Here is a 288,358-nt window from a genome sequence, read left to right on the forward strand (position 1 = left end):
ATTAAAAAAATGCAGACTAACATCAAAATGAGATATACATCAATTAGAAAGGCTAAAATTTCAAAGGGTGATGATACAAAGACTGGGAGTATAAGCATAATGACTAAGTTTATACTCTGATGGTAGAACTGTAAAATGGTACAGACACTTTGAAAAATGCTTTGACTATTTCTTAAGAAATTAGACATAAACTTACCACATGACAGAGCCATTCCACTCTTTGGTATTTATCCAAGATAAATGTGTATTCCAGAAATATTTAGAGCAGTTTTAAGTTAGCAAAAAACTGTAACAATCAAAATGTGCATTAACAAGTGAATGGAAAAACAAGCTCTGGTATATACAAATGGATAAAAATACTATTTTAAAATAAGAAGCATTGGTAGGCACTACATCATAGATAAATCTTGAAATATTTTGCTGAGAGACAGTGCATGATCAAGTGCATGATGTATTGTTTATTAGTATAAGGGCAAGAATATGCAAACTAACTTATTATGACAAACAGCTGTACAAATGATGACCATAGAAGGAGAAAAGCATGGCAAGAAGAGGATGAAGAAAAGAATTACAAAGTGATACAGGGATCTTTTAGGTCAGTTGCATGTGTTTATTATATTGATTATGGTGTTGGTTTCGAGGGTATAGACATGTGCCGATTGCTGTAAAATTATACATTTTAATTATTTGTAATATATTATATGCCAATTATACCTTAATACACCTGTTACAAAAAATAATCACAAATAACGCAAGCACACACAAATATTCAAAACACTAATTTAGAAAGGAGAAACTGAAATTTAAAATTATAAGTTTAAAAAAGAAGCATAGTATTTGAGCTTGAATTATACACAGTAAAGAGGTTAAAATGAAGTTTTTCCAAGGTAAAGAGCTCTTTACAGTTCCCAATATTAGCAAAATCTCTTTTACTGGCCTATTGGAGATTTGCAGTTCTTCACAATCTTAGTATGGTGAAAGTGGTCAGGTTCTTTCATACAGATGCATAGACATTTTAGGGAAGAAGGACATTCAAACACTGGCTGAATTTACAAACAAAAGTAACAGAGCAGAGGAAGTAAGGCTTTTGGGGACTGTGTCATTCAGAAGTAACCATATTGAAGCAAAATTGTTGACTATTGATTGGTGATGGTTCAGTTAAGATCAGTCACTCAGTCATGTCTGACTCTTTGGAACCCTATGGACTACAGCATGCCAGCCTTCCCTGTCCATCACCAACACCCAGAGTTTGCTGAACTTTATGTCCATCAAGTCAGTGTGGGTTAATCAGGCACTATATTTACTTGTTTAGAGCTTGAACATAAGGTAAAACAATAGTGCTTTTCCTACTTTCTTCCTTAAATTTGGAGAATACAACATTTTCCTTACTCACTGTAAGAAAAACTTGAAAAATTGAATTAAGAGATCATACCAGTCAAACCTAAAGGAAATCAATCCTGAATATTCATGGGAAGGACTGATGCTAAAGCTGAAGCTCCAATACTTTGACCACATGAAGAGTTGACTCATTAGAAAAGACCCTGATGCTGGGAAGGATTAAAGGCAGGAGGAGCAGAGGATGACAGAGGATAAGATGATTGTATGGTATCACTGACTCAATGGACATGAGTCTGAGCAAGCTCTGGGAGTTGGTGATGGGCAGGGAAGTGTGGCGTGCTGCAGTCCATGGTGTTTCAAAGAGTCAGACATGACAGCGACTGAACAACAGCAAATCTACACTATTAGAGAGCACAAAGGCAAGCCATAAATTGACAAGATATGTGTTTTCACAGATACATAAAGAACAAAGTTTTCATGTGCATTCCTTACATATAAAGCTTATGCTAATCAATAAAGAAAAAACAGGCAGCACAACAGGAAAGTGGGTAAGTGATATGAGCAAGCTTTATGAAAACCAAAATGAAATCCAAATGTCTCACAAAACTATAGGAAGTTATTCAATTTCATTAATTATTGGATAAATGTTCATTATAATAACAATTATACATCAGAATATGTATCATTGTAGAATAACACTACAGACATCAGAATTTCTCATAAAAAAAAGAGAAAAGTCTGACAACACAAAATTACCACAAGGAAATGGCAACTCACTCCAGGATTCTTGCCTGGAGAATTCCATGGACAAAGGAGCCTGGTGTGCTACAGTCCATGGGTCACAAAGAGTCAGACACGACTGAATGACCAGCATTTTCACTTTCACTTTCATACATGCATTACTTCCAAGAAAGGAAATTAGTATATTTTTGGAATATTATTGACTTATCAAAATTGCCAACATCCATTTCATCACCAAAAATAAAAGAAAATTCCAGAAAAATGTCTACTCTGCTTTATTGACTATGCCAAAGCCTTTGACTGTGTGGATCACAATAAACTGTGGAAAATTCTTAAAGAGATGGGAATACCAGATGATGTGACCAGCCTCTTGAGAAACCTGTATGCATATATGGTAAAACCAATACAATATTGTAAAGTTAAAAAAAAAAAAAAAAAAGAAAGAAAGAAAAAAAGAAACCTGTATGCAGGTCAGGAAGCAAGTTAGAACTGGAGATGGAATGACAGACTGGTTCCAAATTGGAAAAGGAGTACGTCAAGGCTGTATATTGTCATCTTGCTTATTTAACTTATATGCAGAGTACATCATGAGAAATGCTGGGCTGGAGGAAGCACAAGCTGGAATCAAGATTGCTGGGAGAAATATCAGTAACCTCAGATATGCAGATGACTCCCCCCTTATGGCAGAAAGTGGAGAACTAAAAAGCTGCTTGATGAAAGTGAAAGAGGCTAGTGAAGAAGTTGGTCTTTTAATTTCTTGGCTGCAGTCACCATCTGCAGTGGTTTTGAGCCCAAGAAAATGAAATCTGTCACTGTTTTCACTTTTTGACCATTTAATTGCCATGAAGTGATGGGACTGGATGCCATTATCTTCATTTTTTGAATGTTGAGTTTTAAGTCAGGTTATTCATTCTCCTCTTTCACAATCATCAAGAGGTTCTTTAGCTCATCTTCAATTTATGCCATTAAAGTGACGTCATCTGCATATCTGAGATTATTGATATGCTTCCCTGAAATCTTGATTCCAGTTTGTGAGTCATCCACCCTGGCATTTCACATGCTGCGCTCTTCATATAGGTTAAAGAAATAGGGGACGATATACATCCTTGATACTCCTTCCTCAATTTTGAACCAGTTCTTGTTCCATGTCCAATTCTAACTCTTCTTGACCTACACACAGATTTCTCAGGAGGCAGATCAGGTGGTCTGGTATCCCCGTCTCTTTAAGAATTTTCCATGGTTTGTTGTGATCCAGTCAAAGGCTTTAGTGTAGCCAAAAAAGCAGAAATAAATATATATATATATATTTTTTTTTTAAATTCCCTTGCTTTTTCTATTATCCAGCAGATGTTGACAATTTGATCTCTGGTTCCTCTACCTTTCTAAATCCAGCTAGTACATCTGGAAGTTCTCAGTTCAGTATTATTGAACCCTAGCTTGAAGGATTTTGAGCATAATTTTGGTAGTGTGTGAGATGAGTACAACTGTAGAGTAGTTTGAACATTCTTTGGCATTGCCCTTCTTTGGAATTGGAATGAAAACTGACCTTTTCCAGTCCTCTGGCCACTGCAGAGTTTTCCAAATTTTCTGGCATACTGAGTGCAACCCTTTCACAGCATCGTTTTTAGGCTTTGGAACCCCACCACCTCCACGCTTTGTAGGGATGCTTTCTAAGACCCACTTGACTTTGCACTCCAGGAAGTCTGACTCTAGGAGAGTGATCACACCATTGTGGTTACCTGGTCATTAAGATCTTTTTTCTTTAGTTCTTCTGTGTATTCTTGCCACCTCTTCTTCATATTTTCTGCTTCTGTTAGGTCCATACCATTTCTGTTTTTTATTTTACCCATCTTTGCATGAAATATTGCCTTGGTACCTCTAATTTTCTTAAAGCTATCGCTAGTCTTTCCCATTCGATTGTTGTTCTCTATTTCTTTGCATTGATCACTTAGGAAGGTTTTCTTATCTTATCTCTCCTTGCTATTCTTTGGAACTTTGCATTCAGATGTGTGTATCTTTCCTTTTCTCCTTTGCCTTTCTCTTCTCAATACTGTGATGTTGAATGGTTTGCCTTGTAAAAGAACTGAGATCATTCTTTCACTTTTGAGATTGCATCCAAGTATTGTATTTCAAACTATAATTCACATGAGGGTTACTCCAGTTCTTTTAAGGGATTCTTACCCACAGTAGTAAATATAATGATCATCAAAATTAAAGTCACCCATTTCCATCTATTTTAGTTAACTGATTCCTAAAATGTCAATATTTACTCTTGTTGTCTGCTTGACCCCATCCAATTTACCTTGATTCTTGGACCTTATATTCCACGTATCTATGCAATATTGTTCTTTACAGCATCAGAATTTATTTTCACCACCTGGCACATCCACAACTGGGTGTCATGTCCACTTTGGTTCAGCCTCTTCATTCTTTTTGAAGCCATTTCTCTTCTCTTTCCTAGTAGCGTATTGGACACCTACTGATCTGGGGAATTCAACTTTCAGTGTAATAGCTTTTTGCCTTTTCATTCTGTTCTTGGGGTTCTCAAGGCAGGTATACTGAGGTGGTTTGCCAGTCCCTTCTCCAGTGGACCACGTTTTGTCAGGCCCTGACTAGAAGGAGCATGCACTTCAGCTGCTCCATGTAGCTAGATGACATGCCCTGCACCCTGATTGTCCCACTGCTGTCTTCATTGAGCATGTTAACCTTCACTGGTTGTCAGGTGTCAGTCAATTTGTAGCCCAGGGGCCAAGGCAAGGTCCCCACTGGAGTCTCCAGGAAGGAGGTCCAGGAGATGTTGGATTTGATGTTGGAGCAAGCCCAGGAGTAGAGGGATCCCCAGTCTCTCTGCTTTTGCTGACCTCCCTAGGCCTATCTGTATGAGCAGGTATAATTACGATTAGAAATAAAAATATTGGTAGTGAGTAGTGAACCGTGAGAGGCAGAAGGGAAGTTTATTGGGTGCTGGAAATTTCTATCTCTTAACTTGTATGGAGATTAGCATGAAGTATTTGCTTTTGGTGGGCTTCCCAGGTAACTTACTGGGTAAAGAATCCACCTTCAATGCAGGAGATAGAGGAGATGTGAGTCCAATCGCTGGGTCAGGAAGATACCCTGGAGGAGAGCATGGCAACCCACTCCAGTGTTCTTCCTAGAGAATCTCATGGTCAGAAGATCCTGGTGGGCTACAGTCCATAGGGTTGCAAAGAGTCAGGCACAACGAAGTGACTGAGCACTAAGGCACACATATTCACTTTGGGTAACTTATTTCACTTCACACATGTGTACCATTTTTTCTCTGTTATATGCATTCATATAAAATAAGAGAAAAAATACTACATGCTATTAAATCAATCCTTTGCACAGGTTTAATCAGACTGGATACTTAAATTCCACTCCTAAACGTGGATCTCAATGTTATTTATGCTATCTTACTTGCTTTGGATTACAAATATTTCATACATGCTAAGATGTTTGAAATCCCTTTGGCAATCTCCCATCACCCTCATTCCAGAGGCTAAATCTCAGTTCATAATCCCTTGAGAGATTTTTCTGGGACTATTTTTCTACATCTTATAAATGTAAATATAAATAAATATATATATATATATATATATATATTCCATTTCCAATATTATTACCCTTCCAAGACTTTGACCACTCATTATCTATAATGCATATGTACTTTCCAAGATACCAAATTTCTATTTGGATTAGCACACATGGAATGAAATGCCTGCTGGATTCTCTTCTACTGATGAGACTCTCTTCCATTTTTGTAACTGGGTTTATGTTCTTATTATACGTCATTATAGTGACTAGTTGTGACTCCTGGACACATCCCTTGGTCAAGATGATCTGAAAGCATAATTATAAATCAAAATTAATTCAGCACTTGTACATGAAGGATGTGTTTGCAAAAACATCTTCCAGCTACAATGATTATAATAAAACATGGGATTTTAAGTCCTTTCAGACAGTAACTGGAAATTGAAAAGCATGCTAAGTCACTTCAGTCATGACTGACTCTGTGCGACCCCATAGACAGCAGCCCACCAGGCTCCCCTTTCCCTGGGATTCTCCAGGCAAGAACACTAGAGTGGGTTGCCATTTACTTCTCCAGTGCATGAAAGTGAAAAGTGAAAGTGAAGTCGTTTAGTCGTGTCCGACTCTCTGACTAGTAGTGACCCCATGGACTGCAGCCCACCAGGCTCCTCTGTCCATGGGATTTTCCAGGCAAGATTACTGGAGTGGGGTGCCATTTCCTTCTCCATTGAAAAGCATACCTGTTCACAAATATAAAACTTGCTTGCATGTAATATTTGATAGTATAATATGAAAGTAGATACAAAAATCATAATATATTAAAATAGATTATTACAGATATATATTTTGTCCCAGATTACTTAAGAGAAGGAAATTCAGATTAACTTCTTCATATAGGCATTGCTGTGAACATGAATGTTTTGTAAAATCAACAACTGTGAGAAACTGCTTTCAATTGTAGGGCAGGAGACTGTTTTAGTTGCTGTTGTCCAGTCACTAAGTCTTTCAACTTTTTGAGGCCCCATGGACTAACACACAAGGTTCTCCACTATCTTCTGGAGTTTATTCAAACTCCTCTTTTGAGTCTGTGATGCCAACCAACCACCTTGTCTTCTGTCACCTGCTTCTCTTGCCTTCAATCTTTCCCAGCATCAGAATCTTTCCCAACTTACTGTTGGCTCTTTGCATCAGGTGGCCAAAGTACTGGAACTTCAGTTTCAACATCAGTCCTTCCAATGAATATTCAGGATTGACTGGTTTGAACTTCTTATAGTTTAAGGGACTCTCAAGAGTCTTCTCCATCACGGCAATAAAAAAAAAAGCATTAGTTCTTCAGCTTCCAGCCTTCTCTATGGCCCAATTCTCACACCCATACATACTACTGGAAATACCATACCTTTGACTGTACAGACGTTTGTCAGCAAAGTGATGTCTCTGATTTTTAACTCACTGTCTAGGTTTGTCAGAGTTTTTTTCCAAGGAGCAAGCGTCTTTTAATTTCATGGCTGCCGTCACTATCCACTGTGATTTTGGAGCCTGAGGAAATAAAATCTGTCACTGTTTCCATTTTTCAGTTTCTATTTGCTATGAAGTGAAGGGACTGAATCCCGCATCATCATGTTTTAATGTTGAGTTTCAAGGCAACGTTTTCAATTTCTTCTTTCACCTTCATCAAGAAGCTGTTTTGTTCTCCATCACTTTCTGCCGTTAGAATAGTATCATCTGCATATATGCGGTTTTTGATATTTTGCCCAGTAATCTTGATTACAACTCATGATTCATTCAAGTCAGTATTTTAAATGAGGTACTCTGCATATAAGTTAAATAAGCACAATTACAATATATTTTACAGCCTTGTCATACTCCTTTACCAAATTTGAACCAGTCAGTTGTTCCATGTCTGGTTCAGACTGTTGCTTCTTGATTCCCATACACGTCTCTTAGGAGACAAGCAAGGTGGTCTGGTACTCCCATCTCTTTAAGAATTTCCCACAGGTTTGGTTGTGATCCACAGTCAAAGGCTTTAGCATAGTCAATGAAGCAGAAGTAGATGTTTTTCTGGAACTCCATTGCTTTCCCTATGATCCAACAAATGTTGACAATTTGATCTTTGGTTCCTCTGCCTCTTTGAAATCCAGTTTGCACATCTTGAGTTTCTACTTCATGTATTCATGAAAACTAGCTTAAAGCATGTGGAGCATAGCATTGTTAGTATGTGAAATGAGGACAATTGTAAGGTAGTTTCAACATTCATTGGCATCACCCTTCTTTAGAATTGGAATGAAAACTGGTCTTTTCCAGTCCTGTGGCCAAAGCTGAGTAACACAAACTATTGAGTGCAGCACTTTAAAACAATGCTTTCTAGGTTTTGACATAGCTCATCTGGAATTTCATCCCCTCCATTAGCTTTGTTTGAAGTAAAGCTTCTTCAGGCTAACTTGATCTCCACATTTCAGGATGTCTGGCTCTAGGTGCGAGACCACACCATCATGGTAATAGAGGTCATTCAGTTCAGTTCAGTTTAGTCACTCAGTCGCTCTTTACAACCTCATGGGCTGTAGCACTCCAGGCTTCCTTGTCCATCAGCTATAGGAGCCTACTCAAACTCATGTCCATTGAGTTGGTGATCCCATCCAACCATCTTATTCTCTGTCGTCCCCTTCTGCCTTCAATCTTTCCCAGTATCAGGATCTTTTCCTGAAGAACAAGTCAGTTCTTCATATCAGAAGGCAAAGTATTGGAGTTTCAGCTTCAGTATCAGTTCTTCCAATGAATGTTCAGGACTGATCTCCTTCAGGATTGACTTGTTTGATCTCCTTGCAGTCCAAGGGATTCTCAAGAGTTTTCTCCAACACCACAGTTCAAAAGCATCAATTCTTCAGTGTTCAGCTTTCTTCACAGTCCAATTCTCACATCCATACATGATTACTGGGTAAACCACTGCTTTGACTAGACAGACCTTTGTTGGATAAGCGATGTCTCTGCTTTTTACTATGCTGTCTAGGTTGGTCATAACTTTTCTTCCAAGGAGCAAATGTCTTTTAATTTCATTGCTGCAGTTACCATGTGCAGTGATTTTGGAGCCCAGGAAAATTTAATCTGTCACTATTTCCATTGTTTCCTCATCTATTTGCCATGAAGTGATGGGATGTCATGATCTTGGTTTTTTGAACGTTAAGTTTTTAGCCAGCTTTTTCACTTTCTTATTTTACTTTCATCAAGAGGCTCTTTAGTTTCTCTTCATTTTCTGCCATAAGGATGGTACCATCTGCATATCTGAGATTATTGATATTTCTCCCATCATGTGTAACTCCAGCTCTTTGTAATTATTACAGAATTAGAAGGCATGCCTTATTTTGCCAAAAAATGTCAAAATAAGTTTGAAGTAATATTTATTAAAAATTAAAAATAAAGTTTTTCTGAAAGTTTTAGCTGATAAAACAATTATTATATACTGTTTGCAAGGATTAAATAAGTGTTTAATATAGGTCAGGACTGTTCTAAGTACTTTGCATATAATATTCTAGTTGTTTACTATTCCTCATAAAAAGAACTATGGGATTACTACATGATCCTCTTTCTTTCAGATGAGGAAACTGAGTCATAGGTCAATTATAGTAATTTGCCTAAATTCATAGATTATAAAGCTTGAACTCTGTGTTCTGGCCTCAGAGTTGTGTTCTATACAATTAGACAAACTAAAATGCAGGGAAATGGTATTGACTAAGCAACCTTTTTTTTTTTTTTGGACTGTGAAGGGTACTACATATTTCCAAAGTAAAATATTTAAAAATATACCTCCTTTGCATTTATTTCTCTATAAACTTTTCTTTCCTGACATCCTTTCCTCCTTTGAGGCTAAGATGTGAGGATTCTCACCCACAATGATGGTTATATTCAATAAACAAGGTCCATAGTGTAGGGCTGAAGAACAAAATCCTGTGTGTGTGTGTGTTTCTATGTATAACATAAAAGGGAAATATATACAAATTCTGCAAAGTGATATTTACATGGTTGGCCATGCAGGAGTAGGTTCTAAGAGCAAGAGAAAATGGCTAAGTTAATATCTACTTGGAAAATTCAATGCTATCAGGGGACAGATGTGCAGTTTAACTCTCAGATTATTTTCAAAGTAAATACTTGGTGTACTGATCTATTTCACTCACCCCCCCAATGTAAATAGTAATAGATCTGTACAGGTAAATTATCTGTGCTTAATTCTATGTTCAGAAACCCAAATCTAAGCTCAAAGCCTGTATTTTTGGTGCAAAGCAATAATAATTTATTATTTATTCTTTAAAAACTTACTTGGATTTATGTAGAGAGAACAAATAACCATGATTCAATTAATACATAAATCTTAACTTTGTCCCACAGAGAATTCAAGATTATTACTTTGTGGGGGTTGGGGGGTGGGGAGAACCTCTTTAAAAGTTCAAGCTGTGAGATGGTTGCATAATCTAAAGCCTTATTATATTTGGCAATTTATATTTGAGGTTAAAGGCAAATTGTCTTCATCAGCAGAGAATTTTTAAAAGTGACTTTTTAGTGACAAATTATCATTATGTTGAAATATAGTAGAGTAGGAAACCTAGGCCTCCCCGAGGTCTTACTTGGAAACTCATTGCAGACTGTCAGTCAATGTAATTGACATAAAGAGAAAATAATATCCATTTTAATATAATGCTAGGAGACAATGTTAATAAAACACAACAGAGAAGTCCAGAGAGCATCTAAAATGTTCCAAATGCAAGCCTGTTAAGAATTGAATGATTCTTATAGTTCTTAGTGCTTAAATCAGAATATGAAAGAGGCTTTCCAACAGGATTTTTTGAAAAATTAAGAATGCTGATTCCATCAAGAAGAAAGAACATTACATGGATTGATATGGGAAAATGATCATGTTACATTGTTAAGTGAACCAAAAGGATGATTCTGACCTTTTTTCTTTTTTTTTTTTCTCTAATTTTATTTTATTTTTAAACTTTACATAATTGTATTAGTTTTGCCAAATATCAAAATGAATCCGCCACAGGTATACATGTGTTCCCCATCCCGAACCCTCCTCCCTCCTCCCTCCCCATACCATCCCTCTGGGCCGTCCCAGTGCACCAGCCCCAAGCATCCAGCATCATGCATCGAACCTGGACTGGCAACTCGTTTCCTACATGATATTTTACATGTTTCATTGCCATTCTCCCAAATCTTCCCACCCTCTCCCTCTCCCACAGAGTCCATAAGACTGTTCTATACATCAGTGTCTCTTTTGCTGTCTCGTACACCGGGTTATTGTTACCATCTTTCTAAATTCCATATATATGCGTTAGTATACTGTATTTATGTTTTTCCTTCTGGCTTACTTCACTCTGTATAATAGGCTCCAGTTTCATCCACCTCATTAGAACTGACTCAAATGTATTCTTTTTAATGGCTGAGTAATACTCCATTGTGTATATGTACCACAGCTTTCTTATCCATTCATCTGCTGAGGGACATCTAGGTTGCTTCCATGTCTTGGCTATTATAAACAGTGCTGCGATGAACATTGGGGTACACGTGTCTCTTTCCCTTCTGGTTTCCTCATTGTGTATGCCCAGCAGTGGGGTTGCTGGATCATAAGGCAGTTCTATTTCCAGTTTTTTAAGGAATCTCCACACTGTTCTCCATAGTGGCTGTACTAGTTTGCATTCCCACCAACAGTGTAAGAGGGTTCCCTTTTCTCCACACCCTCTCCAGCATTTATTATTTGTAGACTTTTGGATCGCAGCCATTCTGACTGGTGTGAAATGGTACCTCATGGTGGTTTTGATTTGCATTTCTCTGACAATGAGTGATGTTGAGCATCTTTTCATGTGTTTGTTAGCCATCTGTATGTCTTTTTTGGAGAAATGTCTATTTAGTTCTTTGGCCCATTTTTTGATTGGGTCGTTTATTTTTCTGGAGTTGAGCTGTAGGAGTTGCTTGTATATTTTTGAGATTAGTTGTTTGTCGGTTGCTTCATTTGACCTTTTTTCAAAATTAGATTTATTTAAAACAGAAGCAGCAATAACAACTTTGACAATTTCCATGATTTTTTTCATCAGAGTTGTATTGAATGGCATCCTTTCCCAATTTCTGTAACTGTTTATATTTAGCCACTATTTTGGCAGTAGAGATAATGTTCCCAATCATTTCTTCCTACAAATATCAGACTCCTGCCATATGAGGAGCAGATACAAGTTCTTAGGATAAATAAAACAACACGAGCTTTTACATCACATTTCAAACTCATTTAGATGAGAAAAAAGAAAGAAAGAAAGAAAGAAAGAAAATCAGAAATTTTAAATCACTTTAAGACTTACATGAATGTGAGGTGATGAAATTGCTAGTATTAGTTCTTGTCCCGTGCCTTTTTTCTCCTTGTTTTTCACACTTACTTTTTTAGGTTACCACAAGCATCCTTTGGGCCTCTGAACTTGTCAAGCCATCAGATATGATTTTTTTTTTTTTTTCACTCTTATGGGACTATCTAGCTTTTGACTATGCATTTGCTCAGATCATCCCTTGGTTTTCTGTGATCGCCAATACCATGCTTCTAGTGCCCTCCTCCTGGCCTCTTATATTCCTTCCAAATTCTTGCCACCAGCTACCTCTTCCCCATTTTTAAGTCTATGTTTTGAAAACTTATTTTGATTTCCATACTTTGAAATCAGTATCTCCAATCTAGACCTCACCTTTGAGGTTTAAACTGAATATGTTAAAACATCTTCTAGAAGTTTTCATTTTATACCCCCATGGCGGTGGCAGTTGTGGTTTAGTCGCTGAGTCATGTCTGACTCTTTGTGAACCCAAGGACTGTAGCCTGCCAGGGTCCTCTGTCCCTGGGATTCTCCAGGCAAGAATACTGGAGTGGGTTGCAATTTCCTCCTTATAACTCCATATGCACCATAAATTTTAAGTAAAATTGCAATTTTATGATGAAAATTAAAATTGTAGAGCTGGAATTACTAGATTTGCATATTTGCCATTAACAGCCATGAGACTTTGAAAAAAAATATTTGTGTTTGTGTGTGTTTTCTCATCTGTTCATTATAGTATCTCCCTCATAAGAGTATGGCGAGAATTAACTCATGTTGCTGTGAACAGGGCTGGCACATAGTAAGGTCAGTTACAATTGTTGCTAGCCATCATGCTTTACTTTTCAGTTGGCCAGAGTGTATCTTTAAGAATTTTATTCAAAGAAAATTTTTATATATTTTATTTCCTGAGGTATCACATGTTACCAGATTATCTACTTAATGCCATTGAGTTAAGGAGAGTTTGGATACTTGAACATTTTACATTTTTCTGTTATTTTCTTGGTAGAAAAATCATGGAAAAGCAATATATCACAGATTCTTGTGATCTAACAGTCATCTTCCCTGTTTCCTGCTGTAGAAAATGAAAAACCTAGATGATGTTTCCATCATCTCCTTAGAATTTAGGGTATGGCATTCTTGATTCTGGTAAATGAGTTATAATGGAGAGTCTTGAGGAGGTAACAGGTAGGAAGGCCAGAGATCCCCAAGCTGCAAGGGGAAATAAACTGTAAGTGGCATGGCTTTTTTTTTTTTTTTTCTTTAATCCTCCCTTTTCTATTGAAACAGGTTCTGCTTAACTCCCCCCCCCCCCTTTTTTTTTCTCTCAAACCGTGGGCTGAAAATGATTCAACAAACAATTCATGTCAATTGTTTTATGAACTGGGATGACATACCTCAAGACATCCTATCTCAAAAATGCATACTATGGGAAAGGTGCCTGGTGAAATTCCCTCAGCACTGAGGTGTTTCTCTTATCTGATTAATAGTTTGCTAATAGACATGAAATACCTTGCTAAAAACTAAAAAAAAAAAAAAATCGAATAATAGAATGGGAAAGACTAGCGACCTCTTCAAAAAACTTAGAAATACCAAGGGAACATTTCATGCAAATATAGGCACAATAAAGGGCATAAACCCTATGGACATAACAGAAGCAGATTATTAAGAAGAGGTGGCAAGAATCCACAGAAGAATTATACAAAAAAGATCTTCGTGACCCAGATAACCATAATGATGTGATCACTCACCTGGAGCCAGACATCCTGGAATATGAAGTCAAGAGGGCCTTAGACAGCATCACTATGAACAAAGCTACTGGAGGTGATGAAATTTCAGTTGAGCTATTTCAAATCATAAAAGATGATACTGTGTAAGTGCTGCACTCAATATGCCAGAAAATTTGGAAAACTCCACAGTGGCCACAAGACTAGAAAAGATCAGTTTTCATTCCAATTCCAAAGACAGGCAATGCCAAAGAATGCTCACACTACCATACTATTGTGCTCATCTCAGACACTGGCAGAGTAATGCTCAAAATTCTTCAAACCAGGCTTCAACAGTATATGAACTGTTAACCTCCAGTTGTTCGGGCTGGATTGAGAAAAAACAGAGGAACCAGAGATCAAATTGCCAACATTCATTGGATCATCAAAAAAGAAAGGGAGTTCCAGAAAGAACATCTACTTCTGCTATATTGACTATACCAAATCCTTTGACTGTGTGGATCACAACACACTGGGGAAAATTTTTAAAGAGATGGAAATACCAGACCACCTGACCTGCCTCCTGAGACATTTGTATGCGGCTCAAGAAGCAACAGTTAGAACTGGACATGAAACAAAAGACTGGTTCCAAATTGGGAAAGGAGTACTTCAAGGCTGTATATTGTCACCCTGCTTATTTAACTTATATGCAGAGTATATAATGAGAAACACCTTGATATCACATACCTGCAAAACAGAAGAATTGATGCTTTTGAACTGTGGTGCTGCAGAAGACTCTTGAGAGTCCCTTGGACTGCAAGGAGGTCAAACCAGTCAATCCTAGAGGAAACTGGTCATGGGTATTCATTGGAAAGGCTGATACTGAAGCTGAAACTCCAATACCTTGGCCACATGATGTGAAGAACTGACTCACTGGAAAAGACCCTGACTCTGGGAAAGATTGAATGCAGGAGAAGGGGATGACAGAGGATGAGATGGTTGGATGGCATCACAACTTGGTTTACATGAATTTGAGCAAGCTCTGAGAGTTGGTGATGGACAAGGAAGCCTAGTGTTCTGCAGTCCATGGGGTCACACAGAGTTGGACATGACTGAGTGACTGAGAATTCTAACTTGATGCACTAGAGTTTTTTTGTATTTTTCTTTAAGGTGGCATAATGTTTTCGAGATTATCCACATCATTATCTGCACAAATATATTATTTTTTATTACTGAGCAGCAATTAATTGTAGAAATAAATGGCAACTTGCTTATCTGTTCAGTAGTTGAAAAAATATGTATATTTTTTCACCAACTTACCACAGTAATAAGTAATACTACAATGAACATCCAAAATTTTGTGGGAATATGTAATTTAATTTTGGTTGAGTGGCATTTGCTTTGGTCTTAAGAAAAAAAACAATGTGTGAGAAATTTCACAAAGTACTTCCAAATTTGATTTTTGAAACTGAATGTGCCATTTGTATTTGCACCAGCAATACATGAGTTCTAATTTCTCCACATTTTACGTTGCCTTTCCTTGATAACTAGTGATGTTGAGTATGTTTACCTGTGCTATTATTTGTATAGCATATTTTGTTAAGTGTGTGTTTAATTGCTTTTGCATATTTGTATGTATTTTTCAATCATAAGATATTCATATATTCTGTACAACTTTTTAAATTGAAGTATATAGTTAGTGACAATCCTAAACAAGTTTCTAATGTACAGCAAAGTGATTGCTTTATATATATATAATATATATATATACATACCTATATATATGTATATTGCTGTGTATATACTTATAGTAAACTTCATGGATCAAAACTTTGTTGGAGTAAAAGGGCTTGTGTAACTCAAGAAAGCTATCTATGAGCCATGCTAGGCAGGGCCACCCAAAAATCACTGGTATAGTAAAACTTTCAGACAAAACATGGTCCACTGCAGAATGAATTGACAATCCACTAAAGTATTCTTGCCTGGAGAAGAGCATGGACAGTATGAAAAGACAAAAAGATATAACAAGAAAAAAATGAGGATCCTTTCTCAGGTTGGAAGGTGTCCAGCATGCTACCGGGGAAGAGCAGGGGGAAATGGATCCAGAAAAAATGATGTGGCTTGAACAAAGTGGAAATGACGCACAGTTGTAGATATGTTTGGTGGTGAAGTAAAGTCCAATGCAGTAAAGAACAATATTTCATAGGAACCTGGAATGTTAGGTCCATGAATTAAGATAAAATGGATGTGGTCAAACAGAGATGGCATGAGTGAGCATTGGCATGTTAGGAATCAGAGAACTGAAATGGATGCAAAAGGGAGAAATTAATTCAGATGACCATTATACCCAGAAAAAACAAACACTTCTGCTTCACTGACTACTTTAAAGTCTTTGACTGTGTGGATCACAACAAACTGGAAAATTTTTAAAGATATGTGAACTACCAGACTAACTTCCCTGCTTAATGAAAAACACATGTGCCAGTCAAGAATCAACAGTTAGGACCAGACATGGAACTATGGACTGGTACCAAATTGGGAAAAGAGTATGTCAAAGCTGTATATTTCCACCCTTCTTACTTAATTTATATGCAGAGTTCAGTTCAGTTCTGTTCTGCTTCATTGTCTACACTAAAGCTTTGACAATGTTGTGGGGTTACAGCAAACTGTGAAAACTTGTTCTGATAAATTTCAGTTCAGTTGCTCAGTTGTGTATGACTCTTTGCAACCCCCATGGACTGCAGCACACCAGGCTTCTCTGACAATCACCAATACCTAGAGCTAACTCAAAATCATGTCTATCAAGTCAGTGATGCCATCCAACCATCTCATCCTCTGTCATCCCCTACTCCCCCTGCCTTCAATTTTTCTCAGCATCAGGGCCTTTTCCAATGAACCAGTTGGTTAAAAGTATGGTCAGGTAGTCAAAGTATTTCAGCTTCAGCATTATCCCCTCCAATGAATATTCAGGACTGATTTCCTTTAGGATTGACTGATTTGATCTCCTTGCAGTCCAAGGAACTCTCAAGAGTCATCTCCAACACCACAGTTTGGTTCAAAAGCATATGTCTTTTGGTACTCAGCTTTCTTTATGGTTCAACTCTAACCTCCATATATGACTACTGGAAAAACAGTATCTTTGACTCTTTGGATCTTTGTCAGAAAAATAATCTCTCAGCTTTTTTATATGCTGTCTAGGTTGGTCATAGCGTTCCTTCCATGAAGCAAGTATCTTTTAATTTCTTGACTGCAGTCACCATCTACAGTGATTTTGGAGCCCTAGGAAATAAAGTCTGTTGCTGTTTCCACCTATTTACCATAACGTGATGGGACAAGATGCCATGATTTTCGTTTTTTGAGTGTTGAGTATTAAACCAGTGTTTTCACTCTCCTCTTGAACTTTCATCAAGAGGCTCTTTAGTTCTTCTTTGCTTTCTGCCTTAAGGGTGTTGTCATCTGCGTAAGTGAGGTTATTGATATTTCTCCTGGCAATCTTGATTCCAGCTTGTACTTCATCCAGCCCAGCATTTCACAGGGTGTATTCTGCATGTAAGTTAAATAAGCAGGGTGATGATATACATCCTTGCCATACTCCTTTCCCAATTTGTAACCAGTCTTTTGTTCTATGTCTGGGTTGAACTGTTGCTTCTTTACCTGCATACAGATTTCTCGGGGGTCAGGTAAGGTAGTCCGGTAGTCCATCTTTTTTAGAATTTTCCAGTTTGTAGTAATCTACACAGTCAAAAGTTTTGGTGTAGTCAATAATGCAGAAGTAGATGTTTTTCTGAAGCTCTCTTGCTTTATTGATGATCCAAAGGATGTTGGCAGTTCGATCTCTGGTTCCTCTGTCTTTTCTCAATCCAGCCTGAACATCTGAAGGTTCACAGTTCACATACTGTTGAAGCCAGGCTTGGAGAATTTTGAGCATTAATTCACTAGAGTGTGAGATGAGTGCAATTGTACAGTAGTTTGAACATTCTTTGGCATTGCCTGTCTTTGGGATTGGAATGAAAACTGACCATTTCCAGTCCTGTGGACACTGCTGGGTTTTCCAAATTTCCTGGCCTATTGAATGCAAAATTTACACAGCATCATCTTTTAGGATTTTAAATAGCCCAACTGTAATTCCATCACCTCCACTACCTTTGTCCATGAGTGATGCTTTCTCTAAGGCCCTTTTGACTTCACATTCCAGGATGTCTGGCTCTAGGTGCGTGCTTCACATCATAGTGGTTATCTGGTCATGAAGACCTTCTTTGTATATTTCTGTGTTTTCTTGCCACCTCTTCTTAATATCTTCTTCTTCTATCAGGTCCATACCATTTATGTCCTTTATTGTGCCCATATTTGCATAAAATATTCCCTTGGTATCTCTAATCTTCTTGAAGAGATCTCTAGTGATTCCCATTCTATTGTTGTCTGCCATTTCTTTGCATTGATCCCTGAGAAAGCCTTATTTATCTCTTTGCTTTTCTTGGGAACTCTGCATTCAAATTGGTATATTTTTTCTTTTCTCTTTAGTGGTTGTTTCAAATTCTTAAAGATATGGGATTATCACACCACCTTAATTGTCTCAGATAAACCCATGTGCTAGTCAATAAGCAATAGTTAGGACTAAATTGAGAAAGTAGAACAAGTCTGTATGTTGTCACTCTGCTTATTTAACATATGCAGAGTACATCATGCAAAATACTGTGCTGGATGAGTTACAAGCTGGAATTAAGATTGCTGAGAGAGATATCAACAACTTTAGATATACAGATGATGCCACTCTAATCCAGAAAGCAAAGAACCGATGAGGATGAAAGACAAAAGTGAAAAAGCTGGCTTAAAATTCACCATTAAAAAAGTTAATATTTTGGTATCCAATTACTTTACCACATTGCAAATAGAAGGCAAAACTGTGGAAACAATTTCAGATTGTATTTTCTTGGGCTCCAAAACTACTGTGAATGATGACTGTAGCCACTAATTTAAAAGACAGTTGCTCCTTGGAAGGAAAACTCTGACAAATCTATACAGCATACTAAAAACCAGAGAGACACAGATGTATAGAACAATCTTTTGGACTCAGTGGGAAAGGGTGAGGGTGGGATGATATGGGAGAATGGCATTGAAACGCGTAAATTATCATATGTGAAATGAATCACCACTCCAGGTTTGATGCATGATACAGGGTGCTAGGGGCTGGTGCACTTGGATGACTCCAGGGATGGGATGGGGAGGGAGGTGGGAGGGGAGTTCAGGATGGGAAACACATGTACACCTATGGTGGATTAATGTCAATGTATGACAAAACCAATACAATATTGTAAAGTAAAAAAGAAATAAATAAATAAAACTGAGATAAAAAAAAAAACACAGACATCACCTTACTGAGCAAGTTTATCGAAACATTTTTAAGTTTTAAAAATGAGTAAGAACCTGATTGAAATGTGAATTTACAAATAAGTGAAAGAACCAATGAAGGATATTAATTCATGTATTTTGACATTCTTGTAATTCTATATGATTTTTCTCCATTCTGCCTCCCTTCAGTTCCATGAAAACTTGTGTTCTAGTTAGATGATGTTTTCTAATTAGTTTTCCATATTGACTGATGCATAATGGATGTTTGTTAAATAGTTGTTACTGGCAGTTTTGGTGACAAAGGAAATAGTAATATTCTTGCAAAAGATTCCTACCAGATGACTTGAAACTAACGTAAAGTTGAGTTTATTTTCAGACTTAGAGCATGAATACAAATGAAACAGTAGCACAGGGAAGTGGAAATAGCAGAGTAGTTAGAGGCCAAAAAAAAGAAAAAAAAAAAAAAATTCCTGGTTGTGACTGTGACATTTACTGTCTGGTTATCATTAGGTGAGTAATTTATTAACACAAATATATTTAGTGGCTTCCTTTACAAAAATATTATGCACCTAGGTTTGTACTATTTGTGTACCAATATTTATAAAAACATCAGGTCAATTTCCCATATACTAGTTTTCCCACATGAGTGCTTATTTGCAGCTGTCGTGTCCAACTCTTTGCAACCCTATGGACTGTAACTCCTCAGTCCATGGGATACTCCAGGCAAGAATACTGGAGTGAGTTGCCATGTCCTTCTCCTGGGGGTTTTCCTGACCCAAGGCTTGAACCCACATCTCCTGCATTCTTGAATTGTAGATGGATTTTTTACCACCTATTACCAATTATCTCTATTGCTTTATGATAATCACATCTTATCTCAATGTACTAATTATTTTTCTAAAGATAATTGATTCCCTTAATAAGCATAGTATATAATTAATGGACATTTATATAAATAAGTCTGGAATTTATTTCATTATACATACATATAATCATGCTATATTGTATATGTATATGTAATTATACATATATAGCATACATATATTAGCACACACTTGTATATGTGTGTCTGTGTGTGTGTATACATTGGAGAAGGAGATGGCAACCCACTCCAGTACTCTTGCCTAAGAAATCCAATAAACAGAGGAGTTTTACAGATACAGTCCATGGGGTCCCAAGAGTAGGACACAACTTAGTGACTAAATCAACCACTAACCAATGTTTATATATACACATATAATACATACAAATAGGTGACATAATATTACACTATACACTAAATTTCTTCACTTCCCAGATAAGGTAACTGAGGCTTAGTGTAGTTACAGAAATTGCTAGTGTCATAAGAATGCATGTTTTGGACTTGGGACTCAAACCTAAGCAACTGACATAATGCTATACCACTTTTTTCCATGCACTTGTAAACTGTGAGTTTTTTCCAGAGGGAGATTCTTTCTCTGATGCCAAGTCACTTCAGTCATGTCTCCTTTTGATCCTAAAACCATAGCTCACAGGCTCCTCTGTCCATGGCAGGAGAATTCTGTACCACTAACACCACTTGGAAAGCCCCTCTTTATCTAATAAACAAACTTTATGATTTGAAGAATCAAGGAAATGCACAGGAAATATTTCTGGTTTACCAGAGAATATAAAGAAAAGAAATGGGAAACAAATATTGGTAAGCTTGGAGTTGAAAAACCAAAGGCCCAACTGCCTGGTAGATAAATTAATATAAATATGCAAAACAGATTAGGTGGAAGAATGATGGGGCTCATGCTTAAGTAGAGAATATCAATTTATATCACTTTGATTCTTTTCATGTAGAAATGTGAGTACACTATAACTGTAACCAATTTCTCACCACATATTTATCTGATTTTAAAAATAGGAATTATTTCAAAATGGTTTAAAGCACTGTAAACATGTAAACAAAGCAGTTCCACAGATTGAATTTGGCCAATAGGCCACCAGTGTATAATCTCTATAAAATAAATTGTGAACCACAGACTCCTGAGTGATGAATTTCTGGCAAACAGTTGTATTCATAAGGAACTAAATACTTTTGAATAGCATCTTCCTGAATAAGTTTCTCATACATGAGGAGTTGCACTCACTGAAGAAATTCCACTTGGAGACTCAGCCTTGCTTGGATAGTGAATGCATTGCAGTCAGACTAAGAGATGGAAAAGGAGTTCTAGCTGCCCTCAGTTGTGAATGCTCTTGTAGCTTTGCTGTTTCAAGAACACATAAGACGCCCTGGAGTAAGGTCCTGGACATTGATTCACTCACTTATCATATATTCCCCAATTTCATCCCCAAAATATGTCCATCAATCTTTTATAGCTATTTTGTCCTGATTTCTTGATTTACCTGGGCTGGAATACTGTAATGAACATCTCTATCCTAGATGAAATTCTGAAACAAAACAAAACAAAATCCTTATCCAGTCTTTTCCTACTCTCTCTAGTTGTTATTTAGAATCCAACTTCATCCTAAACAGACATTCTTGAGGGGAAAAAAAATGAACTACCTCCTACCTCACAAGACTTTATTTTGCCTAGAGATTTCTACAGCTGAACTTCAAACACTTGATTGCCTACCTCAATGTTAACAGTAGCAAAGTGACTCAGCCTTGTACACTTAGAATATATTTAACACTAACATTGCTATTTCTACCACAAATTTTTGTTTTTATTGTCACATAAGTGTGACCCTGATTGAAAGTGAAAGTCGCTCAGTTGTGTCTGACTCATTGTGACTCCATGGACTGTATAGTTCCTGGAATTCTCCAGGCCAGAATACTGAAGTGGGTAGCCTTTCCTTTCTCCAGGGGATCTTCCCAACCCAGGGATCTAATCCAGGTGTCCCATATTGCAGGAAGATTCTCTACCAGCTGAGCCACAAGGGAAGCCCAAGAATACTGGAGCAGGTAGCCTATCCCTTCTCCAGCAGATCTTCCCAACTCAGGAATCAAACCGGGGTTTCCTGCATTGCAGGCAGATTCTTTACCAACTGAGCTATGAGGGAAGCCCTGTAAGCCTGAGGTATCTACTTAGATTTTAGATATCTATTTAGATTTTTTATGCATATGGACTATAAAACCGTCACATCATGTCATTAAAAAAACAAAACAAAACAGTATTTAGAGACATTATTAAAAAAGAAACAGGTAACCCAGTGTTCATTGCAGTACTATTAACAATAGACAGGACATAGAAGCAACCTAAATGTCCATTAACAGATGAATGGGTAAAGGGGTTGTGGTACATATATATATTGGAATGTTACTCAGTCATAAGAAGAAATGAAATTAGGTCATTTGTTATGATGTGGATGAACATGGAGTCTGTCATACGGAGTGCAGGAAGTCAGAAAGAGAAAAACAAATATCATATAATGATAAAGATATACAGAATCTAGAAAAAATGCTACTGTTGAATCTATTTGCAGGGCATATAGACCCAGATATAGAGGATGGACTTCTGGGCATAGAGGGAGAAGGGGAAGGTGAGATGAGTTGACAGAGCAGTATTGAGTTATATTCATTGTGATGCTTAAAATAATTAATGGGAATCTGCTTAATAGTACAGGAAGCTCAGCTCAGAGCTCGGTGATGACCTAGAGGATTGAGATGAGGGATAGGAGAGGAAGGCTTAATAGGGAATATACAAATATCCATATATATAGCTGATTCATTTTGTTGTACAGTAGAAACTAACACAACATTTTAAAGTAATTCAACTCCAATAGAAAAGAAACAACAGATGGTAAATGCCAGAATTGAAATAAAATCAGTGTTTTTTCCTTCCTCTAAAAAAGAATAAAATACTTAGGAATATATCTACCTAGAGAAACAGAAAGCTATAAAACACTGATGAAAGAAATCAAAGAGGACACAAACAGATGGAAAAATATACCATGTTCATGGATTGGATGAATCAATATAGTGAAAATAAATATACTACCCAAAACAATCAATAGATTCAATGCAATCCTTATCAAACTACTAATGGTATTTTTCACAGAACTAAAACAAATAATTTCACAATTTTTATGGAAATATAAAAAACCTCAAATAGCCAAAGTAATCTTGAGAAAGAAGAATGGAACAGGAGGAATCCACCTGTCTGACTTCAGGCTCTACTACAAACCTACAGTCATCAACACAGTATCACTTCATTTCAGTCACTCAGTCATGTCTGACTCTTTGCGACCTCATGAATTGCAGCACTCCAGGCCTCCCTGTCCATCACAAACTCCTGGAATTCACCCAAACGCTTATCCATTGAGTCGGTGATGCCATCCAGCCATCTCATCCTCTGTCGTCCCCTTCTCGTCCTGCGCCCAATTCCTCCCAGCATCAGAGTCTTTTCCAATGACTCAACCCTTCTCATGAGGTAGCCAAAGTACTGGAGTTTCAGCTTTAGCATCACTCCTTCCAAAGAACACCCAGGACTGATCTCCTTTAGAATGGACTGGTTGGATCTCCTTGCAGTCCAAGGGGCTCTCAAGAGTCTTTTCCAACACCACAGTTCAAAAGCATCAATTCTTCAGTGCTCAGCTTTCTTCACAGTCCAACTTTCACATCTATACATGACCACTGGAAAAACCATAGCCTTGACTAGACAGACCTTTGTTGGCAAAGTAATGCCTCTGCTTTTCAATATGCTATCTAGTTTGGTCATAATTTTCCTTCCAAGGAGTAAGCGTCTTTTAGTTTTATGGCTGCAATCACCATCTTCAGTGATTTTGGAGCCCCCAAAATAAAGTCTGACACTGTTTCCACTGTTTCCGCATCTATTTCCCATGAAGTGATTGGACTAGATGCCATGATCTTTGTTTTCTGAATGTTGAGCTTTAAGCCAACTTTTTCACTCTCCACTTTCACTTTCATCAAGAGGCTTTTTAGTTCCTTTTAACTTTCTGCCATAAGGGTGGTGTCATCTGCATATCTGATGTTATTGATATTTCTCCGGGTAATCTTGATTCCAGCTGTGCTTCTTCCAGACCAGCGTTTCTCATGGTGTACTCTGCATATAAGTTAAATATGGAATTCCAGCTGAGCTATTTATAATCTTGAAAGATGATGCTGTGAAAGTGCTACACTTAATATGCCAGTAAATTTGGAAAACTCAGCAGAGGCCACAAGACTGGAAAAGATCAGTTTTCATTCCAATCCCAAAGAAAGGCAATGCCAAAGAATGCTCAAACTACTGCACAATTGCATTCATCTCACATGCTAGTAAAGTAATGCTCAAAATTCTCCAAGCCAGGCTTTAGCAATACATGAACCGTGAACTTCCAGTTGCTCAGACTGGTTTTAGAAAAGGCAGAGGAACCAGAGGTCAAATTGCCAACATCTGCTGGATCATGTAAAAAGCAAGAGAGTTCCAGAAAAAAAAAAAAAAAAAAAAAACACATCTATTTCTGCTTTATTGACTATGCCAAAGCCTTTGACTGTGTGGATCACAATAAATTGTGGAAAATTCTAAAAGATATGGGAACACCAGACCACCTGACCTGCCTCTTGAGAAACCTATATACAGGTCAGGAAGCAACAGTTAGAACTGGACATGGAACAACAGACTGGTTCCAGATAAGTATGGTACTGGAATAAAGTCAGGAATATAGATCAATGGAACAAAATAGAAAGCCCAGAGATAAATTCACACACATATGGATACCTTATCTTTAACAAAGGAGGCAAGAATATACAATGGAGAAAAGACAATCTCTTTAACAAGTGGTGCTGGGAAAACTGGTCAACCATTGTAAAAGAATGAAACTATAACACTTTCTAACAGAATACACAAAAATAAAGTCAAAATGGATTAAAGATCTAAAGATAAGACTATAAAACTATAAAACTCTTAGAGGAAAACATAGGCAAAACACTCTCTGACAGAAATTACAGCAGGATCCTCTATGATGCACCTCCCAGAGTAGTGGAAATAAAAGCAAAAATAAACAACTGGGACCTAATTAAACTTAAAAGCTTTTGCACAATGAAGGAAACTGTAAGCAAAGTGAAAAGACAGCCTTCAGAATGGGAGACAATAGTAGCAAACGAAGCAACTGACAAGAATTAATCTCAAAAATGCAGAAGCAACACCTGCAGCTCAATTCCAAAAAAATAAATGATCCAATCAAAAAATGGGTCAAAGAACTAAACAGAGAGTTCTCCAAAGCCATACAGATGGCTGACAAACACATGAAAAGATGCTCAACATCACTCATTATCAGAGAAATGCAAATCAAAACCACAGTGAGGTACCATCTTACGCCAGTCATAATGGTTGCTATCCAAAAATCTACAAACAATTAACACTAGAGAGGGTGTGGAGAAAAGGGAACCCTCTTACACTGTTGGTGGGAATACAAACTAGTACAGCCACTATGGAGAACAGTGTGGATATTCCTTAAAAAACTGGAAACAGAACTGCCATATGACCCAGCAATCCCACTGCTGGGCATACACACCAAAGAAACAAGAATTGAAAGAGACACATGTACCTCAGTGTTCACCACAGCACTGTTTATAATAGCCAGGACATGGAAGCAACCTAAATGTCCATAGGCAGATGGATGGATAAGAAAGCTGTGGTACATATACACAATGAAATATTACTCAGCCATTAAAAAGAATACATTTGAATCAGTTCTAAGGAGGTGGATGAAACTGGAGCCTATTATACAGAGTGAAGTAAGCCAGAAAGAAAAACACCAATACAGCATACTAATGCATGTAAATGGAATTTAGAAAGATGGTAACCATAACCCTATATACGAGAGAGCAGAAGAGACACACATGTATAGCACAGTCTTTTGGACTCTGTGGGAGAAAGTGAGGGTGGGATAATCTGAGAGAATAGCATTAAATAACATTTCACATGTTATCATATGTGAAACAGATCTCTAGTCCATGTTCGATGTGTGAATTAGGGTGCTCAGGGCTAGTGCACTGAGATGACCCTGAGGGATGGGATGTGGAGGGAAGTGGGCGGGGGGTTCAGTATGGAGAACACATGTAAACCCATGGCTGATTCATGTCAATGTATGACAAAGACCACTATAATATTGTAAAGTAATTAGCCTCCAATTAAAAGAAAGAAATTTTAAAAAAATAATAAAAAATTTTAAAAATAAAATTACTTTCTTGATAAGTACTCTACCTCCATTTTGTTATTTATAATCATTTCTATAGTTTTCTCACTGCTGCTACTTCTAAGTCGCTTCAGTCGTGACCTACTCTGTGTGACCTCATTAGACAGCAGCCCACTAGGCTCCTCTATCCATGAGATTCTCAAGGCAAGAATACTGGAGTGGATTGCCATTTCCTTCTCCAATGCATGAAAGTGAAAAGTGAAAGTGAAATCGCTCAGTCGTGCCCAACTCTTAGTGACCCCATGGACTGGAGCCTACCAGGCTCCTCCATCCATGGGATTTTCCAGGCAAGAGTACTGGAGTGGGGTGCCATTGCCTTCTTCGAGTTTTCTCACTAAGAAATTAAAATAGAGATTTCTGATTGCTTTTAGAGTGTTGGGAAATTTCCCTTCTTCTAAAGGTAATCACTCCTAAAGTGTGATTAGCATACCTTTAAATCATTTGCACCACCTCCATTTTTCTGCCCCCACATTAGGTTTTAGTTTATACTCTTTTCCTAAGACTAACGTTTTTGTGTATTTTGCAACCCAAACAAGGAGATTTCAAGAGAAGGAAGTGAAATCACGTCGTCTTAAGCTTGACATGAAAATCAGACAAACTGGACCATAAAACAGCTTCCCAGGTGGTAGTAGTGGTAAATAACCCACCTGCCAATTCAGGAGACTTAAGAGATATGGGTTGGATCCCTGTGTGATGAAGATCCCATTAGGAGGGTATGGCAACCAATTCCATTATTCTTGCCTGGAGAGTCCCATGAACAGATGAGCCTGGTGGGCTATAGTACATATGGTCACAGAGTTATACACGACTGAATCAACTTATTACATACACCCAGACCACATAAAGTAGTTTATAGACTTACCATACCATGCCTCCTAGCTAATCTAATGTAATGCACTTAAAATGTTTCAAAAGATAGCTTAGAAAATGTAAAGGATTTGTCAACATATACAAAGACTCTTCCCCCCCACCCCCCTGCAGGAAAATAAAATGATCATAGGCCACTATGGAAAACATTTTTATCATGGTAAAACATCTATTTTCTTACTAAGGCAATCAGCAACATCACTAGAATGAGGAACTGAATTAAATTTATTTTTACATGTCATTCTTCATACCAAATGCCTCCAAATGTGAGAGACAAAATAATGAGACAACATTTATTCAGTATTTGTAGTGATATTTTCAAACTTTGTATGCCTCACTGGATTGATCTGTGATTTTAGTAAAAAGTCAACAAAGTAAATAATGCTTTCCCTGTCCTATTTTCTTTAATTTAATTTTTGCTTTTGCTTTTCATTTTCATTCACAGAGAATTTGTTGCAAGAAAAGCAAGGTAATGCAAGAAGAAGAAGACGGCAATCAGGATGTGTGTGGTCAGGGAGTGATTGCAGATCTTTTAGTTACGAGAAGGGCAATGAGGGACTAAACACCAAGAATTCAAGCTCAGTATTTAATTTGTTGAAGACTGACAGAGGCATTGGGTAAAAACCAAGTCTTTGTGAGTGTCTAGATGAATCTTTGTGGAGAAGTGGCCAAGGTAATTTCTTGTTTTTATTTTAATTTTTAACTAATTTATTTATTTTAATTAGAGGATAATTACAATTTTGTGAAGGTTTTTGTCAGAAATTAACATGAATTGACCACAGGTATACATGTGCCCCCCCCCCCATTTTTGTTTTAATGTACTGCCAGATCAAAGGAATAATGTAAACAATTTTACCACTTTTTAATGCCTCAAATAAAAACACAGCATTAGGGTACCCTTTAAAATGTAATAAAGAGTTTCTTATAATACCCTAGAAAGGTATCAAGGCCAGTTGAGTTACTGATTGCCCATTGTGGGGAATTATGCATTACTCAAGGGTACACAGATAAATGATAAATTATGTAGTCTGTCACTAGGAAATATGAAGGTCTCTTTCTAAATGTTTAGCTGATGACTGATGGACAGTTTTCAATATCATATTTCCCCACATACAACTACCACAGTGAGTGGTATGATAATAAGAAAAAAAATGAGAAAATGAGAATGTGGACACATTAAAACACAATTATTATGTGTAACATGATGGTTATTACTTATTCTAAAAGCAAAAATCATCTTACAAAGAACATAGTGAACACTTTTATCACCTTTTGTCTTGTACTTAAATATTAAACAGAGGTCATTTTAGCATTTATGCCCTTATAAATATTACTTTTTCTTTGCATCTAATAGTGATGATGCAAAACATTTTCGCTTAAAATCAAGTATCTTGAAATTGTACTGGTATTGTCAATACAATCAGGGAAGGAAAAAATGAGACCTTTTTTATACTTCAAAAATACCACCTAAGTGTTATAAACGTAGTAATCTTTTCTTCACGATTCCTTCAAAGATTATGGAATCTAAATCAAGTTATGTAGTTCAATGTTTGCCATTTATCCCATATACTTTTAAAATATATGGGCTTCCCTGTTGGCTCAGATGGTAAAAAATCTGCCTCCAATGCAGAAGACCCAGATTTGATCCCTGGGTCAGGAAGATCCCTTGGGGAAGGGAACAGATACCTTCTCCAGTATTCTTGCTAGAGAATTCTATGGACAGAGAAGCCTGGTGAGTTACAGTCCATGGGGTCACAAAGAGTTGGACATGATTGAGTGACAAACAACAAGCAATTTGTGTAACACTTGCAGGTCAGGAAGCAACAGTTAGAACTGGACATGGAACAACAGACTGGTTCCAAATAGGAAAAGGAGTACGTCAAGGCTGTATATTGTCACCCTGCTTATACAACTTATATACAGAGTACATCACGAGAAACGCTGGACTGAAGAAGCACAAGCTGAAATCAAGATTTCCGGGAGAAATATCAATAATCTCAGATATGCAGATGACACCACCCTTATGGCAGAAAGTGAAGAGGAACTCAAAAGCCTCTTGATGAAAGAGTGAAAAAGTTGGCTTAAAGCTCAACGTTCAGAAGGCGAAGATCATGGCATCTGGTTCCGTCACTTCATGGGAAATAGATGGGGAAACAGTGGAAAGTGCCAGACTTTATTTTTTGGGGCTCCAAAATCACTGCAGATGGTGACTGCAGCCATGAAATTAAAAGACACTTACTCTTTGGAAGGAAAATTATGACCAACCTAGATAGCATATTCAAAAGCAGAGATATTACTTTGCCAATAAAGGTCCATCTAGTCAAGGCTATGTTTTTTCCAATGGTCATGCATGGATGTGAGAATTGGACTGTGAAGAAAGCTGAGCACTGAAGAATTGATGCTTTTGATCTGTGGTGTTAGATAAGACTCTTGAGAGTCCCTTGGACTGCAAGGAGATCCAACCAGTCCATTCTGAAGGAGATCAACCCTGGGATTTCTTTGGAAGGAATGATGCTAAAGCTAAAACTCCAGTACTTTGGCCGCCTCATGCGAAGAGTTGACTCATTGGAAAAGACTCTGATGTTGGGAGGGGCTGGGGGCAGAAGGAGAAGGGGATGACAAAAGATGAGATGGCTGGATGGATGGCATCACTGACTCGATGGACGTGAGTGTGAGTGAACTCCGGGAGTTGGTGATGGACAGGGAGGCCTGTTGTGCTGCGATTCATGGAGTCACAAAGAGTCGGACACGACTGAACTGAAACTCAATTATTGTGTCTAGAATTCTTTCTCTGGATGAATGTTTCAAAGTAACTGTTGGAAAACTATTAATTTTTATGAAATTCTAAGAATAAAATTTCAGAAACCATCATTTATATGATGAACCTATGACTTTCCAAATTACTTTCAAGTACTATACAGAAATACTCTTTTTGCCCTTTGTTTTTGCTTTATTGTTGCATGGCATGCTGCTATTTATTATTAAAAAACAAATGTCAAAGTAAGAAACAAGAGTGCTATTAGATATATCTTTCCACACCTAAGATTTTCTTTAATGATTAAACAACAATATTTTAGAAGTTATTAGTGAATGAACTTAGTGACAAAGAATTTAAACTGCTAGAAATACTTTTGAAACACACTTATAGCCTTTAATTTATTTACTTTATTATCAAAGTTACATTTTTGTAAAGCGCTTAAAGAGTTGTCCTTTTTTTTTCCTTTTTTTCTTCTAAGTCATATATAATGAAATTATCTCAAATTAATTTTTCTGTTTGTTTGACACAATCATAAAGGAAGATTGAAATTTATTTTTACTATTTACTAATGTATGTGATAGGAACAGACTTTTTAAATAATTTCAAATATAGAACATACTTAACTCTCTGAAAGATTTTAAACATTGACTTTTATCATAATTTAGAGTAAAGTAAACAGAAAGTTATTTACCCAGAATACCCTTCTTAGAGCATATTGAGAATGTAGTTGGCATGTTTCTCACTTCTAGCAATTACTAGATAGGTGCAAAGCTAATTTTGGTTTTTGCACTGTTGAAATAAGCTGTTTGATAATGGAATGAAAAAGTGAAAGTGTTTGTGACCCCATGGACTGTAGTCTGTCAAGTTCTTCTGTCCATGGAATTCTCCAGGCAAGAATACTGAAGTGGGTTGTCATTTCCTTCTTCAGGGACTCATCCCAACCCAGGGATCTAAGTCAGGTCTTCTTCATCGCAGGCAATTTCTTTACCATCTGAGCCACCACTCTTAATAAATGTGGTTATGCCATATATCATTTTAATGCACACTTCTCCCTTCTGTTTTTTTTTTTTGTTGTTGTTGTTAATTACATTATTTTCTGTTTATTTTATATTTATTTTAGACTAAGGAAATGAAGTTAGACAAAAAAGCATGTTTGAGTAATGTTCTTATTTGAGTTCAAAATGGGTCATGAAGCAGTGGAGACAACTCACAACATCAACAACACATTTTTCCCAGGAACTGCTAACAAGCATACAGTGCAGTGGTGGTTCAAGAAATTTTGCAAAGAAGCCATGAGCCTTGAAGATGTGGGTGTAATGGCCAACCATCAGAATTTGCTAACCAACTGGCAGCCATCATCATAGCTGATCCTCTACGACTGCACAAGAGGTTACTGAAGAACTCAATGTTGACCATTCTAAGGTCGTTTGTCATGAAATAAATTGGAAAGATGAGAAAGCTCAGTAAGTGGGTACTTCATGAGCTGATTGAAAATTAAAAAAAAAAAAAATTGTCGTTTTGAAGTGTCATCTTCTCTTATTCTGTGCAACAACAAACCATTTTGAATCACATTTTGATATGTTATGAAAAGTGGATTTTATATGACAACCAGCAATGAACATCTCAGTGGTTGCTCCGAGAAGATCCAAAGTACTTCCCAAAGCCAAACGTTCATCAAAAATGTTCATGATCACTGTCTGGCAGACTGTCGCCCATCTGATCAACTACAGCTTTCTGAATACCAGTGAAACCATTACATCTGACAAGTATGCTCAGCAAAAAGTTGAAATGCACCAGAAACTGCAATGCCTGGAGCCAGTATTGGTCAATAGAAAAGGTTCAATTCTCCATGACAATGCCCGACTGCACATCACATAACCAATGCTTCAAAAATTGAGTGAATTGGGCTATGGAGTTTTGCCTCATCCACCATATTTACCACCTGGTCTCTCACCAACTGACTACCAGTTCTTCAGGCATCTTGAAAACTTTTTGCAGGGAAAATGCTTCCGCAACCAACAGGATGCAGAAAATGCTTCCCAAGATTTCACTGAATCCCTAAGCACGCACTTTTATGTTACAGAAATAAATCAACTTATTTTTTGATTGGTAGAAATGTATTTATTATAATGGTTGCTATTTTGATTATTAAAGATTGGGCTGAGTCTAGTTATAATGAATTAAAATTCATGGTGCAAAACAACAGTAACATTTGCACCAACCTAAATAGCTGCCTTAAGAAAATAAAAGGTAGATTTACATGTGGTGGAAATATAATGATCAGATTGCTTAAGTCAATCATTGTATGTGGAAATGCTACATGGCATCAGTTCAGTTCAGTTCAGTCGAGTAGTCGTGTCTGACTCTTTATGACTCCATGAATTACAGCATGCCAGGCCTCCCTGCATCATCAACTCCCAGAGATTACCAAAACTCATGTCCATTGAGTCAGTGATGCCATCTAACAATCTCATCCTCTGTCGTCACCTTTTCCTCCTGCCTTCAATCTTTCCCAACATCAGGGTCTTTTCAAATGAGTCAGCCCTTCGCATCAGGTGGCCAAAATATTGGAGCATCAGCTTCAACATCAGTCCTTCCAAAGAACACCCAGGAATGATCTCCTTTAGGATGGACTAGTTGGATCTCTTTGCAGTCCAAGGGACTCTTAAGAGGCTTCTCCAACATCACTGTTCAAAAGCATCAATTCTCAGTGTTCAGCTTTCCTTATAGCCAATTCTCACATACACAGATGACTACTGGAAAAACCATAGCCTTGACTAGACAGACCTTTATGGATAAAGTAATGTCTCTGCTTTTTAATATGTTGTCTAGGTTGGTCACAACTTTCCTTCCAATGAGTAAGTGTCTTTTAATTTCATGGCTGCAATCACCATCTGCAGTGATTTTGGAGCCCTAAAAAATTAAGTCTGACACTCTTTCCCCATCTATTTCCCATGAAGTGATGGGACCAGATGCCATGATCTTCATCTTCTGAATGTTGAGCTTTAAGCCAACTTTTTCACTCTCTTCTTTCACTTTCGTCAAGAGGCTTTTTAGTCCCTCTTCACTTTGTGCCATAAGGGTGGTGTCATCTGCATATCTGAGATTATTGATATTTCTCCTGGCAATCTTGATTCTAGCTTGTGCTTCTTCCAGCCCAGCGTTTCTCATGATGTACTCTGCATATAAGTTGAATAAGCAGGGTGATAATATATAGACTTGACATACTGCTTTTCCTGTTTGGAACCAGTCTGTTGTTCCATGTTCAGGTCTAACTGTTGCTTCCTGACCTGCATACAGGTTTCTCAAGAGACAGGTCGGGTGGTCTGGTATCCTAATCTCTTTAAGAATTTTCCACAGTTTATTGTGATCCATACAATCAAAGGCTTTGGTATAGTCAATAAAGCAGAAGTGGATGCTTTTTCTGGAACTTTCTTGCTTTTTTGATGATCCAGCGACTGTTGGCGATTTGAACTCTGATTCCTCTGCCTTATCTAAAACCAGTTTGAAATTCTGGAAGTTCACGGCTGACGTATTGCTGAAGTCTGGCTTGGAGAATTTTGAGCATTACTTTACTAGCGTGTGAGATGAGTGCAATGGTCCCGTAGTTTGAGCATTCTTTGGCATTGCCTTTCTTTGAAATTGGAATGAAAACTGACCTTGTCCAGTCCTGTGGCCACTGCTGAGTTTTCCAAATCTGCTGGCATACTGAGTGCAACACTTTCACAGCATCATCTTTTAGGATTTGGAATAGGTCAACTGGAATTCCATCACCTCCACTAGCTTTGTTCATAGTGATGCTTTCTAAGACCCACCTGACTTCACATCCCAGGATGTCTGGCTCTAGGTGAGTGATCACACCATCATTATTATCTCCCTCATGAAGATCTTTTTTGTACAGTTCTTCTGTGTATTCTTGCCACCTCTTCTTACTACCTTCTGCTTCTGTTAGGTCCATACTATTTCTGTCGTTTATTGAGCCCATCTTTGCATGAAATGTTTCCTTTGTATCTCTAATTTTCTTCAAGAGATCTCTAGTCTTTCCCATTCTGTTGTTTTCCTCTATTTCTTTGCATTGATTGCTGAAGAAGGCTTTCTTATCTGTTCTTGCTATTCTTTGGAATTCTGCATTCAAACGCTTATATCTTTCCTTTTCTCTTTGCTTTTCGCTTCTCTTCTTTTCAGAGCTATTTGTAAAGCCTACCCAGACAGCCATTTTGGTTTTTTGCATTTCTTTTCCATGGGGATGGTCTTGATCCCTGTCTCCTGTACAGTGTCACCAACCTCCATCCATAGTTCATCAGGCACTCTATCTATCAGATCTAGTCCCTTAAATCTATTTCTCACTTCCACTGTATAATCATAAGGGATTTGATTTAGGTCATACCCGAATAGTCTCGTGGTTTTCCCTACTTTCTTCAATTTAAGTCTGAATTTGGCAATAAGCAGTTTATGATCTGAGCCACAGTCAGCTCCTGGTTATGCTTATGATTAAGGGTAGTGTAATTAAAAGTTACATTAGAGATCCCTAATAACTTAATTTTAGTAATAAAATCTGGTAAGACAAAAACCACTTGTTTTCCCAGACTTACCACCTAGGTGTGGCAATTCATTTGATTTCAGAATAATTAATGTGTGGCATTAAATTCCTCCCAAATGAGAATGTTTTCAAGGGTTCAAATACATTATATAAATATATAGAATACCAATATCCATTTAAAGGTAACATAAAATAATTACTTTAATTTCATGAGTTTTTCTCTTTGAGGTTTCAAATAGTATCACTTGTTAATTTCTTTTTGTAATTTTCTCTCAGAAAACTGCATTTTTTTTCTTTTCTTTCTTCTTCTTCTTTTTTTTTTTTTTTTTTTTTGCTATGGCACACCTCTCTACATTTTCCTTTATATTTTATAAATGTAACTTTAAATTGGCAAAAGTTTTATATTTTTCAAATATTACTTCACTTAAAACAACTATGTATTATTAAGGCAGAAAAAAATAAAACTGTCAGAAATTAAATTATGTGCCTAGAAAATCCCATGGATGGAGGAGCCTGGTGCAGGCTACTGTCCTTGGGGTCGCGAAGAGTCAGACATGACTGAGAAATTTCACTTCACTTGCCTGCAAGTAAGAAACTCACTTCTGCAGTTGCCCAACCACAGTTCTCTTCTTCTGATTTCCAGTTGCAAGTGAAAATGCAACAGCTCCTTCCATTTATGGGAGCAGCATGTCTTTCTTGCCTTCTTCTGTGTCTGACTCTGCCTCTTTTTTTTTTTTTTTTTGATATATAACATAACCATATTTATTTAAGAATGTATTCCAATATAAAATGGCAAAGTTCAACAATGCAAAACCGCAATTACTTTTGCACCAACCTAATAGATTTCTAGAACTACTAGACATCTCCCCACTTTCGGACACATAATCCAATGCATATTTTTTTTTCTCAGCTCTAGATAAAACAAAAATATAACGAACTAAAACACAGACCGTTATTGGACACAGAATGCCACACAGAACCAAATGACTAGAAATTATCACATACAAGGGAATCAAGTCAAACTATTACATGGAAGAACAAAATTCTTCCAAGAAAATCTCTTGGACCTCTCGGTCTCAGCCATGTTATTCTTTAACTTTCAGGAAAATTCATCCATATCACAAAGACAGTAAATATAAGTTTAACAAAAATATTCATAATAAATCTAATACACTCAAATTAGATCAGATCAGTCACTCAGTCGTGTCCGACTCTTTGTGACCCCATGAATCGCAGCACGCCAGGCCTCCCTGTCCATCACCAACTCCCAGAGTTCACCCAGACTCATGTCCATCAAATCAGTGATGCCATCCAGCCATCTCATCCTCTGTCGTCCCCTTCTCCTCCTTCCCCCAATCCCTCCCAGCATCAGAGTCTTTTCCAAAGAGTCAACTCTTCGCATGAGGTGGCCAGAGTACTGGCGTTTCAGCTTTAGCATCATTCCTTCCAAAGAAATCCCAGGGCTGATCTCCTTCAGAATGGACTGGTTGGATCTCCTTGCAGTCCAAGGGACTCTCAGAAGTCTTCTCCAACACCACAGTTCAAAAGCATCAATTCTTCGGTGCTCGGCCTTCTTCACAGTCCAACTCTCACATCCATACATGACCACCAGAAAAACCATAGCCTTAACTAGACGGACCTTTGTTGGCAAAGTAATGTGTCTGCTTTTGAATATGCTATCTAGGTTGGTCATAACTTTCCTTCCAAGGATTAAGCGTCTTTTAATTTCATGGCTGCAGTCACCATCTGCAGTGATTTTGGAGCCCAGAAATATAAAGTCTGACACTGTTTCCACTGTTTCCCCATCTATTTCCCATGAAGTGATGGGACCAGATGCCATGATCTTCGTTTTCTGAATGTTGAGCTTTAAGCCAACTTTTTCACTCTCCACTTTCACCTTCATCAAGAGGCTTTTTAGTTCCTCTTCACTTTCTGCCATACGGGTGGTGTCATCTGCATATCTGAGGTTATTGATATTTCTCCTGGCAATCTTGATTCCAGCTTATGCTTCTTCCGGCCCAGGGTTTCTCATGATGTACTCTGCATATAAGTTAAATAAACAGGGTGACAATATACAGCCTTGACGTACTCCTTTTCCTATTTGGAACCATGTTCCATGTTCCATTTGGACATGAACCATGTTCCATTTGGACATGTTCCATGTCCAGTTCTAATTGTTGCTTCCTGACCTGCATACAAATTTCTCAAGAGGCAGATCAGGTGGTCTGGTATTCCCATCTCTTTCAGAATCTAATACACTAGTATGTTGCAATTCCGAATTACACAAAGTAATTTTAGTTACTTAGGTGGCATGTTTATATATTATATATTAAAAATTCAAGGGAAACAATTCAGAGAGAAGTTGGTAAATTATGCATTTACAGTGTCTGCTGTTCCTGATGCACTTTATTTTTTTTAATTTTATTTTATTTTTAAACTTTACAATATTGTATTAGTTTTGCCAAATATCAAAATGAATCAGCCACAGGTATACCTGTGTTCCCTATCCTGAACCCTCCTCCCTCCTCCCTCCCCATACCCTCCCTCTGGGTCGTCCCAGTGCACCAGCCCCAAGCATCCAGTATCGTGCCTCGAACCTGGACTGGCGACTCATTTCATACATGATATTATACATGTTTCAATGCCATTCTCCCAAATCTCCCCATCCTGTCCCTCTCCCACAGAGTCCATAAGACTGATCTATATATCAGTGTCTCTTTTGCTGTCTCGTACACAGGGTTATTGTTACCATCTTTCTAAATTCCATATATTTGCATTACTATACTGTATTGGTGTTTTTCTTTCTGGCTTACTTCACTCTGTGTAATAGGTTCCAGTTTCATCCACCTCATTAGAACTGATTCAAATGTATTCTTTTTAATGGCTGAGTAATACTGCATTGTGTATATGTACTACAGCTTTCTTATCCATTCATCTGCTGATGGACATCTAGGTTGCTTCCATGTCCTGGCTATTATAAACAGTGCTGCGATGAACATTGGGGTACACGTGTCTCTTTCCCTTCTGGTTTCCTCAGTGTGTATGCCCAGCAGTGGGATTGCTGGGTCATAAGGCAGTTCTATTGCCAGTTTTTTAAGGAATCTCCACACTGTTCTCCATAGTGGCTGTAATAGTTTGCATTCCCACCAACGATGTAAGAGAGTTCCCTTTTCTCCACACCCTCTCCAGCATTTATTGCTTGTAGACTTATGGATCACAGCCATTCTGACTGGCATGAAATGGTACCTCATAGTGGTTTTATTTGCATTTCTCTGGTAATGAGTGATATTGAGCATCTTTTCATGTGTTTGTTAGCCATCTGTATGTCGTCTTTGGAGAAATGTCTATTTAGTTCTTTGGCCCATTTTTTGATTGGGTCATTTATTTTTCTGGAGTTGAGCTGTAGGAGTTGCTTGTATATTTTTGAGATTAGTTGTTTGTCAGTTGCTTCACTTGCTATTATTTTCTCCCATTCTGAAGGCTGCCTTTTCACCTTGCTAATAGTTTCCTTTGTTGTGCAGAAGCTTTTAAGTTTAATTAGGTCCCATTTGTTTATTTTTGCTTTTATTTCCAATATTCTGGGAGGTGGGTCATAGAGGATCCTGCTGTGATGTATGTCGGAGAGTGTTTTGCCTATGTTCCCCTCTAGGAGTTTTATAGTTTCTGGTCTTACATTGAAATCTTTAATCCATTTTGAGTTTATTTTTGTGTATGGCGTTAGAAAGTGTTCTAGTTTCATTCTTTTACAAGTGGTTGACCAGATTTCCCAGCACCACTTGTTAAAGAGATTGTCTTTAATCCATTGTATATTCTTGCCTCCTTTGTCAAAGATAAGGTGTCCATATGTGTGTGGATTTATCTCTGGGATTTCTATTTTGTTCCATTGATCAATATTTCTGTCTTTGTGCCAGTACCATACTGTCTTGATAACTGTGGCTTTGTAGTAGAGCCTGAAGTCAGGTAGGTTGATTCCTCAAGTTCCATTCTTCTTTCTCAAGATAGCTTTGGCTATTCGAGGCTTTTGTATTTCCATACAAATTGTGAAATTATTTGTTCTAGCTCTGTGAAGAATACTGTTGGTAGCTTGATAGTGATTGCATTGAATCTATAAATTGCTTTGGGTAGTATACTCATTTTCACTATATTGATTCTTCCAATCCATGAACATGGTATATTTCTCCATCTATTAGTGTCCTCTTTGATTTCTTTCACCAGTGTTTTATAGTTTTCTATATATAGGTCTTTAGTTTCTTTAGGTAGGTATATTCCTAAGTATTTTATTCTTTCCATTGCAATGGTGAATGGAATTGTCTCCTTAATTTCTCTTTCAGTTTTCTCATTATTAGTGTATAGGAATGCAAGGGATTTCTGTGTGTTGATTTTATATCTTGCAACTTTACTATAATCATTGATTAGTTCTAGTAATTTTCTGGTGGAGTCTTTAGGGTTTTCTATGTAGAGGATCATGTCATCTGCAAACAGAGTTTTACTTCTTCTTTTCCAATTTGGATTCCTTTTATTTCTTTTTCTGCTCTGATTGCTGTGGCCAAAACTTCCAAAACTATGTTGAATAGTAATGGTGAAAGTGGGCACCCTTGTCTTCTTCCTGACTTTAGAGGAAATGCTTTCAATTTTTCACCATTGAGGATAATGTTTGCTGTGGGTTTGTCATATATAGCTTTTATTATGTTGAGGTATGTTCCTTCTATTCCTGCTTTCTGGAGAGTTTTTATCATAAATGGATGTTGAATTTTGTCAAAGGCTTTCTCTGCATCTATTGAGATAATCATATGGTTTTTATTTTTCAATTTGTTAATGTGGTGTATAACACTGATTGATTTGCGGATATTGAAGAATCCTTGCATCCCTGGGATAAAGCCCACTTGGTCATGGTGTATGATCTTTTTAATGTATTGTTGGATTCTGATTGCTAGAATTTTGTTAAGGATTTTTGCATCTATGTTCATCAGTGATACTGGCCTGTAGTTTTCTTTTTTTGTGGGATCTTTGTCAGGTTTTGGTATTAGGGTGATGGTGGCCTCATAGAATGAGTTTGGAAGTTTACCTTCCTCTGAAATTTTCTGGAAGAGTTTGAGCAGGATAGGTGTTAGCTCTTCTTTAAATTTTTGGTAGAATTCAGCTGTGAAGCCGTCTGGACCTGGGCTTTTGTTTGCTGGGAGATTTTTGATTACAGTTTCAATTTCTGTGCTTGTGATGGGTCTGTTAAGATTTTCTATTTCTTCCTGATCCAGTTTTGGAAAGTTGTACTTTTCTAAGATTTTGTCCATTTCTTGCACGTTGTCCATTTTATTGGCATATAATTGTTGATAGTAGTCTCTTATGATCCTTTGTATTTCTGTATTGTCTGTTGTGATCTCTCCATTTTCATTTCTAATTTTAATGATTTGATTTTTCTCCCTTTGTTTCTTGATGAGTCTGGCTAATAGTTTGTCAATTTTATTTATCTTTTCAAAGAACCAGATTTTGGCTTTGTTGATTTTTGCTATGGTCTCTTTTGTTTCTTTTGCATTTACTTCTGCCCTAATTTTTAAGATTTCTTTCCTTCTACTAACCCTGGGGTTCTTCATTTCTTCCTTTTCTAGTTGCTTTAGGTGTAGGGTTAGGTTATTTATTTGACTTTTTTCTTGTTTCTTGAGGTATGCCTGTATTGCTATGAACTTTCCCCTTAGGACTGCTTTTAAAGTGTCCCACAGGTTTTGAGTTGTTGTGTTTTCATTTTCATTCATTTCTACGCAAATTTTGATTTCTTTTTTGATTTCTTCTGTTATTTGTTGGTTATTCAGCAGCGTGTTGTTCATCCTCCATATGTTGGAATTTTTAATAGTTTTTCTCCTGTAACTGAGATCTAATCTTACTGCATTGTGGTCAGAAAAGATGCTTGGAATGATTTCTATTTTTTTGAATTTACCAAGGCTAGATTTATGGCCCAGGATGTGATCTATCCTGGAGAAGGTTCCATGTGCGCTTGAGAAAAAGGTGAAATTCATTGTTTTGGGGTGAAATGTCCTATAGATATCAATTAGGTCTAACTGGTCTATTGTATCATTTAACGTTTGTGTTTCCTTGTTAATTTTCTGTTTAGTTGATCTATCCATAGGTGTGAGTGGGGTATTAAAGTCTCCCACTATTATTGTGTTATTATTAATTTCTCCTTTCATACTTGTTAGCATTTGTCTTACATATTGCGGTGCTCCCGTGTTGGGTGCATATATATTTATAATTGTTATATCTTCTTCTTGGATTGATCCTTTGATCATTATGTAGTGACCATCTTTGTCTCTTTTCACAGCCTTTGTTTTAAAGTCTATTTTATCTGATATAAGTATTGCTACTCCTGCTTTCTTTTGGTCCCTATTTGCATGGGAAATCTTTTTCCAGCCCTTCACTTTCAGTCTGTATGTGTCCCCTGTTTTGAGGTGGGTCTCTTGTAGACAACATATGTAGGGGTCTTGTTTTTGTATCCATTCAGCCAGTCTTTGTCTTTTGGTTTGGGGCATTCAACCCATTTACATTTAAGGTAATTACTGATAAGTATGATCCTGTTGTCATTTACTTTATTGTTTTGGGTTCGAGTTTATACACTGTTTTTGTGTTTCCTGTCTAGGGAATATCCTTTAGTATTTGTTGGAGAGCTGGTTTGGTGGTGCTGAATTCTCTCAGCTTTTGCTTGTCTGAAAAGCTTTTGATTTCTCCTTCATATTTGAATGAGATCCTTGCTGGGTACAATAATCTGGGCTGTAGGTTATTTTCTTTCATCACTTTAAGTATGTCTTGCCATTCCCTCCTGGCTTGAAGAGTTTCTATTGAAAGATCAGCTGTTATCCTTATGGGAATTCCCTTGTGTGTTATTTGTTGTTTTTCCCTGGCTGCTTTTAATATTTGTTCTTTGTGTTTGATCTTTGTTAATTTAATTAATATGTGTCTTGGGGTGTTTTGCCTTGGGTTTATCCTGTTTGGGACTCTCTGGGTTTCTTGGACTTGGGTGATTATTTCCTTCCCCATTTTAGGGAAGTTTTCATCTATTATCTCCTCAAGTATTTTCTCATGGTCTTTCTTTTTGTCTTCTTCTTCTGGGACCCCTATGATTCGAATGTTGTAGCATTTAATATTGTCCTGGAGGTCTCTGAGATTGTCCTAATTTCTTCTAATTCATTTTTCTTTTATCCTCTCTGATTCATTTATTTAGAGGATAATGGTATCCTCTCTGATACCATTCTATCTTCTAATTCACTAATCCTATCTTCTGCCTCTGTTATTCTACTATTTGTTGCCTCCAGAGTGTTTTTAATTTCATTTACTGCATTATTCATTTTATATTGACTCTCTTTTATTTCTTCTAGGTCCGTGTTAAACCTTTCTTGCATCTTCTCAATCTTTGTCTCCAAGCTATTTATCTGTGATTCCATTTTGATTTCAAGATTTTGGATCAATTTCACTATCATTATTCGGAATTCTTTATCAGGTAGATTCCCTATCTCTTCCTCTTTTGTTTGGTTTGGTGGGCATTTATCCTGTTCCTTTATCTGCTGGGTATTCCTCTGTCTCTTCATCTTGTTTAAATTGCTGAGTTTGGGGTGTCCTTTCTGTATTCTGGCAGTTTGTGGAGTTCTCTTTATTGGGGCGTTTCCTCACTGTGTGTGGGTTTGTACAGGTGGCTTGTCAAGGTTTCTTGGTTAGGGAAGCTTGTTTCGGTGTTCTGGTGGGTGGAGCTGTATTTCTTCTCTCTGGAGTGCAATGAAATGTCCAGTAATGAGTTATGGGATGTCTATGGTTTTGGGGTGACTTTGGGCTGCCTGTATCTTGGAGCTCAGGGCTGTGCTCCTTGCTGCTGGAGAATTTGCTTGGTATGTCTTGCTCTTAAACTTGTTTCACCCAGAGAGGTTTACAGCATTATATGGAGAAGAGAAGAGTGAGGAGGGAGTTAGAGGTGACCCGAATCAGATGAGGTGGAATCAATAGAGGAGAGAGTGGGCTATTCAGTAATCTCTTCCTTATGTGCACTCCACAACTGGACCGCTCAGAGTTGTTCATAGAGTTATACAGAGAAGAGAAGAAGGAGGAAGGTGGCAGAGGTGGCCAGGAGGATAAATGGAGGGAATGAAAAGGAGGGAGACAGATCCAGCCAGTAATCAGTTTCCTAAGTGTTCTCCACCGTCTGGAACACACAGAAATTCACAGAGTTGGGTAGAGTAGAGAGGGGTTAGGGAGGAGACACAGGCGACCTAGTGGAGAAAAAGGAGAGTCCAAAGGGAGAGAGAGCAGTTAAGCCAGTAATCTCGCTCCCTAGTGAAAAATGGGTACTGAAGATTGGGTTCTTAAAGGTACAAAATTGGTAACAAATACATAAAACCAAAAATTAAAAATCTAGAGTAGAGTTTGGAATTTCAAAAATACGATGTTAAAGAAAAGAAGAAGGAAAAGAAAGAGAAAAAATGACAAACAAGGCTGCAAAAATTATAAAGAAAATATAGGTACAAAATTGATAACTAATACCAAAAAGCAAAAGTTAAAATCTAGAGTAGAGTTTGGGATTTCAAAAATACAATGTTAAAAAAAGAAGAGGAAAAAGAAAGAGAGAGGAAAAAAAAAAAAACAAACAAGAACAAACAAAGTCACATAAATTATAAAAAAAAAAAAAAAATACAGGTACAAAATTGATAACAAATACCAAAAAGCATAAATTAAAAATCTAGAGTAGAGTTTGGAATTTCAGATTTACAATGTTATTTAAAAGAAGAAGAGAAAGAAACAGAGAAAAAGAAAAAGAAACAATAAAAAAGGGTCACAGAAATTATATAAAAACAAAACCAAAAAAAAAAAACTACAGGTACAAAATTGATAACAAATACTAAAAAGCTAAAATTAAAAATCTAGAGTAGAGTTTGGAATTTCAAAAATACAATGTTAAAGAAAAGAAGGGAAAAAAAGGTCAAAAAATTACACAAAATATATATATTTATGAAGTTTGCTTTAAAAAAATAGGGTCTTCTTTTTTTTTTTGCAAAGTAATTGGTTATAAAAGTGGAAATTAAAGGAATAATAGAGGACTTAAATTTTTTTTAATTAAAAATAATAAAAAAGAAAGAAAGAATGATCCTACAAATAGTAAAAATATATCTAGGACTTTCTCCAGTTTTGTTGTGAGTATTGTGGGTTCAGTTCATTTTTGGCTAGTTCCTTGGTCCGACTTATATTTCTCAAGATCTATAGGCCCCTTCCTATGTAGATGGTAGTAACCACAGGGTTTTAATCTATTGCCTGTAGCTTCCAAGGTGGTTCCCTTTGTTATAGCTTCTTCTGCTTGCTGGTCTCTTCAGTGTCTGGTTTCCGCCCTGACACAAAGGGGATGGTGGAGGACACTTTTTTTTTTTTAGGCTCACTTGTTCAGTCGCGCTGAGGGGAGGTAGGGAGGGATGCTGCAAACAAATAACACTGGTGTGTGCTCACAGTGCCTCAGCCACACTGGGTCTGCCCCCCATTCACGGCGTGTGTAGCCTCTCTGCCCACATTGCTCAGGCTCTAGGTTGCTCTGCCGGGAACCATCCGCGGCCGGCCCTGGGCTGCCTGTACTTCCCAGGTCCAAGCCGCTCAGGTTCAGGCACTCGGGTAGTCCTCAGAGGCACAGACTCTCGGTTGGGCCTGCGTTTTGTGCCCTTCCAAGATCCGAGCAGCTCAGATGATGAGGTGTTTTGCACGTGCGATTGCTGCGACTTATCACCTCCCTGCCGCTCGGTTATCTAGTTGTGCACCTGCACACCTTCTCAGGCAGATGTTGACCATCCAGACCCCCAAGAAGTTTTAGTTAGCAAAGAAACCTGCTTACAATTTTATAGATAATGTCTCTCTGGGGCTGCGATTGTCCCCTTCTGGCTCTGGCTGCCTATCACCGGAGGGGGATGGCCTGCCACCCACTATCTCTGTTCAGTCCTTTGTTCCGTGCGCGGGCCTGGCGGTGTCATAGGTTAGGGCTGGCTTTTCGCGTGGTAGATATCCCACAGTCTGGTTTGCTCCCCAAATTATTTCGCTCAGATAGCACTCGGGGTATTCAGGCCAGATCCTTGTGATGCAGCCCGCGCCGCACCTCCCTGCCCAGCCCCCGCTTGCTAATGGCGGATGCAGGCGTCTGCGCTGCTTCTCCACTGGGGGAGTTACCGTAGGGCTCGCAATGTGCGGGTTTTAATTATTTATTTTTCCTCCCTGTTATGTTGCCCTCTGTGCTTCCAAGGCTCAGCACAGATTCGGCAGTGAGAAGGTTTCCTGGTGTTTGGAAACTTCTCTCTTTTTAAGACTCCCTTCTTGGGATGGAACTCCGTCCCTCCCTCTTTTGTCCCTTTTTTTGTCTTTTATATTTTTTCCTACCTCCTTTCGAAGACTTGGGTTGCTTTTCTGGGTGCCTGATGTCCTCTGCCGGCATTCAGAAGTTCTTTTGTGGAATTTACTCGGCATTTAAATGTTCTTTTGATGAATTTGTGGGGAAGAAAGTGTTCTCCCCATCCTACTCCTCCACCATCTTAGCTGCTCCTGACTCTGCCTTTTAAAATGCTCTTTCTGTTAGACCAAATTTTCAGTTTGAACTGAATCTTCAGTTCAGTTCAGTCCAGTAACTCAGTCATGTCCAACTTTTTGCGACCCCATGGACTGCAGCATACCAGGCTTCCCTGTCCATTACCAATTCTCAGAGCTTGCTCAAACTCATGTCCATTGAGTCCGTGATGTCATTTAACCATCTCATCCTCTGTTGTCCCCTTCTCCTCCCACCTTCAATCTTTCCCAGCATCAGTGTCATTTTCAACGAGTCAGTTCTTCACATCAGGTGGCCAAAGTATCAGAGTTTCAGCTTCAGCATTGGTCCTTCCAGTGAATATTCAGGACTGATTTCCTTTAGGATGAACTGGTTGGATCTCCTTGGAGTCCAAGAGACTTTCAAAAGTCTCCAACAACACAGTTCAAAAGCATAAATTTTTCAGCACTCAGCTTTCCAGCTCTCACATCCATACATGACTACTGGAGAAATGATAGCTTTGACTAGATGGACCTTTGTTGGCAAAGTAATGTCTCTGCTTTTTAATAAGCTGTCTAGGTTGGTCATAACTTTTCTTCCAAGGAGCAAGCGTCCTTTAATGTCATGGCTGCAGTCACCATCTGCAGTGATTTTAGAGTCAAAAAAAAAAAAAAAAAGTCTGTCACTGTTTCCATTGTTTGCCCATCTATTTGCCATGAAATGATGGGACCAGATGCCATGATCTTAGCTTTCTGAATCCTGAGCTTTAAGCCAACTTTTTCACTCTTCTCTTTTACTTTCATCAAAAGTCTCTTTAGTTCTTTTTAGCTTTCTGCCATAACTGTGGTGTTATTTGCATATTTGTGGTTATTGATATTTCTCCAGGCAATCTTGGTTCCCACTTGTGCTTCATCCAGTCCAGTATTTCTCATGATGTACTCTGCACATAAGTTGAATAAGCAGGGTGACAATATACAGCCTTGACATACTCCTTTCTCGATTTGGAACCAGTCTGCTGTTCCATGCCCAGTTCTTACTGTTGCTTCTTGACCTGCATAGATATTTCTCAGGAGGTAGGTCAGGAGGTCTGGTATTCCCATGTCTTTAAGAATTTTTCACTGTTCGTTTGTGATCCACACAGCAAAAGACTTTGGTATAGTTGATAAAGCAGAAGGAGATATTTTTTTCTGGAACTCTAACTTTTTAAATGATTCAATGGATGTTGACAATTTGATTCCTCTGCCTCTGGTTCCTATGCCTTTCCTAAATCTAGCTTGAACATCTGGAAGTTCATGGTTCACTCTCTAACTCTACATTAGTTATTCACTTTGCAGATATCATCTTCTACTCAAGGACTGCATTTCAAATTAGTTGTATGAATAATTGATGTCTCCTTTTCTCCTCTTGAAATATCCTCTTCTGAGAATCATCTGTACATTTTAAACCTACTTCCCAATCTAGTATGATATCTAACAGATGCTATCTAATAAAATAATTTGATATTTACCACCTTTATTGCTGAAATTCCTCATTTACATCATACTTTTCAAATTCTTTACATTATTCCAAACCCTGTCTACTCTCTACATCTGCCAACAATCCTTAAGGTTTTATTTTCTAACTTCCAAACTTTAATTCTCCCTAACTTTAATGGTATTAATGGGATATTGTCTCATGGCTCCTCAATTTTATTTAAATTGCAGACACTTCTGTGTATTTTAGACGTTAACAAATTCTCATCCAGGTCACAGTGGGATTCAAGAGACATTATTTCCCTCCAGAATATTTATTTCATAATTCTCCTTTCTAGGAACAATTTCCCTTTATAATATCTAATCAAAATTTTTCCAATCAGTCAACACACTGTAAGATGAAACCCATGTATTGAATATTGGGTTATAGAAGTCAAAAGGTGTTTGATTCTCTATGAATGTAATAGAATTTGCTCCCATAATAGTTGTTAGGATCATTGAGTTAAAAATTGTTATTTCACCTAAGGTTTATTTATTTATTCATTTTAATCTTCTTTCAGATCTTTTGTTGTTCTGTGAACTTTCCAAAGCCTTGGTCTCCTATTTCCTATGTATCTTCAGTGTTTGTGCCCACCCTGATTCTGAATTACTTCATTTTCAACTATTTGATTGAATTTTCTCTTTTTTTAAATGTAGTGCAAGAGGGCTGGATAAACTGATTCCTGGCACAAAGAGATCTGACTAATTGATTGATCATTCTTCCTGTTTAATAGAGTCCCATGCAGCTCACCATGGTATAATCCACATTTATTATAATAAAAATATTTAATTTTGTAAGCTAATATTAGAAAAAGTATGGAATTTAGAAAGATGGTAACAATAACCCTGTGTACGAGACAGCAAAAGAGACCAATGTATAGATCAGTCTTATGGACTCTGTGGGAGAGGGAGAGGGTGGGGAGATTTGGGAGAATAACATTGAAACATGTATAATATCATGTATGAAACGAGTCGCCAGTCCAGGTTCGATGCACGGTACTGGATGCTTGGGGATGATGCACTGGGACGACCCAGAGGGAGGTAGGGGAGGGAGGAGGGAGGAAGGTTCAGGATGGGGAACGCAGGTATACCTGTGGTGGATTCATTTCGATATTTGACAAAACTAATACAATATTGTAAAGTTTAAAAATAAAATAAAATTAAAAAAAAAAACTTAAAAAAAAAAGAAAAATTATGATAGGAAAACCTTATTTTTGCATTTTGTGCTGCTTGCTTATGAGAGTGCAGCTTCCTAATTTGTGGGTAAAACAGTTCCATCTTATTGGTAGTCTACTGGCTTTCAGAAGAGGATGGCCTCTACATAAATCATACACTCATATGTGAAACACTCTGCAGTAAAAGTTTTCTATAAATATAAAATTCCTTTAAACTCTCTCTTAGCCTAGGAAGTATGTGTAAATTCAGTCAAACAGGAGTTTTTAAGACAAAACATTATTTTAGAATCCTCAATTTGAGAAATCTTTTTTTTTTCTTTGAACATCAAATATTAAAAAGTGATTTCCTCTTGAAAGGATTATGTCTTTAGTGATTCATTTACAGTGATCTCCCTTACAAAGCATTATAAGGGATGATTATAATACTGTGAGTTATGGATATGGCTACTCATGTCAGTAACTCTCACAGTTTAATACAAGATATCAAATGCATAGTTCTGTGCTTTCAATATGGCCACACATCAGGCTTGCTGACAATTGGATATTTTTTAAAAATACTTCTTTCTTTCCAAATACACCACATTTGTTAGTTCCATATTTTTATTCATAGTATTTCCTCCCATTTGGTGTCTTTTTTCTTTCTCTTTGTTATCCATTAAAAAAAAAAAAAACTATCCTAATTTTTCATAAAATTTCTGAAGTAGTAATCATCTCTTTCTGACTATATATCTTGTCAGACCTCAATGGATCACTTTAGTACATACTAACTACTCATTGTTCACTCTAGAATGACTGAAGACTTGATTGAATTAGATGCAACACTGCTGTGATAGTAAGAACTCTATTACATTTCCTGAAACAGCCATTAAAAAAGTCTCAATAGCAATTTGTCTTAAGTAGTTGTACCAATTACACAAACCCCAACAAGAGTATATACATCCAATATGAATGCAGGTGACAAAAGGTCATAATCAAGGTTGTCAATTAAAATCCTTTGAGTTAAGAACACTGACTGCAGCACAAGAAAAGGGGGAGGCTTTGGAGAGTAAGGTTAAAGGGCTAATTTTAAAATGTGAAGAAAGGGAAAGGAAGCTGGCTATTTTCCACTACTTAAACACAAGCTTACTGTTTTTCATAAAGTTCATGGTAATAGTCCTCAGTTCTATCACAAAGACAAAATTTAGTAGAAACTATATTTAAAGTCCTACACTCAATGTGCCAGCAAATTTAGAAAACTCAGCAGCGGCCACAAGACTGGAAAAGGTCAGTTTTCACTCCAATCCCAAAGAAAGGCAATACCAAAGAATGTTCAAACTACTGCACAATTGCATTCATGTCACATGCTAGTAAAGGAATGCTCAAAATTTTCCAAGCTAAGCTTCAACAGTACATGAACTGAAAACTTCCAGATGTTCAAGTTGGATTTAGAAAAGGCAGAAGAACCAGAGATCAAATTACCAGTATTCATTGTATCATAGAAAAAGCAACAGAATTCCAGAGAAATATCTAGTTCTGCTTCACTGACTACGTCAAAACCCTTGACTGTGTGGATCACAACAAACTGCAGAAAATTCTTAAAGAATGGACATACCAAATAACCTTCCCTGCTTCTTGAGAAACTTGTATGCAGGTCAAGAAGCAACAGTTAGGACCTGACATGAAACAATGGACTGATTCCAAATTGAGAAAGGAGTATGTCAAGGCAATATATTTAACCTTGTTTATTTAACTTATATGCAGAGTACATCGTGTGAAGTGCCAGACTGGATGAAGCAAAATCCAGAATCCAGATTACCAAGAGAAATATTAATAACCTCAGATATGCAGATGACACTACCCTTATGGCAGAAAGTAAAGAAGAACTAAAGAGCCTCTTGATGAAGGTGAAGGAGGAGAGTGAAAAAACTGGCTTATACTCAACACTCAGAAAACTAAGATCATGGCATCTGGTCCCGTTATTTCATGTCAAATAGATGGGGAAACAATGGAAACCGTGACAGACTTTATTCTCTTAAGCCCCAAAATCACTACAGACAATACTGCAGCCATGAAATTAAAAGAAGTTTGCTCCTTAGAAGAAAAGCTATGACAATCCTAGATAATTATTCAATAGCAGAGACATTACTTTGCTGACAACGGTCCATATATTCAAAGCTATTGTTTTTCCAGTAGTCATGTGTGGATGTGAGAGCTGAACCATAAAGAAGACTGACTGCCAAGTAATTGATGCTTTTGAACTGTGGTGTTGGAGAAGATTCTTGAGAGTCCCTTGGACTGCAAGGAGATCAAACCTGTCAATCCTAAAGGAAATGAGTCCTGAATATTCATTTGAAGGACAATGCTGAAGCTGAACCTCCAATACTCTGGGCTCTTTATGCGACGAGCCAACTCATTAGAAAATACCCTGATGTTTGGAAAGATTGAAGGTAGGAGAAGAAGAGAACAAGATGATTGAATGGCATCATTGATTCAATGGACATAAGTTTGAGCAAGCTCTGGGAAATGGTGAAGGACAGGGATGCCTGCTGTACTGCAACAAATCATGGGGTCTCATAGAGTCTGACACAAGTGAGTGACTGAGCAGCAACAATATTTGGGGTTAAAAATGATAATAGAGTATATTATTGGACATCAACTTTTTTTCTGACATCACAGAAATTCATCTAGTATATCCGTAAGAGTCTGGTTACTCAGCAACTCAACAAATTTCTTATTTATAAATTGACTCAATTTATTCCATAACTTGAGTCTATTCTCTATGCAGATATAGAGTATCCATACTATAAGTGGAAAAAGAAAAAAGACTAATCAGAAGCAAACAAAATATGATGGAGTCCAAGTTCTAATTTTTACAGGATATACGGACTTAAGTAAAAAGCTTTCTCAACTTAAAAATAGAGCAGTAATTAATAACTCATAATACTTTTTTGAGGGTCAAATGATTAAGGACATTAAAATACTTTATAATCATAGATATGTTAGAAATATATGCTACTACCACTCTCCCAAACATCTTGGTTTAAGCTAGTAACTTTTCTGATTTGATTTAGGAAGGTTGCTCTCATTCCTATTGTTCTGCTATCATTCATTCCATTTATTTCACTTACTTCTATTTGTATTTCATTTGGATTTGTGTTCTATGGTCCAAACAATATTTTTGTCATTGAAGATATACTCTTAAGTAAGAAATAGTTTCAATTCTCATGGATTCATATTATGGATCTCATACATTTGTCATAAAAAGGACTGTTTTCAAATTTGCAATAAAATGCATGTGTGCATGCTAAGTCATTAAGAACTTTTTGTGTAGTTCCTCTATGTATTCTTGTCACCTCTTATTATCATCAGCATCTTTTAGGTTCATACTGTTTCAGTACTTTATTGTGTTCATCTTTGCATTAAATGGTCCCTTGATATCTCTAATTTTCTCGAAGATATATCTATATTTTCCCATTCTATTTTCCTTCTCTATTTCTTTGCATTGATTACTGAGGAAGACTTTCTTATCTCTCCTTGCTATTCTTTGGAATTCTTCATTTAGATGGCTATATCTTTCCTTTCCTTCTTTGCCTTTCACTTCTCTACTTTTCTAAATTATTTGCAATGCTGCCTCCGACAATAATTCTGCCTTTTTGCATTTATTTTTCTTGAGGATAGTTTTGATACCACCTCCTGTACAATGTCAAGAACTTCCATCCATAGATATTCAGGAACTGTATCAGATCTAATCCCTTGAATCTATTTGTCACGCCTACTGTATAATTTTAAGGGATTTGATTTAGGTCATACCTTAATGGTCTAGTGGTTTTCCCTATTTTCTTCAAGAGAGTCTCTATCTTCAGCTGCAAAAAAGAAAAAAAAAAAAAAAAAAAACAGAATCAATCTGATTTCAATATTGGCCATCTGGTAATTTCTACGTGAAGAGTCATGTCCTATAATGCTGGAAGAGGGTGTTTGCTATGAGCAGTACATTCTCTTGGCAAAAGTCTGTTAGCCTTTGCCCTGCTTCATTCTGTACTCCAAGGCCAAACTTGCCTGTTACTCCAGGTATCCCCTGACTTCCTACTTTTGCATTCCAGTCCCCTATAATGAAAAAGACATTTTTTTGGATGTTAGTTCTAGAAGGTTTTGTATATCATCATAGAATCATTCAACTTCAGCTTCTTCAGCATTAGTGGCTGGAGCATAGACTTGGATTATTATGATATTGAAAGTTTCACCTTGGGAATGAACAGAGAGCATTCTGTCATTTTTGAGATTGCATCCAAATACTTTATTTCAGACTTTTTTGTTAACTCTGAGGGCTACTCCCTTTCTTCTAACGGATTCTTGTCCATAGTAGTAGATGCAATAGTCATCTGAATTAAATTTGCCTATTCCAATCTTCTGAGCACTGAAGAATTGATGCTTTTGAACTGTGGTGTTGGAGAAGACTCTTGAGAGTCCCTTGGGCTGCAAGGAGATCCAACCAGTCCATTCTGAAGGAGATCAGCCCTGGGATTTCTTTGGAAGGAATGATGCTAAAGCTGAAACTCCAGTACTTTGGCCACCTCATGCGAAAAGTTGACTCATTGGAAAAGACTCTGATGCTGGGAGGGATTGGGGGCAGGAGGAGAAGGGGACGACAGAGTATGAGATGACTGGATGGCATCACTGACTCGATGGACGTGAATCTGAGTCAACTCCGGGAGTTGGTGATGGACAGGGAGGCCTGGCGTGCTGGGATTCATGGGGTCGCAAAGAGTCGAGCACGACTGAGCAACTGAACTGAAATGAACTGATTCCAGTCCATTTTATTTCACTGATTCCTAAAATGTCAATGTTCCCTCTTGCTATCACCTGTTTGACCACTTCTTATTTACCTTGATTCATGGACCTATCATTCCAGGTTCCTATGAAATATTTTAGTTCTTTACAGCATCAGACTTTACTTGAATCACCAGCCACATCCACCACTGGGTGTTGTTTTCACTCTGGCTCTATCTCTTCAATCTTTCTGGAGTTACTTCTCCATTCTTCTCCATTAGCATATTGAGTATCTACCAACCTGGGGAGTTCATCTTTCATTGTCACATCTTTTTGCCTTTTCATACTATTCATGGGGTTCTAAAGGCAAGAACACTGAATTGGTTTGCCATTCCCTTATCCAGTGGGCCACATTTTGTCAGAACACTCCATGGCATGACTCATAGTTTCATTGAGTTAGACAAGGCTGTGATCCATGTGATCAGTTTGGTTAGTCTTCTGTAATTGTGGTTTTTATTCTGTCCTCCCTCTTATGGGTAAAGATAAGAAGCATGTGGAAGCTTCCTGATAGGGGGGACTGGCTGTAGCTGAATCTTGGTCTTGTTCTGATGGGAGGGGTCATGCTCAGTAATTCTTTAATCCAATTTTCTGTTTATGGGTTGAATTGTGGCCAAACTATGATAGATGTAATGGCAGTGATGGCTACATCCTTCAAAATAACTTATGCCGGTGCTGTTGTATTCAGTGCCTCTGACCTCAGAGCAATGTCAACCCACACCTAGGCCAGAGACTTATGGACACTCACAGGCAAGTCTGGCTCAGTCAGACTTGTGGGATCACTGCTCCTTTCTCCTGGCTACTGGTGCACACAAGGGTCTGCTTCCCAGTCCTTTGGAAGTTCTGTAATCAAATCCCACGGCCTCCAAAGTCAAATACCCTGGCGATTCTCAGCGCCTTTGTTAGCACCCTAGATTGGGAAACCTGTTGTGCATTCTAGAGCTTTCATATCAGTGTGAGAATTTCTTTGATATATTTTTTCTGGGGTATGTGGATCATCTGCTCAGTGACTCTAAGGTGGGGCTAGTGCCGACCTCCTCCAAGAGGAGTTATGCCCCACTCCCTGCTTCCCAAGTCTGCGGCAACTGTCCCTTCTGGCAGCCACTGTTGACCCTTGCCCCTGAAGGAAATATCCAAGCACTCAAGGGCAGGTCTAACTCAGTCTCTGTAGGTTCTCTGGGTCCTATTGTGCACAGGGTTTTGTTTGAGTCCTCCAAGCATCTCTAGTGGTGTGGGGTTTGATTCTAAACACTATTTTACTCATCCTACAACTTCTTGGGGCTTCCCCTTTGCCTTTGGATGTGGGGGTATCTTTTTTTAGTGGGATCAAACATTCTTCTGTCGATGGTCTTTCAGCAATGAGTCTTAATTTTGGAATTCTCACAAAAGAAAATAAGTGCATGTCTTTCTACTCCATCATCTTAGCTCTAATTCCACACCACAATGGTGTGATTACTTACCTAGAGTCAGACATCCTGGAATGTGAAGTCAAGTGGGGCTTAGGAAACATCACTAAGAAAAAGGATAGTGAGGGTGATGAAATTCCAGCTGAGTTATTTCAAATATTAAAAGATAATGCTGTTGAAGTACTGCACTCAATATGCCAGCAATTTTGCAAAATAACAGTGGTCACAGGACTGGAAAAAAATCAGTTTTCATTTCAATCCCCAAAAAAGGCAATGCCAAAGAATATTCCAATTACCACACAATTGCACTCATCTCACATGATAGCAAAATAATGCTCAAAATTCTTCAAACTAGGCTTCAACAGTACATGAAGTGAGAACTTCCAGATGTTCAAGTTGGATTTAGAAAAGGCAGAGGAACCAAAGATCAAATTGCCAACATTCATTGGAGCATGGAAAAAGAAAAATAATTCCAAATAAAGTATCTATTTCTGCTTTATTGACTGTGCCAAAGTCTTTGAGTGTGTGAATCACAAGAAACTGTGGAAAATTCTTAAAGATATGGGAATACCATACCACCCTACCTGCCTCCTGAGAAATCTGTATGCAGGTCAAGAAACAACAGTTAGGAGCAGACATGGAACAACAGACTGGTTCCAAATTGAGAAAGGAGTATGTCAAGGCTGTATATTGTCACTCTGTTTATTTAACTTCTGTGCAGATACATCATGTTAAATGCCAGGCTGGATAAAGCACAAGCCAGAATCAAGATTTCTGGAAGAAATATCAATAACCTCAAATATGCAGACGACACCACACTTATGGCAGAAACTGAAGAGGAACTAAAGAGCCTTTTGATGAAAGTGAAAGAGGAGAGTGAAAAATCTGGCTTAAAACTCAGCATTATAAAACCTAAGATCATGAAATCCCATTACTTCATGGCAAATAGTTGGAGAAACAATGGAACAAGTGAGAGACTTTATTTTCTTGGGCTCCAAAATCACTGCATATTGTGACTCCAGCCATGAAATGAAAAGAAGCTTGCCCGTTGGAAGAAAAGCTGTGACTAAGCTAGACAGCATTTCAAAAAGCAGACATTACATTGCCAGCAAATGTCTGTCTGGTTAAAGCTAACATTTTTCTGGTAGTCATGCATGAATGTCAGTGTTGGACTTTATAGAAGGCTGAGCACTGTAGCATTGATGCTTTTGAACTGTGGTGTTGGAGAAGAGTCTTGACAGCCCCTTGGAATGGAAGGAGATTCAACCACTCAATCCTAAAGGAAACCAGCCCTGGATATTCATTAGAAGGGCTGATGCTGATGCTGAAGCTCCAATATTTTGGCCACCTGATGCAAAATATTGACTCCTTAGAAAAGACCCTGATTCTGGGAAATATTGAACGCAGGAGGGGAAGGAGATGACAGAGGATGAGATGGTTAGACGGCATCACCGACTTGATGGACATGAGTTTGAGCAAGCTCTGGGAATTGGTGATGGACAAGGAAGTTGGCATGCCCCAGTCCTTGGGGTTTCAGTCGGACACGACTGAGTGATTGAACTGAGGCTAAGTGGATTCAGTTGTGTCTCACTCTTCAAAACTCTGTGGACTGCAATCCTTATACCAGGCTCCTCAGTCCATGGGATTATCCAGGCAAGAATACTGGAGTGGGTTTCCATGCCCTCCTTGAAGGGATCTTCCTGACCCTAGGATCCAACCTGCAAGTCTTACGTCTCCTGCTTTGGCAAGCATGTTCTTTACTACTCGCACCATGTAGGAAGCCCAATAATGCATAACTCTTTTAATCTGTTTCTGAGTCCATATTTAATTGATATAATTAGTATGAATTTAGTCCCCGATTATGTCCGAGGTTATGTTTAATTTTTTATCCACTCATGCATACATTCACCCCATCAATCTTTTTTTTTTTTTTTTTTAGTATTAATATGCTTTTCTATTAACAACTCTCTGAAATCCCTATCCATTTTCAAGGCCCATTTTGAGTCTCATCTCTCCATGCCTCATTGATCTTTGCTTCTTTAGAATTCCCATGAAATGTGCTGTTGTTTCTCATGCATTTATCTTGACTTTTATATTGTGGTCTTAAAGATGTCATGAAACGTTATAACATGCATGCTCAATATGATGGACTGCAGACCACCAGGCATTTCCATCTGTGGGATTTCCCAGGCAAGACTACGGGCATATGTTCCCATTTCCTCCTCCATGGGATCTTCCCAACCCAGAAATCCAACCCACATCTTCTGTGTCTCCTGCATTGGCTGGCTGTTTTTTTTACCACTGAGTCACCTGGGAAGTACAAAAGATATAAATCTGAATGAAATAGAAAATCTGAGTTGAAATCCTATGAGCACAGGGGTGGGATCAAGATGGCAGAGTAAGAAGATACAGAGTTCATCTCTAATGAACACACCAAAACTACAACTACATATAGAGCAACTCTTCCTTAGAATGACATGAAGACTAGCAGAATAGCTCTTCAAATAATATATAAACATAAAGCTACCTTGAGTTAAATAGAAGCAGCAGACAAGCTATCAAGTCAAGACACACAACTCCAGCACAGTGACCTACAGATGAATTGGATATCACAAAGGTGGAAGTCTTCTCTAAGAAGTGGTGAGTTTGAGCCCCAAATCAGATACCCCTCATCAAAGCTGACTTTGACAATCAATGGAGTATACATCCAGAATAGCTGAGGGCTATAGGAAATCAAGACTGTGGTTTTAAAGGATTCATAGATAAACTCACTCATTACAAGTCCCAGAACAGAGGCAACAGCTTGACAAGGGCCTGGTGGTCTAGCTAGCCAATATGCCAAGTCTAAGTCAGCATGACCCAGGCTTACTCTAGCTATCCCATTAATGTGACCCCAGCCTCATCTGGTGCACTCTGGGAAAACCGCCCACTCCAGCTTCAGTTATCTTGACAGTGATTCCAGCCCAGTGCACCACCAGTCTGCTCCCCATCTTGGCCCATGTCTGATCCAGCCCTAGCAGACCTGCGAAAGCTACCTGGCATATGGCAGTCTACACAGGGAACACTCTTACATATGAGTATCTTGGCTTTCAAGAGCAAGGCAGGTAACTGCTTAGCTTAATTCGTAGAAAAAAACAAAAAGTCAAAGAAAATGAGGAAACTGTTCCAAATGAAAGAACCAGATGAAAACCCAGCAATAAACTCTAGTGAAAGAGAGATAAGTAATTTACCTGATAGGGTCCGAAGCAATGATCATTGGCATGCTAATGACCTTGGGACAAGAATAGAGGAACTCAGAGAAAACTTTAACTCACCATTCCTTAGAATATATGAGAAAGAACCAACCAAAGCTGAAAGATACAATAACTGAAATGAAAAATATGCTAGTGGGAAATTATACCAAATTGGATGATACAGAATATGTGAACAATCTGGAAGACAAACTAGTGGACATCACCAATAAGAATAGTAAAAAAAAAAAAAAAGAACGAATAAATAAAAATGAGCAAGTTTAAAGGACTTCTGGGACAATGTCAAGTGTACTAACATTCACATGTATGGTCCTGTATAGAAAAGAGATAAAGGGGCAGAACAATTATTTTACAAAGTAGTGGGTCAAAACATCCCTAACTTAGAGAAGGAAACAGATATCTACGTCCAGGAAGCACAGAAAGTCCCAAACAAGATGAACATCAAGATATCTACATCAATATATATATATATATATATAACAATAATAATTCAAATGACAAATGTTAAAGATATATAATTTTAAAAGCAAAAAGGAGTAAAATAGCTAGTCACATACGACAGAATCCCCATCAGACTCTCAGATTGTTTTTTGTTTGTTTGTTTTTTCAGGAGACACTTTGCAGGCTAGAAGGGAGTGGCATGATATGTCTAAAATACTTAAAGGAAAAAAAAAGATTACAACCCAGAATTCTCTACCTGGCAAAATTATCACATTCATAATTGAAGGAGAGACAGAAAAAAAGTCCCAGTAATCAAAACAGTATGGAATTATCATGAAAAGAGGCACATAGATCAATGGAATCGAATAGAGTCCAGAAATAAACCCTTTTATGATCAATTAATCTATGACAAAGGAGCCAAAAATACAGAAATATTCCTAGTGTCAGTTTTCTCATCTGTGGATAATAACATATTGGTACAGATTTTTTTTAATTATTTTAATAAAAATGTATATTTTAATAAAAATGGAGAAGCTGAGAGCAGACAGGAGTACCTGTCCACCAGAAAATAATATATAGAACCACACAAAACTCAGTAGGACATAGGAACTATGGGGAAAAACTGGAGTGTTATTAGGACTGGACCTGCCCTTGACAGGTGGGGAAACTGAAGCAGGGATCTGATCCCCACGTTGGGGCAATTGTTTGGGTCAGAGGAGAAAAATTTTAAGGCTGAGAGTGAAGAAGCTAATCCGTGGTAGCTGAAATGGAATGAGAATCAGGCAGTCCTTGCCACAGACATACATACCCCAGACAGGGATGTAAGTCCCCTAGAAGGCACAGCGGGTGGAAGCATCCCGGGATGAGGGTTGCTGTTGAGTGCAGAAAGATGGGCCAAGGGGACATGAGGGAGGAGATTGGGGTGGGAAATGCCTGTGGAGGAAAGCCAGGCAGCCATGGAAGCAAGGTGATACTGCTGAGTCATGCATAGGAGGTGGAGCCATCACCATAGACTCTCCTTTCCCACATGTCCACATTGGGCAGCTGAACAACAGAGGCTGGGCCATCAAGCACATGACGTGAGAAACAATAGAGTGGGACTCCACCCAGGGTGCCCCTTTAAGGGCCTGATGTGCTGAACAACAGAGAAAGACCCCAGACAAGGGAGCGCTCTAAGTGCCTGAACAAGCAGAACTATCAAGAAAGACTAGCCAAAGAGGCCTTTTTATCACCAGCTACTAGAAGCTTGAAAAGAGACTCTGATAGGCCATAACTCCTGTGGCTGAGGCAGTCTGTGTACCTGCACATTTGGCGGTGCCAGGGTCTCCACGACCCAAGCAGCTGTTCCACCTTCACACCCAACTCTCACTGGGTTAGAGGTGCCACAGGCAAAAAAAAAAAATTCTTGTGTCTATGCATATGAGGTCGCTTCAGTCATATCCAACTCTTTGCAGCCCTGTGGACTGTGGCCTGCCAGGCTTATCTGTCAGGGGGGTTCTCCAGGCAAGAATACTGGAGTGTATTGGCCAATACTGGTTGTCATAACCTTCTAGAGCACTATATTTCCTGCTGATCTAGCTGCCAATTTCCCTGGGTACCTGGTGCTGTCAGAGTCCCTATGATCCAAGCAACTGTATCACCTCCACACCTGGCATCACTGGGACAAACCCAAGTCCTCCAGGGCAGCACCAGGAGCAAAACCCAGAAGAGCTGGAAATAAAACCATAATTGAAACTAGGGACAGTGTGACAAAGGAAGAAGACCCAAAACTTCTCATCAACTGTACAAGCTTCAGATTAAATCAACACCATCAACTAGGTAGACTCTGTGTCTTTGGAAAATATAAAAGCATTGAGAGCTCCCACAAAAGAAAATGCACTAGTTTTGATAGCTGTGGAGACTGGAGACAAGAACACACAGGATTAGGACCAGATTAGTCTGATCTGCCCCCACAGCAGGTGCAGAGACCAGTGCTGTGTTGGAGCTCATCCTAGGGAGGGGAGGTGGACTGTGACTCCCAGCAAGAGAAGCGACACTGACAGCAGAGACACAAGAAAAACATTTATTATTATTTTATTTTGACATGTTCTGTATTTTCTTTTGGATTTTTTTCTTTCTTCTTCTTCTTCTATTCCCCCCCCCCACCCTTTGCTGTAGTAGTTGATTTTATTAGCACTATGAAATCTAATTAAGCTTTTGAGTTTTTTTTTTTTTTTTAATCATGCTTTTTACTGCTATTATAACCTCTGCCTCTATATTGGCCTTCAGCAGTTCTGTGGAAGTTTCTTTCTTCTTCTTTTTTATTTTTTTCTTTTTTATTCTTCTTCTGTGTGTGTGTGTGTTTCCTTTTATAATTTTAATTTTCAAATTTTTTAAACCTATTACTATTTTTCTACATATATTCCTTTATTTGCTTTTCCTACTCTCCTTTTCCCCTTGCAGTTAATCTTTAATATATATAAATCTTCTTTACCTCTATTTAACTTTGCATATCTGTTCTTTCTTTTCTTCTCTTTTTTTCCACCATATTTGTTACTTTGAGTCCATTGCTTTATGCCCAAATTGACAACTTGCTTCAGATTTGTTTTCCAGTTTGTGCTTTAGTTAGTTTTATTGTTAACTGATGGATATAATTTTTGGTTTCCTTTGTTGGCCAGGTCAATCAAAGTACTTTATTTTTGTTGGACTGTTTTGATTTTGCTTATGGGTGCATATGTATATGTGTATATTCCATTATTTTATTATTTTTCTGATTTTGTAGCTGCCATTTGTATGGGTTTCAACTTTTGTTTCTTACTGTTGGGTATTTGTTTTAATCTCATTTAATAACACAACAAACTACCTATGGAATCTCTGTTCCTAGCCAGAGATCAAACTCTGAGCCTTTGGAGTGGGAGCACTGACTCCAAGACCATAGAATACCAGGGAACTCCTAACCCTACAGAGTATCAAACAGTGAGAACTCCCACAAAGGAAACCACTTGAATACAAGACCCAGCATCACCCAACCACCAGTAGCACTCTATGCAGGATGTCTCATCCAAACAACAAACAAAACAAATATACAGACCCAATCATCAACAGACAGGATTGCCACCTCACTCAGCCCTGCCCATCAGAGGAAAAAAAAAAAAACACGAGCAAACAAACAAACAAAAAACCTCAGCACAAATCTCATAGTATATGAAGCTTACACAAAACACTTCACCAACCTTAGGGTAGAAAACAAAAGGAAGAAAGAATTCAACCTTGAAGCATGGGAAAAGGAGACTTCAAACACAATAAGTTTAAAAAAAAAAAATAATGAAAAGGCAGATAAATACTGCACACAAAAAAAGGAACAAGCTAGAAACACAGGAGTCCAAATAATTGAAGAGGAAATAGGCAAACTGCCTGAAAAAGAATTCAAAATAAGATTAGAAAAGATGATCAAAACTTAAAAATAGAATGGAGAAAATGTAAGAATTAGTTGACAAAAACCTAAAAGAATTAAAGAATGAACATACAGAGATGAACAACACAATTAATGAAATTAAAAATACTCTAGAAGGAATCAATAACAGAATATCTGAAGTAAAAGAATGAAACAATGAGTTGGAATATAAAATGGTAGAAATAACTGCTGAGGAGCAGAATAAAGTTAAAAGAATGAAAAGGACTGAGGATAGTCTCAGAGACTTATGGGACAAATTAAACATGCCAACATTCAAATTATAGGAGTCTCAGAAGAAGAAGAGTAAGAGAAAGAGTATGAGAAAATTTTTGAAGAGGTTATAGATGAACAATTCCTCAACATCGAAAAATAGTCAGTCAAGTTCAAGAGCTGAAAAGAGCTCCATATAGGATAAACTCAAGGAGAAACACACCAAGACACATGTTAACCAAACTAACAAAGATTAAATGAAAAGAAAGAATATTTAAAGTAGCAAAGGAAAAGTCACAAGTAACATACAAGGGAAATCCCATATGTTTAACAGATGATCTTTCAACAGAATCTCTGCAACCCAGAAGGAAATGGCAGGATACATTTAAAGTACTTAAAGGGAAAAATCTGCAACCAAGATTACTCTACCTGGCAAGGATCTTATTCAAAATTGATGGAAAAAGCAAAAGCTTTTCAGGCAAGCAAAAGTTAAGAGAACTCAGTACCATCAAACAAGCTTTACAACAAATGTTAAAAGGACTTATGTAATAAGGAAATACAAGAGAAGGAAAAGATCTATAAAGCAAATCCCCAAAATTAAGAAAATGGCAATAGGAACATATATATCAATACTTACTTTAAACGTAAATGGATTAAACGCTCCAATCAAAAGACATAGATTGACTGAATAGATACAAAAACAAGGTCCATATATACGCTGTCTACCAGACACCCACTTCAGATCTAAAGACGCATATAGACTGAAAGTGAGAGGATGGAAAAACATATTCCATGCAAATGGAAAACAAAAGAAAGCTGGAGTAGCAATCTTTGTATCAGACAAAACTGACCTGAAAATAAACAATATTACAAGAGATAATTAAGTAACCTACACAATGATCAACGGATCAATTCAAGGGGAAAATATAACAATTGTAAATGTGTATGCACCCAGCGTAGGTGCACCTCAATATATAAGACAAACACTGATAGACATAAAAGGAGTAATTGACAGTAACACAAAAATAGTAGGAGACTTTAACACTCCACTCAGAACAACGGACAGATCAACAAAACAGAAAATTGATAAGGAAACACAAGTCTTAAATGATGCATTAGATGAGATGGATCTCATTGATATCTTCAGAACATTCCATCCAAATGTAGAAGAATATGCCTTCTTCTCAAGTGCACATGGAACACTCTCCAGGATATATCACATCTTGGGTCACAGATCAAACTTCAGTAAATTAAAGAAAATTGAAACCATATCAAGCATCTTCTCTGACCACAATGCTATGAGACTAGATATCAATTACAAGAAAGAAACACACACACACACACACACACATGGAGATTAAACAATACATTTCTAAATAGTGAACAGGTTGCTGAAGAAATAAGAAAGGATATATATATATATATAATACTGGAAACAAATGACAATGAAAACAGGACAACCTAAAACCTATGGGATGCAGCAAAAGCAGTTCTAAGAGGGAAGTTCAGAGGAATATAATCATACCTCAAGAAACAGAAAAAACATCAAATAGACAACATATCTTTGCACCTAAGACAACTTGAAAAAAGAAGAATTTTTTTTTAAATAAATAAAAGCTGGAGGAAAGAAATCATAAAGATATGAGCAGAAATAAATAGGAATAAACAATAGTAAGAATTGATAAAACTAAGTGCTGGCTATTTGAGAAGATAATAAAAAATGACAGACCTTTAGCCAGACTTACCAATAAAAAACAAAAAAAGAGAGAAGAATCAAATCAACAAAATCAGAAATGAAAAAGGAGAGCTTATAACAGACAATGCAGAAATAATAGGGATTATAAGAGACTATTATGAACAACTATATGACAATAAAATGGATTACCTGGAAGAAATAGAGATTGTTAGAAAAGTTCAACCTTCCAAGACTGAACCAGGAAGAAATAGAAATTATGAACAACCCAATGACAAGCACTGAAATTAAAAATGATCAAAATTATGCAAAAAAAAAAAAGCCCAGGAATGCCTTCACAGGTGAATTCTATCAAACATTTAGAGAAGAGCTAATGCCTATTCTAAAACTCTTTCAAAAATTGCAGAGGAAGGAATACTTCCAAACTCATTCTACAAGACCAAAATCACCCTGATATCAAAACCAGGCAAAGACAACACTAAAAAAGAAAACTACATGCCATTAACCCTGATGAATATAGATGCAAAAATCCTCAGCAGAATTCTAGCAAACAGAATCCAACAACATATTAAAGAGCTCCTACAACCAGGATCAAGTTGGGTTGATTCCAGGAATACAAGGATTCTTCAATATATGCAAATCAATCAATGTGATACGCCATATTAGCAAACTGAAAGATAAAAACCATATGATAATCTCAGTAGATGCAGAAATCCTTTAACAAGTTCCATCACCCATTTATGATTAAAATTCTTCAAAAAAAAAAAAAAAAGGTGGGGGCATAGAAGGAACCTTGCACAGGATAGTAAAGGCCATGTACAATAACCCCACAGCAAACATTGTTCTCAATAGTGAAAAACTGAATGCATCCCCTCTAAGATCAGGAACAAGATAAGGGTGTCCAGTCTCACTACTATTTTTCAACACAATTTTGGAAGTCTTAACTGTAGCAATCAGAAAAGAAAAATAAATAAAATGAATCCAGATTGAAAGCGAAGAAGTAAAGCTCTCACTGTTTGCAGATGACATGATACTATACATAGAAAACCTTAAAGATACAACCAGAAAATTACTAGAGCTAATCAGTGAATTTATCAATGTCACAGGATACAAAATCAATACACAGAAATCACTTGCCATCCTGTATACTAACAATGAAAAATCAGAAAGAGAAATTAAGAAATCAATCCCATTCATCACTGCAACAACAACAGCAACAAAATGTCTATGAAAAACCTACCTAAGGAGACAAAATAACTGTATACAAAAAATTATAAGCCACTGATTAAAGAAATCAAAGATGACATAAACAGATGAAGAGATATTCCATATTCTTGGGTAGGAAGAATCAATATTATGAAAATGACTATACTACCAAAAGCAACCTACAGATTCAGTGTGATCTCTATCAAATTAGCAATGGTGTTTTTCACAGAACTAGAACAACAACAACAACAAAAAATCCACAATTCATATGGAAGCACAAAAGACCCCAGAGCAGTCTTGAGAAAGAATGGAGTTGGAGGAATCAATCATCCTGTCTTCAGATTATACTACAAAGCGAAGTAATCAAGACAGTATATTACTGGCACAAAAACAGAAATATAGATCAATGGAACAAAATAAAAAGCCCATAAATAAACTCATGCACTTATGGGTACCTTATTACAAAGGAGGCAAGAATATACAAAGGGGCAAAGGCAGCCTCTTCATAAATGGTGCTGGGAAAACTAGACAGCTACAGGCAAAAAAATAAAATTAGAACACTTCCTCACACCATACACAAAGGTAAAGTCAAAATGGATGAAAGACCTAAATGTAAGACCAGAAACTATAAAACTCTTAGAGGAAAACATAGGCAGAATATTCAATGAGATAAATCGAAGTAAGATCCTCTATGAAACACCTCCTGGAGTAATGGAAAAAGAAATAAAAGTAAACTAGTAGAACCTAATTAAAATAAAACCTTTGCACAGAAAAGGAAACTATAAAGAAGGTGAAAAGACAACCTTCAGAATATGAGAAAATAAAAAATGAAACCACTAATAAAGGATTAATTTCCAAAATATACAAACAGCTCATACAACTCAATACAAAAAAAAAAAAAAAAAATGCCCAATCAAAAGGCAGGGAAAAGACCTAAATGATACATTTCTCCAAAAAAGACATACAGATGCCTATAAAACACATGAAAAGATGCTCAATATCACTCATTATTAAAGAAATGCAAATCAAAACTACAATAAGATATCACCTCATACCAGTCAGAATGGCCATCATCAAAAAGTCTACAAATAAACACAGGAGAGGGTGTGAAGAAGAGTTAATGTCTTGCACTCTTGGTGGGAATGTAAATTGATACAGCCACTATAGAAGACCATATGGAGATTCCTTAAAAAACTAGGAATAAAACCACCATCAGTTCAGTTCAGTCACTCTACTGCATCTGACTCTTTGCGACCCCATGAACCACACACAGCATGCCAGGCCTCCTGTCCAACACTAATTCCTGGAGTCCGCCCAATCCCATGTCCATTGAATCAGTGATGCCATCCAACCATCTCATCCTCTGTCATCCCCTTCTCCTCCTGCCCTCAATCTTTCCTAGCATCGGGGTCTTTTCAAATGAGTCAGCTCTTGGCATTGGGTGGCAAAAGTATTGAAGTTTCAGCTTCAACATCAGTCCTTTCAATGAATATTCAGGACTTGTTTCCTTTAGGATGGACTGGTTGGATCTCCTTGCAGTCCAAGGGACTCTCAAGAGTCTTCTCCAACACCACAGTTCAAAAGCATCAATTCTTCTGTGCTCAGCTTTCTTTACAGTCCAACTCTCACATCCATACATGACTACTGGAAAAACCACAGCCTTGACTAGATGGACCTTTGTTGGAAAAGTAATGTCTCTGATTTTTAATATACTGTCTAGGTTGATCATAACTTTCCTTCCAAGGAGTAAACATCTTTTAATTTTATGGCTCCAATCACCATCTATGACCCAGCAATCTCATTCTTGGGCATATACCCTGAGGAAATGAAAACTGAAAAAGACACATATACCCAATGTTTAGTGCCACACTATTTACAATAGCTAGAACATGGAATCAACCTAGATGTTCATTGACAGATGAATGAATAAAAAAGTTGTGGTACATATACACAATGGAATATTACTCAGTCATAAAAAGAAACACATTTGAGTGAATTCTAATGAGATGCATGAACCTAGAGCCTATTATACAGAGTTAAGTAAGTCAGAAAGAGAAAGATAAATATTGCATACTAAAGCATATATAAGAAATCTAGAAAATAGTAAAGAAAAATTTATTTGCAGGACAGCAATGGAGCAACAGACAGAAAACAGATTAATGGACATGGGTAGAGGAGAGGACAGGGTGAGATGTATGGAGAGGGTAACTTGGAAACTTTGCATTATCGTATGTAAAATTGATAGCCAATGGAATTTTCTGTATGTCTCAGGGAACTCAAATAGGGGCTCTGTATCAAACTAGAGGGGTGGGATTGGGAAGGAAATGGAAGGGAATTTCAAGAGAGGACATAAACATACATATGTTTAGTTACATATGTTTAGTTACATATGTTTAGTTACATATGTTTAGTGTTGAGGTTTGACAGAAAACAACAAAATTCTGTAATGCAATCATCCATCAATTAAAGTTTAAAAAAATGGAATAGTCTAGCCTAGTATTGAAATTATAGCAAATGTTATTATTTTAGTTCCTTCTTATTAGTCATCTGTTTCTTTCTGTAGGTCTTCCAAAACAATGAAGCTAATACAAAATATATACTGGTTTTATTTGAAAATCAAATTTTATTTGCATTTTATGTAATAGAGTAGCAATTACCAACCTTTGGAATGTATAAAAGTATTTGAAATAATTCCTAAAGTGAATGAGGCTTCTGGTCTAGGTGGAGTAAATTGAATTAGGGCTCAGGAGTATTAATTTTTAAGTGCTTCCATGTAATTTTGTTTATTTCTATACAATATCTTGAGAAATAGTGTTAAAGAGTAGTTTCCAAGTTAGTCACTATGTCACTGCCAGAAATATAAAACAACAGTTAATTGTCTGTAAATTTCACACAATAACATCTCTATTGTTTCCCTATAGACAATTATGGGTAAAGACAAAGGTAATAGATTTCACACGTGTATACACACACATACATGAAGAAAAAAATATCTTCATAATCTTCATCCACTAATAAGAAACTTCATAATATTATCATTTTACAGCATGTTCTCCACTGCATATTGTACTTATCAAGGAATAGTTGACTTGATAGTGATCGTTTCTTTAGTCTACCAGTTGAATCTTCCAGAAATGTGGCACATTTAAAAATGAAGCAGCAGTAAACAATAATCACTATGTTTACATTGGTGTTCCAGACTGTATCTTGTAATTTTAAAAGTAAATGAATATCATCCTCAGAAATTGAGATGAAGGAGGCATTCAAATAGGGCATATGACTGTATTATCCATTGCATCTTTTACCATGAGTGAATGGCAGTTTTTGTATGACTTCACTTATTTCAGGGTAATAGTGAGGGGTCTATTTTGTTCAATTCTGTATACTTCACAATAAAAACATGTTGCTAACCCAGTGTTATAAGCATCAGCTCTGTAATAGTCAATAAAACATAAGCTTTTGATTTAGAGGAGCTTATATTCTAGAGAGAGGTACAAGCTTAAAACCAATAATTCTAAACATCTAGCAACACTTCATGGGATTTCTATTTTTCTGTGATAAGATAACAAGGGGACACCATCAATCTGATTCATTTTATAGAATGCAGAGGTAGTAAAGGTTTGATTTCTCTCCATTAATGCAAATATGTATTTCGACATTCTGTGTCAGGTTGCTAAATGATACATTCATGCAAAATCTGGCCTCTGTCCTTGAGAAGTTCACTATCTAGTGGTGAAAAACAACAATTAGAGTACACAGTTATCTATGTTATGTTAGCACTCCATACATAAAACAAATATATGTCTTGGTTTTAAAACCCATATGCGTTTCAAACCCATAAATATTCTACTGTGCTTAGGTGGAAAACATAACATAGACTACTCTTGTGAATACTATACAAGCAAATATATTTGACCTCCTGTCTGTGACAGGAATATCAATCATGGAATATTTTTCTTATTTGGGGCCAGTGTTATTCCTCTCTGCCAAACTGCTGTAAGTTACTCTCATGCCATCCCCTTCATTTGCTGGCACTCTTCACATGGCCTCATCATGCAGTATTCCCTACTGAATGGAAAATACCCTCTTTTCCACCTTAGAATCACTGTCCATTATGTGGGTACTAAGCTTATGCAGCCCAATGTGCCCAATGACTTTATTTGTTCTTTTTTGTGAAAAAAAAAAAAAAAACACTTTCAAGATTTCATTTTTTAAGTTTGAATTCCCAAATACTCAGAGAATGTTCATGTGCAGAAAACAATCTAAGAGACAAACTCCAAAATTACCTTCTGTCTTCAATAAAAAGAATCAAGTCTAAATACCTATTTCCCCAGATTTATTTTCCTTACAGAGGATGTCTTTTTGCCTCTTTCAAAATAGACTGTTTTTAGACCCATCACACTAGAACTCTAGACACGCTCATACATACTTGATCCTGGTGAGTAAGTGGAGGGTTAGGCTGGAGTTTCTCCCTAGTGTGCATCAGTACACTAACTCACTCATCTTCCAGCAAAACTTGTCAAACTCTTCAGTATAAACCTTCATGATATGCAGTTTTACTCATTTCTACTCATTTTTATTTTCCTCCAAAGAAAACTGGAGGTCATTTCAAATACGCTACATTTTCTCCAAGAGTGCTTTGAAAAACACTCAAAACCACAAGGAGATTCATGAAGCTGGGGAACATATCTTACCAGGAGATGAAGCTTTAAAACATATCACACATGGGACAATTAGTCCTCACTATAAAGACAGTAACAGAAGAGAAATTTCTTTTAACTGTCTCTCTAAAATGTCATTTTCATCTTTTCTTCACAAATTTTTTGACTTGTCTTTGTGACTGTGTTTTTGTACTTTGTGACTCCCATCTGTGGTGGTATCTGGAGTGATAGTGATCAGAAAAGAGTTTAAGGTTGTCCAGTCAATGGTACACCAGTTTTAGACTAGAGAAACTGAATAAGACAATGTTGCTATTTTATGCAGGAAAGTTGTTCTCAGGCATTTTATTTATACCAGAAGTATCAATAGCAACTAGGTATTGGTTATAAATGCAAATTCTGAACACTCATAACAGAGTGACTTACTCTGAGGGTAAGGTCCAGGAATTTATGTTTTAATAGGCCCAATAGGAAATTCTTATACATGCTAAAGTTTGAGAACAACAAAAATAGAAACAATAAAAGTCTTTTTTCAGCAACTTTCTTGCTCTTTGCATCCTCTTCAGTGCCTCCTTTCTTAGTCGTGATTGTTCACTAGACTTTCAAATTAGTTTAGTATTGTCATTGTTATGACTAATTATTAATATCACTTAAGGGGTTTTATTTCTCTCCAGAAATGTACAATTGGGTCTCCTCTTGAGACCTTTCATCCAAACCATCTGCCAAATTTTACTGGGCCCTGTTTTTATCTGCATGTTGTGTGTTACTACCCTCCAACGCTGATCATTATTTCCTCTGCTTGGTATAGTTCTCATGTAAAAATAATAACTGTATGACTTTCCCCAATTCTCTACTTATACCTTGAACCACTTATATAATGAGAAAATATGTATCTACATTTTATAGGCCTATAATAAGGAAGAAAAAACCTGACTCTATATTGGATCTGTTTCTTTTACTTTAATCTTTGTATTCCATTGTTTAGAAGTTAATCACTACAGAGATGCTGCATATAGCTTAAAAGATACATAAAGTCCATACCTAGGAACCCACGCCTGAATGTTAAGCTAAAATACCTTTGTTTAGCTCACAGGGAATATCCTGGCCAGGACCACTGAAAAGAAGAGAGCACGTTCCCTCTAGAGTCTACCCAAAACCAGGAAATATTTGCAACAACTTCTTTCCTTTTTACTTTACCTCCTCATCTCCCATACTTTTCCTAGAAATAAAACTAACATCAAATTCCAAGCCAGATGTTTCTTTAAGACACGAGTCCACCATCTTCTCAGTCTACCAGCTTTCTAAATAGAGTCACTATTCATTGCCGCAACAACTTGTCTCTTGATTTATTGGGTTGTCATATGATGAGAAGTGAGAACTTGGACTCACTAATAGGCAAATGTATAATTAACAGAAGAAACATAATACCATACTCCCCCAGATTTTAAAAATTAGCAAACAACTAAAACTCATAATAACATTTTGCAAGATTGTTTATTACCATTTTGATGTCTTGATTGCCTTCTATTGCTTATTATAGTTACACTATAAATTTTATTATACTTACATCATTATTTCTACTATAACCACCTCTACCTTATACACATATTAAAAAACAAACTAAAAGCAATATTGATAATCTTTACTTTCCCAATAGGCTGACAGCACAACTGTCAATCCATCTATACAAAATTAGATATATTTTGACCATTTTAATATATTTTCATGCTGTTGGACTATTTGTAGACTAAAAGGCATAATTTAACATTATTTATGCTTTTAATATCATGTCTGTGAACAAGTACACATTCTCAATTTCATGCCACCATTTTATGATTTATTATAAAATCACCAAAGATCACAGGATCAAAAAAAAAAAAGTAAAATTGTCTATGGTATCAGAAGTCTGGTTTTCTTCTTAGCTGCATCCATTGTAAAAAGCTCTTCTTTTTGTGACTATTTCTCTGACATCTTTGTTTTCATGAAGATAATCCTAGAAAGTAGCCTTAGTATGCTGCTGTATCTCCACTTCTACTTCTGTAAACAATGTTCATGATAGAAAGCCACTACAATGTAATAGTCAAAAGGGTAGGTCCTAGGATGGTATTACATGTATAAAAACTGAAATCCCTGCAGCATAGTATTTGTGTTGCCTTGGTTTAAGTTACTTAATTTCACAGTAGCCCAGAGTCCTTGTCTGCAGAAGGTATAAAAATAGTAACTATTTTACAGAACTCCTTTGAGAATTAAATGAATTAACATAGACAACATATCTGGGGCAAGGTAAGGATTGAAAAATGATAGCCATTATTCAATTTCACATGATATCTACATTTTTTTTTATTTAAGGTTATAAATCTTTAATAGCAAGAGTTTAACTAAAGGAAAGAAAAATATAAAAACATGTGTACCCCAATGTTCATCGCAGCACTGTTTATAATAGCCAGGACATGGAAACAACCTAGATGTCCATCAGCAGATGAATGGATAAGAAAGCTGTGGTACATATACACAATGGAGTATTACTCAGCCATTAAAAAGAATACATTTGAATCAGTTCTAATGAGGTGGATGAAACTGGAGCCTATTATACAGAGTGAAGTATGCCAGAAGGACAAACACCAATACAGTATACTAACGCATATATATGGAATTTAGAAAGATGGTAACGATAACCCTGTATACGAGACAGCAAAAGAGACACTGATGTATAGAACAGGCTTATGGACTCTGTGGGAGAGGGAGAGGGTGGGAAGATTTGGGAGAATGGCATTGAAACATGTGAAATGTCATGTATGAAACGAGATGCCAGTCCAGGTTCAATGCACGATGCTGGATGCTTGGGGCTGGTGCACTGGGACGACCCAGAGGGATGGTATGGGGAGGGAGGAGGGAGGAGGGTTCAGGATGGGGAACACATGTATAATTTTTTTAAATTAAAATTGAAAAAAAAAAAAAGAAAAGAAATACAATTGAGAGCAGCAGTATTGCAAGTAGAAGAAAAAAAAGAAAAAAAAAAAAAAGAGTATGGCAAAGATGAACAAAGCTGGAGAGGGTGTGGAGAAAAGGGAACCCTCTTACACTGTTGGTGGGAATGCAAACTAGTACAGCCACTATGGAGAACAGTGTGGAGATTCCTTAAAAAACTGGAAATAGAACTGCCTTATGATCCAGCAATCCCACTGCTGGGCATACACACTGAGGAAACCAGAAGGGAAAGAGACACGTGTACCCCAATGTTCATCGCAGCACTGTTTATGATATCTACATCTTTACACTGGAATGATTCATGTTTATTTTGGTACCTTAGACTAAACAGAAGTCGTGGTAGCCATTTTCTAATATTTAATTATTATATACATTTAATAATTGAGCAGCATAAATAGTGATTTTCTGACACTGCATTACTTATCATTCCAGAAAAATCTCCAAGCTCATTTTTACTAGATAATGGCTGCTCTGGGGAGGCATTCCATCTTGCAATGTTCTACTTAAAGAAAGGAGTGATTAGCATATCCCATACTGATAGCTTATAGTGAACAGTGAATGGCGCCACTGGATTTGTGGTCTCTGAAGGAGAAAATTGAATTCTGGGACCAAAGATAGTCTCAGTCACTTAGAGCTTTGTGTATATTTTATTAAAGCAACAGTCATAGAGAAAGCTTCCAGCAACAGACACTGGGAGGATGCAGGAGAGTACCCGCCTCACTAGTTTAAGTGAGGCCTTATGTATTTCTCAACTAGCTACTGAGAATAAATAAAAAATATCTTAATTCTGTGAGAATTTTGCTCAGACCCTTTCCTGTATCATACATCCTGGGATGACATCAGCACGAGATTAGCCAGAGGGAACAGTTTAACACAGAGCACAGGGCTGTGGAAGTTTTTAACAAAGAACTTCTCCCATAACATACATCTGAAACTCAAAAAAGGCATGTCCTGGAACAAGAGATACTGCTGCCTACAAGGCCTACTAGTCTAAGGCAAAAGAAAGTGAAAAACCAAAGAAAGCTTACCTCCTCCATAAAGGGGCCTTACACTTGGACTCCTTATCAATCTGCCTAAGTTAATTCTCTCAATATTAGAAATGTTATGTTGAGCACCTTGGCTTCAGTCAAAGCTCATAATCTTATATATCTTGTTTCTTCTATTTTATAGTACAGTTCAACAGAAAAGAACTGAGCAAGTACCATCTTGAGGAGGCAAAATTGGGAAGAGGCAACTAATTATAAATCACTTGCAGTCAGTCTTATCAGAAAGCTTTCCACAGCCAGTAAATTGTCCCAAGTAATTGTGCATTGCTTGGGTCTTTTCTATTCTATCAAGGATCGCTTAATTTGAAAACTTATTTATAAAAGTTTATCATCTTTAACTATATTGTTATATTTTTCAAATGACATATAGACTGCATTCTAGTCTGAACACTAAGACTTCACATAATACTAACAGCCTATATTGCACTAGCTTGAGTTTAAAGGTAAAAGCTTAATTACAAAAGTCATGCTAGCATTAATTCCTTCATGTTTCACATGGACCAAATCTACTTTATTACAGCTGATCAAATTAAACTTATTTTTTCCCTTGACATCACACTCAATTAAGGAAAAGCTTAATTAGACATATTACATAAATGACTCTCATCTCCTAAGAGATTCACTTCATTATAAATGATATACCATATAGGTGTGAAGGAAGGAGGTAGCCAAGAGAGAGAAAAAAGTTTTTTCTTTATCCTAGACACCATTAAGAGCACAGCAATATCATCTTTGATAATTAACTATGGTGAAGTAAATAAAAAAATGTTAACATGTTTATTAAATGGGTTTTTAATATGATAATGTTATAGTGAATGCATACACACAAAAAATGACCACCAAGAAAAATCTGAATTTGGCTTTTCTTAATTTATCTAGTATTGAAATCAACCAATTAACTATCTCTTTAAATTCTAGTTGCTACTTTTTACTTACAGTTCCAAATTCTATTACACTTATGCCAATATAAGATAACAAGAGAAAATTAACTTTATGAGACACAATATTGCATTCATTTAAAATATCCAGTTTACTGAGTTTTAAGAAATTTATATACCATGTAAACACCCCTAAAAATAAAGTGCATAAATTTTGTCACCTACAAAATTATCTGATGTCATTTCTCAGACAAACTTTCTTCACCCCTGAGCAAAGAAACATGACTGGCTTCCTGTTATTGTTTATTACTTTTGCCATTTCTAGATTCATGCAAGTTGGTTGAATCATATACTAAATATATTTTAAGTCTGCCTTGTTTTGCTCAGCAAGTTCAACTATTTTATGTTGCTGAACCTATAATATTCATGTCAACCATGAACTTCCAGATGTTCAAGTTGGTTTTAGAAAAGGCAGAGGAACCAAAAATCAAATTACCAACATCCGTTGGATCATCAAAAAGCAAGAGGTTCCAGAAAAACATCTATTTCTGTTTTATGGACTATGCCAAAGCCTTTGACAGTGTGGATCACAATAAACTGTGGAAAATTCTTAAAGAGGTGGGAATACCAGACCACCTGACCTGCCTCTTGAGAAACCTGTATGCAGGTCAGGAAGCAACAGTTAGAACTGGACATGGAATGACAGACTGATTACAAACAGGAAAAGGAGTTTCTCAAGCACTGTGGTGCTGGAGAAAACTCTTGAGAGTCTCTTGGGCTGCAAGGAGATCCAACAAATCCATCATAAAAGAGATCAGTCCTGGATGTTCATTGGAAGGACTGATGTTGAGGCTGAAATTCCAATACTTTGGCCGCCTGATGCAAAGAGCTGACTCATTTGAAAAGACCCTAATGCTGGGAAAGATTGAGGGCAGGAGGAGAAGGGGATGACAGAGGACGAGATGATTGGATGGAATCACCAACTCAATGGACATGAGTTTGGGTAAACTCCGGGAGTTGGTGATGGACAGGGAGGCCTGGTGTGCTGCAGTTCATGAGGTCACAAAGAGTCAGACAACACTGAGCTACTGAAATGAACTAAACTGAATGTATGTTGCTGCATGTATCAGTAGTTGGCTCTTTTTATTACTAAAGAATATGCCACTATTCAGATTTCCTTTTCTTAGGTTCTAGAATAACCGTGGATGGTGACTGCCTCCATGAAATTAGAAGACACTTGCTCCTTGACAAATTAAGACATCATTTTGCCAACAAAGTTTCATATAATGAAGACTATGGTTTTTCCAGTGATCATGTATGGATGTTAGAACTGGACAATAAAGAAGGCAGAGCACCAAAAATTAGATGCTTTTAAACTGTGGTGCTGGAGAAGACTCTTGATCACCACTAGAAAAGCAAGAAGATCAAACCAGTCTATCCTAAGGGAAATCAACCCTGAATACTCTTTGGAAGGACTGATACTGAAGCTGAAACTCCAATACTTTGGCCACCTGATTCAGGGAAAAACTGACTTATTGGAAAAGGCCCTGATGTTGGGAAAGATTGAAGGCAGAAGGAGAACTTTGTGACAGAGGATGAGATGGCTGGATGGTATCACAAATTCAATGGACACAAACTTGGGTGAACTCTGGGAGATGATGAGGGACAGGGAAGCCTGGAGTGCTGCAGTCCATGTAGTTGCAAATAGCTGGACATCACTTGGGGACTGAACAACAACAAGGCATATATTACAATTTGTTTATCCATTCAGCAATAAATTGATTTGAATATTGTTCCCTATTTGAGGTTATCATGAATAAAGTATTAAAATATTTGTGAATAAATTTTTTTTTAATTTTATTTTTTAATTTTTTTACATAAATACTTAGGAGTAGTATTCTCATGTTATATGGTAAGCACATGCCTAACTAGTTTATAAAGAACTGACAAAGATTTACAAAGTAACTGAACCATTGTGCAATCACATAAGTGCAAATGGATAAAACGTATGAAACTTTTAGTTGCCTTACACCCTTGCTAACATTTGGTATTGCCATTTTTTTTTTAATTGTAGTACAGTGTAGTATAGTTGATATAAAATATTGTGGTAATTTCACATAAACAGCAAAGTGAATCATATGTGTGTGTGTATACACACACACACACACACACACACACACACACACATATATGTGTGTGTGTGTGTGTATGGGCATGGCAACCTACTCCAGGGCCTAGAGAATCTCCAGGGACAGAGGACCCTGATTGGCTACAGTCAATGAGGACACAAAGAGTCAGACACAAATGAGAAACTAAACACACACAGCACATATTTCTTTTTCAGATGTCTTATTATAAATTATCCAGTTCAGTAATACAATTTTATTCTAAGAAACGAGACAAATCTGCAATAAACAACTTAACGTTATGCATAAAATAACTAAAGAAAAAAGTTACTAGAAGGAAAGAAAACAAAAAATCAGAACAACAATAGAAGAAATAGAGATAAAGAAGAGATAATAAAGAACAATGGAGCTCAAAGCTGGTTCTTTGAAAGACAAACAAACCCAGGTGACCTAGACAGCATATTTAAAAGCAGAGACATCACTTAGCCAACAAAAGCACTTATGGATGTGAAAGTTGAACCATAAAGAAGTCTGTGGGCTGAAGAATTGATGCTTTTGAAATGTGGTGTTGGAAAAGACTCTGGAGAGTCCCTTGGGCTGCAAGAAGATCAAACCAGTCAATCCTAAAGGAAATCAGTCCTAAATACTCATTGAAAGGACTGATGCTGAAGCTCCAATTCTTTGGCCAATGGTGTGAAGAGCTGATTCATTAGAAAAGATCCTGATCCTGGGAAAGACTGAAGGCAGGAGAAGAGGATGAAAGAGAATGAGATGGTTGGATGGCAACAATGACTCAATGGACATGAGTTTGAGAAAGCTCAGGGAGATGGTGAAGGACAGGGAAGCCTGGAGTGCTGCAGTCCATAGGGTTACAAAGCCTCAGACATAACTGAGTGGCTGAACAACTATAATCAGTGAATTTAGCAAAATCAATACACAGAAATACATATTTCATCATTACAATGAAAAGTCAGAAAGAGAATTGAGGAATCAATCCCATTCACCACTGTAAGAAACTAACAAAGTATATTGGTATAAACCTACCTAAGGAGACAAATGAGCTGTATATAGAAAATTATAAGACTAAGACATTGATGAAAGAAATCAAAGATGACATAAACCAATGGAGAGATATGCCATGTTCTTGGGTTGGAAGCATCAATATTGTGAAAATAATTATACTACCAAATACAATCTACAGATACAATGTGATCACTATCAAATTACCAATGACATTTTTTTTCACATAAATAGACCAACAACAACAACAAAAAATCACAATTCTTATGGAAACACAAAAGACCCCAGTTAGCCAAAGCAGTCTTGCGAAAGAAGAATGAAGCTGGTGGAATCAACTTTCCTGACTTCAGATTATACTACAAAGCTACAGTCATCAAGACAGTATGGTACTGGCACAAAAATGAAAATACAGACTAACAGTACAAGGTAGAGAGCCCAAAGATAAACCCAAGAATCACTGCGTACCTTATTTTTGACAAAAGAAGCAAGAATATACAATGGGGCAAAGATAGCCTCTTCAATCAGTGGTGCTGTGAAAACTGGACAACTACATGTAAAAGAATGAAAATAGGACACTTCCTAACACCATACACCAAGATAAATTAAAAATGGATTAAAGACCTAATGGTAAGACCAGAAACTGTAAAAGTCTTAGAGGAAAACATAGGCAGAACACTCAATGATTTAAATCAAGGCTAGATCCTCTATGACTCCCCTCCTAGAGTAATGAAAATAAACAAGTGGGACGTAATTAAACAAATTTTGAACACCAAAGGAAACTATAAACAAGGTGAAAAGACAACCCTCAGCATGGGAGAAAATAATAGCAAAGGAAACATCCAATAAAGGATTAATCTACAAAATATACAAGCAGCACACACAACTTAATACTAGAAAAAAAAAATAAAAAATCAAAAGTTGCAAAGCTACCTAAATAGATATTTCTCCAAAGAAAGCATACAGATAGCTATCAAACATATGAAAAATTCTCAACATCGGTCATTATTAAAGAAGTGTGGAAGTGTGGTAGAAAATCAAAACTATAATGAGATAATACCTCACATCAGTCAGACTGGTCATCATCAAAAAGTCTACAAACAGTAAATTTTGGAGAGGGTTTGGGAAAAAGGGAACACTTTTGCACTTTTGGTGGGAATGTAAATTGATACAGCCACTATAGGAGACGGTATAGAGATTCCTTAAAAAAAACTAAGAATAAAACCACCAAATGACCCAGGAATATACTCCTAGGTATATGCCCTGAGGGGGGGGGGGGGAACTGAAAAAGACACATATACCCTAAAGTTCATTGCAGCACAATTTACAATACCTAGAACACTAGAACATGGAAAGATGTCCATTGGCAGATGAAAGGATAAGCAAGGTGGTATATACGTACAATGGACTATTCAGTTCAGTTCAGTCACTCAGTCGTGTCCGACTCTTTGTGACCCCATGAGTCGCAGTATGCCAGGCCTCCCTGTCCATCACTCAGTCATAAAAAGGAATGCATTTGAGTCAGTTCTAATGTGGTGAATGAACTTAGAGCTTATTGTACAGAGTGAAGTAAGTCAGAAAGAGAAAGATAAATATTGTATACTAACTCAATATTCAAAAGTTAAGATCATGGCTTCTGGTCCCACTCCTTCATGGCAAATGGATGGCCAAACAATGGAAGCAGTGACAGACTTTATTTTTCTTGAACTAAAAAAATCACTGCAGATGGTGACTGAAGCCATGAAATTAAAAGATACTGCTCCTTGGGAAAAAAAGCTATGACAAACCTAGACAGAATATTAAAAAGCAGAAACATTACTTGGCTGACAAAGTCCATGTGGTCAAAGCTATGCTTTTTCCAGTATTGGGAAAAAAAGCTATGACAAACCTAGACAGAATATTAAAAAGCAGAAACATTACTTGGCTGACAAAGTCCATGTGGTCAAAGCTATGCTTTTTCCAGTAGTCATTTATGGATGTGAGTGTCTGGGGATTGTAGGTCTTAGAAGAAGATTCAGTCTAGCTAACAGAGAGAGCCTTGGGGTCTGGGGTGTTATCTTTGTAGAATGGCCAAAATTGCTGTCAGCACTTACTTCGGTGCTGACACAGGAGCCATCATGACCAGCACTCTGTGGTCTGTCTCCCAACCTAGTAAGCAAACCAGTCCCACCTACTCTATGCCAAAGGTTGGTGCTAGATATGGGTGCTAGACAGGTCCTGGAGGAAGACTTCCACAGGGGCAGCCCAGGCCACTGGCAGCAGTGATACCACTTCAATTCCTGCAACCACACTCCCCAAACATGAGTTCCAGCATAGTGTCTGCTCCAGCCTGATCCACTCCATGCCAAAATCTTGTGCTTGATTTAGTACAACTACAACAGGGAAGGGAAGTAAGCTAGGGCTGCATCTAGGTAGAACCATGAATGCCTACACAGGTCATGCTTTAGACCTCTGTGAGCTCATAGATCTCAACTGCTTCAACATTTCCCCCCTTTGAGGCAGGGCATGCATTCAAGAGAAATAGAGCCTGATCAAACCCAAACCTCAGGACTTCTATTGCTACAAGGGAGGAGCAGACCTTGCCCCTGATAAGGCAGCAACAGCCATGGAACACATTCTGCACAGGTTTTAGATCCTACAATACCAATCACATCTCCTATGAAGGTGATAGTGACCAGCACACCCTGAGGAAAGATGTATCTTGTATCCATATAAAAATCAGTCCTTGTACTAAAGAACCCACACATTCTACATAGGGATGCTCCTACATAGGAATGCTTCTACATAAAAACACCCCTTCAAAACAAAAATAACTGATTCTCCTAAATTTAGAGACACACAGTAAGTTAAGTAAAGTGAAAATGCACAGGGAATATTCCCAGTTTAAAAAAGCAAGATAAATTCTCTTGAAGAATAAATAATGAAACAGAGATCATCAGTATACAAGACCTTGAATTCAAAAGGTGACAAAATGCTAACTGAATTAAGAAAGATTTGTGATATAAATGCAGATTAGTATCAGACAATTTGATTTCTGAGACAAAAAGCAATCTAGAAGCAATGGATAGCAGACTAAATGACAGAGAAGAGTATAAGTTATCTGGAAGTTAGAAAAATGGAAATCACCCAATCAGAGCAGCAGTCAGAAAAACAAATGCAAAAACAGCAGCATACAAAATTTGTGAGCTAATATAAAATATGCCAACTAGTGCATACTGGGGATTTCAAAATAGACATTTCTTAAAAATAAGTACAGATAGCTAACAGGCACATGTAAAGATGCTAACATCACTAATATTTAAAGAAACGCATTTCAAAATTGCAGTGAGTTATTATCTCACAACAATCAGAACAGCCATCATCAAAAGTCTATAAATAATGAAAGTTAGAGAGGACGTGCAGAATAGGGAAAACTCTTACACTTTTGGTGGGAAGGTAAACTGGTGCAGCCAACATGGAAAAACAGTATGGAGTTTCCTTAAAAAAATTGAAAACTGGAGCTACCCTATCCTCCAACAATTCAACTCCTGAGAATACATATTTGAAAAAAAAAAAAAAAAGGTAAATATAAATTAGAAAACATACATGTACCCCGGCGTTCACTGTAGCACTATAGGCAATAGCCAAGGCAAGGAAGCAACTCAAGTACCTATCAATAGATGACTGGATTAAGATGTGGTATTTGTATTTCTTTGATGGATCACAGTCTTGTTGTGGTGAAAGGGCTTGTGTAACTCAATGAAGCTATGAGCCATTCCATGCAGGGCCACTCAAAATGGACTGGCAATAGTGAAGACTTCAGACAAAATGTATGAGGAGGAAATAGCAACTCACTCCAGTATTCTTGCATTCAGATCAGATCAGATTAGTCGCTCAGTTGTGTCCAACTCTTTGCGACCCCATGAATCACAGCACGCCAGGCCTCCCTGTCCATTACCAACTCCTGGAGTTCACTGAGACTCACGTCCGTCGAGTCAGTGATGCCATCCAGCCATCTCATTCTTGCATTAGAACCCCATAAACAGTATAAAAATGCAAAAAGATATGACAACAGAAGCTGTTGTCATATGTTTCCCCAATGTTGGAAACTGTCCAGTATGCTAATAGGGAAGAGCAGGGGGAAATTACTAATAATTCCAGAAAGAATGAAGAGGCTAGGCCAAAGAAGAAATGACATCCATCTGTGGATATGTCTGGTGGTGAAAGTAAAGTCCAATGCTGTATAGAACAATGCCACATAAGAACATGGAATGCTAGGTTCATGAATCAAGATAAATTGGCCATGACCAAGAAGTAGATGGCAAGATTGAAAATCTATATCTTAGGAATCAGTAAACTTGTATGGATGAGAATGTGCAAATTTAATTCAGAAGACCAGTCTATCTACTATAGTGGGCAATAATCCATTAAAAGAAATGGAGTAGTCCTCATAGTCAACAAAAGATTTGAAAATGCAGTACTAGGGTTCAGTCTCAAAAGGGACAGATGTTCTAGATTCATTTCCAAGACAAATCATTCAACATCACAATAATCCAAATTTATGCCCCAATCACTGATGCTGAAAAAGCTGAAGATGACTGGTTTACAAAGACCTACAAACACCTTCTAGAACTAACACCAAAAAAGATGTCCCTTTCATCACAGGGGAATGGAATGCAAAATTAGGAAGTCAAGAGATACCCAGGATAACAGGCAAGTTTGGCATTGGAGAACAACATGATGAAGGACAAAAGCAAGCAGAGATTTGTCAAGAGAACAAGATGGTCATAGAAGATACCATTTCCCAACAGCCCAACAGATAACCCTACCCATGGACATGAACAGATGGTCAATACCAAGATCATATTGATTATATTATTTGCAGCCAAAGATGGAGAAGCTCTATACAGTCAGCAAAAATGATTTGGAGCTGACTGTGGCTTAGATCTTCAGATTCTTATTGCAAAATTCAGACTTAAATTGAAAAAAGTAGGGAAAATCACTAGGTCATTCAGGTATGATCTAAGTCAAATCCCTCACAGTTATAAAGTTGAGATGACAAATAGATTCAAGGGATTACATCTGTTAGATAGAGTGCCTGAGGAAATATGGATGGAGATTCACAACATTTTACAGGAGGCAGTGATTGAAAACATCCCAAAGAAATGCAAGAAAGCAAAATGGTTTACTGGAATGGGGGTGGGGTTCATGAGTAGCTGAAGAAAGAAGAGCAGTGAAAGGCAAGGGGCAAGGGAAAAGTGTATACAAGTGAATGTAGAGTTCCAGGGAATACTAAAGACAGATAAGATAAGGCCTTTTAAAATGAACTATGCAAGTAAATAGAGGAAAATGATAGGATGGGAGAGACTACAGATCTCTCCAAGAAAACTGGAAATATCACGAGAAAATTTCATTCAAGGATTGGGAGAATCTAGGACAAAAGCAGTAAGGACCTAACAGAAGCAGAAGAGATTAAAACAGGTGGCAAGTATACACAGAAGAATTATGCAAAAAAAGGTTTTAATGACCTGGATAACCATGATAGTGTGGTTACTCATCTAGAGTCAGACTTCCTGAAGTGTGAGATCAAGTAGGTCTTAAGAAGAATTAATACAAATAAAGCTAGTAGATAAGATGGAATGCCAGCTAAGTAGAAGATGGAATGCCAGTTGAGCTATTTCAAATACTAAAAGAGGATGATATTAAAGAGCTGCACTCAATATGTCAGCAAAACTGAAAAATTCAACAATGGCCACAGGACTGGAAAAGGTCAGTTTTCTTTCCAATCCCAAAGAAAGGTGATGTCAAAGAATGCTCAAACTACCACACAATCACGTTCATTTTACATGCTAGCAAAGTTATGCTCCAAATGCTTCAAGCTAGGCCTCAGAAATATGTGAACCGAGAACTTTCATATGTACAAGCTGTGTTTTGAAAAGGCAGAGAAACCAGAGATCAAATCATCAACATTCGTTGCATCATGGAGAAAGCATGGTAATTTCAGGGGAAAAAAAAAAAAAAATCTGCTTCATTGACTATTCCAAAGCCTTTGATTCTGTGTATCATCAGAAACCTAAAACTGGGAAATTCTTAAAGCAATGGGAGTACCAGACCACCTTACTTGTCTCTTGAGAAATCTGTATATAAGTCAAGAAGCAATAGTAGAACTGAACATGGGGCTGCTGCCTGGTTCAAAACTGGGAAAGAAGTACAACAAGGCTGTGTAATGTCATTCTGCTTATTTAAGTTATAGGCAGAGTACATCACGTGAAATGCCAGGCTGAATGAATCAGAAGCTGGAATCAAATTGCAGGCAGAAATATCAACAACCTCCAACATTTAGATAATATCTCTCTATTGGCAGAAAATGAAGAACTAAAGAGCTTCTTGGTGAGGGTTAAAGAAGAAAGTGAAAAAGCTGGCTTGAAACTTAAAAGAAAAAAAAAAAATCTCACAATCCAGTCCCCTCACTTCATGGCAAATATAAAGGGGAAAAGTGGAAGCAGTGACAGATTCCCCACCGTGCCTTGGGCTCCAAAGTCACTGTGTATGGTGACTGCAGCCACAAAATTAAAAGACACTTGCTCCTTGGAAGGAAAACTGTGATAAGCCTCAGTTCAGTTCAGTTCAGTTGCTCAGTCGTGTCCGACTCTTTGTGACCCCATGAATTGCAGCACGCCAGGCCTCCCTGTCCATCACCAACTCCCGGAGTTCACTGAAACTTTCGTCCATCGTGTCAGTGATGCCATCCAGCCATCTCATCCTCTATCGTCCCCTTCTCCTCCTGCCCCCAATCCCTCCCAGCATCAGAGTCTTTTCCAATGAGTCAACCCTTCACATGAGGTGGCCAAAGTACTGGAGTTTCAGCTTTGGCATCATTCTGTCCAAAGAACACCCAGGATTGATCTTCTTTAGAATGGACTTGTTGGATATCCTTTCAGTCCAAGGGACTCTCAAGAGTCTTCTCCAACACCACAGATCAAAAGCATCAATTCTTCGGTGCTCAGCTTTCTTCGTAGTCCAACTGTCACATCCATCCATACATGACTACTGGAAAAACCATAGCCTTGACTAGACGGACCTTTGTAGGCAAAGTAATGTCTCTGCTTTTGAATATGCTATCTAGGTTGGTCATAACTTTCCTTCCAAGGAGTAAGTGTCCTAGACAGAATATTAAAAAAAGAGAGAGAGAGAGACTCCATCTTGCCAACCAAAGTTGTTATAGTCAAAGATAGATATATATTTTTTTTATTATTTTTTTTCCAGTACTCATGTATGGATGTGAGAATTGAACTATAAAGAAGGCTGACTGCCTTTGGGATTGTAATGAAAACTGACCTTTTCCAGAATTGATGCTTTTGAACTGTGGTACTGAGGAAGATTCTTGCAAGTACCTTCAACTGCAAGGAGATCCAACCACTCAATACTAAAGGAAATCAACCCTGAATATTCACTGGAAGGACTGCTGCTGAAGTTGAAGCTCCAATACTTTGTCCACTAGATGCAAAGAGGTGCCTCACTGGGAAAACTTAAGGCAAAAGAAGAATGGGGTGGCAGAGGAGGAATTTGTTAGATAGCAACACCAACTCTATGGACATAAATCTGAGTAAAATTCAGACAGAAGAGCCTGGTGTGCTGCAGTTCATGGGGTCAAAAGATTCGACATGACTTATAGATTGAACAGCAACAACAAATATACATATACAATGAAATATTACCCAGCCATAAGAAAGAATGAATAATTGCCATTTTCAGCAATGTGGATGGATGTAGAGAATATTATGCTTAGAGACAGAGAACAACATATGCTATAGGATATGACTTATACTTGAAATATATATATATATATATATATATATATATATATATACAAGTAAATATATATACAAAGAAGAAAGAGACCAACAAACATAGCAAACAATTAAGTTACTAAAGGAGAGATGGAAGAGACAAGCTAGGTGCATGGTGTTAACAGAAATGACTATCCAAAAAGTAGATTTGGATCATGGATTTATTCTCTAGAACATGGAATTATATTCAATATCTTGTAATAGCCTATCAAATCAGGTCAGTCGCTCAGTCATGCCCGACTCCTTGTGACCCCATGAATCACAGCACGCCAGGCCTCCCTGTCCATCATCAACTCCTGGAGTTCACTGAGACTCACCTCCATCGAGTCAGTGATGCCATCCAGCCATCTCATCCTCTGTCGTCCCCTTCTCCTCCTGCCCCCAATCCCTCCCAGCATCAGAGTCTTTTCCAATGAGTCAACTCTTCACATGAGGTGGCCAAAGTACTGGAGTTTCAGCTTTAGCATCATTCCTTCCAAAGAAATCCCAGGGCTGATCTCCTTCAGAATGGACTGGTTGGATCTCCTTGCAGTCCAAGGGACTCTCAAGAGTCTTCTCCAACACCACAGTTCAAAAGCATCAATTCTTTGGTGCTCAGCCTTCTTCACAGTCCAACTCTCACATCCATACATGACCACAGGAAAAACAATAGCCTTGACTAGACGGACCTTGGTTGGCAAAGCAATGTCTCTGCTTTTGAATATACTATCTAGGTTGGTCATAACTTTCCTTCCAAGGAGTAAGCATCTTTTAATTTCATGGCTGCAGTCACCATCTGCAGTGATTTTGGAGCCCAGAAAAACAAAGTCTGACACTGTTTCCACTGTTTCCCCATCTATTTCCCATGAAGTGATGGGACCGGATGCCATGATCTTCGTTTTCTGAATGTTGAGCTTTAAGTCAACTTTTTCACTCTCCACTTGCACTTTCATCAAGAGGCTTTTGAGTTCCTCTTCACTTTCTGCCATAAGGGTGGTGTCATCTGCATATCTGAGGTTATTGATATTTCTCCCGGCAATCTTGATTCCAGTTTGTGTTTCTTCCAGTCCAGCGTTTCTCATGATGTACTCTGCATAAAATTAAATAAACAGGGTGACAATATACAGCCTTGACGAACTCTTTTTCCTATTAGGAACCAGTCTGTTGTTGCATGTCCAGTTCTAACTATTGCTTCCTGACCTGCATACAAATTTCTCAAGAGGCAGATCAGGTGGTCTGGTATTCCCATCTCTTTCAGAATTTTCCACAGTTTATTGTGATCCACACAGTCAAAGGCTTTGGTTGGGGCATAGACTTGGATTTCCATGATATTGAATTGTTTGCCTTGGAAACGAACAGAGATCATTCTGTCATTTTTTAGATTGCACCCAAGTACTGCATTTAGGACTCTTTTGTTCACCATGGTGGCCACTCCATTTCTTCTGAGGGATTCCTGCCCGCAGTAGTAGATATAATGGTCATCTCAGTTAAAGTCACCCATTCTAGTCCATTTCAGTTCGTTGATTCCTAGAATGTCAACATTCACTCTTGCCATCTCTTGTTTGACCACTTCCAATTTGCCTTGATTCATGGACCTGACATTCCAGGTTCCTATGCAATATTGCTCTTTACAGCATTGGACCTTGCTTCTATCACCAGTCACATCCATAGCTGGGTATTGTTTTTGCTTTGACTCCATCCCTTCATTCTTTCTGGAGTTATTTCTCCACTGATCTCCAGTAGCATATTGGGCACCTACTGACCTGGGGAGTTCCTCTTTCAGTATCCTATCATTTTGCCTTTTCATACTGTTCATGGGATTCTCGAGGCAGGAATACTGAAGTGGTTTGCCATTCCCTTCTCCAGTGGATCACATTCTGTCAAATCTCTCCACCATGACCCGCCCATCTTGGGTTGCCCCACGGGCATGGCTTAGTTTCATTGAGTTAGACAAGGCTGTGGTCCTAGTGTGATTAGATTGACTAGTTTTTTATGAGTATCATTTCAGTGTGTTTGCCCTCTGATGCCCTCTTGCAACACCTACCGTCTTACTTGGGTTTCTCTTACCTTGTATGTGGGGTATCTCTTCACGGCTGCTCCAGCAAAGCGCAGCCATTGCTCCTTACCTTGGACGAGGGGTATCTCCTCACCGCCGCCCTTCCTGACCTTCAATGTAGGATAGCTCCTCTAGGCCCTCCTGCTCCCACGCAGCCACAGCTCCTTGGACGTGGGGTTGGTCCTCCCAGCCACCGCCCCTGGCCTTAGTCGTAATAGCCCATAATGGGGTATAATCAAAAAAACAAAACAAAAAGCCTGAATCTCTGTGCTGCATACATGAAGCTAGCACAATATTGTATATCAATTATAGCTCAAGGAAAATAAATGTATAAATGAGCACCTGGCTGCAATCTAGAAGATCCGATCTGTAACTTTAGTTCCTTTCTTTGCAGTTGAGTATTCAGGGCTTTCCAGATAACGCAGTGTTAAGGAAACTGCTTGCCAATGCAATAGATGCAAGAGACATAGGCTTGATCCCTGGGTTTGGAAGATCCCCATGAGTAGGATACTAGGTAACCCACTCTAGTATTCTTGCCTGGAAAATTTCATGGACAGAGGAGGCTTGTGGGTGATAGTTCAGGGGTCACAAAGAGTTGGACATGACTGAGCACTGAGCGATTGAACATACACTGACTGAAATCTGCTGAAAGTTACATTTTGTGGAATTTAATTTGTTAACTTTAAAAAGGGGAAAAAAAGGGGGGGGGGGAAATTACTGTGACCACCTCATAGGATTCTTTTTTTTTTTTTTTTTCTTTTAATTTATATATTTTAATTGGAGTCTAATTACTATACAATACTGTAGTACTTTTTACCATACATTAATTAATATGAATCAGTCATGGGTTTACATGTGTTCCCCATCCTGAACCACCCTCCTTCCTCCCTTCTCATCCCATCCTTCAGTGTTGTCCCAGTGCACCAGCCCTGAGCACCCTGTCTCATGCATCGAACCTGGACTGGTGATCTGTTTCACATATGATAATATACATGTTTCAGTATGAAGTTGCATATGCTTTAGCATTGTGAAATGTAAAAGGCTAGAAAAATATAAACTAAAAATATAAACATGATAATAATTATCCCATTGTGGAAATTATGTTTGATTTATGTACCTATCTAACATAACCTTAGGCAAAGAGTTGACTCATTGGAAAAGATTCTGATGCTGGGAGGGATTAGGGGTAGGAGAAGAAGGGACGACAGAGGATGAGATGGCTGGATGGCATCATCAACTCGATGGACGTGAGTCTGAGTGAACTCCGGGAGTTGGTGATGGACAGGGAGGCCTGGCATGCTGTAATTTATGGGGTCGCAAAGAGGTGGATACGACTGAGCGACTGAACTGAACTGAACTGAACATATATAGGGCTTCCCTGGGGGCTTGGATGGTAAAGAATTTGCCTGCAATGCAGGAGGCCCAGATTCAATCCCTGGGTCAGAAAGATACCCGTGAGAAGAGCATGGCAACCCACTCCAGTATTCTTGCCTGGAGAATCCCATAGACAGAGGAGCCTGGCAGGCTACAGTCCATAGAGACTGGCAAAGAGTCAGACATGACTGAGTGACTAACACACACACACACACACACACACACACACAAACACGACATATATACACCCAAAAGAAATAATCTTATAATGTTGTTCGATTGTACCTATAGACCAGTAGTCTCCAATCTTTCTGGCACCAAGGTCCAATTTGGGGGAGGACAGTTTTTCCATGAATGAGGGGTGGGGGGATGGTTCAAAAGGTAATGCAAGCAATGGAGAGGGTGGTAGAGATGATACTGCCAGTGATCGAGAGCAGCAGACGAAACTTTACTTGCTTGCCCAACAGCTACTCACATACTGCTGTGTAGTCCTGTTCCTAACAATGGACTCCTGTTATAGACAGACTTCCAATGGTTATAGGAAATCATTATATTAATATGGCATTTGAACACTATTTTTAAAAATAAAATCCTGAAAATCATGTTTCTTGATTTTCTTCATCATGTATTTCACCTTGAAAATATTTTAACACTTTATAAATACCATTGCAATAAGTTTACCTCGAGTAGATTGTGCCTTCTGAATCAACTTCAGAATTAGAATTCTTTTCTTGAATTGGTTGAATTTTCCTTTGAAAAAAAATTTTTTTTTTTTTCTTGAATTGGTTGAATCTTTTCTTTTCTTGTGCTGGTTGAATTTTTATGTGTTCTAAGAGTAGCTGCATTAATGTATGGCAAATTATTCTCAGGCTACATGAAGTATATCATTATTTTTGGAAGTAGAGTTAATTTTATTCAATATGACACATCTCAGTCCTTTTAAGATCTAAGGGGAAATTATATTTAAAATAATTTAAGGAAAAAATGCAGCACTGCTTGACATCAAGGATTAAACTGTTCTTACATAAATTCATTTATTTAAAAAATACAAAATATCAGTATAAGCTTTTGGCAAATGACTTTACAGATTAAATATTACAGATATATTTTGTGAACATTATTTAAATGATGACCCAGAGTTAATAAACTGAGAATATTAACCTAACAAATGTAAAATTATTGATTGCATTTATCTGATAATTAAATATTTTTACATATTAAATACTCTATTCTATGAAAGTCATGCTGTTTCCTAGAGAAACATTATATGATAAAAGAAGTTTATGTAGAGCCCCTTCTATCTGTAAGAAACTGTGCTGGATTTAATGAGGAAAAAATATATGCAATATAGTTTCTCTCCTCCAGTGGTTCTTACCCTGGACAGCCTAGGTTTAACTATTATTACTGTAACACTAGTAAGGCTGCCTATTTTTATTTTAAGTATTGTGCTCCCAAGTATTTTATTCCCCACACTCGATCGATTGTTAATAATCATATAGTTTCTATTCAACAGTGATGGTTTTAACTCACACCGAAACAAATAATGACCATCCAAAAGTACAAAGAAAGAAACTTACTATATTCATTAGTTCAACAAACTTACCAGGTGTCTTTACACATTAATTTACATTCCCCCACTTGTCCAGTTGCTCAGTCATGTCTGACTCTTTGAGATCTCATGGATTGCAGCATTCCAGGCTTCCCTGTCCTTCACCATCTCCCAGGGTTTGTACAAACTCGTGTACATCCAGTTGGTGATGTCATCCAACCATCTCATCCTCTGTTGCCCTCTACTCCTCCTGCCTTCATTTTCCCAGAAACATGATCTTTCTAATGAGTCAGCTCTTTGCATCAAGTGGCCAAAGTATTGGTGTTTCAGCTTAGCTTCAATCCTTCCAATGAAAACCCAGGGCTGATTTTCTTTGGGATTGACTGCTTTGATCTCCTTTCAGTCCAAGGAACTCTCAAGAGTCTTCTCCAACCCACAGTTCAAAAGCATCAATTCTTCAGTGCTCATCTTTCTTTATAGTCCAACTCTCAAATCCATACATGACCACTGGCAAAACCATAGCTTTGACTAGATGGACCTTTGTCGGCAAAGTAATATCTCTGCTTTTTACTATTCTGTCTAGTTTGGTCATAGCTTTACTTTCAAGGAGCAATTGTCTTTTAATTTCATGGCTGCAGTCACCATCTCCAGTGATTTTGGAGCCCAAGAAAATAAAGTCTGAAAACAAATGATTAAAAAAAAGAAAAGAAAGTCTATTCTTCCCACAATTTTCAAAATATTTGAAAACAGTGATGCTTTTATGAGCAAGAACTATAATTATCACCTTCCATCATAAAGCAAAAGCATCTCTTGCTCACTTTCTACCACAAGAAACACTGATATCTCTTATCTCCTTGCTAGTGATTATCAGAAATATTCGCTTATTTACTCAACCAATAGCCTTAGCCTTGTAACTGATATATATATATATATATATATATATATATATATATATATATATATAAATTAAGCTCCAATAAGGCAACCATGTTATGTGTCAAAGAGTTACAAAAAATGCTCTGAAGATATAAAGATAGACAGCATAACTTCAGTTGAGAAGATACACACAAACATAATCTCTTTGTTTTGCCTAAATATGCATTATATGGGTCACACAAACCAATTGACAATATGTTTGTGTTCACAAAACCCTGATATGTTTTAAAAATTGTCTGGCTTCCTACTTTGATAAGAAGTGAATTCACCTATATATTCAACATGCAAAATAAATAGTTAAACTGAATTCTTATCCTACCTATCTTCCAGCCTGAATAGTCTTTATTTTTATTTATTTATTTTAATGTTTTTATTTGTTATTATTATTATTTTTACTTTACAATATTGTATTGATTTTGCCGTACATCAGTATGCATCCACCATGGGTGTACACGTGTTCCCCATCCTGAACCCCACTCCCACCTCCCTCCCCAAACCACCCCTCTGGGTCATCCCAGTGCACCAGCCCCAAGCTTCCTGTATCCTGCATCAAACCTGGACTGGCGATTGTTTCTTATATGATATTATACATGTTTCAAAGCCATTCTCCCAAATCTTCCCCCCCTCCCTCTCCCACAGAGTCCAAAAGACTGTTCTATACCTCTGTGTCTCTTTTGCTGTCTCGCATACAGGGTTGTCGTTACCATCTTTCTAAATTCCATATATATGCTTTAGTATACTGTATTGGTGTTTTTCTTTCTGGCTTACTTCACTCTGTATAATAGGCTCCAGTTTCATCCACCTCATTAGAACTGATTCAAATGTATTCTTTTTAATGGCTGAGTAATACTCCATTGTGTATATGTACCACAGCTTTCTTATCAATTTATCTGCTGATGGACATCTAGTTTGCTTCCGTGTCCTAGCTATTATAAACAGTGCTGCGATGAACATTGGGGTACACGTGTCTCTTTCCCTTCTGGTTTCCTCAGTGTGTATGCCCAGCAGAGGGATTGCTGGGTTGTATGGCCTTTCTATTTCCAGTTTTTTAAGGAATCTCCACACTGTTCTCCATAGTGGCTGTACTAGTTTGCATTCCCACCAACAGGGTAAGAGGGTTCCCTTTTCTCCACATCCTCTCCAGCATTTATTGCTTGTAGACTTTAAAAATTAGAAATTGTTACAAGGTTTTTCTACGAGTTATTTATACATATAGTTATAATAAAATGTCTTACATTATCTAAAATATAATGAAATATATTTTATATAATATATATAAATATATATCATAAAATATATTATTATGAGTGCTAAATTACTTCAGTCGTGTATGACTCTTTGTGACACTATGAAATGTACTACCCTACCAAGCTCCTCTGTCCATGGGATTTTACAGGTAGACTACTGGAGTGAATTGCTATGCCCTCCTTCAGGGGATCTTCGCAACCCAGGGATTGAATCTGCATTTCGTATGTCTTCCGTATTGCAGGCATATACTTTATCACTGAGCTGGCAGGGAAGCCACGGGGTACTATAGGTAAATACAGTATAATTTGTTGCAGAGCAATAATAGAATAATAAAATAATAGTATCTAACATATACTGAATGCTTTCCTATATGCCTGACACTTCTCTAAGTGCTCTGTATCTGCATCATGTCTATTCATGATAACACATTGTGAGTTTGGTTTCATTGCTATGTATATTTATAGATGAAGATTTAAAGTCAGTACTCTGACTAGGCAGTCTAATGACACGGGCCACAGCCTGGTCTAATTCAATGAAATTAAGCCATGCCCTGAGGGAGGCCTGACAGAATGTGGTCCACTAGAGAAGGGAATGACAAACCAGTTCAATACTTTGCCTTGAGAACCCCATGAACAGTATGAAAAGGCAAAATGATAGGATACTGAAAGAGGAACTCTCCAGGTCGGTAGGTGCCCAATATGCTACTGGAGATCAGTGGAGAAATAACTCCAGAAAGATTGAAGGGATGGAGCCAAAGCAAAAACAATACCCAGTTGCGGATGTGACTGGTGATAGAAGCAAGGTCCGATGTTGTAAAGAGCAATATTGCATTGGAACCTGGAATGTTAGGTCTATGAAACAAGGCAAATTGGAAGTGGTCAAACAGGAGATGGCAAGAGTGAATGTCTACATTCTAGGAATCAGCGAACTAAAATGGACTGGAGTGGGTGAATTTAACTCAGATGACCATTATATCAACTACTGCGGGCAGGAATACCAGAGAAGAAATGGAGTAGACATCATGGTCAACAAAAGAGTCTGAAATTCAGTACTTGGATGCAATCTCAAAAACGACAAAATGATCTCTGTTCATTTCCAAGGCAAACTATAAAATATCACAGTAATCCAAGTCTATGCCCCAACCAGTAATGCTGAAGAAGCTGAAGTTGAACGGTTCTATGAAGACCTACAAGACCTTTTAGAACTAAAACCCAAAAAAGATGTCCTTTTCATTATATGGGACTGGAATGCAAAAGTAGGAAGTCAAGAAACACCTGGAGTAACAGGCAAATTTGGCCTTGAAATACGGAATAAAGCAGGGCAAAGGATAATAGAGTTTTGCCAAGAGAATGCACTGGTCATAGGAAACACCCTCTTCCAACAACACAAGAGAAGACTCTACACATGGACATTACCACATGGTCAACAGCAAAATCAGATTGATTATATTCTTTGCAGCCAAAGATGAAGAAGCTCTATATAGTCAGGAAAAACAAGACCAGGGGCTGACTGTGGCTCAGATCATGAACTCCTTATTTTCAAATTCAGACTTAAATTGAAGAAAGTAAGGAAAACCACTAGAACATTCAGGTATGACCTAAATCAAATCCCTTATGATTATACAGTGGAAGTGAGAAATAGATTTAAGGGACTAGATCTGATAGATAGAGTGTCTGATGAACTGTGGATGGAGGTTGGTGACACTGTACAGGAGACACGGATCAAGACCATCCCCATGGAAAAGAAATGCAAAAAAGCAAAATGGCTGTCTGGGTAGGCCTTACAAATAGCTCTGAAAAGAAGAGAAATGAAAAGCAAAGGAGAAAAGGAGAGATATAAGCATCTGAATGCAGAGTTCCAAAGAAGAGCAAGAAGAGATAAGAAAGCCTTCCTCAGCGATCAATGCAAAAAATAGAGGAAAACAACAGACTGGGAAAGACTAGAGATCTCTTCAAGAAAATTAGAGATACCAAGGGAACATTTCATGCAAAGATGGGCTCAATAAAGGACAGAAATAGTATGGACCTAACAGAAGCAGAGTACATCATGAGAAATGCTGGACTGGAAGAAACACAAGCTGGAATCAAGATTGCCGGGAGAAATATCAACAACCTCAGATATGTAGATGACATCACCCTTATGGCAGAAACTGATGAGGAACTCAAAAGCCTCTTGATGAAAGTGAAAGTAGAGAGTGAAAAAGTTGGCTTTAAGCTCGACATTCAGAAAATGAAGATCATGGCATCCGGTCCCATCACTTCATGGGAAATAGATGGGGAAACAGTGGAAACAGTGTCAGACTTTATTCTTTTGGGGGGCTCCAAAATCACTGCAGATGGTGACTGCAGCCATGAAATTACAAGGCGCTTACTCCTTGGAAGGAAAGTTATGTCCAACCTAGTTAGCTTATTCAAAAGCAGAGACGTTACTTTGCCAACAAATGTCCATGTAGTCAAGGCTATTGTTTTTCCTGTGGTCATGTATGGATGTGAGAGTTGGACTGTGAAGAAGGCTGAGCACCAAAGAATTGATGCTTTTGAACTGTGGTGTTGGAGAAGACTCTTGAGAGTCCCTTGGACTGCAAGGAGATCCAACCAGTCCATTCTGAAGGAGATCAGCCCTGGGATTTCTTTGGAAGGAATGATGCTAAAGCTGAAACTCCAGTACTTTGGCCACCTCATGTGAAGAGTTGACTCATTGGAAAAGACTCTGATGCTGGGAGGGATTGGGGGCAGGAGGAGAAGGGGACGACAGAGGATGAGATGGCTGGATCGCATCACTGACCCAATGGACGTGAGTGTGAGTGAACTCCGAGGGTTGGTGATGGACAGGAAGGCCTGGTGTGCTACAATTCATGGGGTTGCAAAGAGTCGGACATGACTGCACGACTGAACTGAACTCTGACTTCAGAGGCTGTATTAATGCTTGCAAAAATTTTAACAAGATACATGAGCTAGCATTTTCTAATGAATGCAGGTTGTTTGATTTTTTTTTTTTTCAGTCAGTTTATTACAGAGTATCTGGATATGACCATAGAAGAAATTCCTTTGTGGCAGTTGCCTTGGTTTACATTACTAAAAGAAGCAAAGCACATCATGTTAGACCCTCATGTTAAGAAACCCAGTTAATTAATTACTAAATTGCTTAGTCAACTAAATGTTATTGAGTGTTAACTGCTGTGATATTTATTTCCAAGGTAATCTAAGATTGCAGCAAACCTGAAGTCAATTAACTTTTTTTTGAAAGAGAAACAATAAGGATGGGCCTGAAGTCAGTAAAGCAATAATCTGCAAAATATTCTCCTTTCAGTTCAGTTCACTTCAGTTCAATTCAGTCACTCAGTCGTGTCCAACTCTTTGTGACCCTGTGAATCGTAGGACTCCAGGCCTCCCTGTCCCTCACCAACTCCCAGAGTTTAGCCAAACTCATGTCCATTGAGTTGGTGATGCCATCCAGCCATCTCATCCTCTATCGTCCCTTTCTCCTCCTGCCCCCAATCCCTCCCAGCATCAGGGTCTTTTCCAATGAGTCTACTTTTCCATGAGGTGGCCAATGTATTGGAGTTTCAGCTTTAGCATCAGTCCTTCCAATTACAATTGACAAAATTCAGGACTCCAAACTTGATCACTCCAAAGGGCAGGCAATCAGCTCATCTTGATGTTTTGCTGGACTCTCTTTAATAGATACAATTGGCGTTTGTCTTAATAAGAGTGGTAGTGATGGGGGAAGTACAATGAAAACTCAGTGGAGATGATTTCTTAGAAATAAAACCACACAAATTCTTGTTAACTCAAATGGAGCCAGACTGTCACTAATTAAATTGTTTTCTATGTGAAAAGTTCTACTCCAAGATCCCTTCAACTAAAAACTCTGACTTGAGGCTGTTTAAATGGAGGTCTTGAGTATATCCCTGTAAATGCAATGTGGAAAACCCTATATTATGATATTTTATTAAGCTAACTACAGTGAGGATAATGCTAGAGGCAGAAAAGTTATCCAGGAGAAGAGAATCAAAGACACTATTTTCCACCCAGCTAAATCCTGTGTTCTTGCTATTTTTTAAATACAACTGACATTATTTTTTTTTAACTCTACCTATAAGAAGTAGACAAGCAAGGGAACAAGGCAAGATCATACATAAACACACAAACATGCAAAATCATAAGAATAGTTATGAAAACCTGACCACATATTAAGTGGTAGGTATGGTGATAATATTGAATTCCCAGTAACTCAGCTGGTAAAGAATCTGCCCGCAATGCAGGAGAGCCCAGTTCAATTGCTGGGTTGGGAAGATTCCCTAGAGAAAGGATAGGCTACACACTTCATTATTTTGGGGCTTCCCTGGTGGCTTAGACAGTAAAGAATCCACCTGCAATGTGGGAAACCTGGGCTTGATCCCTGGGTTGGGGAGATCCCCTGGAGAAGGGAATGGCCTAGTGGGCTACAGTCCATGGGATCACAAAGATTGGGACACAACTGAGCAACTTTCACTTTCTTTCACTTATGTTGATTATATATGCTTTATATGTTTTACATATATTATTTCTATAAACCATCCTATGGTCTGTATATTATTATCATCTTCATTTTATAGATGCAGAAATTGAGCCCTGAAAAGATTACATAATCTCCTTTACACTGTGAAACTTTTATATATCACAATCAAGATTTAAATGCTTGCAATCTGATTCTGGACCAGGACCTCTCGACCACTACCCACATTGTTACGAATATTTTTGATATATTATTTATTTAAGCATTATAAAGATCATATATAGAAGGTTTTTTAAAAGTCCAGAGTAGCTAGGTAACTTGCCTACTAGAAGCAGAGTTCTAAAGTCATGATTACCTATGTAAAACCCATTATCTTTTCTCAATACCTCAATACCACATTCACAGTAACACTTGATCGGTCACCAAGTTGGGTCCAACTCTTCATGACCCCATGGACTACAGCATGCCAGGCCTCCCTGTTTCCCACCATCTCTCAGAGTTTGCCCAAGTTCATGTCCATTGCAACTACAGACAACTTCAAAACTCATCCATGACGCTACTAAACATATACTGTAGGCAATATGTTCATTAAGCCTCAAATGAATGAACTATTGAGAACAGGAAGCATGGATTCCATGTGAGAAGTTTCAAGGCAAAGGCTGACCTGAAAGTCTTTCTTCAATACAATGGCAGGGCTTATATATTCTAAAAGAAGAATGTTTGGTATCCCTTGTAGCAAACTTGGAATGCATAAAAGATGCATTTTAGAAAAGAATATGGCATGTTCCAGAGCTAATGATAATTGAAGTCTGAATCTTTATACTCTTCCTTGAGAAACAATTTGGCAAGGTATTGGGCATTTTAAAAGGCCATTAGATGCTTAACATCTAAATGTACTAGTGTTAAGGCAACGTTCTGGAGTCAAACTAAAGTAGAGCCAAATTTCAGGTTAGAGCTGTTACTAAATACAGTTCTCATAGCCCAACATACCGAACATTTTTAAACAAGGTGATTGTGTTTTGAGTATCTTACATTTTTTGTTATATTATCAGTTTGTGACTCAATAACACCTTAGAATACTTTTACTCAAAAGAGATACTTAGGCAATCATTTCCTGTGATGTAGTTATGGACTGTATTAGTTCTAAAAAGCAGTTGTCTATACCTGTTCTAATTGAATTCCATCACCATTAAATAAGATAATTTCTTTAAATTGCCAAGAACCATTTTAAAATGCAATTTACTTATAGCCTTTCTATTGCAATCCAAACAGTATTGCTGTGACTGCAAAATTACAGATGGTATAATGAATTGAATCACACTGTGTTTTTTTGTTTGTTGTCAAAACTTAATTCATGGTTTGTAATTTAATTCTGTGATTCTAAAATGTATGATGATTCGATGATATTCATTTACCTTTAAATAAAATCACACTGATGAATATATATTAGAAATTAGTTACTTTCCAACTTTATGCAGCTGTTGTAGAATCAAATTTGTAGCAATTAAGCCAGAAATATTTACTGACAAGAAGAGTTTAAGAAATAGAGCAAATTCTAGAGAAAATAATAGGAAGGGACATAGAGCTCAGCTGAGCTGAGTTTAATTAAGCAGCTTAAAAAAGGTGATTAATATGTGGTGGCAAAAGAAATAAAATGTCCTACTGAGGTACATAGTTTTGTATGGATGTGAGGGTTGGGCTATAAAGAAAGCTGAGCATCAAAGAATTGATGCTTTTAAACTCTGGTGTTGGAAAAGACTCTTGAAAGTCCCTTGGACTGCAAGGAGATCCAACCAGTCCATTCTAAAGGAAATCAGTCCTGAATATTCATTGGAAGGACTGATACTGAAGCTGAAACTCCAATACTTTGGCCACCTGAGGCAAAGAACTGACTCATTAGAAAAGACGCTGATTCTGGGAAAGACTGAAGGCAGAAAGAGAAGGGGATGACAGAAGATGAGATGGTTGGATGCATCACCGACTTGATGGACATGAGTTTAAGCAAGCTCCGGAAGGTGTTGATAGACAGGGAAGCCTGGCATGCTGCAGTCCATGGGGTTGCAAAGAGTCAAACACAACTGAGAGACTGAACTGAACTGAGGTACATACCATCTCAATTGAGCAATATACTCTAACTAGATACTTCCTCTAAGCCATGAACCAGGTTAGGAACAAGAATTTTTAAAATTTTATGCCTGATGTTTGGGGGAAGCTTTTGGTTTGCTGTCTTTTAATTGCATTTGTCCCCATTAGAAGACATCTGCAAAATTATTTTCCCTTATCAGCTTTGTCACTTGATGGTAAAGGAAAACTTGGCCCTTTATTCTGCCATACCTGATTTCCAACTGGAGTTCTTTCTAGCTTTCTAATTTACTTGGCACTAAGCAAGTTTCCTCTGGCAAAAAGTGAGTGACTCAATGTTTGGAACTTGACACATCAGCAAAATCCAGATTGAACCTTGAAATCACTTTGATTCAGATAATGTGAGACACCTGTACCCTAGAGAAAATTACTTATTACAAAAGATAATACTCTCTAAAATAGAGAAAACCAGATAAGGAGTTATCAATTAGCTTGAGAAAGAGAACTTTCATTGTAGATACTGTTGATGTGTTCCAGAAGATGATCTATATAGAAAATATATTTAAAAGAAGTATTAGTAGAAGCCTTGGAAGAGTACAAATTACATTTTTAAAACTCCTACTAATGTTACTTATTATTTAATTAAGACAAATTATTAAATTCTTATAGACCACATGGGCTGGAATATATCTATCTATCTAGATAGGTAGATCTATAGACAGATACAGATCTCAATGTTTATGTCCTACAATATAATTAAATTGATTTTGGCCTGCTGGTATTTAAAGCAAAAGGTGAGAAATAGGGGAAATTACTACTTGTCGGAAGCCCCATTAGGAATTACTGAAAAAATGGAGGCACGGCCCTAACCCCTTCTCCTCATCTCGCAGGCATGGCCCCAAGATGAAGGAGTTAGGCCTTGTGATTCTGACTTGTTCTTTCCTTTCTTCAGTTGAGTTGGCTGGAAAGAATATTAAAGTGCTTGAAAGAAGCATGAGAAAGCACAAAGCCTTCTACAGTTGTGCCCAGAAAATAATCTATAAAGTAACCATTGACTTTTGTTCAAGGATCTTTACAAAGAATGTCCCAGGATGAGCATGTAGGCTACAGCTTGAGGCCATGGGAGGATTATTATCTGAGACCTGTTTGTGAGGGGAATGTTTATGGCAAAAGAAGTTTGCTGAGTTTAGGGTTTAGGATTAATTAAGAATAGCTAGAAGCCTTTTTAGGAGATAATGATCTTAAGATGCTAGGGCAGGATTTAGAAAGATAAGAAATAAACTGAGGAATGTAGCATGAGTTACAATGTAATCACAAGTTAAGTACAGTAAATGGGTGGGGGAAACTAAAAACATTAAACCTCTGACCTAATGCTTTTGTCAAAATATAAAAGAGAACCTGAAGCTTGAAATAAAAATGTAGTCCCATACTTCGAGTCAGAGGCTACATCAAGATATAGTTCCCTACTATGAGTCAGAGGCTACATCATTGTCTGCCAGATGTAGTCCCATACTATGAGTCAGAGACTACATCATCGTCGGCTGATGTAGCTCTGTACTATGAGTCAGAGGCTACATCATCATCGCCAACACCGTCCATCTCTTCAGGTTGAATCCCTGCCTGCTGGAGCTGGACTCCGGCAACTACTCTTAACTAATCGATTATTTAATCAATCTATCTATCTGTTTATCCTCCACTCATTCTTTCAGTTAAATATACTTTACTGAAAGCACACAATATCTGTGTTGAGGATAATGAAGCAGGATAAAATCAATGCTCTTTCATGAGACATATAACTTCGTAGAAGGGAATAATATGTAAACAGTAAGTTGCAATACAGACGTGTCTGTAGATCTGCATTCTTTATGTAAGCAGTAAAATGAAATTGTCTTGTTGCAAGAGAGCCTATCTAAGGCTACTCGTGCATCAGCATTCAACTTCTGCATATAATCTCTTACACATATGCCCTTGCAGAGACATTAGCTTCAGCATCATCTTTAAATTCTTAATCAGTATGGCAAGATAGTTGATAATTGTTGATTCTTATGGCTGGATGGCAACGTTGACTCGATGGCCGTGAGTCTGAGTGAACTCTGGGAGTTGGTGATGGACAGGGAGGCCTGGCATGCTGTGATTCATGGGGTCGCAAGGAGTTGGACACAACTGAGCAACTGACCTGAACTGAACTGAATGCTGTGGATTACAATATACTGCTCCTGCTAAGTCTCTTCAGTCGTGTCCGACTCTGTGTGACCCCATAGACAGTAGCCCACCAGGCTCTCCCATCCCTGGGATTCTCAAGGCAAGAACATTGGAGTGGATTGCCATTTCCTTCTCCAATGCATGAAAGTGAAAGGTGATAGTGAAGTCTCTCAGTCATGTCCAACTCTTAGTGACCTCATGGACTGCAACCTACCAGGCTCCTCCGTCCATACAATATGATGTATAACAAAAATTCAATCAAGTTAAATATATATAGGAGGAACATATAGGTTTGGCTGAGACTATGAATTGCTTCGCATGAAGTTACAAGAAGTATCTAATTATAGTTACTCTTATAGTTACTACTCCATGGACGACAGCAACTCCTAGGCAGCAGATCAATCCCAGGGTAGCCGGCAAGTCTGGAATGGCTGATTGGCTCTAGGCTGGCAGCAGCAGTGGTGAGGCTAGGGTGCTCTCCACTCCTGAACATCCTGCACTCTTCCCCAGATCCCCTTTCCAGCCACTCCAGCAGGGTCATGGCCTCGATGCCCAGCCTCACATTGACCAACACCCAATGGCCAGTGAAAGTTTACATGCTCAGTGAGGACCACCAGTGGGACAACCAGTGCATCACGCATGTCAGCAAGCTACTCTGACTGGCTGAAGGGCATGTTCATGCTAGGTAGGGCCTGACAAAATGTGGTCCACTGGAGAAGGGAATGGAAAACTACTTCAGTATTCTTGCCTCGAGAACCCCAGGAACAGTATGAATAGGCAAAAATATATGAACTAAAGATGAAACCCTCAATTTGGTAGGTGTACAATATACTACTGGGTAAGATCAGAGAAATAACTATGGAAAGAATTAAGATGATGAGCTAAATCAGAAATGATGCCCAGGTGTGGTTTCATTTGGTGGATAAAGAAAAGTTCAAATCTATAAAGAACAATATTCCATAGAACCTTGGAATGTTAGGTCTATGAAATTGAAAGTCAGTCAGTCGTGTCTGACTCTTTGTGACCCCATGGACTGTATAGTCCATGGAATTCTCTAGGCCAGAATACTAGGGTGGGTAGATTTTCCCTTCTCCAAGGCATCTTCCCAACCCAGGGATTGAACCCAGGTCTCCCGCATTGCAGGCAAATTCTCTACCAGCTGAGCCACAAGCAGAAGCCCAAGAATACTGGAGTGGGTAGCTTATCCCTTCTCCAGCAGATCTTCCTGATCCAGGAATCAAACCAGCCCATAATCAAGGTAAATTGTGTGTGGTCAAAAGGAGAAGGCAAGAATGAACATAGACGTTTTTAAGAATCAGTGAACAAAGTAGATTGGGTGAACTTAATTCATATGACCATTATATCAACTACTGTGGAGAAGAATCCCTTAAAAATGGAGTAGACAACATCTAAACATGAGTCCAAAATTCAGTATTTGGATGCAATCTCAAAAACAACAGAGTGATTTGTTCATTTCCAAGGCAAGCCATTCAATATCACAGTAATCCAAGTCTATGCCCTGGACAGTAAGTTTGAAGAAGCTGAATTTGAATGGTTCTATGAAGATCTACAAGACAGTCTTCTAGAACTAACACCCAAAAAAGATGTCCTTTTCAATATAAGGGATTGAATGTAAATTAGGAAGTCAAGAGATACCTGGAGAAACAGGAAATATGGCCTTGGAGTACGAAATGAAGCAGGTCAAAAACTATCAGAGTTTTGCCAAGAGAATTCACTGGTTACATGACAGCAGACAATTTTTCCAACAACAAAAGAGAAGACTCTACACATGGACATCACCAGATGGTCAATACCAAAATCAGACTGATTATATTCAGAACTCTGCAAATACTTTGAAACCAAAGATGGAGACGCTCTATCAGTTCAGTTCAGTCACTCAGTCGTGTCCGACTCTGCAACCCCATCAACCTCAGCATGCCAGGCCTCCCTGTCCATCACCAACTCCCGGAGTCCACCCAAACCATGTCCATCGAATCAGTGAGTCCATCCAACCATCTCATCCTCTGTTGTCCCCTTCTCCTGCCCTCAATTTTTCCCATCATCAGGGTATTTTCCAATGAGTCAGCTCTTCGCATCAGGTGGCCAAACTATTGGAGTTTCAGCTTCAACATCAGTCCTTCCAATGAACACCCAGGATTGATCTCCTTTAGGATGGACTGGTTGGATCTCCTTGCAACCAAGGGACTCTCAAGAGTCTTGTCCAACACCACAGTTCAAAAGCATCAATTCTTCTGTGCTGAGCTTTCTTTATAGTCCAATTCTCACATCCATACATGACCACTGAAAAAACCATAGCCTTGACTAGACGAACCTTTGTTGGCAAAGTAATGCCTCTGCTTTTGAATATGTTGTCGAAGTTGGTCATAACTTCCCTTCCAAGGAGTAAGCATCTTTTAATTTCATGGCTGCAGTCACCATCTGCAGTAATTTTGGAGGTCCCCCCCCCAAAATAAAGTTAGCCACTGTTTCCACTGTTTCCCCATTTATTTAGCATGAAGTGATGGGACCAGATGCCATGATCTTCGTTTTCTGAATGTTGAGCTTTAAGCCAGCTTTTTCACTCTCCTCTTTCACTTTCATCAAGAGGCTCTTTAGTACTTCTTGACTTTCTGCCATAAGAGTGGTGTTATCTGCATATCTGAGTTTATTGATATTTCTCCTGTCAATCTTGGTTTCAGCTTCTGGTTCTTCCAGCTCAGCATTTCTCATTATGTACTATGAATTTAAGTTAAATAAGCAGTGTGACAATATACAGCCTTGACATACTCCTTTTCCTATTTGGAACCAGTCTGTTCTATGTTCAGTTCTAATTGTTGCTTCCTGACCTACATACAGGCTTCTCAAGAAGCCTCTTGAGACCACCATTCAGGTGGTCTGGAATGCCCATCTCTTTTAGAGTGTTTCAGTTTATTGTGATCCACATGGTCAAAGGCTTTGGCATAGTCAATAATACGGAAATAGATGTTTTTCTGTAACTCTCTTGCTTTTTTGATGATCCTGCGGATCTTGGCAATTTGATCTCTGGTTTCTCTGCCTTTTCTAAAACCAGCTTGAACATCAGGAATTTCATGGTTCATGTATTGCTGAATCATGACTTGGAGAATTTTGAACATTACTAGCATGTGAGATGAGTGCATTGTGCGGTAGTTTGAGCATTCTCTGGCATTGCCTTTCTTTGGGATTGGAATGAAAACTGACATTTACCAGTCCTATGGCCACTGCTGAGTTTTCAAAATTTGCTGACATGTTGAGCACAGCACTTTCACAGCATCGTCTTTCAAGATTTTTTTTTTTAATTTTATTTTATTTTTAAAACTTTACAAATTGTATTAGTTTTTCCAAATGTCAAAATGAATCCGCCACAGGTATACATGTGTTCCCCATCCTGAACCCTCCTCCCTCCTGCCTCCCCATCCCATCCCTCTGGGTCATCCCAGTGCACTAGCCCCAAGCATCCAAGATTTGAAATAGCTCAACTAGAATTCTATCACCTCCAATAGCTTTGCTCCAAGTGATGCTTCCTAAGGCCCATTTGACTTCATATTCCAGGATGTCTGGCTATAGGTGAGTGATCACACCATCATGATTATCTGGGTTGTGAAGATTTTTTTTGTACAATACTTCTGTGTATTCTTGCCACCTCTTCCTAATATCTTCTACTTCTATTAGGTCCGTACCATTTCTGTCCTTTATCGAGCCCATCTTTGCATGAAATGTTCCCTTGGTATCTCTAATTTTCTTGACGTGAACTCTAGTCTTTCCCATTTTATTGTTTTCCTCTATTTCTTTACATTGATTACTGAGGAAGGCTTTCTTATCTCTCCCTGCTATTCTGTGGAACACTGCATTCAAATGGGTATATCTTTACTTTTATCCTTTGCTTTTCATTTCCTTTCTTTCCCCAGCTATTTGTAAGGCCTCCTCAGACAGCCATTTTCCTTTTTGCATTTATTTTCCTTAATGATGGTCTTGATTCCTGGCTCCTGTACAATATCATGAATCTCCATCCATAGTTCATCAGGTATTAATCTATTTCTCAATTCCAGTGTATAGTCATAAGGGATTTGATTTAGGAAATACCTGAATAGTCTAGTGGTTTTCTCCACTTTCTTCAATTTCAGTCTGAATTTGGCAATTAGGATCTCATGATCCGAGCCACAGTCAGCTCCCAGTCTTATTTATGCTGACTGTATTACGCTTCTCCGTCTTTGACTGCAAAGAATATAATCTGATTTCGGTGTAGACCATCTGGTGATGTCTATGTGTAGAGTCTTCTCTTGTGTTGTTAGAAGAGGGTGTTTGCTATGACCAGTGTGTTCTCTTGGCAAAACCCTATTTTTTTCCTTTTCCCTGCTTCATTCTGTACTCCAAGGCCAAATTTACCTGTTACTCCAGGTGTTTCTTGACTTCCTACTTTTGCATTCCAGTCCCCTATAATGAAAAGGACATCTTTTTGGGGGGGTATCAGTTCTAGAAGGTCTCATAGGTTTTCATAGGACTGTTCAACTTCAGCTTCTTCAGAATTATTGGTCTGGGCATAGACTTGGATTACTGTGATATTGAATGATTTGCCTTGGAAACGAACGGAGATCATTCTGTTGTTTTTGAGAACCTCTATACAGGCAGCAAAAACAAGACTGGGAGAAGACTATGGCTCAGATCATGAACTTCTTATTGCCAAATTCAGAATTAAACTGAAGAAACAGGGAAAATCACTAGATCATTCAGGTATGACCTAAACCAAATCCCTTACAGATATACAGTGGATGTGACAAATAGATTCAAGGGATTAGATCTAATAGAGAGACTTAAGAACTATGGAGAGAGGTTTGAGACATTGTACAAGAGGCAGTGATTAAGACCATCCCCAAGATAAAGAAATGCAAAAAGGTAAAATGGTTGTCTGAGGAAGCCCTACAAACAGCTATGAAAAGAAGAAGCTAAAGGCAAAGTGGAAAAGGAAAGATATAGCAAGTTGAATGCAGAGTTCCAAAGAATATCGAGGAGAGTTAAGAAAGGTTTCCTCAGGTATCAATGCAAAGAAATAGAGAAAAATAATATAAAGGGAAATACTAGATATCTCTTCAAGAAACTTAGAGATATCAAAGGAATAATATTTCATGCAAAGATGGGCACAGTGAAGACAGAAATTGTATGGACCTAACAGAAGCAGAAGATATTAAGAAGAGGTGTCAAGAATACACAGAAGAACTGTACAAAAAAGATCTTCATGACCCAGATTAACCACAGTTGTGTGATCACTTACCTAGAGCCAGATATCCTGGAATGCAAAGTCAAGTGGGCTTTAGGAAGCATCACTTGGAGAAAAGCTAGTGGAAGTGATCGGATTCCAGTTGAGCTATTTCAAATCCTAAAAGATGATGCTGTGTAAATGCTGTATTCAATATGCCAGAAAATTTGGAAAACTCAGCAATGGCCACAGGACTGGTAAAGGTCAGTTTTCATTCCAATCCCAAAGAAAGGCAATGCCAAAGAATTTTCAAACTATCACACAGTTACACTCATTTCACATGCTAGCAAAGTAACACGCAAAATTCTCCAAGCCAGGCTTCAATAGTACATGAACTGTGAACTTCCAGATGTTCAAGCTGGATTTAGAAAAGACAGAGGAACCAGAGATCAAATTGCCAACATCCATTAGATCATCGAAAAAGCCAGAGAATTCCAAGGAGGGGGGGTGGAAAACCTACTTCTGTTTTATTGACTATGCCAAAGCCTTTGACTATGTGGGTCACAACAAACTATGGAAAATTCTGAAAGAGATAGGCATACCAGACCACCTGAACTGCCTCTTGAGAAATCTGTGTTCAGGTCAGGAAGCAACGGTTAGAACTATAAATGGAACAACAGACTGGTTTGTAATAGGGAAAGGAGTATGTCAAGGCTGTATATTGTCACCCTGCTTATTTAACTTATGTGCAGAGTACATCATGAGATAGGCTGGGCTGGATGAAGCACAAGCTTGAATCAAGATTGCCGGGAGAAATATCAATAACCTCAGATATGCAGATAACACCACCCTATGGCAGAAAGTGAGGAAGAACTAAAGAGTTTCTTGATGGAAGTGAAAAAGGAGAGTGGCTTAAAGTTGGCTTAAAACTCAGCATTCAGAAAACGAAGATCATGGCATCTGGTCCCATCACTTCATGGCAAATAGATCGGGAAACAATGGACACAATGACAGAACTTTTTTGTTTTGTTTTGTTTTTTGGACTCCAAAATCACTGCAGATGGTGACTGCAGGCATGAAATTAAAAGACGCTTGCTCCTTGGAAGAAAAGCTATGACCAACCTAAATAGTATATTAAAAAACAGAGACCTCACTTTGTCAACAAAGGTCCATCTAGTCAACGCTATGGTTTTTCCAGTGGTCATGTATGGATGTGAGAGTTGGACTATAAAGAAAGCTGAGTGCCGAAGAATTGATGTTTTTGAACTGTGGTGTTGGTGAAGACTCTTGAGAGTCCCTTGGGCTGTAAGGAGATCCAACCAGTCCATCCTAAAGGAGATCCTGGGTATTCATTGGTAGGACTGATGCTTAAGCTGCAACTCCAATTCTTTGGCCACCTGATGCGAAGAGCTGACTCATTTGAAAAGACCCTGATGCTGGAAACGATTGAAGGCAGGAGGAGAAGGGGACGACAGAGGATGAGATGGTTGGACGGCATCACCGACTCAATGGACATCGGTTTGGGTGGACTCTGGGAGTTGGTGATGGACAGGGAAGCCTGGCGTGCTCTTGTCCATGGGGTCGCAAACAGTTAGACATGACTGAGCCACTGGACTGACTATGTTGAAACATGCAATTGTGCATATAGTCTCTTGTCCCTAAAGATTCAGATCCCACTCTCTTTCCTTCTATTTTCCTGGGTGGTTGAAGTTTGTATGGATTTGTACATACAAATTTGTGCATACTTTGTATGTACTGCATCAATGAGAGTCATTATCTAGAGACTGGAGAGCAGAAAACAACTGAAGTCAACATATTTATTCTTCCAGTCTCCATTTTGCTGAGTTGCTGCAGAGTTACTGCCATGGCTTAGTCCTTGTTGCTGTTGTCTTATAGATTTAATGACAATCCATGGTTCCCTTAAGTCTTAGGATGGAAAGGACAAAGCACTAATGCTAATGCTAAGGTGTTGTACTATATACAATTTTACTTTCCCTAAATCTTATCCACATCACTAAAAATAATTTCTTTATTAAATTCTCTTCAGTTATCAGGTATCAGTATGCTATCAGTTTCCTGCTGTGACCCTAAGACTAGAGGCATGTACAAAGTGACAGGGGTAATTAAGTGAGACACATGAGTGAGGACCTAGCAAATTCTGATGAGGCAGAGACCTCTAAAATTCCTCTAGTATCTATGAAAGAAAAAAAAAAAAAATCCTTAAAATTTGAGAGTTACTTAGTCTTTCTCAAGGCCTCAATGCATCGAATGTCATACTTTGTTGGAAGACAGAGAACTGTAAAAATTAAAGCCTGGTATGTAGTGCATTTGAAATACAATTAACAATCAATATTCTTATATAAAAGTAAAGAACGAGCTATCTTCTAGTAAGTTATATGCCTGTAAATATATTAAAAAATAAATTAAAAGGTTATACTTGTGGTAACATCACCTGACACAGGCTAAGGCCAGACAAGGTTCATAGAATTAACTACTATAGTTGCCTCCTGAAGGACATTAATTTTGGCCCAGTGAGCAAAAGAGTGAAAATGTGTTGATCCTAAGTCCGAAAATGGCATTAATTGACATATTCCGTCATACAGGGCAAAACTGGTTTCATTTAATATTAGAGAATAAGAACAGATTGCAAAATATTATTTGGGGGTAACAAGGGCTAGGTACCATTCAGGGGAAATAATCTTTCTTTTAAGAGGTAAGCAGGCTTCTCCAATTATGGCCAATAGACTGAAATACAAAAATAGACATGGCTCCTGTTGGTGAATGTGCATGTGTATGGGGGCAGTGGTGGGGGGGAGTGGGTAAGGATTGTGGTGTGGATTCTAGACAAGGTAGTAGAAAAGAGAATTACTCATGTCCAGGGAAGAAAGCTGGTAAAAGTCAAATGCAGGGCTGATCTAATATTGAGGTGAAGAAGTAGATAAGGAATGATAAACACTAATTCAGTTTAAAAGATGACACTATTCTCCAGGATCAAGACTTCAATAATAGGAGCTTAGATTTGTAGTCACCAAAGGATGGGATGAAAATTGATGTCTGGGTGTATTAGGGGTAAAATTCTTATGACTCAAAACTGAGACAGAAATTACAATCACTTTGCTTCCGTTGGAGTGGATCAAAGAGCTTTAAAGATAAGCCAAGTTCCCAGGTAGAGGACATGGTACAAGACAGTACACACCACCAGTAAAGAGATAAGTTCATACATTTGCAGACACTAATCTAATCACTTTGATGGACATGCTTCTTTAATGCTTGGCTCATTTGGAGGACAGTAGGTTGTATTTCGGAGAAGGCAATAGCACCCCACTCCAGTACTCTTGCCTGGAAAATCCCATGGATGGAGGAGCCTGGTAGGCTGCAATCCATGGGGTCGTGAAGAGTTGGGCACGACTGAGCGACTTCACTTTCACTTTTCACTTTCATGCATTGGAGAAGGAAATGGCAACCCACTCCAGTATTCTTGCCTGGAGAATTCCAGGGACAGAGGAGCCTGATGGGCTGCCGTCTATGGGGTCGCACAGAGTCGGACATGACTAAAGTGACTTAGCAGCAGCAGCAGTAGCAGCAGCAGGTTGTATTTACATAAGGCAGTGACTTCAAGTCAATTAGAAAGGAAGAGAGATTAACAAAATTATCCAATGAATAGATCTATGATGGCAACAATGAATTTTCTTCCTAAAGAGTACTTCTGTTTATTTCGTGTGTAGGTATTCTAGTCCTACATTTTGGTCTCCTTATTCTGGACACAGTAAGATGACTGAAAAGCGCTTCCAGAACAGACAATGTCTATTTTTCAGTACATGTAAAGATTTATTTTAATGAAATATGTCAAAAGGAGGGAAGGCAGAATAAGATGAAAGGACTGACTTTGAAATAAATTATTCAATAGACAGATATACAAACTACTTTTCTAAACATAAGCAGATGTGTTCTAGTTAAATAACAACAGTTAGCTAAAAATTGTAAACCATACATATTGTGATTTTAAACCCTGTGACACAGGGAAATATCTCTGTTCTGATGATGTTGATGTTCTAATCTTCCTTTCAGTAGCCTTCTTTTCTAATCCTCACATTTTCAACAATGTCATCTGTTTCTCTGTCATGACTTCTTTGTGAAGGTCCTTATACTAACTGCTTCCGTGGTGGCTCAGCTGGTATAGAATCTGCCTGAAATGTGGGAGACCTGAGTTTGATCTCTGGGTTGGGGAGATCTCCTGAAGAAGAGAAAGGCTACCCACTCCAGTATTCAAGAGCTACTCCATGCCCAAGGTCAGGGACGGTGGCCGAGAGGAGCAGCCCCATGTCCAAGGAGTAGTGGCTGTGTGGGTGCAAGAGGGCCAAGAGGAGCTATTCCACATTCAAGGTCAAGAGGGGCGGCCCTGAGGAGATACCCCTCATCCAAGGTAAGGAGCAGTGGCTATGGTTTGCTGGAACAGCCATGAAGAGATACCCCACATACAAGGTAAGAGAAACCCAAGTAAGACAGTAGGTGCTGCAAGTGGGCATCAGAGGGCAGACACACTGAAACCATAATCACAGAAAACTAGTCAATCTGATCACATGGACTACAGCCCTGTCTAACTCAATGAAACTAAACCATGCCGTGTGGGGCCACCCAAGATGGGCGGGTCATGGTGGAGAGGTCTGACAGAATGTGGTCCACTGGAGAAGGGAATGGCAAACCACTTCAGTATTCTTGCCTTGAGAACCCCATAAACAGTATGAAAGGCAAAATGATAGGATACTGAATGGAGAACCCCGAGTCGGTAGGTGCCCAATATGCTACAAGAGATTAGTGGAGAAGTAACTCCAGAAAGAATGAAGGGATAGAGCCAAAGCAAAAACAATACCCAGTTGTGGATATGACTGGTGATAGAAGCAAGGTCTGATGCTGTAAAGAGCAATATGGCATAGGAACCTGGAATGTTAGGTCCATGAATCAGAGAAAATTGGAAGCGGTCAAACAGGAGATGGCAAGAGTGAACGTTGACATTCTAGGAATCAGCGAACTAAAATGGACTGAAATGAGTGAATTTAACTCAGATGACCATTATATCTACTACTGCAGGCAGGAATCCCTTAGAAGAAATGGAGTAGCCATCATGGAGTCTGAAATGCAGTACTTGGATGCAATCTAAAAAACGACAGAATCATCTCTGTTCATTTCCAAGGCAAACCATTCAATATCACGGTTATCCAAGTCTATGCCCCAACCAGTAACACTGAAGAAACTGAAGTTGAACGGTTCTATGAAGACCTACAAGACCTTTTAGAACTAACACCCCAAAAAGATGCCCTTTTCTTTATAGGGGACTGGAATGCAAAAGTAGGAAGTCAAAAAACACCTGGAGTAACAGGAAAATTTGGCCTTGAAATACGGAATAAAGCACGGCAAAGGTTCATAGAGTTTTGCCAAGAGAATGCACTGGTCATAGCAAACACCCTCTTCTAGCAACACAAGAGAAGACTCTACACATGGACATCACCAGATGGTCAACACCAAAATCAGATTGATTATACTCTTTGCAGCCAAAAATGGAGAAGCTCTATATAGTCAGCAAAAATAAGACCAGGAGCTGACAATGACTCAGATCATGAACTCCTTACTTCCAAATACAGACTTAAATTGAAGAAGGTAGGGAAAACCACTAGACCATTCAGGTATGACCTAAGTCAAATTCCTTATGATTATTCAGTGGAAGTGAGAAATAGATTTAAGGGAATAGATCTGATAGATAGAGAAACTGAAGAACTATGGACGGAGGTTAGTGACACTACACAAGAGACAGGGATAAAGACCATTCCCATGGAAAAGATGCAAAAAAGCAAAATGGCTGTCTGGGGAGGCCTTCCAAATAGCTGTGAAATGAAGAGAAGCAAAAAGCAAAGGAGAAAAGGAAAGATATAAGCATTTGAGTACAGAGTTCCAAACAATAGTGAGGAGAGACAAGAAAGTCTTCCTCAGCAAACAACGCAAAGAAATAGAGGAAAACAACAGAATGGGAAAGACTAGAGATTTCTTCAAGAAAATTAGAGATACCAAGGGAAGATTTCATGCAAAGATGGGCTCGATAAAAGACAGAAATGGTATGGACCTAACAGAAGCAGAAGATATTAACAGGAGGTGGTAAGAATGCACAGAATAACTATACAAAAAACATCTCCATGACCAAGAAAATCACAATGGAGTGATCATTAACCTATAGCCAGACATCCTGCAATATGAAGTCAAGTGGGCCTTAGAAAGCATCACCACTAACAAAGCTAGTGGAGATGATGGAATTCTGGTTGAGCTATTTCAAACCCTGAAAGATGATGCTGTGAAAGCACTGCACTCAATATGCCAGCAAATTTGGAAAACTCAGCAGTGGCCACAGGACTGGAAAATGTCAGTTTTCATTCCAATTTCAAAGAAAGGCAATGCCAAAGAATGTGCAAACTACCGCACAATTGCACTCATGTCACACACTAGTAAAGTAATGCTCAAAATTCTACAAGTCAGGCTGCAGCAATACGTGACCTGTGAACTTCCAGATTTTCAAGCTAGTTTTAGAAAAGGCAGAGGAAACAGAGATCAAATTGCCAAGATCTGCTGGATCATCGAAAAAGCAAGAGAGTTCCAGAAAAACATCTATTTCTGTTTTATTGACTATGCCAAAGCCTTTGACTGTGTGGATCACAATAAACTGTGGAAAACTCTGAAAGAGATGGGAATACCAGACCACCTGACCTACCTCTTGAGAAACCTGTATGCAAGTCAGGAAGCAACAGTCAGAACTGGCCATGAACAACAGACTGGTTCCAAATAGGAAAAGGAGAACATCAAGGCCGTATATTGTCACCCTGCTTGTTTAATTTATATGCAGAGTACATCATGAGAAAAGCTGGGCTGGAAGAAGCACAAGCTGGAATCAAGATTGGCGAGAGAAATATCAGTAACCTCAGATATGCAGATGACACCACCCTTATGGCAGAAAGTGAAGAGGAACGAAAAAGCGTCTTGATGAAAGTGAAAGTGGAGAGTGAAAAAGTTGGCTTAAAGCTCAACATTCAGAAAACGAAGATCATGCCATCCAGTCCCATCACTTCATGGGAAATAGATGGGGAACCAGTGGAAACAGTGTCAGACTTTATTTTGGGGGGCTCCAAAATCACTGCAGATGGTGATTTCAGCCATGACATTAAAAGACCCTTACTCCTTGGAAGGAAAGTTTGACCAACATAGACAGCATATTCAAAAGCAGAGACATTACTTTGCAAACAAAGTCCGTCTAGTCAAGGCTATGGTTTTTCCAGTGGTCATGTATGGATGTGAAATTTTGATTGTGAAGAAAGCTGAGAGTCGAAGAATTGATGCTTTTGAACTGTGGTGTTGGAGAAGACTCTTGGGAGTCCCGTGGACTGCAAGAAGATCCAACCAGTCCATTCTAAAGGAAATCAGTGCTGGGTGTTCTTTGGAAGGACTGATGCTGAAGCTGCAAATCCTATACTTTGGCCACCTCATGCGAAGAGCTGACTCATTGGAAAAAACACTGATGCTGGGAGGAATTGGGAGCAGGAGGAGAAGTCAAGGATGAGATGGCTGGTTGACATCACTGGCTCGATGGACCTGAGTTTGAGTTATCTCTGGGAGTTGGTGATGGACAGGGAGTCCTGGTGTGCTACAATTCATGGGGTCACAAAGAGTCAGACACGACTGAGCGACTGAACTGAACTGAACTTATACCACTTGCTGAGGATTCTCAACCTTTCTGAAACCTTCAAATTTCCTGTGTGGAATAACTTTTAACAATATACAGATTCTTCAGCAATATTTTAATAATTTCAGGTGTCTTTGTCACTGCACATGTGTGAAAACATTCTGAAGGACTCTACCTGTTCAACTGGTAGGAAATTTGATATGAATGCTAGTTGTCATTGTCACATGTATTAACAACATAGTATGTTTAACACCTAGAGCCAGACATGCTAGAATGAGAAGTCAAGTGGGCCATAGGAAGCATCCCTAAGTGCAAAGCTAGTGGAGGTGATGGAATTTCAGTTGAGCTTTTTCAAATCCTAAAAGATGATGCTATGAAAGCACTGCACTCAATAAGCCAGCAAATTTGGAAAACTTAGCAGTGGCCACAGGACTGGAAAAGGTCAGTTTTCATTCCAATCTTAAAGAAAGGGAGTGCCAAAGAATGCTCAAACTACCACGTAATTGCACTCATCTCACATGCTAGCAAAGTAATGGTCAAAATTCTCCAAGCCAGGCTTCAACAGTCCATGAACCATGAACTTCCAGATGTTCAAGCTGGATCTATAAAAGGCAGAGGAACCAGAGTTCAAATTGCAAACATCCATTGGATCATCAAAAAAGCAAGAGAGTTCCAGAAAAAGAAAAAATCTATTTCTGCTTTATTAACTATGCCAAAGTCTTTAACTGTGTAAATCACAACAAAGTGTGGAAAATTCTTAAAGAGATGGGAATACCAGACCATTTTGGCTGTCTGCAGAGAGAGGAGACCCACTCCTGTGGGTCAAGAGGCAGCAGTTAGAACCCTGTATGGAACAACTGAGTGGTTCAGGATTGAGGAAGGAGTACAGCAGGGCTGTCTGATGTCACCCTGTTTGTTTAACTTATACACAGAGCACATCATGAGAAATGCTGGGCTGGATGGGTTGCAAGCTGGAATCAAAATATGCAGGAGAAACATCAACAACCTCAAATATGCTGATGATACCACTCTAATGGCAGAAAGTGAAGAGGAACTAAGGAGTCTCTTGATGATGGTGAAGGAGGAAAGTGAAAGAGCCAGCTTAAAACTAAATATTAAAAATATAAGATCTTGACATCAAGCCCCATTACTTCATGACAAATAGAAAGGGGAAAGATGGAAGTAGTGACAAATTTTCTCTTCTTGGGCTCTAAAATTACTGCAGTGTGTGACTGCAGCCATGAAATCAGAAGACAATTGCTTCTCATCAGGAAAGCTATGGCAAACCTAGATAGTGTGTTGAAAAGCAGAGACATTACTCTGCCAACAAATGCCTGCATAGTTGAGGCTATGGTCTTTCCAGTGGTCACGTAGTTGTGAGATCTGGACCTTAAAGAAGGCAGAGTGCCAAAGAATTGATATCTTCAAACTGTGGTGCTGGTGAAGACTCCTGAGAGTCCCTTGGACAACAAGGAGATGAAACCGATCAATCTTAAGGGAAATAAATTCCAAATACTCCCTGGAAGAAGTGATGCTGAAACTCCAATATTTTGGCCACCTGATGTGAACAGCTGACTCATTGGAAAAGTCCCTGCTTCTCGGAAAGATTGAGGGCAGAAGGATAAGAGGGCACCAGAGGATGAGATGGATGGATAGCATCACCAGTGCAGTAGACATGAACTTGGGCAAATTTTGGGAGGTTGTAAGGGACAGGGAGACCTGGTGTGCTGCAGTCCATAGGGTTGCAAAGAGTTGGACACGAGGTGTGATTGGAAAACAACAATGAAAATGAAACTAGACCAAAGCCACAGAGCTATTTTGAAATAGAATTCCTATTGAATCATATACTGCTCCAAAGCACACACTCTTAACCATGAGAGTATGGATCATTTTAAAAATTATATTTAAAGTGCATGAAGGTTTTTCACAGGGTAGACAGACAATTTTTTAAATTGAACGACTGAAAGCTGTCAAGAGTCAATAGTGACCCACCTCATTTGTGCTCATCTTGCCTACATTTCCATGGATAATTCAGAGAATTTCAGCTAGAAATGAATCTTTTCTTGTATACAGACATTTCAGTAACTTAATCATATCAGCAGAATTCCCTCAAAAGCACTTAAATAAGATAGTTAACACCACTTTATTTATTAAATTAAATCAGTATTTAATAAACAACATTTTAAAACTTCACTTAGAGAAGCTCAAGAATAAAAATTTTACCTTTTATTATTTTCCTTCTAATATTAAAAGTTTACTTTCATTTATGCTTTCATTGGAAATTATGTAACTTTAATCTTTAATCAAGGACTTGCTCATATGTCTAATCTCATATCATGAAAATAAACCTTTATAGTTGGTAACTTATCACTGAGTTGACTAATAAAATGCATTTTTCCCAATTTCACAATAATCTATGGAACTAAAAGTTATGAGAATACAATGATAGGTTGTTTAAGTATAGTGGTACATTTAAATAAATATTTTAATTGGAGGATAATTACTTTACAATATTGTGATGGTTTTGCAATACATTGATATGAATCAGCCATGGGTGCACATGTGTTTCCCCATCCTGAACCCTTCCCACCATGCTCCCCACCCTATCCCTCTGGGTTGTCCAAGAGCACTGGCTTTGAGTGTCCTGCTTCATGCATCTAATTTGCACTGGTCATCTATTTTACATATGGTAATATACATTTCAGTGCTATTCTCTCAAATCATCCCACCCTCACCTTCTACCAGAGTCCAAAAGTCTGTTCTTTACATCTATGTCTCTTTTGCTTCCTTGAATATAAAATTGCCATTACCGTCTTTCTAAGTTTCACATATAGGTGTTAATATAAGTATTGGTGTTTCTCTTTCTGACTTACTTTACCCTGTATAATAGGCTCCACTTTCATCCACCTCATTAGAACTGACACAAATGGTTCTTTTTTATAGCTGAATAATATTCAATTCCTGTGGCCTGCCTCAGGGACAAGGGCTCTGGCTGAAGCAGACCTGAGTCATATAGCATGTGGCATAAGTCCTCTTGGAGGAGGTTTCCATTAACCCCACCTTATAGCTGCTGAGCAGATGACCCACAAATTGCAAACCTTACACCAAATAAAGTATCATGCTGTTAAGAAAGTTCTAGGACCAAAAATAGATTCAAAACCTTGGAATCTAGCAAAGGGACTGAGAACCCTCAGGGAATTTGACTTTGGAGGCCCAATGGGATTTGAATACAAGACTTTCACAGGACTGGTGAAACAGACTCTTGGAGGGCACAAATAAAACCTTGCGCACATAAGAAACCAGGAGAAAGGAGCTGTGTCCCCACAAGAGACTAAGTCAGACTTAGTATAGTCTGTGAGTTTCCCAGGGTCTCCAGTGGATTTAGAGCTTGGCCTCAGGCCAAACAACTGGGAGAGAACACAGCCCCATCCATCAACATAAAATTGGTTAAAGATTTACTGACCATGGTCCCACCCACGAGAAGAAGATTCAGTTGCCCCCACAGCCAGTCCCTCCCATCAGGAAGTTTCCATAAGCCTATTATCCTTATTAATCATAGGGCAGACAGAATGAAAACCACAGTCACAGAAAGCTAATCAAACAGATCACATGGACCACACAGCCTTCTCTAACTCAATGAAACTATGAGCCATTACGTGTAGGACCACCAAGATGGATGAGTCATGGTGGAGAGTTCTGAAAAAACATGGTGCAGTGGAGAAGGGAATGGCAAGTCACTTCAATATTCAAGCTTGAGAACACCATGAACAGTATGAAAAGGCAAAAATATAAGACACAGAGAAATGAACTTCCCAGGTCGGAAGGTGTGGGCACCAATATGCTGCTGGAGAAGAGTGGAGAAATAGCTCAAGAAATAATGAAGAGACAGAGCCAAAGCAAAAGCCAACCAACAAACCAACCAACCAAACAAAAAATACTTATTTGTAGATGTGACTGGTGATGAAAGTAAACTCCAAAGCTATAAAGAATAATATTGCTTAGGAACCTGGAATGTTAGGTCCATGAATCAAGGTAAATTGGAAGTGGTCAAACAGATGACAAGAAGAGTGAACATCAACGTTTTAGGAATCAGTGAACTAAAATGGACTGGAATGGGGGATTTTAATTCAGATGACCATTATATCTACTACTGTGGGCAAAAATCCCTTAGAAGAAATGGTAACCCTCAGAGTCAACAAAAGAGTCTGAAATAAAGTACTTGGGAGCAATCTCAAAAATGACAGAATGATCTCTATTCATTTCCAAGGCATACCACTCAAAATTACAGTAATCCAAATCTATGCCCCAACCACTAATGCTGAAGTAGCTGAAGTTGAATGGTTCTATGATGATCTATGAGAACTTCTAGAACTAACACCAAAAAAAAAGATGTCCTTTTCAGAAGTCAACAGATACCTGGAGTAACAGGAAAATTAAGCCTTGAAGTACAAAATGAAGCAGAGCATAGGTTAACAGTTTTGCCGAACAATGCACTAGTCATAGCAAACATCCTCTTCCAACAACACAAGAGACATCTCTAAACAGGGATATCATCAGATGGTCAATACGAAAACAGATTGATTCTATTCTTTGCACCTGAAAATGGAGAAGCTCTATACAGTTAGCAAAAACAAGACCAGGAGCTGACTGTGGCTCAGATCATGAACTTCTTATGGCAAAATTCAGATTGAAGAAAGTAGGGAAAACTACTAGACTATTCAGGTATGACCTAAATCAAATCCCTTACAATCATACAGTGGAAGTGACAAATAGATTCAAGGGATTAGATCTGATAGACAGAGTGCTTGAAGAACTATGGATACAGCTTCATGACATGGTACAGGAGGCAGTGATCAAGATCATCCCCAAGAATAAGAAATGCAAAAGGACAAAATGGTTGTCTAAGGAGGCCTTACAAATAGCTGAGAAAAGGAGAGAAGCAAAAGGCAAAGGAGAAAAGGAAAGATATTCCCATCAGAATACAGAGTTCTAAAGTATAGCAGAGAGAAATAAGAAAGCCTTCCTCGGTGATCAGTGTAAGAGAGGACAACAATAGAATGAGAAAGACTAAAGATCTCTTCAAAAATTAGAGATAACAAGGGAACACTTCAGAAAAAGATGGGCATAATAAAGGACAGGAATCTTATAGACCTGACAAAAGCCTAAGATACTTAAGTGGCGAGAAAACACAGAATAACTATACAAAAAAGATCTTCATGACCCAGATAACTACAGTGGTGTGATCACTCACCAAGAGCCAGACATCCTGGAGTGAAAAGAGAACTTCCAGATGTTCAAGCAGGATTTAGAGAAGTCAAAGGAACCAGAGATCAAATTGCCAACATCCACTGGAGCATAAAAAATGCAAGAGACTTGGCAAAAAAAAAATCTATTTCTGCTTTATCAACTACACCAAAGCCTTTAACTGGTAGATCACAAGAAACTGTGGGAAATTCTTAGAGATGGGAGTACCAGACCACTTTACCTGCCTTCTGAAACATCTGTATGCCAGTCAAGAAGCAATGGTTAGACACAGACATGGGACGGACCAGTTCCAAATTAGGAAAAGAGTACGTCATGACTGTTTATAGTCACTAGGCTTATTTAACTTATATGCATAGTTCTGATTTCAGAGTTCAGTCTCTCAGTCGAGTCTGACTCTTTGCAACCCCATGAAGCACAGCACGCCCAGCCTCCCCGTCCATCACCAATGCCCGGGGTCCACCCAAATCCATGTCCATTGTGTCGGTAATACCATCCTACCATCTCATCCTCTGTCATCCCCTTCTCCTCTCATCCTCAATCTTTCCCAGCATCAGGGTCTTTTCAAATGAATCAGCTCTCCGCATCAGATAGTCAAAGTACTGAAGTTTCAGCTTCAACATCAGTCCCTCCAGTGAACACCCAGGACTGATCTCCTTTAGAATGGACTGGTTGGATCTCCTTGAAGTCCAAGGGACTCTCAAGAGTCTTCTCCAACACCACGGTTCAAAAGCATCAATTCTTCAGTGCTCAGCCTTCTTTATAGTCCAACTCTCATATCCATAACATGACTACTGGAAAAAACACAGCCTTGACTAGACTGACCTTTGTTGGCAAAGTAGTGTCTTTGCTTTTTAATATGCTTTCTAGGTTGGTCATAACTTTTCTTTTACGGAGCAAGCATCTTTTAATTTTATGGCTACAATCACCATCTGCAGTGATTTTGGAAGCCAGAAAAATAAAGTCAGTCACTGTTTCCCCATCTATTTGCCATGAAGTGATGGGACCAGATGCCATGATTTTAGTTTTCTGAATGTTGAGCTTTAAGCCAACTTTTTCACTCTCCTCTTCCACTTTCATCAAGAGGCTCTTTAGTTCTTCACTTTCTGCCGTATGCATAGTACATCATGGAAAATGCAGGACTGGATGAAGCACAAGCTGGAATCAAGATTGGCAGGAGAAATATCAATAACCCCATACATGCAATGACACCACTTTTATGGCAGAAAGTGAAGAAGAACTAAAGAGATTCTTGATGAAAGTGAAAGAGGAGAGTTAACATGCTGGCCTAATACACCACATTCCAAAAATGAAGATAATGACATCGAGTCCCATCACTTCATGTTAAATAGATGAGGAAACAATGGAAACAGTGATATACTTTGTTTTCTTGGGCTTCAAAATTACTGCAGATGATGACAGCACCCATGGAATGAGAATATGCTTGGTCCTTGGAAAGAAAGTTGTGACAAACCTAGACAGCGTATTAAAAGGCAGAAACATTGCTTTACCAACAAAGATCCATCTAGTCAAAGCTATGGTTTTTCTGGTAGTCATGTGTGGCTGTGAGAGTTGGACTATAAAGAAAGTTGAGCACCAAAATATTAATGCTTTTGAACTGTGGTGTTGGAGAATTCAAGTATCTATAGTAACCCATGGGGGAATTGATTAATTTACAACTTTTGACAACAGGACAATATGCTGATAATAATGGAGCTGATATTGGATTACATAGCCTAATATAATGGCAACCCACTCCAGTACTCTTGCCTGGAAAATCCCATGGACAGAGGAGCCTGGTGGGCTACAGTCCATGGGGTCACAAAGAGTCGGACAAGACTTCACTTTCACTTTTTACTTAATGTATACGTAAAAATACTGTTTGTTGTTTAGTTTCTAAGTTGTTTCTGAATTTTTGTGACCCCATGGACTGGAGTGCACCAGGATTCCCTGTCCTTCACTATCTCACAGTTCTCTCAAACTCACATCCATTGAGTCAGTGATGCTATCCTACCATTTCATCCTCTGCTGCCCCCTTCTCCTTTTGCCTTCAGTTTTTCCTAGCAAAGGGATCTTTTCCATTGAATCAATTCTTCACATCAGCTGACTAAAATATTGGAGCTTCAGCTTCAGTATCAGTCCTTCTAATGAATATAAGGGTTGATTTCCTTTAGAGTTGATTGGTTTGGTTTCTTTGTTGTCCAAGGGACTCTCAGGAGTTTTCTCTAGCACCATAATTTGAAAACATCAGTTCTTTGGTGCTCAGTCTTCTTTGTGGTCCAACTCTCATCTGTACATGACTGCTGGAAAAACCATAGCTTTGACTAGATGGACCTTCATCAGCAAAGCGATGTCTCTCTTTTTTTTTTTTTTAGTATGCTATCTAGGGCTTCACTGGTGGCTCAAACAGTAAAGGATATGGGATATCTGGGTTCAGTCCCTGGATTGGGACGCTCCCCTGGAGGAAGGTATGGCAATCCACACCACTATTCTTGCCTGGAGAATCGCTGTGAACAGAGGAACCTGGCTGGCCATAGCTGTAAGTTGGCAAAGAGTCCAACATGGTGAAGCAACTAAGCACAGTGATTTTGGAGCCCAAGAAATAAAATCTGTCACTGTTTCCACTATTTCTGCTTCTATTTGCATTGAAGTGATGGGACCAGATGCCATGATCCTAGTTTTTTTTTTTTTTTTTTTTTTTAATGTTGAGTTTTAAGCTAGCTTTCTCTCTCTCTTCTTTCACCCTTGTCAAGAGAGTTTTAATTTCCTTTTCTCTTTCTGCCATTAGAGTGGTATCATTTGCATATTTGAAGTTGTTGATATTTCTCCCAGCAATTTTTATTCCAGCTTGTGGTTCATCCAGCCAGGCAGCTTTTTTCTTCTCTTTTTTAATTGGAGGATAATTGTTTTTATAATACTGTGTTAGCTTCTTGCCATACATCAACATGAATTAGCTACAGGTATACATATGTCCTGGAGAAGGAAATGGCAACCCACTCCAGTGTTCTTGCCTGGAGAATCCCAGGGACGGGGGAGCCTGGTGGGCTGCTGTCTATGGGGTCGCACAGAGTCGGACATGACAAGTGACTTAGCAACAGCATACATATGTCCTCTCCCTCCTGAACCTTCTCCCATTTCCTACCCTATCCCACCCCTCTAGGTTGTCACAGAGCAATGGATTGAGCTTCCTGTGTCACACAGCAAATTCCCACTTGCTATCCATTTTACATATAGTACTCTATATGTTTCTGTGCTATTTTGTCAATATGTCCCACCCTCTCCTTCCCTTACTGTGCCCACAAGTCTCTCCTCTAGGTCTGGGTCTCCACTGCTACCCTGCAAATAGGTTCATACAATCACTATGAAGAACAGTACAGAGATTCCTTGCAAAACTAGGAATAGACCTACCATATGACCCAGCCGGGCATTTTGCTTGATGTATACTTCACATAAGGTAAATAAGCAGTATGACAATCTGCAGCCTTGTCATACTTCTTTCCCAATTATGAACCAGTCCATTGTTTCATGTCTTGTTCTAACCGTTGCTTTTTGACTTGCACACAGGTTTCTCAGGAGAAAGTAAAATGGTCTTGTATTCCCATCCCTTTAAGGATTTTCCACAGTTTGTTTTGATCCACACAGTCAAAAGTTTAGCATAGTTAATGGAACAGAAATAGATGTTTTTCTGGAATACCCTTGTTTTCTCCAGGATCCAACAAATGTTAGCAATTTGATTTCTGGTTCTTCTGCCTTTTCTAAACTTAGCTAGTACATTTGGAATTTCTTAGTTCTTATACTACTGAACCCTAGCCTGAAGGATTTTAACCTTTGAATCTAATCATCACTTCCACTGTATTTGGTATGTAATTTGATTTAGGTGATATATGAATGGCCTAATGGCTTTCCCTACTTTCTTCAATTTAAGCCTGAATTTTGAAATAAGGACTCAAGACCCATCCATCTTGGGTTGTCTTGCATGGCATGGCTCATAGCTTCATTGAGTTATGCAAGTCCCTTTGCCATGACAAGGCTGTGAACCATGAAGGGGACACATAAAAATAGGCATATACAAATATATATATTTTTTTAAGTTAGTTTTTTTTTTTTTTCTTCAGTAGCAAGTAGATGGAAAACTATAATAAGCATGGCTAGAAATATTCTCTCTGTTCAACTCTAAAACATTTTTCTATGTACTTCTATCCTCTTGGTGTTTTTCATACCATTCATATTTATCCTTCATCCAAGCTGGACAAATCATTTCCATATTACTATATCCCTTAGTTGAATGTCTTCTTAATCAATTTTCAGCATGACATTTGCTCTCTAACCTTAGTCCTCTATGTCAATATCCCTTGTAGAAGACAAGGGTTGAAAGAAAGCAGGTTCTTTAATTGACTTTTGAAAATTAAAAATCTCATAGAAATTTAAAATTTATACATGCCAAATTTTATCCAATTATCAGTTCAGTTCAGTCGCTCAGTTGTGTCCATCTCTTTGCTACCTCGTGGTCTACAGCACACCAGACTTCCCTGTCCATCACCAATTCTGGGAGCTTGCACAAATTCATATCCTTCCAGTCAGTGATGCATCCAGTCATCTCTTCCTCTGTCATCTCTTTCTTCTCCTGCCTTCAATCTTTCCCAGAATCAGGTTCTTTTTCAATGAGTCAGTTCTTCACATCCGGTGGCCAAAGTATCCAACACCACAGTTCAAAAGCAACAATTCTTCAGTGCTTAGCTTTCTTTATAGTCCAACTCTCAATGAACAAATTCAAACAGACACACAATTGATCACAAACACTGAAATGAATATGCAAATGAGTGCAGCTGGTAGTTATCTACAGGGGATAATCAATTGAACATAACCAGACAAAATTTATTTGCATTTCTATATATATGAGCATAGTTTTTAGCTCTATCAGCTTTCTATAGAAAATCTGATAGAATTATCAGTTCCATCAGTTTGTGATGGCTTAAAGACTGATAGGTGAAGTAACCCATTTTCTAGATGTGCTATAAAAGATATCTAATCATTTTCCTTGATCATTTCAAACTCTTTTGTTATTTTCCTTAGAGAAAAATGAGAAAAATGTCATGACACTTATTTGGCACCATCAAAATATCCCTCTGGCAGCAGCAATGAAGAGAAGTTAATTGTTTCACTATTTTATATATACTGCAATCTATGCTGCCTGTAAGACTCTTGAGAGTCCCTTGGACTGCAAGGAGATCCAACCAGTCCATTCTGAAGGAGATCAGCCCTGGGATTTCTTTGGAGGGAATGATGCTGAAGCTGAAACTCCAGTACTTTGGCCACCTCATGTGAAGAGTTGACTCATTGGAAAAGACTCTGATGCTGGGAGGGATTGGGGGCAGGAGGAGAAAGGGACAACAGAGGATGAGATGGCTGGATGGCATCACTGACACGATGAATGTGAGTCTGAGTGAACTCTGGGAGTTGGTGATGGACAGGGAGGCCTGGCGTGCTGCAATTCATGGGGTCACAAAGAGTTGGACATGACTGAGCGACTGAACTGAACTGAAGGCATACTTAGGACACAAGTGTATTTTATTACTGCATTTGCATGTGCTCTATTTCTTTTGTAGTGATTATTGCAAAGCATTGAAGGCACTATTCACTACTGATAACTTTGTGCTTTGGAGACCTTGACATCCTCACCTTTCCCCAAATTCCCCTAAAACGTCACCAGTATTGAAGGTTACGTCTTAGTCATATGGTGCCTTCTTGATTGTACTTCATTCTTTTTGCCACTTTTTATCTTTGCTTGTGTCATTGTATCTTTTCTCCTAATCTAAACTTGACAGATTAAGTTTAGTACTGGTTCTTGGCGAAAGGCTTCCAGTTTATTATCTGTTTATTTGAGCTCTATATTTCAGGAACAATAATTCCACAGATTTGCCTATCAGTAATGAAGTTTGGTTATACTCTTTCACCTTTGTGTTCCTTTGTACAATGGAATCACCATTCACCATAACCAGCTTCAAGGTCTGGATATGGAAACAAGTATTCCTAGTTTGTTTGACTCCATGTAAGTATTTATTTTCTGTACAGAAATATCAGCATTCACTTTCCTTTAAATAAAATAATTACAAATAAGCAAAGACTAAGTATCTCCACAAGCCCCACTAGGGTAAAACAACCAGAGAACCAGAACTAATAAATAACTTATCATATTAGTTTCTGGCTTGGTCTCCATATACATGACAATTTCCCCAGCCTGCCAGATGGAAATAATTCAACATTGTGCTAATGAAATAAACACTAGGGGAAGAAAACCTTTTTAAAAAATAAAGAATAAAATATTAAAGAAAATAAAAATTAGAACAATTATTCACTTCTTTGAAATAGGGTGATAAATGCTCCTTTTTCTTCCCATGGCATCTGACAGATTAGGCTGAAGTAAAGAATATTTAAGATATCAATATGTAGTAGAAAGTCATGTGCATAGCTGACATCCTGTTGAGCAGAGTTCCTGCTGAATGGTTTTCTTCCTTTGGGTAGCCTACTTTCCCCAAATCATGTATTGCATAGTTTACTTGGTATTAGATTGATTGCATACAATTTGATTGCTATGAAAATCATATCTAGGCTTAAATATCTTTTTCTTAGCAGCTGGGACATTAAAATTTTTAATAAGAGTAGGATGGGGAAAACTGCTTAATTAAAATGCTCTACATATTCAGATCAACATTCCTTGTTAAAAAGGATTTTTCCATTTCCTCTCAGAAAATGGGAAAGAAGGCAAGCAAAAGTTTACTAGGAAAATTGTACTGAAGAACCTATTTGCAGAGCAGGAATAGAGACACAGACATAAAGAAGGGACTAGTGGGCACAACAGAGGAGAAGGTGGATAAATTGAGAGAGTAACACTTACATATATACTCTTTCTTGTGTAAAATAGATAGCTAGTGGGAAGCTGTTGTATAGCACAGGGAGCTCAGCTTGGTGCTCAGTGATGACTGAGAGGAGTGGGATGGGAGATGGGAGGAAGGCTCAAGAGTTAGGGGATATATGTATACTTATGGCTGATTTATCATGTCGTACAGCAGAAGCTAAAACAACATTGCATATCAATTATACTCCAATTAAGACAAAAAGTTTTATGGCAACTATATTAGAGATGTGATAACTGAGAGGCAAATTATTTTTTCTACCTCAGTTATTGGAGCATATTTTAAAATATTACCTACCCCTTTCCTATACAAAATTGATGGGAGGGGGGTGGGTCTAAGAAGTATAATGACAGAAGTATACCATGAATACCCACATGATGGAGAAAAAAGAAAAGAATGACTATTTCCCCCAAAGCCTAAGACAGAACCCAAGTCTAGGGTATAGATTTTTATTTATTTATTTATTTTAATTTGAGGTTAATTACTTTACAATATTGTATTGATTTTGCCATACATCAACATGAATCTGCCACGGGTATACACGTGTTCCCCACCCTGAACCCTCCTCCCACCTCCTTCCCCGTATCATCCCTCTGGTCATCCCAGTGCACCAGTGCCAGGCATCCTGTATCATGCATCAAACCTAATTGCTGCATTGTGAATACACATTTGTACACAGAACATCAAGGAAATAAAGATAAATCTTTTCTTATGAGACAATTGAGAGACAGAGAAAAATAGTAAGGAGGGGTGCCTCATAAAGATGAGGATTTTGTGTTTAATAGGAAGAATATGATGATGAACTTCAGCTACATTTGCTCTCTACTCTTTTTTTTACCTAAATGGGAGGAGTAATCTGATTTGATTTTGTTTGTGTTTTTCTGTTTGGAACATGAGAGGTTTACAGGAGTCATCTTTTCTCAACACCAATTTGTCCCTCTGTTTTTGGAAAGCATATGGTGATAGAATAGAATGATGTAGAAGTTATTTAAATATGCTTGCATCTGAAATCTGGTCAAGGATAGAGAAATATTTACACATATTTATAATATGGGAGAGAAGAGGGTAGAAGCAACAAAAATATTTTTAAGGTGGGAAAGGATGCAACTTTTCCATGTTCAGTGAACCATGAATATGGAAAAGGAGGCAGAATTAAGACAATATATGGTGATTTTATTCAGATAAAAGTAAGCAAAAAGAGTCATGTGTATTTGGATTAAATTAACCAATGTAAATCAATTAAAGTCTTCTCCTGTATTAAGACTACCCCTCTTTACAGATATTTGCATGGTTGGACACTGGGAAAATTGATATCAAATTTATCTTGAAATGTGGTGCATTATTATTAAATAAAATATGACTCTATAGAATCACATAGAACAGAGTAAATTATTTGATATCATAATTTGTTTTTTCTTTTGAAAGTGAGCTTCTGTTTCCTATTTTCTTTAGCTTTCTACTATACAGTTATTCACGCTATCTGAAAATCAATTTGCATTAGAACCTTGAGAAACTGAATTTCCCGTAACCTTAGAACACAAAGACAAGAGTGATTCTTTAGATAGAGTTGCCCACTGTGAATTTTTATTAACTTAGAGGAAATGCTGGTTTTGACTGTCTCCTTTTTGACAAATAATTCCTACAACCTCATTACAGATACATTTCCCTCACAAACTCAGCCTCCCTGGCTGTACTGACACCAACAAATTAACCAGTTCAGGAAGTGCAGGCATTTTCTCAATCTTTTCCTGGATGCTTCAGAGCTGGTGCCATATTATAGTTAATCCAATGAGTCTTGGGGATGACCTGGCTGTTAGAAAACTTGCCAGCTGAAGCAGAGCTCTGGCCCTTCTCTGGGAAATTAGGGTCCTGTTATCTGCAAGACAGAGTCTTTAAGAGCCTCAGAATTCAATAGGAAATGGGAGAGGGAGGCAGCTTTTGCTTTGTCTTTAAATATTCTGTAATATGTGTTAAATAAGTAATTTTTAATAATGGTACTTTTTAAGTAAAGATATGCATCATTCTACAAATCTAACTTCTTCACTGTTTATTTTTCTCTTTTCCAAGTCTTTTCAATTTTCTAGTTTACTCAGTTTAAAGGTACCTTTATAATAGAATGCTTCTCCTTGCTCATTTCACTTAAAATTACAGCTTAATTATATATCATAATTTACTAAAATCATCTTACATAAAATGGAATTTAGACTGTTTCTAATCTTTTACTACTAATAAACAATGTTTTATATGAACATCTTTCTGACTACAAATCTCTACTTCCACATAGCCACAAAGTGGTTTCTAAAAAATGTTCTCTATTTGTTAGTTATGATACATGATTTTATCAATTTTGAGATAAAAAAATTTCATATACCCAGACCATCTCAAAGACTCCTATTATATTATGATGATTAACTATTCTGCTTTCAAATTACTATATCATGTTATAGTCTATTAGAAAATTGCATAATGCATCTTGCACATCATAAATTCAGAATTTTTAATGAAATTAATTTGTGCCCTACTGGCAATATGTAAAATTATATTTAACTGCAAAACCACTACTCATACTTTTTATTTTAACTCAAAACTTAAAAATACATCAATTGCTTCCCATCAGTGATGATAGCATTTATATTAATATATGCCAAATCTCCAAGACAAAACTTCCATTCTCTGACTATCCTCTGATTCTAGGAAAGTAGTAAATATATTAAAATATTTGCTATTATTCAGGAGGAATTCTCCTGCAGAAATCTGGATATATCTGATCTTAAAAATAGCAGAAAAGGACAAGGGAACAATAATTCTATAATCTCATTATTAACTGCATATGCAACAACAGATCAGTATTGCAGAGGGACTCTGGTTTGTTTATATAGACAATAAGGTTTACATAACTCTATTTGTACAGTAACATTTTTAGATTTATCTACAGCACAAACAGCTCTATGAAGAATAGCTTATGCTTTCTAGACAATATCTACAAAATTAAAACAGCAAAACAATGCATGGTTCTTTTGGGGAATAGGAAAAAGCCCACCAAATCAGATTGCAACTGTGTAAACAAGACCTTTGGCTTTAATGGCCCACTTTTTGCTTTGTTTCTCACCTGTTTATTTTGGCAACATATTAAGATATTCTGGAATGTCTCACTTGCTTCTGACTGTTTGCAAACATGGCCCCCTTCATAAGCCATAAATGCTCTTAACAAAGTCATAATTAAAGACCTAATTTATTGAGAAAGAACAAAGTAGATTCTGTTTCTGTTTATTTTTCACTATAGCAGCACTAAATTACCTTTCTACCCCTGTTAATATATTATATACATTTAAGTATGAAAAGAATACATTTATATATTTTTGTTTGTGGTCCTGCATGCTTTATTACTGCTACTGATTCATTAGCTCTTGTGTCTTCTCACAGGAAGCTGCACATGTTCTTCTCCATTGATCTAAAGGCTGAAGGAGTAATTTTCCATCACCTGAAGATCTTCAAAACCAGTAGGCAACATTTCCAGTCAGGCAGGTAATTATAACCAGCTCTAGCTGGCTCTCCAGATTAAAGTTTGCTGATCTTGCAGTACAAAAAAATTATTTGCAGCTGTGGACAATTAACAAACTCAGTAGACCAGGCAAAAGTGCAGCCCTCTTCTGCACAGTTCCACTGCCAGCTCTACTTTGACAGCTATATAATTACATGGACCATAAATTATGCTCAATAATCACCTTGTTTATAATTTCATTCCCTGTAAATTAGTAATGCAATGAAATGAGATTTCATAATCACCAGATGCATACTGAGCTGTTTACCAGAGTCTGGCAATGGCTAACAGGCAAGCCCTTCCGAAGGAGAGGTGGGCTGCTTTTGGCTGATCACAAAGTTGACAAGCAATCCAGGGCTCTGAGCTCCAGGCTGCCAATGACATTCAAGCAGCTCCAGAATGGAAACTGTATGATATATCAATAGCTATGAGAAATGGCACTCTGAGAGGAAACTTTTACTTTTTTAATGTCACATACAGAAGCTCCATTTATTGGATCTATAATTTGCATGTTATTTAATGAGTGCATGTAGAGATTGCTCAAGAGTTCATCTTAAAAGTAATGATAATGGGCTTTTAAAGTGATCCATAAAGAATTTACCTCACTATAGGTAAGTGGGTGGTCTGTTTTAATAACATAGGGGTAAAGTAAGTGAGCAAGAAATGTAATTATGTTTCTCAAGGTTATTTTTTTTCCACATGAAACTTTTTTTTTTTTTTTTTTTTGGGTGGGAGGAGTCCTCTGTATCATACTCAGATACCATAAAAGAGAAAGAAAGAAGAATTTAAGCAATGAAAATGCTTATCATGTTTGTTCAGGGGTTTCTACAAATAACCCACCTTCTGATACAACTTCCCACTATTTCATAATAAAATAATGGCAAATCATATTTTCTTAGAATCAGTGGCATGAAACTGAATTATACACTTTTATGGAAAATAAGAAAAATTGATAAGCCCAGACAAGTTATTTGAAAGTGATTTATTAGAACTTGAATGATTACTGCAACAAGAGTTGTGCTGCAAGTAAAAATAGTATTTTTCATTGCTTCTAACAAGAGTTGGGAATGGAAAATGCATGAATCTAGAAGCTTTAGTTACTTTCATAAAAGTGAGTTGGTTATGCAGTACCTATTTTAATTACCATTTGATTAAAATTAGTCCTAGCTAGGAAAGGAGAAAGTAGAAAAAATAAAAATGCAGTTTGAAGGTTAGTATTCCAAATGCCACCAAATGCAAACAAGTAAAGGAGAGAATATCTGGTTGAAGGACATGTATTGAATGTTACTCTCTGAAATGTGAAATATATTTTAAAATATTTGTTGTTTTGACTTATGCTTTCATATTTTCTGACCTTATGGGCAAGCCACATCTTTTATCCTTTCACTAGAGACATCTCTATATGGCAACATATTTCTCAGATAAAAGCATTGTTAATGAAATAAAATTATTCCAAGGTATTAGAGACATTCCTGGGACGTTTACTCCAATTCTAAATGGCTATTTCCTTCAATGACAAACCTAGAATGTAGAGAAAAGCAGCTAATGTATCATCTTTCTTTCCTGTGATATTTTTAGTGACATTTTCAAAGATGTAGACCATGGTAACTTCTTTGAAAGTCATGACAAATGTTCCAAAAGCTGATATGTATATATAGAGGTGTGTGTGTGTGTGTGTGTGTTTACTTATACCAGCAACCTTGGTGGCAGCATCAGGCAAGCTAGGGAATATCACTAAGAGATCAACTAGTTTAACTAGTTTCTGGTCAATACTGAGAGCTTAAAACTATCTATCCCTTTTGTAGATAGGTAATTTTCAACTGACTTGCCATTGATAAGATTTGAACTTTGTGTTGATTTTACATTTGAAACAAAAGATTTGCACTCAAACATCGGTCCTTAGCCATCAGTCACTCTTCTGATAAAAATGAGCATTTCTAAGAATACTTTCATAAATAAGCATATTCATTAAGAAACATAATAAATTATCCAACTAAAACAAGGCTTGAGATTGCAACTTTCATTGCTATTATTGCCATAAATCGCTCTAGAGCTAAGTGAGAAATATCATAATCAATACAAGTTCTATTACTGCCATAATGCAGCTAGAATTATAAATACATTGCTAACTAAATTTTGGTAGTTGAAAAAATTTGAAGATTAAATCAAAATTCACAGAACCCACCTTACACATCTAAAGGAAATAAAAATCGCAAAGAGAAACTAGTAACACCTTGTCTCAACCTTGTGAGACAAATTGTGTACTAAAAATCTTACAAAGTGTTGTCTAATAGTAAAGGCACAAACTAATGAAAATTGAAAGTAAGCAATAATAATCTGCAGAAATGACTTTCTCATCAGTCCAGGCCTGCCATCCCCACCAATCACCATCAGACATTAGTACTGTGTGGAGAAAGGTAATTAAGTAATTAAAATTAATTTTACTAGTTTATAATGTGTTTTTGATGATTATGGCCTGAAAGGAAAGGATATTAAGGTAGTAGTGGGCCAGATGGAAAAGGAGTGAATCTAAATATTGAGGGAAAATATATACAATATATTTCTTTGTTTAGGCTACTTACTTGCTAGAAACTGGCATCATTATTAGAATGTGTCATTTAATTTCCTTCTGATGAGAGAAAAGCAGCAATACTAATTATCACCAACATTTAAATAATTAATGATTAACAAAAAGCAAATTTAAAACCCTATACATGTATGTGCTAAAACACAAAAACAGTAGCCCAAGTTAGGGCCATCTGCCACTGTGAGCAAAAGTCCTCTTTTATCTCTTGTGGTGGCCTTGGAAAAAGAAAGAAATGAATATTATTCAAATATTAGAATCACATTAAGCCAGGGTAATCATACAAGTCAAAACTCTCCCACCACCAATACTCACATTATTTTATATAATAACTCCAACAAGGCAGTATGAACTTTAAAAATATAAGACATAAGTGGAAACATTTACTTGCCATAAAAACCTTTGCTAGCCTCCAGTCCCAGCCCCAAGCTGATTAAAAAAATAAAAAATAAAAAATCATAAAATGGTTAAATACCAGAACCTACAACTGTCATTTTTTGATCTAAAACTCTGAAAGAAAAACCTAAACACAGAACTCATCTAATGTTTCACATGAGACAAAAACTAACATACTCACAGTACACTTGATCAAGTGCAAGATCCCGGGGAAGCAGTGTATTTAACAAAGAGTTTGGAAAGACATGAGAGGACAAAAATACTAGAACAAATTATAATGGAAATGAAAGGAAATGGAAACGATGAGATAAAAAAAGGAATAAAGGTGAAAAATAAATTAGTTCTGGAGGAATTTGTTTTTTCTAGGAAATAAAACAAAATTTCTCGAAAATACCTTTGTACAGGAATTAGGGAAATCACAAAATGTATGGAACTACATTTAACAAAGAAATATTAAGATAACAAACTAATATTAAAACACTAAGAAAGCAATTTGTTCATAATAAACTATACCAGAGCAAAATAATACAGTGAAAAGGGAGTAGAAATCACATGACAGAAGGTCACATTATGGCATAGAGGACAGTAATTAAAATATTGCCACTAGTTGAAGGTAGAAATCTAGGCTCCTTACTGAACTTCCATTGCCACCTTAAAGTGGTATATTCCTTGTTACTATTGGACAGAAGTGAGAATTATGGCTCCTTTTATGGTCCCATGAACATGATAAGTGTTGCCTTGCTACTAATGGTAACAGTGAAAGCCATGATTCACCACTGGGATCCTGAGATAGCATCCCAACTGGGAAGTTGAGAAACACTTCATTATGTTTAATAGAAATCTTGGTTTCCTCAGTTATTTCCACTTACACCAAAGAGTGATGGCTTGTTACTGGTCAATGAGGATGAACATGTGATTTCTGTAACATAGTCCCAGTGGGGATATGGCACAGTCTCACTGCATCCAATAATACTGGAAGTTGGAGAAGGCAATGGCACCCCACTCCAGTACTCTTGCCTGGAAAATCCTGTGGACGCAGGAGCCTGGTAGACTGCAGTCCATGGGGTCGCTAAGAGTCCGACACGACTGAGTGACTTCACTTTAACTTTTCACTTTCATGTATTGGAGAAGGAAATGACAACCTATTCCAGTGTTCTTGCCTGGAGAATCCCAGGGACGGCAGAGCCTGGTGGGCTGCTGTCTATGGGATCGCACAGAGTTGGACACGACTGAAGCGACTTAGCAGCAGCAGCAAGATCCCTCACTTGGCCTTTGCTGGAATGGATTAGCAGGCAAGTCCATGGTTTTATTTTTGTTTTGTGGTGATTGCCTAGAGTAGAGAAGTTACTGTCTAAAAACTTCCTTTTTAATAAGGCTGTCACTCTCTGAGTCTTTTGATTAGAGAGAACAAATTTTTGTTAGATCTCTTTTCGCCTGCACCTGTGGTGTTTGAGTTATAAGAGTTTTTATCTCTAAGTCTGGGAGACTAAAATAAAATAGAATCCAGGGAAATCACACTATGTAGTCCCTTAATCCAAAGTCCATAGCAAGGCTGCCTGGTTGAATCTAAATTTGTTGTTCAGTTGCTCAATCATGTCCAACTCTTTGCCACTCCATAGACTCTAGCAACCCAGGCTTCCCTGTCCTTCATCATCTCCCAGAATTTGCTCAAACTCACATCCATTGAATCAGTGATGACATCCAACCATCTCGTCCTCTGTCATCCCCTTCTCCTTCTGCCTTCAATATTTCCCAGCAACAGGGTCTTTTCCAATAAGTCAACTCTTTGAAACAGGTGGCCAAAGTATTGGAGCTGAACATGCCCAAAGTGAAGAACTCTTCTTTCTTCTTCACAGTTTATTAACAATGTTTGGTTAGCTTCAGATGTACATAAAGTGATTCAGTTATATATACACATGTAATTATTATTTTTAAAATTATTTTACGAATTATAATGTTACATAATATTTAGCAGAAATACCTGTGCTGTACATTAGGTCCTCGTCACTCATTTTAAATATAGGAAGGTGTACAAATCACTCCCAAGCTCCCAGTCTACCCCTTTTCTCCCCATTCTTCCTCCCTGGTAACCATGAGTTCATCTTCTAATTTGTGAGTCTTATTTTGTTTTGTAAATAAGTTTATTGTATCAGTTTTTTTATTTTTAATAAATTTATCTATTTTAATTGGAGGCTACTACTTTACAATATTGTGATCATTTTCATCATACATAGACATGAATCAGTAATGGGTGTGCATGTGTGCCCCATCCCTGGATGGAACTTCATTATGGTTTTGATTTACATTTCTCTGATAATGAGTGATGTTGAGCATCTTTTCATGTGTTTGTTAGCCATCTATAGTCTTCTTTGTGGAAATGTCTGTTTAGTTCTTTGGCCCATTTTTTGATTGGGTCATTTATTTTTCTGATATTGAGCTGCATGAGCTGCTTGCATATTTGTGAGATTAATTATTTGTCAGTTTCTTCATTTGCTATTGTTTTCTCCTGTTCTAAAGGCTGTCTTTTCACCTTGCTTATAGTTTCCTTTGTTGCGCAAAAGCGTTTAAGTTTACTTAGGTCCCATTTGTTTACTTTTGCTTTTATTTCCATTACTGTCAGAGGTGGGTCATAGAGGATCTTGCTGTGATTTATGTCAGAGAGTGTTTTGCCTATGTTTTCCTCTAGGAGTTTTATAGTTTTTGATTTTACATTTAGATCTTTAATTCATCTTGAGTTTATTTTTGTGTATGGTGTTAGAAAGTGTTCTAATTTCATTCTTTTACATGTGGTTGACCAGTTTTCCCAGAACCACTTTTTGAAGAGATTGTCTTTTCTTCATTGTATATTTTTGCCTCCTTTGTCGAAGATAAGGTGTTCATATGTGTGTAGATATATCTCTGGGCTTTCTATTTTTTCCATTGGTCTATATTTCTGTCTTTGTGCCAGTACCATATTGTTTTGATGATTGTAGCTTTATAGTATAGTCTGAAGTCAAGCAGGTTGATTCCTCCAGTACCATTCTTCTTTCTCAAGATTGCTTTGGCTATTCGAGGTTTTTTGTATTTCCATACAAATTGTGAAATGATTTTTTCTAGTTCTGTGAAAAATACCATTGGTAGCTTGATAGGGATTGTATTGAATCTATAGGTTGCTTTGGGTAGTATATTCATTTTCACTATATTGACTCTTCTGATCCATTAACATGGTATATTTCTCCATCTATTTGTGTCATCTTTGATTTCTTTCATCAATGTTTGCTAATTCTCTATTTATAGGTTTTTTGTTTCTTTAGGTATATTTATTCCCAAGTATTTTATTCTTTTCATCACAGTGATGAATGGGATTGCTTCCTTAATTTCTCTTTCTGTTTTCTCATTGTTAGTGTATAGGAATGCAAGGGATTTCTGTGTATTAATTTTATATCCTGCAACTTTATTATATTCACCAAAAATGTAGAGATCTAATACCTATCATACTTAAACTCTTCCAGAAAATTTCAGAGGAAAGTAAATTTCCATACTCATTCTGTGAGGCCAACATCATCCTACTATCAAAACCAGACAAAGTTGTCAAAAAATAAATAAATAGAAAGAAAGAAAAGTATAGGCCAATATCACTGAAGAACATTGATGCAAAAGTCCACAATAAAATTCTAGCAACCAGAATCCAAAAACATATTAAAAAGATCATACATCATAACCAAATGGGCTTTATCCCGGGGATGCAAGTATTCTTCAATATTTTCACATCAAACATTGTGATACACCATATTAACAAATTGAAAGATAAAAACCATATGATTACCTCAATAGACATAGAGATAGCCTTTTGAAAAAATTCAACACCAGTTTATGATGAAAACTCTCTGGAAACCAGACATAGGAGGAACATACCTCAAGTTAAAGCCATATACAACAAACCCACAGGAAACATTATCCTCAATGGCAAAAAAATTAAAAGCATTTCCTCTACAATCAGGAACAAGACAGAGGTGCCCACTCTCACCACTACTATTCAACATAGTTTTGGAAGTCCTAGCCACAGCATTCAGAGAATAGAAATAAAAGGAATCTCAATTGGAAAAGAAGAAATAAAACTCTCACTGTTTGTATATGACATGGTCCTCTACATAGAAAGCCCTAAAGATACCACCAGAAAATTACTAGAGATCTTCACTTCTTTTCTTGTTTTTTCTTTATTTTGTTCTGCAGGAGTTTTTTGTTTCTTTTCTTTTCTTTTTTTTCTGCAGGAGTGTTCTGCAGTTATGTCCTGGAAGATAGGACACGATTCTGTCTTTCAGGTGACTTATCCATTGTACCTAAGTTCTTTTGCTATTTATTCTTTCTTGTGTATTCTTCATTTCAGTTATTCTATTATTTATCTATTTTCTTTGTTCTTTAATTCTTCTAGATTTTTGATAAACATTTCTTGCATTTTTAAAATATATTTGCCTCCATTTTTTCCCCAATGTCTTGGACCATCTTCGTTATAATTTTTCTGAATTATTTTTTCAAAAATTTGCCTATCTCCACTGTACTTAGTTGTTCTTCTGGGTTTTTCTCTTGTTCTTACATCTGGGACATATTCTGACATTTCTTACTGTCTCTCTGTGATTGTGTTTTCTAAGCTACAGAATTATAGTTCTTATTTCTACTGTCTGTTCCCTGGTGGATGAGGCCACCTAGGAGGCTTTTGCAGACTTCCATGTGGAAGAGAATGGTGATGCATGGAGCTGGGTCATTCCCTCTTGTGAGCAGGGCCCTGCTTAGTAAATTTTTATTCTGCTTTCTGTTGATAGGTGGGGCTGTGTTTGCACATTGTTAGTTATTTGGCCTGAGGTGACCTGTTGCTGGAGCCTACAGGCTGTTTTGTGGAGCTAATGGTAGCCTCCAGGAGCTCTCACACTAGGTAGTATTTCCCAGGACTGTTGCTACCAGTATCTTTGTCCCTGTACTGAGCCACAGCTACTGCTAGCCTCTGTAGGTCTCTTGAACACTATCAGATAAGTATGGCCTGGGCTTCCCAGGTGGCACTAGTGGTAAAGAACCTGCCTGCTAATCCAGGAAACATATGAGATGTGGGCTCAATTCCTGGGTTGGGCTGATCCCCTGGAAGAGGGCATGGCAACTCATTCCAGTGTTCTTGCTTATAGAATCCCATGGACAGAGGAACCTGGTGGGCTACAGTCTATAGGGTCACAAAGAGTTGGACATGAGTGAAGCAACTTAGCATGCATGCATGCATGTCTGGCCTAGTCTCTTGTAGGGTCACTCCTTTTTCTTACCTTGGGTCCCCTCTAAGAAATTTGTGTTCACCCTCTAAGAGAGGAGTTTCTGATTCACCCTGCCCCGCAATCAAATCATTCTGGCCTTCTCTGGGGACTCCTCCTCCTGAACAGGTACCCCGGACAGGGACACAAGTCCCATGGAATGTGACTGGGAGCTAAAGCATGGGAGTTGGAGAGCAATTGCAGGGTAGAAACTGCTGCCAACTGCAGGTAGACTGAGGGGATGGGAGGAAGGAAATCTGCAGCAGGGAATGCCTTTGGAGGAAACCAGGTTGCCATGGAGGAAGGATGTAATTGCTGAGTCTCATGCAGGGAGTGGAGACATCACTATACACTCTATCCCCACATGCTGGCACCCGCAGCTGTGCAATAGAGAAGAACTCCAGTGAGGGTGACCTTTGAGCACTTACTGTGATGAGCAACAGAGAAGGACCTTGGCTAAGGCTGCCTTTTGTGAAATCAATAGAAAAGTACCAGCCAGGTAGGCTCTTTGAGCACTAGCTGCCAGAGGCTAAAAAAGAATCATAATAGAGCCATATCTTCTGCACCCATGGCTGCTGGTTTCACTGTGCACCTGGTGCTGCCAGGGTCCCCTTAATCCAAGCATCATGCCATCTCCATACTGACTCATCTCTGGGGAAGACTCAAGTACTTCAAGGCAGCCTCAGAGAATGAACTCTTGGAGATGACTTACCTGCAGAAGAGGGGATAGAACCACAATTGACCTCTGGACTGACTGGATCTCCTTGCTGCCCAAAGGACTCTCAAGTCTTCTCCAACAACACTGTTTAAAGCACCAATTCTTCAGTGCTCAGTTTTCTTTATGGTCCAACATTAACATCCATACATGACTACTTTAAAAACCATAGATTTAACTATATAGACCTCTGTCAGTAAAGTAACATCTTTGCTTTTTAATATGCTGTCTAGGTTTGTCATAACTTTTCTTTCAAGGAGCAAGAGTCTGAGCATGGCCCTGCCCAACAGAGCAAGACCCAGTCTTCCCCACAGCCAGTCCTTCCCAACAGGAATCTTGCACAAGCCTCTATACTCATCCATCAGAGGGCAGACAAAGTGAAAACTACAGTCACAAAAGACTAACCAAAACGTTCACATGGATCACAGTCTTGTGTAACTCAATGAAACTATGAGTGATGGCATGTAGGGCCACCCTAGATGGATGGGTCATGGTGGAGAGTTCTGAAAAAATGTGGTCCACTGGAGAAGGGAATGGCAAATCACTGGAGCATTCTTGCCTTGAGAACCTCATGAACAGCAGAAAAAGGTAAAAATATGTGCCCCCTCCTGGTCAGTAGGTGTTCAATATGCTCCTAGGGAAGAGCAGAGAAGTAGCTCCAGAAGGAATGAAAAGGCTGAGCCAAAATGGACACCACAGTCAGTTGTGGATGGGTCTGATGGCAAAAGTATAATCTAATGCTATAAAGAACAATATTGATAGGAACCTGGAATGTTAGGTCCATGAATCAATGTAAATTGGAAGTGGTCAAACAATAGATGACAAGAGTGAACATTGACATTTTAGGAATCTGTGAAGTAAAATGGATGGGAATGGGATAATTAAATTTAAATGACCATTGTATCTACTACTGTGGGAAAGAATCTCTTAGAAGAAGTGGGGGTAGCCCTCATAGTCAACAAAAGAGTCCAAATTGCAGTACTTGGTTGAAATCTCAAAAATGACAGAATGATATCTGTTCATTTCCAAGGCAAACCATTCAACATCACAGAAGTTCAAGTCTATGCCCCAAGTACTAATGCCAAAGAAGTTGAATGTTTCTATGAAGATCTACAAGACCTTGTAGAACTAATACTAAAAAAAGATAGCCTTTTCATCATAGGGGACTGGAATGGAAAAAATAGAAAGTCATGCATCACCTGGAATAAAAGGCTAGTTTGGCCTTTGAGTACAAAATGAAGGAGGGCAAAGTCTAACAGATTTTTGCTAAGAAGGCATTTTGTCATAGCAAACATTCTCTTATAACAAAATAAGAGACGACTCTTAGCATGGATGTCACCAGATGGTTAATACCAAAATCAGATGGATTGCATTCTTTGGATTCAAAAATGGAGAAGCTCGATACATGTCAGCATAAACAAGACTGGGAGTTGACTGTGGCTCAGATCATGAGATCTTTATTGTAAAATTCAGACTTAAACTGAAGAAATTAAGGGAAACCACTAGATCATTCAGTTATGACTTCAGTAAAATTCCTTATAATTATACCGTGAGAGTGACAAATAGATTCAAGGTTTTAGATATGTTAGAGAGAGTGCCTGAAGAAATATGGATAGAAACTAGTTATTGTAATGAAGAGGGGGCCCAAAACCATTCTCATGAGAAAGAAATGCAACCAGGCAAGATGGTTTTCTGAAGTAGTCTTACAAATAGCTGAGAAAAGAAGGGAGGCAAAAGGCAAAGGAGCAAAGGAAAAGCGTACCCATCTGAATGCAGAATTTCAAAGAAGAGCAGAGAGATGAGAAGGACTTCTTAAGTGAACAATGAAAATAATTACAGGAAAACAATAGAATGGGAAAGACTAGAGATCTCTTCAAGAAAATTAGAGATACTAAAAGAACATTGCATGCAAAGATGAGCACAATAAAGAACAGAAATAGTAAGAACCTAACAGAAACGGAAAATATTAAGAAGAGTTGTCAAGAATACACAGAAGAACTGTAGGGGGAAAAAAGTCTTAATGACCTGAATAACCACAATGGTGTGATCACTTACCTGAAAGAGATGGAAATACCAGACCACCTTACCTGTCTTCTGACAAACCTGTATGCAGGTCAAGAAGCAACAGTTAGAACCAGACATGGAAAAACGACTGCTTCAAAATTGGGGAAAGAGTATGTGAAGTCTGTATATTGCCACCCTGCTTATTTAAATTATATGCAGAGTATATTATGTAAAATGTTGTGTTGATGAAGCACAAGGCGGAATCAAGATTGCCCAGAGAAACATCAATAAACTCAGATGCACAGATGACACTATCTTAATGGCAGACTAAAGAGTGTCTTGATGATTATGTTTCCAACTTTGTTCTTTTTCATCAAAATTGCTTTGGCATTTCTGAGTTTTTTATGTTTCCATATAAATTTTAAGATTATTTGTTCTAGTTCTGTGAAAATTTTAATGGGTAATTTCATTGATTGCATTAAATGTGTAGATCATTTTGAGTGGTATGGTCTTTCCAGCGATATAAATTCTTCCAATCCAATATCATAGGATATCTTTCCATTTCTTTGTTTCATCTTCAATTTTCTTTATTAATATTTTAAAATTCTCAGCATATAAGTTTTTCACATGTCCCCTCCATTGTAAGCCTTCCTCTCCCGCTCATTTCACCCCTCCAGGTCATCGCAAATGTTATGCTGGGCTCCCTGTGTTATACAGCAGTTTCCTGCTAGTTATATATTTTACACATGATAGTGTATATATGTAAATATTACTTTCTCAATTTGTACTACCCTCTCCCTCTCCCACTGTACCTACAAGTCCATTATATACGTCTGTGTCTCCATTTCTTCTCTGTAAATAGGTTCATCAGTACCATTTTTCTACATTTCATGTATAGGCTTTAATATATTTGTTATTCTCTTTCTGACTTACTTTACTCTGTATAAAAGGCTTTAAGTTCATCCACCTCACTACAACTGACTCAAATTTCTTTCTTTTTATGGCTGAGTAATATTCCACTGTATATATGTACTATGGCTTCTTTATCAATTAATCTGTTGAAGGGCATCTAGGTTGCCTCCATATTCTGACATTGTAAATAATGTTGCAATGAACACTGGGGTACATGTGTCTTTTTTAATTGTGGTTTCCCCAGGATTTGTGCCCAGTAGTGTGATTTTTGCATAATATAGTAGTTTTATTCCTAGTTTGTTAAGGAGTCTCCATTCTGTTCTCCATAGTAACTCTGCCAATTTACATTCCCGCCATCAGTACAGTAGCGTTCCCTTTTCTCTGCATCCTCCTCAACATTTATTGCTTGTAGTTTTTTTGATGATGACCATTTTGATGATTGGTGTGAGGTGATACCTCACTGTAGTTTTAATTTGCATTTTTCTAACAGTGAGCAATGTTGAACATATTTTCATGTGTCTATTGGTCATCTGTATATTCTGAGAAATGTCTCTTTAGGGCTTTTGCCAATTTTTTGATTGGGCTGCTTGCTTTTCTGATATTGAGTTATATGTTTATGTATTTTGAAGATTAATCATTTGTCAGTTATCTCATTTGTTATTATTTAATCCCATTCTGAAGGTGGGCTTTTAAACATCTTTATAGTTTTCTTTGTTGTGCAAATGCTTTTTAAGTTTAATTACATCCCATTTGCTCATTTTTTTTTTTTTAATTTCCATTACACTAGGAGGTCAGTCAAAGAGAAACTTTCTGTGATTTATGTCAAAGACTGTACTAAGTTTTCCTGTAAGAGCTTTATAATTTCTGGCCTTAAATTTATGTCTTTAATCCATTTTGAGTTTCTTTTTGTATTGTGTTAAGAAGGGTTCTAATTTCATACTTTTACATATAGCTGTCCAGTTTCCACAAAATCATTTAATAAAGAGCCTCTCTTTTCCCTGTTGTATATTCTTGCCTTCTTTGTTAGAGGTAAGGTGATCATAGGTGCCTGTGTATATTTCTGGGCTCTATTCTGTTCAGTTGGCCTATATGTCTATTTCTGTGCCAGAACCATACTGTTTTGATAGCTGTTGTTTCACAGTAGTCTTAAGTCAGGAAAGTTGATTTCTGTTGCTCCATTTTTCTTTCTCAAAATTGAATTACCTATATGGGGGCTTTTGTGTTTTCATACAAATCATGAAAATTTTTATTCTAGTTCTGTGAAAAATACCATTGGTAGTTTAATAGGAATTGCATTTGAATTGGTAAATGGCTTTGGATAATATGGTCATTTTCAAAACATTGACTCTTCTAATCTGAGAACATAGTATATCTCTTTATCTGTTTGTGTCATCTTTGATTTCTTTAATAAGTGTCATAGGTTTCTGCATACTGGTCTTTTTTCTCCTTAAGTAGGTTTATTCTTAGGTACTTTATTATTTTTGTTGCAGTGGTGATTGGGATTGTTTTCCTAATTTTCTCTGTGAGTTTTCAGTTAGCATGTAAGGACATAATGGATTTTTGTATATTAATTTTTAATTCTGCCAATTTACTATATTCATTGATTAGCTCTAGCAGTTTTGTGGTGACATTTTAATGGTTTTCTATGTATAAAATCACTGTGAGCCATCCTATGTGGAGTCATCCAAGATGAATGGGTCATATTGAAGAGTTCTGACAGAAGGTGGTCCACTGGAGAAAGAAATGGCAAACCATTCCAGTATTCTTCCCACGAGAACTCCATGAACAGTAAGAAAAAGCCAAAAGATATAACACCAGAAATTTAGCCCCACAGGTAGGAAGGTGTACAATAAGCTACTGGGGAAGAGCAGAGGGCAAATACTAATAGCTCCAGAAAACATGAAGCAGTTGGGCCAGAACAGAAACAGTGCTCAGTTGTGGATATATCTAGTGATTAAAGGAAAGTCCAATGTTGTAAAGAACAATATTACATAGGAATATTGAATGTTAGGTCCATAAATCAAGGAAAATTGGATGCAGACAAACAGGAGATGGCAGGAGTGAATTTCGACCTCTTGGGAATCACTAAACTAAAATGGACAGGAATGGATGAATTTACTTCAGATGACCATTATGTGGGAGAGGATGCCTTAAAAGAAATGAAGCAGAATTCATTTAACAAAAGAGTACAGAAAGTAGTACTTGAGTGCAATCTAAAAAACGATAGAATGATCTTGATTCATTTCTAAGGCAAACTGTTCAACATCACAGTAATTTAAGTCTATACCCCAACAACTAATGTTGAAGAAGCTGAAGTTGACTGATTCTATTAAGAACTACAAGACCTTCTAGAACTAACACCAAAGAGAAAAGTCCTTTTAATCATATGGGATTGGAATGCAATTATAGGAAATCAAAAGGTACCTGGAGTAAAAGGCACATTTGGCCTTAGGGTACAAAATGAAACAGGACAAAGGTTAACACAGTATTGTCAAGAGAACAGGCTGATCATTGAAAACACTATTTTTCAACAACACAAGAGACAACACTACACAAGGACATCACCATAAGATCAATACCAAAAACATATTGATTATATTATTTGCAACCAAAGATGGGCAAGTTATGTATATATATTCAGCAAAAAAAAAAAAAAAAAAGACTTGAAACTGGCTGTGGCTCAGGTCATGAGCTTCATATTGCAAAGTTCAGAGTTGAAGAAAGTAGAGAAAACTACTAGGCCATTCAGATATTATCTAATTCGAATCCTTTAAGATTATACAGTGGAGGTGATGAATAGATTCAAAGGATTATTTATTTAGACAGTGTGCCTGAAGAACTATGAACAGAGGTTCATAGCACTGTACAGGAGGCAGTGATCAAAATTATCCCAAAGAAAAAGAAATGCAAGAGAGAAAGGTGGTTTGTCTTAGAAGGCTTTAAAAATAGATGGGTGTTGGGATCCTTTAATGGACCGGAACCTGGCAGTCCAGAGTTGATGATAAGAAAGTGAAAGAGAGAAAAAGAAAGAGAGAGAGAGAAAGAAAGACACGGGGACCCAAGATCTGATGGAGCAAAGGTGTTTTAATGATGTTTCTGTGAATATATATAGGCTGTTGTACAAGAAATTTCTTTCAACAATGATAAAGATCAGAAAACCAAACGTACAGCAACCGTTACCAAGGGAACAAAGGATTAATAGTGGTCACAAGGTCAGGAGACAATCCATAGCTCAAGGAAGAGGATGGAGACTAAACAGTTTTGTCATAAGGAGAATGTTTACTGAAGGAGATTCAAGCCTGTCTCATCCTATGACCTCAGTCCTGGGAGTGGCGTGCCATTCCACTGGTTTCTGGCAGAAACTGATAAGGAATAGAGGACTTATGAGAAATAGTATGTAGGAATCCTTCTATTAAACATTCCCTGACAACTGGGGAAACAATAAAAGCAAAAAGCATGGAAGAAAGGGAAAGATATGACCAACTGAATGGAGAATTTCAGATAAATTACAGCAGGTAGAAAAAAGAAGGTCTTAAATGAAGAATGCAAAGAAATAGATGATACCAATAGAATGGAAAAGACTAAACTGGAGATATCAAAGGAACATTTCTGCAAGGATGAACACAATTAAGGACAGAAATGGTAAGGACTTCACAGAAGCAAAAGAGATTAAGAAGAGGTGGAAGGAATAAAAAGGACTATACAATAAATGTCTTAATTACCCAGATAACAACAACAATGCGGTCATTCTAGTATCAGACATCCTGGAATGTGAAGTTAAGTGGGTTTAGGAGCATTGCTATGAACAAAGCTAGTAGAGCTGACAGAATTCCAACTGAGCTAATTCAAATCCTAAAAGATAATCCTGTTAAAGTGCTGCACTCAGTATGTCAGCAAATTTGGAAAATTCAGCAATGGTCACAGGATTGGAAAAGGTTTTTTTTCTTTTTTTTCCCCAAATCCAAAGAAAGGTAATGCCAAATATTTTTCAAACTACCATACAATTCCACTCATTGTACATTCAGTAAGTTCATGCTTAAAACTTTTCAACCTAGGTTTCGGCAGTATGTAAATTAAACGTCGAGATGTTCAACATTCAAACAACTAAGATCATGGCATTCAGTCTCATCATTTCATGGCAAACTGAAGGAGAAAAATATAAACAATGACATATTTTATTTCTTGGGTTTTGAAATCACTGTGTATTGTGACTTAAGCCCAGAAATTAAAAGATGATTGCTCCATGAAAGGAAAACTATAACAAACCTCAGATCAGATCAGATCAGTCGCTCAGTAGTGTCCGACTCTTTGCAACCCGATGAATCCCAGCACGCCAGGTCTCCCTGTCCATCACCAACTCCCAGAGTTCACTCAGACTCATGTCCGTCGAGTCAGTGATGCCATCCAGCCATCTCATTCTCTGTTGTCCCCTTCTCCTCTTGCCCCCAATCCCTCCCAGTATCGTATCAGAGTCTTTTCCAATGAGTCAACTCTTCGCATGAGGTGGCCAAAATACTGGAGTTTCAGCTTTAGCACCATTCCTTCCAAAGAAATCCCAGGGCTGACAGCATATTAAAAAACAGAGACATCATTTTGCTGACAATGGTCTGTATAGTCAAAGCTGTGGTTTTGCCATTAGTCATGTATGGATGTGAGAGTTAGACCATAAAGAAGACTGAGTGTTGAAGAACTGATGGTTTTAAATTGTGGTGCTGGAGAAGATGCCTGAGAGTCCCTTGGACAGCAAGAAGATCAAACAAGTCAATTTTAAAGGAAATAAATCCTGAAACTTCTTTGAAAGAATTCATGCTGAAACTGAAGTTCCAATAATTTGGTCACCTGATGTGAAGAGCTGACTCATTGGAAAAGTCCCTGATGTTGGAAAAAACTGAAAGCAAAAGGAGGGAGAAGCAGAATATGTGATAATTAGATAGTATCAATATTCAATGAGAATTAATTGGAACAAATTCCAGGAGCCAGTGAAAAACAGAGCAGCCTGGAGTGCTCTAGTCTATGGAGTCACAAAGTGTTGGACACGACTTAGCAACTGAGCGCGCACACACACACACACAAATACACACACACACATATAAAATCATGTCATCTGCAAACTACTGAGTTTTACTTTTTTTTCCAATCTGGATCCCATTTATTTATTTTTCTTCTTTGATTGCCATGACTAAGACTTTCAAAAGTATATCAAATAATAGTAAGTGTGGACATCATTGTCTTATTTCTTATCTTAGAAGAAATGATTTGCATTTTTCAACTTTAAAAATATTGTTTGTGGTGGATTTGTCATGTTGGCCTTTATTATGTTGAAGTAGGTTCCTTCTAGGTCTCCTTTTTGGATATTTTAAAATTATAGATGAAAGTAGAATTTTGTCAAAAGTTTTCTCTGCATCAATTGAGATGATCATATTGTTTTCCAACTCTCAGTTTTTTAATATAATTGATTTATGTATATTGAACTGTTCTTGCACCTCTGGGATAAACCCCATTTGATCACAGTCAATGATCTTTCTACTGTTTTGTTGAATTCTGTTTGTTAGATTTCTGTTGAAGATTTTTACATCTATTTTTATCAGTAATATTGGCCAATTTTCTTTTATTTGGTATCTTTGTCTGGTTTCGGTATCAGGGTGATCACAATCTCATAGAATGAGTTTGGGAGTTTCCTCTACAGTTTTCTACAATTGCTCAATATTGTTTGAGCAATATAGGTGTTAGCTCTTCCCTAAACATTCAACAGACTTTGACTGTGAAGCCATCTGGCTCTGGAAAATTACTTGTTGAAAGATTTTTTTTTTTTTTTAAATCACAGCTTTGATCTCAGTTTTGTAATTCTTCTGCTCATATTTTCTTTCTTTGTTTCTTCTTCTTTTTGTTTTTGAATGTTTATTTTGCCCATTTCAGTATTTTTTTTTTTTTGCATTCATTTTATTTACAAGTAAGAGAAAAGAAGCATTTAAATCTGTAAGAAAATTACATTGTACATTCAGAGTTCTCAATTTGGGCGCCAAATTGAAGTGTTTTTTAGCTATGCCATTAAATAAGCATTAAGCACATTTTATGAAATGAAAAAGAGAGAGCCCAAAACTGTGTGTTTGAATGATATTTAGAAGATTATTTTCTGGGTGATGAATCCTGATGGGCTTCATATATGAATAGAAAGCTGCCCAGAGCATTTACGAGTTTGGAGTCAGCCATCTTTCTTGCTCTGAGCTAGAGCATTTCCTTGTTTTAAAGGTTAGTCTTTTGATGATGCTGGAGAGGACAGTGAAGTATCTCAGGGAAATTGAGAAGCCTCCTCTTTACTAGACCTACATCTTGCATCTCTATTGAATCCTTTGCTTTCCCCCTACAGTACCAGAACCAACAATGAAGGGATGAAGGCAACTGATATGAATTAATGGATTATCGGGGCTTTCCAGGTAGCATGGTGGTAAAGAATCTACCTGCCAATACAGGAGACACAAGAGATGCGGCTTAGATCCCTGGTTCAGGAAGGTCCCCATGAGTAGGAAATGGCAACCCATTCCAGTATTCTTGCCTGGAAAATCCCATGGACAGAGGAGCCTGGTGAACTAATGAAAAATCAGGTGTCAATCTCTGTTACTTTATAAACATCACCTCCTGAATCAGCTAAGTGCAGTAGGTTTAATGTTCATTTTGAAGAAACTGGAGTCTCTAGGAATGATGCAATTTTTTGCTCATATTTTCTATTTTTTCCTGATTCAATCTCAGAAGGCTATAATTTTCTAAGAATTTGTCCATTTCTTTCAGGTTGTCCATTTTAATGGCTTAGAGTTGCTCATCAGTTCAGTCGCTCAGTCGTGTCCGACTTTTAGCGACCCCATGAATCACAGCATGCCAGGCCTCCCTGTCCATCACCAACTCCCGGAGTTCACTCAGACTCACGTCCATCGAGTCAGTGATGCCATCCAGCCATCTCATCCTCTGTCGTCCCCTTCTCCTCCTGCCCCCAATCCTTCCCAGCATCAGTCTTTTCCAATGAGTCAACTCTTCGCATGAGATGGCCAAAGTACTGGAGTTTCAGCTTCAGCATCATTCCCTCCAAAGAAATCCCAGGGCTGATCTCCTTCAGAATGGACTGGTTGGATCTCCTTGCAGTCCAAGGGACTCTCAAGAGTCTTCTCCAACATCACAGTTCAAAAGCATCAATTCTTCGGTGCTCAGCCTTCTTCACAGTCCAACTCTCACATCCATACATGACCACAGGAAAAACCATAGCCTTGACTAGACGGACCTTTGTTGGCAAAGTAATGTCTCTGCTTTTGAATATGCTATCTAGGTTGGTCATAATGGTAGTTTCTTATGATTTTATGTACTTCTACGGTGTCTTTTGTAACTTCTTTTTCATTTCTAATGTTATTGATTTATGACCCCCCCCCCCATTTTATGTGCCTGTCTAATGGTTTGAGAATTCTGTTTATCTTCTTACAGAACCTGTCGACATTTTTATTGATCTTTATGTTATCTCCTTCATTTATTTCTCTTTTATCTCTGTTCTGATCTTTATTATTTCTTTCCTTTGACTAACTTTGTTTTGTTGTTGTTGTTGCTGTTCTTCTTCTTCTACTTCTTTTTCAAGAACAAAAGGTTAGGCTGTTTATTTGATATTTTTATTATGTCTTGGGGTAAATTTGTGTTGCCATTAATGTCCTTCTTAGCACTGCATTCTGCATCCCCAAAGTTTTGAGTATTCATATTTTCATTGTCATTTGTTTCAAGGTAATTTTTACTTCATCTTTGATTTATTCAGGGACCTCTTGGTTATTCAGAAAGTATTGTTTAACTTCCATGTGCTTTTATTTATTTTTTAAATTGTCTTCCTATGTTAATGTCTAATTTTATAGTATTTTGGCCAGAAAAAAATGCTTGATACAATTTCACATTTTTTTTAAATTTACCAAAGCTTGATTTGTGACTTAATGACATGATCTATCCAGGAGAATGCTCTGTGTGCACTTGAGAAAAATGTGCATTTTACTATTTTGGTGTGAAATGTTCTGTAAATATCAACTACGTTCATATGATCCAAAGTGTCATTTAGTGTTTGTGTTTCTGTATTAATTTTCTGTCTGCTTGATCTTTGTATTGTTTTGAGAGGGGTGTTAAATTCCCCCATTATTATTTTGTTTCTGTCAATTTTCACTTTTATGGTTGTTACCATTTGCCTTATGTATTGAGGTTGTTCATATGTTGGGTACATAAATATTAATAATTGTTATATCCTGTTTATGGATTAATCCAGCAATCATTTGTAGTGTCCTTCCTTGTCTCTTGTAATAGTTTTCAGTTTAAAATTTATTTTATCTGATATAAGGACAGTTACTCTCACTTTTATTTTCCTTTTGTGTGAAATAACTTTTTATATTGCCTCACTCTCAGGCTGTATTTGTCTTTAGATCTGGATTGGGTCTCTTGTAGACGTCAACTATTGGGGTCTATTTTTGGTATCCATTCTGCAAGTCTGTGTCTTTTGGTCACATCATTAGATCCATTTACAGTAATTATTGGTGTATATTTTCCTATTACTGATTACTTTATTCCTTTGTGTTTTTGTAGGTCTGCTTTTTCTCTTGTATTTCTTGTTTAGAAAAGTTTCTTTAGCATTTGTTGTGAAGCTCGTTTTGTGGTGCTGAATTCTCTTAATTTTGCTTATCTGAAAGGACTTCCCATGGGATGCTAGTGGTAAGGAAGCCACCACCCAAGGCAGGAAATGGAGCACACATGGGTTCAGTCCCTGGGTTGGGAAGATCCCATGGAGGAGGGCATAGCAACCCACTCCAGTATTCTTGACTGCAAAATCCCATGGACAGAGGATCCTGGCAGGCTAGTCAGACATATCTGAAGTGACTTAGCACACATGCATGAATATTTCTTATGTCTGTGTCAAATCTGAGTGAAATTTTTCCTGGGTGGAGAAATCCTGGTTGCAGCCCCCCCTCCCCCCAATTAATTTAAGTATATCCTACCAGTTTCTCATGACCTATGGAGTTTATGTTGAACATAGCCTTATGGGGCTCTTCTTACAAGTTATTATTTGTTCTTTTTCCCTTTATGATTTTAACTTTTTTTTTTCCTTTGTGTTTAACTTTATTTAGTATTATTATTGAGATGTTTATCTTCTTTGGGACTCTGGGCTGACTGGGCTTGGGTATCTCTTTCTTTTCTCATGTTCAAGAAGCTTTTGACTGTAATCTTCTCAAATATTTTCCCATACCCTTTCATTTTCTCTTGTTTCTTTGACCCTTATCATTTGAATGTTGGTGTGCTTAATGCTGCCTGAGACATATCTGAGACTTTCCTCATTCCTTTTCAATCTTTTTTTTCTTTTTTTATTCTGTTCTGCATCAGTTATTTCCATCATTCTATCTTCCAACTCACTTATCAGTTCTGCTTCAGTTGATCTGTCATTTTTTTCCTCTTAGATTTTTTTTTTTTAATTCAGATAGTGTGATTTTCATCATTTTAGTTCAGTTCAGTCACTCAGCCATGTCCAATTCTCTGTGACCCCATGGACTGCAGCATGCCAGGCCTCCCTATCCATCACCAACTCCCAAAGCCAACTCAAACTCATGTCCATCCCGTCGGTGATGGTATCCACCCATCTCATCCTCTGTTGTCCACTTCTCCTCCGGTCCTCAGTCTTTCCCAGCATCAAGGTCTTTTCCAATGAGTCAGTTCTTTTCATCAGGTGGCCAAATTATTGGAGCATCAGCTTCATTTAATTGTTCCAATTAATATTCAGGATGGATTTCCTTTAGGATGGACTGGTTAGATCCCCTTGCAGTCCAAGGGGCTCTCAAGAGTCTTCTCCAACACCATAGTTCAAAAGTATCAATTCTTCAGCACTCAACTTTCTGTATAAGTCCAACTCTCACATCTATAAGTCAATCATAGCCTTAACTAGACGGACCTTTTTTGGCCAAGTAATGTCTCTGCTTTTTAATATGCTGTCTAGGTTGGTCATAGCTTTTCTTCCAAGAAGCAAGCATCTTTTAATTTCATGGTTGCAGTCACCATCTGCAGTGATTTTGGAGCCCCCCCCCCCCCCAAATAAAGTGTGTCACTGTTTTCATTGCCTCTCCTGTTTTCCATGAAGTGATGGGGCCAGATTCTGTGATCTTAGTTTTCTGAATGTTAAGTTTTAAGCCAGCTTTTTCACTCTCCTCTTTTATGTTCATCAAGAGGCTCTTTAATTCTTCACTTTCTGCCATAAGGGTGGTGTCATCTGCATATCTGATATTGATATTTCTCCCAGCAATCTTGATTCTGGCCAGTGCTTCATCCACCCCAGCATTTCTCATGATATACTCTGCATATAGGTTAAATAAACAGGGTGACAATATAGAATCTTGACATACTTCTTTTCCAATTAGTCTATTCTTTGTTTCTTCTAGGTCCTTGTTCAACATTTCTTGTATCTTCTCAGTCCATGCCTCTCTTCTTTTTATCTGTGCCCTCAATTATACTTCTGAGATTTGGAAACATCTTTACTATCATCACCCTGAATTATTTTTCAAATGTTGGTGTTTTTCAGTCTCTCAGTGATGGCTGACTGTTTGTGATCCCATGGATTGCAGTACTCCAGTCTTCCATGTCCTTCACCATCACAAGGACCTTGCTCAAAATCATGTCCATTGAACTGGAGATGCCATCCAACCATCTCATCCTCTGTTGTTCCTTTTTCCCCCTTCCTTCAATCTTTCCCAGCATCAGGGTCTTTTCCAATGAGTTAGCTCTTCACATCAGGTGGCCAAAATATTGGAGCCTCAGCTTTAGCATCAGCCCTTCCAATGAATATTCAGGATTGATTTCCTTTAGGATTGACTGATCTGATCTCCTTACTGTCCAAGCAACTCTCTAGAGTCTTCTTCAGTGCCATGGTTTGAAGGCATCAGTTCTTTGGAGCTCCGACTTTTTTTTATTGTTCAGCTTTTACATTTGTACATGACTATGGGTAAAACCATAGCTTGGACTATATGGATGTTTGTAGGCAAATGTCTCTGCTTTTTAATATGCTGTATAGGTTGGTCATAGTTTTCCTTCGAAAGAGCAAGGTTCTTTTCATTTCATGGCTGTGGCCACCATCTGCATTGATTTTGGAACCCAAGAAAATAAAGTCTGTCACTGTCTCCATTGTTTCCCCATCTATTTGCCATGAAGCGATGGGACTGGATGCCATGATCTTTGTTTTTTGAATGCTGAGTTTTAAGCCAGCTTTTTCTCTTTCTTTTTTCATCTTCATAAAGAGGCTCTTTAGTTCCTCTTCACCTTCTGCCATAAGGGTGATACCAACTGCATATCTGATGTTATTGATATTTCTTCTGGCATTCTTGATTTCAGCCTGTGATTGATTCATCCTAGCATTTCACATGAAGTATTCTGAATAGAAGTTAAATAAGCAAGGTAAAAATATACAGCCTTGATGTACTTGTTTCCCAATTTTGAACAAGTCTATTGTTCCATGCCCAGTTCAAACTGTTGCTTCCTTACCTACAAATAGGTTTTATAGAAGGCAAGTAAGGTAGTCTGGTTTCCCCATCTTGCTAAGAATTATCCACAATTTTTTGGTGATCTACACAGTGAAAGGCTTTTAGGTAGTAAGTGAAGCAGATTTTTGTTTGTTTGTTTGTTTGTTTGTTTTGTTTTTTGTTTTTTTTTTCCTGGAATTCTCTTGCCTTTCTCTATGATTCAATAGATGTTGGCAATTTTATCTCTGGTTTCTCTGCCTTTTATAAACCCAGGTTGTACATCTGGAAGTTCTTGGTTCACATACTGTTGAGGTATAGATTGAAAGATTTTGAGCATTACTTTGCTAGCATATGAAATGAGTGCAATTTTACGGAGTTTGAACTATGCACAATCTGAAGATGTCTTTGTCAAATAGATTGTTATTTCCTCTTCATTTGTTTGGTCTTGTGCTTTTGTTTACCATGTGTTTTCATCTGCTGCATGTTTCTTGGTCTTTTCGTTTTGTTTAATTTACTATATTTGGAGTCTCCTTTCTCTAGCCTGGAAGGTCATCATTCCATTTATTTGTGGAGTCTGCTCCCAGTGGATGGGGTTAGACAAGTATCTTTTGAAGCTTTCCTGGTGGGGGGAATGGTGTCTTTGTTTTCTTGTGTGGAGCTGCTTCCAATATCCCTGAAAGGGAGTTCTGGTATCCTTTGTTGTTTTTGGGTATGTCTTTGGACTTGGTGTGGCTTTGGGCAGCTTGTCTGCTAGCAGGCCGGTTGGCATTAGACATCCATCACTGGAGCCAGCTGACTTTTGAATAGGACCTAGTTTTTGTTTTGAGATAGAGATTTTGGGGACAGCGTGTGCTGATTAATGTTCTGTATTGTCAGGAGTTCTCTGGTGGCCCCACATCCTAAATTCAGGTGTCCCAACTTGGAGGTTCAAGCCTGAACCCTTAATGTAGCAACATGTCCCAGAGCACAGATGAGAAAAAGAGAGCTAGAGAAAACAAAACAAAGCAGAGTAGGAAAGAAAGGAAAACAAAAAGAAAGATTATAAAAACAAAAACAAAAACGAATAAGCTAAAAGCAAGTCAAACAAACATACAAATAGAAAAAGAATGGGTAGACAAAACTCCCAGACAAGTTGTGAAAATAACATTCAGTAGACAAGAACACCCAAGGAAACTCACATGCTAGCCAAAAGAAAAGAATAGAAAAAAAATGAGAGATTTTTTAAAAGAATAAAAACAGGAACCAAAAATGAAAAAAACAATAAAAAGTCAATTAACAAATCTTTAAGTGAAAATGAATACTAAAAACTAGGCTACAAAAAATACAGAGCAAAAAAACATGAAAAAAGGCAATATACTGAAACAGGACTGTAAACATAGAAATAAAATAAAATAAATTCATTTAAAAATAAACATGATTTAAAAATGAAAAAAAAAATCAAGGAATTAAAATAAAGAATAATAGCACAATACAAAAAAGAATATATATATATATATATATATATATATATATATATATATATACATATACACACACACACACACATACATACATACACACACAGAGAGAAAGAGTGTTAGTAAGAAGAATGTCCTCCTATGTCCTCCATTTTCCTTGCACACTAGTACCAGCCCATCTGCCTTCTCAGGAAATCTTCCAATATTTCTAGGAACATCTCTGGGCCTACTGTGGTTGCTGTGGATTCAGTTCAGACTCAGATCTGACCTTACACTAGATTGTATTTGCTTTCAAAATTCACAATTGCTACCCCCCGCCCACCGTTCCCCCTCCCCGTCCCCCCAAAGTCCACAGTCTCAAGCTAATTGTGGAGTCTTAATCTGCTGCACCTATGGATGCAGAAGCAAATTTCTTTTCTTTAGCCCCTGGTGCTCAGCTTTGGCTTTTGCCCCCCTTCTGTTTGTAGGTTACTCTCTGGTGTCTGTTCCCACCCAAACAAGAGAGGGCAAGTGTGGCAGCTTATCAGGGCTCACTAGCTCTGTTGGGCTGGGAAGAGGAAGGGACATGGCAGACACAATTGGAGTGTGTGAGGAATGTCTACAGTGGCCAAAGCCTGTAGGAAGTTGCTACAGTCTGAGGTGGGTCATGCACTCTCCCATGGGAATTGACCCCTGATTTGAGTCCCTTAACAGAGCCAAGCTGCATAGGCTCCCAAGAAGGTGTGGGCATGACCTGTTCTTGCTCACAGCTTGGTGGAACCTGTAAACCCTGGTGTTGAGACTGCAGTGGCATCTTGTCCTCCACCTCTGGCGTTTGTTCAAGCTTTGATAGCAGCCAACCAGACTGCATTCCCCACTCTGGGATTACAAATTGCATTCATGGTTAGTCCTGCCTCTAGCACACACACAATAGCCTTAGCAGTGGCTGGTCAGCATGTCTACCTCTGGGGTCACAGTCCACAGTCACAGTTCATTCCACCTATGGCACATGTGATGGTGGGGTCCCCCAGTCTGTGTGTGAGCAGTTAGAGGGCCCCTACAACAATGATCTCTTGCCTCTTTGGCAGGTTCGGGGTTTTCCTTGGACTCCCTCAGCAGCATCATACTAGGGCTCTCAGAGTGTCTTCATGGCAGACAATCTTAGTGCTTTCCTTGTGGTCCAACTTCAGAAGCCTGAGGCTCAGCTCCCAGCCCCTACTCACTGCAGCAAGCATGCAGACAAGTGTTTCAGACTGGGAAGTGCTGGTTGGCACTGATTTCTGTAGTGAATTCTCTCCATTTTATCTTTTGAGTACCTGTAGCTGCATTCTCTTCTAAGTTCCGATGCTCCCCCTATCATCAACCATGATGGATTCTCAAGTAAGCAGAAACCTTTCCTCCTTCATAGCTCCCTCCCTAAGGGATAGGTCCCCATTCCAATGCCTTTGTCTCTCTTTCTTTTTTTTCTTATATCTTTTACCTTACCTCACCTCATTCTGTGGAGATTAGCTTGCCTTTTGGAAGTCTGGGATCTTCTTCCAGAGTTCAGAAGGTGTTCTGTAAGAGTTGCTCCACATGCAGATTATTTTTGATGTATTTGTGGGGAGGAAAGGGATCTCTACATTTTACTCCTCTGCCATGTTGAAAGTCCCCATAACAGCTTCTTAGGTATAAATTAAATAGAAAGTAGTCATCATCATCTATTTTAGTTTAGCAAAGTTGTATTTGCTTTCCCATTCTCTATGACTGCATAGTAATACACCTTGAGATAAACATTTCTCCAAAGAAGACATACAGATGGCTAACAAACACATGAAAAGATGCTCAACATCACTCATTATCAGAGAAATGCAAATCAAAACCACTATGAGATACCATTTCACACCAGTCAGAATGGCTGCGATCCAAAAGTCTACAAATAATAAATGCTGGAGAGGGTGTGGAGAAAAGGGCACCCTCTTACACTGTTGGTGGGAATGCAAACTAGTACAGCCACTATGGAGAACAGTGTGGAGATTCCTTAAAAAACTGGAAATAAAACTGCCTTATGATCCAGCAATCCCACTGCTGGGCATACACACTGAGGAAACCAGAAGGGAAAGAGACACGTGTACCCCAATGTTCATCGCAGCACTGTTTATAATAGCCAGGACATGGAAACAACCTAGATGTCCATCAGCAGATGAATGGATAAGAAAGCTGTGGTACATATACACAATGGAGTATTACTCAGCCATTAAAAAGAATACATTTGAATCAGTTCTAATGAGGTGGATGAAACTGGAGCCTATTATACAGAGTGAAGTAAGCCAGAAGGACAAACACCAATACAGTATACTAACGCATATATACGGAATTTAGAAAGATGGTAATGATAACCCTGTATACGAGACAGCAAAAGAGACACTGATGTATAGAACAGGCTTATGGACTCTGTGGGAGAGGGAGAGGGTGGGAAGATTTGGGAGAATGGCATTGAAACATGTGAAATGTCATGTATGAAACGAGATGCCAGTCCAGGTTCAATGCACGATGCTGGATGCCTGGGGCTGGTGCACTGGGACGACCCAGAGGGATGGTATGGGGAGGGAGGAGGGTTCAGGATGGGGAACACATGTATAATTTTTTTAAATTAAAATTGAAAAAAAAAATGTGATGAGTTGTTGTTTTTTACAGGGAATTCACCCCAATCATTCCAATATCCATTTAACAATGTTAACTTACACATAATGAGATTATTTTTGAACTCTTGTAATACTGCTGTGGGTTTAACTGTATTTTCAGTTCAGTTCAGTTGCTCAGTCATATCCAACTCTTTGTGACCCCATGGAATGCAGTAAACCAGCCTTCCCTGTTCATCACCAACTCTTGGAGCTTGTTCGAACTCAAGTCCATTGAGTCAGTGATACAGTACAACCATATCATCCTCTGTCGTCCCCTTCTCCTCCCGCCTTCAATCTTTCCCAGCATCAGGGTCTTTTCCAATGACTCAGTTCTTAGCATCAGGTGGCCAAAGTATTGAAGCTTTAGCTTCAGCATAAGTCCTTCTAATGAATATTCAGGACTGGTTTCCTTTAGAATTGACTGGTTTGGTCTTACAGTCCAAGGGACTCTCAAGAGTCTTCTCCAACACCACAGTTCAAAAGCATCAATTATTTGGTGCTCAGCTTTCTTTATAGTCCAACTATCACATCTATACATGACTACTGGAAAAACCATAGCTTTGACTAGATGGACCTTTGTTGACAAAGTAATGTCTCTGTTTTTTAATATGCTGTCTAGGTTGGTCATAGCCTTTCTTCCAAGGAGGAAGTGACTTTTCATTTCATGGTTCCAGTCATCATCTGCATGATTTTAGAGCCCAAGAAAACAAAGTTTGTCACTATTTCCATTGTTTCCCCATCTATTTGCCATGAAGTGGATGTGAGAGTTGGACTGTGAAGAAAGCTGAGAGGTGAAGAATTGATGCTTTTGAACTGTGGTGTTGGAGAAGACTCTTGAGAGTCCCTTGAACTGCAAGGAGATCCAACCAGTCCATTCTGAAGGAGATCAGCCCTGGAATTTCTTTGGAAGGAATGATGCTAAAGCTGAAACTCCAGTACTTTGGCCACCTCATACGAAGAGTTGACTTATTGGAAAAGACTCTGATGCTGGGAGGGATTGGGGACTGGAGAAGAAGGGGATGACAGAGGATGAGATGGCTGGATGTCATCACTGGCTTAATGGACGTGAGTCTGAGTGAACTCCGGGAGTTGGTGATGGACAGGGAGGCCTGGCATGCTGCGATTGATGGGGTCGCAAAGAGTCGGACAAGATTGAGCGAATGAACTGAACTGATGGGACTGAACACCATGATCTTAGTTTTTTGAATGTTGAGGTTTTTTTTTTTTTTTTTGAATGTTGAGTTTTAAGCCAGCTTTTTTACTCTCCTCTTTTACATTCAGCAAGAGGCTCCTCAGTTCCTCTTCACTTTCTGCCATAAGGGTGGTGTCATCTGCATATCTGAGGTTATTGATATTCCTCCCATTAATCTTGATTCTGGCTGGTGCTTCATCCAGCCCCACGTTTCATATGATGTACTCTGCATATAAGTTAAATAAGCAGAGTGGCAATATACATCCTTGATGAACTCCTTTCCAAATTTGGAACCAGTCCATTGTTCCATGTCTGGTTTTTAACTGTTGCTTCTTGAGATGCATACACATTTCTCAGGAGGCAGGTCACATGGTCTGGTATTCCCATCTCTTTAAGTATTTTCCAGTTTGTTGTGATCCACACAGTCAAAGGCTTTAGCATAGTCAATGATGAAGAAATAGATGGATTTTTTTGTTTGTTTGTTTTCTTTTTTTTTTTTTTTTCTGGAATTCTCCTGCTTTTTCCATGATCCAATGGATTTTGGCAGTTTCATCTCTTGTTCCTGTGCCTTTTATAAATCCAACTTGAACATATGGAAATTCTCAATTCATGTACTGTTGAAGCCTCACTCGGAGAATTTTGAGCATTACTTTGCTAGCATGTGAGATAAGTGCAATTGTTCTGTAGTATGAACATTCTTTAGCATTGCCTTTCCTTAGAATTCAAATGAAAACTGATCTTTTCCAGTCCTGTGGCCACTGCTGAGTTTTCCTAACTTGCTAGTATATTGAGTGCAGCACTTTAATAGCATCATCTTTTAGAACTTGAAATAGTATAGCTGGAATTCCATCACCTCCCCTAGCTTTGTTCATAGTGATACTTCCTAAGGCCCACTTCACTTTGGACTTCAGGATGTCTGACTCTAGGTGAGTTATCACACCACTGTCATTACCTTGATCAAGAAGACCTTTTTCTGTATAGTTCTCCTATGTATTCTTGCCACCTTTTCTTAATATCTTCTGCTTATGTTAAGTCTATACCATTTCTGTCTTTTGTGCCCATTTTCGCATGAAATGTTTCTTTGGTATCTCTAATTTTCTTGAAGAGATTTCTAGTCATTCCCATTCTATTGTTTCCCTCTATTTCTTTGCATTGATCACTGAGGAACTCTTTCTCAATCTCCTTAATAATTGCTCCAAATTAAAAAAAAAAAAAAAAACATTTAGAAACAGAAAAAAAAAGTAATCAATTTCTATTAATAACAATTATGCTTAGGAAAAGTTTTTTTTTAATTATTATTTTATTTTAATTGGAGGCTGATTACTTTACAATGTTGCGAGGTAAAGTTTTAAATGCACCTCGTACTGCATTTTCTCATTCCCAATTGAGTTCTGATGAAGTATTTACAGGCCGTAAATCTTGTGCTGAAGTTGTTTATCTGCTTTTTTCTTTGTAAGGTAAAACTTTTTATAAACAATAACAGGAATAGCTGGCAGAGCCAAGACCAGATGAGACATTGGAGGGGACTGTAACCAGACCAGGATAAGAAGACCCTGAGTTAACTTCTTCTCATTAGCACAAAATTGCAACTAATTACAGAAATACTCTCTATAAGAACAATGTGAAGACTATCAGGAAAAGATTTTCCACAACTCTATATATAAAGGAAAAACTAAAGCAAGATGTGTATGCAGGGAAGATAATCTGTAAAGACTCACACCTGCTGGAAGGCAAATGACAAATGAGAGAGTTATCATGATTGCAGAGGTTTTCCCTAAGTATGAGGAGTTCAAGCCCCACATCAGGCTCCTACATTTGAGGTCCTATATGGGGAAGCCTGGTAGGCTGCAGTCCATGGGGTCGCTGGGAGTCGGACACAACTGAGCGACTTCACTTTCAATTTTCACTTTCATGCATTGGAGAAGGAAATGGCAACCCACTCCCGTATTCTTGCCTGGAGAATCCCAGGGACGGGGGAGCCTGGTGGGCTGCCATCTATGGGGTTGCACAGAGTCAGACATGACTGAAGCGACTTAGCAGCAGTAGCAGCATGGGGAAGACAAGCATTCAGAAGGTCTGGTTTAAAAGGCCAATGGGATTTGTGTATAGGAGAGCTATAGGAAATGGAGACCTTGTTTGTAAAGAGATTTATCCTCAGAATTCCATCACAGAGGCAATAATTTAAAAAAAGCCTGAGTCAGACTCACTTTCTGATCTTAGATAGCTTCGTAGAAAGAGAGGAGGGAACTTGGACTCCAGGTAGGAACACAGACACTGACAGAAGCCCTTTTTGTGATGTCATTCTATCTTGAGAATACTGGTGAATACAGGAAACATTTTGGAGTCTTCTCTTTAGGCTATTAGTGCCTATCAGCAGGCCAACACGTTAGCTCTGAATCTCAAAGGCCCTGTAGCAAGCTTCACTAGGGCCTGGTCCCAAAAACCAACAAGCTCACATCAGCACTTGGACCCTCAAGGCTCCACAGCCAGCATCCCTGGAACACAGCCCAATTTACCAGTGTGCCAGCAGCAGCCCCAAGATGCCCCTGCCCCCTTGGCCAGTCACCTCAGATCTGGTAGAAAACTGTACCAGGGGTATAAGCATGCCTGCAGTAGTCAATCACACTGCAAAAGAAGGGCCCATACAACTCACATAGGGGGCATCACTTGAAAATGTAACTTTGCTCACAGGAGGGGAGTTGTTGCTAGCCCCCAAAGGATATCTTCTATAGAAGTCCAGCTCTCAAGATGGGAAACATATCCAGTATACTCAGTATGTAAATGGAAGATTAGTTAAAATGAGACAGATAAATAAATTCCAAATGATTTAACAAGATAAAACCCCAGAAGAACTAAGTGAGATAGAGATAAGCAATCCAACCTATCAAGGATTTAAGGTAACGATCATAAAGATGATCAATGAACTTGGAAGAAGAATCAATGAATACACTGAGAAGATTAACAAAGACTTAGAAAATACAAGGCAGGACAAAACAGTGGAAGTATATAGCAATTGAAAAAAAAAAAAAAAGAACACTAAAATGAACCAACGATAAGTAAGGAGATAGACATAAATGGATCAGTGAAATAGAAGACAGAAGAGTGGAGATAATTAAAGCAGAACAGAAAAGAGAAAAAAATATTTGAAATATTGAGAATGACTTAAGAGTCATTCAACATCAGTCATTTCAATGTTTGTCAACATTAAAAGTGCTAATATTCAAATTACAGAGGTCTCACAGGCAGAAAGAGAGTGATACAGACATTATTTGAAGAAATAATCTCTGAATATTCCCCTAAACTGAGGAAGTAAACAGCATTTACCAGTTCTAGGAATCACAGAGTCCCAAACTAGATGAAGCGAAAGAGATCTCTACCAGGAGACATTATACTTAGAATGGCACAAATTAAAGATAAAGAAACAACCTTAAAGAGCAGTAATGGAAAAGCAGCTAGGTACAAACAAGGGAAACACTAAACAACAGTCAGCTGACTTTTTAGTAGAAACGTTGCATGCCAGAAGGGAGCAGCATAATATAATAAAAGTAATAAAAGGGGGGAAAATCTACATTTAGGGATCCTCTCATTTGGATAGAAAAAGAGATAGTTTTACAGACAAGCAAAAGAAAAAATAATTTAGCACCACTGAACCAACCTTACAAAAAATGTTAAGGAAACTTATCTGAGAAGAAAATAAAATATACCAATTAGAAATATGTAAATTATGAAAGAAAAGAATCCAACTGATAAGGGAAAGCTTACAATAGAGAAATTAGATCAACCATATATGAGGGCTAGTAGGAAATTTAAAGGACAAAACTGTCAAAACTATCTAGGTCCACAATGTGTACTTAAGGGAATAACAGAAAGTTCAGTCACTGTCATGTCTGACTCTTTGTGATCCAATGGACTGCAGCATGCCAGGCTCCTCTGTCCTCCACTCTCTCCCAGAGTTTGCTGAGATTCATGTCCATTGAGTCGGTAATGATGCCTAACTACCTCATTCTGTGCCACCCCTTTCTCCTTTTGCCTTCAACCTTTCCCAGCATTAGGATCTTTTCAAATGAGTCAGTTCTTCACATTAGGTGGACAAAGTATTGGAGTTTCGGCTATAGCAACAGTCCTTCCAATGGATGTTCAGGTTTGATTTCTTTAGGATTGACAGGCTTGATCTTCTTGCAGTCCAGGGGACTCTCAAGAGTCTTCTCCAGCACCACAGTTCAAAAGCATAAATTCTTTGGCACTGAGCCTTCTTTCTGGTCCAACTCTCAAATCCAGATTGTGTGCAGAATATTCAGAGGGGATATGGGAGAAGCGAAGAAGAGTACCTTTAGAGAAGTTTAAAGACAGCTGTCCTTCTGTCTCTGCCCCTAAGGCAAGAGCTCAACACAAAATTATTGATTTGGTCTCCAGGTCATTCTCTTGCCTCCAAGTCCCACAGATTGACATGCATCTTTGTTTTGCTCACTGAAGACTTCCAAGTATCTAGAATAGTTTCTGCTTCATGACAGGCTCTCAGTATATGTTTGGAATCTGGAGTCGCCAAAAGCAGGAGAGGAACATTGGGGGAAACAAGTCTTCAAGGCAGACAGCCTAGATTGTGTTATCTGGCTCTGTGACTTTAGATCTTAGCTCTGTGACTTGGGATGTGGTGTTTAACTTCCGAGGCTTATGTGCTTTTATAGGCCTGGACAGGGAAGGTGCTCCATCATGGTTCACTGGGGGGACAAAACAATTCTTCCTGGGGCACCACTGAACCTGTCTCTGCTGTCTGCTAAGGCTGTGCTAAGTTTCCACCCCCTGATCACCCTCTCACCCTACTCCAGAACACCAAGACATCAGCACTGACAGTCTCCTTTGTGACCAGCTGTCCTCATTTAAGAAGAACAAAGAGAGGCAGAGCTTGAAATCTGAATTCCTACTCAATTTCTGTTTATATGCAGCACAAGAAGAATTATGGCGAAAACCCAACCTGGTTTGCAGAGTGACACACACTGCACATACTTAAAAAGCTGTTACTCAAATTTGGCATTTCCCTGATTCAAACAGTCTTTAATGGAGTCAAATAAATGTACCCATTGTACAGGATTTGAGCCCCACATTTTAAAAAAGCATTCAATAACCAAACTGATAACTTCATAAGGATTTCTGAACATTAAACTAATATTTACCAAACACTGTATGCAAGGCACTGTTGTAAGTATTGGATCTGCATCAATGAAGAAAAAAAAAAAAAAAAAAAAGAAACAAAAGCAAAGATCTCTGTCATTGTGGAGCTTATGGTCTACCAGGAAAGCAGGCAATTAGTGTGGTCAATAAGTACATTGTACTGTTTTATTGGGTGACAGTGCCATGGGACTTTTACTTTGGAATAAGAATTATGATTGTAAAAATTTTAAATATTCAGTTAATAAATATTTGCTCCTTAAATCCTGAAAGGAGTAAAATGAGGACAACTCTGTTTTATTTTGGAAAACTAAGGCCGGTGTCCTGCCCACTTACTGGGGAAACATCAGTTTATCTTACATGCACATGTCCCAGATTTTAAACCATGATCATGCTGAACAACATTTTAATACCCTGTTTTGCATTATCTTTCTTCCTCATATGTCACACACTTGAGGTCCCTTCCACCTTGCCCACCTCTCTTCCAGGCTCATGGTGAGGAAACTGAGGGTCAAGACTTTGAGTGACTGACTCACTTAGGTCCTGCAGGAGGGTTATCAATGCAAGGGCCTGAAACCTGGATACTGACACCTTCATGGGTCCTCAGACTTACCTTATTGGAAGTCTAAAATCTCATGGGCTGGACTGAGATGAGGGCAGGAGAGATTATATACACATATATACAGCTATTAGGGCTTTTTGGGCAGCACTGATGATAAATAATCTGCCTGTCAGTGTAGGATATGCAAGAAACTCAGGTTTGATCTCTGTGTCAGGAAGATACCCCAGAGTAGGAAATGGCAACCCACTCCAGTATTCTTGCCTGGAAAGTCTCATGGAGAGAAAAGCCTGGTGGGTTACAGTCCATGGGGCCACAGAGAGTCAGACATGACTGAGCAGCTAAGCAACAAATAACAGAACGATGTAAAATATGATGTCAAGAACAAAAAAATGCAGGGAGAGAGTAAAAAGCACAGTTATTAGAACACATTCAAACTTAACAGATCTTCAACTTAAAATCAGTTCCATTCAGTTGCTCAGTTATGTCCAACTCTTTGTGATCCCATGAATCTCAGCATGCCAGGCCTCCCTGTCCATCACCAGCTTAAAACAATCACATGTAAATGTAGGTGATTTTTTATGAACTTCAAGGTAACAAAAAACTTAAAAAAAAAAATGCAATAGATACCAACTATTAAACACTAAAGATAGTCATTAAATAGCAAGGGAAGAAAACAACAGAAGTAAAAAGGAACCAAAAAGAAGTGCAAAATAAGTAGAACACAATTTTTAGAATGGTAATAAGTATATAACTATCAAAAATTACTTTAAATATAAGTGGGAAAATTATGCAATCAAGGACATAAAGTGGTTGAATGGAAAAACAAGAAAACAAAACAAGAAAAAACAACAAGAAAAAGCAAGACCCATCCATTTGCAACATGCTTGAGACTCATTTTTGTTCTAGAAACACACACACTAAAAGTGATTGGAAAGAAAAAGTTATTCCATGCAAATGGAAATGCTAGATCACAAAACAAAGCTCAATAAATTTAAGACTGAAATTATATCAAGCATCTTTTTTAGTTACAAAGGTATGAACCATAAATTAACTACAATGAAAAAAATCAGCAGAGGTCACAAACATATGGAGGATAAAGAGTATGCTACTAAATAACCAATGTTACCAGAAAAATCAAGAGGAAATCAATAAATTCCTGGAGAAAAATGAAAGTTGAAATACAAATATCCAAAACATATGGTGTCAGTAATGCCCAACGCCACTCCCGACATCGGGAGCCCATTAGGCATTACTGACAATATGGAATTTAGAGAAAAAAAAAAAAAAAGTCCAAAGAGGGAAGTTTATAATGATTGGATCCTATCTGAGGAAACAAACAAACAAACAAAAAATTAAATAAAAAATGTAAGCATAAACCCACAAGGGTATTACGAAAAGATGAACAAACAAAAACCCAACATTAGTATAAGGAAAAAAATAATAAAAATTAGATCATTAATAACTGGAGAAGGGAATGACAATCCACTGCAGAATTCTTCCCTGGAGAATCCCTTGGAAAGAGGAGCCTGGCAGACTACAGTCCATATGGTTGCAAAGAGTTGCACATGACTGAAGTGACCTAGCATGCATGCATACAAATGATAAATAAATGAAATAAAGTCTATTTCAACAGAATAACAGGAAAGGAGATCAAGATGGTGAAATGGAAGGACATGTAACACACCTCCACCAACAAATACATCAAAAATATAATACATCTACATGTTGAATAATTCTCAATGAATACCCACTGGACACTGATAGAAGAGCTCATGAAACCAAAATTGTAGTAAAAACTATCACATAACCATGTTGAACAAAAGGAGAAGAAAAAAGGAAATCAAGACAGTACTTGTGCCACTGGGAGAGAGCTATGAAAGAGGAAAGTTCCTCTCAGCCTATGAACCAAACCCCCTTCACTGGCTGGGAGATCAACTGGGAAAGAAAGGGAACTTCAGAGGCTCGAAGGAGAGTGCAGCATCTGGACTGCAGCAGGCAGAACAGAAAAAAGACTAGCTCATAGTGTCTTGGCCACCTTTCTGCACTCAGCCTGAGACACATGTTTACTGGTGTGCATGGGAGTTGAGTGCTGAAACATAGACTTCAGTGAAGAGAATCAGAGAGAGGACTGGGGATGACTACACAGAGACAAGCTAAAGGACTGGAGTGTAGTCTGAGTTGTAACTGGGGGTATACATAAGACAGAGTCTAGGTCTGCTTTAAGAACCGCACTGTTAACAAATAGAAAGAGATGGTGTGACTGCCATAGTACCCTCATTCTGAACATGCTCACATGGGGTACAGCTTCACTTCTATGAGCTCGGGGAGGAAGCAAGCACCAGCAGGTTGCTCATATGTGGAGCTGGGTCAGAAATCTGAGGTGATCCCCAGGGGCAGTGCAATTTCATCAGCAGGTCTGAAACCTGAATCACCTCAAAGTGACTGTGCCATCATGGATTTACTTTTATATTATAGCAGCTTTCTAAGCTCAGTGCCTATGGGATGTGTGAATGAAGTACTGGTGTTCCCATGGCTGGGGCAGGTTAGGTGTTAGTGGCTGCAGGCTTTGCCAGCATGTGCATGTGGAGAGAGCAAGTACCTGGGCAGATTTCATACTTACCATAGTGAATCCAGGTACAAAACTATGGTGGTCCTGGTGCCTGACTTCAGCAGATCTGTGCCAATGAATCTGTCCTGGTGGCTTTGTGAGCAACTGAGGGATATCCAAGCTGGTTGCTTGCATCCCCACAGCTGAGGCAGGGTCAAAGGCACTTTCAATAGCTATTACTTTGTAAGCCCACACAATAAGTGGCAGGCGAAACCACAGGGTGCAACTCCAAGTAGACAGCTCCTGCAGAGGAAATTTCAGTAGCTCGTCTCCCAGTGGAAACTCTCTAGTCTCATCTATCTCACACTGAAGTTCAGAAATGGATCTTTGGACTTCTATGCCAACAACTGGGGAACACAACCAGTCCCAAACAGAACTGTGACAACCAGAGAGCAAAGAGGATGTCCCATTCAACATTCTATGCAGGCTTTGGTCACCACAACAAAAATCACACACCCCTAATAAGGGGATAATAACCAGCACAAACTGAGGAAAGATGTGCAAGCATCAGTACTAATAAAAAAACACCTCAAACCAAAATACTAGTCTCATATAGCCTATAGATGCACACTCTTGCATTAAAAATGGCCCTTCAAGACCACAGTAGGAAATTGTTTCTCTTAAATTCATAGAATCATAGAAACATAAGTAAAATAAATAAGCAGAGGAACCACTTCCAAGTAAAAGATAAAGATAATTCCCCTGAAAGAACAAACAATGAAACAAACCTGTCCAATCTAACAGACCCAGAGTTCAAACAGGAGGTAATAAAAATACTGAAGGAATTAAGAAAGGTTACTGGGTGGCTTAGTGGTAAAGAACCCACCTGCCAATGTAGGAGATGCAGGAGATGTGGGTTCTATTACTGGGTCAGGAAGATACCCTAGAGGAGAAAGTAGCAACCACTCCAGTATTTTTGCCTGGAAAATTCCATGGACACAGAAGCTTGGTGGGCTATAATTCATGGGGTCACAAAGAGTCAGATATGACTGAGGGACTGAGCACATGCGCACATTGGTAGAAAAATGCAGATCCACTATAAAAAAAGAATTGGAAACTATAAAGAAGAGCAATTAAAATTAGAAAACTCAATTGCCAAGATGAAAGCTGAGCTAAAGGCAATAAATATAAAATTGTATATTGAAGAATAACTGATCTGGAAAATAGAGCAATGGAAATCACCTGATGAAAACTGTAGACAGAAAGACAAAATTTTTAATGACAGCCATATACTAGACCTATGGAATAATATAAAGCATGCCCATCTATGTGTAATATTATGGTCATGATGGTCCTAGGGGCCTGAATGAGATCCTAAGAGAAAAAAACATAAAAGAAGATTAAGAATGTATTTGAAGAAATTATGGCTGAAAACTTTTCAAGTCTAAAAAAGAAATATATCTAGGTACAGGAAGCACAGAGGTTTCCAAACGAGATGAACCCAAACAGATTTACATCAAGGATTTATAATGAAAATGGCAAAAGTTAAAGATAAAGAGAGTATTCTAAAGGCAGCATGAGAAAAACAAAGTTAGTGACAAGGGGTCCCCATAAGTCTCCCAGTACATCTTTCTTCAGAAACATTAAAGCCAGAAAGAAGTGAAAAGAGATTCAGAGTCCTAAAGGGAAAACCCTGTAACCTAAAAGACTCTCCATAGCAAGATTATAATTTAGAATAGAAAGGAGATAAATAATTTTTGAGACAAACAAAAACTAAAAGAATATACAGCAATAGTAAACATATCCTAAAATAAATATTGAAAGGTACAATTTAAATAGTAAAGAATCTATAAGATACAGAAAATAATAACTGAAAATTAAATCACTTAAGTCAGTACACAGAAAAAAAAAAAAACTTTGGAATCAATGATAACTACAATGAATATGATGTGAAAGAGGATATCATAAAATGTGGGAGAAAGGTGCAAGAGAACATAAACTTTATAGCACGTGTTTGAGCTCATATGACCACCAGTCTAAAGCAAATAGTTATAGTAATGGTTGAAATACTTGAAAGGCAGGCTACCCACAAATAGAAAAAAAAAAAAAAAACAATAGATTCACACAAAAATAGAAAAAGAAAAGAAAAGAACCCAAGCACAATATGAAAGAAAAGCCTCAAACCAGAAAAGGATAAAAACAAAAAGAAAGAAGGAAAAATAATTCCAAAATCAACTATAAAACATGGTTTAGAATGGCAATAAATGCATATCTATCAATGATTATCTTAAATGTAAGTGGACTAAATGCACCAATCAAAAGTAGTAGATTACATAAGAAAATAAGAGCCTGCAATATGCTACCTACAAGAGACCCACTTTAAATTGAAGGACAGCTACAGACTGAAAATGAGGAAATGGAAAAAGACATTTCATGCAAAAGGAAATGACCAAAAAATGAGAGTAATAATATGTGTATCAGACAAAACAGACTTTAAAACAGAGACCATAAAGAAAGATAAAAATGGACATTATATAATGAAAAAAGACTAAAAATAAGAGGATATCCCACTCATTAACATATATGTACCCAATATAAGATCATCGCTATGCATAAAACAAATACCAACAGACCATAGAGGGAGAAATTGAAAATTTGATAATGGGGGGATTTATTACCCCAGTAACATCAGTGGACAGATCTTCCAGGCAGAAAATTAGTAAGGCAACAGATATCCCAAATGACCGAATATAACAGGAAGACTTGACTGATAATTTTAGAACATTACATGTAAAAACAGACCAAAAAATAAAAACAAGATGCACTTCCTTTACAAGTGTGCAAGGAATGATCACAGTTACACCACAAACTGGAACACACAAAATAATTCTCAAAATATTGAAGAGAATATAAATTATTTCAAGCATATTTTCTAATCACAATATCATGAAACTGGAAATCAACACAGAGATAAATGAGAAAGAAAAACAAAAAATGATTATATGGAGAATATATGCTACTAAAAAATGAATGTGTCAAGAGAAAATCAAGAGGAAGTTTATTTTATTTTGTTATTTTTTGAATTTTTTTTATTGGAGTATACTTGAGTTACAATGTCATGTGTTAGTTTCAGGTATACAGCAAAGTGAATAATATACATATATATTTACATATGTATACATATACATACAATATATGCATATACATACATTCAAGCCTTTTTACTTTTTTTTTTTTCTAAAAGAATGAATAGAATTCCCTGTGCTATATAGTAGGTCCTTATTAGTTATCTGTTCTACATACAGTAGTATATATCTCTCAATCCTGAGCTCCCAATTTGCCCTTCTCCCTTCACTTACTCCCTGGTAATCAAAAGTTTTTTTCTACATCTGTGACTATTTCTGCTTTTTAAAGAAGTTCGTGGTGTGAAGTGAAATTCGCTTGGTCATGTCTAACTTTTGCAATCCCATGGATAGTCCATGGAATTCTTCAATCGAGAATATTGGAGTGGGCAGCCATTTCCTTCTCCAGGGCATCTTCCCAACCCAGGGATCAAACCCAAGTCTCCCACAACCCAGGTCTCAGCTGGATTCTTTACCAGCTGAACTACCAGGGAAGCCCAAGAATACTGAAGTGGGTAGCTTATCCATTCTCCAGGGGATCTTCCTGACCCAGTAGTTGAACCAGGGTCTCCTGAATTGCAGGTGGATTCTTTACCAGTTGAGCTACCAGAGAAGCCCATACATATCATTTTTTTTTAAAGATTTCATGTACAAGTAATATATAATTGTTTTTTTCAGTTTGATCTAATTCATTCCATATGACAATCTCTGCATGTTCAGTTGCTCAATCATGTCTGGCTCTTTGCAACCCCAAAGACTATAGCATGCCGGGATTCTCTGTAAGTTAAAATTTCCAGGCAAGACTACTGGAGTGGATTGCCATTTCTGACCCCATCTTCCAGATCCAGGGATCAAACATGTGTCTCTTGCAACTCCTGAACTGACATGCAAATTCTTTACCACTGCATCACCTGGGTAAACCATGACAATCTTTAGGTTCATACATGTTGCTGCAAATGGAATTATTTTGTTTTTATATGACTGAGTAATATTCCATTATATATATGTACCACATTTTACTGATTGATTCTAAAAGAAAGGAACAACTTTCTAGAAACATTTAGTCTACCCAAACTGAATCAACAAGAAACAGTTTCAACAGATGAATTACTAGAAGTGAAACAGAAATGTAAGAACAAACAAGAAAGCAAAAGCTCCCTACAATGAAAATTGTAGGACTGGAAGGCTTCACTGGGTAATTCTACCAAATATACAAGAGGACATTATACTGATCCTTCTAAACTTTTTCGAAATGATTCAAGAGGCAAGAACACTGCCAAAGTCATTGTATGAAGTCACCATCACCTTGATATGAAAACTAGACAAAAACACTAATCAAAAAGGAAAATAACAGTTCAATATATTTGATGAATATTAATGTAAAATTCTCAACAGAATGTTAGCAAACCAAATCCAGTAATACATAAAAAAATCATACACCACAACCTAGTTGAATTCATTATAGAATCACAAGGATGGTTTAACATACACAAATCAATCAATATGATGTATCATATTAACAAAGGAAAAAGAGAAAATCCACATAATCATATCAATATAGTATAATAAGCATTAGAAAAAGAAGTCAAAATCCATTCATGATGAAAACTCTTACCAAAATGAGTATATAGAGAACCTACTGCAACATAATAAAAGCTATTTGTGACAAATTCACAGTCAATGTAATACTCAATACTGAAAAGCTGACAGTTTTCCTGTTAAAATCTGGAACAACACAGGGACGTTAACTCTCACCACTTCTATTCAACATATTATTGGAAGTCCTAGCCACAGCACTCAGACAAGAAGAAGAAAAAAAGTATCCAAATTGGAAGGGAAGAGGTAAAATTGCCATTATATGATATATATTGTTGTTGTTGTTAGTTAAGTCATGTCTGACTCTTTTGTGACCCAGGCTCCACTGTTAATGGAATTTCCTATGTAAGAATACTGGAGTTGGTTGTCATTTCCTTCTCCAGGGAATCTTCCTGGCCCAAGGATTGATCCCATGTCTCCTGCAGTGCAGGCAGAATCTTTACCACTGATCTAATAAAGAAGCCTATATGTAGAAGACATGATACTATATATAGAATATTCTGAAGACTCTACACTAAAGCTGCTAGACCTGATAAATGTATTCAGCAAGGTAATAGGATAAACAACTAACATACAGGTATCACTTTCACTTTTTATACTAGCAATGAAATATCAGAAAGGAAATGTAAAAATAAATAAATAAATCTTTTAAAATTGGATCAACAAAATAATTAAAACAAACCTGATCATGAAGGTGAAAAACTTATATGCTGAGAATTTTAAAATATTAATAAAGAAAATTGAAGGTGAGACAAAGAAATGGAAAGATATATTATGATATTTGATTGGAATAATTAATATCATTAGAAAGACCATACTACTCAAAATGATCTACACATTTATTGCAATCGATGAAATTACCCATTAAATTTTTCACAGAACTAAAACAATAATCTTAAAATTTATATGGAAACATAAAAGACTCAGAAATGCCAATAATTTTGATGAAAAATAACAAAGTTGGGAAACAGAATCCTTCCAGATTTCAGACGATGCTACAAACATACAGTAATCAAAACAGTGTGGTATTTGCATACATACACACACTCACACGTGCGTGTGTGTGCGCACACACACACACACACACACAAAGGCAAATGGGTTGTTGAAATGAAATGGAGAGCCAAGAAATAAAACTACACATCCATACATGTTGTCCTAAGTTGCTTCGGTCATGTCTAACTCTGTGCTACTCTATGGACTACATTCCTCCAGGTTCCTCTGTCCATGGAATTTTTCAGGCAAAAATACCAGAGTGGGTTTCCATGCCTTCCTTTTACTTAGGGACTGAAAATGTTTTTCTTATGTTTCCTGCATTGGCAAGTGCATCCTTTACCATTACTGCCAACTGGGAAGCCCTACAGTCAATTAATTTTTGATAAAGAAGTTAAGAACATGCAATGAAGCAAGATAGTCTCTTCAGAAAGTGGTGTTGTAAAAGTTGGACAGCTGAATGTATCAATGAAATTAGAATATTCCCTAATAGCCTATACATTAATTAACACAAAATGGTTTACAGACTTAAATATGACACGACACCATAAAACACTTAAAAGACAACCAAAACAAAACACTCTGTGACATAAATCATAGCAAAGATTTCTTAGATTAATCTCCCAAGACAATAGCAAAAAATAATAATAATAAATGAAGATCATGGCATCTGGTCCCATCACTTCATGGGAAATAGATGGGGAAACAGTGGAAACAGTGTCAGACTTTATTTTGGGGGGCTCCAAAATCACTGCAGATGGTGACGGCAGCCATGAAATTAAAAGACACTTACTCCTTGAAAGAAAAGTTATGAGCAACCTAGATAGCATATTCAAAAGCAGAGACATTACTTTGCCAACAAAGGTCCGTCTAGTCAAAGCTATGGTTTTTCCAGTGGTCATGTATGGATGTGAGAGCTGGACTGTGAAGAAAGTTGAGCACCCGAAGAATTGATGCTTTTGAACTGTGGTGTTGGAGAAGACTCTTGAGAGTCCCTTGGACTTCAAAGAGATCCAACCAGTCCATTCTGAAGGAGACCAGCCCTGGGATTTCTTTGGAGGGAATGGTGCTGAACCTGAAACTCCAGTACTTTGGCCACCTCGTGTGAAGAGTTGACTCATTGGAAAAGACTCTGATGCTGGGAGGGATTGGGGGCAGGAGGAGAAGGGGACGACAGAGGATGAGATGGCTGGATGGCATCACTGGCTTAATGGACGTGAGTCTGAGTGAACTCCGGGAGTTGGTGATGGACAGGGAGGCCTGGCATGCTGTGATTCATGGGGTCGCAAAGAGTCGGACACGACTGAGCGACTGAACTGAACTGAATAAAACTTTAAAATTTTTACATAGCAAAGGAAACCACAAACAAAACAAAAAGACAATCCACAAAATGGGAGAAAAAAATCTGACCGTGTGAAAAGGATTAATTTCCAAAATATACAAATAACTCATACAATTCGATAGTAAAACAAAATAAACAATTCCGTTGAAAAATCGACAGGAGAACTAAATAGACATTTCCTGTAAGAAGATATTTAGATGGCCAAGAGGCACATGAAAAGATAATCAACATCACTAAGTTTTAGAGAAATGCAAGCAGAAACTACCATGAGGTATTACCATACAACAGTCAGAATGACAATTATTAAAAGTCTACAAGTAGCAAGTGCTGGAGAGGATGTGGAGAAAAGGGGTACTCCTAAAAACTGGTGGAGTTACTATGGAAAACAGTATTGAGTTTCCTTAAAAGATAAAAATAGAGTTGCATATGATTCAGGAATCCCATTTGTTGGCTTATATCCAGACAAAACTCTAATTCACAAAGATACATGAACCCTAATGTGCATAGCAGAATTATATATAATAGCTAAGACATGGAAGCAAATTACATGTCCATCAACAGATGAATGAATAAAGAACATGTAGTCTCTCTCTCTCTCTCTCTCTCTCTCTCTATATATATATATATATATATATATAATATTTATATGTTAGTTTCAAAAAAAAAAGTGAAATACTGTCATTTTCAGCAGAATTGTTGTTCAGTCACTACAGTATGTCCCACTTTTTGTGACCCCATGGATTGCATTGCAGCATGCCGGGCTTCTCAGTCCTTCACAATCTTCCAGAGTTTGCTCAAATTTGAGTCCAGTGAGTCAGGGATGCTAACTAATCATCTCATCCTTTGCCACTCTCTTCTCCCTTTGCCTTCAATTTTTTCCAGCATCAAGGTTTTTTTGTTTGTTTGTTTTTGTTTTTGTTTTTTTGTTTCCAGTAAGTTGGCTCTTCACATCAGGTGGCCAGCATTTTGAAGCTTCAGCTTCAACAGCAGTATTTATAATGGATATTCACGGTTGAATTCCTTTAGATTTACTGGTTTGATAACCTTGCTGTCTAAGGGACTCTCAAGAGTCTTCTCCAGCGCCACAATTCAAAAGCATCAATTCTTTGACACTCAGACGTCTTTATGTCTCAATTCTCACATCTGTACATGACTCCTGGATAAAAACATAATTTGACTGTATGGACCTTAGTTTGCAAAATAATGTCTCTGCTTTTTAATACACTGTCCAGGTTTGTCATAGCTTTCTTTCCAAGGAGCAACCATAGCAACAGAGATGTACCAGAGATTACTGAAGTAAGTCAGATAAAGACAAACACTATATAATGTCACTTATATAGAGGAACTAAAACAAAGTTTAAATGAACTTATCCACAAAACAGAAATCTTCTCACAGACATGGATAACAACTATATGATTGAGATCAGATCAGTCGCACAATCGTGTCCGACTCTTTGTGACCCAATGAATTGCAGCACACCAGGCCTCCCTGTACATCACCAACTCCCAGAGTTCACCCAAACTTATGTCCATCAAGTCGGTGATGCCATCCAGCCATCTCATCCTCTGTCGTCCCCTTCATCTCCTGCCCTCAATCCCTCCAAGCATAAGGTCTTTTCAAATGAATCAACACTTTGGATGAGGTAGGCAAAGCATTGGAGCTTCAGCTTGAACATTAGTCCTTCCAATGAACACTCAGGACTGATCTCCTTTAGGACGGACTGGTTGGATCACCTTGCAGTCTAAGAGACCCTCAAGAGTCTTCTCCAACACCACAGTTCAAAAGCATCAATTCTTCGGCTCTCAGCTTTTTTCGCAGTCCAACTCTCACATCCATACATGACCACTGGAAAAACCATAGCCTTGACTAGATGGACCTTTGTTGGCAAAGTAATGCCTCTGCTTTTCAATATGCTATCTAAGTTGGTCATAACTTTCCTTCCAAGGAGTATGGGTCTTTTAATTTCATGGCTGCAATCACCATCTACAGTGATTTTGGAGCCCCCAAAAATAAAATCTGACACTGTTTCCACTGTTTTCCCATCTATTTCCCATGAAGTGATGGGACCAGATGCCTTGATCTTAGTTTTCTGAATGTTGAGTTTTAAGCCAACTTTTTCACTCTCCTCTTTCACTTTCATCCAGAGGATTTTTAGTTCTTCTTCACTTTCTGCCGTAAAGGTGGTGTCATCTGCATATCTGAGGTTACTGATATTTCTCCCAGAAATCTTGATTCCAGCTTGTGCTTCCTCCATCTCAGCATTTCTCATGATGCACTCTACATATAAGTTAAATAAGCAGGGTGACAATATACAGCCTTGACGTACTCCTTTTCCTATTTGTAACCAGTCTGTTTTTCCATGCCAAGTTCTAACTGTTGCTTTCTGACCTGCATACAGGTTTCTCAAAAGGAAGGTCAAGTGGTATGGTATTCCCATCTCTTTTAGAATTTTCCACAGTTTATTGTGATACACAGTCAAAGGCTTTGCCATAGACAATAAAGCAGAAATAGATGTTTTTCTGGAACTGTCTTGCTTTTTTGATGATCCAGAGGATGTTGGCAATTTGATCTCTGGTTCCTCTGCCTTTTCTAAAACCAGCTTGAATATCTGGAACTTCATGGTTCACGTATTGCTGAAGCCTTGCTTGGAGAATTTTGAGCTTTATTTTACTAGTGTGTGAGACGAGTGCAATTGTGCTGTAGTTTGAGCATTCTTTGGCAGGGCCTTTCTTTGGGACTGGAATGAAAGCTGACATTTTCCAGTCCTGTGTCCACTGCTGAATTGTCCAAATTTGCTGACATATTGAGTGCAGCACTTTCACAGCATCATACTTTAGGATTTGAAAAAACTCAACTGGAATTCCATCACCTCCACTAGCTTTGTTCGTAGTGATGCTTTCTAAGGCCCACTTGACTTCACATTCCAGGATGTCTGTCTTTAGGTCAGTGATCACACCATCGTGATTATCTGGGTCATGAAGATCTTTTTTGTACACTTCTTCTGTGTATTCTTGCCACTTCTTCTTAATATCTTCTGCTTCTGTTAGGTCCATACCATTTCTGTCCTTTATCAAGCCCATCTTTGCATGAAATGTTCCCTTGGCATCTCTAATTTTCGTGAAGAGATCTCTAGTCTTTCTCATTCTGTTATTTCTCTCTATGTCTTTGCATTGATTGGTGAGGAAGGCTTTCTTATCTCTCCTTGCTATTTTTTGGAACTACATTCAGATCCTTATATCTTTCCTTTTGTCCTTTGCTTTTCATTTCTCTTCTTTTCACAGCTATTTGTAAGGCCTCCTCAGACAGCCATTTTGCTATTTTTGCATTTCTTTTTCATGGGTATGGTCTTGATCCATGTCTCCTGTACAATGTCATGAACCTCCATCCATAGTTCATCAGGCATTCTTTCTATCAGATCTAGTCCCTTAAATCTATTTCTGACTTCCACTGTGTAATCATAAGGGATTTGATTTAGTTCATCTACTTTCTTCAATTTCAATCTGAATTTTGCCATAAGAAGTTCATGATCTGAGCCACAGTCAGCTCCCAGTCATGTTTTTGCTGACTATATGGAGCTTTTCCATCTTTGGCTGCAAAGAATATAATCAATCTGATTTCAGTGTTGACCCTCTGGTGATGTCCATATGTAGTCTTCTCTTGTGTTGTTGGAAGGGGGTGTTTGCTATGATTGGTACATTCGCTTGGCAAAACTCTATTAGCCTTTGCCCTGCTTCATTCCATACTCTAAGGCCAAATTGACCTGTTACTGTAGGTGTTTCTTGACTTTCTACTTTTGCATTCTAGTCCCCTATAATGAAAAGGACACCGTTTTGGGGTGTTAGTTCTAAAAGGCCTTGTAGGTCTTCATAGAACTGTTCAACTTCAGCTTCTTCTGTGTTAATGATTGGGGCGTATGCTTGGATCACCGTGATATTGGATGGTTTGCCTTGGAAATGAACAGAGATCATTCTGTCGCTTTTGAGATTGCATCCAAGTACTGCATTTTGGACTCTTTCGTTGACCATGATGGCTATTCCATTTCTTTTAAGGGATTCCTGCCCGCAGTAGTAAATATCATGGTCATCTGAGTTAAATTTACCCATTCCAGTCCATTTTAATCGCTGATTCCTAGGATGTTGACGTTCACTCTTGCCATCTCCTGTTTGACCACTTCCAATTTGCCTTGATTCATAGATCTAGCATTCCAGGTTCCTATGCAATATTGGTCTTTACAGCATCAGACCTTGCTTCTATCACCAGTCACATCCACAACTGGGTATTGTTTTTGCTTTGGCTCCATCTCTTCATTCTTTCTGGAGTTATTTCTCCACTGATCTCCAGTAGCTCATTAGGCACTTACTGACCTAGGGAGTTTCTCCTTCAGTATCTTATCATTTTGCCTTTTCATACTGTTCATGGGGTTCTCAAGGCAGGAATACTGAAGTGGTTTGCCATTCCTTTCTCCAGTGGACCACATTCTGTCGATCTCTCCACCATGACCCCTCCATCTTGGGTGGCCCCACATGGCATGACTTAGTTTCATTGAGTTAGACAAAGCTGTGGTCTGTGTGATCAGATTGGCTAGTTTTCTGTGATTATGGTTTCAGTGTTTCTGCCCCTGATGTCCTCTTGCAACACCTATTGTCTTACTTGGGTTTCTTTTACCTTGTACATGGGATATTTCTTCACGGCTGCTCCAGCAAAGTATAGCCACTGCTCCTTACCTTAGATGAAGTTGCCCCTCCTGACCTTGAATGTGAAGTAGCTCTTCTCCGCCCTCCTGTGCCTGCTCAGCCTCCACTCCTTGGATGTGGGGTTGTTCCTCTAGGCCGCCACCCCTTACCTCAGATGAGTTTATATTTACCAAAGTTGAAAGGGAGTGGGAAAGTGATAAGTTAGGTATTTGGGATTAGCCAATATAAGCTATCATACATAAAACAGATAAAGAGCAATGTCCTGCATTTTAGCAAAAGGAGTTGTATCCAGTATCATATATATGTATATATAAAGTTAAATCATTTTCCTCTATATCACAAACTAGCACATTTTAAGAAAGTTATATTTTAACTAAAATGTTTAAAAGCAGAAATTCTTGATGAAATTAGAGCTAGTTCATTGAAAAGATAAACAAAATTAATAAACACATAGGCAGACTTATTAATAAAAAGGGAGAAAGGCCCAAATAAGGAAAATCAGACATGAATGGAGAAGTTACTGCTGATAAAACAAAAGAAACATAAGAGATTACTGCAAACTACTGCACATCAAAAATATAGAAAAGCTAAAAGTAAATGATAAATTCCTAGAAACATTTAATACTGTAAAGTGGATTAGGAAAAAAAAGAAAAGAAAACCTGAAGATATACATTACCATTGACAGTATTGAATCACAATCTTAAAGGACTCTGAACCAACAAAAGTCCAGAAATAGATATTTTTGCAGGTTCAGTTCAGTTTAGTCACTCAGTCATGTCTGACTCCTTGCGAACCCATGAATTGCAGCATGCCAGGCCACCAGTTCCTGGAGTTCACTCAGACTCAACGTCTATCGAATCAGTGATACCATCCAGCTATCTCATCCTGTCGTCCCCTTCTCCTTCTGCCCCCAATTCCTCCCAGCATCAGAGTCTTTTCTAATGAGTCAACTCTTCACATAAGGGGGCCAAACTAATGGAGTTTCAACTTTGGCATCATTCCTTCTAAAGAAATCCCAGGGCTGATCTCCTTCACAATGGACTGGTTGGATCTCTTTCCAGTCCAACGGACTCTCCAGAGTCTTCTCCAACACCACAGTTCAAAAGCATCAATGCTTCGGTGCTCAGCTTTTTTCATAGTCCAACTCTCACATCCATACATGACCACAGGAAAAACCATAGCCTTGACTAGACAGACCTTTGTTGGCAAAGTAATGTCTCTGCTTTTCAATGATACCTAGGTTGGTCATAACTTTCCTTCCAAGGAGTAAGGGTCTTTTAATTTCATGGCTGCAGTCACCAACTGCAGTGATTTTGGAGCCCAAAAAAATAAAGTCTGACACTGTTTACACTGTTTCCCCATCTATTTCCTATGAAGTGATGGACCAGATGCCATGATCTACGTTTTCTGAATGTTGAACTTTAAGCCAACTTTTTCACTCTCCTCTTTCACTTTCATCAAGAGGCTTTTGAGTTCCTCTTCACTTTCTGCCATAAGGATGGTGTCATCTGCATATCTGAGGTTATTGATATTTCTCCCGCCAATCTTGATTCCAGATTGTGCTTCTTCCAGCGCAGCGTTTCTCATGATGTCCAGCTCAGCGTTTCTCATGATGTACTCTTCATAGAAATTAAATAAGCAGGGTGACAATTTTTGCCTTGAAGTACTCCTTATCCTATTTGGAACCAGTCTGTGGTTCCATGTCCAGTTCTAACTGCTGTTTCCTGACCTGAACATAGGTTTCTCAAGAGGCAGGTCAGGTGGTCTGGTATGCCCATCTCTTTCAGAATTTTCCACAGATTTTTGTGATCCACACAGTCAAAGGCTTTGGCATAGTCAATAAAGCAGAAGTAGATGTTTTTCTGGAACTCTCTTGCTTTTTCCATGATCCATCACATGTTGGCAATTTGATCTCTGGTTCCTCTGCCTTTTCTAAAACCAGCTTGAACATCTGGAAGTTCATGATTCACGTATTGCTGAAGCCTGGCTTGGAGAATTTTGAGCATTACTTTACTAGTGTGTGAGATGAGTGCAATTGTGCGGTAATTTGAGCATTTTTTGGCATTGCCTTTCTTTGGGATTGGAATGAAAACTGACCGTTTCCAGTCCTCTGGCCACTGCTGAGTTTTCCAAATTTGCTGGCATATTTAATGCAGCACTTTCACAGCATCATCTTTCAGGATTTGAAATAGCTCAACTGGAATTCCATCACCTCCACTAGCTTTGTTCATAGTGATGCTTTCTAAGGCCCACTTGACTTCACATTCCAGGATGGCTGGCTCTAGGTCAGTGATCACACCATCGTGATTATCTTGGTCATGAAGATGTTTTTTGTACAGTTCTTCTGTGTATTCTTGCCACCTTTTCTTAATGTCTTTTGCTTCTTTTAGGTCCATACCATTTCTGTCGTTTATCGAGTCCATCTTTGCTTGAAAAGTTCCCTTGTTATCTCTATTTTTCTTGAAGAGATCTCTAGTCTTTCCCATTCTGTTGTTTTACTCGATTTATTTGCATTGATCACTGAGGAAGGCTTTCTTATCTCTCCTTGCTATTCTTTGGAACTCTGCATTCAGATGTTTATATCTTTCTTTTTCTCCTTTGCTTTTCGCTTCTCTCCTTTTCACAGCTATTTGTAAGGCCTCCTCAGACAGCAATTTTGCTTTTTTGCATTTTTTTCCCATGGGGAATGTCTTGATCCCTGTCTCCTGTACAATGTCAAGAATGTCCTTCCATAGTTAATCAGGCACTCTATCTATCAGATCTAGTAAGATGTTAGGTGTTGCAAGAGGGCATCAGAGGGTAGACACACTGAAACCATAATCACAGAAATCTAGTCAATCTAATCACACTAGGACCACAGACTTGTCTAACTCAATGAAACTAAGCCATGCCCTGTGGGGCCACTCAAGACGAGCGGGCATGGTGGAGAGGTCTGACACAATGTGGTCCACTGGAGAAGGGAATGGCAAACCACTGCAGTATTCTTGTCTTGAGAACCCCATGAACAGTATGAAAAGGCAAAATCATAGGATACTGAAAGAGGAACTCCCCAGGTCAGTAGCTGCCCAATATGCTACTGGAGATCAGTGGAGAAATAACTCCAGAAAGAATGAAGGGATGGAGTCAGAGCAAAAACAATACCCAGCTGTGGATGTGACTGGTGATAGAAGCAAGGTCTGATGCTGTAAAGAGCAATAATGCATAGGAACCTGGAACGTCAGGTCCATGAATCAAGGCAAATTGGAAGTGGTCAAACAGGAGATGGCAAGAGTGAACATCGACATTCTAGGAATCAGCAAACTAAAATGGACTGGAATGGGTGAATTTAACTCAGATGACCATTGCATCTACTACTGCAGGCAGGAATCCCTTTGAAGAAATGGAGTAGGCATCATAGTCAACAAAAGAGTCTGAAATGCAGTACTTGAATGCAATCTCAAAAGCGACAGAATGATCTCTGTTCGTTTCCAAGTCAAACCATTCAATATCACAGTAATCCAAGTCTATGCCCCAACAAATAATGCTGAAGAAGCTGAAGTTGAACGGTTCTATGAAGAACTACAAGTCCTTTTAGAACTAATATCCAAAAAAGATGTCCTTTTCATTATAGGGGACTGGAATGCAAAAGTAGGAATTCAAGAAACACCTGGAGTTACAGGCAAATTTGGCCTTGGAATACGGAATGAAGCAGGACAAATACTAAGAGAGTTTTACCAAGAAAATGCACTTGTCATAACAAACACCCTCTTCCAACAACACAAGAGAAGACTACATATGGACATCACCAGATGGTCAACACCGAAATCAGATTGATTATATTCTTTACAGCCAAAGATGGAGAAGCTCTATACAGCCAGCAAAAACAAGACCAGGAGCTGACTGTGGCTCAGACCATGAACTCCTTATTGCCAAATTCAGACTTAAATTGAAGAAAGTAGGGAAAACCACTAGACCATTCAGGTATGACCTAAATCAAATCCCTTATGATTATACAGTGGAAGTGAGAAATAGATTTTTGCAGGTAAATTTTAGCAAACATTGAAAGATAAGTTAATATTTATACTTCTTAAACTATTCAAAAAAAATGAAAAGGAAGAAATGCTTTTGAACTCATTATATGAGGCCAACATATATTTTCTGGTACATTATTGTCTGATACAATAACCAGACACATAAATTACAGGGCGTTATCACTGAAGAACATAGACGCAAAATCCTTACCTAAGTGTTAGTAAATAAAATTCATCAACACATTAAAACATCATATACCAGGATTGGGTTTCCCAAGTGGTGCTAAAGGCAAAGAACCTGCATGTCAATGAAGGAGACATAAGAGACATGGGTTCAATGCCTGGGTTGGGATGATCTCCTGGAGAAGGCCATGGCAACTGACTCCAGCATTCTTTTCTGGAGAATCCCATGGACAGACGAGCCTTGCGGGCTACAGTTCATGGGGTCTCAAAGAATCAGACATGACTGAAGTCACTTAGCAAGCACACACACACACACACACACCAGGATGAAGTGGGATCTAACCAAGGAATGCAAAGATGGTTCAATATCCACAAATCAATGGGATGCACCACATAAACATATTAGATATTGAAAACTATATGATAATCTTAAAGGATGATAAAAATCTTTTCACAAATCTCAGCTTTTATTTGTGATACAAACTCTCAACAAAATAAGTATAGAATGGGTACACATCAACATAATAAAGGCCATATATGACAAATCTACAGAAAATATCATATTAATAGTGAAAAGCTGAAGGTATTTATTATAATATCTGGAACAAAACAAAGATGTTAAAACCCTCAAAATTATGCCATTGATGAAAGATATTCTGTGCTCATGGATTGGAAAAATCAATATAGCTAAATGTTTCAGTTCAATTCAGTTCAGACTCTCAGTCATGGCCAACTCTTTGCGACCCCATGAATCACAGCACACCAGGCGTCTCTGTCCATCACCAACTCCCAGAGTTCAGAGACTCATGTCCATCGAGTCAGTGATGTCACCCTGCCATCTCATCCTCTCTTATCCCCTTCTCCTCCTGCCCACAATTCCTCCCAGCATCAGAGTCTTTTCCATTGAGTCAACTCTTCGCATGAGTTGGCCAAAGTACTGGAGTTTCAGCTTTAGCATCATTCCCTCCAAAGAAATCCCAGGGCTGATCTCCTTCAGAATGGACTGGTTGGATCTCCTTGCAGTCCAAGGGACTCTTAAGAGTCTTCTCCAACACCACAGTTCAAAAGCATCAATTCTTCGACTCTCAGCTTTTTTCACAGTCCAACTCTCACATCCATACATGACCACTGGAAAAACCATAGCCTTGACTAGACAGACTTTGTTGGCAAAGTAATGTCTCTGCTTTTCTATATGCTATCTATGTTGGTCATAAGTTTCCTTCCAAGGAGTAAGCGTCTTTTAATTCCATGGCTGCAGTCACCATCTGCAGTGATTTTGGAGTCCACAAAAATAAATTCTGACACTGTTTCCACTGTTTCCCCATCTATTTGCCATGAAGTGATGGGAACAGATGCCATGATTTTCGTTTTCTGAATGTTGAGCTTTAAGCCAACTTTTTCACTCTCCACTTTCACTTTCATCAAGAGGCTCTTTTTTTTTTTCATCAAGGGTACATCATGAGAAACGCTGGGCTGGAAGAAGCACAAGCTGGAATCAAGATTGCCAGGAGAAATATCAATAACCTCAGATATGCAGATGACACCACCCTTATGGCAAAAAGTGAAGAGGAACTAAAAGGCTAAATGTTTACTGTACCCCAAACAACCTACATATCCAATGCGATTTCTATCAAAATATCAATGTCACTTTTAACAGAACTAAAGTAATTCTAAAATTTGTATCTTAGAATTACAATATTTTAGAATTAAAATATCCTGAATAGCCCAGATAAATGGGAAAACAAAGCTAAAGGTATCAGGCTGCAAGATTTCAAACTATAATACAAAGCTATTGAAATGAAGCAAGGCTGTATGATCCTTCCCCTACCCCTACCCCAACATGTCTTCTGCATGCTTTTTGCGTGTGGAAAAAAATTAATCTAAGAATAAGTTTAATCAGAGAAGTGAGAAATGCTGAAGCAAAGGAAAACAGTCAAAGGAGACTAAATAGTAAAAATGCAGTCATTAAGCATAGTCAAGGACCTTTAGTTCTTTCTCCAGAGCTATAGATAATATTGTGAGCCATATCTTGTGAGATGTCTTATAGATACCAAAACACTAGGTGGAGAAGTTAACTACATGATGGCCAGATTGTACCCAGGACTTGAGCTGCCACAGTTCTAAGAACTGACCATAAAGAAATGGGAACAAGTGTACCCCAGAACAGAAGATTAACTGTATTTAAAACAATCAACACGATGCTAATGAGACCACTGATGACCAATTGAAAATGACTATTATAGATGACTGAGCTGTTTCTGTATGTAACTTCCTCCCCCTCTACTCTGTCTATAGAAGCTCTCACCCCTTGTTTGTTGAGGGCTTCCCTGATAGCTCAGCTGGTAAAGAATCTGCCTGCAATGCAGGCAACGGTAAAGAATCCACCTGCAATGTGAAAGACCTGGGTTCAGTTCAATCTCTCTGTTGGGAAGATCCCTTGGAAAAGGGAATGGCTACCCACTCCAGTATTCTGGCCTGGATAATTCCATGGACTATATAATCCATGGGGTCAGAAAGAGTCAGACCTGAGTGAATGATTTTCACTTCACTTCACCTGCTTGTTGGTGGGGGGTGGGGGGGCAGTCGGCCTTTGGACAAATGTCTGCCACCCTCCTCCACTACAGTTGTTAGCACCTCAAATAAAGCAAACTTTTCTTTCCACCAACGTGGCCTATTTACTGGCTTTTGAGTGATGAGCAGCCAGACACCCCATGCATACGTTTTGGTAACAGACAGCACAAATAAATGGAAAGATATGCTCTGCTCATCGATAGGAAATATTAATATAGCTAAATGTTTACTGTACCCAAAGCAATCTACAGATTCAATGTGATTTCTATCAAAATATCAACATCACATTTCGCTAATTTACTTAGACTAAAATGATTCTAAAATTTGTATTTTAGCCAAGACAAATGGGAAAATAAAGCTAGAGGTATGGTGCTCCATGATTTCAAACTATACTACAAAGCTACAGTATCAAAAATGTGACACTGGAAAAAAAGCAGACAGACCAATAGAATAGAACAGAGAGCCCAGTAATAAACTTACACTTGTGTGGTCAATTAATCCACAACAAAGAAGGCAAGAATATACAATGAGGAAAAGACAACCTTTCAATAAATTGTGCTGAAAAAGTTTGAAAGCTATATGTATAATAATAAAACTGGAATATATTCTTATACCATACAGAGAAAAATAAACTCAAAATGGATTCAAAACTTGAATGTAAAACTTTAAACCATAACTTCTAGAAGTAAACAAAAACAACCTGCTTATTAAACTTATATGCAGTATCCAGGTCAGGAAGCAACAGTTAGAACTGGACATGGAACAACAGACTGGTTCCAAATAGGAAAAGGAGTACCTCAAGGCTGTATAATGTCACCCTGCCTATTTAACTTTTATGCAGAGTATCATGAGAAACGCTGGACTGGAAGAAACACAAGCTGGAATCAAGATTGCCGGGAGAAATATCAGTAACCTCAGATATGCAGATGACAGCACCCTTATGGCAGAAAGTGAAGAGGAACTAAAAAGCCTCTTGATGAAAGTGAAAGAGGAGAGTGAAAAAGTTGGCTTAAAGCTCAACATTCAGAAAATGAAGATCATGGCATCTGGACCCATCACTTTATGGCAAAAAGATGGGAAAACAGTGGAAACAGTGTCAGACTTTATTTTGGGGGGCTCCAAAATCACTGCAGATGGTGACTGCAGCCATGAAATTAAAAGACACTTACTCCTTGGAAGGAAACTTATGACCAACCTAGATAGCATATTCAAAAGCAGAGACATTACTTTGCCAACAAAGGTCTGTCTAGTCAAGGCTATGTTTTTTCCAGTGGTCATGTATGGATGTGAGAGTTGGACTGTGAAGAAGGCTGAGTGCCGAAGAATTGACGTTTTTGAACTGTGGTGCTGGAGAAGACTCTTGAGAGTCCCTTGGACTGCAAGGAGATCCAACCAGTCCATTCTGAAGGAGATCAGCCCTGGGATTTCTTTGGAGGGAATGATGCTAAAGCTGAAACTCCAGTACTTTGGCCACCTCATGCGAAGAGTTGACTCATTGGAAAAGACTCTGATGCTGGGAGGGATTGGGGGCAGGAGGAGAAGGGGACGATAGAGGATGAGATGGCAGGATGGCATCACTGACTCGATGGACGTGAGTCTCAGTTAACTCCAGGAGTTGGTGATAGACAGGGAGGCCTGGCGTGCTGCAATTCATGGGGTCGCAAAGAGTCGGACACGATTGAGCGACTGAACTGAACTGAACTGAGAGTACATCACATAAAATGTTGGGCTGGATGAAACGAAAGCTAGAATTAAGATTGCTGGGAGAAATATCAGTAACCTGATATATGCAGATGAATCAGCCTGCAGGCAGAAAGTGAAGAGGATCTAAAGAGCCTCTTGATGAAGGTGAAAGAGGAGAGTAAAAAAGCTGGCTTAAAATTCAGCATTCAAGAAACGAAGATCACAGCATCTGGTTCTATCACTTCATGGTAAATAGATGGGGAAACAATGGTAACAGTGACAGATTTTATTTTCTTGGTCTCCAAAATCATGGCAGATGGTGACTTCAGCCATGAAATTAAAGAGGCTTGCTCCTTGGATAAAAAGCTATGACAAATATAGACAGCAAATTAAAAAGGAGAGATGTTGATTTGCTGACAAAGATCTGTATAGTCAAAGCTACAGTTTTTTTCAAGTAATCATGTATGGATGTGAGAACTGAACAATAAAAAAGGCCGAGTGCTGAAGAATTGATGCCTTCAAACTGTGATGCTGGAGAGAACTGTTGAGAGTCCCTCAGACAGCAAGATCAAACCAGTCAATCATACAGGGAATCAGTCCTGAATATTCATTGAAAGACTGATGCTGAAGCTGAAGGTCTAATACTTTGGCCTCCTGATGCAAAGAACCAACTCATTAGAAAAGACCCTTATGTTGGGAAAGATTGAAGGCAGGAGGAGAAGGGGACAACAGAGAGCAAGATAGTTGGATGACATCACAGACTCAATGGGCATGAGTTTGAGGCAACTCTGGGAGGTAGTGAAGAACAGGGAAGCTTGTCATGCTGCATAGCAAAGAGCCAAACAGGACTGAGCAACTGAGCTACATAAAAGGAAAAATAGATGGGATAGGTGGGAGGGGGACATAAACTATTTTTTAGTGATTGGATTTTATTCTCAATCCTATAATAACCTGTTAAAATGGGGCAGATCACTGTCATAAATTTATGTGCTTTATGTGATCATTATGATTTCTCCTTTGCTATTAAGATATAAGCAGACACTGTTCTGGAAGCATTGCAGTCCTCCAGGTAAGAGATGCTTATTTGTTCTGGGCTGTTAGAGTTTGATGCAATAATGAAATTGATCTATTTTGCAGGAAAAACTGAGATGGCTTCCTAATAGATCACAGATCAGATAAGATGGGTTAAGCCTTTCCTCAAAATGACTACCAAGTCCCCTTTGGCTCTTTTTTACTTGTAATGAACTACTGCCACTGTATACACAACATTTTATTTCAAGTAGATCAATAATATTATTTCAGTTTAAGCTCTTTCTTTTTAATATGCCTGACTTAATGGAATAATCAGAAGAACAAAACACAGTCTTTTAAAAGGCCTGGGTACCTCTCTTTCTGGCCAATTTGAAGCCAAGAATGATTAGAAAGCACATGGCTGACTCAATTAAACATATTTTCCTTTCAAATTTTTGAATATCTTTCCCTTTTTGGGGCAAAGGTGATTATTCAATAACACTGGGAGCCATAAAACATGGTGTCCATGTTTGCATTAGCAAACTCTTAAAGGGTTACAAACACAACTGACTATCTAAGCTAGGACATTAGATACTGTGAAATTCTCCTTGATTGAGAACCTTCAAGCTTTGCAAGCAAAGATTCCAAGTTGCCATCCTCCTAACAGATTTTAATGAAACTCTCAGGTAAATTATTTTTTAAAATATTAATTTTTTTAAAATTGATTAATGATTGCTTTGCAATATTGGTTTTATTTCTGTCATATATCAACATGAATTAACCATAGTTGTACATATGAGATCCTCTTGAATCTCCCTCCCATCTTCCACCCATTCCCACACTCTAGGTTATTACAAAGCCCCAGTTTAAGTTCCCTGAGTCATACAGCAAATTCCCATTGGCTGTGTATTTACATATGATAGTGTATAGGCATCCATGCTACTCTCCATTTATCTCACTCTCTCCCTCTTCTCCCCCACCCTTGTCCATAAGTCTGTTCTCTATGTTTCCATGTCCATTCCTATTCTGCAAACAAATTCACCAGTACCATTCTTCTAGATTCCGTATGTATGTATTAATATATGATATTCGTTTTTCTCTTTCTGACTTAACTTCACTCTGTATAATAGGCTCCAGGTTTATCCATCTCTTTAGAACTGACTCAAATGTGTTCCATTTTATGGCTGAGTAGTATTCCATTGCACATATGTACCACAGCTTCTTTATTTAGTCATCTGTCAATGGACATCTAGGTTGCTTTCATGTCTTAACTATTGTAAATAGAGCTGCAATGAACAATGGGGTATATGCGTCTTTTTCAGTTTTGGTTTCTTCAGCATATATGCCTAGAAATGGTATTGCTGGGTCATAACCAGTGGTTTGCTTCCCTGGTGGCTCAGATGGAAAAGAATCCACCTATGTTGTGGGAGAACTGGGTTTGATCCCTGGGTTGGGATGATTCCTTGGAGGAGGGCATGGCCTCCCACACCAGTATTCTTGCCTGGAGAATCCCCATGGACAAAAGAGCCTGGTGGGCTATAGTGCATGGGGTCTAAAGAGTTGGACATGACTGAGTGACTAAGCAGAGCACAGAACATAATGGTTTTATTCCTAGTTTTTAAGGAATCTCTATGCTGTCTTTCATAGTGGCTGCATCAATTTACATCCCCACCAGCAGTTCAGGTTCTCCTTTTCCACACCTTCTCTAGCACTTGTTATTTGTGGATTTTTTATTTATTATGGCCATTCTGTCTGGTGTGAAGTGAAATCTCATTGTAGTTTTGATTTGCATTTTCTCTAATAATGAATGATGTTGACCACCTCTTCAGTGTTTATTAGCCATCTGTAGTCTTCTTGGAGAAATGTCTGTTTAGGCCTTGAACATTTTGGAAATTAATCCCTTGTCATTTATTTTATTTGATGTTATTTTCTCCCATTCTGAGGGTTGTCTTTTCACCTTGCTTAGAGTTTTCTTTTCTGTGAAAAAATTTTAAGCTTAATTAGGTTGCAATTATTTATATCTGTTTTTATTTCCATTATTCTAAGAGGTGGGTCATAAAGGATCTTGTTTGATTTATGTCATACAGTGTTGTGCCTATGTTTTCTTCTAAGAGTTTTATAGTTTCTGGTCTTACATTTAGGTCTTCAACCCATTTTGAATGAATTTTTTTTTGGAAAATTCTTGATGTAAGCCCTTATATAATTGTTTTGGTATTGCTTACTATATTCCCATGTAACTTGACTTTCAAAATAGTGTTAACAAGTGGCAATGAGAGGATAAGACATCAGTTAGTTTGGTGATTCTTTCAGCAAAAAAAAAAAAAAAAAAAAACTCTAGATACACTGTTAAATATAGATTTTGGGTGGAGTTAGACAGTATGATTGAAAATTTTTAAATGCTTCCTAGAAATTCTAAACTCTAATCTTCAAAATTCTATTCTAAGTTGACTAATAAACAGTTTATTTGTTCAATCACCCAGGCATTTCTGACTTTCCACTGTAGCATATAAGGCCTCCCTGTCCTTCACCATCCCCTAAAGTTTGCCCAAGTTCATGTTTTTTGCATATACATAGAATGAACACAGTACATGGGTTCATGCAAAGATGGGCAAAATAAAGAACACAAATTGTACTGACCTAACAGAAGCTGAAGATATTAAGGCAAGGTAGCTAAAATACACAAAAGAGCTATACAAAAATGATCTTAATAATCCAGATAACCACGATGGTGTGACCACTTACCTAGAGTGACCATGGAATTCAAAGTCAAGTGGGCTTTAGGAAGAATCACTATGAACAAAGCTAGTGGAGGTGATGGAATTCCAGTTGAACTATTTCAAATCCTGAAAGATGATGCTGTGAAAGTGCTGCACTCAAAGTGTTTTCTCTCACAGATAAATTCTAGAGAAAGTGCTGCACTCAAAGTGTTTTCTCTTACAGATAAATTCTAGTGAGAGGGTAACAGGCAGGAAGGCCAGTGGTCTCCAAATGGAGGAAATAGGCTGCAAGTGTCAGACATTCTTATCTCTCTTAAGCGGCAGGAGGAAACAAACTAGCGATATTTTTTTCCTTCTCTACAAATTTAAAAGGAGGTTTCTCTTAAAATACTGTGTTGCCATAATGGCACCCGATTTCACCTGAAGTTAACTATTCTCAAACCTTGAGTTAACCAATGCATTCTTCTTATGGAAATGCTTGTCTTAAGCTGTTAATGTACTATGCATTTACCCCAGACTCTGTCTTCAAGTCAGTTCCGCCTAATGGCTCAGAACCTACTTGACAAACCAGTATGTTATACTCAGATATTGTTCCCCTAATCTATGTAAATGAAACTATTTGTATGGTAATCTGCCCTTCTACAAGATCCAAGTCAATCATTTTATGGCCCAGGATGAATCATCTGGTGCCAAGATTATCCCAAAATGCATCTCATGGATGAGGGGCCTGGTGCCATTCTGAGTTTTAAGATATTCCTTTCTTTCATTAACAGACTGCTGCTAAGTCGCTTCAGTTATGTCTGACTCTGTGCGATTCCATAGACAGCAGCCCACCAGACTCCCCCGTCCCTAGGATTCTCCAGGCAAGAACACTGGAGTGGGTTGCCATTTCCTTCTCCAATGGAATGACTGCTAGTGACTATACAACATCCAGCTGAAGACTAGCAGGGGGGTACTCTTTCTGTCCCCTTCTGATGCCTATGAAAGAAGCTTTCTCTATCTCCTTTATACTTTAATAAAACTTTATTACACAAAAGCTCTGAGTGATCAAGCCTTGTCTCTGGCTCCAGATTGAATTCTTCTCCTCCAGAGACCAAGAATCTTGGCGTCTTTTCATTCAGCAACAACTTTTCACTAGGAGCTTCATTGATATTATCACATTTAATCTTCATTATAAAATTATTTCAAAGCAGAAGAAACTCAACTAACAGATTTTCAATAATCTGCCCAGGATAAATGGCAGAGCCAACACTTCAACTCCACTCTATTGACTCCAAATATTGCCACAGACAAGTTTTAAAAATCACCCTTTGTACACAGAAATATTTTCAAAGATCATTCAAGTTGGCTTAATTACTATATCCATTAAGGAAAAGAAAATTACTGCCAGAAGTCTTTGAAAGGGAAAATAGAGAATTTCCAAATTAGCCATAGGGAAGAGGGAATTGTCATATCAAACAATGTGCTTATACACAATTAAATAAGTTTAAAAATCTTGTTTCACTTTAGTCAAAAAAATTAATCAATTTAAAACAAATATTTATTTCTGACAATTATGAAAGACAGTATTGATTGAAATAAAAATAAAGACTCTTCGTGAACATCTAATGGATAAGACTCCCTGTGTTAAAATTGTACTTTAATATAAATTTTATTGTTTCTAAAAATGTCTGAATCTTTGGATCATTTGATGACATTTTTGTCCTTAACAGTTTCATAATTATTTCATATTTTGAAAGGAAATGAAAATATAGATGGACAGGCTGATGAAGGTAAATGTAATGAGAAAGAAAATAAACAGCAAGAGAGAGAAGAAATTATTTTTCTTCATATTCTAATATTAGCCCCTTTGGTTTATTTTAGAACTCATCTAGACCACTATTAAGAGCTTCAATTTGGTCACTTCTTGCAGTTCAGTCCTAACTCTTCCCATGAGAGTACACTGGATTTCAGTTAACTTGAATTTCTCTCTCAAACTGAAATTACAGTTCATTTGTAAAATATCTCTGAGGCCCAACTGGAATCCCATTTCTATGGTGATTAGATTGGAATGTGCAACCAGGAGTAATAAAGCAAAAATGTTAAAGTCCTTTTTTTTTTTTTCTTTCAAGGATTGTTATAGGGCATTTTCCTCTACTTGCTATGAAGTGTTATTTCAAGGAGTCCCAAGTTTATTGTGTTAAGCCTAATACTTTGAGAAAAAATACTTTGAAAACAGTTTATTTGATTCCCTGTCTTCATTAATTCCTCAGTAATTAAAAACTGATATCATTTTTTCCCTTGAGAGCTTTTTTTTTTTTTTTTTTTTGCCCTTTTAAAAAATTTATCACCTTTTCTATGTTCATGAAATGTTCTGGGCATTACTAGTGATTTGTGCAAATCTGGGCAAAAAGCCAAATGAGAATATGAGAAATAGTCCAGAACATTTGTTAACAATATATATATATATATATTTTTTTTGCCCAAGCAAGGTTTTATTGGCACCACTGTTACAGTAGGGGGAAGTGAGAACAAAGAACAGGATTCCATGCTTACTGGCTTCCTGAGTGGGGACAAGTTTGCTCCTTATATGAGGTGTCTTGGGGGATGCCTAGGGATTGGGCCAAAGGGGTGGCTTAGCTGTTTTGCCCACCTGTTAAGTGGTCCTTTGTGTAGGGGAACACATTGTACCTTGCCTTTGCTCTTGAACCCCTGGTTTTACTCCAGTCTCTTTAAAATTGGCAGTTGAGAATTTTGTCTATTTGTATATTTTTGTTTAGAATTTTTCTCAAATGTGCACATATGCAGCTATTTTTAGTCCCATCTAGCTTTTTTGCATTGTGTTATCTAAAAGAAGCAGTCCTGGTGCAAGTGTTGCAGCACTGCAGGAAAAGGTCCCAGGTCCCAGCCTGTCTCATTCCTCACTGAGAGACTACACCTTTGTTCTTAAGAGGTAAGGGGCTGAAGGTCTCTTCCTCTGAAACTTCTTACTGCTCAACAGGGGCAATGCATGCTAACCTATCTTAGAGGTGTAGAAGTCCCTCACTAACAGTTCCAAGGAACTGTAGGGACCTGGGATCACTATCTGCAGTAATGGGCTGAATTCCTTGAGCTATCATGAGCCTTGCATCACACTGTTGGAGTCTAAAAGACACAAACTTTACCAAAAGGTTAAACAAATAAAGTTTAAAAAGGAGAACAACAATAGCCATTAAAGGGTCTAGTAAGGGAAGGAAATAGAGCTAACTTTGGCTTTCCTTAACAGTTGACAAGACAGGGAGGCAATATCACATCTGTCTAATTTATGAAACCACTCTAGCTTGTTCTGGCAGAAGGCAATCAAGAGTCAGACAATTTTCAAGAACTATATCAGCCAAGAAAACAAGAGAGGTCCCAAGTCCTGTTAAGGTTTCATATTTGAGTCAACCTACTACATCATTTTACTTATCTGTTTATGGTGCTTTGAATTTTGAATAAATATGTCAGATCTTCTACTGGCTTACAGATGTAGTGTTCTTCTGTTGTGACCCGAGTAATTTCTGAAGGTAAAAGCTTAATCTGGACAGATGTACCCAACTATATACCCCTTGCAGTTTGACAGCCGTGGAGATAGTCAAAAGTAAGCAAAGAGGAACTAAATATCCACTTGACGAGGGTGAAAGAGGAGAGTGAAAAAGTTGGCTTGAAACTGAACAACAACAAAGAAGTGCCCTCTCATTGTGGCAATCATTGGTCTCCATGGGACCATTCTTTTCATGTTTTAAGGAAAATTTGGTCCCCAGGGCTTATTTCTGAAGGAATTGATCCTTTGTCTGTTGCTTTAGTGGGAGCTGACTGTGTTGTGGGCATTGTCCTGGATTAACTTCTGCACTTGTCCTAGATTAACGATATGTCTCAGGGCCTGTTTCACTTTCCTCAGACAGTAGAGTACCAATAGTAAGAAAAAGCCTTGCAGAAGCTATTTCAAATGGGCTCAGTCTCAGACCACTCCTTTTACAAAAACGATCTTCATGACTCTGAAAACAATGAAGGTGTGATCAATCACCTAGAGCTAGACGTCCTGGAATGCAAAGTCAAGTGGTCCTTAGGAAGCATCACTACAAGCAAAGCTACTGAAGGTGGTGGATTTCCAGTTGAGCTATTTCAAGCTTTAACATATGATGCTGTTAAAGTGCTGTACTCAATATGCCAGCAAATTTGGAAAACTCAGCAGTGGCCATAGGACTAGAAAAGGTCAGTTTTCATTCCAATCCCAAAGAAAGGCCATGCCAAAGAATAATCAAGCTACGGCACAATTGCACTCATCTCACACTCTAGCAAAGTAATACTCAAAATTCTTCAAGGTCGGCTTCAGCAGTACAAAAACCATGAACTTCCAGATGTTCAAGCTGGATTTAGAAATGGCAGAGGAAGCAGAGATCAAATTGCCAACATCCGATGTATCATAGGAAAAGCAAAAGAATTCCAGAAAAGCATGTACTTCTACTTTATTGATTATGCCAAAGTCTTTGTGTAGATCACAACAAACTGTGGAAAATTTTTCAAGAGATGGGAATACCAGACCACCTTACCTGCCTCCTGAGAAATCTGAACGCAGGTCAAGAAACAACAGTTAGAACTGGACATCGAACAACAGACTGATTCCAAATTGGGAAAGGAGTACGTCAAGGTTGTATATTGTCACCCTGCTCATTTAACTTATATGCAGAGTACATCATGAGAAATATCAGGCTGGATGAAACACAAGCTGGAATTAAGATTGCTGGGAGAAATATCAATAACCTCAGATATGCAGATGACACCACCCTTATGGCAAAAAGTGAAAAAGAACTAAAGAGCCTCTTGAAGAAAGTGAAAGAAGAGATTGAAAAAGTTGGCTTAAAACTCAACATTCAAAAACCTAAGGTCATGGCATCCAGTCCCATCACGTCATGGCAAATAGACTGGGAAACAATGGAAACAGTGAGAGACTATTTTTCTGGGCCCCAAAATCACTGCAGATGGTGACTGCAGCCATGAATTAAAAGATGCTTGCTCCTTGGAAGAAAAGCTATGACCATATTAAACAGCATATTAAAAAGCAAAGACATTGCCTTGCAAACAAATGTTCATCTTGTCAAAGCTATGGTTTTTCCAGTAGTCATGTATGAATATGAGAGTTGGACTATAAGTAAAGCTAAGCACTGAAGAATTAGAGCTTTTGAACTGTGGTGTTGAAGACTCTTGTGAGTCCCTTGGGCTGCAAGGAGATCAAATCAATCAATCCTAAGGGAAATCAGTCCTGAATATTCACTGAAATGAATATTCACTGATGCTGAAGCTGAAACTCCGATACTTTGGCTACCTGATATGAAGAACTGATTCATTGAAAAAGACCCTGATACTGGGCAAGATTGAATGCAGGAGGAGAAGGGGATGACAGAGGATGGATGAATGGATGGCATCACCGACTTGGGCATGAGTTTAAGCAAGCTCTAGGAGTTCATGATGGACAGGGAAGCCTGGTGTGCTGAAGTCCATGTGGTCACAAAGAGTTGGACATGACTCAGTGACTGAACTGATTTGCCATGAAATGATGGGACTGGATGTCATGATCTTCATTTCTTGAATGTTGCATTTTAAGGCTATTTCACTCTCCCCTTCACCCTAATGAAGAGACTCTTTAGTTCCTCTTCACTTTCTGCCATCAAAGTGGTATAATTTGATATTTGAGGTTGTTGATATTTCTCCAGCAATCTTGATTCCAGCTTGTGATTCGTCCAGCTTATATTTTGAATAATGTACTTTGTGTATACTTTAATTAAGCAGAGTGACAATATACAGCCTTGAAGTAGTCCTGTCCCAGTTTTGAACCAATTCATTTTCTGTTACTTCTTGACCTGCATACAGGTTTCTTAGGAGACAAGTAAAGTGGTCTGGTACTCCCATTTCTTTAAGAAATAGTCATAATTTTTAATTCACACAGTCAAATGCTTTAGCACAGACAATGAAGCAGAAACAGCTTTGTTTGTTTGTTTCTGTTTTCTGGAATGACCTTGTTTAATCTATGATCCAACAGATATTGGCAATATGACCTCTCAGTCCCCTACCTTTTCTAAATCCAGCTGGTAAGTCTAGAAATTCTCATTTCATATATGGCTGAAGCCTAGTTTACAATCTCTCTTTGGAACAAATGGCCTTTAAAGCACCTCAAAATTAAGTGGAAATCAAGAGAATTTTCATTAGAATTTGATATTTCTAAAGTCTGTCACTTAAAAAAAAAAATACCCAGTCAGATAAGATCATAGTTTTCTGTTAACAATACTCATTCCTTGAGCTAAGATTGGGTTAAAAATCAAAAGTAAACATAAATCACTTAAAGTCACAGGAATTCACACAAGCTTTTATCAAAAGCAGCATTCCAGGACAACTTTGTTTTCTTATCAGAAAGAGAAATCAAATCCTGCCTTACTTCAGCCTACCCTTAATAAAAATCCATTTACCTAATTAAGTTTATCCAAACTTAGAAAACCGTGGTCACATACGAAATTCTTTTTTCAATGTTCTCCTTCTGCAAACTTTCTACAAATTTTCTGGCTATACTTTCTCTCTTATTCTTTCTATTCAGAAATAACTAGCATTAGGACAAAATTACCCTTTTTCGTCTAGCAAAATATATTTCTATCCTTTGCAACTTCTTTCCTGAAAACATGCATCTTATTTTCTTTAAGCAAGAATGGATTTTCTTCTGTATAAGCACTCTGCAGATTATTCCAAATGTTCTAAGAACATATCAGGGTGGTACCAAAGAACTCTAGTTTCTCTCTCACAATAAAAAAAAAAAAAAAAGGTAAATTTAGGCCCGTTTAGCAATTAAAGTTCCCAATATTTTATCTTATTTGAAATGACTTGGTATTCAGTGGATTTCTATCACTTAGTTTGAAATGTATCAGAATTTAGAGAGACAGTTTTAGATGGATTTTTCCAAAACAGAATTTTCTTGCAGAGTTTAATCAAGTTCTTATGCCAGCTATATTTACTTAAAAATGTAATCATACCAGATTTTCTTCCCTGTTGACCTATTTTATAACAAACAATATGCACTTATTGACTTCCTATAACCCTAGGTACACTAAAAGTACTATACTCAATGTTGATAACTCTGAAGACAGATCTCTATTAATTAAACCCACAAACTTAAGCTGTCTATAATACCAGATATTAGTTAAATATTGATTATTTCCCAGATCACATGACCCTAAAATGTATTCTGGTGAGAGCCTCTCCTCTCATATATACGAACATGTATATATTATTCAGTTCCATTTAAACCAATTAATTACAGCTCATTTATAATTTAACTTTTACATAAAGACAGAACAAGAGATCTCATCATTTTCCTGCTTGAAATACCTATCCCTGTCAGTTTTGGGGACTACAGATAAATCTGGTAGTTCCTGAGAGCCCAGAAAGAATAGTTATATTGCAAAGGCAAGAGCAAGATCCAAACTCCTTAAACTCAGGCAATAATTGGATTGCAAGAGCAAAGGAGAGGAAAAAAATGCAAGCTCTTGTCTTTTCCTTTTATTCTTTAAAACCCCACCAAGTACCCTAAGGCTGTTGGTTGTTGTATTTCAAAGCTTAAGTGTTTCACTGCACCTTCATTGTTGGCAGAGACTTACAGGAGGAGTTGGACAGACAAAACTGCAATACAAAGATACCAATCACAAAACTTAAGATAAAAACAAGAAGTTATCAGGATAAAGGGAACAGGAGAGTAAGGATTAGGACCAAAGGAGAGGGGAAGGGGGGAGAGACAGAAAAGAGAGAGAGAGATTTCCATTTCAACCAACCCCCTGTGGGTGTCTATTCAGGCACCAACCTGTGAACTTCAAGAAAGGCCAGTGAACCGAGGGATCACACTGTCCACTGTCCCCCAGAGTGATCAGTCCTGGAAGCCAGCCAGTTGTATATTATCTGTGGAACTGCAACCCACAGGTGGGACTCTCATCAATGCATATAACAGTATATAGAAATCTGCCACTTCATCCAGCCACTACACGATATGACCTTTGAATCTCTATCACTCTTATAAATTTCCAATCAGAGTTGGCCCCCTGGCCAAAGTCTGCACAGTGTGAGGCAAGACTCTCTAACCTCTGCTTCTCACCCGTCTAAGTGAGCCATTGCCAGCTACAGGGAGCATAGTCTCGCAAGCTAGGAGGAGTGATACTGTAGCTGCATGATGTCCTTTCTCTTGGAAGGATAGGAGACACATAAGAGAGGAAAGGGAGAGAAGTACATTTCAAGAGAGGGAAAGGGACAAAGGGAAAAGGAAAATGGTGACAGAAAAAGAACAAATGGAAGGGTGAGAGCTTTTCCTGAATGAGGATACTGAGCCCCCTCTCCCTGCCAGTGGAGGCTTCAGGCAGGCACTGTCTTGGCGCTACACACTGGCCTGTTGTCAGTGCATAAATTCACAAACAACAGAAAACATTGTTTCCACAATAGAATTAGCAATTTTGTGCAGGAAACTTTGGGAGATGTGCTTACAGTACTCTGACTGAAGTTGGGAAAAAATTGAGCAAACAAGAGGCATTTGGTACTTTGGAAAGTGTGGAAGCTGCCAGTGAACTCTATTATTTTCGATCAGGAAAAATAACTGAAATTAATGAAATTCTAGTTTAAAAAATATCCAGAACTTGTCAACAAATCTTCTGAAGATGGTTGGCTGATCAATATAACACAGCTATCTTTCAAAACTAGATGAACTGATGAGTGAAGAAGCATATTACAAATACATAAAATCTATTGAGGAATGAAAATGGATAAACTAGTTTGAAATAAATAAATAAACTAGTTTGAAACAAATTAATCTAGCATAGTTGTCTTAAATGAGTGGAGGATAAATTTTTAACATGCAATGTTTAGCAAAAGATACTATATGCAATAATGTTTCCTAAAAAAAGGACATCTTAACTTCTCAATAACTTCAGATAAATAACTCCAGATTAAAACAGCTTGCATCTTTTTTACAGCAACGTATGATTTTTAGGTTAGGCTCCAGTGACAATATTCAGAACTACTGAAGTTATCTGTGGTAAACCTAGTTATAAAAATTATATAATTCAAGGATAACATTGTTATCTTAAGTTATATATAATACTGTAACTTGCTTATGGCCATTCCTGCATTTGAATCAAAATACTCAATGATCTTTCCATTGGAAAAAACAGGCAGTGGGGAAAAGTTTTCTGGTTTTAAAGTGTCCAGTGAAGGAAATTACTATTTTAATTTTGCAAAATACTGTGTTTCCTGGTGCTATTTTTATACAGTGAAGCAACAGCCTTGTAGGAAAATAAACAGTTTAATAATAAAATACTTTAAACTTCTATAAAAAAAAGATGATATTGTTCTACTACTGTAATTATATTTAGCTGCTTTGTGTAAAGGAAGGAGTTTTGAATAAAGATGCTATTGATCACTTTGATAAATGGATCTTTATAGAGAGAGTAGACATAATTTTGGCAAGTTATTTGTCCAAATGTCAACAATGTTTTTTGATGTTTCGCTTGTATATTCTTCCTAGTTCTCTATTCTCAATTTATGAAAACAGTTTGCATAGCTCCTGCATTTATCAAAGTTCCTCCAAGCAGTTGAAGGAGGTGTCATTATCACCATTTTACAGATTATGACAATAGGGTCAAAGAAAATGTGACTTGACCAGGTCACTTGACTAGTGAGATACAGAGAAGAGGAATGACAAGAAAAGCACATTATTAGACTGGTAGAGCATAAAGAATTTACCTAAAATAAAGCTAAAAAAAGAAAAAGAAAGAATGAAAATAATTGAATATCACAAATAAACTTTTTTTTTTTTTTAAGTAGGTCCAAAATCTAACAGATGAGCTGATTTAAGACTGCATAGAGATCAAACTGGTCAATCCTAAAGGAAATCAACCCGAATATTCATTGCAAGAACTGATGCTCAAGTTCCAATACTTCAGCCTCCTGATGCAAAGAGCCAACTCATGGAAAAACTCTGATGCTGGGAAAAAAAATTGAAGGAAAATGAGAAGGGGATGGCAAAGACTGAGATGGTTAGATAGAATCACTGACTCAATGGACATGAATTGAAGTAAACTCCAGGATATAGTGAAGGACAGGGAAGCCTCGTGTGTTGCAGTCCTTGGGGTCACAAAGTGTCAGAAACTACTTAGCAACTGAAGAACACAACAACAACAAATAAGTTTTACAATGTAAATTACAGGTTAATTATTAAACAAAAATATCACTTAATTTATGTTTGTATTTTATATAAATTAATATATGATTACTGTAGGAAGATCTAAACAGTAAAATATTACAAAATGAATAGAGCATCTCATCATCACATTTCTACCTATAGATTCATATATATGTTTATAACATTGTATAGGAAGCAATGGGAAAAAACATCCCAAAGAAAAGTGAGAAGGCGAAGTGGTTATCTGAGGAGGCTTTACAAAAAGCTGAAGAAAGAAGTAAAAAGCAAGGGAGAAAGTGAAACGTGCATTCAACTAAATGCAGAGTTCCAAAGACTAGCAAGGAAACACAAGAAGGCCTTCTTCGATAAACAGTGTATAAAAGTAGAGGAAAACAACAGAAGAGGAAAGACTGAAGATCTCCTCAAGAAAATTGGAGGGAGAAGAGAATAAGATGGCAGAGGTGTAGGTGGACGTGGAGTACCTCTCTCTCCACGGATACATCAGGAATACACCTGCAGACACAGAACTGCATGCAGAACATCAGCTGAGAGAGGACAGGCATACCTGACCAATGGAAAAGAGTATACAGAGCCACGCAAAACTTGGTAGGATGAAGGAACCAGGGGGAAAAGCAGGAGTGTTAGTAGGACTGGACCTGCCCTCAGTGGGTGGGGAAATAAAGCAGGGGTCCGATCCCCACATCAGGGCAACTGTCTGAGTCAGGGGAGGAACATTTAAGACTGAGATTGAAACAGCTGATCTGTGGTGGCCTAAATGGAATGAGAATCAGACAGTCCTTGCCACAGCCGTACATAGCCCAGATAGGAATGAGCGTCCCCTGGAAGGTCCAATGGCTGGGAGCTGGAGTTCAGGGATTGTGGAGCAATCACAGGGCAAAGGCTACTGTTGACTGCAGAGAGATGGATTGAGGGGATGCGAAGGAGGAGATCATGGTGGGAAATGCTGGTGGAGGAAAGCCAGGCAGCCATGGAAGCAAGACAATACTGCAGAGTCACGTGTAAGGGTTGGAGCCATCACTATAACCTCTTTTTCCCCACATGCCAGAATTGGCAGCTGAACAATAGAGAGAGTGGCCCATGTAATAACTGATGCACTGAACTACAGAGTAGGACCCCACACAAGGTGCCCCTTTAGTGCCTGATACACCAAACAGCAGAGAAGGATCCCAGACAAGGGAGCACCTTAAGTGCCTGAATGGGTGGGGAGCTATGGAGAAAGACTGGTCAAAGAGTCTGTCTGGTTGCCAGCTATAAGAGGCTCAAAAAAAGACTCTGATAGGGCCATAACACTTGTGGCTGAGGCAGTCCATGTCCCTGCACACTTTGCACTTCCAGGGCCCCCTTTGCCACCTTCACGCTTAACTCTCACTGGGGCAGAGCTGCCACAGGCAAAAAAAATAAATCTTGTGTCTATGTGTACAGGGTTGCTTTGATCCTGTCTGAGTCTTTGCGACCTTGTGGACTGTGGCCTGCCAGGCTTCTCTGTCAGGGGCATTCTCCAGGCAAGAATACTGGAGCGTATTTGCCAATACTGGTTGCCATACCCTTCTAAAGCACTATATTCCCTTCATCCCTATCCTCCAGCACCCCTGAGTACCTGGTGCTGCCAGAATCCCTATGACCCAAGCAGCTGTACCACTTCCACACCTGGCCCTCACAGGGGCAAACCCAAGTCCTCCAGGGCAGCCTAAGGAGCAATCCCCAGTGGATGACCCACATGCAGAGGTGGAAATAAAACCACAATTGAAGCCCAGGGGCAGTGTGGCTAAGGAATAAGACCCAAAACCTTCCCACCAGCTGTACAAGCTGCAGATTGAATCCACATGATCAATTAGACAGATTTTGTGTCTATGGAATATAATAAAAGGACACTGAGAGCTCCCACAAAAGAAAATGCTCTAGTTCTGATAGCTGTGGACCTGGGAGGCAGGAACACACAGGTGGAGGACCAGATTAGAATCTGAACTGCCCCCGCAACAAGTCCAGAGGCCAGCACAGAGTTGGAGGACATCCTAGGGAGGTGGTGTGGATTGTGATTCCCAGAGAGGGAAATCTGGCAACAATGACTCAAATAAAACATTTATTATTCTTAAGTTTTGACTTGTTCTGTTGATTCTTCTTCTTCTTTTTTTTTTTTTTAATCTTTTCCCTCTTTATTATAGTTGTCAATTTTATTGAAATCTAATTAAACTATTGAGCTTTCTTCTTTTTTTTTTTTTGTTATAAACCTATGCCTCTACCTGGGGCCTTTGTAGTTCTATGGAGTTTGCCTTTTTTCTTTCTTTCTTTTCTCTTTTTTAAATTTTAATTTTTAATATGTAATTCTATTGTTATTTTTCTACATACATTTATTCCCTTGCTTGCTTTTCCTACTGTTTCCCCCCCTTGAAGTTAATCTTTAATGAATATAAATCTTCTCTATCTACCTCTATTTTATGTTGCATATCTATTATTTGTTTCTTTCCTTTCCTCTCAACATATTTGTTAGTTTTGTTTTATTATTTTTTCCCTCTAATTGGCACTTTGATTTAGTTTTGTTTTCCAGTTTGTGCTTTAGTTTTGTTCTTAACCGGTAGATATAATGTTTGGTTTCCTTTGTTCGCTGGGTCAATCTACTGTACTTAATTTTTGTTGGAATGTTTTGGTTTTGTTTATAGGTGTATAAGTATATGTGTATATGCAGTCACACTTTTTATTGCTGTCATAAACCTCTGCCTGTATGTTGGGCTTTTGCAGTTCTGTGGAATTTTCCTTTTTTTTTTTTTTTTTGACTTCTGTCTCTTTTTTTAATTTTAATTTTTGAAACCTATTGTTTTTTTTTATTTATTTGTTTGATTTTCCTACTGTTCTTTTTTCATTTGCAGTTAATCTTTAATGTATATAAATCTTCTTTATCTACCTCTATTTAGCTTTACATATCTCTTTCTTCTTTCTTTTATTTTTTTCCTTTCCTTTTGACATATGCTTTAGTTTTATTTTCATTGCTTTATTCCTCACTTGGCACCTTGCTTTAGTTTTGTTTTCTGGTTTGTGCTTTAGTTAGTTTTGGTCTTAACTGGTAAATATAGTTTTTTTATTTCTTTTGTTTCCCAGTTGATCTACTGTACTTTATTTCAATGTACTGACTTTGCTTATGTGTGTATATGTATATGTGTATAATCAATCATGATTTTTATTGTTGTTATAAACTTCTGTCTTTACATTGGGCTTTAGCAGTTCTGTGTTTTCTTTTTTTTTAATTTCTTTTTTTTTCTCTTTTTTATAATTTTAACTTTTAATTTTTTTAAACCTGTTATATTTCTTCTAAATTTTTTATTTGTTTGGCCTTTCCCACTGTTCTTTTCCCTTGACAGTTAATCTTTAATGTATATAAATATTCTTTATATACCTCTATTTAGCTTTGCATATCTATTCTTTTTTTCTTGTCTTTCTTTCTTTCCTCTCAACATATACATTAGTTTTGTTTTCATTGTTTTATTACCCACTTGGGACCTTGCTTTAGTTTTCTTTCTGGTTTGTGCTTTAGTTAATTTTGTTCTTAACTGGCAAATATAATTTTTGATTTCCTTTGTTCACTGGGTCAATCTACTGTACTTCATTTTAGTTAGACTGTTTTGACTTTGCTTATGGGTGTATATGTATATGTGTAAATTCCATTATTTTAAATATGATTTGTCTTAAGTTGTAACTTTCAGTTGTCTAGGGTTTACCTTTGCTTTCTCATTTTTGGGTATTTGTTTTAGTTTTACTTACCAGACCACCTGGTCTGCCTCTTGAGAAATCCATATGCAGGTCAGGAAGCAACAGTTAGAAGTGGACATGGAACAACAGACTGGTTCCAAATAGGAAAAGGAGTACGTCAAGGCTGTATATCGTCACTCTGCTTATTTAACTTATATGCAGAGTACATCATGAGAAATACTGGGCTGGAAGAAACACAAGCTGGAATCAAGATTGTCGGGAGAAATATCAATAACCTCAGATATGCAGATGACACCACCCTTATGGCAGAAAGTGAAGAGGAACTAAAAAAGCCTCTTGCTGCTAAGTCACTTCAGTCGACTCTGTGCGACCCTATAAATGGCAGCCCACTAGGCTCTGCCATCCCTGGGATTCTCCAGGCAAGAACACTGGAGTGGGTTGCCATTTCCTTCTCCAATTCATGAAAGTGAAAAGTGAAAGTGAAGTCGTTCAGTCATGTCCAACCCTCAGCAACCCCATGGACTTCAGCCCACCAAGCTCCTCCATCCATGGGAGTTTCCAGGCAAGAGTACTCGAGTGGGGTGTCAGGGCATTCTCCAAGAAAGCCTCTTGATGAAAGCGAAAGGGGAAAGTGAAAAAGTTGGCTTAAAGCTCAACATTCAGAAAACGAAGATCATGGCATCTGGTCCCAGTACTTCATGGCAAATAGATGGGGAAACAGTGGAAACAGTGTCAGACTTTATTTTAGGGGGCTCCAAAAGCACTGCAGATGGTGATTTTAGCCATGAAATTAAAAGACACTTACTCCTTGGAAAGAAAGTTATGACCAACCTACATAGCATATTCAAAAGCAGAGATATTACTTTACCAACAAAGGCCGTCTAGTCAAGGCTATGGTTTTTCCAATGGTCATGTATGGATGTGAAAGTCAGACTGCAAAGAAAGCTGAGGCCGAAGAACTGATGCTTTTGAACTGTGGTGTTGGAGAAGACTCTTGAGAGTCCCTTGGACTGCAAGGAGATCCAACCAGTCCATTCTAAAGAAGATCAGTCCTGGGTGTTCTTCGGAAGGTATGATGCTAAAGCTGAAACTTCAATACTTTGGCTACCTCATGCAAAGAGCCGAGTCACTGAAAAAGACTCTGATGCTGGGAGGGATTGAGGGCAGAAGAAGGGGATGACAGAGGATGAGATGGCTAGATGGCATCACCAACTCGATAGACATGAATTTGGTTGAACTCTGGGAGTTGGTGATGGACAGGGAGGCCTGGCATGCTGCAATTCATGGGGTCACAAAGAGTCAGACACGACTGAGCGACTGAACTGAACTGAACTTAATGTCATAACAAACCACTTGCGGAATTTTTGTTCATGAGCAGAGATCTAGCCCTGAGCCTTTGGAGTGGGAGCACTGACTTAAAGACCCTAGACTAGCAGAGAACTAACCCTAAGGAGTGTCAAATAATGGGAAATCACACAAAGGAAACCACTTGAATACAAGACCCAGCATCACCCAACCACCAGTAGTATCCTATGCAGGAAGCCTCATCTAAACAGCAAGCAAAACAAAAATACAAACCCAGTCATCAGCAGACAGGATTACCACCTCACTCAGCCTTGCCCATCAAAGGAAAAACAAATAAGAAAAAACCTCAGCACAAATCTCACCCTATATGAAACTTATACAAGCTACTGGACCAACTTTAAGAGGGCAGAAACCAAAAGGAAGAAAGAATTCAACTCGAAGCCTGGGAAAAGGAGAACTCAAACAAAATAAGTTTAAATATATATACATGTCATGAAAAGGTAGAGAAATACTACACAAATGAAGGAACAAACTAGAAAAACAGAAGTCCAAATAAATGAAGAAGAAACATGCAAACTACCAAAAAGAATTCATTATAATGATAGTAAAGATGATCATAAACCTTGAAAACAAAATGGAGTAAAGGTATGAATCAATTCACAAAGACTTAGGATAATTAAAGAATAAACATACAGAGACAAAGAGCACAATAAATGAAATTAAAAATATTCTGGAAGGAATCAATAGCAGAATATCTGAAGCAGAAGAATGAATCAGTGAGCTAGAAGATAAAACAACAGAAATAATTTCTGAAGAGCTGAATAAAGTAAAAAAGAATAAAAAAGAACTGAAGATAGTCTCAGAGACTTCTCAGACAATATAAAATCCACCAATATTCAAATTATATGGATCCCAGAAGGAGAAGAGAAAAAGAAAAGGTAAGAGACAATTTTTGAAGAGATTATACTTGAAAAATTCCCTAACATTGAAAAGGAAATAGTCAATCAAGTCCAAGGGGCACAAATAATCCCATACAGGATAAACCCAAGGAGAAACACATACTAAACAACTAACAAAGACTAAACACAAAGAAAGAATACTGAAAGCAGCAAGGGAAAAGTAACATGTAACATACAAGGGACAAAAAGTGAGAAAGTAACATTCGAGGGAAGTCCTATATGCTTAACAGCTGATGTTTCAGCAGAAATTTTGCAGGCCAAAAGGGAATGGCTGCTGCTGCTGCTGCTGCTGCTGCTGCTAAGTCGCTTCAGTTGTGTCCGACTCTGTGCGACCCCATAGATGGCAGCCCACCAGGCTTCCCCGTCCCTGGGATTCTCCAGGCAAGAACACTGGAGTGGGTTGCCATTTCCTTCTCCAATGCATGAGAGTGAAAAGTGAAAGTGAAGTCACTCAGTCGTGTCCGACTCCCAGCGACCCCATGGACTGCAGCCTACCAGGCTCCTCCGTCCACAGGATTTTCCAGGCAAGAGTGCTGGAGTGGAGTGCCATTGCCTTCTCTGAAAGGGAATGGCAGAATATGCTTAAAGTATTGAACGGGAAAAATTTACAACCAAGGTTGCTGTACCCGACAACTGTGTTAGTCACTCAGTTGTGCCTGACTCTTTGCGACCCCATGGACTGAAACCCACCAGGCTCCTCTGTCCATGCGATTTTCCAGGCAAGAATTACTGGAGTGGGTTCTCCAATGACATATAGCTAGTGATTATTATACTGAAAGAATAGACACATGTATACTCATGGTGGATTCAAGTCAATGTGTGGCAAAACCAATGCAATATTGTAAAGTAAAATGTAAAGTAAAATGGTTATGTTTATTTTGCCACAAATTATTAATTATAACCAAAAAGTCTATTTTATTATAAACATATCTAATGTCCTTGAAGATATCCTTCAAAATATTTAAGAAGTGTTTCAAAGAGTACAATATCAATAGGTAAGAGGTTCCCAGAGTAGTCAAATTCATAGAAAATACAACAGTGATTGCCAGGGGCTTGGCAGAAGGGAAAATGGAGAGTTAATGGGTAGTGTTTCAATTTAAGAAGATAAAACAATGTTCTGGAAATGGATGGTGGTGATAAATGCACAATATGGGGGTACTAAATGTCACTGAATTGTACACTCAAAAATGGCTAAAACAGTCAATTTTATGTTTATTTTACCATAATATAAAAGTTCCTCATTACATAGATTGGGAGATTAGTACAAAGGGGGCCAAAGATTTTACTTCTCTATCTCATACAGTGGCACAAAAGGCAGAAAAGACTTACATCTGCCAAACTGATACAAATTTAGAATCTATTTTCTTCTCTAAACTTAAAACAACCTATTTGTGGACGTGAAGACTTTAACTAGTATATTGACAACGTGTGGGTGTCCTCGGTCACTCAGTAGTATCCAACTCTTTGCAACCCCATGGATGGCAGACTTCTCAGTTCATGGAATTTGCCAGGCAAGAATGCTGAAGTGGACTGCCATTTCCTATTCCAGGGGAATCTTCCCAAACCAGGCAAAACCAACATGCAGATAGCTGTGTTTCTCTGTTTATGCTGATGTTTAGGAATGTTCTTCAGATGTGAAATTTTCTTTTTGTTTTTGCATTTTTACTTATAAATTGGATTATTTCATCTGGAGTGGATAAGTACAACAGTGACAGATACATGAAATAAAAAAGAAGACTTAAAAATATTAAAATCCAAGGAACTTGGCTAATTCTGGTGATAGCCATATGAAAACTTTAAAATAGAAGCATGGGTAGCTGACTGAAGTATCTCTGTATCAAGTAGCCATAGGTTGAGTTGTTCAGTTCAGTCGCTCAGTCGTGTCCGACTCTTTGCAACCCATGAATCGCAGCATGCAAGGACTCCCTGCCCATCACCAACTACCGGAGTTCACTCAGACTCACGTCCATCGAGTGAGTGATGCCATCCAGCCATCTCATCCTCTGTCGTCCGCATCTCCTCCTGCCCCAAATACCTCCCAGCATCAGAGTCTTTTCCAGTGAGTCAACTCTTCACATGAGGCGGCCAAAGTACTGGAGTTTCAGCTTTAGCATCATTCCTTCCAAAAAAGTCCCAGGGCTGATCTCCTTCAGAATGGACTGGCTGGATCATCTTGCACTCCAAGGGACTCTCAAGAGTCTTCTCCAACACCACAGTTCAAAGCATCAATTCTTCAACGCTCAGCTTTCTTCACAGTCCAACTCTCACATCCATACATGACCATTGGAAAAACCATAGCCTTGACTAGACGGACCTTTGTTGGCAAAATAATGCCTCTGCTTTTGAATATGCTATCTAGGTTGATCATAACTTTCCTTCCAAGGAGTAAGTGTCTTTTAATTTCATGGCTGCAGTCACCATCTGCAGTGATTTTGGAGCCCAGAAAAATAAAGTCTGACACTGTTTCTACTCTTTTCCCATCTATTTCCCATGAAGTGATGAGACCGGATGCAATGATCTTCGTTTTCTGAATGTTGAGCTTTAAGCCAACTTTTTCACTTTCCACTTTCACTTTCATCAAGAGGCTTTTTCGTTCCTCTTCACTTTCTGCCATAAGGGTGGTGTCATCTGCCTATCTGAGGTTATTGATATTTCTCCCGGCAGTCTTCCAGCTTGTGCTTCTTCCAGCCCAGCGTTTCTCATGATGTACTCTGCATAAAAGTTAAATAAGCAGGGTGACAATATACAGACTTGATGTACTCCTTTTCCTATCTGGAACCAGTCTGTTTTTCCACGTCCAGTTTTAACTGTTGCTTCCTGACCTGCACACAGATTTCTCAAGAGGTAGGTCAGGTGGTCTGGTATTCCCATCTCTTTCAGAATTTTCCACAGTTTATTTTGATCCACACAGTCAAAGGCTTTGGCATAGTCAATAAAGCAGAAGTAGATGTTTTTCTGGAACTCTCTTGCTTTCTCCATGATCCAGTGAATGTTGGCAATTTGATCTCTGGTTCCTCTGCCTTTTCTAAAACCAGCTTGAACATCAGGAATTTCATGGTTCATGTATTGGTGAAGCCTGGCTTGGAGAATTTTGAGCATTACTTTACTAGCATGTGGGATAAGTGCAATTGTGCGGTAGTTTGAGCATTCTTTGGCATTGACTTTCTTTGGGATTGGAGTGAAAACTGACCTTTTCCAGTCTGTGGCCACTGCTGAGTTTTCCAAATTTGCTGGCATATTGAGTGCAGCACTTTCACAGCCTCATCTTTCAGGATTTAAAATAGGTGTACTGGAATTCCATCACCTACACTAACTTTGTTCGTAGTGATGCTTTCAAAGGCCCACTTGACTTCACATTCCAGGATGTCTGGCTCTAGATGAGTGATCACACCATCGTGATTATCTAGGTTGTGAAGATCTTTTTTGTACAGTTCTTCTGTGTATTCTTGCCACCTCTTCTTAATATCTTCTGCTTCTTTTAGGTCCATACCATTCCTGTCCTTTATTGAGCCCATTTTTGCATGAAATGTTCCCTTGGTATCTCTAATTTTCTTGGAGAGATCTCTAGTCTTTCCCATTCTGTTGTTTTCCTCTATTTCTTTGCACTGATCACTGAGGAATGCTTTCTTATCTCTTCTTGCTATTTTTTGGAACTGCATTCAGATACTTATATCTTTCCTTTTCTCCTTAGGCAAAGTGTCTTCAAAGAACTTGGATATTATTTCAGAGTATACAAAAAAAAAGCAAAATTGGAAAACATAGAGATTACAGAGACAAACCCAACACCTTCCTGTGTAGTCCTGAGAAATCTGTATGCAGGTCAGGAAGCAACAGTTAAAACTGGACGTGGAAAAACAGACTGGTTCCAGATAGGAAAAGGAGTACATCAAGTCTGTATATTGTCACCCTGCTTATTTAACTTTTATGCAGAGTACATCATGAGAAACGCTGGGCTGGAAGAAGCACAAGCTGGAAGACTGCCGGGAGAAATATCAATAACCTCAGATAGGCAGATGACACCACCCTTATGGCAGAAAGTGAAGAGGAACGAAAAAGCCTCTTGATGAAAGTGAAAGTGGAAAGTGAAAAAGTTGGCTTAAAGCTCAACATTCAGAAAACGAAGATCATGGCATCCGGTCTCATCACTTCCTGGCAAATAGATGGGGAAACAGTAGAAACAGTGTCAGACTTTATTTTGGGGGCTCCAAAATCACTGCAGATGGTGACTGCAGCCATAAAATTAAAAGACACTTACTCCTTGGAAGGAAAGTTATGACCAACCTAGATAGCATATTCAAAAGCAGAGGCATTATTTTGCCAACAAAGGTCTGTCTAGTCAAGGCTATGGTTTTTCCTGTGGTCATGTATGGATGTGAGAATTGGACAGCGAAAAAAGCTGAGTCGAAGAATTGATGCTTTTGAACTGTGGTGTTGGAGAAGACTCTTGAGAGTCCCTTGGACTGCAAAAAGATCCAACCAGTCCATTCTGAAGGAGATCAGCCCTGGGACTTCTTTGGAAGGACTATGCTGAAGCTGAAACTCCAGTACCTTGGCCACCTCATGTGAAGAGTTGAATCATTGGAAAAGACTCTGTTGCTGGGAGGGATTGGAGGCAGGAGGAGATGGGGACGACAGAGGATGAGATGGCTGGATGGACATGAGTCTGAGTGAACTCCGGGAGTTGGTGATGGACAGGGAGGCCTTGCGTGCTGTGATTCATGTTGTCACAAAGAGTCGGACACACCTGAGCAACTGAATTGAACTGATATGGTGAGCAAATCAAATATTAGTTTGTAAACTGGATGAATTAACCATATCGTATGTTATTCTTTGGAAGCCTTTCAGTTTCTTGCAGTAAGATTCCTTGGCTTCAGTTTCCTGGGCAGTCTGAAAAGAACTGTTAAATAAATTGAATTGCAGAAAGAATTGTTAAGAACATTTCAGATGAGACTCTTCACATTTGAACTTTTCATGCTTGTGAAGTAAGAGACAAATCCATTTGGTCAGTATGGATTCATGGATTAATAGAAAGGTAGGAAAAAAACTCAACTAATAGACAATTTACTTCTTAAATATGAGTTTAAACTACATTCTGAATGCAGTTTAGTATTCCACTGTAGAATTAGGTAGGTGTTTAAACAAATTGCAGGGCTTGACTTTTAATCTGGTCTTTCATGAAGTACATTGTTTTAAGGGATAACAATTCCTAACTTTTTAATCCGTTACAGAATTTTTTTGAAACAAATTTTGAAGTGGCTTTGTATTTCAGATTGTTCGTTAAGTTCCAAAAAGTTTCAAAAAGTCATTACTAGGAACAGAAACTGAGAGGAACTGAGAAGGTACACTAAGTACCTTTACCTTAAAAAAAAAAAGAAAGAAAAAAGAGTATACATTTTCTGCCTCCAGAAGGTAATGCTGCCTTAAGTTTATAAACAAATCTCGGTTAAAAAAAAAAAAAAAAAGTTGTGAATATTATTTGCTGTAATAAAAATCCTTTTACAAAAGAGTATCATCTTTTAATTGTTTGTTTGAGGATTGACTGGTATTATGATTTGTTACTGCATTTAGTTTTTTTTAGTGAGTCATAGGCATTCAGTAGAAGTGTTTGTTTTCAAAATATTGACTAAAATTTATTTTTGAAGCAGTTTATATTAACAGACGAATGTAACTAAAGTTAAGAGTTTTATTTTTTTCACTTAATTATCTCTCTGAGATTAAAAAATACCATAATAGTTGCACACTTTGCCAGGATAGCCTAGTAACTAGTGATTTGACTCATTTATTGTTTTGTTGTTGTTATGCTGTTGAATCCTGTTAACTTCCTTAGAGCAGGAGAGCTAGGAGAATCCAAAAGATTGTAGGTATTTAGACATATGTGGTATTTTATTTTCTGATGTAAAATTGAGATTAGAGTTAAATAAATCTTTCAGAAAAGAATAGGATATTTGTTGTTTTCTCTGTCAGAGCTTTGTGTAGTACTTCTAATTGAGTTTCTACCTTGATTTATATAAACCTGTGATGAGAACAACACCCTTTCTGCCCTTTTCTTTGCTTCGGAGAGCCTGTATTTTATGTATTCCTCAAACTCAGTGCAAGTTACTTATTTAAGAACATTCATTTTGAATGTGTTTAGAAATTTGAACTGAAAGTGAATGACCTTTTTTTTTTTTATAGAAAAGAACCACATAAGATTTACTGTTTGTGATTATTTTTCTTTAAATTTCTTCTGTTGCTCCAAGTAGTAGTATCAGGGTAAAGATGACTCTAGTGATCAGGGTTTTTAACAATTAACTTTAATCCTTGAATAGTCTAACATTTGCTTACAGTAGTTGCTCAAGGGCAGCTTTGATAAATATTTCATTATTTTTCTTGGCATTGAAATATACAGTATCAGAGTAATTAAAATAAGGGCTGGTTTCTTTCCTCCCCACACGCCACCCCCATAAATACCTCTATTTTCCCTTCTCCCATTTATATAACATTTATAGATGATGGTTGTGTCATACATAGTAGTATATCATAGAGAAAACTACTATTAGTTGTATAGGTGAGAAATTAAAACTTTTAGGGAGACTGAGACTGGTGTAGAAGTCTTGACCAAGTCTCCAAGATGGACTAGAGAGACCCACACTTAATCACAAGCCATGTTTAATAATATCTTCATGTGGATTTTACTTTTATTAATTCCTTTTGAACATTATCACTTATATTTTTTGTTTTTCTTCTCATTTACTGGTTTTCTTTGGTTAATAATGATAACTAGTGGAGCTTGAAGACCAGCTAAAAGAAGAGAAAATGCTGTTTTACTATCTGTTAGTAGCTATTTGAATACTAACTTTGGTTAGCTAAAAAATTAAGTATGGTTTAAGATTATGAAATGAACAGAAGAGAGAAGAAAATAAAATTCAACAAGGGAAGGGAATAAAGATGGGAACTGCTAATCTGAAAGTAAAATTACAAGTGAGGATACAACCTAAACAGGCCAGATTATCTAATTGTCTTTGATTCCACCACATTTTTAATAAAACCGTTTAAAAAACAATTTAGATCCAGTTAGGGGCAGTGATGTAAGATAAAGGGTAGTTTTGGGGAGTTAGAAAGGAGATTTTTGATCTAGGATTTAGAATATTAGAAAAGGGTCTTTGTGACCTTATATATTTACTTAAGGGTTTCCAAGGTGGTGCTAGTGTTAGGGAACCTGCCTGTCAGTGCAGGAGACCTAAGAGATGGGAGTTCGATCCCTAGGCGGGAAAGATTCCCTGGAGGAGGGCATGATGATCCACTCCAGTGTTCTTGCCTGGAGAGTCCCATGGACAGAGGAGCCTGGGGGGCTATAGTCCTTTGGGTTGAAAAGAGTCAGAGATGACTGAAGCGACTTAGCGTGCACGCACATATTTACTTAACCTCTTTTGGCTTTACTTTTTTTCATAAAAATTATGGAAATAATGTATGTGAAGGCTTTTTTGTTAATTATGAGGTGTAATATATAGGTGAAGTTTTATTGTATTTGTAACATTTTAAAATTCTGTTTAATATATTTTACATGTTAAACTAATACAGTCTCTGAAATTATTTCTGTCTCTTGTTTCTGTTAACAGTATTACCTGCATCCTAGTCACACTTCCCTCCTCATTTCCAGTTTAATCTATCGTCCCAGCTTGATCTTTGGCTAAGGAAATACCTTACTTTAGTTGAGTTTCTGTGTGTGTGCTTAGTTGCTCAGTTGTGTCTGACTGTTTTCAACCCCATGGACTGTAGCCCACAAGGCTCCTTTGTCCATGGGGATTATCCAGGTGAGAATACTGGAGTGGGTTGCCATGCCCTCTTCTGGAGAGTCTTCCCAACCCAGGGTTCGAATCTAGGTCTCCCCCATTACAGGCAGATTCTTTACCGTCTGAGCCACCAAAGAGGTCCTTAGTTGAGTTTACGTCTCTACAAAGTCTTTTCCTGTGGCCATAGAAATCTGTCTAAATTACAGTTCTTGGTTTTGTTACTTTAGCAGCCTTTCAGGTCATGTCTTTGGAATATTTTGGAAAGAGCAAGTTGCGGAGATGTATCCTATGTCCTCCCCTCTTTTAATGTTTCATGTGTGAAGGGCTCCTAACATGAATTATTTTTGGCTACGTGGATGGGAGACTGATTTGAAAAGTCTCTGAAATAGATGTATTTGAAGGTGCTTTCATGTATTTTTTGGAGAGCAGGTTCAACAGCAGGATCACGGAGACACAAAATGTTATAATTACTGATAAGACCTTTTAAGATTAGATCTCCTTTTCAGTTTTACCGCCTGCTTTCCCCCTTTTTGTTAGCTATCCTACACAGCAGAATTCTTACAAACTTTTGTGCTGTATCTCTTCAAGTGATTGTTGTTTTCTGCATCTTTTAATATAAGAGATCATACTCAATTTCTTTTTAAAATTTTATTTATTTATTTTGGCTGTGCTGGTTTTAGTTTCTGTGTGCAAATTTTTTTCTAATTGTGTTGCTTGGAACTCAAGAGCACTGGTTCAGTAGCTGCACTCCTGCTATGAGGCATGTGGGATCCTCCCAGGCCAGGGATCAAACCCATGTCCTGTGCATTGGCAGGTGGACTCCCAACCACCGAACCACCAGGGAAGCCCCCATTTATTTAGTCATCTTTCTGTTCACAGCTTGGGGAGTGCATTGTTTTCATCTTCATTTCCTACCCACTAATTCAGTTTCCAGGTTATATATTTTTTAAACCGTATTTACAAGTTGTTCCATACTTGTTTTTTTTTTTTTTTTAAACAAGAATCTTAAAAATTCTAGTTAAGTGGATTGTTTCTGTTGCACCTCTAAGATACCATTAAAAAATTATTTAACTGAAAAAATGTCATTTTTTTGTCTACGTATGTATTATACTAATAAAAACAACTTAGCTTTCAGTGAACATAAATAACACAGTTGACTCTTGAATGACATGGGGATTATGGGCACCTACACTTATTATGGGCACCTACACTTGAACTGGAAAATTTGCATAAAGTAGGCCAGATGTTTCTCGGTATCTGCAGTTTTGCATCCACAAATTTAACCAGTTTTGGATAGTGTAGTAGTCTAGTATTAGTCTAGTATTTAATATTGACAAAAATCCACATGTAAGTGGGCCTACACAGTTCTAATGACTATGTTGTTTAAGGGTCAACTATATGCTCTTTCTTTTTTTTCCTTTTCTAATGGCAAAATATTTTTCTTTTTCTTAAAACTATATTCTTTAAACAGGGGAACTAAAAGAATACAATTGCACATGGATTTTCTGTGGATCAGAAATTTGGTAGCAGTTTAGCTGAGTGGTTCCGGCTTCTTCCATGTCTCTAATGAAAATCTCAAGGGTTGCTGTCATATGAAGTCTTGACTGGTGCCTAGAGGATCTCCTTCTAAGAAGGTATTCCTCTTTGGGCTGGCAGGTTGCTTCTGGTTGTTGTCTAGAGGACTCAATTTCCTTGGTATATGTAGATCTCCAGCTGTTTGCATGGCAGCTGCATTTCCAGAGGAAGTGATCTGAGAAGAAAGGTAGGTAGAAGTGTCCAGTACCTTTTATGACCTACTCTCAGAAGTCACTTCTGCCACATTCATTAGAAGCAAGCCATTAAGTCTAGCCCACAGTCAAGGAGTGAGAAGTTAGACTCCACCTTTTGTCAAAAGATTTTGTGGACATAGTTAAAAAAAAACTAGGGGGTAAATCTTTACAACTTGTTGTTGTCAATATGGGGGCTTCCCAGGAGACTCAGTGGTAAATAATCTACCCAGAAAGGATCTCATTCAAAATTAATCTCATTCAAAATAAATAAATAAAAATATTTTCAGATCAGCAAAAGTTAAGAGAATTCAGTACCATCAAACCAGCTTTACAAGAAATGTTAAAGGGACTTATATAGTCAAGAATTGCAAGAGAAGGAAAAAGATCTACAAAATTAACCCCCAAAAAAATGTCAATAGGAACATGTATCAATAATTACTTTAAATTTAAATGGATTAAAAGTTCTAACCAGAAGACACAGATTGGCTGAATGAACACAAAAATGAGACCCTTATATATGCCATCTACAAGAAACCCACTTCAGACCTAAAGAAACATATGGAATGAAAGTGAGAGGTTGGAAAAATATATTCCATGCAAATGGGAAGCAAAAGAAAGCTGGAGTAGCAATCCATATCAGACAAAATAGACCTTACGATAAAGAAGATTACAAGAGATAAGGAAGGACACTACATAATGATCAAGGGATCAATCCAAGAGGAAGGCATGACAATTGTAAATATCTGTGCACCCAACATAAGAGCACCTCAACATATAAGAGAAACACTAGCAGACATAGAAGGAGAAACTGACAGTAACACAGTATTAGTAGGAGACTTTAACACTCCACTCACACCAATGGACAGATCATCAAAATAGAAAATTCATAAGAAAAAACAAGTCTTAAATTATACATTAGATGAGATGATCTCATTGATATCTTCAGGACATTCCATCCAAATGCAGAATACACCTTCTTCTCAAGTGCACATGAAACATTCTCCAGGATAGACCACATCTTGGGTCGCAAATCAAACCTCAGTAAACTTAAGAAAAGTGAAATTGTATCAAGCATCTTTTCTGCCCACAACACTAGGAGATTAGATATCAATTACAAGAAGAAAACTGTAAGAAACAAACACATGGAGATTAAACAACACGTTTCTGTGGAGGTGATGGAATTCCAGTTGAGCTATTTCAAATCCTGAAAGATGATGCTGTGAAAGTTCTGCACTCAATATGCCAGCAAATTTGGAAAACTCAGCAGTGGCCACAGGACTGGAAAAGGTGAGTTTTCATTCCAATCCCAAAGAAAGGCAATGCCAAAGAATGCTCAAACTACTGCACAATTGCACTCATCTCACACACTAGTAAAGTAATGCTCAAAATTCTCCAAGCCAGGCTTCAGCAATTCGTCAACTGTGAAGTTCCAGATGTTCAAGCTGGTTTTAGAAAAGGCAGAAGAACCAGAGATCAAATTACCAACATCCACTGGATCATGGAAAAAGCAAAAGAGTTCCAGAAAAACATCTATTTCTGCTTTATTGACTAAAGCCTTTGAAAGTCAACAAAGCCTTTGACTGTGTGGATCACAATAAACTGTGGAAAATTCTTCAAGAGATGGGAATACCAGACCACCTGACCTGCCTCTTGAGAAACCTCTATGCAGGTCAGGAAGCAACAGTTAGAACTGGACATGAAACAACAGACTGGTTCCAAATAGGAAAAGGAGTACGTCAAGGCTGTATATTGTTATGCTGCTCATTTAACTTCTATGCAAAGTACATCATGAGAAACCCTGGCCTGGAAGAAGCACAAGCTGGAATCAAGACTGGTGGGAGAAATATCAATAACCTCAGATATGCAGATGACACTACCTTTATGGCAGAAAGTGAAGAGTAACTAAAAAGCTTCTTGATGAAAGTGAAAGAGGAGAGTGAAAAAGTTGGCATAAAGCTCAACATTCAGAAAACTAAGATGATGACATCTAGTCCCATCACTTCATGGGGAATAGATGGGGAAACAGTGGAAACAGTGTCAGACTTTATTTATTTATTTATTTTTGGCTCCAAAATCACTGCAGGTGGTGATTGCAGCCATGAAATTAAAAGACGCTTACTCCTTGGAAGGAAAGTTATGACCAACCTAGATAGCATATTCAAAAGCAGAGACATTACTTTGCAAACAAAGGTCCATCTAGTCAAGACTATGGTTTTTCCAGTGGTCATGTATGGATGTGAGAATTGGACCGTGAAGGAAGCTGAGCACTGAAGAACTGATACTTTTGAACTGTGGTGTTGGAGAAGACTCTTGAGAGTCCCTTGGACTGCAAGGAGATCCAACCTGTTCATTCTAAAGGAGATCAGTCCTGGATGTTCTTTGGAAGGAATGATGCTGAAGGTAAAACTCCAATATTTTGGCCCCCTTATGCGAATAGTTGACTCATTGGAAAAGACTCTGATGCTGGGAGGGATTCTGGGCAGGAGGAGAAGGGGACAACAGAGGATGAGATGGCTGGATGGCATCACCAACTCGACGGACATGAGTTTGAGTGAACTCCGGGAGTTGGTGATGGACAGCGAGGCCTGGTGTGCTTCAATTCATGGGGTTGCAAAGAATCAGACACGACTAAGCGACTGAACTGAACTGAACTGAACTGACCCAGCAATCCCACTCCTAGGCATTTATTCTGAGAAAACCATAATTGAAAAAACAAAACAAAACAAAAAAACCATATATGCCATTTTTCATTGCAGCATTATTTACAATAGCTAGAACATGGAAGCAACCTAGATGTCCCTCAACAGATGAATGGATAAAAAAGTTGTGGTACGTATACACAATGGAACATTCCTCAGCCATTAAAAAGGGACACCTTTGAATCAGTTCTAATGAAATGGATGAACCTAGAACCTATTAATCAGAGTGAAGTAAGTCAAAAAGAGAAAGAGAAATATTGTATTCTAATGCATATATATGGAATCTAGAAAAATGGTACTGACTGAAAAATGTACTTACAGGGCAGCAATGGAGAAACAGACATAAAGAATAGACTTATGGATATGGGGAGAGGGGAAGAGAGGGTGAGATGTATGGAAAGGGTAATATGGACACTTATATTACAATGTGTAAATAGATAGCCAATGGGAATTTTCTATATGGCTAAGAAACGCAAACAGGGGCTCTATATCAACCTAGAGGTGTGGAATGGGGAGGGAGATGGGAGCAAAGTTCAAAAGAGAGGAGACATATGTATACCTAAGGCTGATTCAGATTGAAGTTTGACTGAAAACAGCAAAAATCTGTAAAACAATTATCCTTCAGTTATCCTTAAAAAAATAAATTAGTTAAGAAAAAAAAGAAAGAAAATTGGAAATATCAAGGGAACATTTAACCTAAAGATGGGCACAACAAAGGACAGAAATAGTAGAGACATACTATACATTGAAGAGATCTAGAAGAAATGAAAAACAAACAAACAAACAAAAACAAAAAAAACATGGAACTGTACCAATTAAATAAAAAAAAAAAAGGATTTTAAAAAAGCGGATTAGTATGATGGTGTGGTCAGTCATCTAGAGCCAGACATTCTGGAATGTGAAGGCAAGTGGATTTCAGGAAGCACTGCTGCTTATAAAGCTAGTGGATGCGACGGAATTTCAGTAGAGCTATTCAAAACCCTAAAGGATGATGCCATCAACGTGTTGCAGTCACTATGTCAGCAAATCTGGGAGACCCAGCAGTGGCCACAGGACAAGAAAAAGTCAATCCTTATTCCAATTCCCAAGAAGGGCAGTACTAAAGAATGTTCATACTATTGGACAATTGTACTCATCGCTTATGCTGGGAATGTCAGTCTTAAAATTTTGCGTGCTAAGCTTCACCATTATGCCAGCCAAGAACTTCTAGATGTCCAACTTGGGTTTAATGATAATCCTGTATGTGAGACAGCAAAAGAGACACAGATGTACAGAACAGTCTTTGGGACTCTATGGGAGGGAAGAAGGTGGGACGATTTTGGGGAATGACACTGAAACATGTATATTATATAAGAAATGAATCGCCAGTCCAGCTTTGATACAGAGTGCTTGGGTCTGGTGCACTGGGATGACTCAGAGGGATGGTACGGGAAGTGGGGTGGGAGGAGGGGTTCAGGATGGGGAACACATGTATGCCCATGGTGGGTTCATGTTGATGTGTGGCAGAACCAATACAATATTGTAAAGTAAAAATAAATAAATAAATAAAAAGAAAAGGCAGAGGAACCAGAGATCAAATTGCCAATATTTGATGCATCATAGAGAAAGCAAGGGAATTTCAAAAACATCTCCCTCTATTTCATTGACTACACACAGCCTTTGACTGTATGGATCATAACAAACTGTGGAAAACTCTTCAAGAGGTCAGAATACTAGACCATCTTACATGTCTCCTGAGAAATATGTATGCGGGTCAAGAAGCAACAATTAGAACCCTGTATGGAACAATTGACTGGTTTAGGATTGAAAAAGAAGTACGATAAGGTTGTATGCTGTCACTCTGCTTGTTTGACCTATATGCTGAGCACATCATGAGAAATGCTGGGGTAGATGAGTAACACGCTGGAATAAACTTTGGTTGGAGAAACATCAACAACCTCAGATTTGCAGATGACACTACTCTAATGCCAGAAAGTGAAGGGGAACTAAGGAGCCTCTTGATGAGGAAAAAGGAAAGTGGAAGAGTCAGGTTAAATCTAAGAATTAAAAAAAAAACAAAAAACTAAGATCATGCCATCCAGCCCCATCACTTCATGGCAAATAGAAGGGAAAGAGGTGGAAGTAGTGACAGATTTCCTCTTCATGGGCTCCAAAATCAGTGCAGATGGTGACTGTAGCCATGAAATCAGAAGATGATTGATTCTTGGCAGGAAAGCTATGACAAACCTGGACAGTGTGTTGGAAAGGAGAGGCATTACTCTGCCAACAAACATCCATATTGTCAAGGCTGTGGTTTTCCCAGTGGTCACATACAGTTGTGAGAGCTGGACTTTAATGAAGGCAGAACAACAAAAAATTGATAGCTTTTAACTGTGGTGCTGAAGAAGACTCCTGAAAGTCCCTTGGACAGTAAGGAGATGAAATTAGTCAATCTTAAGGGACATCAACTCTGAATATTCACTGGAAGGATGATGCTGAAGATGAAGCTCCAGTATTTTGGTCATCTGATTCAAACAGCCTACTCACTGGAAAAGTCCCTGATGCTGGGAAAGATTGAGGGCAGGAGAAGAAGGCAGCAGATGATGAGATGGCTGCATGGCATCACTGATGCAATGGACATTAAGTTGACAAACCCCAGGAGATGGTGAAGGACAGGGATGCCTGGTGTGCTGCAGTCCATTGAATCACAAAGAACTGGACACAACTGGGTGACTGAACACACACACACACACACATTGTTATAGAGGTAGAACTATATTTGTAGTTTATAGGTATAAGCACAAATACACAGTTTCAGACAAGATAATTTGACTTTCATTTTATAGTAAAAAACAATAATTACAAAGTCATTTGCTATTTCATAAAATTATTAGAAGGACTTTTTTGTACGTATATCTTCAGGCATACATTTATTCCCATATGTATATTTGTATGAAAAATAAGGCATGTTTGCCCTATCTTTAGAAAACTTAACAACCTCTCTCCCCTACAACAATCAGAGGTTTATTGCTAGCATCTCTGATTGATAAATATGTTATGGTCTATGAGTATTTAGTTGCATATGTTCAGATTTACACTAGGTAAAATTATATGATGGCAGGTGACACAGTGGTAGATTCAGCTGCTAATGCAGGACATGCAAGAGATGCATGTTCAACCCCTGGGTCATGAAGATTCTCTGGAAAAGAAAATGGAAACCCACTAAAGTATTGTTGTTTGGGAAAGACAGAGTTGGACACGGCTGAACATGCACTGCATAATATAAAAGTAGGCAGAAGAATTAAACAGAAATTACACAAAGGAAGATATACAAAGAGCAAAAAGTATCTGAAAAGATGAACAATGTTCAGTTCACTTCAGATCAGTCGCTCAGTTGTGTCCAACTCTTTGCGACTCCATGAATCGCAGCATACCACGCCTCCCTGTCCATCACCAACTCCCAGAGTTCACCCAGACTCACGTCCATCGAGTCAGTGATGCCATCCAGCCATCTCATCCTCTGTCGTCCCCTTCTCCTCCTGCCCCCAATCTCTCCCGGCATCAGAGTCTTTTACAATGAGTCAATTCTTCACATGAGGTGGCCAAAGTACTGGAGTTTAAGCTTTAGCATCATTCCCTCCAAAGAAATCCCAGGGCTGATCTCCTTCAGAATGGACTGATTGGAACTCCTTGCAGTCCAAGGGACTCTCAAGAGTCTTCTCCAACACCACAGTTCAAAAGCATCAATTCTTCGACTCTCAGCTTTTTTCGCAGTCTAATTCTCACATCCATACATGACCAGACGAAAAACCATAGCCTTGACTAGACAGACCTTTGTTGGCAAAGTAATGTCTCTGCTTTTCAATATGCTATCTAGGTTGGTCATAACTTTCCTTCCAAGGAGTAAGCGTCTGTTAATTTCATGGCTGCAGTCACCATCTGCAGTGATTTTGAAGCCCAAAAAAATAAAGTCTGACACTGTTTCCACTGTTTCCCCATCTATTTCCCATGAAGTGATGGGACTGGATGCCATGAAATTCGTTTTCTGAAAGTTGAGCTTTAAGCCAAATTTTTCACTCTCCACTCTCCACTTTCACTTTCATCAAGAGGCTTTTTCATTCCTTTTCACTTTCTGCCATAAAGGTGGTGTCATCTACATATCTGAGGTTATTGATATTTCTCCCGGCAATCTTGATTCCAACTTGTGTTTCTTCCAGTCCAGCATTTCTCATGATGTACTCTGCATATAAATTAAATGAGCAGAGTGACAATATACAGCCTTGACGTACTCCTTTTCCTATTTGGAACTGGTCTGTTGTTCCATGTCCAGTTCTAACTGTTGCTTCCTGACCTGCATACAAATTTCTCAAGAGGCAGATCAGGTGGTCTGGTATTCCCATATCTTTCAGAATTTTCCACAGTTGATTGTGATCCACACAGTCAAAGGCTTTAGCATAGTCAATAAAGCAGAAATAGATGTTTTTTCTGGAACTCTCTTGCTTTTTCAATGATCCAGAGGATGTTGGCAATTTGATCTCTGGTTCCTCTGCCTTTTCTAAAACCAGCTTGAACATCAGGAAGTTCACAGTTCACATATTGCTGAAGCCTGGCTTGGAGAATTTTGAGCATTACTTTACTAGCGTGTGAGATGAGTGCAATTGTGCAGTAGTTTGAGCATTCTTTGCATTGCCTTTCTTTGGGATTGGAATGAAAACTGACATTTTCCAGTCCTGTGGCCACTGCTGAATTTTCCAAATTTGCTGGCATATTGAGTGCAGCACTTTCACAGCCGCATCTTTCAGGATTTGAAATAGCTGTACTGGAATTCCATCACCTACACTAGCTTTGTTCATAGTGATGCTTTCTAAGGCCCACTTGACTTCACATTCCAGGATGTCTGGCTCTAGATGAGTGATCACACCATCCTGATTATCTGGGTCGTGATCTTTTCTGTACAGTTCTGTGTATTCTTGCCACCTCTTCTTAATATCTTCTGCTTCTGTTAGGTCCATACCATTTCTGTCCTTTATCAAGCCCATCTTTGCATGAAATATTCCCTTGTTGTCTCTAATTTTCTTGAAAAGATCTCTAGTCTTTCCCATTCTGTTGTTTTCCTGTTTTTCTTTGCATGATTGCTGAAGAAGGCTTTCTTATCTCTTATTGCAATTCTTTGGAACTCTGCATTCAGATGCTTATATCTTTCCTTTTCTCCTTTGCTTTTTGCTTCTCTTCTTTTCACAGCTATTTGTAAGGCCTCCCCAGACAGCCATTTTGCTTTTTTGCATTTCTTTTCCATGCGATGGTCTTGATCCCTGTCTCCTGCACAATGTCACGAACCTCAGTCCATAGTTCATCAGCCACTCTATCTATCAGATCTAGGCCCATAAATCTATGTCTCACTTCCACTGTATAATCATAAGGGATTTGATTTAGGTCATACCTGAATGTTCTAGTGGTTTTCCCTACTTTCTTCAATTTAAGTCTGTATTTGGCAATAAGGAGTTCATGATCTGAGCCACAGTCAGCTCCTAGTCTTGTTTTTGCTGACTGTATAGAGCTTCTCCATCTTTGGCTGCAAAGAATATAATCAATCTGATTTCGGTGTTGACCATCTGATGATGTCCATGTATAGCGTCTTCTCTTGTGTTTTTGGAAGAGGGTGTTAGCCCTCACATAAATCCACATTACAATCCCAATGAAATTATATTACACATCCATTACAAGAGTTAAAATCATGAGCTTCCATTATGGCTACACCATTTATGGAGAAAGCACTCATTATTTCATTGAATTTCATTGGCTTTTTTTTGCTGAAAACAATTGATTACATAAAAGTGAAACTGTTTCTCAATTTCCAGTTCTGTTACATTGAAAATCTCCTTACAATCTGTTACAAATGAAATCTGTTACAAATGAAAATCTTTCATTAAATACCTTATTTGCTGTAACTTTTGTGGCATAATCTTAAAATCAAGTAGTTTCTCCTCTAATATTTTATTTCAAAATTACTTTTGCCATTCTTAATGTTTTGGTATTTCATTTGCTTTTGTTGTCAGTCACTAAGTCGTGTCCAACTCTTTGGGGCCTCATAGACTGACCATCACCAACTTCCAGGCCTACTCAAACTCAAGCCCATTGCATCGGTGATGCCATCCATCCAACTATCTCATCCTCTGTTGGCCCCTTCTCCCCCTGCTTTCAATCTTTCCCAACACCAGGGTCTTTTCCAGTTTGTCAGTACATCACATCAGGTGGCTTTGGCATTGGAGGTTCAGCTTCAGCATCAGTACTTCCAATGAATATTCAGGACTGATTTCCTTTAGGATTGATTGGTTGGATCGCCTTGCAGTCCAAGGGATTCTCAAGAGTCTTCTCCAACATCACAGTTCAAGAACATAAATTCTTTAGCACTCAGCTTTCTTTATAGTCCAACTCGCACATCCATACATGACTACTGTATACTTTGACTAGACAGACCTTTGCCGGTAAAGTAATGTATCTGCTTTTTTTTTTTTTTTTTAAACTTTACATAATTGTATTAGTTTTGCCAAATATCAAAATGAATCCATCACAGGTATACATGTGCTCCCCATCCTGAACCCTCCTCCCTCCTCCCTCCCCATACCATCCCTCTGGGCCGGTAAAGTAATGTATCTGCTTTTTAATATGCTGTCTACATTGGTCATAGCTTTTCTTCCAAGGAGCAAGTGTTTTTTAATTTCATGGCTGCAGTGACCATCTGCAGTGATTTTGGAGCCCCCCAAAATAAAATCTCTCACTGTTTGCTCAAATTCATGTCCATTGAGTTGGTGATGCTATCTTAATGCTATTAGGTGATGCTCCTCTAATAGTATTCTATTTCAGATTTGTTTTGTACATTATTAATCATTTGGGATTTCAAATAAATTTTATAAATATCTTTTCATTTTCTTAAAACAAAACATGCTCTGCTGAAATTTTGTATGAAAATGTATTAGATCTAATCATATCTTTTAGAGATAATAGATAAATAATTTGGTAATATAGTATCATGTGTGCATGCTCAGTCATGTCTGAATCTTTGCGAACCCACAGACTGTAGCCTGCCAGTCTCCTCTGCCCATGACATTTTCCAGGCAAGAATTCTAGAGTGGATTGACATTTCCTACTCCAGGGGATCTTCCCCATCTAGGGACTGAGCTCACATCTCTTGCATCTCTTTCATCTCCTCATTGGCAGGAAGATTTTTTAACACTAGTGCCCTTGAAATGAAGTGAAAGTCGCTCAGTCATGTCTGACTCTTTGCGACCCTATGAACTATACAGTCCAGGGAATTCTTTAGGCCAGAATATTGGAGTGAGTAGCCTTTCTCTTCTCCAGGGGATCTTCCCAACTCAGGTATCAAATAAAGGTCTCCTGCATTGTAGGCAGATACTTTACCACTGAGCCACAAGGGAAACCCCAAAAGAGGAGCAGCCACCACAAGAGACAGACAAGAGTGCCATGACTCGGATATAGTATACTGAAATTCAAATGAACAAGCTACTGATAGAACAGGGATGAGTCCTACAAGCATGTTTTTGAGTACAAGAATCCAACTTCAAGCTGTTCCCCTTTTTAGGTATCAGTGTAAGAGAAACTAGTTAAAATGCAGTTGTCTCTAGAAGACCTCTGAATAGTGAGAATGTCAGTGAGAAATACTTATACTATGCTTAGAATTAGAAGAGTTGTATCTAAATCATAGGTTGCCTACACATTGTCTAGGTACTAGGTTTAGCAAATTCTTACCTTCTAAAGGTCTTCATTTGTTGATCTAGTAAGCAGAGGTAAAAGTAGGATTTGTGTTAGGAGTTTTTTTTTTTTTTTTTTAATAGCATATGTGAGAGCCCCTGAAAGAGCACCTGACATATGGTTATAGCTCAATAAATGTTACCTGACTCCAAATCACAAAATAACATTAAATCAGCATTTTGGTCACAGTGACCTTTCAACACCCTCAAAAAATTATGCCAGATGGCAGCTGAAACCTTCTGGTCAAAAATAGGACTGGTCATAAATAGAGAGTGTGTTATTCATGCCTTGTCTGACTTCACCACCTGCTATTACTTGGCATAAATGTAGACTTGAGAAATGGGAATTTTCTCTTTTTGATATAATTTACACTGACACCAACTTTCTCACCAAGTTCTGGATTTGAAGGGAATATTGCCTCACCAGAACTATGATGTTGGAAAATGCTGACTAACTGAACACTTAAGTTTTCAGTTACTATTAAATTCTAATGAACATAAAATCCACATTAACATCTAATTAAGCCATTATGATTAGTGCTACACAATGCATAGTTAATCATCTTGCATATCTTAACATACTTTTATCTTTGAGGAAACTGAACTCATTAAACACTGCTATTTGCTGAACAGATCATAAGAACTTTATGATGCAGAATGACTAACATCATTAACCTCTTTATAATGTTTTCCAAAAACTGAATATTCAACCAGTGGGAGATTACTTTAGGTAAATACTGTTTTTGAAAAAAAAAAAAAAAGTTATTTACCTAGATACAAATTTTGTGTTTACTTATGCCTAGTTTGGGCTTCTCTTGTGGCTCAGCATATTAAAAAGCAGAGACATTACTTTGCCAACAAAGGTCCATCTAGTCAAGGCTATGGTTTTTCCAGTAGCCATGTATGGATGTGAGAGTTGGACTGTGAAGAAAGCTTAGCACCAAAGAATTGATGCTTTTGAAATGTGGTGTTGGAGAAGACTCTTGAGAGTCCTTTGGACTGCAAGGAGATCCAACCAGTCCATTCTAAAGGAGATCAGTCCTGGGTGTTCTTTAGAAAGAATGATGCTAAAGTTGAAACTCCAGTACCTTGGCCACCTCATGAGAAGCATTGACTCATTGGAAAAGACTCTGATGCTGGGAGGGATTGCAGGCAGTAGGAAAAGTGGATGACAGAAGATGAGATGGCTGGATGGCATCACAGACTCGATGGACATGAGTGTGAGTGAACTCTGGGAATTGGTGATGGACAGGGAGGCCTGGCGTGCTGCAATTCATGGGGTCGCAAAGAGTCGGACATGACTGAGTGACTGAACTCAACTGAACTGTGGCTCAGCTAGTAAAGAATCCATCTGCAATGTGGGAGACCTGAGTTCAATCCCTGGGTTCAGAAGATCCCCTGGAGAAGGGAAAGGCTACCCACTCCAGTATTCTGGCCTAGAGAATTGTGTGAACTGTATAGGCCATGGGGTCACAAAGAGTTGGACACAAGTGAGCAACTTTCACTTCACTTCACTTTTGCCTAGGTCAATATGCAATAAGGAATACACCTCAAAGGTGCAATCCCTAGACATTATAAGTTACTGAAAAAGCTACTTGTTCAAATGGGAGTTCATATCTGTGTTTAGAATAAAGCCTTATTTTCATCTGGATCATTGGTGCAGTATTCATATTGACATTGTTAAACCTATATTTTTATTGTCCAGATACAATGTATTCATTACACAACTGATGGAAACCTATGGGCAGATAAATTTTCACTTTCATTGAATATAAACTTTGGACCTCTGCTTCAATCTCAACTTGTACTTTTGTAGGGTATGGAGTTTTGGATTTGTGACTTAGACTCTGAACTTCAATGTCATTATCTATAAAATGGAATGGGCATGCATGTTGCACAAACTAGAAACTTACAAATGCTTAAAATACAAGTATACATATTTATACATAGTATAAATTAATAAATATTTGCATAAATAAATTCAATGTATATACTACCCATTAAATCACAGCTTTAGTTATTGTTTGTTTGTAAGATTGTAATTGTTATAATTGTGTTTCCCTTTCTACTAATTTCTTTCATATGTTTTTTTTTTATTATCTGAAATTTTATAATTGATTTGCAAGTTAACAGATACATTTCACCACCAGGGAAGTAGAAAAGAGGTGATATATTGGAGTGAAGGTGATAGAATTCCAGTTGAGCTATTCCAAATCCTGAAAGATGATGCTTTGAAAGTGCTGCACTCAATATGCCAGCAAATTTGGAAAACTCAGCAGTGGCCACAGGACTGGAAAAGGTGAGTTTTCATTCCAATCCCAAAGAAAGGCAATGCCAAAGAATGCTCAAACTACCACACAAATGCACTCATCTCACATGCTAGTAAAGTACTGCTCAAAATTCTCCAAGCCAGGCTTCAGCAATACGTGAACCATGAAATTCCTGATATTCAAGCTGGTTTTAGAAAAGGCAGAGGAACCAGAGATCAAATTGCCAACATCTGCTGGATCATGGAAAAAGCAAGAGAGTTCCAGAAAAACATCTATTTCTGCTTTATTGACTATGCTAAAGCCTTTGACTGTGTGGATCACAATCAACTGTGGAAAATTCTGAAAGATATGGGAATACCAGACCACCTGATCTGCCTCTTGAGAAATTTGTATGCAGGTCAGGAAGCAACAGTTAGAACTGGACATGGAACAACAGACCAGTTCCAAATAGGAAAAGGAGTACGTCAAGGTTGTATATTGTCACTCTGCTCATTTAATTTATTTGCAGAATACATCATGAGAAACGCTGGACTGGAAGAAACACAAGCTGGAATCAAGATTGCTGGGAGAAATGTCAGTAACCTCATATATACAGATGACACCACCCTTATGACAGAAAGTGAAGAGGAACTAAAAAGCCTCTTGATGAAAGTGAAAGTGAAAAAGTTGGCCTAAAGCTCAACATTCAGAAAATGAATTTCATGGCATCCGGTCCCATCACTTCATGGGAAATAGATGGAGAAACAGTGGAAACAGTGTCAGACTTTATTTTTTTGGGCTCCAAAATCACTGCAGATGGTGACTGCAGCCATGAAATTAACAGATGCTTACTCCTTGGAAGGAAAGTTATGACCAACCTAGATAGCATATTCAAAAGCAGAGACATTACTTTGCCAACAAAGGTTCGTCTAGTCAAGGCTATGGTTTTTCCAGTGGTCATGTATGGATGTGAGAGTTGGACTGTGAAGAAGGCCGAGCCCTGAAGAATTGATGCTTTTGAACTGTGGTGTTGGAGAAGACTCTTAAGAGTCCTTTGGACTGCAAGGAGATCCAACCAGTCCATTCTGAAGGAGATCAGCCCTGGGATTTCTTTGGAAGGAATGATGCTAAAGCTGAAACTCCAGTACTCTGGCCACCTCATGCGAAGAGTTGACTCATTGGAAAAGACTCTGATGCTGTGAGGGATTAGGGGCAAGAGGAAAAGGGGACGACAGAGGTTGAGATGGCTGGATGGCATCACTGACTCGATGGATGTGAGTCTCAGTGAACTCCGGGAGTTGGTGATTGACAGGGAGGCCTGGCATGCTGTGATTCATGGGGTCGCAAAGAGTCGGACACGACTGAGCGACTGATCTGATCTGATTAAATTATTTTCTCTTAGAGTTTCCTGATGCTGAGTAATGAAACATTAGTATTAAGACAAAATATCATTTTAGGACCCAAGCCAGTCTTGGGTAGAATGCTGCAAGGATTAATTTGAATATGCTTTAAAAGCCACAGATTATAGAAAAGAGGTAGGTGAAAGTGTATTTGCAATGATTAATCACTAGAATCCTTTTATTCAAACTTATTTATTTTCAAAATCATATTGTTCCTTTGTCCACATCTGAAGACCTCTGCCTGTCATCCTTTGCATCAAAAGGCCTCACCTGCCCTCACCCTGGGCAGAGCCTCACATGATCAGGTGGGAAAAGTTGTGCTAGATCTAGGCTGTCAAGTTATAACTTGACAACTAGAAACTCAACAGGTTTCTACATTTATGCAACTTTTGATGTTGCCTCAGGACTTGAGTACCAGACCTAAGTGAAATTCAGCGATGTTTGGAATTATATTTTATTTTATTCCTATACCTGTGTAGTCTAAAGGAATATTTAAATGGTATTATTATTTTTTTGTTTTTTTCATTTGTAATTGCCTTGTATCAACTTCAGGTTAACACCTGAATTTATATTCTCTTCAAATGTGGCCAGGAAAATAACTTCAAGTTCAGTTTTCCAAGTTTTATTTCCTGTATACAATGGAACAGGAATTGTTCTAGGTACAGTTATTTTTGACCTGCTTTATGAGAAACCTGTATGTAGGTCAGGAAGTAACAGTTAGAACTGGACATGGAAGAGCAGACTGACTCCAAGTTGGGAAAGGAGTACATCAAAGCTGTATATTGTCACCCTGCTTATTTGACTTATATGCAGAGTACATCTTACCAAACTGGATGAAACATAAGCTGAAATCAAGAGTGCTGGGAGAAATATCAATAACCTTAGATATGTAGAATTCACGACCCTTACAGCAGAAAGTGAAGAATTAAAGAGCCTCCTGATGAAAGTGAAAGAGGAGAGTAAAAATGTAGGTCTGAAACTCAACATTTAGAAATTTAAGCTCATGGCATCTGGTCCCATCACTTCAAGGCAAATAGATGGGGAAACAAGGGAAACAGTGAGAGACTTTATTTTTGGGGGGCTCCAAAATCAATACAGATGGTGACTGCAGCCATGAAATTGAAAGATGCTTGTTCCTTGGAAGAAAAGCTATGACCAACCAAGACAGCATATTGAAAAGTAGAAACATTACTTTGCCAACAAAGGTCCATCAAGTCAAAGCTATGGTTTTTCCAGTAGTCATATGTAGATGTGAGAGTTGGACTTTATATAAAGAAAGCTGAGTGCCAAAGAACTGGTGGTTCTGAACTGTGGTGTTGGAGAACACCCTTGAGTATCCCTTGGACAGCAAGGAGATCCAACCAGTTCATCCTAAAGGAAATCAACCCTGAATATTCATTGGAAGCACTGATGTTGAAACCGAAACTCCAATACTCTGGCTACCTGATGTGATGGACTTCCTCATTGGAAAAGACCCTGATACTGGGAAAGACTGAAGGCAGGAGGAGAAGGGGATGACAGAGGATGAGGTGGTGGGATGACATCACTGACTCTAAGCACATGAGCTTGAGTAGGCTCTGGCAGTTGGTGATGGACAGGGAAGCCTGGAATGCTTCAGTCCACACGGTCAAAAAGAGTCAGACACAACTGAGGGACTGAACTGAACTGAGCAGTTATTTTTATTATTTCCATTTAACATTTTAAGAAACTGAAAATAGAAAATAGTCTCTTGTTTCTTCGAATAATTTTTGTGCAATGGCAATAAAAATTTTTAAATTAATTTAATATTTACTTAGTCCCCATTTTCTGCCTACACAGTATTCTAGTGAACAAGATAGGGAAAAAAATATGGTTCATAAGCTAGCAAGGAAAAGCATTTAAAGCTGCAATATTATAAAATAAATTAACATTTTTATAATGTGATAAATAAAATCTCAGGAAGCTGCTTTTGATTAGATAAGAAAAGCAATATATAATATTTAGATAAGCTTTTTCTGTGAAAGGAGAGAGAGGAAGAATGTTTGGGTAAATAGGAGATAGCTAGAAATGGTTTTGCTGTCAGAGACTGAACATCTTGACAGATTTGTTTGTTTTGGGCCTTGGGAAGGATGAGTTGGACAACCAAAGTTAAGCACGTATGCTCACCATGAAGGTCAAAGTATTAGTTTATTATTATGAAAGATTAAAATAAGGGGATGGGATAAGAGAGGAGAGGCTGAGTTCTCATCACAAGGAGAATGCTGTCTTATTTTTAACTGCATGAGATGATGGATGTAGACTAAATCTATTATGGTAATTATTTCACAATATAGGAAAATCAAACCATCATGCTGTACACCTTAAACTTATATGATGTATGTCAATTACTTCACACACACACACACACACACACACACACACATGCACACACACACACACTGGGGGAAAAGGAAGGGAGCTGAAATATTAGAGTTCTCAAGGTAGACAAAGTCAAGGTAGCAAGGGTCAGGAGAAAACTGCTCTTTTAAGGTAAACTCTTTTTGTTTTTCATTTGCTGGAACCATAATGGACAGAGTGGGCATTCAATAGACATTTCTTTACTAAAGTAAAGAAATCTGTGCCCTGCTAACAATTTGTAAGAAGTAAGTCATTTTTTGATTTTCAGGAAATACCATATAGGACATGGTAAAAAATAACCGTGATGTTATTTTTGTAAAAAATAATGTGATGAGGAGGCAAAAACATGTCATGTAAAAGAGAAATGGATGTTACAACGCTACAGGGGCTTTTTCTAGGTGCACTGACTATGAGACCAATGACTGAAAGACTCTTTTGAGACATCAACAAATAATGGAGCTCAGGCTGAGTGTTTTATTTTATGCTTGAGTCAGGAACACCTTAGAAACTGATCAAATCTGAGCAATCAGTAGAAGATGTTAATGACTTTTCCTCAAAAAAAGCTTCATATTAAGGGTTAAGTAGGATCTGTTAGACACTAGAGCTAGTTACTAATATAATGGAAATCCTTCAGAATAGTGGAGGTAATTCACATAGAATGATATCCATATATGGTACAAAATGAAAGACTTCAAACTATTGTGCCACAGACAAAAAAAAAAAAAAAAATAGACTAATTGGACCTATGTAATCAAAGAAAATTAGTATTTAAAAAATAAGAAAAGCCAAGCAAACCCAAGAATGATACATTTCTATATTGCCTTAAACCTTGTAAATCAAGAGATAGAAAGCAATAAATGTGATTTCTCAAACTCTACACTTATAAGTTGTTAAATAAAGAAAACAGTTGCATAGGTACAGGAAAAAAACAATATTTTTATTGACACACAGTTTAAACACAGTTTTGATGAGTCATAAAACTCATTGTTTATACCATTGTAACCATCATTTCAATTAAGATATAAAATAATGCAGTCACTCTGACTAATTCCCTTGTGTCATTTTAAACATATCTCCTCCCACTCCAAACATCATCAAGATTCTAGTTTGTAGCACTAGAGTTTAATTTTACTTGTTCTTAAATTCCATCTGTATGGAATGAGAGAATATATCCTTCATATCTGGGTTCTTTCCCTCAATATATGTTGAGATTTATTAGTTATGCATGTTTTACTTGGTAGATTGATTTAGTGCAGTGTAGTAATCCATATTCGATCATGTCCATAATAGTTAATCCATTTTCTGGTTAAATGGACAATATTTCATTGTGGAGATGGACAGTTGCACTGTGAAGCCCTATCAATAAATTTAAAAACAATAGTTCTGTCCTTTTATAGATGTATATTTTAACTTTTCTTGGATAGACACCTTAGAGTGGAATTTCTGTGTCATAGAGTAGATATATGTTGAAATACTAAGACATGTAAAATATTTTTGTAAAATTATCCTAAAACTTTATATTTCTGAAGAAATCAATAGCAACACAGAAACAAAAATATACCTCAATGGAACAAGAAAGAAAGTTCAGAAATTGTTGCATGCACTTGTGGTCACCTAATCTATGACAAAGGAGGCAAGAATACATAATGGAGAAAAAGCAATCTCTTTAACAAGTGCTGCTTTGAAAACAGAATGTAAAAGACTGAAACCCCAACACCATACACAAAATGAATTCAAAATGGATTAAAAACCTAAATATAAGGCCAAATAATATAAAACTTTTAGAGAAAAATATATGGAGGGCACTCTCTGATATAAACTGCAGCAATATCTTTATCAATCTCCTTTCTAGAGTAATGAAAATAAAAACAAAAATAAACAAATGAGACTTAATCAATTATAAAACTTTTTGTGTAGCAAAGGAAATTATACATAAAGCCAAAATAAAGCCCTCATGATGGGAGAAAATGCAAATGAAGTGACTGATAAAGGGTTGATTTCTAGAATATACAAATAGCTCATGTAACTCAATATCCTGAAAGTAAACAATTGAACCAAAAAATGGGAAGAAGATCTAAATAAACATTTTCCAAAGAATACATTGAGATAAACAACAAACACATGAAAAGATGCTTAATATACTAATTGTTAAATAAATGGAAATCAAATTTACCAGGAGGCTGCACCTCATACAGAGCTGAATAAGCATCATAAAAAAAAAATCTGCAGACAATAAACACTGGAAGGATGTGGAGAACAGGGAATAATCAATTGGCAATGCAAACTGGTCCAGCCACTATGGAGATCAGTATGAACGCTCCTTAAACAACTAAAAATATGATCCAATAATCCCACTCTTAGGTATATATCTGGAGAAAACCATTATTTGAAAATATATAGGTACTTCAATATTCATTGCAGCACAATTCACAATAGCCAGAATATGGAAGCAACCTAAATGTTCATCAAAAAGGGAATAGATAAAATGATGTTGTACATGAATACAATGAAATATTATTTAGCCACAATAAAGAACAAAATAGCACCATTTGGAGCAATAAGGGTAAACCTACAAATTTTCCTACTGAGTGAGGTAAGTCATACAGAAGAGAAAAACGGAATTTGTGTGCTAAGTCGCTTCAGTTGTGTGTGACTCTTTGTGACCCCATGGACTATATAGCCTTCCAGGCTCCTCTCTCCATGGAATTCTCCAGGCAAGAACGTTGGAGTGGGTTGCCATTTCCTTCTCTGGGGGATCTTCCTGACCCAGGGATTAAACCCCTGCCTCTTATATCTCCTTCATTAACAGGTAGGTTGTTTACTACTAGCACCACGTCAGTTCAGTTCAATTCAGTTGCTAAGTCTTGTCTGACTCATTGTGACCCCATGGACTGCAGCACATCAGGCCTCCCTGTCCGTCACTAACTCCGAAGTTTACTCAAACTCATGTCCATTAGCTTGGTGATGCCATCCAACTATCTCATCCTCTGTCATCCCCTTCTCCTCCCACCTTATCTTTCTAAGCATCAGAGTCTTTTCAAATGAGTCAGTTCTTCACATCAGGTGGCCAAAGTATTGGAGTTTCAGCTTCAACATCAGTCCTTCCAATAAATATTCAGGGTTGATTTCATTTAGGATGGACTTGTTGGATCTCCTTGCTGTCCAAGGAACTATCAAGAGTCTTCTCCAGTACCACAGTTCAAAAGCATCAATTCTTTGGTGCTCAGCTTTCTTTATAGTCCAACTCTTATATCCATACATGACTACTGGAAAAACAATAGCCTTGACTAGATGAACCTGTGTTGGCTGCTTTTTAATATGCAGTCTATGTTGGTCATAACTTTTCTTCTAATGAGTAAGCATCTTTTAATTTCATGGCTGCAGTCACCATCTGCAGTGATTTTGGAGCCCCCCAAAATAAAGTCTGACACTGTTTCCACTGTTTTCCCATCTTTTTGCCGTAAAGTGATGGGACCAGATGCCATGATCTTCATTTTCTGAATGTTGAGCTTTAAGCCAACTTTTCCACTTTCCTCTTTCACTTTCATCAAGAGGCTTTTTAGTTCCTCTTCACTTTCTGCCTTAAGGATGGTGTCATCTGCATATCTGAGGTTATTGATATTTCTCCCGGCAATCTTGATTCCAGCTGTACTTCATCCAGCCCAGCATTTCTCATGATGTCCTCTGCATACAAGTTAAATAAGCAGGGTGACAATATACAGCTTTGACATACTCCTTGCCGATTTGGAAGCAGTCTGTTGCTGGATGCCCAATTCTAACTGTTGCTTGTTGACCTGCATACTATTTCTAAAGAGGCAGGTCAGGTGGTCTGGTATTCCCATCTCTTTCAGAATTTTCTACAATTTGTGGTGATCCACACAGTCAAAGGCTTTGGCATAGTCAATAAAGAGGGAGTAGATGTTTTTCTGTAACTCTTTTGCTTTTTCGATGATCCAGCAGATGTTGACAATTTGATCTCTGGTTCCTCTGCCTTTTCTAAAACCAGCTTGAACATCTGGAAGTTCACGGTTCATGTACTGCTGAAGCCTGGCTTGGAGAATTTTGAGCATGACTTTACTAGTGTGTGAGATGAGTGCATTTGTGCAGTAGTTTGAGCATTCTTTGGCATTGCTTTTCTTTGGGATTGGAATGAAAACTGACATTTTCCAGTCCTGTGGCCACTGCTGAGTTTTCGGAATTTGCTGGCATATTGAGTCAGCACTTTCATGGTATCATCTTCCAGGATTTGAAATAGCTCAACTGGAATTCCTTCACCTCCACTAGTTTTGTTCATAGTGATGCTTTCTAAGGCCCACTTGACTTTACATTCCAGGATGTCTGGCTGTAGGTGAGTGATCACACCATCATGATTATCTTTGTTGTGAAGCTCTTTTTTGTACAGTTCTTCTGTGTATTCTTGCCACATCTTCTTAATATCTTCTGTTTCTGTTAGGTCCATACCATTTCTGTCCTTTATCGAGCCTATCTTTGCATGACATATTCACTTGGTATCTCTAATTTTCTTAAAGGGATCTGTAGTCTTTCCCATTCTGTTGTTTTCCTCTATTTTTTTGCACTGATCACTAGGAAGGCTTTCCTAATGGAGTAGCCATGGCTCAGATCATGAACTCCTTATTTCCAAATTTAGACTTAAATTGAAGAAAGTGGGGAAAACCACTAGACCATTCAGGTATGACCTAAATCAAACCCCTTATGATTATACAATGGAAATGAGAAATAGATTGAAGGGACTAGATCTGATTAGTCAGAGTGCCTGATGAACTATGGATGGAGTTTCATGACACCGTACAGGAGACAGGGATCAAGACCATCCCCATGGAAAAGAAATGCAAAAAAGCAAAATGGCTGTCTTAGGAGAACTTACAGATAGCTGTGAAAAGAAGAGAAGCCAAAATCAAAGGAGAAATGGAAAGACATAAGCACCTGAATGCAGAGTTCTCCTGCTAGTTAGGTAATGCTGAAATTCTTGCATTCTAGGCTTACTACACCAACCAAGAACTTTCAGTCATCCAACCTAGGTTTAGAAAAGGCAGAGGAAGCAGAGATCAACTTGCCAACATTCTGTGTATCTTAGAGAAAGAAAGGGGACTTCAGGAAAGCATATACCTCTGTTTCAGTGACTACTCTAAAACTTTTGACTGTGTGCATTATAAACAAACTGTGGAAAGCAATTCAAGAGATGAAAATACTAGACTATTTTACCTGTCTCCTGAGAAACCAGTATACAGATCAAGAAGCAACAGTTAGAGCCCTGTATTGAACAACAGACTCGTTCAGGATTGATAAAGGAGAATGACAAGGCTGTTTGTTGTCATCCTGTTGATTTAATTTATATGCTGAGAGTATCCTGAGAAATTCCAGACTGATTGAGTTACAAGCCAGAATTTATCTTTTCTGATCACAGTGCTGTAAGAGTAAATGTCAACTACAGGGGGGAAAAAAAGAAAAGCTAATTATTAAAAAAAAAAAAAAAAAAAAACGCAAACATGTGAGGGCTAAACAACACACTTCTGAATAACCAGCAGATCACTGGAAAAAGCAAAACAGAAGTAAAAATATGCATAGTAACAAATGATAATGAAAACAGGACAACCCAAAACCTATGGGATGCAGTAAAAGCTGTGCTAAGTGGGAAGTTCATAGCAATACAAGCCTACATCAAGAAACAAGCAAAACATCTAATTAACAAACTAACTTTACACCTAAAACAACCAGAAAAAGAACAACATAAAACCCCAATGTTAGTAGAAGGCAAGAGGAATCATGAAAGTCAGAGCAGAACTTAAATATATAAATAAATGAAGACTATTGCAAAGATAAATAAAACTACAAAGGTAAACTACAAAGCTCATTCTACAAGATCACCACTATCTTAATACCAAAACTAGATAAAGATGCCACAGAAAAAGAATACTATAAGCCAACATCACTAATGAACATAAATGCAAAAATCCTGGACAGAATTCTAGCAAACAGAACCCAACAACATATTAAAAAGATTGTTCATCATGACCAAGTGGATTTTATCCCAGGGATGCAAGGATTCTTCAATATTCACAAATCAATCAATGTGATATACCATATTAACAATTGAAAGATAAAAACCATCTGATTATCTCAATAGATGCAGAGAAAGCCTTTGACAAATTTCAACACCCGTTCACAATAAAAACTCTGCAGAAAGCAGGAATAGAAGGAACATACTTCAACATAATAAAAGCCATATAGGACCAAATCACAGAAAAATTAATCTCAATGGTGAAAAACTGAAAGCATTTCCTCTAAAACCATGAACAGAACAAGGGTGCCCAGTCTTACCACTGCTATTCAACACAGTTTTGCAAGTCCTTGCCAGAGCAATCAGAGAAGAAAAATAAATAAAATAAATCCAGATTGGAGAAGAAGTAAAACTTTCATTGTTTGTAGATTACCTGATTCAGTACACAGAAAACCCTGAAGATACAACCAGAAAAATTCTAGAGCTAATCAATGAATATAGTAAAGTTGCAGGATATAAAACTAATACCCAGAGATTCATTGAATTCTTACACACTAACAATGAAAAATCAGAAAGAAAAATTAAGAAAACAATTACATTCACTATTACAATGAAAAGAATAAAATATATAGGAATAAAATTACCTAAAAAAAAAGAAAAACCTATATAAAGAAAACCACAAAACACTGATAAAATGAATCAAAGATGACAGAAATAGATGGAAAAATATATCATGCTCTTGGATTGAAATAATCAATACTGTGAAAATGTGCATATTACACAAAGCATTACAGATCGGAGCATAGACTTGGATTACTGTGATATTGAATGGTTTGTCTTGGAAAGAACAGAGATCATTCTGTCGTTTTTGAGATTGCATCCAAGTACTGCATTTAAGACTCTTTCATTGACTATGATGGCTACTCCATTTCTTCTAAGGGACTCTTGCACACAGTAGTAGGTATAATAGTCTTCTGAGTTAAATTCACACCAATTCCAGTCCATTTTAGTTCACTGATTCCTAAAATGTTGATCTTCACACTTGCCATCTCTTGTTTGACCACTTCCAATTTGCCTTGATTCATGGACCTAACATTTCAGGTTCCTATGCAATATTTCTCTATACAACATTGGACTTTACTCCCATCACTGCTCACATCCACAAATGGGTGTTGTTTTTGCTTTGGCTCCATCTCTTCATGACTTCTGGAGTTAGTTCTCCACTGATCTCCAGTAGCATATTGGGCACCTACAGACTTAGGGAGTTCATCTTTCACTCTCCTATCTTTTTGCCTTTTTGTACTGTTCATGGGCTTCTCAAGGCAAGAATACTGAAGTGGTTTGCCATTCCTTTCTCAAGTGGATCACATTTTCTCAAAACTCTCCACCATGACCCTCTTGGGTGGCCCTGCACAGCATGGCTCATAGGTTCACTGAGTTAGACAAGGCCGTGGTCCATGTGACCATATTGGTAAGTTTTCTGTGATTGTGCTTTTAAGTCTGTCTGCCCTCTGATGAATGAGGATAAGAGGCTTATGGAAGCTTCCTGTTGGGAGAGACTGACTGAGGGGGAAACTGGGTCTTGTTATCATGGGCAGGGACATGCTCAATAAATCTTAATCCAATTTTCTGTTGATGGATGGGGCTGTGTTCCATCTCTGTTACTTACATGGGGCCTATAGTGGAAGTAATGAAGATAATGACAACCTCCTTCAAAAGGTCCCATGCATGCACTGCTACACTCAGTGCCCCCAACACTGAAGCAGGCCACTGCTGACCCATGCCTTTGCTGGAGACTCATGGACTCTCATGGGAAAGCTTGGGTCAGTCTCTTGGGTCACTCTCTCCTGGGTCCTGATGCACACAAGGCTGTGTGTGTCCTCCGAGAGTCTGTTTTTCCAGGCCTGTGTAAGTTCTGGTGGCTCTATGCTGGGGTTAATGGCAACCTCCTCCAAGAGGGTTTATGCCATAAGCAGGTCTGTTGCACCCAGAGCCCCTGCCCCTGCAGCAGTCCACTGCTGACCCATAACTCCTCATGAGACCAGAAATACCTGGACTAACAGGCAAATTTGTCTTTGGAGTACAGAATGAAGCAGGGCAAAGGCTAATAGAGTTTGCCAAGAGAATGCACTGGTCATAGCAAACACCCTCTTCCAATAATACAAGAGAAGACTCTACACATGGATATCACCAGATGGTCAATATCAAAATCAAATTGATTATATTCTTTGCAGCCAAAGATGGAGAAGCACTATACAGTCAGCAAAAACAAGACCAGATGCTGACTGTGGCTCAGATCATGAACTCCTTATTGCTAAATTCAGACTTAAATTGAAGAAAGTAGGGAAAACCACTAGACCATTCAGGTATAACCTAAATCAAATCCCTTATGATTATACTTTGGATGTGAGAAATAGACTTAAGGGACTAGATCTGATAGAGTTCCTGAGGAACTATGGATGGAGGTTTGTGACATTGTACGGGAGGCAATGATCAAGACCATACCCAAGAAAAAGAAATGTAAAAAGGCAAAATGGGTATCTGAGGAGGCCTTACAAATAGCTGTGAAAAGAAGAGAAGCAAAAGGCAAAGGAAAAAAGGAACGATATACTTATTTGAATGCAGAGTTCCAAAGAATAGAAAGGAGATATAAGAAAGCCTTTTTTAGTGATCAAAACAAAGAATAGAGGAAAACAATAGAATGGAAAAGACTAGATATCCCTTCAAGAGAATTAGAGATACCAGGGGAACATTTCATGCAAAGATGGGCACAATAAACGAAATAAATGGTATGGACTTAACAGAAGCTGAATATATTAAGAAGAGTGTCAAGAACACACAGAAGAACTACACAAAGAAGTTCTTCAAGACCCAGATAATCACAAGGTGTGATCACTCACCCAGAGCCAGACATCCTGGAATGTGAAGTCAAGTGGGCCTTAGGAAGCACCACTATGAACAAAGCTAGTAGAGATGATAGAATTCCAGTTGAGCTATTTCAAATCCTGAAAGATGATGCTGTGAAAGTGCTACACTCAATATGCCAGCAAATTTGGAAAACTCAGCAGTGGGCACAGGACTGGAAAAGGTCCGTTTTCATTCTAGTCCCAAAGAAAGGCAATGCCAAAGAGTGCTAAAACTACCTCCAATTGCACTCATCTCACATACTAACAAAATAATGCTCAAAATTCCTCAAGCCTGGCTTCAACAGTACATGAACCATGAAATTCCAGATGTTCAAGCTGGCTCTAGAATAGGCAGAAGAACCAGCGATCAATTGCCAACACCCACTGGATCATCAAAAAAGCAATAGAGTTCCAGAAGAACATCTAGTTCTGCTTTATTGACCATGCCAAAGACTTTGACTGTGTGGATCACAAGAAACTGTGGAAAATTCTGAAAGAGATGGGAATGCCAGACATCTAAACTGCCTTTTGAGAAATCTGTATGCAGGTCAGGAAGGAACAGCTAGAACTGGACATGGAACCACAGATTGACTCCAAATCGAGAAAGGAGTACATCAAGCCTGTGTATTGCCATCCTGATCATTTAACTTATATGCAGAGTACATCATAAGAAAAATGCTGAGCTGGATGAAACACAAGCTGGAATCAAGACTGCCAGGGGAAATATCAATAATTTCAGATATGCAGATGACACCACCCTTAATAAAGAAAGCGAAGAAAAACTGTACCACCTCTTGATGAAAGTGAAAGAGTAGAGTGGAAAAGCTGGCTTAAAAATCAATATTCAAATAACTAAGATCATGACATCAATTCCCATCACATTATGGCAGATAGAAGGGGCAAATGTAGAAACAGTGACAAGTTTCATTTTCTTGGGTTCCAAAATCACTCCAGATGGTCACTGCAGCCATGAAATTAAAAGATACTTGTTCTTGGAAGAAAAGCTATGACAAACCTAGATAGTGTATTGAAAAGCAGGACATTGCTTTTCCAACAAAGGCACATATAAGCAAAGTTGTAGTAGTCATATATCAGTATGACAGCTGGACCATATAGAAGGCTGAGCACTGAAGAATCAATGCTTTCAAACTGCCCTGTTAGAGAAGACTCTTGAGAGTCCCTTGGAATGCAAGGAGATCAAACCAGTCAATCTTAAATGTAATCAATCTTGAATATTCATTGGAAGGACTAATACTAAAGCTGATGTGTCAATATTTTGGCCACCTAATGTGAAGGGCCAACTCATTGGAAAAGGTTCTGATGCCAGGAAAGTTAGAAGGCAGGAAAAGAAGGGGACAATTGAGGACAAGATGGTTGGATGACATTGCCGACTCAAAAGACATGAGTTTGAGCAATCTCCAGGAGATGGTGAAACACAGGGAAGCCTATTGTGTTGCAGTCCATGGAGTCACAAAGAGTTGGACATGGCTGAGCAACTAAATAACAACATCAAATAGCAGAAAGTGAAGAGGAACCAAAGAACCTCTTCATAAGGGTGAAGGAGGAGAGTGAAAAAGCTGGCTTAAAACTAAATTTTAAAAAATAAACAAACAAACAGCAACAACAACCTAAGATCATGTGTTCTGGCTCCATTATTTCTTGGCAAATATAGGGGGAAAAGGTGGAAACAGTGACATATTTTCTCTTCTTGGGCACTAAAATCAGTGTAGATGGTGACTACAACCATGAAATCAGAAGACAATTGCTTCTTGGCAGGAATGTTATGACAAACCTAGACAGCATTTTGGAAAGCAAATACTTTTCTGACAAATTTCTCTATACTGAAGGCTATGGTCTTTTCAGTGGTCATGTTTGGTTCCAATATTTCAGTCAGCTGGTGCAAACAGCTGACTTTTTGGCAAAGACCTTGATGTGGGGAAGATTGAGAGAGAGCAGAAGGAGAAGAGGACATCAGAGCATGAGATGTTTGGATGGCATAACTGATGCAATGGTCATGAAATTGGGCTAACTTCAGAAGATGGTGCAGGACAGGGATGCCTGGCCTTCTGCAGTTCATTGGGTCACAAAGAGTGGGACACGACTGGCATGCTGTAGTTCATTGGATTGTGAAGAGTCGGACATGACTGCACAGCTGAACAATAGCAATGTTCTTCATTTCCATTTTTTCTTAGAGTTTTACTGGATGTTGTTTCCCTTTAGACTAAAAGACTTCCTTTACTTTCTTGTATTGCTCGGGTATTGACAACAGCTTCTTTTTTTTTTTTTTCTTTTTTTCTGTTTTAATCTGAAAATATATTTTAAGTTTTTAATTTCCATATTTCTTTTTTACAGAATTCCTATTTCTCAACTTAGATTCCTCATCTTCATTCATTTGGACTATATTTTATTTCCTTTTGTGAACATATTGTGATATGTGCTTTGGAGTCTTTGTCTCCTATATTCAGCATTATTGGAGTTATTTTTATTGATTATTATTTGGCTTGATAATGAGTCACCCTTACCTATTTATACAAATGTCTAATATGTTTTTGTCAAAAGTTTGAAAATGTCACTAATGTATTACAGGCATGCCTCAAAACTTTTGTGGGTTCAATTCCAGACCACAACACCAAAGCAAATATCACAAAAAAGTGAACCATATAAATATTTCTGTTTTCCAGGACATATAAAAGTAATATTTATATTATACTTTAGTCTAGTAAATATGTAGTGGCATGACATCTAAAAGATCAATGCATATACCTTAATTTAAAAATAACTTGATTGCTAAAAAGTGCAATTATCACTTGAGCTTTCAGTGAGTCACAGTCTTTTTGCTGGCAGAATGGCTTGCCTCAGTGTTGATGACTGCTGACTGATCAGACTGACTGTGTCAATTTATTATAATAAGACTTCAATGAAATCTGTCACACTAATTGACTTCTTTCAGTAATGATCTCTCTATAGCATGTAATGCAGCTAGATAGCATCTTCCTACTGTAGAACATTAATCAAAGTTGGAGTCAGTTCTATCAAACTGTAATGATGCTTTATCAGCTAAGTTTATGTAACATAATTTGTTGTCATTTCAACAGTGTTTATAACATATTCACCAATAATAGATCCTCTCTGAAGTAACCACTATTTTTTACTCCCCCATAAGAAGACATATCTCATGAACTAAAGTTTATCATGAGATTACAGCAATTCAGTCCCATCTTCAGACTCCACTTCTAATTATATTTCTCATGCTATTTCCACCATATCTGCAGTTACTTCCTCCATCAAAGTCATCCATGATAGTTGGGGTCAACTTCTTTCAAGTTCCTGCTAAAGTAGATATTTTTTTATGTCTTACAATAGATAAGCAATGTTCTTAAGGGCTAGAATATTGAATACTTTCCAGAAGGTTTTCAATTTACTTTCCAGAGATTCATCAGAGGAATTATAATCTATGACAGCTATAATCTTATTAAATGTATTTCTTAAATAATAAGACTTGAAAGTTGTAGGTACATTGTCAGTGAGTAGTAAAATTTTGAAAGAAATATCAACTTTGGGCTTGAACTATTCAGTAAACCATTTTGAAAACAGATGTGCTCTCACTCGGGCTTTGTTATTCCACTTATGGAGCACAGACAGAGAAGATTTAGTGTGATTCTTGAGATCCCTAGGATTTTCAGAATACTAAATTAGCATTGGGTTCAACCTCAAGTTACCAGCTACATTAACTTCTACATAGAGTCAGCCTATTCTTTGAGGTTTTAAAGCCAAGCACTGACTTCTCTCCAATGTTGGAGACCTGAGTTCAATCTCCAAGAAAGATCCCCTGGAGAAGGGAAAGTCTACCCATTCCAGTATTCTGGCCTGGAGAATTCCATGGGGTCGCAAAGAGTCAGACACAACTGAGAGACTTTCATTTTATTGACTTCTCTCTAATTATTAATATCTTGATGACATCTTCTTCCAATAGAAGGTTGTTTTGTCTACATTTAAAATCATTTGTTTAATGTAGCCACCTTCATTAATGATATTAGCTAGATCTTCTGAATAACTTGCTACAGCTTCTACATCAGTACTTGCTGCTTCACCTTACACTTTTATGTTTTAGAAATGTCCTCCTTCCTTAAACTTGATGAACCAACCACTGCTAGCTTTAAACTTTTCTTTTACAACTTTCTCACCTCTGTGAGACTTCATACAATTAAAGAGAGCTAGGACTGTGTTTTGAATTAGGTTTTGACTTAAAGGGAATGTTGAGGCTAGTTTGACATTCTATCTAGACTACTAAAACTTTCTCCATATGAACGAAAAGGATGTTTCTCTTTTTTTGTAATTCATGTGTTCACTGAAATGTACTTTTAATTTCCTTCAAAAACTTATGTTTTTCCGACTCAAATAATGTACCAAGAGGCCTAGCTTTCAGCCTATCTTGGCTTTTGACTTGCCTTCCTCACTAAGTTTAATCCTTCCTAGGTTTTCATTTGAAGTAAGAAATATTTATGAATCAGGTTCACTGTTTCTATGGACACATTTTGTGGTGCCCTAAAACAACCTGGTGGGCTGTAATCTATGGGGTTGCAAAGAGTCAGACATGATTTAGTGATTAAACAACAACAACAATAAACAATTACAATAGTAACATCAAAGATCACTGATCAGAGATCATCATAGAAACTACAAAATATTGTGAGAATTATCAAAATATGAAACAGAGACATGAAGTGAGCAAATGTTGGAAAAATGGCTCCAACAGATTTGCTTAACACAGCATTATCATAAACCTTCAATTTGTTAAAAACAAAATACCCATGAAACATCATAAACTGAAGCAAAATAAAATGAAGTATGTCTGTACAGTGGTTATTGATTCTGTTATAGTCTGTGGATTTTGGGTTTTGTAATAACAGAAAGTCAACATACCTGGTTCAAACTGCAAACTATCTTCCCCTTGATATGCAGCTGCTAATAATTTTATTCTATTCTTATACTTTTTAATCTTGACTCCCTGTGGATATTTGTATGGAAAAAGCAAATTAGACAAGATGGCATGGTCAGGCTCTGTCACTTCATGGCCTCTTGCTCTTGCCCCACATTTTGTAAATAATGATTATGTAACAGCTGAGATCACTAATAGAACTGTGTGCGAATGTCACGAGGGACTTGCTTGGTCACAGGGTTATGTCCTGTAAACATATGTGAGCTCCACCAAAAAAAAGTGACAGTATTATTGCTGTATCACAGCTGTGTCCATGGGGTCAGCCTTGGGAGGAGAGAATTGTAGTATGGCTACTATGCCAGCCAGGAGAGAATAAATGTGTCTGAAGTTCCTATGGATCCCCGAGTCTCCTTCCAGCCTCTTAGCTTGTGCCTTGCCTATTCTGGGTTCAGCAAACTGTGCGGACAGTGGATACAGCAAGACAACTGGTGTCACAAACAGGATGAGTGATACAATATGCTTTGTGCCAAAGATTGAGCAGAGATGAATTCATGCTTTATGTGGTTTTCTTGCTTCTGGAGGTTCTTTCTAAATTTATAATTGCTTTGCCACCTATGGACTTGGTACTCTTAAGTCAGTCTTTCTACAGTGTATACTGAGCATGGTCAGGAAATATACTCAGATAAGACTGGCATCAAACTGGCATATCTGGTTTCATATAACTTCTATCATGAGTAGATTTCTCTCTGGTTTCTGCATGCTTTTCTGTGATGCTTCTTCATCTTCTATTAATATATGTTATTTTAAATTGTCAGTCAGGAATTTGGGCAGTTTGTGCTCAAATTGAGGTCTTGCTTATAGTATAATTGTGCTGTCAGTATTTTTCCTTTACACTTTCAGCTGTCTCCTGGCTCTGAACATTTTAATTCAATTATTTCTACTGAAACAGGCTGTGAATTGTTCACTCCATAGTTTTTCACAACTATGGCCCATGGAGGTTGGACCAGACTATTGGACAAATTGACAATTCTTAATCCCTTGTGGTTGCAGTTTTTTGATAAGAAATCTCAGTTTTGTCAGCAGTTGGATGGATTCCTATTGTCATCTTTAAAATAATTAAAAATTATTTAGTATTCTTTTTACCTGCTATCTCCCAGGAGTTTGTGGAAGAATACACTTTCCTTCTCTTCCATTATAAGAAAAAAATTTCTATCTTGTAAATTTTTGGGTTCATTTTTTTATCACTGACTAAATAAATGTACTAAATTTAATTTTTCATTTTAATTTCATCAGAATTTGCTTTATTTATTCATAACTTATTTTTTAGGTGTTTAAAATATACAAACTGCTGTATAAAATCAATGAAAATATAGTTAATTTTTTAATTTTCTTCCAGCCAAAGCCAATATAGGTTCAAATACTATGATTTATTTCCAGTATTCCAATAAGTATGTAATAAATTTAGAATTTATATAATAATTCCAATAATTATTGCTATCATTGATTTATGATTAATAGTTCCATTTTACTAGATTGTATCCTTTTAAAAGTGCTAATGTTAGGCAAAAACTTGACATCCAAATCCATGTACAGTACTAGCTCAAGATGTCTTAATTTACACAAAGAGTTTAATTTTGTTCTTGTTACTTTAAATTAACTTTTAATTCTTAGCCTTTGCCCATACTGTATAATTTACAAAAGTAAACAAAATTTCATACAAAGCATTTTCTGAAAATCTCAAATATCTTTTAGAAATCTACTTTATGCTCCACCTTCTATCCCTCCTCATCAGCAGGAAATATTCTGTAGTATAAGTTAAGCTAAGCTAAGTCACTTCAGTCGTGTCCAACTCTGTGCGACCCCATAGATGGCAGCCCACCAGGCTCCCCCATCCCTGGGATTCTCCAGGCAAGAACACTGGAGTGGGTTGCCATTTCCTTCTCCAGTGCATGAAAGTGAAAAATGAAAGTAAAGTCGCTCAGTCCTGTCTGACTCCTAGCGACCCCATGGACTGCAGCCTACCAGGCTCCTCCTTCCATGGGATTTTCCAGGCAAGAGTACTGGAGTGGGGTGCCATTGCCTTCTCCGTTCTGTAGTATATTTAACATTATTTTATCTGTGTCTCCATTCCTTCCCTTCAAGTAGGTTCAACAATATCATTTTTCTAGATTCCAAATATATGTGTTAATATATGGTATTTTTTTTTCTAATTTAATTCACCCTATATAACAGGCTGTAGATTCATCCACCTCACTAGAACTGACTCAAATTCATTGTTTTTTATGGCTGAGTAATATTCCTTTGCATATGTATATCACATCTTCTTTACCCATTCATCTGTCAATGGACATCTAGTTAGCTTCCATGTCCTAACTATTATTAATAATTCTGCTATGAACATTGGGGTACATGTGTTTTTTTTTTCAATCATGATTTGATCAGAATATATCCCCAACAGTGGGACTGATGGATTATATGATAGTTTTCTTCCTACTTTTTTAAGAAAAGACCTATGGGCACAGTGGGAGAAGAGAGTGGGATGAATGGAGAAGGTAGCATCAACATATATACACTATCATGTTTAAAGTAATTAATGAAAAGATTCTATGTAATACAGGAAGACCAGACAGACACTCTGTGATGATCTAGAAAGGTGAGTTGGGGGAAAGGGAGGGATGTTCAAGGGGAAAGTTATATATGATATATATAACTTTATATATATATATATATGATTACAGCTGATTTCCTTTGTTGTACAGTAGAAACAAAGATTTTCCTGCAATTAAAAGCTAATTTTTTAAAACAAAAATAAAAATATGAATCTAAAATACTTTAATGTCAGAGTACTTTCTATGAAAATTTTGTCATTCTCAGCTAAGACCTCTAATAATTTATATAGTCCTTAATGTATTTAGATGAATTTTTAAAACATTCCTATATTGAATAATTTTATTACTTAAATAATTTGAAACATTTTCCTATTAGTAGAATCGATTAATTAAGATGCATTCAATGACAAACACTCATGCATCTTTCTGTCAGTGTTTATGACATCTTTATGCCAAGTGTTTGTTGAGCCTGCATTATTTATCTAAGGTTAACTCTAATTTGTAGTTGCCCTATTGGTGAGTTCAATTGCTAATTAATAGTTAATTTTAGCTAATCATGTTATTTTGAAGTTTTATGCAACCTAGTATGTTTTATTAATCATATGAAAAACAAATCCATCTGATAGAATTATTTTTTTATTAGCCTATCCTTTATATGAAAATTGTTAATCTATCTTTCACAAAAGCTAGCCTATCCTTGTTATGAACATTGCTTATCTCTCTTTCAAAAAGTCACTGTTGTTGTTATTCAGTCACTCAGTAATGTCTTACTATTTGGGACCTCATAGATGGCAGCACACCAGGCTTTCCTATCCTTCACTATCTCCTGGAGTTGGTAAAATTCACAAGCATTGAGTTGATGACGACATCAAACTATCTCATCTTCTGTCGCCCTCTTCTTCTGCTCTCAATCTTTCCCAGTATCAAGGTTGTTTCCAATGAGACGACTCTTCACATCAGATGGCTAGCGTATTGGAGCTTCAGATTCAGCATCAGTCTCTCTGATGAATATTCATGACTGATTTCCTTTACAATTGACTGGTTTAATCTCTTTACTGTCCATTGGACTCTCAAGATTTTCTCCAACACCACAGTTCAAAATTACCAATTCTTCAGTGCTCAGCTTTCCTTATGGTTCAACTGTCATATCCACACATGACTACTGAAAAATCATAGCTTGGACTATATGGACCTTTGTTGACAAAATAATGTCTCTGCTTTTTAATATGCTTTTCTTTAATATGCTTTTAATATGCCATACATTTCTTTCAAGGAACAAACATCTTTTCATTCCATGGCTGCAATCACCAACTGCAGTGACTCTAGAGCCCAAGAAAATGGAGTCTGTCACTGTTTCCATTGTTTCTCCATCCATGTGCCATGAAGTGATGGGCCCAGATGCCAAAATGTTAGTTTTTTGAATGTTGAGTGTTAAACCAGCTTTTTCACTCTTTTCTTTCACTTTCATCAAGGGACTCTTTAGTCCCTCTTCACTTTCTGCTGTAAAGGTGGTATCATCTGCATATCTGAGGTTATTGATATTTCCCCCTGCAAACTTGATTCCAGCTTGTGTTTCATCCATCCAGGCATTTCACATGATGTACTCTGCATATAAGTTAAATAAGCAGGGTCACAATATACAGCTCTGAGGTACTCTTTCTCAATTTTGATCAAGTCCATTTTTCCGTGTTCAGTTCTAACTGTTGCTTCTTGAGCTGCATACAGGTTTTTCAGAAGGCAGGCAAAGTGGTCCAGTACTTACATCTTTCTAAGAATTTTCCATAGTTTGTTGTGATCCACACAAAGGATTTAGTGTAGTCAATGAAGCAATAGTAGATGCTTTTTCTGGAATTCTCTTGCTTTTTCTATGATCCAATAGATGTTGGCAGTTTGATTCATGGTTCCTCTGACTTTTCTAAATCCAGCTTGAACATCTGGAATTTCTCAGTTAATGTACTCTTCAAGCCTAGCTTGGAGAATTTTGATTATGACTTTGTTAGCGTCTGAAATGAGTGCAATTGTGTGGTAGTTTGAACATTATTTGTCATTGATTTTCATTGGGATTGGAAAGAAAACTGACCTTTTCCAGTCCTGTGGCCCCTGCTGAGTTTTCCAAATTTGCTGGCAGATTGCAGCATTTTAAAAGTATCATCTCTTAGGATTTGAAGTAGCTCAGCTGGAATTCCATCCCCTTCCCCAGCTTTTTTCATAGTGATGCTTCCTAAGGTCCACTTGGCTTCACACTCCAGGATCATCTGGCTCTAGGAGATCAATCACAGCATCGTGGTTATCTGGGCTATTAAGAATTTCTTTTTTTTTTCTTTTCTTTTTTTTTTGTATAGCTCTTCTGTGTATTCTTGCCACCTCTCCTTTTTCTCTTCTGTTAGGACCATTCTGTTTCTCTCCTTTATTATGTCCATCTTTGTATGAAATGCTCCCTTGGCATCTCTAATTTTCTTGAAGAGATCTAGTCTTTCCCATTCTATCCCCCTTCCCCCCCATTTCTTTGCACTGACCACTTAGGAAGAGCTTTCTTATCTCTCCTTGCTATTCTTTGGAACTCTGCATTCAGATGGATATATCTTTCCTTTTTCTCCTTTGCCTTTAGTTTCTCTTCTTTGCTCAGCTAGTTGTAAGTCCTTTCCAGACAATCATTTTGTCTTTTTCCTTTTCTTTTTCTTGGGCATCATTTTTATCATGGTCTCCTGTACAATGTTATAAAATTCTGTTTCTAGTTCTTCAAGTACTCTATCAATCAGGTCTTATCCCTTGAATCTATTTGTCATTTCCACTGTATAATTATAAGGGATTTGATTTAGGTCATACCTAAATGGTCTAATTATTTTCTCTACTTTCTTCAAATTAAGTCTGAATTTTACAATAATGAGTTCACGATCTGAGCCACAATTGACTGTGGCTCAGATCGTGAACTCATTATTGCAAATTCATAACCTCAGACTATACCACAAAGCTACAGGCATTATGATAGAATGCTACTCATAGAGAAGCAGAAATATAGATCACTGGAACAAGATGGAAAGTCCAGAGATAAACTCATGCACCTATGAGTTCCTTATCTTCAACGAAGGAAGCAAGAATATAAAATGGAGAAAAGATATCTTCTTCACTAAGTGGTGCTGGGAGAACTGGAGAACAACACATAAAAGAAGTAAGATAGAATACTTTCTAACACCACACACAATAAACTCAAAATGGATTAGAGACCTAAAGGTAAGACCAGAAATTATAACATACTTAGAGGAAAACATAGGCAGAACATTCTTTGACATAAATCACTGCAAAATCTGCTTTGATCCACTTCCTAAACTAATGGAAATAAAAACAGAAATAAATAAATAAGACCTAATTAAACTTAAAAATTTTGCACAGCAAAAAAACTATGAACAAGATGAAAAGGCAATACTCAGAATGAGAGAACATAATTGCAAACAAGGCAACTGACAAAGGATCAATCTCCAAACTATACAAGCAGCTCATGCAGGTTAATATCAGAAAAAACAAACAAACAAAAAAAGCAATTAATAAATGGACAGAGGATCTAAATAGACAGTTCTCCATAAAGATATACATATGGCCAATAGATATATGAAAAGATGCTCAACATTGCTCATTATTGGAGAATTGCAAATCATAGTGACAATGAGGTTTAACTTCATATTGGTCGGAATGGTCATCATCAGGAATCTACAAATAATAAATGCTGGAGAGGATGTACAGGAATGGGAACCCTCTTGCACCATTGATGTGAATGCAAATTGATACAAACACTATTGAGATCAGTGTGGAGATTCCTTTAAAAAATCAGGAATAAAACTAAAATAGAACCCAGAAATCCCCCTACTTGGTCTATACCTTGAGAATACCATAATTGAAAAAGAGATATGCACCCCAGTGTTCATTATGATAGCCAGGATTTGGAAGCAATCTAGATGTCATCAACAGATGAATGTGTAAAGAAGCTCTGGTGTGTGTATATATATACACATACATACATACACAAGGGAGTATTACTCATCCATAAAAATGAGTGGATGTGAGTTTGTTGAACTGAGTTGATAAACCAATAACCTGTTATACAAGTTGAAATATGTCAGAAAGATAAATACCAGTATCTTATATTAAAGTAGGTACTAATGAACGTGTCTGTAGGGCATGAATAGAGATGCAAACATGGAGATTAGAATTGTGGATACAGTGGAGGAAGGAGAGAGTGGGATGAATTCAGAAAACAGCAATGAAACATATACATTATCATATGTAAAACTGATAGCTACTGGAAAGTTGTATAACACGGGGAGTTCAAGCCAGTGCTCTATGACAGCCTAGAGGGGTGGGATTCAGGGTGTGGTTGAGGAAGGTTTGAGAGGGAGGGGATATATGTATATTTATGGCTGATACATATTGTTGTATAGCACAAACCAATACAACATTGTAAATCAATTATCACCCAATTAAAATAAATAATAAAAAATAAATAATGGTCCATTCTAAATATTTCAAGCTCTACAAAGACCATTTGAGGGAAAAAGATTTGAATTGTCAGTGAACTCAGAAGAAAATATGTGGAAGTATTTTCTGCTTTACTCTTCATAAAAATTTCTATATTTAAGTAAGTTCTGAAACATTACCAAAGCTTTGTGTTGTACCTCTTCGGGTATGGGTTTGAGAATTTTAATCCCCATTATTCCATTAATAACTTAATATTGCATCATTAGCAACTAAGAATTGTTGATGGCAAATCATAGTAAAGGTAAACATATGCTGAACAAATACTTAAAAGAATCATAATCCTAAAGTAATCATGTAAAATCAGGGAAAGGCACACTAAATGATTGTATTTTTGGATGGCATTAATTCAAAGCTAAATTTATGCTAAAAGTGCTTCTGAGTGTGTGTGTGTGTAAGTTAAATAAAAAAAAAAAAAAGAATTTTGCAAATTTTTGGAATTTATTTTAAACTTTATGCCTGTAGCTTTTTAGTAGAGTTCTCTGGAGAGTTTTGGAGAAGGCAATGGCACCTCACTCCAGTACTCTTGCCTGGAAAATCCCATGGACAGAGGAGCCTGGTAGGCCCAGTCCATGGGGTCGCTAAGAGTCAGGCACAACTGAATGACTTCACTTTCACTTTTCACTTTCATGCACTGGAGAAGGAAATGGCAACCCACTCCAGTATTCTTGCCTGGAGAATCCCAGGGACAGAGGAGCCTAGTGGGCTGCTGTCTATGGGGTCACACAGAGTTGGACACGACTGAAGCGACTTAGCAGCAGCAGCAGCTAGAGAGTTTAGCTGTAATTAATACTTTTCAGCTGAAAGCTCATCTTTCCTAGACTTACTTGAAAAATAGGAGCAAAAAGCTTTAGGTTTACCTAAAAGCTTTCCAAATCTCTGCTAAACCATACACATATGTCAGCCATGTGATTTAAGAATGTCCTCATTTCAAAAAAAAAAAAAAAAAAAACAAGTTCTGATTTCTCTCATGCAATAATTTTGTCATACCCTTGTAATAAAGTCCACTTTAAGCTGTTTCAAGGTACTCTACATGTTCTCTCAGACTTTTCTTCTTTGTTTTTATTTTTTCCTGTGATTATGGTAAATCAGCTTTGGATTCCAGCAGAGCCCTTCAATATTCCACAAAGCATTTACTTAATTCTGATTCTTTATCCAAACAAGGGTTATTAGAAAACTGCATTTTTTGTAGAGGAAAAGTTTAAAGGCAGGGATATATGGTAGAAAATATAATAAAAATAATAGTGAATGACAAAACAAAGTAACATACTCAAATAACTTTTTAGCTTTTCTTATGATAAATAAAACTGTAAAAAACAAATTATTTACCATCAAAATTGTGCCATCACCAACAAACTGTGTCATAATCTAGAGACTTAAATGAAAATCCTTATTTTTGGTAGTACTTCAAGAACAGCTGTTCAAACTACAACACAATCTTTAATAGTTTGATCAATACTAATTTGAACAAAGATAAAAATAGCTGCACAAAATGTCAACCTAGTACACAAAAGGATCAATTCAGAGGCTTATAAACAATTTTTCCTACAACCAAAATGTTTCACTCTGTCACTGCTAGAGAGATCAATGAGCAGACAATGACATCTCTTTTGCTGAAGCTTCAGCTAGAAGAAAATATACCTAGTATGAGATTTAACCAAGATGAAATTCAACAATTACAACCACTAGAAAGGATTAGTCACTGGAAAAAATATTGATTACATGCCTCCTGTGAACATGTGCTTGACTGAAGAAATCTGGAAATATAAATGGACTGAAAAACACAGAAACTGACTTTGGAGAGTACATAATAGAGAACTAGTGATATAGGGAATTGCTGGGCCAGAAAATTTAGTGAATGTAAAAATCATATAGATAATTTTTAGAAAAAAAATAAAACACTTTAGAATTAATCCTGCCCATTGAGTTTATCATTATTAAATCTTGTATAATTTCAATGTTTCTGTAGTAGTTGAACTGAGTTTCACATTTCATAAAATAAATAAATGATTAAAAAATAAAATTGTAGAAAATAATAATTCATATAGTTAGACCTGAATTTATTACTGCTGTTTCATATGTAGTTACAATAAATGTTAAAGAGAAATTATTCATGACACATCAAAGAATAAGAAGATATACTTTATTTAAACTGTTGTAATAAGGTAAGAAATACTGCAATGTGGTTTTGCAGTAGAGGAGACTGAGGTCAACTCCAAATATGACAGTATTCTTGCTGAAAATAATTTCTTCATAAATTACATGAGGGCTTTAGGAGGATGAGAAGTCCAATCAAATGTTGAGGGTGATTAGCAAAGGAGACTGGAAAATTCTAACCAAATTGACTTAGTCAGATTCCTGCTAAAATTGAACAATGCCAAGTTGAAAATAGAAGCTCAAAAGTCATGGTCTAGTTGAAAAGCAATTTCACAGAAACCTGAGGAGAGTTTGACCAGGAAAAGAATCTCTGTTATAAGCAGCAAATAGTTGCAAGTAAAATAAAATAAAAAATCGTTCTGTCTGTCAGAATTGTTGTAGAGCCTCAAACTAGTTTAGGTAACTTTTCTACTATAGGAATGAATCACATTTGTTTATGTTCTATGAAAATAATCTTTATACTCTCATTTTTCAGACAGATTTATATAACATAGGAGAGTAGAGAGGAACTGATATAACACATTTGGTGGTAGAATACTTAAAATAATGGTAGCAGTCATTATAAATTTAAGAATAAACTGTAAATGAGCCAACTGACCTCAAATATGGCTAAATATTTAAATCATCTGGAGAGCTTAAACTATAAATTGATACCTAACTTGCAGCCCTAAAGATTATAATTTAATTGGTATTGGGTGTAACTTGTATGTCACATTTTTAATGCCTCAGGTTATTCTAACACATAGACAAATTTGAGACTACTCACAACCAATTCCTTACCCAAACAAAACCAAATTACCAACAATATTCAGTGATATTATTTACTCAATGAATAATCACAATTGGTTTAAACTGTTAACTACTTTCTAAGCAATTACAAATATATGCTTTTTGTTTGTTTTATTTTAATTAGAATTAACACATTGTTACTCAATTCAGTGAATAATTGGTTTTATTTTTATTTTATGTATCTTTCTTCTAGTAAGAATGAAATAAGGTTGACCAAAGAATTAGATGCATATCTTTTTGTTCTTTTAGAACAAAAAGATAAGACTAGCCTGGATGAAGGAATGAGAAATAGAATATAGACTCTTGTATAGAAGAGTAATTGTCAATTTTTGAATTCCTAAATAGGAGACTTTTGAATAGATTTAATGAAAATAACAGTACATTTTTTTGTTTCTTTCAGGTAGCCTAGTTTCCTAAACTTGATTGTATGGAGATAGACACACCTGCAGTATTAAGAAACTGTGGGTGACCGGTCCCAAGATGGCAGACGAATACACAGGGAGACAACTTTCTCCCTCACAAATTCATCAAAAGATCATTCGGATGTGGAGCAACTTCCACAAAACAACTTCTGAACACTGGTGGAGGACAACAGATACCCAGAAAGGCAGTCCATTATTTTCTAAAGGAGCTAGGACAAATATGAAAGATGAAAACAGAGACAAAGAATTAGGGATGGAGACCCATCCTGGGGAGGAAATCATGAAAAAGAAGTTTCCACACAATAGGAAACTATTTCACAGGCATGTCAGGGAGGAGCTTTGGAATCTCAGAGGGCAACATAATGAGAAAAAAAGAAAACCCACAGAATAGGCACATAACCACCACTACCAGAGGAGAAGCAATTCAGATGTTTGTGTCTACCAGCAGCAAGTGGGGGCTGGGCACGGAGGAACGTGCTGCATCATTAATCCGTAGGATAAGGACCGAGCAAGAATGCCCTGAGGACAATCTGAGGGGGCTAATGTGACTTAGTAATACAAACTATGCGATTGCCAGAGAGACAACAACTACAACAAAAAAAGGGACCTTTCCCATGAAATGTTCTAATGCCACGTGAAAACCTCTGACACACAGAAGAAAGGATTGCACCCTAACACATACCAAAGGAGCACAAGCCGGCTGGTGTTTAGGGCCCTCCATCCCTGGAAGCAGAGAAGCAAGTGTGTGACAGCCAGAGCTGGAAGGCAAGGGGCCACTGCAATCTCAGCCCCAGAGACTACACCTTCTACCAAACTGTGAGAAGGCTGTCAGTTGCTAACTACATCTTCCTGGGATCCTGGACAGTTCACATTGGCTAGGAGTGTCACAGACTGAGATCAGTTCCCTAAAGGAGACACACGGCACACCTGGGACTGTGCCTTCATGGGGCACCCAGGAAACCAAGTGACTGGGACCAGGAAGGTGCATAAGACACACGGCCCACCTGGGACAGTGTATTTACCAAGCATCTGGTCGCCTGAGCAGCTAGGACCTGGGAAGGGCACAAAACACATAGCCCATTTGAGTGTGTGCCCTTGAAATGCCCCTGAGAACCTGAGTGGCTTAGACCTGGGAAGTATATGAAATTCAGGGCCCACTTGGGACAGTGCCCTCATGGACCATCCTGGAGCCTGGGCAGTGTGGACCTTGGAAGTACACACCACCCTGAGCTGTGGCAAACCCAGTGTGGTCCATCCTCTGCAAGCACCCCCCACACATGCCAGTGATATTTGTTTGCAGTGTCCTTCTCTTTCCACAGCACAAATGAAAAAGTGAGCCTTAATAAGTAGCTGCCTTTGCCCCCTTGGATCAGGGCTGAAATGAGACAGTGAAGAAATTTGCAAACATTGGAATCCAAAATAGACAAAGGAGGAACAGCCCTGGAAGTGGCAGGTGCAATAAATTAAAACTCTACACTTAATGCTAACCCTGTGCATTTGAGGGGCAACTATAGATTTTGAGAATAAGTACAAGGCAGAACAAGGGACTATCTGACACTTTACTGACCCTACACTGCCCACAACAGCTGCAGAGAAATATCTAGCTATATTTTTAGTATTATCACTATATATACACATATATATCTCTTATTTATATATAATTTATATATAAATTAATATATATGTTAAATTTTAGTTATTTATTATTCCTTTAACTTTCATTTTTATAGCCTACTATTATTATCTTTCTTTTAAAAAAGCTATTTTTAAAAGAAAATTCCATATATATTAATTTTTGTGATCAATTTTGTTTTGCATTTTTATATTGTATTTTTGAGATTCTAAACACTATTCTAGGCTTTTAGTCTTTGCTTTAGAATATTTGTTACCAATTTTGTACCTTTCAGAATCTAACCTTCAGAATTCATTTTCACTTAAGGATTTGATTACTGGGTTTATTGCTCCCTTTCTTTTTGACTCTCTTGTTTCTCCCTGAGGTCACCTCTATCTGCCCCCCCACACACACCCTGCCCCTTCTCTTCTCTATATAACTCTGTGAATCTTTCTGGGTGTTCCTTGCTGTGTAGAATTGTTTCACCATTAACCTAGGGATTTTATGTTCTGTGCTCTATGAATGGAAAAATCTTGAGGCTAATGCAAGAGGGGGAACAAAAGCCAGAGGCAGGAAGCTCAACTCCAGAACTCCAGAACATCAGAAAACTCCTGATCCCAGGGAACATTAATAGATAAGAGCCCACCCAAAAGTCTCCTTGAAAGTGAAAGTGAAGTCGTTCAGTCCTGTCCGACTCTTTGCAACCCCATGGACTGTAGCCCACCAGGCTCCTCCATCCATGGGATTCTCCAGGCAAGAGTACTGGAGTAGGTTTCCATTTTCTTCTCCAAAAGTCTCCTTACCCACACAGAAATCAAGCTCCACTCCAGAGCCAGCAAGTTCCAGTACAAGATCTCCAGCAAAACTGGAACACAACAATGAACATTAAAAGACAATTTGCCCAAAGCCATACCAAACCCATAGATACCCACAAAATCACTAATGGATACTGTATTGCATTCCACAGATAAAAGATCCAGCTCCAACCACCAGAACACAAACACAAGTTCCCCCAGCCAGGAAACTTTGACAAGCCACTGGTTCAACCCCACTCAAAAGGAACAGACTCCACAGTTAAAGGAACCATGAACTTCCAGGCTGAAGAAAGGGCACCCCAAACACAGTAATCTAAACATAATGAAAAGTCAGAGAAATATCCAGCAGGTGAAGGAACATGATAAAAATCCATCAAACTAAACAAAAGAGGAGGAAACAGGAAGTCTACCTGAAAAATAATTCAGAATAATGATAGTAAAGATGATCCAAAATCTTGAAAACAAAATAAAATTACAGATAAATAGACCAGAGACAAGGATTGAAAAGAACCAAGAAATGTTTAACAAGCACCAAGAAGAAATAAAGAAGAGTTAATCAATAATGAACAATACAACAACTGAGATTAAAAGCACTCTGGAGGGAACCAGCAGTAGAATAACTGATACAGAAGAGAGGATAAGTGAGGTGAAAGATAGAATGGTGGGAATACATGAAGCAGAGAGGAAAAAAGAAAAAAAAAATTAAAGAAATAAAGACAACCTCAGAGACTTCTGGAAGAATGTTAAATGTCCCAACATTTGAATCATAGGTGTTCCAGAAGAATAAGACAAACAGAAAGCACATGAGAAAATACTTGAGGAGATAATAGTCAACAAGTTCCATAAAATGGGGAAGGAAATAGGCAGCCAAGCCCAAGAAACCAAGAGAGTCCCAAACAGGATAAACCAAAGGCACACCAGCCCAAGACACATATTAATCAAACTAACAAAAAACTAAACACAGTGAGCAACTATTCAAAGCAGCAAGGGAAAAGCAACAAATAACACACAGGGGATCCCCATAAGGATAACAGTAGAAACTCTTCAGGCTAGAAGGAAATGGCAGGACATACTTAAAGAGATAAAAGAGAAAAACCTACAACCAAGATTACTCTACCCAGCAAGGATCTCATTCAGATAGGAAGTAGAAACGAAAAGTTTTACAGACAAGCAAAAGCTGAAAGAATTCATCACCACCAAACCAGATCTTCAACAATGCTAAAGGATTTTCTCTATACAGGAAACACAGAAGTGATTTATAAAAATGAATGCAAAACGACAAAGTATATGTTAACAGGCTCATACATATCAATAATAATAGTCCATGGAGTCACAAAGAGTCGGACATGACTGAGCGACTTTCACTTTCACTATGGACACCTTATCTTTGACAAAAGAGGCAAAAATATACAATGGATAAAAGACAGTCTCTTTAACAAGTGGTGCTGGGACAACTGGTCAACCACATGTAAAAGACTAACAATAGAATGCTTTCTAACACCATACACAAAAATAAACTCAAAATAGATTAAAAATTAATTTTAAGATCAGAGACTATAAAACTCTTAGAAGAAAACATAGGCAGAACACTCTCTGACATAAATCACAAAATCCTCTATGACCCATCTCCCAGAGTAATGGAAATTAAAACAAAAATCAACAAATGGAACCTAATTAAACTTAAAAGCTTTTGCACAATGAAAGAAACAATATACAAAGTGAAAAGGCAGCCTTCAGAATGGGATAAAATAATAATAAATGAAAAAACTGACAAAGAATTCATCTCCAAGATATATAAGCCTCTCATGTAGTTCAATACCAGAAAAACAAACAACCCAATCAAAAAGTGGGTCAAAGAACTAAACAGATATTTCTCCAAAGAAGACATACAATGGCCAGTAAGCACATGAAAACAATGTTCAACATTAGAAAACTCGTTATTAAAAAAATTTAAGTCAAAACCACAATGAGGTATCATCTCATGCCAATCAGAATGGCTGCCATCAAAAAGCCTACAAACAATAAATGCTGGAGAGGGTGTATATAAAAGGTGACCTTCTCACACTGTTGGTGGGAATGCAAACTAGTACAGCCACTATGGATAACAGTGCGGAGATTCCTCAGAAAACTGGGAATAGAAATGTCATATGACTCAGCAATCCCACTGCTGGACATACACACTGAAGAAACCAGGATTGAAAGAGACACTTCTACCCCAATGTTCATTGCAGCACTGTTTACAATAGCTAGGATGTGGAAGCAACCTAGATGTCTATCAGCAGACAAATATATAAGGAAGTTGTGGTACATACACACAATGGAATAGTACTCAAGTATAAAAATGAACACATTCAAGTTAGTTCTAATGAGGCGGGTGAAACTGGAGCCTATTTTAAAGAGTGAAGTAAGTCAGAAAGAGAAACACCAATAGAGAATATTAATACATATATATGGGATTTAGAAAGAAGGTAATGATGATCCTATATGCAAGGCAAAAAAGAGACAATGATGTAAAGAACAGACTTTTGAACTCTGTAAGAGAAAGTGAGGGTGGGATGATTTGAGAGAATAGCTTTGAAACATATAATACCATATGTAAAAGAGGTGAACAGTGCAAGTCAATGCATGAAGCAGAGCACTCAAAGCTGGAGCTCTGGGACTACTCAGAGGGATGAGGAGGGGAGGGAGGCGGGAAATGGGTTCAGAATGGGGGACACATGCACCTGTGCCTGATTCATATCAATGTATGACCAAAACCATCACAATATTGTAAAGTTATTATTCTCCAATTTAAATTATTAATTAATTAAAAAAAGACTCAGATAAGACTCAAGTTTTGCATGCAATAAACAAAATAGGTTGCAGAGGGTACATTAAAAAAGAAAAAAAAAACTGTCTATTTTTATTTACCTATTTAGATGCACCAGGTCTTCATTGTAGCATGTTGGGTCTTTAGTTTTGGCATGAAAATGCTTCACTATGGCATGTTTGATGTGGATCCTCAGCTAGGGGTCAAACCTAGGTCTTCTGCATTAGGAGTGTGGACCACTAGGGAAGTTCAAGGATGCAGTTTAAACAGAAAACTTCTTTCAGGAATTTTGTGATTAAAAAGCAATAATTTTCAGCAAACTTAAATCTTTCTAAACTTTTTTTCTCTTTATTTTGTCATAATCTCAATTACTGACCATTTCATTCAACTTGAGGATTTTTCAGAAATACTTTCTTTGAACTAAGAGTTACATGTGAATTCAGTACTAGTGTCATTTAATCTGTGAAAAGTTCTGCTTCTGATATTTTCTAAATATAATTATAAAAGCCAAATAATAAGTTTGTCTCTATAAATCCTCTATCACTTCAAAGTTTAAAAGTTAATCTCTTTGTGCTTCAGTTTCCTCAGCCATTAAATGAGGATAACTATGGCTTTGTAGTAAGAACTAATTGAGTTATATGGAAAGATATCTTGTGACCTATTACCAATATTCTTGTGATCTATACACCATATAGGTTTTAACAGCTATTAGAAAATAAACATCTAGTATGCATGTTACTGAACTCAGGTTCAGCTGCATGACATTTTCTGTTGAGTGCAGATTGGGTGACTCTTCAGACATTACTTTGTCAAAGTGATCTGCCTGCAGGAATGCTTAGGGGGCTTGATGAGGGAAGAAAGCTAGGAGCTAGTTTTTTTTTTTTTTTTCACTGCTTGCTTCCCCATTTTTACTTTATTTTATCTAGAAAAAGAATCAGCAACTTAAATAAAGCATGATAGAAATTCAGGAGAGCCTATATCAGGAGTTAGATTACATTGTCTAGAAATCTCATTTCTACTAATTAAGCTTTTTTTAAGTTTTAGGGGGAGGGGAATGGACAAACAAACAAGGGACAAGGAGCTGCTTTCACATACAGATGATTCATTAAAAAAAAAAAAAAAAAAACAGGAGAAAAAGAACTTATGCTTGGTGGTCTGAAAGACAGTGACCATTGGCTGCAGGTAACTAAATATAGTGAGCCACCTCTAACTTGCAAAATACTTGCTCTTAGAAATATCTAATTAAGATTCAAAAGAAGCTACAAGACTTCTACATGTGGGAAATTTAACAAGTAGTTTTAGGGTTTTCTTTCTTTCTTTTTTTTTTTTTTTACTCCCTAGGAAGGATCACTACTGCAGCCAGAATCTACTAACGCTTTCAACTTTTCATCCATTTTCTGCAGATGAAAAGTGTTACCAAAAGTGGAAAGTTCATGGGTTAAACTCATCCCATCAATCAAAATTATTGAACTCAGGGAAGGTCTTCTCATTCTGACATTCCCAGATGGTAACTTGCTTTAATGGGGCTTTCCTTGCACTAAGCTCTTTTTAAAGAAATTAATACATTTCTAACTCTGGAAAAGGAAAATTGTCTTTGAATCCAAGTGTGTTATTTAACCAACAAAAATGCAAAACAACACTTTAGTCAGTTTTTATGAACTTAATATACAGTTTTTAAGGATATACAAGACAATGTGGACTTCATTTTAATAGAATAAACCCAAAAACATACAAAAATTACTACAATTTGTTACAATTTCAAGGCTTATTAGTAATGCAGAAGAGAGAGAAAATATTTTATATTTAGTATAGAGGAATAATATCAGTAATTAGTTTATTTGGTAGTATAATAGTTTGATGAAATTCCCTCTTAAAATTGAAAACAACTGGCAATGCTCGAAAGCAAGGCTACTCCGAAGACAGAGCCCTTGAGTGACTGTGCTAAGCAGAGCCTCCATGCTTGTTTATGAAGATCAGGTAACATGAGCAAGAAATAAACACTTAAACTACTAAGAATTTGAGGTTGTTCGTTACTGCAGTATGACCTAGCTCAATGCTTCTCAAAATTGCATGTGTATAAAACTCATCTGTGAACTTTGTAAAAATATAGAACTTGAAATAGCATATCTGAGTAGAAAGTCTGTAGTCATAAGGAAAACACTCTGGTGAGGTTGATACTGCTGGTCCACAAATCACACCTACCATATCGGATTAAAACACTGATGGTAATGGGGGTTAAACCAAGCATGTTATTTCTAAATTCAGGGCTTATTTCCCAGATGTTAACGAGTATATCCCACTGACTTTTGATCTACAGGTAGCAATATTCAAGTGGATATGAAAATTAATATAGTAGGTCATAACCAGAAGATAAAAGGTGAAACAAACAAAAAAAAACTTAAATAAAAATAATAAAATAGAATGGAAAATCATCAGTTTTACAGAAAAAAAGAGTAAATATTATTTTGTGAAACTGCACCAATTATATTATTCCAGATTGCTTTGGAAAATGTGGGGCAATCAAAAATATTTTAAATTCAATAAATCATTAGATTTAATATTCTTCATAAATGTTTATAAAAGTTAAGATAACAATTTTTAATGTATCAAAATATGGCTGATCAAGATGGCAGAAGAGTAGGACATAGAGTTCACCTTCTCCAGTAAAAATATTGAACATACATTTAAAGTAGAATGGTGCACAAAGAACAGTTACTGAACTCTGACAAAAGACCTCAGACTTCTGAAAAGACAAGAAAATCTCCACATAACTGGTTAGAATAAAAAGAAAATAAAAAAGAAATGGGATGAGGTCTGAACACTAGGGAGGGAGCTATGAAGGAGGAAATATTCCCTCACACTGGGAAGTCTCTTCACCAGTAGTGAAATCAAACTAAATGGAAGAGAAGATTCAGTGCTTACAAGGACAGCACAGCAACCAGTTTGTGGAAGACAAAATGAAGAATGACCTGCACATTGGGTTGGAACCACTTCCCTAAAGTCCCCAAATTGAGATACTCCTCTGTTGGTGTGGGTAGGTATTGGGTGCTGAAGCTCAGGCTTTGGAAGTCAGACCTAGGAAAAAGACTGGGGTTGGATATGTGGAAAGAGCCCCAAAAGGCTGGGCTATGGCAACTGAAGATGTACTTGTGAGAAGCCTGAGTCTGGCTGAGAGGCAAGGTGCCGTTATTGTGAGGCAATTGAGAAGAGGGGCAAGGCCACCATAAGACCGTTTTATTTTATTTTCCCCTCTGAGTGCTCCCAGGTAACAAGACAACACCTACACGAGCACCAGGGGGTGGCTTAAGTCACCCCTGCCATCTTGGGCTCCAGAGATGGGTACTGGCCACCACCACCAGACACACAAGCAGATGGCATTTTCCTCTCCATTGTCCTGGGAGAGCAATGGAAAGCTCTTGGCACTAGGATATTTATAAGCAGGAGACAGGATCTGTGTCTGTCATCCTAGGAAAATACAAATAGTTTCCACCACTAGGAAATCCATGGGAGGGTTCCAGGACCTGCCCCTGCTGTCCTGTGAATGGGGAAGGGATGCTTTATCTGAATACCTTGTATCAAAGGGATAATGGCCAGCTCACACAGAGCAAAAAGGCAGCAGGCTTTCAAACTTAAAGAAGCCCATCAATTCCAAAGAAAAGAGCGGAGCAAAAGAATAGAAACTCATCTTGTGAAAATACCAAAGTCATAACTAACTGCTGAACAACCAACAATAAAAAAAGACTGGAACCTACCAAAAATGATATTTTACATTCAAAAACAAGGAATGAGCCACAATGAGATGGCAGAATGAGTGATCTTGTGACAATCAAATCCAAAACCTGCTGAGTGGGCAACCTGCAAATTGGAAAATAATCACATTGCAGAAGTTCTCTGAAAAGATTTAAAGGTTCTGAGCTTCATTTCAGGTTTCCCAGCCCAAGGGACTGGCCCTGAGAGGAGGAATCCCCAAAGCATTTGGCTTTGAAAGCAAATAATACCCCACTCCATCAGTGGGCAAATCATCCAGAAAGAATATCAGTAACAAAAAACAAGCTTTAAATTACACTTTAAATCAGACATAAGTAATTGATATTTACAGAGAAATGCATCAGAAAGAAAATGAACAAAGTACACATGGACCATTTTTCTGGATAGATCACATCTTGGACCATAGATCAAGCGTTGATAACTTTATGAAAATTGAATTCATAACTAGCATATTTTTTGATCAAAATGCTATGGGATTCAAAATCAATAATAGGGGGAAAAAACTTAAAAGATACAAATACATGGAGTCTAAACAAGAAGCTACTAAACAACCAAGATTACTGAAGATATTAAAGAAGAAACCAAAATACCTAAAGACAAATGGCAATGAAAACACAATTGTCCGAAACCTATGGGATACAGCATAAACAGCTTTAAGAAGGATGCTTATAGCAATACAATCTTACCTCAGGAAACAAGAAAAATCTCAAATAAGCAACCTACGTGTACCCCATAAAGCAACTAGAGAATGAGTGGGGAAAAAAACCCCACAAAATTATATAAATAACAGACCAGAAATAAAAACAGAAAATAATAGAAAATATAAATGAAATGAAAAACAAATTATTTGAAAAGAAACCAAACCTGACAAACTTTTAGCCAGAATCATCAAGGAAAAAGGTAAAGGACACATATCAATAAAATTAGAAATGAAAAAGGAGAAGCTACAAGAGACATCACAGAAATACAAAGGAGTATAACAGACTACTACAAACAAATACATGACAATAAAATGGACAACATTAAAAAATGAAATAAAATTTATTAGAAAGATACAATCATCCAAGACTGCACCAGGGAAAAAATAAAATATGAACATAACATGCACAAGTATTGAAATTGAAACAGTGATTTTAAAACTTCCAAGAACAAAAGTCCAAGACCAGACAGCTTCACATGAAAATTCTATCAACATTTAGAGAATAGTTAACATGTATTCTTTTCAAACACTTCCCAAAAGTTGGAGAGGAAAAAAAGCCTTATTTCAAGCTCATTCTAGGAGGCAACCATCACCCTGGTACCAAAAACTGACAAAAAAATTATAAAAAATAAAACTACAGATCAATATTGCAGATGAACATAGATGCAAAAATAGTCATCAAAATGCTAATAAACCCAATATAGAAATTCATTATAAAGGTAATCCATCATGATAGCTCAGTTGGTAAGGAAGCTTCTGGCAATGCAGGAGACTCCAGTTTGATTCCTGGGTCGGGAAGATCTGCTAGAGAAGGGATAGGCTACCCAATCCAGTATTCTTGGGCTTCCCCTGTGGCTCAGCTGGTAAAGAATCCACCTGCAATGCAGGAGATCTGGGTTCAATCGCTAATTTGGGAAGATCCCCTGGAGAAGGGAATGATTACCCACTCCAGTATTCTGGCCTGGAGAACTCCATGGACTGTATAGTCCATGTGTTCATAGAGCGTTAGACATGTGTGAGTAACTTTCACTCACTCACTCATCATGATCAAGTGGGATTTATCCTAATAAAGAAGACGTATTCAAATCCAAAAATCAATTATTCTGAAACACTACATTAGCAAATTGAAGAATAAAAACTATATAATCACCTCAATAGATTCAGGAAAAGAATTTAACAAAATTCATCGCCATTTATAAATAAAAGCTTTCCAGAAAATGGGAACAGAGTCAACTTATCTGAACATAATAAAGGCCATATATGAAAAACTCACAGCTAACATCACAATCAATGGTGAAAACCTGAAAACGTTTCCTCTAGGATTAGGAACAAGGCAAGGATGTCCACTCTTTCCATTTTTATTCAACATACTTTTGGAAGTCTTAGTCATAAGAATCAGATAAGGACAAGAAATAAAAAGAATCTAAATTGAAAATGAAGAAGTAAATATGTCACAGTTACAGATGACATGATATGGTACTTGGAAAATCCTAAAAGCATTACCAGAAAATTACTATAGCCCATCAATGAATTTGGTAAAGCTGAAGGATATAAAATTAATACACAGAAATAGCTTAATTACTATACATGAAAAACAAAACATCAGAAAGAGAAATTAAGCAAGCGATCCCATTTACCATGACATCAAAAATAATAAATTACCTAGGACTAAACTTACCTAAGGAGACCTACTCTAAAATCTAGGAAATGCTAATGAAAGAAATCAGAAATCATACAAACAGATGGAAGAATGTATCATGTTCTTGAATTGGAAGAATAGGTATTCTCACAATGATTATGCTACCCAAGGCAATCTATAGATACAATGCAATCCCTGTAAAATTACCAATGTCATCTTTCATAGAACTATAGCAAAAAAAAAAAAAAAAACTAAAATTTATATTGAAACACAGTAAACCCTGAATAGCCCAAGTGATCTTGAAAAAGAAAAATGGAGCTAGAGCAATCAGAATACTGGAGTGGGTAACCTTTCCCTTCCCCAGGGCATCTCCCCAAACAAGGGATTGAACCCAGTCTCACTCATTGCAGTCAAGTTCTTTACCAGCTGAGCCACAAGGAAAGCCCAAGAATAATGGAGTGGGTAGCCTATCCTTCTCCAACCCCGACCCAGGATTTGAATTAGAGTCCCTTGCATTGAAGGCAGATTCTTTAACAACGGAGCTATCAGGGAAGCCCTAAAGCAAGTTCAAATAATATTACAAAGCTACAGTCATCTAAACAGTATGGTACCATAACAAAAACAGAAATATAGACCAATGAAATAGGACAGAAAGCCCAGAAATAAATTCATTCACCTATGTTCAGTTAATGTACAACAAGGAAGGCAAGAATATGCAGTTGGAGAAAAGATAGTCTCTTCAATAATTAATGCTGGAAACACTGGGCAGCTCCATGTAAAAGAATGAAATTAGAATATTCTCTAACACTGTACACAAAAACAAACTGAAAATGGATCACAGACCTAAGGATAAGACTAGACACTATAAAACTCTTAAAAGAAAATAGAGGCAGAATACTCTTTTACATAAAGCACAGTAATATCTTTTTTGATTCATCTTCTACAATAATGAATATAAAAGCAAAAATCAACAAATGAGACCTAATTGAACTTAAAAGCTTTTGCACACCAAAGGAAACCATAAACAAAATGAAAATAAAACCTACAAAATGGGAGAAAACACGTGTAAGTTAATTGACTGACAAGATATTTATCTCAAAAATACAGAAGCATCTCAGTGTGTGTTCACACCAGGTTTCCCTGTCTTTCACTATCTCCCTGAGTTTGCTCAAATGTGTGTCCATTGAGTCAGTGATGCCATCCAACCATCTCATCCTCTGTAGCACCCTTATCTTCTTGTCCTCAATATTTCTCAGTATCAGGGTCTTCAATGAGTTGGCTTTTCACATCAATTTGTCCAAGTATTGGAGTCTCAGCTTCAGCATCCACCCTTCCAATGAATATTGAGGGTTGATATCCTTTAGGATTCACTAGTTTGATTCCCTTGCTGTCCAAGGGATTCTCAAGGGTCTTCTCCAGCACCACATTATGAATCAGTTCTTCAGTTCTCACCCTTCTGTATGGTCCAACTTTCACATCTATAAATGACTACTGAAAAACAAACAAACAAACATAGTTTTGACTGTATGGACCTTTGTCAGCAATGTGATGTCTCTGCCTTTAAAAGTCCAGTTAGGTCTATAATCTCATAGAGCCTTATTTTTAAAAAATCAAAAACTATGCATAAGATGTAAATAAACATATCTCCAAGAAGATATACAGCTGCCAAAAAACACATAAGAATTTGTTCAATATCACTAATTATCAGAGAAACGCAAATCAAAACACCAATGAGGTATGATGTCACATGGGTCAAAATAAAAATTTTCAAAATGTCTACAAAAAATAAATGTCTTGAGAAAGGGTATCAGAAAGGAAACCCTCCTACACTGCTGGTGGGATTGTTAATTGAGACAAACACTATGGAGAACAGAACAGAGGGTCCTTAAAAAACTAAAAATAAACTAACCTTTGGTCCAAAAACCTGACTCCTGGGCATATACCTGGAAAAAACCATAATCTGTAGAAAACATGTGCAACAATGTTTATTGCAGCACTGTGCATAATCAGTCAGGCAGTTCAGTCACTTAGTCATGTCCGACTTTTTGTACTCCATGTACTGCAGCACACCAGGGTTCCCTGTCCATCAACAACTCATGGAGCTTACTCAAACTCATGTCTATCAAGTTGGTGATGCCATCCAACAACCTCATTCTGTGTTGTCCCCTTCTCCTCCAGCAGTCAATCTTTTCCAGCATCAGGGTCTTTGCAAATGAGTCAGTTCTTCACACGAGGGGGCCAAAGTATTGGAGTTTCGGCTTTAGCATCAGTCCTTCCAATGAATATTCAAAGTTGATTTCCTTTAGGATTGATTGGTTTGATCTCCTTACAGTCCAAGGGACTCTCAAGAGTCTTCTCCAACACCACAGTTCAAAAGTATCAAATCTTTGGCTCTCAGCTTTCTTTATAGTCCAACTCTCACATCCATACATGACTACTGGAAAAACCATAGCCTTGACTAGATGGACCTTTGTTGGCAAAGCAATGTCTCTCCTTTTTAATATACTGTCTAGGTTGGTGAAAACTTTTCTTCCAGGGAGCAAGCGTCATTTAATTTCATGGCTGCAGTCACCATCTACAGTGATTTTAGAGCACAAGAAAATAAAGTCTGTCACTGTTTCCATTGTTTCCCCATACATTTGCCATGAAGTGATGGGTCCATATGCTGTGATCTTAGTTTTCTGAATGTTGAGTTTTAAGCCAACATTTTCACACTCCTCTTTCACTTTCATAAAGAGGATCTTTAGTTTTTTCTTCCCTTTCTGCTATAATGGTGGTGTCATCTGCATGTCTGAGTTTATTGATATTTCTCCCTGCAATCTTGATTCCAGCTTGTGTTTCATCCAGCCCGACATTTCTCATGATTTCTACATATAAGTTAAATAAGCAGAGTGACAATATACAGCCTTGATGAACTTCTTTCCTGATTTGGCACCAGTCTGTTGTTCCATGACCAGTTCAAACTGTTGCTTCTTGACCTTCATACAGATTTCTCAGGAGGCAGATCAGGAGGTCTGATGTTCCCACGTGTTGAAGAATTTTCCAGTTTGTGGTGACCCACACAGTAAAAGGCTTTGGCATGGTCAATAAAGCAGAAGTAGATGAATATTCTGGAATTCTCTGGCTTTTTTGATGATCTAACGGATGTTGGCATTTTGATCTCTGGTTCCTCTGCCTTTTCTAAATTTCGCTTGAACATCTGGAATTTAACAGTTCACATACTGTTGGAGCCTGGCTTGGAGAATTTTGAGCATTACTTTGCTACCATGTGAGATGAGTGCAGTTGTGTGGTAGTTTGAAAATTCTTTGGCATTGCCTTTCTTTGGGTTTGGAATGAAAACTGACCTTTTCCAGTCCTGTGGCAACTGCTGACTTTTCCAGATCTGCTGGCATAATGAGGGCAGCACTTTCACAGTATCATACTTTAAGATTTGTAATAGCTCAACTAGAATTCCATTACCTCTACTAGCTTTGTTCATAGTGATGCTTCCTAAGGCCCACTTGACTTCACATTACAGGATGCCTGGCTCTAGGTGAGTGATGACACCATTGTGATTGTCTGGGTCATGAAGATCTTTTTTGTACAGTTGTCCTGTGTATTCTTGCCACCTCTTCTTAATATCTTCTCCTTCTGTCAGGTCCATACCATTTCTTTCTTTTATTGTGCCCATCTTTCATGAAGTGTTCCCTTGATATTTCTAATTTTCTTGAGATCTCCAGCCTTTCCCATTCTATTGTTTTCCTCTATTTTTTGGCATTGATCACTGAGGAAGGCTTTCTTATCTCTCCTTGTTATTATTTGGAACTCTGCATTCAAATGGGTTTATCTTTCCTTTGCTCCTTTGCCTTTTGCTTCTCTTATTTTCTCAGCTATTTGTAAGGCCTCTGAAGACAACCATTTTGTATTTTTGTCTTTCTTTTTCTTCAGGATGGTCTTGATCTCTGTCTCCTGTACAATGTCACAAACCTCCATCCATAGTTCTTCAGGCCCTCTGTCAATCAGATCTAATCCCTTGAATCTATTTGTCATTTCCCCTGTATAACCATAGGGATATGATTTAAATCATACTTGAATTGTCTAGTGGTTTTCCCTATTTTCTTCAATTTAAGCCTGAATTTGCCAATAAGGAGTTCATGATCTGAGCCACAGTCATTTCCTGGTCTTGTTTTTGCTGACTGTATAGAGTTTCTCCATCTTTGTCTGCAAAGAATATAATCAATCTGATTTTGGTGTTGACCATCTGGTTATGTCCATATGTAGAATCTTCTCCTGTGTTGTTTGAAGAGGGTATTTGCTATGACCAGTGCATTCTCTTGGCAAAACTCTGTTAGCCTTTGACCTCATTTATTTTGTACTCCAAGGCCAAATTTGCCCATTACTTCAGATAGCCTTTGACTTACTACTTTTGCATTCCAGCCTATTATAATGAAAAGGACATCTTTTTTGGGTGTTAGTTCTGGGAATTCTTCTAGGTCTTCAAAGAACCATTCAACTTCAGTTTCTCCAGCATTACTAGTCGGGGCATAGACTTGGATTACTGTAATATTGAATGGTTTGCCTTTGAAATGAACAGAGACCATTCTGTCATTTTTGAGATTGTATCCAAATATTGCATTTTTGGACTCTTCTTGACCACAGTAGTAGATATAATGGTCATCTGATTTAAATTCACCCATTCCAGATAATTTTAGTTCACTGATTCCTAAAATGTCAATATTCACTCTTGCCATCTCCTGGTTGACCTCTTCCAGTGACTGAGCAGCTGAACTGAACTGAACTGAACTGAATTTGTCCTGATTCGTAGACCTATACCTATATCATATTTTGGTCTTAAGCCAAATTACAGGGAAATAACCCAGCCCATCCCATCAGCAGAAAATTGGATTAAAGATTACTGAACAAGGCCTTTCCCACCAGAGCAAGACCCAGTTTTCCTTAAAATGAGTCCCTCTTATCAGGAAGTTTCCACAAGCCTCTTTTCTTCCTCCATCAGGGGACAGACAGAATTAAAGCCAGAAACACAGAATACTAACAAAACTGATCACATAGATCACAGGCTTATCTACCTTAATGAAATTATGAGCCATGTCATGTAATCTGAAAAACAATAGAATGATCTTGGTTCATTTCAAAGGCAAACCAACAATATTATAGTAATCCAAGTCTATGCTCCAACCACTAATGTCAAAGAAGCTGAAGCTGAATGGTTCTATGAAGACCTATAAGACCTTCTGGAACTAACACCAAAAAAGTATGTTCTTTTCATCATAGGGGACTAGAATGAAAAAGTAGGAAGTCAAGAGATATCTGGAGTAACAGGCAAGGTTGGCCTTGGAGTACAGAATGAAGCAAGGCAAAGGCTAATAGATGTTTTCCCAGAGAACATACTGGTCATAACAAACACTCTCTTCCAACAACACATGGGCTCTGCCCATGGGCATCACCAGATGATTAATACCAAAATCATATTGATTATATTCTTTGCAGTGAAAGATGTAGAATCTCTGTGCAGTCAGCAAAAAACAAGATTGGTAGCTGCCTATGGCTCAGATCATGAGCTCCTTACTGCAAAATAGAGACTTAAGTATACCTGTGGTGGATTCATTTTGATATCTGGCAAAACTAATACAATTATGTAAAATTTAAAAATAAAATAAAATTAAAAATAAATAATAAATAAATAAAAAAGAAAATAGGAAAACAAACAAACAAAAAATAAACAAAAAAAACTTGAGCATTCAGGTGAGACCTAAATCAAATCCCTTACTATTATACAGTGGAAGTGACAGGTAGATTCAAGGAATTAAATATCATAGGCAGAGTGTCTGAAGAACTATGCAAGGAGGTCATAACATTGTTCAGGAGGCAGTGATCAAAATCATTCCCAAGAAAATGAAAGGCAAAATGATTGTCTGAGGAGGCCTTACAAATAGCTGAAAAAAGAAAAGAAGCAAAAAGCAAAGGACAATAGAAAAGTATACCCGTCTTAATGCAGAGTTCCAAAGAAGAGCACTGAGGGATAAGAAAGCCTTCCTAAGTGAACAATGCAGAAATAGAGGGAAACAATAGAATGGGAAAGACTAAAGATCTCTTCAGGAAGATTAGAGATACCAAGGGAATATTTCATGCAAAGTTGGGCCCAATAAAGGACAAATATGGTGTAGACCTAACTGAAACAGGAAATATTAAGAAGAGGTGGCAAACATGCACAGAAGAACTATATTTAAAAATATATATATATCTTAACCCCCAAGATAACCATGATGGTGTGATTACTTACCTAGAGCCAGACATCCTGGATTGCAAATTCAAGTGAACCATAAGAAGCGTCACTACATACAAAACTAGTGGAGATAATGAAATACCAGCTGACCTATTGCAAATCCTAAAAGATGATGCTGTTAAAATGTTGCATTAAATATGCCAACAAATTTGGAAAACTCAGCAGTGGCCACAAGACTGGAAAAAGTCAGCTTTAATTCTAATCACAAAGAAGAGCAATGCTGAAACTACTGCACAGTTGCACTCATTTCACACGCTAGCAAGGTAATGCTCAAAATCCTCTAAGATAGACTTCAACAGTGTGTGAACAAAGAACTTCAAGAAGTACAATATGGATTTAGAAAAGGCAGGGGAACCAGAAATCAAATTGCCAACATTCATTGGATGGTAAAGAAATCAAAGGAATTCTAGAAAAGTATCTACTTCTGCTTCACTGATAATGCTAAATCCTTTGTCTGTGTGGATCATAACAAACTGTGGAAAAATTATTCAAGAGATAGGAATACCAGACCATCTTACCCGTCTCATTTGAAACCTGTCGTGTGTCAAGAAGCAACAGTTAGAACCAGATATGGAACAACTGACTGGTTCACAATTAGGACAGGATTATGAAAAGGCTGTATATTGTCACCCAGCTTATTTAACTCATATGCAGGTTATGTCCTGCAAAATCCCAGGCTGGATAAATCACAACCTGAAATCAAGATTGGAAGGAGAAATATCAATAATCTTGGAGATGTGGATGATACCACCCTTAAGGCAGAATGTGAAGATGAACTACAGAGGGTCTTTATGAGGGTGAAAGAGGAGACTGAAAAAGCTGCTTTACAATTCAATATTCAAAAACTAAGATCATGGCATCTGGTCCCATCACTTCATGGCAAATAGAAGAAGGAAAATTGGAAGCAGTGACAAATTTTATTTTCTTGGGCTGCAAAATCACTGTGAACAATGACTGCAGCCATGAAATTAAAAGACACTTGCTCCTTGGAAGAAAAACTATGACAATCCCAGGCAGCATATTAAAAAGCAGAGACATCACTTTGACAACAAAGGTTTATATAATCAAAGGTATGGTTTTTCTAGTAGTCATGTTCTGATATGAGAACATATATGAAAAAGGCTGAGTGCTGAAAAATTGATGCTTTCAAATTGTGGTAATGGAGAAAACTCTTTAAGAGTCTCTTGGACAGCAAGGAGTTTGAAGCAGTCAATCCTAAAAGAAATCAATCCTGAATAGTCATTGAAAGGACTGATGCTGAACCTTCAATATTTTCACCCCCTGATGTGAAGAGCCAACTCATTGGAAAAGACCCTGATGCAAAGAAAGTTTGAGAGCAAAAGATAAGGGCGCGACAGAGGCTGAGATTGTTGGATGGCATCACCGTATCAGTAAACATGAGAAAAGCTGGAAAATAGTGAAGGACAGGGAAGCCTGGTGTGCTGCAGTCAATGAGGTCACCAAGAGTCAGACATGACCTAGCAACTGATTGTCATTTTTATTCAGTCATTTGTTTGACTATTGTCAAACAAATAGTGAGAAAGGAAGTAACAAATATCATATGCTATCAGTCATACGTGAATATAATGATTTCATTATATGTATTGACATATATACATATATATATATGCCTTTTAAGATTCTTTTCCATTACAAATTATTAATTATAGAGCCACTTGCTTATTTTAATCCCAAGCTCCTAATATATACCATACCCTTCTCTCCTTTGCTAGTGATAAGTTGCGTTCAGTCTGTGACTCTATTTCTGTTTGTAAATAAGTTAATTTGCACCAGTTTTTAGATTCCACATATAAGCAATATCATATGATATTTGTCTTTCTCTGACTGACATGTCACTTTTTTTTTTCACATGTCACTTATTATGATTATATTTATGTCCATCCATACTGCACAAATGACATTATTTCATTATTTTTATGGCTGAGTAATATTCAATTATATATGTATAAACATAGACCACGTCTTCTTTACTCATCCATCTGTGATGGACATTTAGTTTACTCCCATGTCTTGACTATTGTAGCATAGTAGTGCACTGAACCTTGGGTTGCATGGATCCTTTAACGTCATGATTTCTTTTTTCAGATATATACCTATAATTGGTTTGTGAAAGTCACTCAGTCATGTCCAACTCTTTGTGACCCCATAGACTATGGAGTCCATGGGATTCTCCAGGCCAGAATACTGGTGTGGGTAGCCTTTCCCTTCTCCAAGGGTTCTTCCCAACCCAGGGATTGAATCCAGGTCTCCCACATTGCAGGTGGATTCTTTACCAGCTGAGCCACAAGGAAAGCCCAAGAATAGTGGAGTGGGTTGCCATTTCCTTTTTCAGGGGATCTTCCCGATCCATGAATTGAACTGGAGTCTCCTGTATTGCAGGAGAATTCTTTAGCAATTGAGCCATCAGGAAAGACCTGCAGGAGACCCAGGTTCAATTCATGGATCGGGAAGATCCCCTGAAAAAGGAAATGGCAACCCACTCCACTATTCTTACCTGGAGAATACCATGGACAGAGGATCCTTGAAGGCTACAGTCCATGAGGCTGCAAGAGACTGACACAACTTAGCAACTAAACCACCACCACCTAGAATTGGTATTTCTGCATCATATAATAACTCTATTTGTAGTTTTTTTTTTTTTTTTTAAGAAGTTTCCTACTGTTTTCCATTGTGGTCTCACCAATTTACATTTTCACCAACATGTATAGGAGTGTTCCTTTTTCTCTACACCCTATCCAGCATTTATTATTTGCAGACAATTAGATGATTGCCATTCAGATTGGTGTGAGATTATACCTCATTATAACTTCAATTTACATTTCTCTAATGTTAGTTGAGATGGAGCATTTTTTCATGTGCCTTTGTATGTCTTTATTTGATAAATGTCTATTTAGATCATCTGCTTGTTTTTGTTTTTGTTATTGAATTTTGTGAGCTTTTTTTTATATTTTGGAAAGGAACTCCTTTTCAGTCACAATCATTTGCAGTGATTTCTCTCATCCTGTTATTACTTATCCTTTCATTTGTTTATGGTTTCCTTTGTTATTAATCATTTTTTTTTGTTTTTTTTTTTTTGTTTTTATTTTATTTTTAAACTTTATATAATTGTATTAGTTTTGCCAAATATCAAAATGAATCTGCCACAGGTATACATGTGTTCCCCATCCTGAACCCTCCTCCCTCCTCCCTCCCCATACCATCCCTCTGGGTCGTCCCAGTGCACTAGCCCCAAGCATCGCTGGAGAGGGTGTGGAGAAAAGGGAACCCTCTTACACTGTTGGTGGGAATGCAAACTAGTACAGCCACTATGGAGAACAGTGTGGAGATTCCTTAAAAAACTGGAAATAGAACTGCCTTATGATCCAGCAATCCCACTGCTGGGCATACACACTGAGGAAACCAGAAGGGAAAGAGACATGTGTACCCCAATGTTCATCGCAGCACTGTTTATAATAGCCAGGACATGGAAGCAACCTAGATGTCCATCAGCAGATAAATGGATAAGAAAGCTGTGGTACATATACACAATGGAGTATTACTCAGCTATTAAAAAGAAAACATTTGAATCAGTTCTAATGAGGTGGATGAAACTGGAGCCTATTATACAGAGTGAAGTAAGCCAGAAGGAAAAACACCAATACAGTATAATAACACATATATATGGAATTTAGAAAGATGGTAACAATAACCCTGTGTATGAGATATTAATCAATTTTCTTATATGCACAAGTGAACACATTCTCTAACCTCCCTTGGAGTTAAGTATAACAGTATAATTGGGATCTAGCCATTGCATTCTGCATGAGGTGATTTAAGAGATTTTTATGCCTAAATAATCAAAATATCTCAACATCATCTTCAAGGCTCTTACTCTTTCCAGTTGGATGATGATACCTAGAGCAGTTTTGGAAAGCACTTGCTAATGATAGCAGTCACCATAAGTCTTTACAACTTAGAAACACTTAGATCTTTAAATAGGAACCTAAAATAAACTGTTTTGTTGGGGGCCTATTTTTTATAGTTGTCACTACTCTATCTTATATTAATACAATTTGTATTAACATTTTAGAGGAACATTTGCAATGATATATTAAATAACCCCTCTTAGTTTCTGAAAACTTCCCATTGCTTTGGAATAAGAACTAAAGTACATATTCTGGATTACAATGGCTTCAGTGACCTGGCCTCTGTCTAGGGTTTAGACCTCAATTTATGCTTCTTCCCAGCTTTGCTCACATGGGCTGCAGTAACATTAACAGACTGGCTGTTCTTTAACATACTAAGAATGTTCCCTTTTCATGAATTTTGCACATGGCATTTGCCTGCAAAACTATCCCTCCAGATATTTGTGTGGCACATCATTGTACATCTGTATGCTTTCTACCCAGAGTTTTCTCTTGTGCTTTAAATACTGGGCTAGAACACAGGCACTTTCAGGAAGTCCAGCATAATCAGTGGCCTGGGGAGCAACTTTCAATTTCCATGCATCCTTCAGGAACATAACTTTGGGAGGCATTTTATAGGTTTCTCAGAAATTCCCAGGAGGATCAATACCATATTGCTCATAGTGACATGCTCAGTCATATCATCTTGATCATTTTCTGCAAATACTTTCTTCACTAACTCATGTATGCAATAATATCAGTGTAAGGGAGCAAAATTTGACACTCTAAAATTGTCTCTTTGGAATGAGGATCAATTTAGACTGATTATTTTTAAGAAACAGAAGTCTCAGAATGTTTTTCTTGTTACCTCTCCTTTAACGGACTAAAATAATATAGATAAAGTGCCTCTTCCCAGAATAGAGCAAAATAGAGCTATCATTAGAGATATCTGCAGAGAATATGGGCTAAATGTGGTGGGAGTTACAGAGCAGGGTGTAGAGATCATTGTCTCTACTTGACTCAGGATATATTTGTTTACCAAATATTTGCTTTCTATCTCCCTGTGAATTGCCTTCCTCCTTTTTGTAGACCAAAACTACTATGGCAACATCCTCTTTTGTCTTTAGCTGAATGTGGTATTTTAGGTGAAGTCTTTGGCCATTTTGGTGAGCTATTTGGTTTTCTTGTGTCTCTGCCATGTACATATGGTATTAAAATTTTATTTAATTTTCTCCTCTTAAGTTTTCTCATGTCAACTTAATTTTTAAACCATCCAGAAAAACCTAAAAGTGTAGAGAAAAATTTATTTTTCCCTGACTCCATCTGCATCTAAGTTATTTTTCAAGATCTGGTCTCAGGAGAATCCAAGCTAAGATTCTCATCAACACCTCCGCTTTCATCAGGCTCTAAGAACCATTTTTTGTATACATCGGGTTTTAACTTTGATGCTGGAGATATGTCATTACATTACAGCATATCTAACAATCAAATATTTATTTATTTTTAAAACTTAGATCCACTAGGCTTCTTGAATCAGTATATCCAAGTTCAGTTCAGTTCAGTTGCTCAGTCGTGTCTGATTCTTTGCGACCCCATGAATCGCAGCATACCAGGCCTCCCTGTCCATCACCAAGTCCCGGAGTTCACTCAGACTCACGTCCATCGAGTCAGTGATGCCATCCAGCTATCTCATCCTCTGTTGTCCCCTTTTCCTCCTGCCCCCAATCCCTCCCAGCATCAGAGTCTTTTCCAATGAGTCAGCTCTTCGCATGAGGTGGCCAAAGTATTGGAGTTTCAGCTTCAGCATCATTGACTCCAAAGAAATCCCAAGACTGATCTCCTTCAGAATGGACTGGTTGGATCTCTTTGCAGTCCAGGGGATTCTCAAGAGTCTTCTCCAACACCACAGTTCAAAAGTATCAATTCTTCAGCGCTCAGCCTTCTTCACAGTCCAACTCTCACATCCATACATGACCACTGGAAAAACCATAGCCTTGACTAGACAGACCTTTGTTGGCAAAGTAATGTCTCTGCTTTTGAATATGCTATCTACGTTGGTCATAACTTTCCTTCCAAGGAGTAAGCGTCTTTTAATTTCATGGCTGCAGTCACCATCTGCAGTGTTTTTGGAGCCCAAAAAAATAAAGTCTGACACTGTTTCCCCTGTTTCTCCATCTATTTCCCATGAAGTGATGGGACCAGATGCCATGATCTTCGTTTTCTGAATGTTGAGCTTTAAGCCAACTTTTTCACTCTCCACTTTCACTTTCATCAAGAGGCTTTTGAGTTCCTCTTCACTTTCTGTCATAAGGGTGGTATCATCTGCATATCTGAGGTTATTGATATTTCTCCCACCAATCTTGATTCCAGCTTGTGCTTCTTCCAGTCCAGCGTTTCTCATGATGTACTCTGCATATAAGTTAAACAAGCAGGGTGACAATATACAACCTTGACGTACTCCTTTTCCTATTTGGAACCAGTCTTTTGTTCCATGTCCAATTCTAACTGTTTTTTCCTGACCTGCATACAGATTTCTCAAGAGGCAGGTCAGGTGGTCTGGTATTCCCATCTCTTTCAGAATTTTCTGCAGTTTATTGTGATCCACAAATATATCACCAATTGTGGAAAATAACCAACAAATATCTCTTTAAATGTTATATCTTCTCTTTCTTTCTTTTTAGAGGCTGATAATAATTGCTAAATATTTTCATTTTGTCATTCTTTATTATTTTTTTATCTTGTTTCTTTTAATTACTATTTTATTGGAATATAATCGATTGACAGAATTTTTCTGTTTTACATCAAACTTCAACATGAATCAGTCATAGGCATACATATATCCCCTCCTTTTTGAAATTCCCTCCCATATCCCTCCCCATTCCACCCCTCTAGGTTGATGCAGAGCCCCTCTTTGAGTTTCCTGAGCCATGCAGCAAATTTCTGTTGGCTATCTATTTTACATACAGTAATGTAAGTTTCCATGTTACTCTTTCCATACATCCTACCCTCTCCTCCCCTCTCCCCATGTCCATAAGTCTATTCTCTATGTCTGTTTCTCCACTGTTGCCCTGTAAATAAATTCTTCAGTACCGTTTTTCTAGATTTTGTATATATGTGTTAGAATATGGTATTTATCTTTCTCTTTCTGACTCACATCACTCTGTATAATAGGTTCTAGGTTCACCCACCTCATTAGAACTGACTCAAACACGTTCCTGTTTATGGCTGAGTAATAGTCCATTGTGTATACATACTACAACTTCTTTATCCATTCATCTGTCAATGAACATCTAGGTTGCTTCCATGTTCTAGCTATTGTAAATAGTGCTGCAATGAAAAGTGGGATATATGTGTCTCTTTCAATTTTGTTTTCCTCAGGGTATATGCCTAGGAGTGGGATTGCTGGGTCACGTGGTGGTTTTATTCCTAGTTTTTTAAGGTGCCTCCATACCATCTTCCATAGTGGTTGTATCAATTTACATTCCCACCAATGATGCAGGAGCATTCTCTTTTCTCCACACCCTCTCCAGTATTTATTGTTTGTAGACTTTTTGATGACTGCCATTCTGACTGGTGTGAGGTGATATCTCATTATAGTTTTGATTTGCATTTCTCTAATAATGAGTGATGTTGAGGAACTTATCATGTGTTTGTTAGCCCTCTGTATGTCTTCTTTGAAGAAGTATCTGTTTAGGTCTTTTTCCTACTTTTTGATTGGGTTGTTTGTTTTGAAAGTATTGAGTTGTATGAGCTGCTTGTTTATTTTGGAAATTAATCCTGTGTCAGTTGTTTCATTTGCTGTTATTTTATCCCATTCTGAGGGTTGTCTTTTCCCCTTGCTTATAGTTTCCTTTGCTGTGCAAAAGCTTTTACATTTAATCAGGTGCCACTTGTTTACTTTTGGTTTTTTTCCCATTACTCTAGGAGTTAGGTCATAGAGGATCTTGCTTTGATTTATGTCATCGAGTGTTCTCCATATGTTTTCCTCTAAGAATTTTATAGTTTCTGGTCTTAGGTTTAGCTCTTCAATCCATTTTGAGTTTATCTTTCTGTATGGTGTTAGGAAGTGTTCTAATTTCATTCTTTTATATGTAGCCGTCCAGTTTTCCCAGCACCATATATCAAAGAGACTATCATTGTCCCATTGTATATTCTTGCCTCCTTTGTCAAAATAAGGTACCCATAGGTGCATGGGTTTATTTCTGGGTTTTCTATCTTGTTCCATTGGTTTATATTTCTGTTTGTGTGCCAGTACCACCATACTGTTTTGATGACTGTAGCTTTGTAGTATAATGGGAAATCAGGAAGGTAGATTCCTCTAGCTCCATTCTTTCTCAAGAATGCTTTGGCTATTTGGGGCCTTTTGTGTTTCCATATGATTTGTGAAAGTTTTTGTTCTAGTTCTGTGAGCAATGCCATTGGTTATTTCATAGAGATTGCATTAAATCTGTAGATTGAATTGGGTAGTATAGTCATTTTCACAATATTGATTCTTCCTACCTAGGAATATTGAATATCTCTCCTTCTGTTTATGTCATCTTTGATTTATTTAATTAGTATCTTATAATTTTCTGTGTGCAGTTCTTTTTTCTCCTTAGGTAAGTTTATTCCTAGATATTTAATTCTTTTTGTTGCAATGGTGAATAGGATTGATTCCTTAATTGCTCTTTCTGATTTTTCATTGCTAGTATATGGAAATGCCAGTGATTTCTATGTATTGATTTTGTATCCTGCAACTTTGCTAAATTCACTGATTAGCTCTAGTAATTTTCTGACACTATCTTTAGGGTTTTCTATTTATAGTATCATGTCATCTGCAAACAGTGAGAGTTTTACATCTTGTTTTCTGATCTGGATGCCTTTTATTTATTTATTTATTTTCTAATTTTATTTTATTTTTAAATTTTATATAATTGTATTAGTTTTGCCAAATATCAAAATGAATCCGCCACAGGTATACACGTGTTCCCCATCCTGAACCCTCCTCCCTCCTCCCTCCCCATACCATCCCTCTGGGTCGTCCCAGTGCACTAGCCCCAAGCATCCAGTATTGTGCATCGAACCTGGACTGGCAACTCGTTTCTTACATGATATTTTACATGTTTCAATGCCATTCTCCAAAATCTTCCCACCCTCTCCCTCTCCCACAGAGTCCATAAGACTGTTCTATACATCAGTGTCTCTTTTGCTGTCTTGTACACCGGGTTATTGTTACCATCTTTCTAAATTCCATATGTATGCGTTAGTATACTGTATTTATGTTTTTCCTTCTGGCTTACTTCACTCTGTATAATAGGCTCCAGTTTCATCCACCTCATTAGAACTGATTCAAATGTATTCTTTTTAATGGCTGAGTAATACTCCATTGTGTATATGTACCACAGCTTTCTTATCCATTCATCTGCTGATGGACATCTAGGTTGCTTCCATGTCCTGGCTATTATAAACAGTGCTGTGATGAACATTGGGGTACATGTGTCTCTTTCCCTTCTGGTTTCCTCAGTGTGTATGCCCAGCAGTGGGATTGCTGGATCATAAGGCAGTTCTATTTCCAGTTTTTTAAGGAATCTCCACACTGTTCTCCATAGTGGCTGTACTAGTTTGCATTCCCACCAACAGTGTAAGAGGGTTCCCTTTTCTCCACACCCTCTCCAGCATTTATTATTTGTAGACTTTTGGATCACAGCCATTCTGACTGGTGTGAAATGGTACCTCATAGTGGTTTTGATTTGCATTTCTCTGATAATGAGTGATGTTGAGCATCTTTTCATGTGTTTGTTAGCCATCTGTATGTCTCCTTTGGAGAAATGTCTATTTAGTTCTTTGGCCCGTTTTTTGATTGGGTCATTTATTTTTCTGGAGTTGAGCTGTAGGAGTTGCTTGTATATTTTTGAGATTAGTTGTTTGTCAGTTGCTTCATTTGCTATTATTTTCTCCCACTCTGAAGGCTGTCTTTTCACCTTGCTAATAGTTTCCTTTGATGTGCAGAAGCTTTTAAGGTTAATTAGGTCCCATTTGTTTATTTTTGCTTTTATTTCCAATATTCTGGGAGGTGGGTCATAGAGGATCCTGCTGTGATGTATGTCAGAGAGTGTTTTGCCTATGTTCCCCTCTAGGAGTTTTATAGTTTCTGGTCTTACTTTTAGATCTTTAATCCATTTTGAGTTTATTTTTGTGAATGGTGTTAGAAAGTGGTCTAGTTTAATTCTTTTACAAGTGGTTGACCAGATTTCCCAGCACCACTTGTTAAAGAGATTGTCTTTAATTCATTGTATATTCTTGCCTCCTTTGTCAAAGATAAGGTGTCCATATGTGCGTGGATTTATCTCTGGGCTTTCTATTTTATTCCATTGATCAATATTTCTGTCTTTGTGCCAGTACCATACTGTCTTGATAACTGTGGCTTTGTAGTAGAGCCTGAAGTCAGGTAGGTTGATTCCTCCAGTTCCATTCTTCTTTCTCGAGATCGCTTTGGCTATTGGAGGTTTTTTGTATTTCCATACAAATTGTGAAATTATTTGTTCTAGTTCTGTGGAGAATACTGTTGGTAGCTTGATAGGGATTGCGTTGAATCTATAAATTGCTTTGGGTAGTATACTCATTTTCACTATATTGATTCTTCCAATCCATGAACATGGTATATTTCTCCATCTATTAGTGTCCTCTTTGATTTCTTTCACCAGTGTTTTATAGTTTTCTATATATAGGTCTTTAGTTTCTTTAGGTAGATATGTTCCTAAGTATTTTATTCTTTCCGTTGCAATGGTGAATGGAATTGTTTCCTTAATTTCTCTTTCTGTTTTCTCATTATTACTGTATAGGAATGCAAGGGATTTCTGTGCAGGATATAAAATCTCATTATTACTGTATAGGAATGCAAGGGATTTCTGTGCAGGATATAAAATCCTGCAACTTTACTATATTCATTGATTAGTTCTAGTAATTTTCTGGTGGAATCTTTAGGGTTTTCTATGTAGAGGATCATGTCATCTGCAAATAGTGAGAGTTTTACTTCTTCTTTTCCAATTTGGATTCCTTTTTATTTCTTTTTCTGCTCTGATTGCTGTGGCCAAAACTTCCAAAACTATGTTGAATAGTAATGGTGAAAGTGGGTACCCTTGTCTTGTTCCTGACTTTAGGGGGAATGCTTTCAATTTTTCACCATTGAGGATAATGTTTGCTGTAGGTTTGTCATATATAGCTTTTATTATGTTGAGGTATGTTCCTTCTATTCCTGCTTTCTGGAGAGTTTTTATCATAAATGCATGTTGAATTTTGTCAAAGGCTTTCTCTGCATCTATTGAGATATGGTTTTTGTTTTTCAATTTGTTAATGTGGTGTATTACATTGATTGATTTGCGGATATTGAAGAATCCTTGCATCCCTGGGATAAAGCCCACTTGGTCATGGTGTATGATCTTTTTAATGTGTTGTTGGATTCTGATTGCTAGAACTTTGTTAAGGATTTTTGCATCTATGTTCATCAGTGATATTGGCCTGTTGTTTTCTTTTTTTGTGGCATCTTTGTCAGGTTTCGGTATTAGGGTGATGGTGGCCTCATAGAATGAGCTTGGAAGTTTACCTTCCTCTGCAATTTTCTGGAAGAGTTTGAGTAGAATAGGTGTTAGCTCTTCTCTAAATTTTTGGTAGAATTCAGCTGTGAAGCCGTCTGGACCTGGGCTTTTGTTTGCTGGAAGATTTCTGATTACAGTTTCAATTACTGTGCTTGTGATGGGTCTGTTAGGATTTTCTATTTCTTCCTGGTCGAGTTTTGGAAAGTTGTACTTTTCTAAGAATTTTTCCATTTCTTCCATGTTGTCCATTTTATTGGCATATAATTGCTGATAGTAGTCTCTTATGATCCTTTGTATTTCTGTGTTTTTTGTTGTGATCTCTCCATTTTCATTTCTAATTTTATTGATTTGATTTTTCTCCCTTTGTTTCTTGATGAGTCTGGCTAATGGTTTGTCAATTTTATTCATCCTTTCAAAGAACCAGCTTTTGGCTTTGTTGATTTTTGCTATGGTCTCTTTTGTTTCAATGTTAACAGTTTAGAATGATACTGATATTTATGAATATATATCAGGCATATATTTCAGTAGTATATTTACTCTTATTACAAGCATTTCTTAAGAACAGAGTAGTACAAATGCAATTTATGAATGATGGGAAATGTGAAATTTTTGTTTGTTTGGGTAAATACTCTCAAATATCTATCAATAAGAATTCAATTTTTATTTGTAACAATCACGGTTTAGAGTGGCAGTTTCTCCATAGCTTCTCTGTAACTATTATCAAGCATATACATTTGACCCAACTGAAAGGTAACTCGTAGCAAATTATTATTGTTTATTAGTATTTCTCTGATGACCAGTACAGCTTAGCACATTTTTTGTGCATTTATGATGTTTTTATATTTTATTTATTTTTTAATTGGAAGAAAATTGATTCTCAATGTTGTTTTTGTTTCTGCTGCACAACAACATGAATCAGTCATAATTATATATATATATATATATATATATATATATATATTTATATATATATACACACATACATACATACATACCTCCCTGATGAGCCTTCCTCCCCTGCCCCCATCCCACCCATTTAGGTAGATTCCCTGTGTTATATAGCAACTTCCCACTAACTATTTTACACATGATAGTGCATATGTCAATGCTACTGTTTCCATTCATCCCTCCCTGTCCTCTCACTGCTGTGTCCACAAGTCTCTTCTCTATATCTGCATCTCCATTCCTTCCCTACAAATAGTTTCATCCATACCATTTTTTCTAAATTTCATATGTATGCATTAATATGACCTTCCCTGATGGCTCAGATGGTAAAGAATCTGCCTGCAAGGCAGGAGACCTGGATTTGATCCCTGGGTTTAGGAAGATCCCCTGGAGAAAGAAATGGCTGCTGACTCTAGTATTCTTGCCTGGAGAACCTAATAGATAGAGGAGCCTGGTGGACCACTGTCCACAGAGTCACAGAGCTGGATATGGCTGAACAACTAAGCACATGTGTTAATACATGATATTTGTTTTTCTCTTTCTGACTTCACTTTGTATAAGAGGCTCTAGGTTCATTCACCTTAGTACAACAGACTAAAATTTGTTCCTTTTTATGACTGAATATTATTCCATTGTAAATATGTACCAAATCTTCTTTGTCCATGCATCTGTTGGTAAACATCTAGGTTGCATCCATGTCCTTGCTATTATAAATAGTGCTTCAGTGAAGATTAGGGTACATGTGTCTCTTAGGACTGTGGTGTTCTCATGTCCAGTAGTGAGACTGCTGGTTCACATGCTAGATTCATTCCTAGTTTTTTTTTAAAGAAATCTCCATATCATTCTTCATAATAGTTGTATCAGTTTACATTCCCACAAACAGTGCAAGAGGGTTCCCTTTACTCCACATCCTCTCCAGCATTTATTATTTGTAGGTTTTTTGATGATGTTCATTCTTACTGTGTGAGGTGATACCTCATTGTAGACATGATTTCCATTTCTCTAATAATGAGCAAACCTTCACCTTAAATATCATTCGAAATGAGCAAGTCCCTATGGGGCTCTGGGATACAAATCATCATCTCTGTGTTCCTATTATTTTGTTTGTAGGAAATAAGCTCCTTTTAGCCTCCTTGACCTTTCCTGAGTTTCAAAGGGCAGATTCAAACGGTTGATAACCAGGGAAGGAAGGAGATGCAGAGATAGTGGAGGGGAAAACAAGACAAAATAGTGCAGCATTGAGGCAGAGTCCCGGTTCCTCCTCAAGAAATATACATAACAATATCACGACCCTGTTACCCACCATCAACCAATCAGAAGAAAGTCACAGATCCCACCATCATCATCCTAGATTTTGGCCATAAAAACTTCTACCCCCAAATTATCAGGAAGCTTGTAGTTTTTTAGCACAAGCCACCTGTTCTCTTTGCTTGACCCTGCAATAAAACTTTCTTTGCTCCAAACTGCAACAATTCAGTTTATTCAGCTAATTCATGGAGCACATGAACTTTGTTCAGTAAGGTGATCTTCAGCTAAAGACAAAAGAGGGGTTTAGGGTAGTCGTTTGGAACTTCCAAAGAGAGGAAGGCAATTCATATCCAGATGAAAAACTAAATCTTTGGTAAATAAATGTTTGCTGAGTCATACAGAAAAAATGGGATATAGAGAAGTCTCTGATTTCTAGGCCCTGCATAGAGTGGACTCTGATCTCTAGGCCCTGCTCAGTAGCTCCCACCACACCTAGCCCATA

This window comes from Bos grunniens, chromosome 19 (genome assembly GCF_055505025.1).
Source record: "Bos grunniens cultivar Pamir isolate PY7600 chromosome 19, Bosgru_T2T1.0, whole genome shotgun sequence".
NCBI classification, from domain to species: domain Eukaryota; kingdom Metazoa; phylum Chordata; class Mammalia; order Artiodactyla; family Bovidae; genus Bos; species Bos grunniens.